At 38.3% G+C, this 272,574-nt stretch overlaps 1 protein-coding gene across 3 annotated transcripts; it reads left to right on the top strand.

Annotated features, from left to right (window-relative positions):
- The first annotated feature begins 63,909 nt into the window (after window positions 1-63,909).
- Pi3K59F (phosphatidylinositol 3-kinase 59F) lies at window positions 63,910-248,680 on the top strand. Of its 3 annotated transcripts, none has more exons than XM_067137213.2 (17): window positions 63,910-64,064; window positions 74,963-75,151; window positions 100,580-100,736; window positions 106,252-106,365; window positions 109,453-109,611; window positions 121,292-121,387; window positions 137,725-137,922; window positions 149,328-149,513; window positions 156,385-156,500; window positions 167,775-168,002; window positions 178,601-178,697; window positions 192,433-192,561; window positions 192,644-192,765; window positions 202,826-203,040; window positions 213,024-213,173; window positions 227,902-228,145; window positions 246,405-248,680. In XM_067137213.2, exons 1-17 carry the CDS (start codon window positions 63,994-63,996, stop codon window positions 246,634-246,636), a joined length of 2,703 nt encoding a protein of 900 aa, XP_066993314.2. In that variant the 5' UTR covers window positions 63,910-63,993; the 3' UTR covers window positions 246,637-248,680. The 3 variants fall into 3 exon arrangements, with proteins under 3 accessions (XP_066993314.2, XP_066993313.2, XP_066993315.2); XM_067137212.2 differs by having other exon boundaries at window positions 178,601-178,700; XM_067137214.2 differs by lacking the exon at window positions 137,725-137,922 and having other exon boundaries at window positions 178,601-178,700.
- Window positions 248,681-272,574: the final 23,894 nt, after the last annotated feature.

Genomic DNA, 272,574 nt, shown 5'->3' with positions numbered 1-272,574 from the left:
AATACAAATCAACAAAATAAGCATGTAAACACGTTCATTTGTATCATACTACAAATTAGATCATATACTCAGATGCTAAAGTATACCTAACAGCCTTCAAATGTACACCAATATGTGTATGCTGATAAACTGGTTTGAAAAATCTGCATACGTGACTTAATAATGTTATTTGCTTTACGTCCAACTAATTACTTTTTAAGGTCTTCGGAGACGCCGAAGTGCCGGAATTTAGTCCCGCAGGAGTTCTTTTACGTGCCAGTAAATCTACCGAGACGGGGCTGTCGTATTTGAGCACCTTCAAATACCACCGGACTGAGCCAGGATCGAACCTGCCAAGTTGGGGTTAGAAGGCCAGCGCCTTAACCGTCTGAGCCAATCAGCCCGGCCATACATGACTTCAAGTTGGTATAAGAACTTGGCAAAGATAGAGAACAACAAAATATTACATACACAAACAATTAAATATGTAATTCACTGATATGCAGTCCGATACTTGTGATCTGTGGCACCCGAATTTATTTCTGAAACATCAAAATTTGTAAACTTAGAATATAACCTGAATCATTACTTGACATTTAACATTTATAACTGTAAATCAATGCATCAAGGCACAAAACTAAAGCATAATATTAGTCGTGTATATGTAACAGAAAACTATTCTTACCTATTAGACATCCTCCTTGGTTCAGGCTTTCAATAAATTGCTTCAAACTAGGCTATTACAACACAACATCGTCTGTAAAGAACTCCAAGCAACCAGAGGGATATATATTTCCCACCTGGTAACATCGGACTTGCTGATCAAAGAGTAAATATATGACTGTGGCAATTTATGCACTCCCCGTGTCCAGCACATGAAACTACATAATCCTTGCACGGTGGGAACTAGATATCTCTCTGGAGCACTAGCGTATACTAGGTGGGAAGAATATATCCCAAAGAAACTTAAAAGGTTTTAATATGGGCTTAATTACAAATTACTAGTGTAACTCTCCGTATTAGATAGTGAATATTCAAGGAATTCATATTCATACGTGTTAATATTAATAATACGGTAATAAACATCAGGCTATAAAATGTAATTTTCATCCAAGTGATTAGCATAAACCTAAATACAAATGACAAGACTACATTGAGAGAATGATCTCCCGTTTCTTCATCTAAATTGATCAGTATGCCTGGGAGGATGGTATTACCTAAATGAACTTCAAGTACGAGTAACAGTCAGTAATAATGCAGTCGTTTAGATACAACGAAACAGCAACCTCGCTAAAAGAAATCAGCTGACTCTCAAACACGTATGGATAATTTTGAGTTATGTGGACTATGAACTGTTATTACACGAAACTACACCATATTGATAACCAACTAAAATGACTTCATTAGTGGATGTATTACTTATTCACTGTTTCACAATCAACGTAGAAAACTATTCTGAATCATAGTTCTACTAATTGCGAACCATATTAATAACAGTGATACACAACCTCATTTCTTGTTCAAAACCTAGCGTATTCTAATACCAATGCTAAAAACTGAAATGCTGAAATGTTCATAATTATCTCACACGATCAATTTATGACATAATTGTACTTGTTAATCATAGACATCTGTAATCATGTCATCTGTTATACCTAGCTTGTTCGTACATAGATTATTAAGTGGTTCACGTAGCCTAGTAAGCACATAAATGATGGAATGTACATTCATGCAACATGGCAATATACAGTAGTCCTTCTCGAAGTTGACTGTTTGATAATACCCTGACATACAATAACTTAGTGGTTTATACGCCTATTTAACTTATTATGGAATGTTAATGGCTTATTTATGATGGTTCCTATCGTGATCTTCTTTTACAAAAATGAATTATATCTCATAATGTACAGATATATGCTCCAAAAATAAAAGAATATTAAATACTCAATACGGTATATCAAAATTCATGAATATCAAATTAATGGTAAAACATTTATAACCCTCACCAGGAAAAATAACATAATAATCATTGTTGATGGTGGGGCGAACGGACTTTGCCATTGCTTGAAGTTTACGCCAATGAAACGCCTTCCCATAATTAAAGACAGCGAGATGTTGTGACCAACTTACGCGGTATAAAAAGACCTAAAACAATGAGGCAATTTTACCGAAAAGATAATCATCCTTGTAGTCCGGAGTAAGAATGGAAAGAATAAACATATGAAATGAATAAGTATAATAACCTCACGATGTCTTGAATTATGGGAGTGACGTTTTATAGGGCAAATTTTAAGCCAATGGCAGAGTTCATTCGTACCACTGCCAGTCATGATTTAGTATGTAGACAAATAACAACATGTTTAAGTAGTTGAGAGGTAGCGATGTAATAATTACGGATCTCAAAACTGCAAAGCATAGATTGCACAACTTATGATTTAATATGAATAAGAAAAATAATAACATGTTGAAATGGTTCAGAGCAAGCGGTACACTAATTACAGATCTCGTCACTGTAAAGCATAGATTACGCTGTTGTCACACTTGGATTCATCCGACCCAAACAATGGAAACAGAATTATATGCACACAAGAGGAAGTAGTAGCAATTGTAAGTGCTCCAGATCTGACGGTAACGTAAAACTCGACACAATTAGGTGTGTATTGTGCTGATGTCAACAGGCCTAAAGCCGCTTCGCGGTCTTAACCTGGGAGCTTACGCACCCAGACCCACTTCGGTTGATCGCACTCCAATGGGTTTGCCACTAGCCGGACCTAACCTATCTAGACCAATGGTTCTGTCACTAGCCGGACATAACCTATCCAGAACAATGCATTTGACACTAGCCGGACTTAACATACCCAGTCAAATGATTTTCTGACTAGCCGGACATCTGAAAATGAACACTAATGGTCCAGGCTAGACGAATGCTGAAAAATTATATCGTACACACACATAAACAACGATTAACGTACATACGAAGAGGGAAGGAAGGAAGATGTTCTCTATCGATGATCTCAATACATACTACTGTAATAAGAAATAACGCATGACTTAATATGACAAGAGAATCTCGCTGCTGGTATCGCTACACGTGTAAATAAAGTGTATGATGTGGGTGGATGGTCTACTCATTAGGGATAATAGCGGATGAGCATCATATACACGACAACGTAGTTCCATGACACGATCATTCTTAAATTATTATTGTTATTATTATCGAAGATTCCTTTAAATTAACGAATTAACCTAGGCTCATGTAATGTAAGTGCGAATCTGAGCAGTCGTAATTTTTGTTGGCGTAATATCAAATAAGCCTACCAGGCTGTACATATGCAGGATCAAACAGGGCTACGTCTTAGTACAAGCAATTAAAATTAATTTCTTAGTTTTGTTAATCCCTCACTGCCTGTATTTTCGAATGAGAGCAGTGACTTCAGTTTAAACAGAACAGATAAAAATTGCCTATATGTTTACAGATAAAAATATTGGATGATATATTTAAGAAATATGGACAAAATGAATTGGTTATCCGGTTCTTATATTAGACATTTGAAGTATTTTGTGAATCCGTATTTGAAACATCAGTCATGAACAGGTTTGATTAAGCTCTGTGATAATTTAATATCTATATTGTTAGTGGCATCTTACTTCTAACCTGTTATTTGTCTCATTCGTGTCTTGGATTAATCTTACCATTCACGCTTCATCTCAAGAATACCTGAGCCCTGAGTATCTCAAAATATGTCTTATCTATCTATCTATCTATCTATCTATCTATCTATCTATCTATCTATCTACCTATCTATCTATCTATCTATCTATCTATCTATCTATCTATCTATCTATCTATCTATCTCTTCTTTTGGTGAAGTTGTGCCAAATTATTCTCCTCTTACCGGCCAGGTTTGATACATTTTCAACAGTGAAGCGATCTAACCATCATACCTACAAGTATTATCCTATAACTCCACATTTCTAAAGCTTCTACTCCGTTACTTTCTAAACTATTTATTATCCATATTTCACTTTCTTAAAATATTAAACTCTTTAAAAGAATGTGTGTCTGTGTCTGAGATGAGCAAACATAATTGTAAAGCGAGATCTTTCTTGCTCAGTTTCGATTGAGTAAGCAGTGTGAGAGGATGTACTGAGTGAGTGGTGAAGGATGGGGATTGCGTTGGAGCTTTATTCAGTGAAGGTTGGAAGTTGGCAGTGCAGAAGGAACATGAAAACCGAGTTGTGTAAGAGGATAAAGGGTGAGAATATAGTGATGCTGGGAGCGGTGGTGATGTTAGTGCTGCTTATAATAAGGTGCGTGGAGGTTAACCCAGCGTGTGGTCCAGTGGACGCCCTTGAGTGGGCAGAAATTGAGGCGATAAAAGACGTGGTAAGGGAGGTGTATCAGATCAATTAAAGGAAATGATAATGGATCATTCCAATGATCTAAAGGACTTGAGGCAGTGCGTAACGAAGGAAGTGGAAAAGGTAAAACAAAAAAAAGAGTAAAGAGGAGGAGATGAAAAATGCGAAAGAAAGTGTAGTTGCTGGTGGAAGAGGTGGCGAAACTGAAGAGGGAAGTCGCGGATGGAATCCAAGAAAAGAGGAAGGATAGTATATTTATAAATATGGAGGAGAAGTAGCTGCGAAAGAAGATAAGGTGACACTAGTTTATAAGGTGGTTGAAATGATACAGAACAGAATGAAGATAAACTTTAGTGAGGTGGATATTGATAAGGTGCAGATAGTGCGAAGAGTGAAAGAGAAAGGTGGTAGGCCAATTAAATTTATGTTAATATCAACGCTGATGGCAAATATTGTTCTAAGGAACGCAGGGTCCCTAACAGAATAGAAATGGATGAAACAGTATGTAGTCAGTGAAGCGAGCAAATATTTTAAAACTTTAATAAGACATACACTGACTGAGCAAATGTCATGGGATAGCGGATCACTGATGTGCAGGTGTGTTGTCTGCGCACCACACGCCCCCTGTGCCAGCGGCAGTTGTATAGGCGACCTTGTGAGCGGTGGATGTGCATGTGACAGGTGTAACATGGAACGTCGTCGTGAGCTGACACCGTTCGAACGGGTTATGGTGGGCGGTGCCCGACGGATGGGATGTGCGATTTCGGAAGTGGTGCGAGAATTTCGCTTCACACGATCAACCGTGTCCAGGGTGTATCGTGAATGGGTGAAAGTGGTTGTCACCGTCCACAACAGACGAACGACCGGCCGTCCAGCCACCCTCGATGACCGTGGCCGGCGACTTATGAGACGGATTGTCAATAGTGACAGACGGGCAACCGTGCAACAAATCACGGCTCAATTCAACACAGGCCGTGCTAGACACGTTCCGTAGAAACTTGGGTTCTATGGGGTATGCGAGCCGGCGCCGCACACGGGTGCCACTGTTAACCCAATGCCATCGGGCACAACGACGCGCATTTGTCGCCAGTCACCAGAGATGGACACTGGAAAAACGGCGTAACGTGATATGGTCGGACGAATCACGAATTCAACTGCACCATGCCGATAGGAGGCACCGTGTATGGCGCAGACCACATGAAGCGATGGATCCCGCCTGCCTTGAAGGTGTGGTCCAGGGCGCCGGTGTCTCTGTTATGGTCTGGGGTGCATTTTCCTGGTATGGAATGGGCCCCCTAGTTGTTCTGGAAGAGACTTTGAATAGTACGCGGTATGTTGAGCTGCTCGGAGACCATCTCCACCCACTTTTAGCCTTCCAGCGCCCAAACGGTTCTGCGGTGTTTCAAGATGTTTACGCGCCGCCACATCGCTCCCACGTCACCCGGGAATGGTTCCAGGAACATGCAGCGGAGGTCCAACGACTGCCATGTCCACCCAGGAGCCCCGATATGAACCTTATCGAGGATATCTCGGATGTCCTGGAATGCAGGCTCCGTGCCATGGATCCTGCACCCAAGAACAGACCATCATTGGCGGCCGCTCTACAAACGATTTGGTGTCAGCTGCATCCAGAGGATTACCTGGACTTGTCGACTCACTTCCACGGCTTCTCACTGCAGTTCGCAGGGCCAGAGGAGGCCCCAGACGCTACTAGGTGACTATCCCATGATATTTGCTAAGTCAGTGTATGTAGGGAGCGATGTAAGAAGCGCTGAGAGTGTTCATTCGAGGCCAACAGCTGATGGTGGAGAATGCCAAATGGTCAAGAGAATGGTCGGTTGAGAATTTGCAGGAAATGGACACAAACTATCTACAGACTGTCATGCAAAGGGTAGCGGAAGGTGTAAGAAGAGACGAGGAGGATCCGGCTGGTGACGACAAGGCAAAGTCGGAAGGTGATGAGATGAGTAAGACTAGTGTGAGGAAAGGAGAATCAGCAGAGAAGAGCGGAAGGACGAGGAAGCTGCTGTTCAACAAGCGGAGAAAGGAGGGGGAAGCAGAGCAACACAAGCATGTGCTGTGGTGGTGGGCTAGGAGATAAGACGAAGAGACGTAATTAGCAGGGCTAAAAGTTTAAGTCTAAAAGATCAGTGAGGGAAGCAAAGTAAAGGACAGGAGGAGAGGAGGTTAAAGAATTTTCTAAGACGTCCAAAAAGGAAGAGAGCAGTGAGGAAAGGGAAGGAATACGGAGAACTAGAAGTAAAACGACAAATACAACCGATGTAAATATAAATAAGGGAGAGAAGGAGGGGTCAAAAGAGAGTAGAAGATAACTGGGATGGAACGTAGGCTTTGCAAATATTGAAGCGGTAGTAAGTAAGCTGTTTAATGAAGAAGTAGGTAAGATGTTGGAGAGTATCGATATAGTGGCACTTCTAGAGACATGGCTCGAAGAAGGACAACATCAATCAATCAATCAATCAATCAATCAATCAATCAATCAATCAATCAATCTATACTGATCTGCATTAACGGCAGTCGCACAGGTGGCATATTCCCTATGTGTTGTTTTCCTAGCCTTTTCTAAAATGATTTCAATGAGATTGGGAATTCATTGAACATCTCCATTGGTAAGTTATTCCAATCCCGAACTCCTCTTCCTATAAAGGAATATTTGCCCCAATTTGTCCTCTTGAATTCCAACTTTTCCTTCATATTGTGATCTTTCCTACTTTTAAGGACGCCACTCAAACTTATCCGTCTAATAATGTCAGTCCACGCCATTTCTACTCTGAAAGCTCGGAACATACTACTAAGTCGAGCAGCTCGTCTTCTTTCTCCCAGTTCCTCCCAGCCCAAACTTTGCAACATTATCGTAACGCTACTCTTTTGTCGGAAATCACCCAGAACAAATCGAGCTGCTTTTCTTTTGATTTTCCAGTTCTTGAAACAAGTAATGCTGGGGAGTGTCCCATCCACTGGAACCATACTCTAGTTGGGGTCTTACCAGAGACTTATATGCCCTCTCCTTTACATCCTTACTACAACCCATAAACACCCTCATAACCATGTGCAGAGATCGGTATCCTTGATTAACATCCCATTGATATGATCACCCCAATGAAGATCATTCCTTATATTAACACCCAGGTACTTACAATGATCCCCAAAAGGAACTTTCATCCCATCAACGCAGTAATTAAAACTGAGAGGACTTTTCCTATATGTGAAACTCACAACCAGACATTTAATCCTGTTTATCATCATACCAATCACCGCTGTCCATCTCACAAAATTATCGAGGTTATGTTTCAGTAGCTCACAATCTTTTAATTTATTACTCTATACAGAATAACATCATCCCCAAAAAGCCTTACCTCTGATTCCATTCATTTACTCATATCATTTATATATATAAGGAAACATGAAGTTTCAGAAATACTGCCTTGGGGAATTCCCCTCTTAGTATTTACAGGGTTAGATAAAGTTTCGCCTTCTCTAATTTTCTGGGATCTATTTTCTAAAAATATAGCAACCCATTCAGTCACTCTTTTTTCTAGTTCAATTGCACTCACTTATGCCGGTAGTCTCCCATGCTCCACCCTATCAAATGCTTTACACAGGCCAATCGCGATACAGTCCATTTGACCTCCTGAATCCAAGATATCTGCTATACCTTGCTGGAATCCTACAAGTTAAGCTTCAATGGAATAACCTTTCCTAAATCCAAACTGCCTTCTATCGAACCAGTTATTAGTTTCGCAAACATATCTAATATAATCAGAAAGAATGCCTTCCCAAAACATACATGCAATGCATATCAAACTTACTGCCCCGTAATTTTCAACTTTGTGTCTATCACCCTTTCCTTTATACACAGGGGCTACTATAACAACTCTCCATTCATTTGGTATAGCTCCTTCAACCAAATAATAATCAAATAATTACTTCAGATATGGTACTATATCCCAACCCATTGTCTATAGTATATCCCCAGAAATCTTATCAATTCCAGCCGCTTTTCTAGTTTTCAATTTTTGTATCTTATTGTAAATGCCATTGTTATAATATGTACATTTTAATACTTCTTTAGCATTAGTCTCCTCCTCTGTCTGGACATTATCCCTGTAACCAACAATCTTTACACGCTGCTGACTGAATACTTCTGCCTTTTGAAGATCCTCACATACACACACCCCTTTAATTATTCCTGGAATGTCCTTCTTGGAACCTGTTTCTGCCTTAGAGTACCTATACATACCCTTCCATTTTTCACTAAAATTTGTATGACTGTTAACTCTATTTCTTTCCAGTCTGCACCTCCTTCTTTGTCTCCTTATTTCTCTATCATAATAAGGTGGGTCTTTACCATTCCTTACCACTTTTAAAGGTACAAACCTGTTTTCACATTCCTCAACAACTGCTTTAAACCCATCCCAGTGTCTGTTTACATTCTTATTAACGTTTTCCACTGATCTTATTTACTTTTTTTAAAACTGCGTCATGCCTGCTTTATCAGCCATACGGTACCCAGTACGTGAGAAAATTTCTGCATCCATTATATAAGTTCATATCACAGCCACGATTCAACTCCTATTACATATCTGGTAAATATATATCTATTAAATTACTTAATTCTATTCCTTTCTCAATAATACTTCTACAGTTCAACACCAACATTTTATGTCATCCCTTCTTGACTTCCAGATCTCTGTACACTTATCACCGCTCCCTAGACAACCCCGTTTCCATGAATGTACCTCCCTATTACCCTTCCAACAAATTTCCTAACTTATACGTGTCACTGCGGTTTAAGTAAAGGCCATCTAAGCGCAGATCCCTATCACCTACCCACACATTAGGACCTAGAAATTTCACTCCCAGTTTCCCACATACCCACCCAATAGTCTAATTTAAATCCGCATTCACCCTCCAGCCAGTATCCCTCCTACACAGTATTCCACTGATAACAATCTCCGCTTCCGTAAACTTCGCCCGTGCTGCATTTACCAGATCCCACATCCCCATCTATGTTGGTACTTATACCAGCTTGCCTTACGTTGTTGGTACCAACGTGAAACACTACCACCTTCTCCTTCCCCTTCCCCTTCTCCTTCTCTTCTACTTTTCTCAACATCTGCCTCAACCCAATTCCTGGATAACATTCTACACTGGTTCCTTTTCCTCCACACACTTTCCCCACATGTCTAACGATGGGATCCTCCATGACCAGAGCCTCAACCCTACCCGCCTCATTTGATCCCCTCCCCTCCACATCAGCCCTATCTTTCCTGGTAGCTGCAGAAGCTACTTCCTCCTCCCTTTCTCCCTCCCATGACCCTTTTCCACCTCTCTTTTCCTATCCTCTATTCTACATTTCCCTTTCCTACCTTTTCCCTTCCTCCTATTTCCACACATCTCAGCAACAGTTCCCTGTTCCTCATCTTCCCTCTGTTGTTCTACCTGGAGTGGCTCGTGCCGATTTCTCACAGACACCTGTCCTGAATTCTGATCCTGAATAGAGCCCTTAGCCTGCAATCTCGTATCCCTTAGAACATTAGACCACCTGTCTTCTACAATTCCCCCCTTTCCTTCCCATTCCTCTTTTACACCTGCTGTAACCTGTACATTGTTTGAGGGAGGCCTACCTTCCTTGCTGTATTCTTTGAGAATTCTAATTATCTCCCTCAAACTCTACAACTCCTTCCTCATACCCCTCAATGCCTCGCCACACCCACAGTTCCTACACTTGCACTCCTTAGCCATTCTTGAATAACTTGTTTTGTGCAGAAAATAAACGGAAATTAAATATTTTCTAGGATAGAACTCAAAACTCACACGACAATATGGTAATTAAGATACTACTACACTATAATACTACTTAGTCGTACTTTATTTTATCCTACAACATCCTAACATATACAGACTGCTGAGGGGAGACCCTACTGAGTTTTAATTTTTCTACAATTCTTATCTGATTTTCACCAAATTTTGGTAGTACATTGAGATAAGTAAGTTTAAGCTAATTATAACATTTGAATGAATTTGAATGGATATTTTTCAATTTATAACAATTTTTTTTAAAAAGTACATCATATTCAAAATGTCCCAAGCACAATATTTTTGAAAATATCTTCTTGAAACTTTCTTACAATAGTCACAACACATATTTTAATAATAATTGGTATTCATTTCAATAACAATCCATTGGTTATCCAATTATTTCCATTTTTCTCGCTACACCTCATAACCATGTTAAAACCTATGAAAATTTTGGATTTCACACCCAATATCTCTGAAAATCATAATTACATTTTAAAACGAATACTAAGTTTCATGAACCTTATAATGTAGAGTGTGAGGACACAGTTTGAAGGTAATCGTGCAAAAACTGTTGTGCAAGGAATGTTTTAAACATCTGAAATTGTTAGTTCTGAGAAAAACATAGTTTTATAAATAAACATCTGTCAAGTAATAATACCTTCATCAGAACTTCCCAGCACCTATGTTTCTCCTTCCTTAGTCCTTTTTCTCTCTTCAGCAACTGCTTTTGACTGCTTCTGCTTCTTGCTAACAGTTTGTTTGTCTTCTTTACTATTCATGGCACTTTTCTGCTTCCTGTCTCTGTCACGTTCATGACCCACTTTGTAAGTGGTTTCACTCAATTGTCTGCCATCAACTGCCATTTTGACCTTTTGGCAGGCTACGGAACCCATATTGAACTCCCCCACAGCATTTACAACAGCCATGTCCACCCTTGCTTTGGAAACAAAGGTCTGTTTAGGGCATTTATGCCAAATAACAGAGTGTAAACTCTCATTTGGATTTTGAGTTTGAGACAATATTAAATAGTGTGAGCCTCCCCTTTATAACCTTTTGGACTGGCCTTGCGGCCTGGAGTATTTGTGTCAATTGGCTTTTCGCTAGCATAACTTTTTTAAGTTACTGTAGACAGCGCGCCATTGTCTGGCCTTGTGTCTGGTTGCGCATAACTGCGCATGCGCCGGCCTACTACCAGAGAGACTTGCTGCTTCCTCGCGTCTGACGCGAGAGCCAGTTCGCTTGAGGCAGCCATGTCGAGCATGTGTGTACTTGTGCGCTGCGCCATGGAGAGGTGGATTACCAGAAAACCTCCTTAATTACTTCATTAACGGGGATTTTCCCCGGTGGAACCAGTTGTAGACCTCCTGCCATTTCTTCTGATCATATTTTAGCATCTATATTTCGTCTGGATACTCGGTAACAAGGTCTGATGCTGGTCGTGTGACTGCATTCTTCGTCAACAATGGCCAGGTTTGAAATTCTCACAATTTCTTCACCACCAAAGGTATGTACCAGTGTTTGAAACATTTTTAACGTCGTCCCGAAGAGGATTTTGATATTTTCGAAGATTTCAGGAATAATAATAATAATAATAACGATTTGAACTTCGTCGCTAAATTGGTACCTATTTGACGTGTGCAGTTGTGAAAATCTGAAAAACAGTTTCGGCAACTAATCACAGTAATGTGGAAGGTTCACAGTGAACTGAATTGGGATTATTAATTTAAAATTTAAATGAGTTCTTTTTGGCACTTTAAATTGTAACCTTCCTTGTGAACCAAGGTACAGTCTCCAAGGTATCGGGCTTTACTTTCTTCGGCTTTCTGTTTGCTTTCCTGTGTTTTGTTTTCCAATTCGTTTGGTATGTTTTCTTCTCCCCTCCCCCTTCTGGGGTTTTTGGTGAATTAAAATTTTCTCTTGCCTGTTTTCCTCCTTGTTTTGGAGGCGTTGCTTTTGTTTGGTGGTTACCTTGGCAACGGTTTTGTGTGGGTATTGTTGTCGGGTTTTAATGTTGTCTGGCGCATGGAGCCTGTGCGGATCTTGAATTACATATTTCTGAGTTGAGTGTATCGTTTACTGTTTTAAATGTTAATTTATTAATTTTGACCACCCTTTAAGGTTGTGTTACCATTTTCTTGCCCCGGGTGGTGTGTATTTTTACGTAAAATTCTATATGTCTTGGAAACTGTCCTTGGTGGAAACTGAACGTTTTTAATTTTGGTAATTATGAGAAGCGGCCGCGTTGAAGATCCATTTTATTGAAAACTTGTTAACTGAGTATGTTTTTTTAATTAATTAACTATCCGTGATCGATCACATTTTATTTCAAGGTAGTATTTATGTAAGGAAGTCAATTGGTTTTCCGTTGTTTTCTGATCACATTTTATTAGGTACGGAGGTCATCCTTTTCTTTTCTTTGTTGTTTTCATAAAAAATTCAATTTATTATCTGTTAAAGAGTATTTATTTACCATTAATTGTTAATTAATAATGAATTAATTTTTCTTTTAAACCATACCTGGGTATATTCTGATTTATTTTATTTATTGTTAATTACTTTTCCACCTTTCAACTTTACGTTGAATTTATTTACATTTTGGCTTTACTTCTTAAAATAAACATAGGTTTTATCAACTTAATGATTTGGTTTGTTACCTACAATTTGCCCTTCAATTAAAATTCTTTAACTTCATTTGAGTGCTGGTTTTCATTCGCCACGTTCGGTGGAGCACTGTCACCGATTTTCTTGTGTATTTACTTCCACGGCCTTAAGTCGTCTTCCTCCGCTGCTCCCGGTAAGTGTGGTAACTTCATTCTTTGTTTTTTTCTATGGTTCCTTGTTTTTTTATTGTGCTTGAACCTTTGTTGTCGTCCTTCTTGTGCTCATCATTCTCCCTCGTGTTCGCTATAACTCCCATTTTGGGGCGGACACGCTAGCAACCTTCTCACCAGGGTCTCTATCTCTCTCTCTCTCTCTCTCTCTCTCTCTCTCTCTCTCTTCCTCTCTCTCTCTGTCCTTTTTTTCCTCTCTCTTCTACTCTCACCCTTGTGGGTAAGGTTATTGACCTCATCATCCCTAGGTCGTACCGGGGACCTAGAGGGTGGTGACCGGTGAGAAGTTTTTTCCCTCATACACCTCTTCAACAAATCATCAAAAATAAGATAACAGATGACAGCACTAGGCCATTCCTAAACATCATGCTCAAGAATCAAGTTGAAACACAAAAGAATATTTGAGCTATGCCACTTTATCTGCAGGGAAGTGGGCGTGTCCATTCAAACTGAAGTGCACGTGTCATTTTAACGCCCCCGCAGAGCATTTAAAATGGCCGTACAAGCAAAAAAATTATATCACAATGCGCGGCAAGGAATGAAATATCATCTGATGGAAAAATCTCATTTTCGGTTTCTGGACCATTTTTGACTGAAAAACTCAGTAGGGTCTCCCCTTAATTACTGAATAACGAAAGGAATACACAAGAATTACACAATTCTATACTGCAGTTAAGCTTATCCTAATTACAACAGAATTTTAGTAAAAGACTTTGTACAGATACCTCCACTATACTACACAAATATTTTACAATAATAAAATAAGCACGCTATTTTCTAATAAGATATTACCGCATACTACTGTACAGTACACTTCAATAATTTTAAACTACGTTCGGATTTGTAGTGAGGAATAAAATGAGGAAGAAGCAAGGAAGGAGGGGAACGAGTCCTGGGGGTGTATCGTTATTAGTAAAAGGACAGATAAGTGATCTAATTGTATAAATAGAGAATGAGATGGAAGAGGTGATTTGGGTTAGGTTTATGATAGAGGGAGGAGGGACGAAGAAGGTGTACTTGGGTTTTATATGCAATCAAACATGAGGTTCAATATATGAGAATGTATATTTTTTGAAGGATTGATGGAGGAAAGAAATATGATTAGCGGGAAGGACGAAGAGTATGGATAAAAAATTTTAGGCGATTGGAACGCGAGAATAGGGAGTTCCAGCCCAGTGTATAGTAAAGACGGTACCGGATTGAAAATGGGAAGCAGGAGAAGTGATTAAGCAGAAATGGCTATGTGCAGAAGTAGCTAGAATTATGTCGAATGAGCAACTTGCACATTCTGAACGGGTGGTGGAAGGGTGATAGTCAAGGGAAAATGACATACATTATGTTAGATAGAATAAGCAAGATTGAGAATGTTGATTGGGTGGAATCACACCATTCCCCAGTATACGTAATCGTGAATAGAAAGGAATTAGTAGAGAAGAGGGGCTTAGGAATAGGGGGAATGAGAAGGGTCGTTGTGTTCCCGAGTATATATGGACAGAGGAGGGCAAATAGAAGTTAAATAACTACCTGGAAGATGCAGAATTTCATATTATCAGGATAGGGATCGATGTAGAATTAGAGGGTAATAATATTGATATGGCTTTAGAGATACTGGAATATCCTCTTAGGAGAGTGGCGGTGGTAAAGGCATGTAGGCATATGATTAGAGAAGAGGGAGAGGGCTGGTACAGAAAAGAGTGTAAGGTGAAGAGGAAGTTAGTGATGAGAGCTCCAGGTGAGTGCAGGAAATATGGAGGGAGGGGTTAAAGGGAGCAGTTTTGCAGCTTGAGGGAAGAAATTAAGAAAATGCTAGAAAAGATAAAAAAGTTTTGACAAAAGGTCCAAACGGAAGCGATAAACAGGGAGTGTAAAGACAGGGAAGGAGAAAATGTGTGTGAGAGTAAATAAATTTAAAAGGCGTGCAAGTAGAGCTTCAAAAAAGTAGAGTGTTGAAAAGGGGTGGAGTATTTCCGGAAACTATTAGGAGAGATGAAAGGTTGGTTAAGGGAAGAATGACGATATGAGGTTGAAAGGGGGTTAGAGATGGGTAGTCATTAGTTGGATAAAGAAATAACAGGTGATGAGTTGGTGGAAGGGAAAAGTAAATTAAAGAACCGGACAGCAGGAGAGAAATATGAAAAAACAGATATTAATTGGAAGTAGCCAAAAATAGTCAGATGAGGGAGAGTTTGGTTACATTTCTAAACAAGGTATTCGAAGGGGCGAAATTCCTGAAAGAATGGTGGAAAGGAATCAAATGTCCTATTTACAACAACTAAGGAAAGAGGGCCAACCCTAGCAACTATGGAGGTATAACCTTCTTGGGCTCTCTGAGCAAGGTATACACGTGTATTTTGGCTAATAGGCTGAGGAAGTGGGCGGAAGTTTACATTATTTTATCAGTATTCCAAAGTGGATTTAGAAAAGGGAGGGGATGGCAGGTAATTTAATGAGCGCTGGAACAATAATATTTATAAATACGTGAATAAAGAGGTACCAAAATATTAATAGCAGTAGCTGTAGACTTTCAGAAGGAGTTCAATACAGTGAGCAAGGAGGCCTTATTTGAAAGACTGGGGAGGGTAGGAGTCGGAGAGGAGATGAGAAGAACGATCAAAAGAAAAATATTTTTAAAAAATCTATTCTACCATTCAGGTAGAGGTTGGGGTGATCAGCGGATTGATTGAATCGAAAACTGGGTTGAAACAGGGGTGTAAATTGTCGCCAGTTCTTTTCTTGTTTTTATTAACGGCTTATTAGTTTGGCACGGCGAGGAGAAATGGGCTTGCCCAGTTGTAGGTGTAAAAGAAATTCCAGGGCTAATTTTTGCCGATGATGTATTATTGTTGACGTTGACAGCGCGGAGCCTGCAAAGAAGTTTGAACGAGGTGTGTAGTTTTACGAAGAAATGGCCATTGAAGATCAACTGTATCAAGACAAAGGTGATGGTTTGTAGGAAAGGTAACAAAAAGAAACCTGGAAAGAAGTGGGTAGTAATCGGTGAGGAAATAGAGGTAGTGATAAAGCTGGTGTATCTGGGGGTGATGATAAATAGAAATGGTTGTTGGGTTGAACAAATTAAGCGAGCTAAATGGAAAGGTTAAGCAGTAATTTCAGTAAATAAGAAATGGGAATATAAATTTCGGGGCGTAGATTATGATATACAAAGAATGCTGTTTAATGCAGTGGTGAAGAGTAGAATGCTAGACGGTGCTGAGGCTGGGGGAGGGGGGTTGAAAAAGTGTGCGGGATACTAGATCAAGTAGATACTATGTTTAGCAAGATTGTTATGGAGTTGCTGTTTTGCGCCGCGAGCGCAGGAGCAAGTGTCATGTGCAAAAATAGTATATCAAGGCAGAAATTTTAAAAAGGTTCTTAGTTACTGGTGCAGATTGAGAAAAGGAGAGGGGGCCTAATACTGAAGTCGGCTTACCAGTATCAAAAAGTGCAACTATAGTGAATACTGGGTAGATAATGTGAAAAATGCTTTATATAGACTGGATTAGGCGATTGTTACAGTATAGAATGGGATAGGAGAGGTGGTGTATTTTGGAAACATGTGATCAAGGGGGCAAGGGACATTGCTGGACAAGAACTAGTGACCGAATGAAGAAAGAGAGCAACCCTAAAGATGAAATGAAATGTAAATGTCGTATGGCTTTTAGTGCCGGGATATCCCAGGACGGGTTCGGCTCGCCAGGTGCAGGTCTTTCTATTTGACTCCCGTAGGCGCTTCGTTATGAGGATGAAATGATGATAAAGACAACACAACAGGGAGAGAGAGAATAGGCTTAATATGGTGGATATTAGGAGCATTTATGAATAGGAGTTGGACTAAGTTAAAGGATAATACGGTTTGTATTTTATGTGGTGAAGAAAGGGAGGATTTTCTTTTGTTGATAGTGTGAAAGGAAACGTATGAAGAGAGGCGTGTAGAATTAGGAGCAGATGTACAGCTGCATTAAAAGCAAAATCTCAGGTGTGCAAGTGGAGAGAGGCCATGAACTAGGTAGTAGATTATCCTGTTACATGAAAGGTGAACTAGAAACACTCAACTCAGTGCAGGTTAAGAAGGACTTACCAACTACTGGCGAACAGTGGGAGGAAAAGGAGGGGGTAGCGTAGATGTTCCCATGGAGGGGGACTTAGCCTACTAGAGAGAGTATTGCCCTAGGTCGGGAGGACTCTGGAAACACGCGCGGCCAAACGCCCAGTAAGAAACTTGTAGATGGTGTTAACCTTTCATTATATTTTGTGCTATAGTTTTGGTTTTTATTTGCATTCTATTTTCTCCGTATAGATCAATTAAGTTCATTACTGTAAAAATCTGGAGAAAATAAATGTCGCCATATCATGTCTTTGTTGCTGGGATTAGTCTATATTTTACATACTACCTCTGTCATCTTTGGTATTTCTACTGTCCAAATAGCAATAGCACTTAAACATTTATGAAATGTTATAGCTAATACTAAGTCTGGTAAAAGGAGAGGAAAATGAAGTTTATTATTGCCAATATAATTTGTCATCTTGAAACCCCTGTGTCATAGACATCATCAAATCAAATCAAAATCACTATATTTGTAAATTAAGTGTCTACCTCGGTGGCAAATGATACACATGTATACACTATTATCAATCACTAAATTTTAAATTAAAAAGAATAAATATTTTCCTAAAAGGCAGTATTATACAACATACTCACATTTTTTCTACTAAACACACAGCTCACCCTTAATAAATTTATATTTTAAAAAATTCTGCTTATAATAACTTCTGTACTTAAACACATAATCAACTCATATATAGTATGTGGAATCACTTCAAATAATACTATACAGCTTGTGTAATATTTAAATTTACATATCATTTTAATACATTTTTGTAAATAACATTAATAACGACCTGCTGCGTCTTAATAAACAGAGTCCATTTTTCCACCTTTTCCGCGTTCCTGAAGGCCATTTACAGCGCTCGTAGCAGTCCCAGGGTCCTCGAAGTCCCCACTGTACATCACCCCTACAGGCAGTCCACTACTTCGGCTGTCCAATATCCATAGACCAGGGGATGGAATTAATCTATTCACAAAAATTCTTTATTTACAAGCACAGGTCGAATGCCCTGTAAAGTTTAATTTATTTTCTCTGTTGCTGTTTATTTTTTTCTTGATTATCTGTACAGATTTTGGAAAAGGATCAAACACTTCCTCTGATAAACTATTCCACTCCTTCACGCCCTTCCCCATTAATAAAAATTTACTGCAATCAATTCTGCTAAAATCCCGTCTAATTTTATATTTGTGGTCAGCCCTGTCGATTTGATTATTTTCCTAGTGGAGCCTCCCACGGATATCCCCGCCCATGCTTTCTCACCTCTATAGGCTCTATATAATCCTACAAGTTTAGTTTTCTCACTTCTCTTACTTAAAGTTTCCCGCCCAAGTTTCTCTAATATTTCTAATACACTACCTTTTCTCCTGATCCCCTGTTACAAATTTTGCTGCTGTCCTTTACACACCATCTATTTCTTTTATTAGGTATTCCTGGTGAGTATCCCAAAAATTGTTTGCATATTCCAATAATGGACGAACCAATCTCTCCTTTAATTCTCTGATACATCCTTTAAGTAGCCTCATTATGACATGCAATGCCATAAATATGACCCTTCAAATGCAAATTAATTTCAATCACACACCCAAGTATTTGCACTTGCCATCTTTTAAAAAAATTATCTCATCCAATGTATATTTAAATTCAGTTTATAAGCTCATTTTTGTACATGTTCTGACAGTTGATTTGCCTCCATTAACTTTCATATTTTTCTCTCCAACCGATTGTTGGATACTGTCAATGTCCCTTTATAATTCTCAACAATCCTCAATGATATTTATTTTCCTATGAACAATTATGGCATTTGCATACAATCGTATTTTGATGTTATATTTTTCTCGAAATCGTTTGCGTATATTAAGAAAAGTAATGGACCGATTGCACTACCCTGTAGAATTAATTCCCTTCCAAACTTTCCCTTCCTATGATACATGATTTCCTACTTTGACTTTCTGAACCATTGAATTTAGATATGTTCTTATCCAGCGTATAAACCTTATGTCCATTCCCATTCCCTCTAGTTTCTTTAACAATATTCCATGTTATACTCTGTCAAAAGCTTTGGAAACGTCTAGGCCTATACAATCCAACTGGCCTCCTGAATCCAACTGGTCTGATATGTCCTGCTGAAATATCTTTCTAAATCCAAACTGGCTCCTCATGAACCAATTTTTATCATCAAATACCTCTCCAATATTTTGCTATTAAACTCTCCAGTATTTTACAAACTACACCTGGCAGGCTGACTGGTCTGTAGTTCTCAGGTTTGCTCTTATAACACTTTATTTTATAAATTGGTATTATTATAGGTTCCTTCCATTTCTTTGGTATTCCGCTATTATTTATAACATTGTCAATGATAAATTATAAATGTGGCACTAAGTACTACTCCATTATTTTAATACCTCCCGAGTATTTTGATCGCTCCCTGATGTTTTAAATGCTGAAGCAGTTAGGTTTTAATGAAAAAATCCTGACTTGTGAACGAGAAGTTTTTTGTTTCCTTATGTGTCTCTCCCTCTCCATCGTTTCTATCATCTGGCCAACTTCTGTAGATGATGTCATTGAACTGTGCTTTTGTTTTTATACATTTATTATGGTGGTATGCATTCTTAAGTGATCATTTTGATTATACGTAGTAGGCTTATGAAAGACTGAACAATCATTTGAGTCGCCTAGTTGCAAAATCAGCTAACTGACAAAAATGTGAAAAATGATATTTTAGCACCACTGGATATGTTTTCGCGTCCTCTAGCGATTAGTGAAAGACTCAGGGTGCAAAACCAGCTACAACGTTCTCAAAATGAGCTTAGAAAGAAGCGTTCGGTTGCAAAACCAGATAAGTGTCACGCTTGTTCGCATGCAGAACCAGCCAAGTGGCCAACGGTTGCAAAACCAGCTAAGTTGGGTATATCGATTGCCCGCTTTGCACCGTAATGATACAAAACCTGCCAACTGTTGCTGTGTTCCGTATTGTACCGTTTATCGAGTATTATTTTATAGAATATCGATAGCGTGGCAGAAGTAAAACGTCAGACAACGTTACTGCATACGTATGGTTTGAAAGCGAATTTCCGAAAGGTTCAAACCAGATTACCTCCACAGTGCATCACAATCTTCTCAGCTTAGACCTGACCAACAGAATAACATTGCGAAATTTCTGCGACGGCTGCGGCGGCCAAAATAAAAATACCGCTGTAATGGGCATGATTATGCGGTAGTTACTGCATGAAGCTCTGAATACATTGGAGAGAATCATTTTATGGTTTCCTATCGTCGGGCGTTCATTTATTCCACCAGACCGAGTTTTCGGCAACATAGAACGACAACTACGGAAGCTTTCTGTTGTTGAGTACCCTACCAAATACGTCGAAATCATCAAGACATTTTCCACGCTGGTTCGTTTGGGAGATGATTACACAGTACATGATTGGAAGACTTACGCCAAAAGCATCCTGAAAACTCTAGGAACATAGCACTTCCAGTTTCAGAAGGACAAGAAGCTGATTTTTACGAAGAGCCTGACCAAAAAGTGTGCTTTGTACAAGGAGAGCCTTTTTAAAATTTTGACGCGTGCCAGCCGAAAAGTCTTACTAAGAACGAAAAAACGTTTACGAGCGATCTCCTTGACGTCATCCCAAAAGGTAAAGTCGTGAAGAAAGATAAAAACTCGATGACGTGAAGAGACATTTGTCTTTCCACTACGGAGATCAGTGGGACCAAGATGAAACCTTAAGTTTCTTTAAGGACGTGTTCACTCAACAGGAAAGCTTTACTGCAGAGCCCAGCAGAGTAGCTGATCAAGCAGACGAAGTTTTCGAACTACTCGACGACGCTGATGGAGAGTGTGTCGTTTAAAACTAAGAGTCTGTAACAATGTGATTGTGGTAGTGATGTACGGCACTCTATGTATTAAACAGAAGCTAAAAATGTTTTGATTTTGATAATATTGACATAGTTGATATATTTCTCATTTCTACTTCTGAAAAAATATGACTTCGACTATCATCGCAATTATTATTAATAATTAATGTTAGTTCAATATCTTATAATGTAAAACTGCTATAACTAAATACGTTTACACCTATTTCACATCTCAAAACTCGCATTTTAGGTTGTCGAATTCCTAGCTTGGACTTTTCAATAGTTTGCGAAACCTGCTAAATGTGACGTTCGGTTACAAAACCAGCTAACTGCAAAATTTAAGTGTAAAATACGACTAAAGTACAAATGACGATTGCTCACTGTAAGGAATTTGTAATCCACTAGTTTTTCTCTGTTTTTTACAAAAAGAATCTTATTCGTATATCTATTAAACGGCTTTAAACGGTTTTTGCTGTTTTCCCAACATTTAAAAAGTGCATTTAGCTGGTTTTGCAACTAGGCGACTTATTTCTAGTATAACAATTAATCTGTAATGTATGAAATTAAGAGGACATGATTAAAGTATTTTCACGACACATGCACCAACGAATATTTTGGTGATACGTTTAAATATTATTTTAATGCCTACTTACCAATCTGGCTCTGGTTTCCACGTACGGAAAATGTGCTACTCCAGCCTATGTTCATTTTTAAATAACATAATATATTTGTAAAAAGAATAAGAGGATCACAGAATTATAAATATTAAAAATATAAATGTTTTTTTATATTTGTGTCCCACTAACTATTTTACGGTTTAGAAGACGCGACGTGCGGAGTTTATTCCCTTATGAGCACCTACAAATACCACCGGACTGAGCCAGAGTCGAACCTGCCAAGTTGAGGCCAGCGTCTCAACCACCTGAACCACTCGAATTATTGGGCATGAAGATTCTTGTTAATTTTGATTTATTTCCCTTTCATCATGAAGTAATGTTACCTCGATGTTCTTCCTTTCCATTTTACAACATAGGATTTTCCAAACGCAAAATACATTCATTCTTGTATATCAATGGAGATTTTTAGCTTCTGTTAACGTGCAAATTGAATGGAGGTATAAAACCTCATTATATTAATTATTTTTCCTATATAAGCACACAGTGTTGATTGCTACACTGTTCTTAGACACAGAAATGAAGCAGACAATAGTTTTATTATTGCTAAATTTTTTAGTTTTCATCCTATGTATGGACGTTTGGTAACAAACGGATTACTGTGAACAAGGGTGACTTCGTAATATCTCATTACAGTGTAATATACTGCTGTTACTACTACTAAAATATTTTCATTCCTTACCTAGGAGAGGAAATTGGCCTCCTAGATTGTGACCTCATGTCTCAGGACAGGGACAGGAAAGGCCTAGGAGTTGGAAGGAAGCGGCCGTGGCCTTAATTAAGGTACAGCCCCAGCATTTGCCTGGTGTGAAAATGGGAAACAACGGAAAATCATCTTCACGGCTGCCGACCGTGGGGCTCGAACCCACGATTTCTCGGATGCACGCTCACAGCCGCGCGCCTCTACGCGCACGGCCAACTCGCCCGGTCTCCCTTATTTCCGAAGCTACAGTTCTTATATGAATATTATCAAGCAAGCCCTCCCCGTACTGGACGGTTTCCCACTATAGAGCGTTCCAACCTTAAATTGCAGTACAGCGTAGATGGAGCGCGCTGTTGCGAAATCGACACGTGAAGATCACGCTCGAGTGTGACTCAAACAGGGCGTCACTGTTCCACATTTTTCGGTTGTAATTTTGTAATTTTAAGTTCATTCATTCATAAATTAATATTTGTAGGATGGTAAAATAAATACATCATACCTTAATCACAGGCGTTGCTCTCAGACACCTTCTATCCTTTCTGCAAGGCCTGATGTTCCCGCTTTGGATGAAACGGGTTTGGGAGGTGAACTTTAGGATGATCCGGACGATGAAGAAAGTCGTAATCAAAACTTTTCATCGTCGACATCGTCCTGTAATTCGTCTGCTTTCCACAAATCTCTTTCATTTTTCTTTAATTCGTTCACGTAATTTGCCCAATTGTCTTATGTTTTTATGGCATAAACATTTTAGTTCAGCATTTAGAACAAAACCATGTTCATTACCCGCGTGGACTAAGGCAAATCACGGTCCTCGGCTTTTCGGTGGCCTAAGTTCCGAACTCACCCCTTCAAAAGCGGACTGTCGTGCACTTTTCACTGTCGTATCCTTCCATTCTCTTGTCACTGTCTGCCCAATATTTACCCACGATTCATCTGTGTAAATTATAGCTTTATTTTGTGCCCTCAAACGTTTTATCTCCCTGAGATATCTGTGCCTCCAATTAATAATTTCATCGGTTTCAGTGAAAGCTGCTTTATTACCCCATCTTACATAACGGAAGCCTATATCACGTAAGAAGCTATACAACGTAGTTTTGGAAAATCGTGGCAAAGAATCTTCTCCATTTACGCGACTCAAAATCACGTTCAGTGTCGGTGGTATGTTAGCAAATAAAAAAGAGTGAACCGCCCGACGCATCCACTTCTAACAATTTCATCATATTTAATTTTTCTGTCGTCCTTCTCTCTTTTTTTCCGAGAGTTCGCAAAAGACCATGTGTGTGTTCCTTCCTTATAGCCTAGATTGTTCTTTCGGAACAACCTGTAGCTTTAGATGTTTCACTGATTGCGCTGCTCATATTCATAGTCTTTAAAAAATAATCCAGGACACTCATTATAATATTGCGTTCTTTTACGCTGAGTTTACCTACGGAACGTTTCTTTTTAATTTGACGATCCATTATACATCCTTGTGCACCTTTTCTTCGAACTAAGAAATATACATACGAGCACGAACTGACAATTACACATAATACACAGACACAATCCTCTTGTCCTCAAGAACTATACATTTATCACTGATCTTGTCCGGCTCCATGGCTAAATGGTTGGCGTGCTGGCCTTTGGTCCAGAAGGCCCCGGGTTCGATTCCCGGCCTGGTCGGGGATTTTAACCTTCATTGGTTAATTCCAATGGCTCGGGGGCTGGGTGTGTGTGTGCCATCTTCCGCATTAGAATTCATCACAGGTAGGGGTCCCATTCTTATAGACGCGCACGTCGCCTATGGGGCGTCAAAACTGGAAAGACCTGCACTCGGCCTCTTTGGAGGCCACACGCCATAAAATATTATATATATTACTGATCTTTATTTAATCAATCTTATAACACTGATTAAATGAACACCACTGCACACGGCTGCCAGTATATTTAAAAGCTCAGTCAGCCGAGTCACTCGTGAAACGTAAACAAACGAGACGTTCTCCCTGTCATAAATTAAGAGATCACGAGATAGGGACTTGAAGTATGCTTTAAAAATAACTTCCATATTCGAAGAGCGTTTGCTTTGCTTTAACCACGCCATGATCCTTCTGCACATTTTCTTCGAAATTAGATCCCCACGCACGAGTACGAACTCACGAACCACACACACAAAATGCACTTTCCCTCAAGAATTGTACATATGTCACTGATATGTATTTAATCACTATTATACATACTACTGACGAAATGAGCACTGCACTGCATGCGACTGTCTGGAAATGTTAAAAGCGCATGTTTGGGAGATCACTACTGGTACTTCAGCCAGCCAGCCAGCCAGCCAGCCAGCCAGACAGACAGCCGAGTCACGCGCAAAACCAAAATTCAAGGAGATATTCTTCCTGTCACAAATTAATAACTAAGCAAGATAGGAACTTCGGGATTGTTTTAAAAATAACTTCCATATCTGAAGACCATTCGCCTCGCTTTGACCCCCCATGCAAATTCAATAGGAAAGACGCTGGCCAGCGACTGACTTTTTCGTGCCTACACATAAAATTCCCTGAACATGACTGAAAATAAACGCATATACTGCATATTGTTATCATTTAAATTTAAAAATAAATTTATCTACATCGAGCTGAAATGTTCCTTTACCAGCAATGAAAAAATTACGAAAATAATGAATATAAAATAGGAGTTATGGCATGATAAGTTCTATGCAATGAAGATTTTGCATTTGGCGAAACTTTCCATTATATTACCATTTTCACACTAAATTATTTTTTTAAATTTTTTTGTTAACGGCATCAAATGCGCCTTGAAATTCTGTACATAACACGATATTCACCCATTTTAATCGATAACATTCTGATTCACGGATATTTGGCAAACCCGCTGCATTAGAGTAGGGCAGCGCTACCCGCAAAACATGGGAGAAGGAAAGAGACGGAATTATCCCATTACTGCTGTACTGCAATTTAAGGTTGGAACGCTCTATATATACACGGCTTATATTTCCCTGAATCAATTTCGACCTTCGCTTCTTAAACTATCTACGCTCCCTATGTATTCTTTCCCTTTTGATCTCTTTCACTATATCCCTACTGTTATTTATTCTAATAAGACTTCATTCTCCGTATCCACAGCTAATTCCAGTCTACCTTGTCCCTCCTTGAAAAACCGCGCCTCACCCCTTACGTAGGTGGTGTGAATATATATACTGACGGTTCTAAATATTCCCACGGCGTTGATGCTGCTTTTTACATTTTTCATTTCCATACAATAGAACGTTTTCACCTGTCAGCATCATTTTCCATTTTCTCGGCCGAATTATTTGCTATCCAACAAGCCTTACTTTACACCCAACAACATTCCTTTCCCAAAGTCACAATTTATACTGATGCTCAAAGTGTTTTACATGCTCTAACATATTTTTCCCCTCTCTCAATTGGTATGTATTTACTTCTTCAACTGAACGTGATGAAATATATTTAATGCTTGTTTGGATCCCAGGGCATTCTCACATTGCAGGTAATGAACACGCAGATTCCGCTGCTAAAGAAGCCAGTCGAATTTGCACCGCTCCCCTCCCGGTAGCTATACCTCCCCCAGATTACTTCCCGTGTTTACAGCAGACTGCCTACCGGGCTTGGCAAGATCAATGGAGTCAATCAGCACGTTCGAAAAGTCACTAGTGTTATCAGCTTCAACCATCCATCCCCTTACAACGATGGTTTTATAAGGGAACATATTCATGACGACATATCACTAATATTATATGCCTACGGTTCAATCATGCTCTTACCCCTCAATATAAATATCGTCCTCGGCTCGCTACTTTGCCTTGTTGTGTGTATGGTGATTCTGATGGCGACTCTAATCATGTTTTTTCCAATGTCCTGTCTATTTACATCCTCGCCGTAAATTTCTCCATACTCTCATACGGATGAAAATTCCTTTTCCTACTAGTATTCCTTGTTTGTTATCTGACCCTTCCCCCGGCACGATACAGGTTCTTAATCAATTTATCGATGAAGCTCAATTGACTTTTTTGAATTTCATTCTTGCTCCTGCTTCCATTCGAACTGTGTGTACGATTCCTTCTCTACGTGGCTTCTGTACCCCATAGTAATACTGCTCATTACATAACAGTTTTTCTATTTTTTACGTGAGAATCCGCTTTATCCTATGTGTGACTTTATGGAATCATATAGTTTCTCGTGTGTTTTTCAATATTAAAAGTGTAGTGACTGGGTAAAAAAAGAGTCTATAAGCGTCAAGAAGAAGAAGCTTTCTGACCGTATATGGTCTGAGTATCCACTTCCAGAAATTTCAAGTGAGTGTATCTATTTTACTATATATTAAGCTATGGAAATGAATGAAAGCCTACAACCTGTTTTCTAGTAATTGACCGTGTCAGGGATGTAATGAATGAACCATATATAGGTTATTATTATAATGGGGTAGCCAATCCCAAGGTGTTTAATAATGACTGATAAATGCTGTTAAATGATAATGGAGAGTGTTGCTGGAATGAAAGTTGTCAGAGAAAACCGGAGTACCCGGAGAAAAACCTGTCCCGCCTCCACTTTTTCCAGCACAAATCTCGCATGGAGTGACCGGGATTTGAACCGCGGTATCCAGTGGTGACAGGCCGAAGCGCTGCCATCTGAGCCACGGAAGCTATATATTAAGCTATATTGTGGTATATTAATATAGCTGTATTATTAAGTGTGTACTGGTGTAATACAACATTATTTTTTAAATATACACATGGGGAACAGTGAGACGCATGTGTCTCTCTGTTCTCCAACGACATACTATGCAAAGCTTATGACATGCTTCAAAAAAAAGCAATAATTTTGGATCTGTTTACTTATTGTTTCAGGAACATGCCACGAAATCATAAAAGAAAGACCCAGATAGGGACATGTTCTGATGAATGCATGAGAAAAGCAGTTTCTCTGGTGATAAGTGGACGCAGCATTCGATCTGTGGCAAAACAATTAAATGTGGCATTCCAGACATTGGCACGCTATGTAAAAAAGCAGAAGGTGTCACCTAATGAACTAGTTCGTATGAGTCCAAATTATCGTGTCAATCATGTGTTCACTGGTGAAGAGGAATTAACCCTGGTTTCATATCTAATGACAAGTGCCAAAATATTTTATGGTCTGTCTCATGTAGAATGTAGGAAACTTGCCTATGAAGTAGCTTCAAGGAATGACAAAGGAATGCCAGAGACATGGAATCTCAACAAATATGCTGGAAGAGATTGGATGTCTGGATTTCTTAAACGCCATCCATCACTATCAACGAGAACTCCTGAAGGCTCTAGTCTATTAAGGGGAACCGCGTTCAACGAGCACAATGTGAAAGTGTTTGATTAAAACCTGGAAGATGTTCTTCTCAGATGTCCCAAATTTGCTGATGGAATACGGACGTATAACTTAGATGAAACCAGTACAACAACCAGACAGAAGCAGCATGCAAAAATTATTGCTGGAAAGTGCATGAAACAAGTGTCTAAAGTTACGAGTGCTGAAAAGGGTGTATTGGTGACAACATGTTGCTTAGTGAGTGTTGCAGGGAAGGGACTTCCACCCGTTTTAGTTTTTCCAAAGGTACATTTTAAAGAGCACATGATCAATGGCGCACCTACTAGAAGTCTGGGCCCAGCATCACCGTCTGGATGGATGAATGCCAAGCTGTTTTATGATGTGATGAAACATTTCATAAAGCACTCTGCTAGCTCGAAGGAAAAATCCCTCTCTCTTAATACAGTATTTGACAATCATGAGAGTCATCCCTCTATTAATGTACTAAATTTGGCTAAGGATTATGGTGTCACAATACCGACAGTTCCGCCACACTCAACCAACAAACTACAGCCAATGGATGTTGACATTTTCAAGCCATTCAATCTTGCACATGGTGCTGCCATTGACGTTTGGTTAATGCATCATGAAGGGAAACCAATGACAATATATGGAATTGCTTCTTGTGTGTGGGTATCGCACACCAAAAAGCCCTCACTCCATCAAACATCATTGCAGCATTCAAGAAATGTGGAATTTACCCATTTGATAGAAATATAGGCATAGGCATAGACTTCTTTCCAAGCTCTGTTACTGATTGCTGCGATACCTTCTATATCTACTGCAAATTCATGTTCGTCCTCGCCTCATTCCAACAGTGATCTTCAAGGTGACGCTACTACTCCATGCAGGGAACTACAACCATCCTCAAGTCCATTTGTTACACCTGAAGACATAAGAGGCTACCCCAAAGTAGATGAGAGGAAGAACACACAAAAGAGAAGGGAACGGGGTAAAAAGTATGATTCCAACATACACGCCTGAAAAGGGCATCATACAGGCAAGGCATTTGTCCAAAACAAGGCAGAAGTCAAAGGAATGTATTTCTGTCGAACGAAGGAAGAAGGCAACAAGGAAGAACCTTCTTGTTTATGATGACAGTTCTGAAGAAGAATTAGCTTATGAGATGGTGGTGTTTGACAGTTCAGATGATTAATTGGATCTACAGGTGGATCCATCAGATTTTGAAGAACTGGACAGGGATCCTGTTATTGGTGATTATGTACTGACTGAATTCCAAAATGACAAAAGAAATCTGTGCTTTATCGGAATTCTCACAAAGCAAAAAGGTGACGAAGATGATTGGTGTGAGTTTTCTGAGAAAGAGTTCAAAATTGAAAGGAAAATTTCTTCTTCCAGATGTCTCAAATATTTATTCAGTTCCTGTCAGTGATATTAAAATGATACTACCAAATCCACAACATTGTGGTTGTACGAAAAGGCAAGTCTTATTACAGATTTGGAATTTATTTCATCGTTATAAACATCTAGTAAATCTAATAATTCTAGTTTGTCTCACTGATCTCCAGTCCATGTCTCAGTGTACCCTACCTATGGAGAACACTGAGACAAGCGGCACTTTGTGACATTTCTATGCATACATAACTAATCATATAATAGATTTGTATTTTGAAGCAGTGGCGGTTCGTGACACTTTACTCTGGCAGGGCTGTGCCGTCATCTCACCCCCCCCCCTCTCCAACGGCCCAGTTTTCACTGGCCAGCGCCACGATAATTGTAGATGAAATATAATAATAATAATAATAATAATAATAATAATAATAATAATAATAATAATAATAATAATATGACACTGGCTAAATACTGTAGGTATCTTCTTCCGAGGCAGAACGGCCGCGTAGCGAAAATCAGATAATATCGCAAAGCGGAATAAAGTAGAAACTTAAAGCATCGCAAATCCGAAAGCATTACAATCTACATACCCTTAAAACATCGACAGTAAACATATACTTATGTTCACAAAACCACTAAATTCATGACTCGATATACTTTTCAGGTTGAGGTTCAAAAAAACAGGCTAATATATTACAACACGTGTAGGGATGTGAAGTGAAGTGTGAAGACAGCAGAGCGAACACCACTAACAAGAAAACTCGACAACTGAATCCGAAAAACAATTATAGTAGATTACGAAATGTCAATCAATTGTTATTATAAGTATAAAGTTCGTACTTTGATGATGATGATGATGATGATGATAATGACGTGATGACGATACACATGAAAATAATACAAGAAAGTAGGTAACGATACCTTAGCTGACTTGCTTGTATACAAAATCCATTCTCCTCTCCTGCTCTGCGAAGTGGTTGATGACACGTTCGTTGAAGTTAGGAACTGCCAACAGCTGTTTCTCGATGGAGCACATAGCAAGCGCGTTAAGTCGGTCTTCCTCCATGGTATTCCTAGTGAACGACTTAATCCTTTTCAGCGTACAGAAGCACCTTTCATTTTCTGACGTTGTCATCGGAATTGTGCAAACATTAGCCGGCTAACAGCTACTGCAATCACGGCTACTCCTGTTTCACTGATCACAAACGACAATGACATTCACGAGAACAATGCACGCCCGAGTTCCTTTCGGCTTCCTCAAATCTCAAAGCAATGTGACCAACGTACAAATAGTGCCGTCACCTTATGATTAGATTTTAAATCTTTATTTTAGCTTATTTTTAGAACGGAATTGTTTAAATAGTCAGTCTAATGGAATCCATTGTTTTATAAACAGTTTTGGAATTAACCTCTAACAACAGTTACGGTAACGTAAGACGTGTGAGAAAAGGCCTAGGTACATTGTAAAGTGGTTGGCGGCGTTGCTACGGGGTCTGCCGGACAGACCAAATATTAAATGCTCTAAGCATACACGCCTCCTGCACTCTTCCTTCCCCTGACAAGCTCAAATCGTATTTCAAGGCTCCTCCCGCACCCCTCGCTCATGTTAAACTCTAGGAACTTACTGGCGGCTCTCCTGCCAGCACCCGGCCTCCTAATGTCTAAAGAGAAAACATCGTGTTGGACCAAAGAGAAAACATCGTGCTTTCTGAACGGATGCCACGGTCAGACAGCCTTTGCCATATCTTTGAAAATAAAAAAGCGAAGCTTTTACAGTCAAAACAATAAAGATAACATTGACTAACTGAATAACACACTACCAAAGTTAGACTTTGCTACATTTGTCCATCTCTTTATATAATCAGCTACGGAGTGAAATTATGTTACGTGTTTTAGTAAAGGCGGCGGGGCGGCGCCTAAAAGTCCTTCATGCACGAACCGCCACTGTTTTGAAGTTGATTTCACTAAATAAAGTATAACGGTTTGTTATTATGTATGCAATTTTTCTCAGAAAATAAGATTCATATACTTTTCTTATTTTAGGAAAACTGTGTCTCACTGCTCCCCATGCTCCCCTATAATTAATGGCAACCAGTATATTTTGTATAAACATATATGCGTACTCCTGCTGATAAAATTTGTTTTGCTCCATCAGTTGTAGTGTAATCTGCAAAGATAATTCCTTTTCAGAAATTATTTTTACCATAATACTCACAGACTCTACTTTCACACTCCAAATAATCAAGGATTTCATCAGTAATATATTCCATATAAACTTTCTCTCGACTAAGAAATGAATATTTCGCCCTAATTCACAGACAACGCAACGAAAATTGTACCCTGTCGACCGATACAGATCTTGAGAGCCTTAGCTTACCTGGCTTGCATTGCTTGCTGGTTTTTTTTCAATTCAGACGTGAGGTTATGGCTGGCGAGGCGATACTACCCTTCTTCTTCTTGACATTTTTGGACTCCGCATATATAGCGTTAGTCCTGCCGCTAATCCTCTTTGATATTTACAATTCTTACATTAAGGGTCATAGTGAATACATTGTTATGCTATTTAAAATACATATCTATTAAAGTCGAGTCTTCTTAACGGTATATATAGTCCAACAGTGCGTTAAGGCGTACGCGACTTCTCAAATAGTGAGAGTATGCCACCACTAACTCCCCCACTCCACTCGCATCCTAGCTCTACCACATTTAATTGATTTTTTCCGACAATACTGGACACTTCCGTATTTTCCCGTACTAAACTGAGAGACGTGTTTACAGCGGCGCATCTGGTGACCCGACCTTAAACACCAGGTGGCAAGATTGAAACTACAAAATTTGCATGTTAAAATTGATAGAAATAATTTTACTAGGCCTAAATAGTGATTTTTGCTTTATTCTACCACGAAAGCTGAATGTCAATACTGCTATAAATTATGAAACTCAATAATGATTTTGTTTTGTCCGAATCCTTGGCTGAATGGTCTGCATTGAGGCCTTCGGTTCAAAAGGTCTCGGATTCGATTCCCGGCTGGATCATGGATTTTAATTACGTCTAACTAATTATTCTATCTTGGGGAATGGGTATTTGTGTGTGTTACAACACTTTTCTATTCATATTCAGACAACACCCTACATTTCATACAACTAAAAAAACTCCAAGACTGATTACTGGAACTCGGATTTTTGGGTGCTAAACTGTTAATTTATTTACTTAAAATAGACTCTCAAATAGGTTCTAAAATGCATTTAATCAGCTTCAGTTTTCCGTATTTTAATAGGGATCAAGTACAATACCATGCTTATTTTTCGAAATTGATAATAACTTTCTAGGGTGTAATATAAAATAAGTTTCACTCACCTCTTGGCTGGAAACGTCACAGAATATAATTCTACCATCCGATGAGAAATGGAGAAAATTCCTGCAACCTATTTTTAATTAAAGACGATTAATTGGAAACTGACACTTTAGGCATAATTCACACAGTGAACAAACGGGAATACCGAATAGTTTTCACAGATGAAATGGTTTATTTTTCCAGCATTTTAATGGATACTGTCTCCTGCCTCGTGACAGACTACAGGAGTGATCGCTGCGGGAGGTTCTTAAGGCTTTCCTGGTAGTGTGGTTTACAGCTTTCCAATTTTAATATTTTGTTTAAGATACTGAAAACGAGTCAACAAATATTTTATTTTCTCGGAAAATATTAAAAACATCTATTTAGGGATAAAAATACGAATATTAGGAATATTGGTTCTAACGCAATTTAGGCACTTTAAGCACTAAAGCGCCACTGTTTTAACCTTATAAATACGTAAATGAAACGTCTAAATACAACTTTATTTTAAGTTACTCTTCAGGAACAAAATAGGCCTTTCCTTAAAATCCGAGGTATAGTTATTACATCCCTCCATATAGGGTTGCGGTCAGGAGCGGTATGCGTCGGTAAAATAGGGGCCAATTTCACATGTGAGGCACAGTTCACAACCGCCACCCCATAGATGTCGGTAAAGCGGTAGAAGAAGGTGAAGGAGAAGAAAAAGAAGAATTTTTGTTTTATGCACTTTGCTTTCATTTTCGTCATCAAATGACAATATATTAACAAAAAAATTCGTTATAATAATAAGAATAAGAATAAGAATAATAGCTCAGTACCTGACTGCACAGTAATAATGGATAACACTGAGTACATTTAATGTTGTTAGGAAGAACCCCACTGTTTGGCCTCAAGGAAAGCGGAAGGAAAATACCGATAGCTGAACAACTTAAACAGCACAAACCTTACCAAACATGGTTCAATGCTTGTATGACTGTAATCTCAAAAACATTGTTTCACCGGATAAATTAAATTTTCACGAAAATCTTCTTCTTAACGGAAATCTAAGAACAAAATTTCACACTACATGTGTTGATCCAAGATCAACTAGACAGGTTGTAGTTGTTCTTGGCTGATCGGTATTACTACACTCAGTTTGAAGGTGTGCTGGCTATCAATGCCTTGCGATATCTCGCAAATTGGTACGTGTTCCTCTATAGTGTCTAAAGGGTATTTGCTGGGAGTACCACTAGATGTTGCAAATCCGACGCCTTCGACGAAAGAGAGCGTGGCGCTCTCGACGTCCCGTAGCTGAAGACAAACTTGAGCTCGCCAAACACCGAAGCCAGCCAACCTACACTCCTTCATCGTAAGGAACTGGTAACCAGCAACATAGCCTGTTCCAGATTGAGCGGCTGGGAAGTACAAATCCGCGACGGAATACGAAGAGTTTGAGGGGGTCTGCGGCGATTTGTCTGAGCCTCTCCGTAGATCACGACATAAACCCAGAACTGCTGCAAACGAGCCGGGGCCTCAAGTGAGCCAGCAACCTCCTAGAGACAGATCATTCCACCGACGACGTAGAGGGGCGCCACAATTCGACGCCAAAAAAATCCGCCAGGATCCATTGGTTCTACCGTTCCGAACGCCGTAAAGCCATGAGGCAGATTCTTAACCAGGAATATCTCTTCTGTACGGCCCCAATGAAGAGCTAGAGGAGAACTTCGTGGGACTACACCTGGACAGGGATTGCTGCAGTAGGGACTCAAAACCAGCTTCGGTTGGGTCTCTCCCGAAGATGAAGGGCTCCGTAAGCATCGACAAATTCCTCCCCGGATGGAGTCGTTGCAAAACTGATGAAGGCATCCTACACCGCGCCTGGACCTGACTCCATCACTTACGCCGACTGGAAGAGGGTTGATAAAAACGGAGTCCTTCTTGCCACTATATACAACATCTGCAGGAGAGCCGCGAGACTACCAGCGACCTGGAAGGAAAGTCGTACTGTGTTAATCTTCAAGAAGGGCGGCAAGAACGACCTCTGCAACTGGAGACCTACCGCGCATTCAAACACAATTGTCAGGATCTACTGCGCCATTCTACCTGTGAGGTTGGCAAACTTGCATGGGAGAACAACATCATCTCCCCACAACAGAAGGGCTTTATACCTACCGAAGTGTTCCTCGAGTACAACTTTGTGCTCCAAAAAATCCTCGTGGAGCCTATGTACTGGGTAGGAAGTGGTCATCGCTTGGCTCGACTTAGCCAATGCCTTTGGCTCCGTGCCTCATCCTACCATCCTTCGAGCACATGAATATATTGGATTAGGCAAACACCATATCAGCATCGTGAAAGATCTTTATACCGACAACTTCACAAGGATTCGATCTACGACGGGGAGAACGGAGCCCGTCCCTTCAACGAGGGAGTCCGGCAAGGATGTCCTCCATCGCCGATACTTTTTAACGTCAGAGTATCTTCTGCGCTCTGAAACATCCAATTTCACCGAGGGGTACTGCATTAGAGCTCACCCCTTGTCCGTCCTGGCTTGCGTGGACGACATCACTCTCATCGCTAAGTCCGCGGAAGCAATGAACAACATGGTGGAGAACCCGGGCAGTGCAGCGAACTGGCTTGGTCTGCAGTTCAAGCCGAAAAAGTGCGTGTCGTTTCATTTGATAAAGAAGGTCGCTCTTACAACCGAGTTTACCATCACTGGGGGAACCATGACTGTCCTCAAGGACGGAGAACCCTACCGATATTTTAGGTTTCCAATGCGCCTGAGAGTTGAACAGACGCCCAACGACGTGATTCAACGGATTGGAGAGGAGCTCGACGCCATTTCATCAAATCTCTTGGCTCCCAGGCAGAAACTTGATGCTCTGCGAAACTTCGTTACCCCGCAGCTCGAGTTTACCCGTAGGATCTCCAGAGTCAAGAAGTCCCTGTTTAAACATCTGGACAGGAAGATTGAGTAAGCTGCAAAGCTCGCGGTAAACCTACCCCAGTGCCCCAATCCGGAACGCATCTGTATTCTGATGCGCCAAGGTGGCGCCGGATTACCACCTTAAGCAGATGTGTCGGACTTAGCAGCCATCAATCATGCTTTCCGGCTGCTAACGTCTCCCTACCTAACCATCACTACGCTCGCGTGGAAGGAGTTTCAGACGGCGGTGAAGAAGAGGGATCTGACGTGTCCCGACACCGGGGACATGGCCACCTACCTATCCTGGTCCGTGGAGGAGCCCTTCAACATGGACTCATGGGATGTGGGGACACAATGTTCCTATGCGAGGTGGGTGACTCGGTCAATTACAGGCGAGAATCCCAGGAATCAAATGGGGATTGGCTGAAATTCTTCGAAGGTGGAAAATCCCGCCCAGTGGACAACACTAGCGTCGCTGGTCGGAAATTTGCAGTGATATGTCACGACTACTCCAAACCTGCTTGACGGAGAACTACAGACACCGCCTTCTGCGTAAACCGGATCAAGGGAAGGTACTGCCAGCCTTGTCCAGGACTGTGCCATCGAACCCCTTCCTCCAGTCCAGGAGATATACGAAGTTCACAGACTGTCGGTTTATTCACCGTGCCCGCCTGGGAGTGCTCCCCTTCGATGGGTGTCGGAGATTCGACAAGGGAGGCAATGATTGCCGACGCTGTAGATGTAGTCAACATGAGGAGACTACCGCCCATGTCATCAACCATTGCCACCCTCATCTTTCAGTGATCACGAGGCGACACGACGCGGTTCTCGACAGGCTCGTCAAGGCGATACCTGCCAGGTCGGGCTTTGCCGCAAAAACCAACAATCCCGTTTGAAGCTCTGATTGGGGCTGATATGGCAAACAACGTTACCCAGATCACTGGGACTCTTTGCGGCCAGACTTCGTCGTCATCAACAAAACGAAAAATTTGGTAGCGTTCGTCGACGTCACTATCCCTTTTGAGGACGACTACCCGTCCCTGCAGGAGGCTCGCGACTCTAACATTGCCAAATATGAGCCGACTGCAAGATTTCTACGCGACGCCGGCTACGCCGTCAACCTAAAAGCTTTCGTTTCGGGCTCGCTTGGCTCCTGGGACAGTGCCCTACGTGGGAACCCTCCACTGCTTGGGCATCTCCATGAGCTGTTCTCGGATGATGTCCAACTTATGTGTCTCGGACATGATCCGGCGGTCACGTGATATCTACATGGAACACGTCACCGGCCATAGTCAGTGCACCTAGATGACTGCGACGCAGTGTAGGGATTACCAGTGATGTGCAGTGCCAGTGTAGTGATTGTAGTGTGTGTATGTGCGAGCGCCAATGCGCAACTGTTTGTTTGTTTGTTTGTTGATTTGTGTTCTCGCTGGGAGTATGCTTTGATGTTTATATTTTTAGTTCCCTTTTCATATATCTTTTATTGAAATTTGCTATTTTCAATGTGTAATATAGGTATGAATGGGTAAATGGAGGACTGTTGTTGCATCGTTCACCACTATAGGTACTAGTCCAAATTGGGCCAACTGCCCCATGTTCTGCAAGTGTCCAACTAATTTATACAAGCGAGTAAAAAATGTGTGTGGGTTCCTCCTCCTTATCCTGTCCTACTTAGGTCTTTAAGGGATCACAGGATCACGTGGGAGGGAGATCGTTGCACCACTCCCTGATACTTTCTGTCAAATCAGCAAAGGAATTAATGCACGACTTAGCATCTGTCCCTGATTGACGACCTGGATGTACGACGAAGAATGAATGATGATGATCGAACGAGGACGTGTGTCTAGTTCCAAGCTATGCCTAACCAAATACAGTAGAGACAATACGCGACACTTCCGGATTTAGCCTTCTTAAAATGCGAGACAATTCGCAAGTAGCGCTCCTAGTGGCGTGACCTGGAAATTCGCGCTAAATTCAAATTACAATTGAAATTTATATACGGAAATGGATAAATAAATTACGTCTAGAAAGAAAATATTACTAAAATATTAACTTCAAAATTGCTAAAACAATTCTGGATAAATGAATGAAGAATTATTTAACAGGTTATTATTTAAAGATTGGAATTAGATATATAATCAAGATGTGAAATGGACTGCTGTGAAAGGGCTTGATCTTTAATTTATGCATTACTTTTTTAGCTTTAGCATACTTGCCTGTACTTCCACGGCTAGATTTGTCTTTTCTCTCATTTAAAAGCATTCTATCATCACATTAGGACACTTGTCGATACAAATATCGGCACATTCCTTACACACATGATTCAATGACTTTACATTTAAGAGCTGGACAATTTTCCTTTTAACTTGAAGCTACTAACAGAAAGATATTCTATAAATTTAGCCTCAAAAACATTCAAAATTTCCCTATAAGCAATACTTGCCATTATATTAGGGTAAAGCAAATTTGCATCATCATATTATTTCAACAAAATATGTACATTTCTTAAATCATCCATATTTTCTTCATTGCTTGACAACACATTACGGCATTCCAAATGGGGTAACTTGGAACACAACCAGCCACACACATATGCATTTTCCTGAATTAAATCAAAACCCACAGATCACACCTACAACAACACATCTGTATTTAAGGCAATTGTAGTAGAGACAATACGCGACACTTACGGATTTTGCCTTGCTAAAATGGGAGACAATTCGAAGGTGGCGCTCCTAGTGACTTGACCTGAAGAAATCGCGCTAAATTCAAATATCAATGGAAATGTATATACGGAAATGGATAAACAAATTACGTCTAGAAAGAAAGTGTTTATGAGATATTAACTTCGAAGTTGCTAAAGCAATTCTGGATAAATGAATGAAGAATTATTTAAAAGGTTATTATGCAAAGACTGAAATTAGACATATAAACAAAATGTGAAATGGACTGCTGTGAAATGGCTTGATCTTTCACTTATGCATTACTTTGTTATCTTTATCATTCCTGTCTGAACTTTTACGGTTGGATTTGTCTTTTTTCTCACTTAAAAAACATTTTATCATCAGATTAAGACACTTGTCAATAAAAATATCAGCACATTCCTTACACACATGATGCAATGAATTGACAATTAAAATCTTGACAATTTTTCTCTTAACATGAAGCCTACTAACAGAAAGACAATCTATAAAATTAGCCTCAAAAACATTCAAAATTTCCCTATAAGCAATACTTGCTATTACATTGGGGGAAAGCAAATTGGCATCATCATATTGCTTCAACAAAATGTGTACATTTCTTAAGTCACCCATATTTTGTTCAGTGCTTGACAACACATTACGATATTCCAAATGGGGTAACTTGGAACACAACCAGCCACACACATATGCATATGCATTTTCCTTAATTAAATCATTGGGAATGTCTTCACAGTTTTCTGAAAAGGCACAGTTTACAGTTAGTGAGGGTATATACAAGGGAGACTGTATATTTTCTAAAGCTGATTTCAGTAGAAGCAATGTACTGGCATCAAATGAGCAATTACTGTCTTCTGAAGGGTTCAATAATTGGTTTGTCATAACTAAGTTCAGAGCAGATCTAAATTTGCTTGAATCAGGGGTTACATTATTCCCACCTTTACCCCGAATTACAGAGAATACATTTTCTATGCAATCTTGAGTAAGCCGTCTTGTCAGAAGATAGGAAAACTCATACTCATTCCTTAATTCTATCCACAACAATTTCAAAGCGGCTATATTTTCAACGCATCCCTTAATACAATGTGGATTATTTGACTGATTGTTAGCAACAGTAATTGTCTTAAAATATTCTGCCATTTCATTTATATATGTTAGGTGCTTCCTTTCATCATTTGATGCACATCGGAATTCCTTTGCACTGTATTTTTGGGATGAGGTGAAAATATCAAATAGAAAGTCCACTTTCTCAATAAAGTTGGCAGTAGGCAATGCATCCTCTGACATAGAATTAAAAGTGACGTTGGTCATAATCCCACAACTGACAGAATGACCTAGTACATGGGCTGCAGGACACACTCTCAGTGGACTAAATGGAGGTAGTTCAATACATTTCTTGCTTAGTTTAGGGGCTAATCGGGGTTTCATAGTTTTATTCCTTATTATAAAACTCAACAATATGACTCCATGAACACCTACCATCAGCACATTCAAAGTCATACTTTTTCAAATTATTTCTTACAGATTTGAGCAAGTGTGGTGTGTCGTGAAAGAAATAGACTTTATTACCAAGGTCCTCAATAAATGGCTTTTCTTCACTGAGGCCAAATAAGGATCTCATTTTAAGATTATTACTTCCCTGGTCACAAACAACCACGTTGGGTATAAATCCTGTTTCTCTCACTTTCTTTAAGACATCTAAAACATCATTTATCTACAAACATGGCGCCGGCCGGTCGTGTTGCTCCTCAAGCAGTTGAGAATTTTCAGAAATGTAATAGTTTAATGGAAAGTAGTGAGTGCATAGAATTTAACGACGGGAAGAAGAAGGTCCCGATGCGGAATCGGTAAAGTGTGTTGACTGTGTTAATTTATTATCCGAATTGGCCTCAAGGGATGAAATTATTCGAATGTTAAGAGAAGACATTGACAGTATTAAACGTAATAGACTTAGTTTAAATGGTGTGACTGAAGTGCAAACTGAGACATGGTCGGAAGTAAGTACGAGGAGTTGCAACAGGAGGCCTAAAACTAATCATGATCGGGGCGTAGGCCTAGGTATTGTATTAATGAATAAGTTCCAGGTCCTTGAATCAATTACCTCTAGTGAAGAAGAATGTGTAAAGATTAATAACGTTCCAGCCATTACCAGGAATCCAACACTGGGGTTGAAGAAGAAAGAATGTAAGGTAGTTGTGTACGGGGATAGCCATGGTCGGGGTATTGCTGTCGAACTTGGTGATATGCTACCGGAGACTGAAGTTGTAGGTTTTGTCAAGCCAGGTGCTCTGTTCAAAGAGGTTCTACAGTCAGATATGGAAGAGATGGGAACACTTAATGAGAATGACTACGTGGTTATTATGGCAGTGACGAATGGTATTGCTAGAAATGAAGCATCAAATGCGATTTCTGGGGTGAAGAAAGCACTTTGCAAATTAAAGACCACCAATGTAATATTATGTAATGTTCCACATCGACATGATTTAATTGAATGGTCTTGTGTAAATAAGTTAGTTGTTGATACAAACAGGCGGCTACAGAAAATTGTCAAATGCTTTAAAAATACAGAAATAATTGATATGAGCAATATGGATCGAGGATATTTCACAAATCATGGCATGCATCTTAGCAGAAGAGGGAAAAAGCTACTATGTAATATGATAAGAAAGAAAATACAACGGACTCCAGGAACAACTATCATGAATAATGCCATACCACTGCTGTTCGATAAAGATGAGGAAGTTGCAGAACATTTGCAAGTAATGAAAGTAAGAAGAGTTGAGGAAGTAGTTGAGGTGAGTGCTACCACTAAAGAAGGATGCCTAGGAGAAAAAAATCAGCTGAAAGGGATTCATGTGATTCTACCACAATCATCAGATACAGCAATACCAGAAAGCACCGAGTACACAGGGAAAATTTGTGAGGAAACCATTGAGATCGTCAGTAGCAGTCAGTTGGATGAACGAGGAGAGGAGTTACTGGAGAAGTTGGATGTTGGAGCACCATCAGGACGAACTGAAGGAGGGCAAGCTAAACAACCAGAAATAAGAACGTCAAGTAGGACAAGGAAACAACCAGTATTACTAGAGCAGGATTTTTTAAGGTAAAAGGTAGCAATAGTTATAATCTAAAGGGAGAGCTAAATTTGTTCCACCAGAATGTTCAATCTTTAAGAAATAAAATTCTAAGTATGGAGGTTCTGTTGGCAGATAACCTACAAGGGTATGATGTTTTATGCTTAACTGAACATTGGTTGATAGAGGATGAGATTTCAAACTTTGTATTAGAAGGTTATGCTCTTGCAAGTAAGTTTTGTAGAAAGAAAATGAAGTGTGGGGGTTCATATATATGTGTGAATAATAATATTAAATGTAAGCAGTTGGATAAATTTGAATATCTGAATGTAGAGGAGCATTTCGAGGCTAGCTTTGTTGAACTAGTGGATTATAAGTTAATACTTATATGCATTTATAGAAATCCTTCTAGTAATGTTGAAAATTTTTATAATAATATGGAAATTATTTTAGATGACCTACAGAATAAGAACAAAAATGTAATAATCATGTGCGACTTCAAAGTAGATTTTTTAGGGAATAATGGTGGGCGAGATAAGCAAAGGCTAGAAATGTTGTTTTCCTTGTATGGTCTAAAGGCAGTTGTAAATCAACCAACTAGAATATCTGGGGATACAAAGTCAGCAGTAGATCAAGTTGTATTGAATGAGGAAATGTGGAACTATGAAATAGAAGTTTATAATACAGGTTTTTCAGATCATTTTGCTCAAATTGTGCATCTAAAATTTAGGGTAATAGGAAAATATAATTTAAAAAATAACAATGTACACTGACTGACAGAGCAAATGCAACACCAAGAAGGAGTGGTTCGAAAGGGACGAAAGTTGGGGAAAAAACAGAGACGGCACGGACGAATAATTGATGTTTATTTCAAACTGATATACAGGTTACAAAATGCGCACGGCATCGACTCAGTAGGATGTAGGACCACCGCGAGCGGCGATGCACGCAGAAACACGTCGAGGTACAGAGTCAATAAGAGTGCGGATGGTGTCCTGAGGGATGGTTCTCCATTCTCTGTCAACCATTTGCCACAGTTGGTCGTCCGTACGAGGCTGGGGCAGAGTTTGCAAACGGCGTCCAATGAGATCCCACACATGTTCGATTGGTGAGAGATCCGGAGAGTACGCTGGCCACGGAAGCATCTGTACACCTCGTAGAGCCTGTTGGGAGATGCGAGCAGTGTGTGGGCCGGCATTATCCTGCTGAAACAGAGCATTGGGCAGCCCCTGAAGGTGCGGGAGTGTCACCGGCCGCAGCACATGCTGCATGTAGCGGTGGGCATTTAACGTGCCTTGAATACGCACTAGAGGTGACGTGGAATCATACGCAATAGCGCCCCAAACCATGATGCCGCGTTGTCTAGCGGTAGGGCGCTCCACAGTTACTGCCGGATTTGACCTTTCTCCACGCCGACGCCACACTCGTCTGCGGTGACTATCACTGACAGAACAGAAGCGTGACTCATCGGAGAACACGACGTTCCGCCATTCCCTCATCCAAGTCGCTCTAGCCCGGCACCATGCCAGGCGTGCACGTCTATGCTGTGGAGTCAATGGTAGTCTTCTGAGCGGACGCCGGGAGTGCAGGCCTCCTTCAACCAATCGACGGGAAATTGTTCTGGTCGATATTGGAACAGCCAGGGTGTCTTGCACATGCTGAAGAATGGCGGTTGACGTGGCGTGCGGGGCTGCCACCGCGTGGCGGCGGATGCGCCGATTCTCGCGTGCTGACGTCACTCGGGCTGCGCCTGGACCCCTCGCACGTGCCACATGTCCCTGCGCCAACCATCTTCGCCACAGGCGCTGCACCGTGGACACATCCCTATGGGTATCGGCTGCGATTTGACGAAGCGACCAACCTGCCCTTCTCAGCCCGATCACCATACCCCTCGTAAAGTCGTCTGTCTGCTGGAAATGCCTCCGTTGACGGCGGCCTGGCATTCTTAGCTATACACGTGTCCTGTGGCACACGACAACACGTTCTACAATGACTGTCGGCTGAGAAATCACGGTACGAAGTGGGCCATTCGCCAACGCCGTGTCCCATTTATCGTTCGCTACGTGCGCAGCACAGCGGCGCATTTCACATCATGAGCATACCTCAGTGACGTCAGTCTACCCTGCAATTGGCATAAAGTTCTGACCACTCCTTCTTGGTGTTGCATTTGCTCTGTCAGTCAGTGTAATTTACAGGGAAACTAGAATGTGTAACAAGGAAAATATTTCATATTTTAACCAGTTATTGGCCAAGGAAACTTGGGAGAGTGTATATAGAAATAACTCAACTAATGAGACCTTCAGTGAGTTTTGGGTTTGTATGATTAATATTATCATGTGGCAATACCAGTCAAAAGGGTAATTGTAAAGAATTATAGGAATGGGTGGATTACAACAGGAATTAGAAATTGAAGTAGACGATTAAGGTTTTTAAGCAAATGTGTGAAAGGGAGTAACACCTCATCTGAATTGAAGGATTATTATAAGAAATATAAGAACATATATCAAGAAGTTTTGAAGGCTGCCACAAGATTACATAATGAGATTGAGCTAAAAAATTCGAAAAACAGGTCTAAATGTATGTGGAACACTATAAAAAGGGAGAAAGGTACTCCAGTTCCATTAAACAATAATATTACCGTACTCTTACAAATGCAGGGAAAGAAGTCAGTGATCCAGAAGAAGTTGCAGAAATATTTAGTAACTATTTTCTAGAAGCAGTTTTGAGGTTAACGGAAAATTTTCAAACATCAGTGACATGAACAAACTTGAATACAGTTCACAGGAATGTATCATCCATGTTTCTTACTCCTGTGACTGAGCAAGAGATAGATAAGATAATAAGACAGGTGGGTAAAAAGAAGTCTTCTGGTTTAGATGGTTATTCAAACTACCTTATTAAATGCCGTTACCAATACATAATCAAGCCTCTCTGTTATTTGATAAATTTTTCACTAACCACTGGTAAATTTCCAGACAAATTCAAGGTAACCAAAGTTGTTCCGATACATAAAAAGGGTAGTGAAGAAGATGATGGTAACTATAGGCCTGTCTGCCTCCCTTCTGTATTCTCCAAAATACTGGAAAGAATTATGTACGATAGACTGTTATCATTCTTAGAGAAGCATAATACATTAGCTGGTTGCCAGAATGGCTTTCGTAAAAATAGATCAACTTCCACAGCATTCATTAACTTTATTGAACGGATATATGACACACTAGATGGGAAGGGTGCATGTTTAGGTATTTTCTTGGATTTAACAAGAGCTTTTGATATAATTGACCACAGCTTGCTTTTAGAAAAGTTATACATGTATGGATTTCTGGGAATGGCCTATGACTGGTTCAAATCATTTTTAGGGGATAGAAGGCAGATTGTTGAAATATCATATACCGGTACCGATTTGAGCAAAAATGTAATTAAGAATGTGTATTCCTGTGCCAGATACATAGATCATGGTGTTCCACAGGGGTCAGTTTTAGGACGAATATTATTTTTAGTATTTATTAATGATATCGTTCAAATTGTCGATGATATTCAAGGAGTGCAATTAACTTTGTTTGCAGATGATATTACTGTTTTTGTACCTGATAAAAATTCTGAAGGGTTAGAATTGAAGGCAGGCAATATAGTGAGTAATATCCTGAGCTGGCTTGAAGATCATAAATTAATTTTAAGTAAACAGAAAACTTCTGTGATTAGATTTCACCATAAGATTAATTTAAATATGGAAATTAGTCCAATATCATTTGGAGAGACCATAACTGAGTACTCATCATCAACAAAGTTTCTTGGCTTGTGGATGGATGAGTCATTAACCTGGGAAAAACATACAGAGTTTATAGGGAAAAAGCTTAGTAGAATTTATTTCATGATAATATCTTTGAAAAATAGTTTTAATTTAAAGGCTAGCCAAATTATGTATTTTGCATATGTCCATCCCATACTAACCTATGGAATCATTTACTGGGGGAATTCACGATATTGCGAAGTCATCTTTAAGTTACAAAATAAAACAATTAGAGGAATGGCCGGTGTCGGCAGGAGGACAAGCTGCAAGAAATACTTTAAACTTTATTTTATTTTACCATTGCCTAGCCTTTATATCTTCCATACACTTGTATATATGAAGGAGAATGTAAACAGCTACACCATAAACTCTGATGTACATAGGTATAATACTAGAAATAGAAACAGTCTGGACATAGAACCACACAAAACTAAGCTATATGAATCAAGTTTGAGTTATGCAGGAGTACATTTATTTAATAAATTACCAGACTACATTAAGCAGATAAAACCATGTTCAGAATTTAAGAAAGTATTATTCAAATTTGTTTCTAACCATTGTTTTTATTCTATTGAAGAATTCTTAGCTCTTGAAAATAAACTTATGTATAACTTTTTTTTTTAATCTGTGCCTCTTTACCACATTGTATATTTCTCTTTATTTATCTTGGCTTGTATATTACTGTTTTATCCTTTGTTACTTTAAATATGATTATTGACGTGTCCCATATCACTGTATGATCGGTTGGAGGAAATACAATACCATACAATACAATACAATACAATACAATTAAATACAATACAACTATGTCCTTTAAACAGTCTCCAGGTGTACTATCTTTACTTAGGATATATCCTATCATTTGTTTAAAATTTAATTTTAATCCTCTTATTAGAACTACCATTGCCTGATTGGCATGTTCAAGACGATTTTTACTATGACATGCATGCTCTCGCAAATTAACAAATCCATCAAATTCATCTGCCCTGACATCATATGTGATATTGTCTTGAAGGGATATTTCATCAAACACCACAGAAACCACTCGCTCTGAGACACTTAAATTCTCATCTTTCAATTTCATCAACGATAATACATTCCTGTTTATGCCAGGACACACACCCAAATTCTGCAGCCACCTCTGAATTGACATAATTGTAGGAAGACAACATAACCTCATCAGCATACTGTATGCACTTGCAGAACTATAATAAATTGCTAGAGCAACAGTTTTGTCGTTTTTAGTATATCGTCTACCTTTCTTCTTACATACCAGTGTGTATTAGTTGGCTTTTAAAAACATCTGTGATACTAAGCTAGAATTTCCTAAATACTCAACTAGATCAGTTTTTGATTTAACTTTACTATTCTGCAGATGAGTAATTTGAGCCTTTAATTTAGAAACCAAAGCATTTCTTTTAGAGATAATTTGTTGAGCTTTACGTAATTTTTCTTTCATGAGATTTATTTTTTGGATACTATTCTGTTTAGGGAGTCATGCATCTGGCAGAATAGCTGGTGATCCTACACGACTATTTTCGTCTGGTTCTGATGTTTCATCGTCCTGTCTTCTTCTCTTGGAAGGACTACCTCTTTTGGAAGGGGCGGTGGCAATTGATGTTTTAACTTTTGGGAGATTCTGTGTTGGTACAGACCCCGGCTTTAATCTGAGAAGAGTATGAAAATGTTGTCGATAGTGATGCTTTGAGGAATATTTACGTACAATTAGAGCAAAAATGTAACATACCCTTGGCTGTTGTTACGGAACCACATTTATTCCATGGACTCCCGTGTCATATCTTACTGGCATATCTATGAACATTACAAGTGACACAACACTGTTTATCTTGTTTGTGTAATCTTTGGTTGTGGTGTAGATCATGGCGTACAATGTATCTCTTGGTCAGTGCAGTGAATTGTAAACTTGTTTTATGTAAATAAATTGGAGCATTTGTGTTAAATTGTGTTAACGTTACATTATAAGCACTTTTCTCAACATCTGGCGACCGTGACAGGACTAGTTTCCGCGTAAATATGGCAGAAATTATGAAATTGAAAAGTGAACGAACACAATTGCGCCGATTGTTTACACGTGCTGGCAATGACTTTGAACAGAAGTTAAATGCAGAACAACCCACAAGAGAAGAGGTCTGCGCAGGATTCAAGATCTTCGAGGACAAAGCTGAACGATTATTCGTGCTCGATGAAAAAATTCGTGATGTTTGGTACGCCGGAGAGCACGAAGAAGAAGAAGAGATCGCTGCCGAATACGAAATCATGGAGGGATACCGCGAAAGGTGGTTAACCTTAAAGACCAGGTATGAGAATTTTTTGCATGATGACACACTCAGTGACAATGGGGCAAATAGTATTGCTAGTACTAGTTCTAGTAAATCCAGGAGTAAAAGAAATTTAAGATTGCCGAAATTAGAACTTAAACAGTTCGATGGAGATGTGCGCAACTGGATAGCCTTCTGGGGGCAGTTCAGAAAGATACATGAAGATGATGAAATCGAGGAAGAGGATAAATTCCAATACCTTTGCCAGGCTACTGTACCCGGGACGTCAGCTAGAGAACTCGTGGAAAGTTTCCCACCCTCAGCTTCAAATTATCAGAAAGCTATAGAGCAATTAAAATCGAGGTTTGCAAGAGATGAACTTCTGATTGAGATTTACGTTCGTGAACTCTTGCAATTAGTACTTCAAAAGAGTAGCATGCTAAACGATATAAGTCTACGGAGTCTTTTTGATAAACTGGAGACCCAGTTAAGGGCACTAGAGTCACTAGGGGTTACTAGCGATAAATATGCGGCAATGCTCTACCCGCTTGTAGAATCAGCACTACCAGATGACATTTTGAAAGCATGGGAGCGGTCTCGTATGTCGCAGGCATGTAAGAAGGGTGACCAATCTAATTATCTCGAGACACTTTTGAGATTTTTGAGACAAGAGGTAGAAAGTGAAGAACGTCTCCTTCTGGCTCGTTCTAATTTCCTAGGTGGCTGTGGGAGTGCATCGCAAAACAACAAAGAAAAGCTACCGACAGCAGCAGTAATTTTCTCGAGTGAAGAGAAAAGGGGTGATAGGGCATGTATTTGGTGCGATAAAGGGAACCACATGTCTCAGGACTGTTTTAAAGCTAGAGGTCTCACTACAGAGAAAAAACAAGAAGTTTTGAAAAAGAAAGGAGCATGTTTCCATTGCCTCAAGGTGGGCCATAGTGCAAAAAAGTGCAAAGTTGTGCTCAAGTGCTTGATTTGTTGCAAGGGGCATCACACTATTATGTGCAAGGGTTTAAAGGATATAATTCCAGTTGATAGCAGCAAGAAAAGTTCAGTTGAGAAAGGAAACGAACCAGGTAGAACAGAGAACTTACTGTCTCATCAAAAGGGTCAGACATTGTTGCAAACTTTGGTAGTTAAAGTGTCGGTGGACAAGGTTGTTAAGTTGGCAAGAGTGTTACTAGACTCGGGATCTCAAAGATCATACATCACAAAGGACAGTGTTCACAAGCTTGGGCTGAAGAAGATAGGGGAAGAGACGTTAATACATAATCTGTTTGGTGGAGTAGAGACAGGGCGAGAAGTGCATGGTATTTATGAAGTTACTCTTAGAAGTTTAGATGACAAATTTGAGTGCACCATTCCTATGTTGGACCAACAGAAAATTTGTGATTTTGTACCCCGGCTTGAGACACAGCGGTATTACCCAGTGCTTCGAAACCACAACATAATCTTATCAGATGTAGGCTATAATGTTCCTGAGGTAAAGATATTACTTGGGGCAGACGTAATGGGGCAACTGCTAACAGGCTGCAGATTAGTTTTAGATGACACGATGGTTGCTCTCGAAACTAAGCTGGGCTGGACGGTGATGGGGCAGCGTAGAATATTCAGCAACTGCAATACAGTAACTGACCTCTTTAGTATGGCAGGTTTTAATGTAGCTGATTTGTGGCGTCTGGAAGCCATAGGCATTAGTGACCCGGCAGATGTCAAAACCAAAGAAGTTCTAGAAGCAGAGACACTTGAATTCTTCGAGAAGACAGTGAAAGTTGACCAAGAAGGAAGATACGAGGTTTGCCTTCCCTGGAAAGAGGGGCACCCGCAGCTGAGGGACAACTACGATCTAGCGGAGAAGAGATTGTTGAGTGTAAGCAAATGACTAGAAACCATTGGCAAGTTGGAAGAGTATGATGAAATCTTTCGTGAATGGCTGCGGGAGGGCATAGTGGAAATGATACCCTCTGCCAGCAAGAATGATGGTCACTACCTCCCTCACCAGCCAGTAATAAAGGAATCTAGTATGACCACCAAAATTAGGCCTGTGTTCGATGCCTCAGCCCAAGATAAAAGAGGCAACTCACTTAACAGCTGTCTGGAAAAAGGGCCCAATTTGGTGGAATTAATACCCAAGCTGTTGATACAATTCAGAAAACATGCTATTGGAGTGACAGCTGATATCAGAAAGGCATTTTTACAAATCAAGCTAGCCCAAGGTGACAAGGATTTTTTAAGATTTCTTTGGTGGAAGGACTGTCGTAACAAAGAAGTGGCAATCCTCAGGCACTGCAGAGTTGTCTTTGGAGTGTCGTCTAGTCCATTTCTACTGGGTGCGACTATATCACATCACTTGAGACATGCGCCTGAGGAACTGAATAGTACTGCAGAGCGACTCAGAGACTCTTTCTACGTGGACAACTGTGTTACCAGTGTAGCCAATGAAGAACAGTTGCATAAATTTGTGAGGGAAGCTACTGCACTGATGTCTACAGCACAATTTGATCTTCGCGGATGGATCAGCAGCCCCGTTCATCAAGAAGACAGAGCTGCTATGCAAGATGGAGTTGTTCCAGTCCTGGGTCTCTTATGGGATGTCACTACAGATGAGCTTCTCTGTGATGTCAAAACCATTGCGATGACCACTTGTCGAGTTACCAAGAGGAATCTGTTGTCTGTGGCTCAGCGTGTTTTCGACCCAATTGGCTTCACATGTCCGTCTACCTTACTACCAAAGCTGATGCTGCAAGAAACATGGAAACATAAATTTCGATGGGATGAAGAGCTTCCGGATAGCATTACAAGTAAATTCAAGAACTGGGTGGAGCAGATGCAATGGTTAGCTAGATGTCGCCTTCCAAGGAGAATGGTACAAGTGGACTGGGGAGCGGAAGATATCAGTCTTCATGTATTTTGTGATGCGAGCAAACTTGCTTATGCAGCTTGTGTATTCTTAAGGGCAAGGAGAGGCGCAGAGGTATCGGTCCAGTTGGTCCAGGCTAAGGCGAGGATTGCTCCTGTCAAACATGTCACTATACCACGTTTGGAACTGTTGGCAGCAGTCATTGGTACCAGAATTTCTACCCAAGTGAAAGAGGCATTGGGACTACAACGGTGCAGAACATTCTTTTGGAGCGACTCGTCAGTAGCCTTGACTTGGATAAAGCGGGCGGACAACTGGAGTACATTCGTGGGTAACCGTTGTCATGAAATACGACAGTACACCAATACTGAGGATTGGCGCCACCTACCGGGGACTCTGAACGCAGCAGATCTTCCATCAAGGGGATGCAGTCCAAAGGCACTCTTTGAGAGCAAATGGTGGGAAGGACCACGGTGGCTAAAGGATAATCCAGAGCAGTGGCCTTTTTATGAAATTGCCGCACCTGAAGACGAAGTCAATATTGAGAAACGGAAGACAGTTATATCGAGTGTGGCGTGTAGTTCACCTGACTTTTGCTCGCGTCTCTTGTATTTCTCAAGTTATGTCAAGATAGTCAGAATGATTGGTTGGATCATCAGATTCTTCCGCAACCTTACTAAGGCAAAACAAGCAAGAAGAGGTGAACTCACTGGTGAAGAAATGCAACAAGCAGAGAACACCTTGTTGAGAGTTGTGCAGCAGGAATGCTTTCGAGATCACGAGCAGGAACTTGAGAAGAAAGTCAGGGTATTCAAGGACGAAATGGGAGTTCTGAGGGTTGAAACAAAACTTACCTTTGGGGAAGAAAGTGAAGCATTCACGAAACCCGTCTTGTTGCCGTCAAACCATGCCATCGTGACCAGATTGGTTTGGGACGAACATCATCGGTCACAGCATGCAGGGCTACTGACGCTGTTAGCTAGACTCAGGGAAAGATTCTGGATTCTTGGAGTTAGGAAAGTGGCAAAAAGAGTTATTGCAAGATGTGTCAAATGTAAAAGGTACAAGGCTAGTCCTACAGCACCAGCTTTTGCTCCTTTGCCCAAGGATAGAGTGGGCTCAACAGCAGCTTTCGAGGTCTCGGGAGTGGATTATGCTGGACCGCTGTACCTGAAGTCTGGAGAAAAGGCGTGGGTTGTATTATTTACTTGTGCGGTGTATCGTGCGATACATCTGGAGCTGGTGCAGTCTTTGACAACTGATGCTTTCATTCTGGCGTTAAGAAGATTCATTGCCCGGCGTGGAAGAATTTCTGTGCTGTACTCAGACAACGGGACCAATTTCATAGGACTTAATAATGCCCTGAAAGCGTTGGATTGGGATGAGATTGTCACCCACTCGGCTGTGAGAAAGATTACTTGGAAATTTATCCCACCTACAGCAGCCTGGTGGGGAGGATGGTGGGAGAGACTAATCAGAACAGTGAAAGAACTACTGCGTCGAATCTTGGGACGAGCCTCTGTGTACTATGAAGAGTTATATACTGTGTTGTGTGATTGCGAGGCGACGATCAACTCTAGACCACTTACATACATTGCGGACCATTCGTCTGAACTAAAGCCTTTGACACCAGCAACATTTCTGCAGGGTATTGCTACAAATGAGACTCCAGATTTGGATGCAGTTGACAAGGTTGACTATGTTAAACGATGTAGGTACCTCCAGAAACTACGTGAGGACCTACGACAAAGATTCAGGAATGAATACTTGGCGCTCCTAGTTCACCACGGCCAGAGGAAGACCAACAGCATCAAGGTGGGAGATGTGGTATTGATAGGAGCAGATTCCACAAAACGTATCAACTGGCCCCTCGCGGTCGTCGTGGAAGTGTATCCAGGGAAGGATGAAGTAGCAAGAGTAGCCAAACTGAAGACATCTGAGGGAGAGCTGATCAGACCACTCCAGCGTCTCTATCCATTGGAGGTGCACACAACTCCAGAGGAGTGGAAGCAGCCTGAAACTGTGACTATCACTTCGCCTGAGACAAAGCCTCCACATGAAGAATTCAAATTGTCAAAAGGGGGGCGGAGAATTAAAGTGCCATCAAGACTTGATTTGTGAATACTCTTGATGTGACCTTGCTTTTGTGTTAATTTATTTATTGTGTTATGTGTTTTTGTTTCAGTTGTGGTACGGAGTATTTTGCAATTGAAAATAACAATTGCAAGGTGGGAGGATGTTACGGAACCACATTTATTCCATGGACTCCCGTGTCATATCTTACTGGCATATCTATGAACATTACAAGTGACACAACACTGTTTATCTTGTTTGTGTAATCTTTGGTTGTGGTGTAGATCATGGCGTACAATGTATCTCTTGGTCAGTGCAGTGAATTGTAAACTTGTTTTATGTAAATAAATTGGAGCATTTGTGTTAAATTGTGTTAACGTTACATTATAAGCACTTTTCTCAACAGCTGTATTGTCGAGGATTTATAAAGTCGCTGGCCTGGAAATGATCTGAACAGATCTTATAATTCTTATATAAGCGTAAAGTCCCTTCGTTCTTGTACACCTTATCCAAATCACTTCTGTGACATTTCAAAACCCACAGATCACACCTACAACAACACATCGGTATTGACGATTAACTGCTGCACTATACAATAAAATATGCGTATTACATTTTAAGCCAGTTAAAGTATGGGTCGAGCGGTTCAGAAGATTATGAAGTACTATAAAAATCTCTGTCACTGGAAAAATATATATGCAAACACAATATTACTTACATGTTTTTGTCACGAGGGAACCTGAAGAACGACCGCGCATTCTTCTCTACTTCATAATTACTGCAGCCAAACACAGCACATACCTTTCCCCTCATGCTGAGAGGAGATATCAAGGAATGGCACACGCTACTATTTAATTATGTCAACTCACTGAAAAAGCATAAATAACACCAAAATCTTCACACAAAAATACTCGTGCTCTTATGACAGAATCAGTAGTTTTCAGGTCTACTCGCTAGAGAGAGCTCTGATAGCTGTCCCTTGATATCTCCCTCAGTGTCGTGTATTGTCTCTACTGTATTTGTTGAAGGTTAGCTGCTGCACTAATACAATAAAATCTCATTATATTTTAAGCCAGTTAAAACGTGGGTCGCACAGGTCAGAAGTTTAGGAAGTACTATAAAAATCTCTTCGTAACTGGAAGAATATATAATATTTCAAGATGGCGTCAGCGAAGGATGTAAGTGAAGATAACTCCCGGTTCTCTTGCGAAATAATCGGGAGTAAGTGTGGTGTAAACAATAAGCGAGTGAAGAATGATATCGAGTGTGAAAAGTGTTTAATTTAGTACCATTTTGAGTGTATATGTAGTGCTGGTTTTGCTAAAAATGAAGATACTTGGACCTGTGTTAGCTGTGGCGAGAGCAATTTGAATAGCGGTAACAAACCTAGGCTTACAACGGAAAACGAATCGCTGGCGTCTCATTCCTTAGAGGATGGAGGTAATGATAATGTACTTGTAATTCTCTCTTTATTGCAACAGGATTTACAAGCATTAAAAGCGGAGAATGAGTTTTTAAAGGAGAAGGCACGTTTACTGGAATCGAAAGTACCGGTGCCAGTAAACACTCAGAACACAGGTGGCTCTGTGAATTCTAGCGCGTGGTGTCAAGTTGCTTCCGATTCTAGGAGGAAAAGTGTACACTTAAAAAAGGACAATTTTGTAATTGTCACCAAAAATATATTTTCAGCCCTGAGGGAAGCAAGTGATACGCAAGGTATCCGTACGGGAAGCAGTCAAACGTATAGCGCAAAATCCGTTACGAGAAGCGGCAAAGTTAGGCCTAAAATCCCACACAGTGCACCGGCGAAAGTGTCGAACATTCTTATATATGGTGATAGCCAGGCGAGGGGAATTGCGGAGAAAATGAACAATAAATATATTGCAGCATCGGCTGTCGTCTATCCTGGGGCCCCAATGAAGAAGGTACCTCGGAAGTCGTGATGCAGTTGTGATCATCGGCGGGACGAACGACGTAGCTCACAACGACGCTAAAGAATGTCATTTCTGAACTTAAATGTACACTAGGTAAGCTGGCTCACACTAACATCTTTGTTGTGAACGTGCCCCACAGGTATGATTTGATTAGAGACTCGTGTGTGAACATTGAAGTGGACAAAGTTAATACAGATATGGTTAAAATTTGTAAACATTTTCATAATACACAGGTAATTGATAGCAGCAGTTTCGAGAGACACTGTTACACAAAGCATGGCCTTCATCTAAACAATTCAGGTAAACGAAAGATAGCAAATATTGTTCTAGATTTTCTTAATCTTAAGATATGTACTGTAAAAAAGCCAACTCCCTTGAATTATTATACTGACCAGGAAAACTAGTAGAAAGAGCCAGCTGTACTTCAAGCTGGCTCAGCCAACTAGAAAATGAAACTCAGGAAAGTAAGGAATTTCAAGTTACCCCATTGCAACAGTCAAGTTTTAGGGAGGAAGGGGGTCTGAGATTGCTCTTGGTAAACTGTCAGAGTGTAGTAAATAAACAATTAAAATTCGGTACATTGATGGAATCTTATGAGACTGATGTGGTGATAGGAGTGGAATCGTGGTTGAGAGAAGGGGTGGGGTAATAGAGAAGTATTTCCAGAAGGGTACACAGTCTATCGTAGAGACCGAGAAGATAAAAAGGGAGGGGGGTGTTTATTCTGGTGAAGGAAACTTACTGTTCACATGAATGGTTTACCGATGAAAGGGATGAAATATTAGGGATAAAATTAATTTATGATAATATGAAGGAGGTGGGGATTATAGGAACATGCAGGCCTGGAAGAGAGGAAAGAGACATGGAAATATTTGAGAAAATAATAGATTATACTCATAAAAACAATAATAATGATGTGGTAATAATTGGGGGAGATCTAAACTTGCCGGAATTTTAATGGAATGGAGCTGCAAGTGAAGCCCATGAACAGAAACGGGCAAATAAGTTGATTGGGAGGGAGGATTTACACAAGTAGTACAAGAACCAACTCGTCTCAATAAATTACTAGATGTATTCTTGGTTAAACCATGGGAAATTGTTGATAAAACTGAGGTAATTGAAGGAATAGGTGACCATAAGGCTGTAATAATGGATGTGGGACTGGTACCAAAAAGGCTTAATAAGAGGGTCACACAAGACAAGAAATTGTACAGAAAAACTAAAGTTGATGAATTTGGGACTTACCTTAAATCACAATTCAGTTGTTGGATAAGTGAAGGGAGTAATGTGGATACACTTTGGGCTAAATTTAAAGGAATCATTTGGGAAGGAGAGAAGAGATTTGTACCTGTTAAGAAGGGTAAAATGACCTCAGACCCTGTTTATTATACAAGGGAAATAAGAAAATTAAAAGGAAAATGTAGAAGAGTAAACAGGAAAATCAAAGAAGGTAGGGAGAGTAGAGAAAGTAGAAAACAGCTAATGAGGGAACTGAATAGAGTGAAAAAGGAAGCAAAAGAGAATTATATGAATGGCATTCTTCAAGAGCATAATGACCACAAAAGGGAAATGGAAAAAGCTGTATTCATATATCAGGAATCAAAAAGGAAAAGGAATCCAAATTCCTACAATGGTGGGAGAAGGAGGTGAACACTATTCAACAGATACTGAGAAAGCAAACCTCTTTAGTAGGGAATTCAGAGATTCAGTAGATGATTGTCAGGAGTTGGAAACCGAAACAGAAGATAGAGAGGGAGAGACACAGAGGGAAACAAGAAGCTTCTCATTCACAAATGAAGATATTTTCAGAGTAATCCAACTGCTCCAGCAAGGAAAAGCAGCAGGAAGTTGTCAAATTACTGGGGAGGTGTTAAAGGCAATGGGGTGGTACATAGTGTCTTATTTAAAATTTCTCTTTGACTATGTCATAAATAATAGTGTAATACCAAAGGAATGGAAGGAATCTATAATAATACCAATTTATAAAGGAAAGGGTGATAAAAGGAAACCAGAGAACTACAGACCAATCAGCCTGACCAGTATAGTTTGTAAAATACTGGAGAGTTTAATATCAAAGTACATCACAGGGATATGTAATTATAAAAATCGGTTCATGAGGAGCCAGTATGGATTTAGAAAGAAATTTTCCTGTGAGGCATAACTGGTGGGATTTCAGCAGGACATATCAGACCAATTCGATTCAGGAGGCCAGTTAGATTGCATAGCCATAGATTTTTCCGAAGCCTTTGATAGAGTGGAACATGGAATATTATTAAAGAAATTGGAGGGAATAGGATTGGACGTAAGCGTTACACGTTGGGTAAATACATTTCTAAATTCAAGGGTTCAGAAAGTCAAAGTAGGAAATAACGTATCGCAGAAAGAGAAAGTTTGGAAGGGAATTGCACAGGGTATATAATCGGTCCGTTACTTTTCTTAATATACGTAAGTGATTTAGGGAATAATACAACATCAAAAATAAGATTGTATGCAGATGACATAATTGTTTATAGGGAAATAAATACCATTGAGGATTGTTCAGAATTACAAAGGGACCTTGAGCGTATCCAACAATGTGTTGAAGAGAATAATATGAAGGTTAATGGAGGCAAATTAACTGTTACAGCATTTACAAACAGGAGTTTTGAAACTGAATTTGAGTATACTTTGGATGGGGTAGTTATCCCAAAAGATGGCAAGTGCAAATACTTAGGTGTGAGATTTGAAAGTAATTTGCACTGGAAGGGTCATGTGGATGACATTGTTGGGAAAGCATACAGATCGTTACATGTCATAATGAGGCTACTTAAAGGATGCAACAAAGAATTAAAAGAGGAAAGTTACCTAAGTATGGTTCGTCCATTATTGGAATATGCAAACCGTGTTTGGGATCCTCACCAAGAATACTTAATAAAAGAAATAGATAGTGTGCAGAGGAAAGTAGCAATATTTGTAACAGGGGACTTCAGGAGAAAGAGTAGTGTATCAGAAATGTTAAGGGAACTAGGGTGGGAAACTTTAAGTAAGAGAAGGGAGAAAACTAGACTTATGGGATTATATAGAGCCTATACAGGAGAAGCAGCATAGGGAGATATCCGTGAGAGGCTTCAGTTGGAAAATAATTATATCGGCAAGACTGACCACAAATATAAAATTAGAAGGAATTTTAGCAGAAGCGATTGGGGTAAATTTTCATTCATTGGGAAGGGTGTGAAGGAGTGGAACAGTTTACCAGGGGTAGTGTTTGATCCTTTTCCAAAATATGTACAGATATTCAAGAAGAGAATAAACAGCAACAGAGAAAATAAATGAAATGTTAGAGGGCATTTGACCAGTGCAGGTTAATATAAATAAAAAATGTGTGTGAATCAGTAGCGTAGCCAGGATTTCAGTTTGGGGGGGCCCATTCATCCAGAATTTGATTTTGATAGGTGTCCAAACTTCCATAGTTTAGGTGGTGTAGAATACCGAAAAAGGAAATGGGTGTCCTTGGATCCAAGTAAGAGTGGTGGATTCGTGCGGATTCCGGAAGCTAATAGTAATCTTCTTCTTCTTCTTCCCCCACTTTTCCCACATCTGTGGGGCTGCGGGTGCTAACTGTGTCGCACATGTGGATTTGGCCCTGTTTTACGGCCGGATGATCTTCCCGACGCCAACCCTATATAGAGGGATGTAATCAGTGTTGTGTGTTTCTTTGGTGGTTGGTGGTGTAGTATGTTGTCTGAATATGATGGGACAAACACCTAGTTTCCAGCCAGAAGAATTAATCAGACGCGATTAAAATCCCCGACCCAGCCGAGAATCGTACCCGGGACCGTCTTAACCGAAGGACTCAACACTGATCATTCAGCCAATGAGTCGTGCTCCGGAAGCTAATATTAATGTACATTATATATAAAATGCTCAATAAAAGTACATTCGTTAAAACTCCTGCGGTGTCTGGTCTTCTTGGGCGACAACGCCCCCCCCCCGGTTCCCCGGCTACCTCTGTTACTCTCATCCCAACATAACTGCAGCATTTCATACATTCCGAGTACAAGTGAAATGAATGCAAGAATAAACCGTTTGAGTAAGGATACAATATTCTGGTTTAGAATAAATACGGTAATGTTATTATAATAATGGCCATGTGATAAGCAATAAAAAAGTGACATTTGATACAAATAATGCGGCAAAGTTATACACACACATGCGTCGAATACAGGTTTCTTGTCCTTGTCCATGGGTAGATGATGAAGGCAAGAGAATGATGGCCCACTGTGTCTCGTTATTTCGACATTATAAACAAACCCTAGATGACACAGACCTCGAATCTAACCGCATCTTAAGAAATCGCACAAAGCAGTTAATCATAAATTTTTAAAAATGTATATATTTTCGGAATTTAGCTAACAACTTAAATTCGAATCGCGCACGGGACCAGCTTAGAGCTCTGGGAATAGGAAAACATCAACAGAGACAGACAACTCCTGACATTCCACTTGACAAACTGAACGATTACTTTAGTAGAATAAATAATCAACCTACCCAAACTAACTGCACCGACTCACCGCCCTCTCCTCCAGCCAATCCACCATTCACATTTCACAGTGTCACAGAAAATCATGTTAAAAGGCTTTGTACTCGATTAAATCAATGACTACAGGTGTAGATGATATTCCTATTACTTTTATACATAACATTATGGGTGCTATCTCGCCTATACTGACGCACATACTGAACTACTGTTTACTATACGGAACTTTCCCTACTCTCTGGAAAACAGCCAATATTATATCGGTACCTAAGAGTTTAGACCCACAATCACCCTCTGACTATCGTCCTATGTCCGTACTCCCTGCGCTTTCTAAGGACTTTGAACGTTTAGTATACGAGGAAGTTCTGCAGAGGGATGTATTTCCATTTGAGCTACAGGCCAAACGAATACAGACACTCATTCTCCCTATTCTTGATTATTGTGACGTTGTTTTAGTTGAAATGACGAGAGAAGAAACACTTAAACTTCAACGAGCACTGAATTCCTGCCTGCGTTTCATTTACAATATCGGGTACGATGTTCATATCACCCCATACTATCAGGCTGTCTCACGGCTGATGTCTGATAAACGTCGGCAGCTATACACTTTAACGATGGTGATCAGAGTGGTAGCTGAAAGTCAGCCACTGTATATTTCTTCTAAATTCATCTTTTTATCATCATTTCACAACTTAAATACGCGTTCTAGATTCATTCTTTCTGTTTCACTGCACCGCACAAATAAAATTAATAGACAATTTGTGGTGACTGTCGCCAGATTATGTAATTCCCTGCCAGTTCAGGTCAGAGAAACAAGCTTTTTTAAAAAATCACGATTTAAGGTCACCTGCCGAGACTACCTGCTTCAGCTGACTGAATGGTTGAAGTATGAATGTGTGCGTTCCTGAGGATTAGCCATTTTTAAGAGTTTTTAATATTAATTAGTTCTAATATTAATTTAGTAAGTAATTTATTTAAATGTATTTTCAATTCTATTAATTTATGTAGCTTTAACTATTTTAAGTATCTCAGTATTTTATTTAAGATTCTGATTAGTATGTGGTTAAGTGTACGAGAGGGCCTGGAGCCCTAACTTCGCCACTGTACTGAAGGCACTAATAAATAAATAAATAAATAAATAAATAAATAAATAAATAAATAAATAAATAAATAAATAAATAAATAAATAAATAAATAAATAAATAATGTAAAGCGTATGGGTATAGATATTTTGTTAGTTGGTACAGAAAAACACGCGTTACAACATATGCTATGTCCTATTAGTTTCCAACTTGGTTAGGGCCACGCAGCTGTGAGCTTGCATGCGGGAGATAGTGGATTCGAATCCCACTGTCGCCAGCCCTAAAAATGTTTTCCCATGGTTTCCAATTTTCACACCAGGCAAATGCTGGAGCTGTACATTAATTAAGGCCACGGCCGCTTCCTTCCCACTCCTAAGCCTTTCCTATCCCACCGTCGCCATAAGACCTATCTGTGTCGGTGCGACGTAAAGTAAATTGTTAATTACTTTCCTCGCAAGCCTGGGATACAGAATATAGCAGTATAAAGTTAGAGTTTTGTGACGCTAATATTCGTATGTATAATTTTTATTAACGTGCCAGAAACCAACGACACTGAGCTGTTGCCATTTCAACACCGTTTTAAGGGTTACCAATCCAAGCCGGGATTTGAACCTGTGAACTCGGACTCAGGACAGAGACACAACCAACTGAACCACATAAAAAGAAGGCGTTTGTGATTATTGTTATAAATAGATGCAGTTAGTATTTTTACAAAGGTTTTATGAGGAGCATTTATTAAGGCGTACGTGTTCTTACTGTCCTAAATGCACGAGGCCGGACAGAAGAACTAGCTGGAAGCTAAGGAGCCATGCAGGGGTGTCGCTTCCTTCTCTGTTCATTTTTATAAACCAAACTCCATGACGTAAGAGCCCCGAAGCGCCATCGCCTACCAAGCGACGGCTGTCCAGCCCGGAGGCCTGCAGATTACGAGGTGTCGTGTGGTCAGCACGACGAATCCTCTCCACCGTTATTCTTGGCTTTCTAGACCGGGGCCGCCATCTCACCGTCAAATAGCTCCTCAATTATAAACACGTGGGCTGAGTGTACCTCGAACCAGCCCTCAGATCCAGGTAAAAGTCCTTGACCTGGCCGGGAATCGAACCCGGGGCCTCCGGTAAGAAGCAGGCACGCTACCCCTACACCGTGGGGCCGGCTGGTTACTTTCAGGTCTCCTTATTTTCGAATTTGACTTAAGGCATTCTGCATTCGATTCCCGGCACTGACAGAGTTAAGAAAGGCATGGGATCGGGAGGATACAACCTTGTTTTTGGGTGCATTAGAATTTTCCTTGAGTCTCCCGTAATCGAAATATCTACGGCCTGGAAGGTAGTCACCTTCACGGAGTGTAGTACCAAAGTGGTCCCTTTTTTAAGAAGATGAATTAAATAAAGATTTTACTTCCTCACAAACGAAGAACGATATTATCAATTTTACGAACAGTTTCAATAATGCAGCCGGTGTATGTTAAGAGTACAGAAGCTATGATTGTACATGGGAACAATCAAAACCAACAATATCTACTGAAGATCCGTCACCGCACTCGGTAGGACCACCGGGCGAGTTAGCTGTGAGGTTAGGGGCGCACAGCTGTGAGCTTGCATCCGGAAGATAGTGGGTTCAAACACCACTATCGGCAGCCCTAAAGATGGTTTTCTGTGGTTTCCCATTTTCACACCAGGAAAATGCTGGGGCTGTACCTTAATTGAGGCCACGGCCGCTTCTTCCCACTCTCAGCCCTTTCCTACGGTGCGACGTAAAGCAAATTCTAAAAAAAAAAAATTCACACCCGCTTCCAAGGAAAAGTTGTATCCACACTACTGGCCTGGACTGAAATTTGTTTGTGGGTACGCCACTACATCCACTCATCATTTAAGGTACAAGGTAAGTCCGAAGAATGGTTGGATACTCAAAATGAAAATGAGAACCTACAACCTGTTTTCCAGTCATTGACCGGGTCAGGGATGTGTTGAATGAAGCAGATATGGGCTATTAGTACGATGGTGTCGCCACTCCCAAAATGATATATTAATGACTGATAAATGCTATGAAATGAGAATGAAGAGTGTTGCTGGAATGAAAGATGACAGGGAAAACCGGAGTACCCGGAGAAAAACCTGTCCCACCTCCGCTTTGTCCAGCACAAATCTCACATGGAGTAACCGGGATTTGACCCACGGTATCCAGCGGTGAGAGGCCGACGCGCTGCCGTCTGAGCCACGGAGGCTCCGGATACTCAAAATACTCCACCATAAATGATGAGGTTCTGGCTCAAAAGTATAAGGAAACGTAAGGGACGGGATCTGTGTTTTAAGTAGAATCCGTATCAATAGAACGTGACTTCCCATTTTAAAAACGTTTCATATATCGACTGCTATTCAAGCCTGGGCCGTCCTGATGAGAAGATGAGGTTCTAATCAGTCCCCGGGCATTTGACAAAATATATAGGCCTACCTATCGAACTTAGGCACGACTCCGCGATTGTCTTGCTATTTTAAAAGTAAAAAACTTTTTCATAACTTAACGAGGATGCACATGGTGTTGGCTTCTCAGTGACAGAACTTATGGCACAAAATGAGGAACTAACGTGCAGCTCACAATCCTGTCACAGTCTTCCCAGCGCTGCAACTTAAACACAGCACCTCTCTCAATCACGGTACAACCCGAGGATCCCTAGGACATTGTTGTTTCCTGGAACCGATATGCAAAAGCTGACACGATGTTGTAAGCTTGCAACTGTTTCTGGACGTGGCTCCCCGTTATCTCGGTGGTCACGTTCCGGCCCCCTACTGAGTAATCCCTTGCTAATTGGCCCTTTCTTCATGTCTTGACATTTGTCAACACACGTTTACATTCTCAATAATGAGGCCTCTGCAGGGAAATATCCCCGCGCATCACAATCCTAAGTGTCTTCCTTTCATTCAAGCAGAACAAATATGGAGAATTATGTATGGCCCTATTGAGCCCTACTAGTAGATTCTTGTCACTACGTTAACTTAACATTTCGGCTTCCTTCTTTAAGTTGTTCGTACCGTACGTAAAACAACGGATGATCATCGCTCTAGTTTCAGGAAATATTTTGGGGGGGGGCCCACTGGGCCCCCCCTTGGCTACGCCAGTGGTGTGAATAAATTAATTCCATCCCCTGGTCTAAGGAGTTGGACAGCCAAAGTAGGGGACTGCCTGTAGGGGTGAAGTACAGTGGGGACTTCGAGGGCCCTGGGACCGCTACGGTAGCTGTGAAGGTCCTTCAGGAACTCTGAAAAGTGGTGGCAAAAGGGGCTCTGGTTAAGACGCAGCAGTTCGTTATGCTACTTAGGTTCCAGAATGGGTAAAGAAAAATTTTTCATAAATGCAATGTAAATTTTCATATTATACCAGTTGTACAGTATCATTTGAATTAATTCCACACACTGTATATCAGTTGACTATATTTGTAAGTAGTACAGGAGATATTATAAGTAGAAGTTTGTAAACAATATAAATTTATTAAGGATGAGCTGTGTGTTTAATAGAAAAAAATGTTAGCGTAAATTGTATAATATTGTATTATAGGAAAATTTTCTTCTCTTGTTAATTTAATATTTAGTGCTTGACAATAATGTATTTTAGTGTACCATTTGCCACCGAGGTAGACACCTCATTTGCAAATAAAAAGATTTTGATTTGATTTTGATATGCAAACACAGTATTTTCTTGTCACGAGGGAAACGGAAGAAAGTCCGCGAATCCTTCTGCACTTCATAGTTATTGCAGCCAAACGCAGCACGTATCTTTCCACTTATTTTGAAGGGATATACAGAAAGGAATGACACACGCTCCTATTTACTTATGTCAACTTAATGCAAACGCATAAATAACGCCGAAAACTTCACAAACACATACACGTGCCCTTATGACAATCAGTAACTCCAGGTCACTCCGCTAGATAGAGCTGTAATCACTGTCCCTCTATATCTCGCAGAGTGTCGCATTTTGTTTCTACTGTATTTGGCCACACTATCACCCTTCTACAATACCGTATTGCAAATTAACACTGGGCTGCTTGTGCCAATACAATTAGCGTATTTTGCTTATATTTGAATAAGCTTGAAGTAAGCCATACGGACTCCTAAAAAACTTTTATTTTACTGAAAATACAAGCGCATTCAATGTATACAACTGAACCACAATCCCATTTGTAATACGATTAATATTGGAATTTAAAAAAAAAAAATGGAATAGTCTTTGCTGTGCTACTAATCGATCCTTTTTATGTCTCGATGTTATTATGATCGACTTATCAAACGTCTTCTTACTAGCGATGAGGATCAGCTGTTTTTGAAGTGTCACATGGAGTTCGTTGTAGGCCAGCGTAGTTGCAATCAATGGCAGTAAAATAATTTCACATCAGGGGAATGGAAGAAATCAGCCATGTCTTCAATTATGTTTACAGCTCTTCGCTGGAGACGAAGATACAAATCAAAATGTGAGTCTAAATGAAGAGTATCTGGGAACGCTTTCATCTCACGAATGGGGCAAAAATTCTGATAAATCCTTTTTACGTGATTATTGTGGAGTACTCCACTCGGATTATATTTTAAGAATCGTTTTTAGTGAAATGATCATTTAAACAAACATTCGAGCATTTCTTTTTGTTTTTTATCCATGATCAATTAATCATCTTAGCGTGTGTTTTTAACAGTGTTACATTACACATTCCTCATTATTATTATTATAGAAAGAAAAATGCCAAATTCTGCTAATTGGATCATGTCTAGAAATTTGAACCTTGAAATTTCATATCTTACCTGTATGGTGATAGTCCTAAATTTCTTTTGGATAAAAATTACATGGTGTTGTGAAGTATTATGCAGGTACACATAAGTGATGTAGTTATGTCTATTAGATGTAGGCACTACGTTTTGACCATTTTCTCTGCATCTAAATAGTGATCTGATCAGTTATCATTCTATTCCGATTGAGTTCTGAAATTCTATGTAATATATTTGATGTACAAGCTGCTGTTTTCAAATGCTACTTTGTTTTGACCATTGCATCCCTCACTCTTATTTTTCTCTCTACATTATAATTTTTAATATCTTCAAAGAAAAGGAATCCCATTTAGTTTAACCGAATGTTTCCAAGTCCTCTTATGATTTTTATTTTAGACTATACAATTATCAATTTAGATATGTGCCTTTCCCTTCTCCAAAGTTTCCTTTCCTTAAAATTTCTTTCTGAAGCCATTAATGATATGCTTTATTTAAAATTCTGTGCATGTATACTACTATTCTATTTGTTTCCTGGGCTTCTTTATGTAGCCTAATTATTTTCCCTTCCTTATCATGGCATCGTATTGTGTTCAAGGTGACAATATACTTTATATATGCTACTTCTTTGTCATATGAAATTACTACTACATGTTTTTATTTTACCATTCATACAAAGCTTTTGGGTAGTAGTCAACAAACGCACCTCCATATTGATGAAACTCAATTCATTTCTTCTTTTTTTTATTTTTGTTGAGAAGGCTACACAGTATCTTGCACATCAGTTCACTGAACAATAAGTTTTCTTATTTGCAAAGAACTGTCAATCGTGAACCACCTAGGTGAAAACCCTTTTGGAAAAATGGCTTCATTGGTTTTTATACCACCAGATCCTTGCAGACCATTGTGATACTCATTGGATTTAGTTTCTTTTCTTGTACATACAATCATAACCACTCTCAGATCTACAAAAGTGTGAATATTTTAATGCCAAATTCAGCTTTCTTTTACCCAATCCTACCTGCCTCTATATAGCATTAGGCTTTGGTTCATTGTGACATCCCTTTCCCAAGTACGGTACATGTGAACTACAGAATTCATTGTTGAAGTGTAGTAGAGTGAACAAGATTTTTCTTGACTTTTTTCTTTTAAATTAATAGTGCTCTATTGTACTTAAAGAGTTCTTAGACAAATTTAGGTCCTTTTTCTTTAAAAAAAAAGTCTAGTAGTACTTGGCAAACACTAGATTCAGTTATTCCTCTGATTGTTTTATTCACAATATTTGGTAGCAGCATAATACTGATGAATTTTGCTGAAAGTTGTACCAGTTCAAATAGGTATAATAATAATAATAATATTGGTTTTATGTACCTACCACTAACTACTTTTTGGTTATTGGAGATGCGGAGGCACCGGAATTTTGTCCTGCAGGAGTTCTTTAACATGCCGGTAAATCTACCGACACGAGGCTGACATATTTGAGTACCTTCAAATACCACTGGACTGAGCTTTGATCTGATCCACCAACTTGGGCTCAGAAGGCCAGCGGTCTTAACATCTGAGCTACCCAACCCGGGGCAAGAAGGTATGCTCCGATCTCTGACATATCTGTATGTATATCACAAATATTATTATAATATTTATAGATCCACCTGTTCAATACAATACAATCCACTATTTCATGTGGTTAAAATTTATACATAATACATAAAAGTCACATAGGTACATGTTTCACCCCCTTTTTTTTTTTTTACGGGCATCATCAGCCTATATCAATCTTAAAAATTAATGGATACTGGATCTTTCTAATCTGATAAACTATAGAATAAAATGTTGGACAATGATTTCATAAAATGCTCTACTATAACATCTGAAATAAGGATATTGCACAGAAAGTATGTTAAAAAAAATAATTAAAAAAAACAAACTGTGAATTGACAGTTTTTGAAGATTATAACGTGGTTAATCATGAATATTTGGACGTTTAAAACAAAATGGATCCTCTTCTTATACATCATTAGGACTGTGACGACCTTGAGTGTAAAAGCACAATCATCCAAGGGGGATGTTTACTCCAAAAAAAAAAAAAAAACTGTGAATTGACAGTTTTTGAAGATTATAACGTGGTTAATCATGAATATTTGGACGTTTAAAACAAAATGGATCCTCTTCTTATACATCATTAGGACTGTGACGACCTTGAGTGTAAAAGCACAATCATCCAAGGGGGATGTTTACTCCATTCCCATAGCAAGAGTTCAAGATGGTAAAATCAATGTCAGTTATTTAAAATAGAAGTGTGCACATATCAAATGTGTAAAATATGTACAGTTGATTTATCAGAAAGTCGTAGAAAAGATGGGACTTCTTGTGGAGACGTTGCTAATGATAAAATGTTGTCAAAGCTAGCTGATGTCAATGTTTAGTTATGTTAGTACGGTAATCAATTGGATCCAAAAGACGGTCAAGTCGGTGTTATTAACCCTGTTGAAACATTTGTTTGAAGAAATGATAGTTTTTACTCGTACGGTGCGTGTTAAATACGTCGGGCTGTTCCAGCAACACTAGCTTGACTAGAAGTAGAAAGGTCAGTCAAGCTAGTGTTGCACTGTACGAGTAAAAACTCAATCATTTCTTCGAACAAATGTTTCAACAGGGTTAATAACACCCACTTGACAGTCTTTTGGATCCAATTGATTACCGTACTAACATAACTAAACACTGAAATCAGCTAGCTTTGACACAATATTTTATCATTAGCAACGTCTCCACAAGAAGTCCCATCTTCTTTTCTATGACTTTCTGATAAATCAACCGTACATATTTTACACATTTGATACGTGCACACTTCTATTTTAAATAACTGACTTTGATTTTACTATCTTGCAGTGCCGGATTAATCGTCATAAAAGGAAAGAAAAATTCCACCTAATCAATACATTTATTTTCTTGTAAAAAAAAAAAAAAAGTGCCGGATTAAGGTGTTTGGGGGCCCTGGGCTATTTAAGAATGTGGGGCCCCTTCTTTGTAACATCACGTAAGACTAGCACACTGAAGTCGTTTTAGAACTACTTCCACTTAAATTGAATAGGGAAGACTACAATTTTTCTCTATTTTTCATGTTAATATTTCATAATACCAAAACATATTTTTGTCTCATCACTGTAAAATCGATATACAAAACAGATCTTACGTTTCTTGGCACCACTAGGACATATTCTATCCATTTTACAAGAACATTACAGTTGTAACTTACGAATGGTTCAATAATCAGAGGTGAACTGGAAGTTCTCTTTCTGATGCAAAGATATAGTATAGCATGCGCATTCCACCATGCTTCCCTTGTCCTCTCCCGCTCACTTCCTAGACATCTTCCCCCTTCCCCCTCTGACCGTACTCGCAAGCTGCCAGATTTAAATTTTCATCAACAATAACCTTTACAATAATTACAGTGCGTAAGTAGCGAGGATTCGTGTCTTCGGACGGTAACCGATTCTAGCAGTAATGAAATATTAATGCCGACAGCTGATAAGGACGGAAGAGTGCGTGTTCGATATTTTGCGAGCGTAAATATTCATATACATCCACGAAGGTAGAGCAGTAGGTCTTTTTACACAGCCCCTTTAGTCCCCCCGTTAATCCGGCCCTGCTGTCTTGAACTCATGCTACGGGAATGGAGTAAACAACCCCCCTTGGATGATTGTGCTTTTACACTCAGTCGTCACAGTCCTAATGATGTATAGGAAGAGGATCCATTTTGGTTTTAAACGCCCAAATATTCATGATTAACCATGTTTTAATCTTCAAAAACTGTTAATTCACAGTTTTTGTACTTTTTTTTTTAAACATACTTTCTATGCAATATCCCTATTTTAGATGTTATAGTACAGCATTTTATGAAATCAGTGTCCAACATTTTACTCTATAGTTTATCAGATTAGAAAGATCCAGTATCCATTAATTTTTAAGATTGATATAGGCTGATGATGCCCGTAAAAAAAAAAAAAAAAAAGTACCTATGACTTTTATGTATTATGTATAAATTTTAACCACATGAAATAGTGGATTGTATTGTATTGAACAGATTGATCTATAAATATTATAATAATATTTTTGATATACATCATCTTCAATACGGAACCAAAATGAGAATAGTTACTTGTAACTTAATATCTGTATGTCTCGGTTGCAGTAATGTTCACTAATTATCTATAAATTTATATCTGTAGGCTATATTCTGTTTTCAGGGTTATTTTGAATTGTAACAGACAAGATTCCTGTGACCATGTATATTATAGGTGCTGGTGGCAGTATAACCAATTGCATCTCTTTCTGATGCCTCTCATAATCAGAAAATTCAATCTAACACTGATGTCAATATTGTCACTTAAACTTTTTATTCTTCTCTGTCCATTATGAAACTATTTAATGTATAGCCAAACAAAAGAAACTGCCCTGAAAAATGCCCAAATGGTTCACAAGTTCCCAGCTAGCTTCATCACCACACCCTGCAACTTTAACTTGTCAGCTTTAGCCGTCATGACTTATTCGGAGCTACCCTGTTACTTGAGAAAGTTAGATTGTACGAGTAACAGTTTCTTGAGATTTTACATACAGTGTAATGTGGAAAATGTTAATTAATTGGATTTTACGATTAACAGTTTCTTGAGGAAAAAAAAAAAAGAAAGCTGTACATCACACTGACTCAAACAGTTCTTTTGACAACAATGGGATAGGACAGGGTTAGAACTGGAAAGGGTGTAGTCATGGCCTTAATTTACAACCTGGTGTGAAAATGGGAAACTACAGAAAACAAACTTTAGGGCTGCCGATGCTCGAATCACTAGCTCCCAAATGCAAGCTCAAAGCTACACATCTCAAACTGTGTAGCCAGCTTGCTCAGTTTAAAATTCATTGCTGATGTCTTGAAATTAGGGATAAGAATGCATGAATGATAATGACTTCATTTCAATTTTTATGGTAAATATGTTACTTTGTTCAAGCACTTTCAGCTGATAATATTCAGCTGTCTCAGTTGCTGTTGCATATTCTGAATTGCCTACTTTTTTCTGTTTTTTAAAAATTTCTTTCTGGAAATAAAAGTTTATAAACTACCATATAGGATTTAGTTGCTTCCCTCCCATCCAGTAAGGTTATCTTCCATTGAGACAATAGCCAAACAAACTGACATGATCTTTCTCTGTAAATCTCTCTCTGCTTCTATAGAAATTTATCCTCTCCAACATCTATCACTTGTTTATCGCTCAGCTCAGACAGGTGAAGGAGTTACCCTTTGTCTGCCTTTAACGATAACTTCTGCCTTTCAGAAGGGTTTCTATTAGTGTTCTGCAGAGCAGTGGAACTCACTGTCAGGGGAAGTCAAGAACTTGCCTCTTCCAAAGTTACAGATGTATATATTAAAAAAAAGTAATAGAACTTCTGCAAGAGTCTGAGTGTTTGGGTGAATGAGTGAATGACAGATTTGTAGATTGAGAGGAAGTATGTGAGAAAGGACTCAGCAAACAGCAGACTGGTAGAGTGAAAGGATGTATAAGAGCACATGAAGGATTGATTGAATGAATGAGTGATTAGCTAGCTATTGATAGAATGAACGAGTAGTAAGAAGTAAAGTATATACTGTATGTGTACTTTGCACTGTACTATTTAAGTATTTTGTAAACTTCGTATATAATATCTCATCTTAAGATAGGTCTAGGGAACATTTTATCTGTACATGGGGGCTCACCCTTTTTCTCTAGACCTTCCATATTTATGAACAGAATTATGGTAAATAAATAATAAGTTAATGATAATGATAATAATAATAATAATAATAATAATAATAATAATAATAATAATAATAATAATAATAATAATGCAGAAGGAAAAGGTGTACACTGAAATGGTATCATTAACAAAGTCACTTGTTTGCCTTGCTGTATTTTCCTTTTACACTTTCAATGGTAAAACTTTAGCAATTGTCCTGGTTGTAATAAACAATTTAGGAAGTTGAATGTTGTAAATCTTACCTCTTATTATTACATATAGGAGAGATAGAAGTGTTCATTGCTGGTGCTGGGAACAAACATGTCCTCCCTGATAAGTATATTTACTGTTATTGCAAAATATCAAAGAACAAAGAACATTATCTAAACTAGTTGTTTGAATGAACACTGCTATTGGGTAAAATTAATTCAGCATGAAATCACTTCCAGAATTCAACACAGTTTCATTACCAACCAGGGAACACCCAAACAATTAGACCAATGGTCTGACATGAAAATCACTTCCAGAATTCAACACAGTTTCATTACCAACCAGGGAACACCCAAACAATTAGACCAATGGTCTGACATGAAACAGTGGCAACATTTCCTTCGAGAGGATCTCTGCTAGTCATCCCTGATGTGTTAGAGCAATGGATTTTGTCACTAGCCAGGATGTGCATTATGCACAGACCAATAAAGAAGAGTGCTTAAGTAACAGTTGGTAGCATTATCCGAGTAAGTAAGGTGCTAACAAGAGAGCAGCGTCCTCCATCCCCATATTGCATGCTCTTGTGGTGGTAGCTGGCGGACAATACTGAAGTTTTACAACCACTTTAATTACTCCCTTAACAGCTGTAAAATTCTCTTCAGTTTATCTAATTTATGCATTATCAAACGGTAGAGAAGGGTCCACCTATTCAATACCATTGGCTTGTATATTGTCTTATAAAACTGGGACTAGTTTCGACCCCATATATATTGGGTCATCTTCATCCATGCTCCAATTGGAAGACATGCATACAACTAACAGCAATCACTGGAGACTCCTCTTCAACAGAATTCCTGAGGCAGCGGATAGGAATTGCTATCCAGCGAGGAAATGCTGCCAGCGTTATGGACACTTTTACTGATAACGCTCTGCTGGATGAATTCTTTTATCTTACACCTTAGACTTTCGAGCTGGAGCGAAGTTTAAAAAAAAAAAAGATTGTTGAAATATTATTTTGTATATATCCACAATTAACATAATAACCAATAATAATTTAAACATTCTGGTATATCACAATTTACAGTCTTAATTTAAAACATTGATGAAGTCTGAATAACATAATCAAACTTGAAACTAAATAACACATCAAAACTGCTGTGGTTGATGCCGAACTATTTCATCGCTTCTACAGCAGCCAAATGTTCGTGAGTTGATCTGGGAGTTGGTATCCTTATCTATGTAGACGAGCAACTTGATTTATAATTTATTTGTTCAATAGTAATATGGGTAATGACTTTTATGTAGCTTTAAGGGCACATTCGTAATATGAATAGTTATTTCTTTTTGCCAGATGTAGTGATCTGTTGTTTAATTTGTTGTGAAGTGAATGTCTGAAAAGAAAATAACTTGAAGTAAATTGAGAAAAGAAGGGAAGCTAGAAGATCGAGATAAATATATATAGCTGTATGACACTCACCCCTATGTTCTTTGTAAGTTGCGTGCACCTGGTACGGATACCAACACCAGACTGATTGTTGAGAGGGAGCGGAATATAGCTTACGATGGCAGGGGTTGGAAGAGGGGTGTGGTGGGGGGTAGGTAGGTCTGAACTGATTGGTGGACTTAATGTGTCTTTCTTCCGTTTATACTTTGTGTATATAGGAATGATTATATTGAGCAGAATATTAATTTTTCATTTATTTCATTAATATTATGGTTAGGGTTAAAGTACTGTTCTAAATGAATGAAACAGTTCTCCAATATGTTGAACATGGTGCCTTTCTTATCCACTTTCAATGAGCATAGATCTTGGTCAATTGATGTAAAATTATGTTTTAAGTCTGTCATATGTTGTACCATGGCAGAGAAATGATTGTATCTTGAAGCATTGACATGTTCCATGTATCTTACTGAAAAAATACGTCCTGTTTTTCTATATATGTACTTTCACAGCTATTGCACTGCAGTTTGTAGACACCCGATTGAGAAAACTTATTAGTTTGATTGATAGTACGTGTATTAAAGAAATTGGAAAAATTGTTATTTGTTTTAAAAGCTATTTGCTGGTTATGTCTCTTGAAAATATTAGTAATTTGGTATATGTTTATATTATTGAACATGAAGGAGCAATATGTTTCTTTGTCTACTGATTCTCTGTTTAAAGTAGAAATTTGACGTCTTTTAGTTGTGTTGATTTTATTGATAAAGTGTGCATTATACCCGTTTGATTTAGCTATTGATCATATAACATTAATTTTGAAGGTCTCTTTTAGATAAGGCGATGGTGAATGCTCTATTTACCATACTATAGTATGCTGGATTTTTATGGGATTGGGGATGGAGAGAATCATTTTGGATTGTACCAACTATTTGAGTTTGTTTTCTAAAGATATGATAAGATAGTTGGTTGGGATGTCTAGTAATACTTGAATCTAAATAATTTAGATTCTGTTGGGATTCAGATTCCAGTGTAAAATTGATAGGTGGATCTAGGGTATTGGCCGCATTTCCAAGGTCTTAATTTAATATAGCCAGATCATCCACATAGCAAGCCCAGTAGCAGATATTATTGAATATGGGTTTGTTTAAGATCTTTGTATATTCTAAATTATCTAAGTAAATTTCTGCCAATATCCCTGAGGCTGGCGACCCCATGGCCAAACCATTCTGTTGGTAAATTACATTATTAAAACTGAAGTAGGCCCTAGTTGTTATTTAGAACCAATTTCAGAATGAACATAAATTCCTGAATTTCTTGTATGGATATTTTACTTTATTTTTTAAATTATTGTATATCATATCTATGCTTTCTTTTATGCAGATATATGAATACGTGTTTTTAATATCGAAAGAGTGGATTGTATGTACTGGATTCTGAATAAGGCCAACTGTTTACCTGCTATTATAGTTATTTTGCCGTGGACCACAATAAAAAACACAATTTTCTTGAAAACCGTTAAGAGGTACAAAGAAAATGCATAGAACTTTTAAATTAAATTTTGAGGCCACATGGTGCACTTTATTTTTTTTTAGTTGATGTAGGGCAAATATTGCCCAAATTGCTCCCACTTCTTTGAAACTATGAAATATATAAACATCAAAAAGATCCCTTTAGTGCCTTGGATTTCAAGCTCTGTCATACCAAATTTCAACTCAGTTGGTCCAGGAGTTTTTGAGCCTATCAGAAACACATTGACACCATCTCATTCTTATTAATATGAAAGTAATCCCAAAAATAATGTCTCTTATTTGTTTATAAATACATAGACCTGTTTATTTCTACAATGGTTTACATCATTTTACAGCTTGAACATTTAGCTATTTTTCTCCATAATCACTATTTCGGTCGATGCATTTTTGTATACAGTTTGACAGTTTTTGTATGACCATGTCATACCAGCTTGCCACCGTGCTGTTCAGGAAGTTGTAAACCTCATCTTTCCCCTTGTCATCAGTGCTGAATCGCTTTCCAGCCAAATGTTCTTTCAACTTAGGGAACAAGTGATAGTAGTCACTGGGCACCAAGTTGGGACTATAGGGTGGGTGATGTTGTTCCACTGAAACTGTTGCAGGAAAGCAACGGTTTGCAGGGTCGTGCGGGTGAGTGTTGTCATGGAGAATATTTACGCCCTTGCTCAACATTCCTCTTCTCCGGTTCTGAATTGCCTGTCTGAGCCTTTTCAGGGTCTCGCCGTACCTGTCAGCATTAATTGTTGTCCCAGCGGGCGTTAAAGTCGACCAGCAATACCCCTTTGTGATCCCAAAACACAGTTGTCATGATTTTACCGGCAGACTGTGTTTTGCTTGAATTTCCGCGGGTTTGGTGAAGAGGGCTGCTGCCACTGTCGTGATTGTTGCTTGGTCTCGGGTATAAAGTGGAACACCCAGTTTCGTCACCCGTGACAGTTGATTCCAAAAAGTTGTCCTGTTCGGCTGCAAAGCGTTGAAGAAATGCGCAGGAAGAATCAACTTGTTGCCGCATGTGGTCTTCAGTCAACATGCATGGCATCCATCTTGCGCACACCTTCCGTTATTTCAACTTTTTAGTTAAAATTCTGTGAGCGGCACTTCGGGAAACCTCAGGAACCAAAGTGCAGAGATTATCCAGGGTGATCCGCCAATCTTCACGCATGATTTGCTCAACGTTCACGACTGTCTTCCTGGAAATTGACGGTCTCTCGCTCCTTTGTTTGTCGTGAATTTCAGTCTGACTGGCTGCAAACTCTCTACACCACTTAAACTTTTTTGACATCCATGCACGACTCGCCATACACTTCCGTCAGTTGGCGATGAATTTCAATCGGTTCGGTACCTTTTGCGTTCAAAAACCGAATAACTGCGCGCACTTCCCACTTGGAGGTAAAGTCCAATGGAAGCTCCATTCTCAATGGCTGTCAAGCCAAAACTGAGTGCCTCAGCACGGCGTGCGCATAATTATATGTTAGCACGAAACACTCTTCACAGTATTGTAACAAACAGCCACATAAACAGAGTTCTGCATTTATAAAAAAAAATAGGAGACCTTATTTTTGGGATTATCCTCGTAGTATAGAAGGAAACCAACTATCCTAGATTATTTACAGCATGTTCATTTTATTTTGGTATGCGATAAATCATTACTGTTTTATATTCTTGGCAGTGGAACTCTTGAAGGACTTCGACACAAGACAGAGTATCACAAGCTCCTGGCTGACCCTACACTCAAGTTCTCAGGACTATATCAGGGAGGCTGTGCAGACCTTATGGTGCTGTGTCAGGTGTTTGCTGATGGCCGCCCTCTTGCACTTCCTGTCTCTACATCCTACAAGGCTTTTACATCAAGATGGAAGTAAGATTATATTTTATTTGCTACCCTTTGTATCCTTGTATACTTTTAATGTGTGCAAAACCTCCCTTATGAAGTCTCATTCAAATCTTGCAGTTTCATAGTTAGAATTACATTTTTGGAAACACCTCACATCATTATTGAATTTTTAATTGGGTTTGAAAATGACTCTTTTTTCTGAAACTTGGAGATTATGGACAGATTATGCAATAAGACTTTTAATATTTCTGTAACTTTTGGTGAATTTTCCTGGTTTTAGAAAATATTCAGAATGATTAAAAATAATTTGAGAATTCTCTCTCTCTCAAAAAGGGTGGTATATCACTATTTTAGTTTCAACTACTATGAAGCGTGGTGATTTCATCGCCAGCTTGGCATGACGATGACCATAATTCAAATCTGTCAGTAGTGGTGATTGTTCTTTTAATGTAAAAATCTGTGTGGCTATAGATTGCTGAGGAGAAAGATGAAGTTTGTACCTTTGAAGACTGAGAGTATCCACAAAAGAAAGGGCCATGGAAATAGGGTGGTAGACACCAGACGTGAAAGTGGGAAGTATAACTGGTAATATTAATTTGTGAGTACAGTGGGGAAAAAAATACTAGATGACAATTACAGTAGTTGGTGCTGCCAATGTTACACAATTGGTTGGTTACCTTGAAGATCGCTACTTGCATAAAAATCTGATGAAGTCTCACTAGCATTTGCTTAGTGTGAACATTAGAAACCATGGAAAAACATCTTCAGGGCTGCTGAGATTGGTATTTGAACCCATGATCCCCCAACTGCAAGCTCACAGCAACGTGATCTGAACTGCATAGCCAACTTGCTTTGTTTTGATTCAGTCTCTTTCATAATCTAAATACTTCTTTAGATAGAGGATTATGATTTTGAATATATTAGTCAAATTATAAGTCTTGTTCACCAGATGGTTAAATGAATATCTATTTACAGTAGTCTCCCTCTAGATTGGCCACTTTGGGACCAGACCCTAGGCCGGACTAAGCAACAATGTGCTATAAATACCAGTATTTAGCTTAAGTGAAATACAGTACATAAATAAATAACCAATTGTTAACATTGGTGCTTTCACGGCCTGTACTTCTAGACATGATATGGGCTTATGCCAAGGAAACAAGGTGAAACTCTTTACGTTTCGCAGAGAACTTTGCTCCGCATCATATCGTGTCTAAAAGAACCAATTGTAAGGCAAGTAGAATGCATGTGACTTTACCAAGTGTACTCGTCCAAAATGAGTTGTCTTTATGATGTCTCCGTGCCAATAAAGTTTCACTCCCGGTGAGAGACAAACACTCGCAATGGAAAATTAAATGCAGAAAAACATATTACAAAAGGTCAATGTAATTTGTAAAGGTACACTAACACTTCGTTAAACTATCACAGACTGTTGTAAACAAAAGGTAACTATCAACTGATGTAACTGGAAAGTAGACAGGTGGTGAGTTATTTCTGTCTGAGCAGGGCAGGAGATAAGGAAGGGAAGCGTGACTCAGGGACAGGTGCCGGTGAGACTTTCTGGCAGCTGAACTAGAGGGAGTCTAAAATCCAAACCAAACCCCATGGCACTACAGCCCTTGAAGGGCCTTGGCCTACCAAGCGACCGCTGCTCAGCCTGAAGGCCTGCAGATTACGAGGTGTCATGTGGTTAGCACGACGAATCCTCTCAGCCGTTATTCTTGGCTTTCTAGACCGGGGCCGCTATCTCGCCATCAGATAGCTCCTCATTTGTAATCACGTAGGCTGAGTGGACCTCGAACCAGCCTTCAGGTCCAGGTAAAATTTCCCGACCTGGCCGGGAATCTAACCCGGGGCGTCCGGGTGACTAGAGAGAGTCTGCTGTATGTAAAACATTGTCTTTCTATTTGAACTTTTTGAATATTAACCTGATACTTAGTTTCTATACCAGACAGGACAAATATCCTTTTTTGGGTTCAGTTTAAGTTTTCTGTCTGTTGCAGCATCCTGGGGAAAAAGGATGGAGGAATTTTCATGAAACTTGGTATTTAAGTTTAGGGTAAGGGCAAGTGGTATCTTGGCTATACATTGTGTAAAGAAATCAGCAGTAGTGATGGTAGGGAGCTTCAGAGGGAATCTAAAATATAAAACTTGATGTATCTCTGTTACGGTTGGCTTTGATTTTGAATATTATTTACAACCTTTTTTTTTCAATCCAATTTACCCCGTATGGGTGGGGGATGCAGACGAATATACCTATGGTACCCCCTGCCTGTCATAAGAGGCGACTAAAAGGGGCGACCGAGGGATGACTGAATTAGAACCATGAGACTACTTGTAATTAGTACCACCACGCGGGGAACACCATGGGTTGCTTGTATTTGCGCGTAGTATCACTATGTTAGGCACAAAGTAGATTTGTGAATAGTAGCAACAGTGTGTGCCATCGGCTTTTACAGTACCTGTGATTAGTACCACTATGTGAGCAACAACATGGGTGAGCGACACCATGGTTCTGCCTTGGCTATGATTAGTCCCCACTATATGAGGAAGACCACGGGATAGTACGAGTCGGTGTGGTTAGTACACTTATGTGATGACACTATAGGTTTGTGTTGCCTGTAAATGGCACCGCAGTGTGAGAAACACCACAGGTCTGTGTTACATGTGCGCATTACATTACCTGTGAGCAGTACCATAATGTGTGGAATACCGCAAGTCTACACTGCTTTGATTAGTACTGCAACATGAAAAATGCCATGGTTCTACTTTTCTAGTGATAAGTACTATTATGTGGGGCCGATGACTTGGATTTTGGACCCCTTCAGATTACAAGCATCATCGATTCAGTATTGTGCTTCAGAAACAGTCCCTTGGTCAGTAATACTATTGTTTTACATCAGTTTCTGTGAATGTGAGGCATTGTGGGTTGGATCCATGATTGTTTTAACTTCATATCCATCCGTTTATTCTTTTGAATTCTGGTCAGTGGAGGATTTTGGACTTTTAATTTTTTTATTACATTAAACAACAAGCATCATCCAATCCAGTGAAAAATAAGGGAACAATCAGTGGTGGTCATCTGAATGTTCAGGTCCAGGAGCTCATAACTAGCTCTATGGAGAGTTGCTAATTAGATCATATCAGCAAGTTTTGAATGCTTTGAGCTGCTCTTTGTACTTCTTGAATATTAACCTGATACTTTGTATCCATACCAGGAGGAAGAGATAAAATGTGAAAAAGATGAAACTGTACATAGCCAGAGAGAGAGCCACAAAATTAGCACATCACAAGAAGTTGCCACTGACAGGGAGAAGCTTTCTACCTACCTGCCTCAGAATCTCGGCAACAACATGAGGGATCAACAAAAATGTAGTCTGCACATGTTGAATGGATAGTTATATCGACGGCAGGTACAAAAGCAAGTTGTCATAAAAGCAAAACTTGTGAACCTTGTAGTTGATCATGGATCATTAACTTCATTGGAGATTAAGAATTTAAGAGCAACTGGAACTATAGAGCTTTTCCAGTAAACTTGTGGGATACATGGAGCTCTGATACAAATCTGAAATTGTGACATAAAGATATATAGCCTCTCATAAAGTGGTCATTATCTAAGATGAAGCTAAAATGTGACCAGCCTTGGGGCATAAACCTAAATCCCAGATGGATACCTTAACTTCTTCTGATAGTATGGTTAACTCACTCTCGTTGTCCTAGTTGAAATGGTTAATTCACCTATTCAGGTAGCGTGAAATTTGGTTCAAGTCCCATGAACAATCTCATTTTCAACCCTTTTGTCATAGTTAGAGTTCAGTTTGCCCTCAAACAACATATTTTGAGGAGAGAGAATAATGAAATAGGTAATGCTTAAACTCTTAAATATGTGATGATGATGATATGAAACTTGCCAACATCAAGAGAATGGCACACACAGCATTTAATATGCCTCACCAAAGTATTATCATCGAAACTTACAGCTAAACACTTTACCAAAGCAGTCAGTATGTACACCATACCACTGCTTACATACTCCTTTAGCATCTTAAAGTGGACCCAAACAGAACTTGCATCATCCTAAATCTGCAACTAATCACCTTACACTTCCGAGATCAGAAGGTGGTAAGGGCTTCTTATCCATTGTCAATTTAGATAAGTCAGATATCAAAACTACGAGAATATTTCCACTCCAGAGCTGAATCATGAATTCATCAGGCTGTTTGCAGAACTGATATAAACTGTACGTCTCTGTCAGTTGTTGCTGGAAATGCCTGCATCTACCCCCCCTTCAAAGGAGATGAATATGGCCACATGGAAACAAAAATCTCGTCACGGAAAATACCCCCATGAACTGGATCAGCCTCATATCGACGAGCTTGCATCACACGAGTAATTTTAATGTAAGAAAATCCACCTTTTCAATACATACAGAACTGTTGCACATAAGTTATACTACAACATTATTATTATTATTATTATTATTATTATTATTATTATTATTATTATTATTATTATTAAGGTACTGGTTTTGACATGTTTTCAATGTCATCAGCCTTTCATAAAACAAAGCAAGAAAACAAATTCACATATAGCAACAATATACACATGTTGGGTAAAAACTTAAAAAATTAATTAGTATAACGGTGCACATTTAAAATAGTTTATGTAAAATGTATGAAAATTGTTACACGTTGGCGGTGTAATTGTTTTTGTTGTCATGAGGCACTGTCTGAAAAGTTGAGCAATGATATGATAAAACTTGATGAACATGTTATCTTGTTAAGTGTCTTATTCCTAAGGGAATGCAGCACTGAAAAATAATCTGAGAACTGTTAGTGGCATAGTCTTTCTTATCTTGAGTTTGTACTATGCACGTCGCAAGGTGGTTTTCAATATACAGGTAGGATGGTATGTAGGACCGAGGCTCCTCATTTCATGCGGAACGTGAAACCTTGCCGCAGCGTGCCAAGAAGCTTACTCTATGGAGAGGAGTTGACAACTATTTTAAATGTGCACTGTTATACTAAAAAAAAAAATTTACCCAGCATGTGTATATTGTTGCTATATGTGAATTTGTTTTCTTGCTTTGTTTTACGAAAGGCTGATGACATTGAAAACATGTCGAAACCGGTACCTTCATAATAATAATAAAAATGTTATAGTATAACTTATGTGCAACAGTTTTATACGTATTGAAAAGGTGGATTTCCTTACATTAAAATTACTTGCGTGATTCTCAGTTCAATACGGATCAACCGTGAAGTTTTTAACTTTAGAAGCCTGCATCACACGCTTAGCTGATGCACTCTGGTCTCTTCCAGGAAACAGATTTGTTTTGGCCATCCAAGATCAAGTAATTGCTACATGGAATTACCGTGGATTCATTATGAATGATCCAACAGTTGTGACAGACAACTGCCGCCGCTGTTTCAGAAATGTAGAGAGTATACAGCACGTCATCTCTGGCTGCCCACACTTGGCCAAGCACTGACATGATCTAGTAGCTAAAATCATTCACCAGAAACTTTCTGTAAAATGTGGATTTCTTAAGTCATCAACTGCATATGGAAAAGCACACCTTCACCTGTTCTCGATAACTCTTCATACAACCTTTTATGGGACCGAGAAGTCATAACGAATGTCAAGCTCGGCAACAGTAGGCCAGATGTTATTCTAATTGATAAATCAAAGAGATGATGATTATTGTTGTTTAAAGGTTCCTAACGGCTAGGTCATCAGCCCCAGATAAAAAAAATACGTATCACTCATAGAAATTGCTTGTCCAGGCACCTCCAGCCTTCTAACAACAATAGCAACAAAGATATCAACATACACATAACTGGCAATAGAAATACAACGCATGTGGAAATTAGAATCAGTCATCACATTCCAATCATATCATGTACTGGTGTTACTTCAAAAAGCTTGCACAGCTCTCTGGCCGCATTAAACCTGTCATCACATGTACGTTAAAATGCAGAAAGCCACCGTCCTGAGCATCTGTCACATTGTGAGAAAAGTTTCTAGGAACAACTTTTCCTCTGAGTTCCACCAAACAGCATGAAGATCTAGGCTACCGTTCCAGTGATACTGAAGGACAGATTCCCAAAAAGGGAAGATAAAAAGGCGTTTCGGGACATCATCTGTGCACATTTGTTTTATATATATATACATTATGTATGTAGTAATTACTGCTGTTGTAAATACAGTATTTGTAGATATCTCTGTAGTTTCATAATAAAGAGGACAACTCCTTGCTTAGGCAGAATCAGCCCGTTATGTTACTGGCACAAACCGAGCCTTCCTAAATGGATGTAACGATAATAGTAATAATAATAATAATAATAATAATACTGCAGTCACAGGGTGGGGAAAAACAGTAGTTGAATTTGAGATACCTTTGTACTGTACTCTGAAATGAGATTAGACACATGTCTATAAAAAGTGAACTATCTAGTTGTTTTGAGTAGATCAGTTATCACTGAAGAGAAACACGTCATAATATTTGAAAGTTTGTCAAAATAGTAATGTTGCAGACTTTTCACTTATTTCTGCCCCTTTTGACCCATAACTCTTTCCAGTACTAGCTTCATAGGTACAAAAGGAGAAGACTCAGTTTTATCATGTAAAACAGCTTTCCTGTTAGAACTGTAAGCAGTGACAGGTTTCGTTGATAGTCAAATGGTATGGATTTTAACATCAGACTGTTCTTCTACTAGATTAGCTAGGCTTCTGTGATTTTCATTCTGCTTGTGCCAGATGCATTATCAATCAGCAACTACTGATCTGCATTTAGGGCAGTCGCCCATGTGGCATATTCCCTATCTGTTGTTTTCCTAGGCTTTTCTTAAATGATCACAAAGAAATTAGAAATTTATTGAACATCTCCATTGGTAAGTTATTCCAATCCCTAACTCCCTTTCCTATAAACAAATATTTGTCCCAATTTGTCCTCTTTAATGCCAGCTTTATTTTCATATTGTGATCTTTCCTACTTTTAAAGACACCACTCAAACTTATTCGTCTACTGATGTCATTCCATGCCATAGCTGCCTCTGTGGATCAGCGGTAGAGTGTCGGCCTCCGGATCCCAAGATAGTGGGTTCAAACCCGGCAGAGGTAGTCGGATTTTTGAAGGGCGGAAAAAAGTCCATTCGACACTCCACGTCGTACGATGTCGGCATGTAAAAGATCTCTGGTGACACATTTGGTGTTTACCCGACAAAATTCATTAAATCTCAGCCATAGACGCCCAAGAGAGTTTCGGTTTACTTGGTCTGCCATCTAGTGGGGGCCTAAAGTAAAACGGAACGTCGAAATTGACGAGCAGACAGCCAGATGGCGTCAAATTGAAATGTCTGCACACGGTAGCTGAGGCCATACTATTATTATTATTATTATTATTATTATTATTATTATTATTATTATTATTATTATTATTATTATTATTATTCCATGCCATCTCTCCACTGACAGCTCAGAACATACGACTTATTACAAGTGATTAATTTCATTATTAAACTGTATTGAAATTCATTATATTAAAATTTTTACAATTTATTGTAAACCACCTATTCAATACTTTACAGTCTTTATGACTATAATCATTCTATTAAGGTTGTAATGGTATATGTTTCACCTGTCATCTCAGGGATCATCAGCCATAAATTCTATACTCTAAGTCGGAGCTCTGGAGTGGATGTTATATTAAAACTATTTTTTAAAAACTAATTGTTTACAATAATTTACGTTGATGCATAAGAACATTATGGTCACATTTGGATTGGATTGAATTGGTTAATCCTGTCTTAAAGTTTTAATGGGATATCATATTTGTTCCCATCTAACAGAGATAATATAAAATGATATTAACACTCATAATGTTGATACGGAGTTGGCTATTGAAGTCAAATGGGAGTTGAAATATTTACACAGATTTTTCAATATAAACAAGAAATTAATACGTTCAGCTTAAAATGTTTTGTGGATTAACTAAAATCTTATATGGATTAAAATCTTTTCTTTATTGAAACAAGAGTCTTTATTAATAATATTTGAAGTAAATATGCTGGTTAGATAGCAAATATAGCTAGTGGAGGATGCTTGATCAAGTCTCATTCATAAAAAAAAATATTCCATCTTGTCTTTAAATATGCAAGTATGTTGCCTAGGTCGTGGGGCTTGTGAACTTGTCACCCACGTAAGTCTGAAGAGTTCAACTGGATTCTTAGGTGTAAATGAAATGGCTAAATGATGCATGTTGAAGTCTGTGAAATAAGACGTAGAAGTGAGTTGCTAAAATTGGAGTTGTTCACTAGTGGAATTAATCTTCTTAACACTTACCCTTTAGACTTTAGGAGAGATGTCCAGCAGCATTGCTTGTGTAAGGTGGTCTGACAGTCGCTTTACCTCTACTCCTCATGTTGTAGGGGTGTGTCATTAGTGGCGGGGAGTGTGTCGGGTGAAGAGGGGTGGGCAGGGCGTTAAGATCACTGTTGGTGTGCGTAGGGGAAGGGGTGTGGCCAGGCAATGGGACATTGGCTGCTGTTGATATACGGGTATTAATGGTGGATTTATAGTTGAAGATTTTTAAAAAATTGTTATTGTTTATATTAAGAGATGACAATAAGTTAGGAATTTACTCAGTGACCGGGCTCTTTGTTTCTACAATGTCATTTAGATTTTGATTCTTATTGAAGTGCTGGTCTAAAAAGAAATAGGTGTTTTCGAATTCAGTCATCAAACTACCCTTATCAATAATCTTTAAGATCTGAAAGTCCTGGTCTATAGTGGTGAAGCTATGTCCCATTTCTTTCATATGAATACTCACGACGGAGTATTTGTTGTGCTTAGATGCATTGTAATGCTCTAAGTATCTCATTTGAAAGCTTCGTCCGGTTTTCCCCATGTAAGAAAATTTGTTGCTTTTGAGTCCATTAAGGAACGTTAAAATGTTATTGCTGTTGTTTTGCTGTTTATCAGTGATGGCAAATGTGTCATCCACATATTTTATCCATAGGTGGCGACCATTGATGTTATTTACTATTTTATTAGCCTCTAGATTATCCATAAAAATATTGGCTAAAATACCCAAAATGGGATTGCCCATTGCCAGTCCCTTTTGATGATAAATTTTGTTATTGAAGGTGAAATAGTTATTGTTCAAAACAAAGCTCAATAATTTAATGAAGTCAGTTATTTCAAATTTGCTTAAATTACTGTGTTTGGAAAGGTTCGTTTTTATAATATTTATAGTATCATTTATAAAGATGCTTGAGTACATATTAGTAATATCATATGAGACCATTATGTGGTTTGGTTGTAGTTTAAATTGTTAATTTTTCGCATAAATCAATGGAATTTCTTACGTACACTTCATTATTAAATTAAAAATGTTTGCTGAGAAAATAATGTAAAAATCTTGAAACTCTATAAGTGGGACTGTTTCTGCTATTTATAATAGGGCACAAACCTACTGATAAACGTAACGATGTTAGATATTAAATTAAAAGGAAACTTCCCTCTTTAGTCAATGAATTGAAAACTAATTCACAACCAGGACTCAAAAAACAAGCGTCTTGATACACAACATCCTGAGTAAAAACACCATCATAATTTCAGACAACGTAACAACCTCGCAAGAAATTATACAGACAAACGGAGTGTTACAAGGAGATCCCCTTAGTCCCCTTCTGTTCACCGTAGCCACACATGATGTGGTCCAAGCAATAAGAACTTCCGCTCTGTCCCTCAAGATTTATATATATGCAGACGACATGATGAGTTCTCACGATACTAATGAACTCCAGAAAGGAATAAATGCTCTAGGAACATGGGCTGAATACAATGGACTGCAAATAAATGCAGAAAAGACTGTACACATGGTCTTCAGGAAAGGAGGACGCCTATCCGCAAGGGACAAAAATTTACCTCAAACATGTACCTCTACAAACTACGAACAGCTTCAGATATCTGGGCGTAACGGTCCAGACAACAGCACACTCATTCAGAATTCACACAACACAGCGAGCAGCTGCCGCAAGCAAGGCCATCTACAACATCATGTCATTAAGCAAACTTTCCTTGGATACAGCTTTAGCCCTCTTTGAAGCCAAAATCATTCCTATTCTAACATACGGAATAGAGATAAGACGGGAAAAGTTAAGCTATAAAGACCTAATACGAATGGAAAAAGTGAAAGCCAGATTCTTGAAAGCAGCCCTCGGAATTTCAAAGTACACCAAGTCAAGACTAGCGTACGAACTCGCGAGAGAAACATTTCTAATAGAGGACCTGACATGGAAATTCAATCTGCCCTGTACAGACAACTGGAAGAAACTGCAATTAGAGAGGGAGAAGAAAAAGGAGATATGGCCAGAGTTCTACTCTTCAGAGGCCATGATGAACAGAGCATGGACCAGCACAAACCAGGAGCTGAGACACTTTGTATATTCCATGGCAGTCCACGGCTACCATCACATAATCTGCAGGACGAAGACATATCACGACCCGGACTCGATGTGCATATGTGAACTCGGTGGTAAACATTGTGACCGATATCACGTACTGTCGTAAAAACCGTGTGAAATCAATCACAGACCTCTGTATTGATTAATGTATCCTAATATTGCACAACTTGTGCGCAATAAAGTTTATATATATAAAGTTTATATAAAAAAAGAAATAAATAAAAAAAAAATTAAGAACAATGATACAATCATTACGAAAGCCGACAAAGAATCCACCACCATTTTATTAAACAATGTCGACTACGTTAATAAAACAAATTTATTTTCTGATAATACACTATAGTAAGTAAAGGCCCCACACAAAAAATTCAATGAAATTTAAAGCTTTTGTTGAAAAATTGGTCTTTCTTTTGCAAGAGCAAGATCATCAAAGACTTACTATTATGAATCCTAAACTACCAGCTGCAAAGGCATTACCTAAAAGCCATAAAAAAAAGAGGTTCCCATGTGCCCTATTATAAATACAACAAATACTCCGCCATGAGTATTCATATGAAAGAAACGGGACATAACTTCACCTCTATAGACCAGGACTTTCAGTTCTTAAAGGTTATTAATAAGGGTAGTTTGATGACTGAATTCGAAAACACCTATTTCTGTTTAGACCAGCACTTCAATAAGAATCAAAATCTAAATGACATTGTAGAAACAAAGAGCCCAGTCACTGAGCAAATTCCTAACTTTGTCATCTCTTAATATAAACAAGAACAATTTTTTTAAAATCTTCAACTACAAATCCACCATTAATACCCGTATATCAACAGCAGCCAGTGACCCGTCGCCTGGTCACATCCCTTCCCCCTACGCATACCAACAGCGTCTTAACACCCCGCCCACCCCTCTTCTTCCCGACACACTCCCCGCCACTAACGACACACCCCTACAACACGAGGAGTAGAGGCAAAGTGACTGTCAGACCGCCTCACACAAGCAACGCTGCTGGACATCTCTCCTAAAGTCTAAAGGGTAAGTGTTAAGAAGATTAATTCCACTAGTGAACAATTCCACTTTTAGCAACTCGCTTTTACATCCTATTTCACAGACTTCAACACGCATCATTTAGCCGTTTCATTTACACCTAAGAATCCAGTTGAACTCCTCTTCAGACTTACGTGGGTGACAACTTCACAAGCCCCACGACCTAGGTAGCATACTTGCATATTTAAAGACAAGATGGAATAATTTTTTATAGATCTGTCTCTGTCTTATCCTTGGCTTTGACAATATGAAAGTGACTGAGGTATGAGCGATGCTAGTAATGCCAATCCTTATGCAGCCAGTCCCTCCTATGAATGGTGTGAAAATGTTGCTCATAGGGTTGGTTGGTGCATGCATTTCAGTGGCCTTGGCAGACTGATATGTAATAGCAACTCTGGCTCGGTGAGGAAAGCAATGGGAAACTACCTCGCTCCTCATTTCCCTAGTACGCCTCTTCAGTGATGCCTAGGCCATCTATGACAGCTGATGGCAGAGCTGTTGAGGATCCAACCAGCCGTAGGGCTGAGGACTCAACACATGAATGAGACTTGATCAAGCATCCTCCACTAGCTATCTAACCAGCATCTTTACTTCAAATATTATTAATAAAGACTTGTTTCAATAAAGAAAATATTTTAATCTATAGAAGATTTTAGCTAATCCACAAATCATTTTAAGCTGAATGTATTAATTTCTTGTTTATACTGAAAAATCTGTGTAAATATTTTGACTCCCATTTGACTTCAATTGTCAACTCCGTATCAACATTATGAGTGTTAATATCATTTTATATTATCTCTGTTAGATGGGAACATAAATACGATATCCCATTAAAACTTTAAGACAGGAATAACCAATTCAATCCAATCCAAATGTGACCATAATGTTCTTATGCATCAATGTAAATTATTGTAAACAATTAGTTTAAAAAAATAGTATTAATATAACATCCTCTCCAGAGCTCTTAGAGTATAGAATTTATGGCCGATGATCCCTGCGATAACAGGTGAAACATGTACCATTACAACCTTAATAGAATGATTATAGTCATAAAGGCTGTAAAGTATTGAATAGGTGGTTTTCAATAAATTTAATGTAAAAAATTTTAACACACCACTTAGTCGAACAGCTAGTCTCTTTTCTCCCAAGTATTCCCAGCCCAAACTTTGCAACATTTTTGTAACACTATCCTTTAGTTGGAAATCACCCAGAAAAAATCGAGCTTCTTTTCTGCGTATTTTTTTCAGTTCCTAAATCAAGTAATCCTGGTGAGGGTCCCACACACTGTAATCATACTCTAGTTGGGGTCTTACCAGAGACTTATGCCCTCTCCTTTACATCCTTGCTACAACCCCTAAATACCCTTATAACCATCTGCAAAGATCTGTACCCTTTATTTACAATCATATTTATGTGATTACCCCAATAAAGATCTTTCCTTATATTAACACCTAGGTACTTACAATGATCCCCATAAGGAACTTTCACCCCATCAACGCAGTAATAATTAAAACTGAGAAGACTTTTCCTGTGTGTGAAACTCACAGCCTGACTTTTAACCCCGTTTATAATCATACCATTGCCTACTATCCATCTCTCAACATTATTGAAATCATTTTGGAGTTGCTTACAATTTTGTAACTATTACTCTGTAGAGAATAACATCATCTGCAAAAAGCCTTATCTCTGATTCCACTTCTTTACTCATGTCATTTATATATATAAGGAAACATAAAGGTCCAATAATGCTGCCTTGAAGAATTCCCGTCTTAATTATTACAGGGTCAGATAAAGCTTTCCCTACTCTAATTCTATGAGTTTTATTTTGTAGAAATATAGCCACCCATTCAGTCACTCTTTTGTCTAGTCCAATTGCACTCATTTTTGCCAGTAGTCTTCCATGGTCTACCCTATCAAATGCTTCGGATAAGTCAATCACGATACAGTCCATTTGACCTTCAGAATCCAGGATATCTGCTATATCTTGCTGCAATCCTGTAAGTTGAGCTTCAGTAGAATAACCTTTCCTAAATCCGAACTGCCTTCTATCGAACCAGTTATTAATTTTGCAAACATGTCTAATCAGAAAGAATGCTTTCCCAAAGTTTACATGCAATTCATGTCAAACTTACTCTCCTGTAATTTTCAGCTTTATTTCTATCACCCTTTCCTTTATACACAGGAGCTACTATAGCAACTCTCCATTCATTTGGTATAGCTCCTTCAGGCAAACAGATCAAATACGTATTTCAGATATGGTACTATATCCCAACCCATTGTCTTTAGTATATCCTCAAAAACCTTGTCAATTCCAGCTGCTTTTGTAGTTTTCAACTTTTGTATCTTATTGTAAATGTCATTGATATCATAAGTAAATTTTAATACTTCTTTAGTATTAGTCACCTCCTCTATCTGGACATTATCCTTGAAACTAACAATCTTTACATACTGCTGACTGAATACTTCTGCCTTTTGAAGATCCTCACATGCACACTCCCCTTGTTCATTAATGATTCCTGGAATCTCCTCCTTGGGACCTGTTTCTGCCTTAAAGTACTTATGCGTACCCTTCCATTTTTCACTAAAATGTGTGTGACTGCCAATTATGCTTGCCATCATGTTATCCTTAGCTGACTTCTTTGCTAGATTCACTTCCCTTGTAAGTTCCTTCAATTTCTCCTTACTTCCACAGCCATTTCTAACTCCTTAGTCTCTTTACTTCTGTTATAATATAGTGGATCTTTACCATTCCTCACCACCTTTAAAGGTACAAACCTGTTTTCACATTCCTTAACAATTGCTTAAAATCCATCCCAGAGTCTATTTACATTTTTATTTACCGTTTTCCACCGATCATGCCTGTTGTATCAGCCATATGGTACTGCCTAATAGTCCTAATTTTAAGACCTTCCTTTCTATCACAATTATTTTTAACTACCACAAAAACAGCTTCTTGATCACTAATACCATCTATTACTTCGCTTTCTGTATAGAGCTCATCTAGTTTTATCAGCACCACTCCAGAATATTTTTCCCTCTAGTTGCACCTGAGGAAGGGAATTGGAACAGTTAATAGGAAGCTGAATTTATGCTTTTTGAATACAGGGAAAACATTTCAGTGTAGTGCACGGTATCTTCCGCATTGGCGTTAGTCTATGCATCCATGCACTCTTTCCCCTGCTTCGGTCAGATATACATGATAACCTCTGTGAGTGAGACCATTTCCCCATTATTCCTACTTTGTTGAAACAGAAATCCATCGAGGCTCCTCGCCGATGGAAGCTTACATATGCTGATTGGTCAAAGTTCATATAACTGTCTTTAATGATGCAAATAGCTGTAGCATGTATGAAGATATAACTTATATAAGTTATTCTTGCTGCTGCTGAGGAGTCCATTCCATCTTTTCCTGGGATTCCATGACGAAAACTTGTTCCTTGGTGGAATGAAGAAATTGCAGTAGCTATAAAAGAACATCGCATTCATAAACACTATCGTAGGCAGTCTACTATGGCCAGCTTGGTAACATTTAAACAATTTCATACTAAGGCGCGAGTTATTATTTGACAGAGTAAGAAAGCTTCATGGGACAGATATGACATCCATGACGTCACATACGTAGTCATCTCAAATGTGGACTAAACTTAGATGCATTTTCGGTGTATAGGGATCATCCTCGGTAGTGGGAGTTTCCATTGCAGGCGGTGTTGTCACTGATCCACCCACGGTTGCTAACCATCTAGCAAGTAGTTTTGCAGATGTCTGGTTCTAGGAATTACCATCCTGATTTCCTGGCTCTGAATTAGCAGGCAGAACGTCCTCATCTTAGTTTTACCACTCTAGCTTCAGAGGACTATAATGTGCTCTTTATGGGGTGGAAACTCCTTTGCAAGGACACAGCTCCCAGACCAGATAGGCCTAATGTCCATAACCAGATGTCGAAACACTTCAGCGAGGTTAGTCTCCTATTTTTTTTGCATGTTCAACCGAATTGGGACAGGGTGAGTTTCCGTCACAGTGGCGAGAGGGAATAGTAATTCCTCTCATCAAGCCTGACAAAGATTCCAAGTATGCCGGAAGTTACAACAGACTTACTTATCTCAATGTCTGTGTAAACTATCTGAGAGGATGGTGAATCACCGACTTTTGTGGTGTTTGGAGAAAAGAGGACTTTTGTCAGGATACCAATGTGGTTTTCAAGCTGCCCGCTCCACCACTGACCACTTGATATGCCTGGAGAGGTCTGTCCAGGAGACATTTCTCCAAAAACAGCACTTAGTGGCTGTTTACTTCAATTTAGAAAAGGCCTTTGTTACCACATGGTGATATGGCATGCTTTCAGTTCTACTTCTATGGAATTTCTGAGCTAACTTGCCAGTATTTATTGTGAATTTTTTGTCACTCCATCTATTCCATGTCAGAGTAGGGAGGGCATATTCTCAATATTGTGTTCAGGAAAACCGAGTCCCATAGGGATCGGTTCTCAGTGCCACTCTGTTTGCGATTGCCACTGGTTCAGCAGTAATACGATCGCTCTATGTAGACAATTTTGCTCTGCATTATAGCTCATAAAGTATGGCAGTCGCAGAGTGACAATTACAGTAAGCTGTTCGGGGAGTGGAACGGTGGACCTTAGAACAAGGCTTTCGGTTTTTAACTGCAAAGTCCTCTGTTGTTCACTTCTGCCAGAATCACACTTTTCACCCCCCTCCTGAGCTTTATTTAGGGAGGGTCGCTCTTCTTGCAGTTGACACTCCTTGGGTTTCTTTTCAATAGTAGATTATCGTGTGGGCCATACATATCAGTTAAAAGACAAATGCGCTAGGTAACTGAATATTTTGAAGATTTTTAGCGGCACTACTTGGGGGGTAGACCACACGGTGCTCCTATGATTTTTATAAGGCACATATTTTATCCAAGTTAGACTACGGCAGTTCAGCATATGGATCAACAAGGCAAAGCGTCCTTGTGAAACTGAATAGCATCTACCACCACAGTGGAGTTAATTGGCAAGGGGAGCATTTCATACAAGCCCCATTGGTAGCCTGCTTGCTGAATCTGTTGTGCCACCTTTACACGTGAAGTGCCAGAAAACGCTGTTGTTCTATGCTGCAAATTTGCGACGGATACCACTTCAATTACAAGTGATTGTCATTATTAGACTGTATTGAAGTTCAGTAAATTAAAACTATTTACAACTACAGTAGAGTCTCGATTATCCGACTTAAACGGGACCTGGAGTACGTCGGATCACCGAAAATGTCGGATAATACGGAATAACTTTGAAAATGAACTACAACAAACAGGAAGGCTATACTGTATTATGTACGATGTTTTACGGGACTCTATTTATTGACTTATTAATTCAGTTGTACAGTAGATGCAGTACTCTTTTCTTACCACGCCTGTAACCAGGTGCAGACGTCTTGGCTTTGGCTGCAAGAGTTTTGATGTCAGCATCTTGAAATTCAGCCCAGTCTCAACACAATTAAAAATTTGATCACCGGATAATCCTTCACCAAGAATTATTTCTTGAAATTGTCTTTTAAATTTCACAACCTCATCGGATTTAGCTGACAGTTTTTCTCCACAGATATTAAGCTTCCCAATGCCGTACCGTATTTTCCACCGATCAAACCACCCAGCACTGGCAGTAAAATTAGGGTCCCTTATTAAACTCCTTGTGGATATTCACCGCCATTTCTTGCAGAATGGGGCCAGATATTGACAAGCCCTTTTCCTGGTTTTTAGTGAACCAAAGAAATAGTGCTTCACTTACGTTTTCGTACTCACATTTTTCATTGTTTTTTTTTTTTTTTTCTAATTTTCAGTGCATCACTTGTTGCTCTGGTAGAGCACCACTTTTCAATTTATTCCCTCGTATGTTTCCAGTCTCCCACTTTAACACGTCCAACACCATAATCTGAAGCCATTTTTTGAAGCGTTTCCCCTTTGTCCAGTCTCTTTAACCCACTCTACTTGTCTTCCACAGAAACAATCACTTTCTTACGTTTACTCGCCATACTCACAGAGGATTTGAAAACTATAACATCCGCATCCAACCAATAGTACATTGAACAATCCTACCGCATAACTGCCAGGGCTTGTCCCACAGTCGCACCCTCCACACCCCGTGTCCCAGAATTGCATCCACCTAAAGTTTTAATTAAGACTAACAGTGTCGGATAATACGGAGTGTCGGATAAGCGAAGGTCGGTTGAGCGAGACTCTACTGTAATTTATTTAAAACCACCTATTCAATACTTTACAGTCTTTAAGAATAATAAGAATAATATAATCATTTTACCTATCATCGCAGGCATCATCAGCCATAAATTCTAATACTCTAAAGTCAGAGCTCTGAAGTGGATGTTATATCAAAATTATTTTTAAGAAACTAATTGTTTACAATAATTTACATTGATGTATAAGGACATTGTAGTCATATTTGGATTGAATTGGTTAATCCTGTTTTAAAGTTTTAATGGGATATCATATTTATGTTCCCATCTAATAGAGATAATATAAAATAATATTAACACTCATAATGTTGATACTGGGTTGACAATTGATTCCCATTTGATTCCCATTATTTTATATTATCTCAATTAGATGGGAACATAAATATGATATCCCATTAGAACTTTAAAACAGGATTAACCAATTCAATCCAAATACGACTATAATGTCCTTATACATCAATGTCAATTATTGTAAACAATTAGTTTAAAAAAATAGTTTTAATATAACATCCACTTCAGAGCTCTGACATAGAGTATAGAATTTATGGCTGATGATGCCTGCGAAGACAGATGAAACATGTACCATTACAACCTTAGAATGATTATATACTGTAAGTCTTAAAGACTGTAAAGTATTGAATAGGTGGTTTTAAAGGAATTAATTGTAAAAAGTTTTAATAGATGCCTTCTTCACCAAAACAACTATCCCTGCGTTTTCAACAATGCAAACTGTCGGCTGTATGCTGCTTATCCATGAGCAATGCAGTCGGTTGGTATACGCTTTGATAGCATTTACAGATCGCTTGATGTCCCTTCAGTTCTTTGTCTTGTTAGATGGCCAAGTAAGGTACCTTCTTGGTTAATATGATGACCTGAAGTAATCCTGGATCTGCACACCTGCCCAAAAGTTAACACAGACACCCTCCATTTTTCGGAGGGTCTTCTTGTCAGTTATTCGCCGGTATCCAGATTTAGTAGTTATGTACATGGATGGTTCGAGGGCACATGCGAAAGTAGGCTGTGTTTGTTGTCGATAATAAGAGATTTCTTTTTCCTCTAACTTGAAACCTGTAGTGTATACACAGCAGAGCTCTATGCTATCGTTGATGATCTGTGGTACGTGCTGTCTAATGAATGCCAGCACTTTCTGCTGTGCACCGTCTCCTTGAACTCGTAACAAACTATTGATGAAGGTTTTCCTCAGCACCCTCTGATGCAGTGGATCTAGGACCTGTTGGCCAGGTGTTAGAATGCTAGCACCAGAATCACATTTTTCTGGCTCCCAAGCCACATGGGTGTAGCAGGAAACAAGTTAGCTGATAGGGCTGCCAAGGAGGCAGACACATTTCCCCCATTGCCTTACAAGGTTCCAACCAGTGATATTCATTCTCAGCCGAGACATTTGGTTATGTCCCACTGGTAGATGGAGAAACAGTGGTTTTGGATCGGCCACGATATAGCAATGCTCTCCTACTTACTGAAGGGATAAGGGCCCCCCCCCCCCCAGTGTGTGTGTGTGTGTGTGTGTGTGTGGCGGTCAGCTTACCGCGGTACACATCCTTACGGAGTACATGGTCCCCGCTAATCTGCACCTTAGTCTAAAACTTCCGAGTACCATCTTCTTCATCCTGCAGGATGACAAGCAGTCAGCAGACATCGTCACCTGTTTTGTGAGGGATAGTGGCCTTTTTTTAATGTGTAGAAAAGTGAGCTTTCTATCTGTTTTTAATTTTTATTTTATTGTTAACTAAGTTTTACTCTATTGACTCTGTTTTAGTTTTGTGTTTTAATGTGTTTTAATTTGAATGATATACAGTATATGATTTCATTTCAAGGCAGTGCCTCATTCTATATCTATTTTTTCCTATCATTTTGTAAGAAAATAAGGCATTGCATATTAGATCCACTGATTATTTTAAATTCATAATTTTTTTATCATTTGTTTTAAATTCTAGTCAGTGGATACATTTTAAAATTTTATTTATTATTAAATGTCATTTCACCTTGTACCATTAGGGGCCGATGACCTAGATATTAGGCCCCTTTATACAACAAGCATAATCATCAGAATGTGTGTTTCTTTATTTTCCAATAAGAAAACTTTTGTCATGTTTTCTGTTTCTAACTGAAGTGGTTTCAGTGAAAAACATTTTTTTCACATAAGAAAATGCTATCCTCAAGTAATATGAAAATGTTTTCTGATGAGTTATACCTTCTGCTGACTTCCCTCACGCCTGGTGTATTGGCCACACTGTTATCAGACTAGTCAGATAATTTTGGCTTGCTTTTTTTCTTCCCTCGCCTATTTTATTCAATGAGGAAATTATAGCCTGCTTCATATCTTCTGTCTTCTTTATAGTCTTCTTGATTTGCAGGGTTAGCGTGTGGTTCTGCCTGGTTAGTCTTTCCTTCACCCCCTGTAGGTGGGGAACGCCGATGAAGAATACACCCACGGTATCTCCTGCCTGTCATAAAAGGCGACTAAAAAGCGCCCCAGGGGCTCTCAACTTGGGAGCGTGGGTTGCCGACCACGGGGCCTTTAGCTGAGTCCTGGCATTGCTTCCACTTACTTGTGCCAAGCCCCTCACTTTCATCTATGCTGTCCGACCTCCCTTGGTCAACTCTTCTTTTCAGACCCCGACGGTATTAGAGCATTTGAGGCCTAGGGAGTCTTTCATTTTCACGCCCTTCATGGCCTTTTTCTTTGTCTGGTACTTCATTTTTCGAAGTGTTGCATCCCTTCTTTTTCCTTTTTCCCACCTCTTTACTTCCTGTGGGTGGGTAACGCAGATGTAGACTACACCCATGGTATCCCCTGCCTGTCGTAAGAGACGACTAAGAGGGGCGACCAATGGATGATGGCATTAGAACCATGAGATTACTTGTGGTTTGTGCGATTACGTGGAGAACACAATGGATCGGCGTTACTTGCGACTAGTATCACCTTGCGAGGGTGTACGTTATATACAGTAGTACAATTCTGTGTGAAACATTATGGGTCTGAGCGTTGCTTGTGACAGAGATCATCATGTGTATTCCACTGGTCCGTTCCACTGTGTTCACTATGATCTGCGTTACCTATGAGTAGGGACCTTATTTTTTGGTGAAATAAAACTGTTGATTTTGGTGTTAAAACTGACACTATTTCGGTAGGTATTTCTTGAAATAAACTGTTATACTGATTGATGTTTCCTGCGAAATCTTCCTTGTAGTAGCGTATGGGGTAAATGTAACTAACTTTGTGATAAGGGGTTTTAAAGTAAACTCTTGTAATGTATCATTGTTATTAAATCTTAGAAAAACCAAATATGCAAATTGTTATAGAAATAAATATATAAATCACTGATACTTCGAAATGAAGTTAGGTGATCTGCCCTGTGATATACATTTATACATAGCCTACATTTTTAGACGTTGAATTACTTGTCTCCAAAGTACAAACTAAGCATGGTTTCAAGATTATCAGGATGCAGAGTTGTGCAACAGTCAGAAAGTGTCTTTGTGTAAGCAGAGAAGCTCCTCTCGCTGACCACATTAGACGTCGGAAACCATAAAGCTTGCAAACACGTGGATGCAAATTCACTGTGGTCTTTTATAAAACCTCCTAAAACTTTGCTAACACTGTCTTCTTTCACTTCCTCAACGAGATGTGCTTTCATTGCATTTTGCAAAGTCATATAGCTCTGGAAGATGTTCATGGATATACTCTTTTTCGACGGTCGGGGATGAATAGGTCGGATGGTTAAAGCACTGGCTTTCTGACCCCAATTTGGCAGGTTCGATCCAGGCTCAGTCCGGTGGTATTTGAAGGAGTTCAAATACGTCAGCCTCGTGTCACTAGTTTACTGGCACGTAAAAGAACTCCTGCGGGACAACATTCCGCTCGGCGTCTCCGGAAAACGTAAAAGTGGTTAGTGGGACATAAAAACAATAACATTATTACTACTCAAACAGGCGATTTATTTACAATAGGCCTACCAATACCGTCATATTTTACAGTAAAGACAGTATTATTTATCTTTCCTTTTATATTCATTCTCTTCCTTATGCCAGGATTATGCTATTTTTCTAGAGGCATGTTGGCTTGCTCTCTATAATTTTTCAACCCACCTTTACGATCTGTAAAGTATCACCGATTGTGATTTGCCGCTTAGAATTATGTTCATTCGCTTAATTCTGATTCTCTGCAGTGTATATCGCATGTTTCAAGTTTACGAATATTACCGGTACACTATTGATACATTAGAATATTTCTTGCAGTGTCAAATACATAGAACCCCTCACTGTTGTATTCTTCGACCCTTGAAAAACCTGTTGTGACTTCAGTTTTTGGCATTTTTATACTTAAATGTTGGACAATTGCCGATAAATGTTCATATGTAACAAACTCTCATTGCGCACTGCTGTATCTACGACCGGTCTTGTATCTTGTTACGACCAGAACGGTATGTGCTGTAATCGATGACAGATATTGATTTTTATCGACTGCCTTAGAGATCGCGGAACTGATCACACATACTTTCGATACAAACTGCGTACCGCTTTGTGTGCATTTGTGTGCAGAATATACAGCGCTATCAGGCAAATGAGAAGGAAACTACGATAGTCCAGTTCTCAGAAGCATTTAAACGTTTATTGGAGAGCTCTTTCGGTGCTATTTCGCATTTTTCGCACTAAGTGGTATATAATTCGCGATTATTTGCGCAATTCGTGCAATAAATCAAATTTCGCTATATTTTGCAAGTTCATTTTGCTAAAATACGGTATTTTTAGTACATGGGAAGTCATTTATAGACAAGAAAGAAGATATCAAAAAAACTCGTGCATATCATTATTACCAAAAAATACGGCCCCTACCTATGAGTAGTACCACTTTACGTACAACGCCATGGGTCTACGCTGTCTGCGGTTAGTACTACTAAATGAAAAACACCACGGGAATAGTGGCTCCCGTGATTAGTGCCACTATTTGAGGCAAACCATTGGTCTGCGTTGCCTGAGAGTAGTATTATATGAGGAACACCATGGGATTGTTGCCATAATGTGTGATGCACCGTGGGTCTGCATTGCCTATGGTTGGTAGCACTATCTGAACAACCCCATGAGTTTACGTGACCTGTGATTGGTTCCACCAAGTGAGGAAGACCACGAGAATACCGGCGCCGTAATTAGTACACCTAGGTGAGGAGCACTATGGGTCTGTGTTGCTTGTGGGTGGTGCCCTTATGCGCAAAATGCCATGGGTTTGTGCTACCTGTGAGGGGTGCCATTGTGTGTGACATACTATGGGTTTGCATTACCTGTGATTAGTACCACCATGCGAGAAACACCATGAGTCTGTTACCTGTGATTAGTACCACTGTAGGAGGAACACCATTGTTCTGTTTTACTAGTGATTAGTATCATTGTGAGGGGCCGGTGACCTGGAATTTGGACCCTTTTAGATAATAAGCATCATCCCTGTAACTGAGACTTTGTGAATTCGATCCACTGATTGTTTTTGTCTCGTGTACATTTTCTCATCATGAATCGTTTTAGATTCTAGTCAGTGGTTACATTTCAAAGTTTTAATTTTCATTTCGTTACACCTCGTACCATTAATGGCCGATGACCTAGCTGTTAGGCCCCTCTAAATTACAAGCATCATCAGCCTTTCCTTCTGTTATGATTCAATGATTGTATGTTTTATCACACTGTTTCCACTGGCTGTCTTTATGAACACTTTACCCTCTGTATTTTCTCAGGAGATGAATGTTGTGTACTGGTTACTTAGTTCTTCTGGGTTGAATGTGTTATGGTTATTCCATACAGTTTGCTGACATTTCAGATACATTGAAGTATTCTTTGTCAAAGTGACTGAAATATCCCTACTCAAGTTGAAGTAACCAGTCTCGCAAGCAGCTAATCAACTACAAGAGTAGTTACTGTTCTTGGCCTTCAATATCCTCTCTCTGGCTGATGTAAGCCCCTAGCGTCTTGTGAGAATTCTGGAACATGTGTCACAGCCAGGTAGTTGGGGATTGCCAGTGCTATCATGTAACTTGAGGTTCGTCCTGTATGTTTACATTGTGGCCTGCATCTTGTAATCTATGCATAATAGGCATCCAAAAATTGCTTATTTTATGTCGTCCTTCTAAATTCATATTGTTTGGGTGTTTCTTAATTTCAATAGCCTCGTGAATTTTCCTTTCAAGATTCCAGCGGATAGCTGCTAAGATCTAGGTCCTGTCAAACTAAATTTCATGTCTTGTTTTGTAGGAATGCTCGACTACAGCTGAAATATGTGTCTTGGTTTTTGGTGTTCTTTAAGTCGGGTAGAAATCAAACTCTTTGTTTCGCCTAAGTAACACATCCTGCAGCTACAATTAAGTGTGGTAGACTCCAGAAGCCTGTCATTCTATTACTGTATGTTGTTCACTGGTGGCAGAAGAGGCATTAACTTCGGTGTCATTTATAGATGGTCTTTGTCTTATTTGTCTAGTATCTTGCGAATCTGTCTTTAGTATTTCTGATGTAAGGAAGTATTGCTGTTTTCGAACAGGTCATTTCTTCCTCCCTTTTGTTTTCTTTTATGGCGGCCTGTTCTTTGTTTTGTTCTCATGTTCCAAAAATTCATTGGATGTCACTGAGTGAATAGCAGTTTTCCTTGAGGGTTCCTGTGAGGTGTTCTTTCTCTTCTTCGAGGTGTTCTGCGTCTTTTATCATTATGGCCCTGTTAATCAGTGATTTTTGAACAGTCTGCTTTTGTGATGGATGGATGGATGGTGGTGGAGGCATGCAGGTACCTATCTGTGTGTGTGTGTCCTGTACACTGCGTGACTGAGTCCTATTGATGTTGTGTTTTACTGAGACATCCATAAGTGGTAGTTTTCTGTCTACCTCGATTTCCATGGTAGACTGAATATTCACATGAATTGAGTTGAGATGATGTAACTGCAGGGTTTTGCTCCCATGAGGCCAGATGGCAAAAGTGTCATCTACATAATAGAGAAAGCATTTTTGTTTAGCGATAGATGTTCAAAGTGTTCCATATACATGTTTGCAATTACTAGTTTCACTTGAAGTTTTTCTAGTTTCTAGTTTTAGCCAAAAGTGGAGCCACTTTCATTATGCAGGGGATTCTTCAATTCTAGTAATTTCTCTCCCTGTACAGGTGTTTCTCTTCCTTTTATAGCTCTACGACTGTGTGTGTTTTCTGCCATTTGGAAGATCATATCGTCTACTTTCTATTCTATTCCATTTCAGCAAAGGTACATACTAAGACCTGTGGATCGGTCGTAGAGTATCAGCCTCTGTGTCCCAAGATTGTGATTCAAACGTAGCAGAGGTAGTGGTGATTTTTAAAGGGTGCAAAAATATCCATTTGACACTTCATATTGTGCGATGTTGGCATGCATAAGATCTCTGGTGACAGTTTGGTATTTACCTAACAAAATTAAATTACAGCTATATATCACTTCAGAGTTCTCGTTTCTCTGCCATCTTGTACAGTAGAACAGAAGATTAAAATGCAGGCAGGTAGCTAAATGACGTCAAATAGAAACATCTGCTACATGAATGCTGAGGCCATGATGTTGTTGTTGTTGTTGTTGTTATTATTGTTATTATTATTATTATTATTATTATTATTATTATTATTATTATTATTATTATTATTATTATTATTATTATTATTATTATTATTATACCCATTCTTTTATTTGCAGTTGGAACGAGTGGGTGACCCTACCTGTCATGTTTTGTGACCTTCCTCGGAATGCACAGCTTGCTCTCACTGTTTATGACTGCGTTGGTCCATCCAAGATGCAGCCTATTGGAGGAACAACAATATCACTGTTTGGGAAACATGGAGTCTTCAGACAGGTAATTCTAACTATAGTTAAGACACTTGCATGTCTAAAGTTTATGCATTCTACAGAGGGACAAGTTAATATAGAACTAAAAGCATACTTTTTGTTGTAAAAACTGGTGTTCCAACCTCGTTCGGAGAGGTTCCTGAGAACGCATGGGGCTAGGAACCACATGCTGGTTTATACACATAGAAAGGTGAAAAAGTATTTAATTATACATATACTGGCTTATTTATGCTATATATACATCTTGCTACATCCGCTTAATATATCGCTAACACAATGGGTTTGATATTCACAGAACTTACCCACAAATACATTTCACCATAGATCCTTTCAGGCAGCCATGCTGCTTGTTTGTTACACACAAAGGCACCCGACCATTCCTGAGACAGGCTGTGCCAGGAGGTGGTGCTCTGTTCAAACACAACTGGCATATCTTCCAGTGTTGTCTGCTGGTCTCGGTGAACAAAGTAAAAATCTCCTTGCTTGTTAGCAGCAAATGCTATGGCCTTATCCAATTGTACACTCACCATGCTTAACAATCATCTCTTTGATTTAACTCTGTTTTCTTTACTTTTCACAGCTGTATCATTTATCATGTGTGAAACTTTTCTCATCCATTTTTCATAATGTCTTATGATCTGCACTTGTTACCACATGCAACTTTGTTCTGTCTATTTATACTAACAATGATTTTTGTTCATACTCTCTCCCAGAATCCAAGGAATTTTAGTGATTTTCAAAAAACCTTGCTTTTTACTTACTCGGTGGATTTTAACTTTTGATACACTATCTTCTACATTTATGGCATTCAAGTTTTCTGAATTGATCACAAGTATTGCTATGTTCTTTATTACTATGCAAACATGTTTGTTGTTCTGTTAATGTTATTATAAAAGTGATACAAGCTACATGTAAACTGATTTATGCTACCAGCTAACTAATTCACAAGTTACTGTTTCTTGGAGTGGTCAATTTTGAAACAATTATTTTCTAAGCACAGAGGAACACCACATTCGTACTCGTAACTTTTCTCTTTGTCACATGCCTTCCCTATCATTTTCTTGCTCCTGGATATGCAGACATGACATACTCCAGCAGCATACTTCAAGTAATTAATGTTATTTGCTTTATGTCCCACTAATTACTCTTTTACGATTTTTGGAGACTCCCATAATTCAAGTAGCGAATATTCAAGAATGACTTGAATATTATATTTAAGTGTTCTGCTTATTCAATACATATATAATTTATCAAATCTAGTACACGTTTCGTCCCCTAAGGGACATCATCAGTTAGAATAAATCACACAGTATATCGGATACAAAAATTACATTACTAGATTGGTAAGGCAAATTAAAAACACTTTTATACACAAGGACATTTAAAATAAATTATTAGCAAACTTTGTTAAAGTTTCAAGTCGTATAGTCAATAAAATTGATGTGAATTGTTCACTAAAATTCTTGATGACAAAGTTCGTGGAAACTAACAGTTGAATTCGTAAAATTGTAAGATGAACACTGATGTGAATAAAAACCTTTGATTTGAAATATTTTTTGATAAAAGATCCTTAAAATCTTTGACAGTCATTCCTTTAAATTGCATTTAAGAATGAACGCTTCAGGATTCCAGGTGAATACAGGGCCGAAGCAGTAAAGTTATTTGTTGAATTGAATAATGTTCAGTCTGGAATTAAAAGAAAATTAACATAAGTCAAGAAGTAATGCAATTTAAATCATAAATATTATTTCATCTTCCATCTCTCTTCACCTTTTAATTGCCTCTTACGACAGGCAGGGGATACCGAGGGTGTAGTCAGCGTCCCCCACCCACAAGAAGTACAAAGAGAGGGGGAAAAAGCAAGTCACATGTGCTGTGAGGAAGGGTATCAGGGGTACATTTTTTTTGCCAAAGTCATGGACACTGAGGTATGATTCATCCGCATGCCATGCACATTCATCTGTCTAGTAGTTATTAGTTATTAGTATCTTAGTGTGTAGTCAAATATTAAATGATTTTTAATTTTATAGTCACGCAATACTTCTATTTAATTGCAATACATGTGTAATATAGTTCCTTTGACGAAAATTTTATTGTATAGTACAGTGCAACCTTGATATCTCGAATCACCTCGGGAGCTAAATTTTATTTAGAGTTAAAGAAATTTTGAGATATAGAGAATACCGTTTATGAGCATGTAGAGCACATAATTGAATCATATGTACTGTATCTACGGGCTTATACTGAATACATTATTTTTAACAGTATTTAAAAATATACAAACTCTATTTTACGGCATCACTTTAATTATAACCCTTATTATAGTAACTGTTTAGAAGACAGGATACAATACATTCAGTAGTGAAACGAGAAACATACCTCTGTTAACACCTCTAGAAAAAAATCCGATAGTCTCTTCTGTTTGTTACGGTTAACCTTTCCTCCCTTCACGTTGGAGCTTATCATACGCGATTTTGTGGGTTGCATTTGTACGTGACCGGTAATTAATTCACACCAGATAAACAGCGAGGCTCTGCCGATTTTCCTATCACTAGAAGTTTTAGTTTTTTGGTTCCTGTCATACTAGCTCCCAGCATCACTGTAACCCTTTCTTCATTTGTTAACAGTTCCTTACAAACCACAAATGCTGTATTGCACAGTTAATGTTGCACAAAATTCGAGTTAGTATTCTTTGCTTCAAGGGAGGAAATGTTTGCTTCAAGAAATCGATAAATTTGTGTAACCGAATTTCGAGTAATAGAGAAATACACATAAAGAATAGAACAAATAGCCGGGAAATTTAAGTTACTTCGAAATACTGAAAATTTGAGTAAGAGGTTCGAGATATCAAGGTTCGATTGTAGTTAAACAAAATAACATGAGAATTATGCTGGATTATGCTTCCTTGAATCCCTTGCTGAGAGATGTTCACACTTACTTTCAAACTCATCACACTCTTTGGAACTTAGCAGATCAACAACATAGTTGTTGTTGTTGATCTGCTGATTTTCTTGACTGTGTTGACACCAACATTCACCTTATTGCCAGTTAGTTGATGTATGCATTACCTGAAGAGTTTGTTTAGAATCTGTAACATTTTCAGGATTTTTAGGGGCGACAGACTAGCACTGCATTTTTCAAGCACTGTTTCTGTGATGGAATAGGATGATGCATACCCCGCATGGAGTCTGAAACAACCTGCAGTAACATCTCTCTGTAGCAACATCATGGAAGAATGGCCCAACAAAATTTCTCAAAACAGGTTATATAAGTTCAGGGATACCTTGAATGTGCACTAGTATTCGATTAGTATATGGCAGTGTAGCAATAGTAAGAGAAATGTTAAATTTCTCCATTAATTTTAGCTGTACCAGTAAACTGTTGCAGAAAATAATTTCTGAAGAGATGGATTATAATTAAAAAATCAGATTGATTTTGGATTGAAAAGTCCATTTAAAGGTGGATTTGAAAGTAATATCTCTTTGTTTCACATGTTTTTACTGAATGAGGAATAATAATGGAGATATAATCACAATTAGTAAATTTTTCACAAAGTTCCAAATATTTGTGCTATATAAAAAGAAAAGCAGCTAGATTTTTTTCTGGGTGTTTTCCGGAAAAAGAGTAGTGTTACGAAAATGTTGCAAACTCTTGGCTGGGAAGGTGTGGGAGAAAGGAGGAGAGCTGCTCAACAAAGTGGTATGTTCCAAGCTGTCAGTGGAGAGATGGCATGGAATGACATTAGTAGGCAAATAAGTTTGTGTGGTGTTTTTAAAAGCAGGAAAGATCACAATATGAAGACAAAGTTGGAATTCAAGATGACAAATTGGGGCAAATATTCGGTTATTAGAAGAGGAGTTATGGATTGGAATGATTTACCAAGGGAGTTGTTTGATAAATTTCCAAATTCTTTGCAATTATTTAAGAAAAAAGGGGTAAACAACAGATAGAGAATCTGCCACATGGGCAACTGCCCTAAATGCAGATCAGTGGTGATTGATTGAAACAGTACAATACAAAAGTTATAGAAACTACAGTTTCCGATAATTTGATTTGTGCATTTTTTCTACATGGGCTATGATAGAGATATTCACGAATTTGGGTTTTTGGTGGTAAGTTCAAGCCGAAGGGTGTTGAGATAGAAATATTGTTTAAATGCTGTGGTAAGGAGTAACATGGTGGTTGTTATTGCCATGAGTACTTTTTATAAGGTACAGAACTGTGCTGTCATCAACCCAAGTGGTTCAGGAAGATAAATTATGATGGCCATCAAAATGAGAAGGAAAATATAAAGGAAAGGAATAAGAGAAAAGTGAGTCTTTAAAGGACAGGGAAGTGAAATACTTACTCCCTTGACATCAGGTGCACTAACATTGTCGTGCCAGAAGAAAAAACTAAATGTGATGGCATTACTACTGCAGTCTTATAATATCTAATCCATCTGCGTTAATATTACTGAGTCGGAAGAAAAGAATATGTGATGGTGTACAATGCACTAAGCCCTTAAAAATGATCAACAATAACATCAACTGACTGACTTTTGTTGTTAGTTGAAGTGTGCTGTATCTTCTGCTTCTACTCATCTCCACTAGGTGGCATTACTGTTACAATTACAGAAACTGATGTCAACACCAGATCCACAAGAGCTATTAGGTCATAAAAATGTGCCCTTAATTTGATTGTTCAGTTGTAACAAGCCTTGTGTTTCTAGCTAATGAAAAAGATGCTATTCCTAGTAAGTTGTGAAATCCATAGCTGACACCATTGGTTGGGCAAAACCTAAGTTCATTGATAAGTTGTTATGAACACTGACTGTAATTAGCTGCTGTGGCAGGACTGGATAGAGAAAACAAATGTTGAAATTGGTATGCTATTCACTCTGATAGGATACAGTTTGAAAGGATGTGCACTTCAGTAGCAATTCCCTGTTGTTGTTGACTCAGATGGTACAGCACTGTGTACTTTTTTTCTGAGCTCTAGTTAGCAGGTCTGATCCTGACACGGTCCAATTATATTTGAAGGTGCTCAGATATGTTAGTCTCACATTGGTAGATTTACCGGCACATGGAACAACTCCAGTGGAATAAAATTCTGGCATCTTGGAATCTCCAAAAACCAGAAGAGTAGTTAGTGGCATGTAAAACCAATATCATCAAATTCAACTTGGAGATTTTATCAAAAAGCTATCTCCATACTGGGCATGAAGGCCCTTGGAGATGTGGAAGGTAGGTAAAAGCTTCCACTTTCTGTAACCTCAGCACTGAGTGAGAGAGTGTGGTAAGCTCTGTGCCTGGCTGCCTTTGTTCTCAGAAATTAACTTGCTGCAGGCTGAGTAAACTGCAGGGCCATGTGCTGCTCCATAAGTTTCATATTTCTTTTAACTTCCTGACAGGGAATTGAATCCCACATCCTTCCATGTTAACCAACCATGCCTCAGCTAGGCAGCCCCTAGATTTATTTATGGATGAGTAATTATTTTTGTGAGGCACCTCTTCTAATGTATGTACTTCTGTTATGTTCAGGGCATTCTAGATCTGCGTGTCTGGCCTGACAGAGAAGCAGATGGTAATTTTCCTTCTGCAACTCCTGGAAAGGCTCATGATCATGGCAAGGAACAGATGCAGAGACTGGCAAAGGTAAGAAATCTTTCTTCCTCATTACATTAGTGTAATAACAAGTCTAGGGTAGAAATTGGTATCTTGAAGCTCCTCAGCCCTGATGCGAGTTAAGTTTGTGACACTATTGATATTATTGCAAATAGCATGAAGCTACTGCTAACAATATAACTGCATTCATGTGTAATTTCACCATAGATTTACTAGTTACTGGAGCATGCAAATTGTTAGCAACCACATGGCCCTTTGCTAGGTCTGGCATTTTAATTTCTCTCCCCCCCCCCCATCATTCGTGGTTTTTATTTCTTCTTCCTTTAAACTCTTAATTTGAAAAGGCCAGTATTCTTCTCCCTTCTTCAGTTATGCGACTGATGACCTCGGTCACAATGTCCTTTTAACTTGACTATCAATTGTTGCACTTGAAGTACCAGGTGTATGCAGTGCCATTTGACCAATTAGTTTTGAATCTGTATTAGTGTGTTTCAGTGGGTGTGTGCACAATATTAGATAGATTTTGAAATATTAATCGAACTGGCATCCATAGCTGCATCAGATTCATTTTTCATTTGTAAAACTTATCTTCATAAATTTATATTTAAAAATTGTTGCACTATTATGGTAATTAACTCATTTTTGTGTAGAAGAAAGTGTGATCTTTCTAAATATTCCAAAAGTTGTTATAATCATGGCTTACCCTAGCATTGAAAAAATTCAAAAACCATTAAAAAATCCTGCACATTCAAATATGGCCGGCTCCAATGTGTTAACGCTTTCAAATGGCACAGTTCACATGTAATTACATATCTGTATCATCAGTTATATACATAATCACACAGCCTTTTTCTAAGGTCCAAATCCTTTACTTTTTGGCCACAATGTCCAGCAATAACTACTTTTTTGAAGTAGTATTTTGTTTTTCCACCAGTCGTGAATACAAGTTTCTAAGATATCGCACTTTCTTCTTGCTGTGCAGTTTCCAATGTTCTCTGCATCTTGAATAACCTTAAGCTTTTCTTTAGCTGTGAATGAGCCATAATTAGAATTTATAGCTATACCTAATTTGTGGTTCTCGCTTCACTTGTACATACTGCTGATGCAGCACAGACCACGATCAGTCAGTGCTATGAGATCCATTGTTAGAGATGAAGCAGTATATTCAACCCTTGTCCCATTTCCCTATGGGTTTGGGTATGAATTGGGATGAATCTTTGTAACAAGATTTTATGACCGGATGCTCCTTTTGATATTCTCATCAGAGGAATTAATGGAGAAGAAATGAATGTGATATGTCATGGTAGGAAGGGAGAGGGAAAACCTGGTGCTGGCATAAAACCTACTGCTGTCGAATAGCACCAAGGGGTCTGCTCAAGGCTTAACTTCCCCATCCGATAGATGAATCACCATCAACAGCATCAGATGCCCTCACTCCATATGAACACTGTGGAAGGTATACCACCACCTCTCCTAATCAGCCTACCAACATTCTCACAGTGACATTTTTTCGACCAATGGGACTTGAACTAACCATGATGTCAGACCATATAGCCACCGTATAGTCTTAGCAATCATGGCCATCAGCTGGAGAGGTTAAGCGGTACCAACCTTATTTCAAATAATGCTCACATCCAAGTTTTTCTTCACTAAATTCCAGAAAAAATAAGCGTGGAGTATTTGGCTATCTACGGTACATCATCATGTTCCATGTTCTAATTATGCTTGAGTATCATAGTTTCTGGGCCTTTGTTGGCAAGATGTAGTGTTTACAGTGCATTATGTCTTCTGGTATGGGCTAGAATAAAATTGTTACTTTCATTGACCTGTCTGTCTTATACTTGGCTTTGACAATATGAAAGTGGCTGAGGTATGAGTGACACTAGTAATGCCATTTCTTACGCAGCCAGTCCCTGCTATGAATGGTGTGAAAATGTTGCTCATAGAATCGGTTGGTGCATGCATTTCAGTGGGCTTGGCAGACTGATGTGCAAGAGCAACTTCTGGCTCAGTGAGGAAAGCAACGGGAAACTACCTCACTCCTCATTTCCCTAGTACGCCTCTTCAGTGACACCTAGGCCATCTATGGCAGCTAATAGTGAACCTGTTGAGGATCCAACCAGCCTTCGGGCTGAATACCCAACATACATACATACATACATACATACATACATACATACATATATACATACAACATATATCATCGTTTCTAAAGGCTTGTCATGCCACATCATAATATTGTAAATCAGCTGCAGTGAATATTAATTTGTGTACAGAAACTATTCCTGTATTCGACTTGTTCTTCAACCACTCCCATTTCCACAAACATACCGGGTAGTGTAATGTACCAAAGTCCTCCACTTTGTCCTTTTCATCATTCTTCTTTGATCGCTATGCTACTGTCTGCACTTCTTGCTTTGACGTTTCCACTAGAGTCCCTCCATCCCTTATGATGCCATTGTCTACCTCTCTTTCCAGTGATCATTTCCTTTTAGGCTTTCTTTGGAATTGTGTTTGAACTTGCATTGTGTATCCAGACCACCTTTGCTTTGCTCTTTTCTATCTCTCATGTTACATTGAGTCTTGTCTGGGCCTTCCTTGCATGCTCCTTAGGATCTTCATTTCTACTGCTTTAATCCTGCTCTTGTGTCTTTCAGTCAAGGTCCTGGCTGTTGAGACGTATGTCAATATTAGATCAATACAAGGTCTTTTTCCATAGCACTGGTACATTTTAATTCCATATAATGTCCCTAACACACTGATAGAATGTCTTTATCCAATCTTCCATCATATACTGTACTATGCTGTCAACATGTCTAAAACTGTCCATTACTTCTAGAGGCTCATTTCTTATCTTTGTTACCTGTCTGTTCTGTTTTCTCTTGTCATGATCAAAGTCCTGCTTTTTACACTAATCTTCATTCCAAAATTTTCTGTTTTGTGATGCCAGATCCATTTGCATTTCCTCTTTATTTTGTCTTCAAATGACAATTTTTCAGTATACAGCATAGTTTTCTAGCTAAACTTTGGTTATTTTCTCTTGGATGTTACTTAAGGTTTTATAGACTGTTGATTGATAATGCTTCATTTTCTTTCTTGCTTGTCTTCAACTTTCAGTTAACAAAGAAGCACCGTAACAACTTGCTACCGAAGGTGGACTGGCTGGACCGTCTTACATTCCGTGAAATTGAACTGATCAATGAGAAGGAGAAAAGGTCCTCAGATTATATGTACCTCATGGTGGAGTTCCCAAGAGTTGAGATGGATGGAGTTCCAGTAAGTCTTTAGGCAGTATATTTATAGGTCAAGGAAGAAAGTTTAATTCTGTATTTGATATTAGCCACTATTTTAAGCAATTTATTTGTAAACTCAAACTTTGTATATCTTGTTCTTAATATATGATGTATAGTCACTTTTTCCCTTATTGGAGCCTGAGAGTTGAGCGGTAAAGCGCTGAACCACATAAAATAAACACCACCAAACAATGTCAACTTTCACTGTTTAGAAAGTCTTGATTCATTCTCTAAATATTTCTTATTTTCATAATACTAGATCGCACTTGATAAAAAAAAAAACTTTTAAGTTTAAATCAAGAATAGGGAATGAAAACGGTTATAAGTTTAAATATTTCGCATTGCCTTTCCTCAAAAGCTATGTACGATCAACAGGGTACATATTGTAAGATGTAAGTAATAAGTTATGATGGGAATATTTGACATGAAACAAAAGAATTAAATGCAAGGAACCACAAAACATAATGAAAAGCACTCAAAATAACCAGTTCGTAACTCAGTAATGAACACTACTGCGATGCTAAAAAAATAACCAAACATATGATGCAGAACAGAGTAATACAATGTGAAGCAAAATTGAAGCATTCAGCCATACTTCTACATGATTTCCACAAATTTATGTACAGGTATTCCGGCAAATGGCATCACATTGTAGCTTTTATGCTCATGTGACATCAGATTTTCTTTGTGGAATAAGGGTCTATGTGAAATGCCCTTGAGTGAGTACCTGATGTTGCAAGGTGTTTTAGTGTCTGTCTGTGAGATAGAATATTGTGTGGTGAGGTTTTGTTTACTTTGGTAGTGGGACTGGCTGTGTTTTAGAAATTAGTGTTATTAAAAGTAATAGCAGTGCTTTAGTCAGTCCAAACTTGGAATTCACCTAACGATTTGCAGCGCATTAACAAAGAAACAAAGGAAAGTGAACATGACCGAATGGGAGGATGTAAAGCAGAAAAAGTTAAAAAATGCCAGTAAGCAATATGTTAACAGGAAAGGTAAAATTGTACAGACCAGAAGTAAACCAGATGGAACTTTCATTTGTGGATGTAAGAAGTCAGGGTGTAAAATGATCACAATACAACAGAAACTGTCCCTTTTTTAAGGACTATTATAAACTCTGCACGTATGACTAGCAGATAATTTTCCTTATGATTTGTGTTGACTTGAAGGAAGCTACTTGACGGAGAATTAACACTGATGCAACTTCATGAAAACATGAAAGTTTTTCTTACTGCTTGAATGGACGGGAAGTTTGTAAGAAAACATTACTTAATACGTTTTCCATTTCTCACAGACACCCCCAGACTTTACAAGGTAATGCAAAAAATGGTGCCACTGCTCCAAAAGACAAGCATGGCAAATACAGAAATCAAGCACATGCTATTTCTAATGATGCTGGCAGTCTGGTAAGAGACCATATTAATACTTTTCACAGGTTACCTCTTGTTAGTTGCACGTTTTATGAACGCCTTTTCCATGAAATGAATATATGGAATTGGCACCCTGAGAAGTGACACATGTAAGCAGGGTGACCTGTTGTACCTAGACCTACATTTATTATAAAAGACCTGCTCACTTCCTTGCTGGACAATGCATTATCGAGTTCTGTCACTCGCCGCAGCAAGCACTAGCTTTTGGCCATCTGTCACAGTGGTATAATGCTCAAGTGAAGGAAGAAGCTGCACTTCATCCCTTCTTTCATAGCATGAAACTTACTATGGGGCTGCAGTATGTATGAAATAAAGATCGAAAAAGACTTAAATGTAGATGTACTAAATAAACTGTGCTTTAATAAAGATAACTTATGGAATGCAAACTAAGAACCAGCGCGAGTGAAGGGAGAATGGGTTGCTATATGTCACAGATTTCATGGGCAGCCCATGATTTTTTAATGTTATATTGTAGTGATTTAGAAATTTTGAAAGTCAATTTATGGTCATTTAAATTCTAAACTGCTTAAAATTATGAGGTATTATTTCTCTGTTCCTGGGCATAGTGCGAATGGCGAATGTAGAGGTGTTTTCTCTAATGTCTGCCCAATTGACAGAAAAAGGGAACATGTTGACACTGGCATCTGTAAGTACAAAAGGCCTATATCATGAAATATGCAAGTTGTAGCGAGTTTCGATAATAAGAGAACCAAAGGCTCGTTCATTGCCAACTAAGTTTTGCTGTTTGGATAGTCTCGGAGATATAAGCCCGGTAATGTAATGCTTTAGGGTTGATTTGCAGGAAAGTGTGAACAGAGCCACATTTTGGACAAACTTCGTATGCAAACTGAGATTTTTTTTTTGCCATAAAACGTAGTATCTGACTGCTATTTCACTCCATTTGTGCTCAACTTTCCCGATGGTACATAACTGTTCACATCGTTATTTTTGGAAGCAGTTTTTAATTTGTTTTTATCCATATTATTGGACTTTTTGTGAATATCGGCATGTTTATTTGTTTATTTATTTATTTATTTATTTATTTATTTTTTTTATTTTTTTATTTATGTATTTATTCTTTTGTATGTGGCGAAGTTAGGGTTCACAGCCCTCTCTTACACTTAACCACTACGTACTTTTCAGTTTCTTTACAGTAGCCTGAGTCTACTACAAGAGTCGGTAATCAGTCTAGACACTACTGTCCGCTGCTTTTGAAGCAATATTGCTACCTACGTTATCCTTATTCATTGTTTCACTGTCATTGCACACACTAGTAGTATTTCTGCTACACCTTTGTTTTCCTTTTTCCTTCATCTCAACTAGAATGTTAATGGTCTTGTTTCAAATGACTTAGTTGCTTGCGTTTCACTGTTTTGTATTAGATTTTAGATTTCCCTTTGTGATTCCACTTTTACAACCTTCAGCAATAAAATATGCGCTGCAGATGACAGTGACGAGATGGGTGCCACAGTTTTCCTGCCGTCATCCAAAAAGGATGGATGGCCATATAGTTTTCTATATAGGAATTTCATAAATTTCATAAATTTTAACTAGTAATTTAGCATTACTAGCAGTTGACATAAAAGAAGCAAAAACCCAGATATCAGAACTTCAAAAAATTGCAAATAAAATTGGCACCGAGCATGTTGGCCGTGTAGTTAGAGGTGCACGGCTGTGAGCTTGCATCCGGGAGATAGTGGGTTCGAATCCCACTGTCGGCAGCCCTGAAAATGGTTTTCCGTGGTTTCCCATTTTCACACCAGGCAAATGCCGGGGCTGTACCTTAATTAAGGCCACGGCCGCTTCCTTCCAACTCCCAGGCCCTTCCCATCCCATCGTCGCCATAAGACCTATCTGTGTGGGTAAAGCCACTAGCAAAAACATAAAAAAAAAAAATAAAAAAAAAAAAATAAAAAATAAAAAAAAATTGGCCTCAAAATATCATTTGAAAAAACAGAAATTGTGCCCCAAAACCAACACAACTATAAGAAGTTACCATAAGTGGTAGTAAAATCAAAATAGTAACTCAATTTAAATACCTTGGAGAAGTAATAACACACAACCTAAATGAAAAAATCTCAATCCAAACAAGAACAAATAGATCAGCTAAAGCACAAAAATTAACATCTACAAAAAGAAATATCTATCAGTAAATGCAAAAATAAAACACTACAACACAATTATAAAACAGGATGCAGCAGAAACAATTTTTCACCTGAATAAACAATCGAAGTCTGACAGACTTCAGAAAATTGAAAGGAGGATTGGAAGAACCTGCATCAACAAAAAATACCAGAAAGACGGACAGGGGTAGATAATACCTAACAGTCATGTACAAAGAGCTAGAACCGATTACAGATATTATGCGTAAGAGGAGACTGGAATTCTTTGGACATATGAGGATGCAGGATTCGAGACTTCTGAAACAACTAGTACAATACAATCTTATCTCAAAAAATACCACAACAGGATGTAAATGGCTCAGAAGTAAGAGAGGATCTGAAGGAAATAGGCCTTACAACAGAAGGCACCACAAATAAGCTAAAACTGAATACAAAACTCAAGAATAAAAACCTCCATTTTACCCTTACGTGAAACAAACTAACAACATGCATATTTTCAACTGAAGAAGGGGCATGATGATCAGTGCATCTGAAGAAGTACTGGGAGGACTGCAAAGCCCAAACAATGCCTTCAAAGAGACCTGAACAATGGACTGACTAAAGTGATCCTATGCAGTCATAAAACAAGCAGAAGAAAAAGGCCAATGAGCATGCTTAATGAAAGTACAAAACAAATAAGCAGCAGCACTTACCTAAGCAGGAAATAGCCTTTAACCATTTCTTTCTGTGAAAACCATAACGTGAATTTTTCATGGAAAAGCACTTGTTTCTCTCTTCCCGTAGTGTTACTACACAGTGGAGCACAAATGTTGCAATAGCCGGCTGAAGTCTAGGTGCTTCAAGCAGGCCAAATGCTAGCGCTTGGTGGCTGGGAGGGGAGTTACTTGCACGGGCACAGTTTCTGGTGGAATGGTTAGGTTTCTAAAATGATATGGAGGTCTAGTTTGTACAACAGCATGTTGGCTTTGAATAATGAGGAAGAAAGAAAAATTGAATTAAGAAGTGCTCTACATCATGTCAGAGCAGCTAAAGCTTACACAGCCTTGCAAGAGGATGATGAAAAGTCTAAGAAAAATCCAAATGTGGTTGTCATGTGTGTCAACATGAAGCAGGTCCTATTCTGCCAGACTTGTCACACTCATCAATGTTCTATCAGTGTCGGTTGTCATGTTATAATTTCACAGTGAATGATTTGGGGAAGGGGAATGCAGCATCCTTTCTGTGGAATAAGACAATAACAGAGGGGTATAATGGTGAGGAAAAGAAACTGATTGTATGGTCCAATTATTGCACAGGACAAAGCTGGCAAATTCTAGCACTATACAAATACTTCGTGTCTTGTGAATATTTTAGTGAAGTGCATCAGGAGTTTCCTACCTTGTGATAGGGACTTTGCTGTAATTGAGAAAAAGAAGAATTTTGGAAGTGTACATTCCTCCTCAGTGGAATTATGTGGATCTAATGTGTTAAAGTAGAGTTTTCAAGTAGACTCAGTGTTATGTGAATGTGGGACACCACATACAGACTGTGGCTAACAACATACGCTATGGAGGATTGTATGAATGCAACACCAGACTCTCTGAAAGTCACTAATTTCTGGTTGGCAACTATATAGGATTGTTCATCCACCATGTTTGCTGTCCTTTCTAGATTCCTTCCTTCAGAATGGGACACCTCTGAAGGCAAGCCTCATATTAAGGAGTCAGCACACCTACTCAGCATCTTCTCCAAGTGCCCATATGGAGTTGCCTATACTGTCTAGATCCACCACCTTGGTCTTTCTTTCTTTCTTTCTTTCTTTCTTTCTTTCTTTCTTTCTTTCTTTCTTTCTTCCTTTCTTTCTTCCTTTCATTCTTTCCATTTACAGTATGTTTTGTTGTTGTTAATATGTATAAAAGTTTTGGTTGTATTTGTCTTTAATATGTAGCCACCAGGCAAATGCTGGGGCTGTACCTTAATTACAGCCATGGTTGCTTCCTTCCCACTCCTATTCCATTGTTGCCGTAAGACCTGTCTGTGTTGGTGCGACATAAAGCAGATTGTACAAATTTTATATATAGCCCTTTCCTATTCCATTGTCGCCGTAAGACCTATCTGTGTTGGTGCAACGTAAAGCCAATTGTAAAAAAAAATAAAAAAATAAAAAAAAACTCTCAAATGATGACACGCATCAATATTAACAAGAGTACCGTCAACGCATCCACACACAGAAGGAAATATTCACCCTTCCTTAGAAATCCCATCACTGTATTATGCGGATTATCAGGCCAACGTACCATGTTAGGAGATATTAGATTTACTATAACATCTGCGACTTCGGTAACAGTTCTGCAAATAATTGGTTTTGATATCCCATGCATTGCTGCTACACCGTGCAGCTGGGCACCATTTACATAACAATGTGTTCATTTTCAGGAAGGGATAGACTTCTTTTTGTTGCACGTTTCAATAAATGACTGATCATTTCAAGAATATAGTCAGCCTGTGTTGGGGTAATATGAAATCACTCTCGAAATTCCATCAAAGTGAGGTTATGAAAATTAATCCTCTTTGTATGTTCTCTTCTTAGATTCTTCATCACTGTCCTCACTTGATGCTAACAAAAGCTCTCGTCGTAACGTGTTTATATCGCTAAACCAAATTCTATGCCGAGAAACTAGTGTACATACTTGTTAATTAACAGATGAAAAGGGAATCCTCTCTTTGCAAGATTTCTGAAAACTTTTCACTTCATTTCTTTGCACTTTGCATTTCTCTACCAATAGAGGAACATAACAGGCTTGAAAAGTGAGAAGATTACTAACTTTTCACTTTGCAAGCTAAATCTGAAAAGTGATGGAACAAAATCTAAACTGAAAAGTTGCAAAGTTCGTTCGTGGAATAGGCCCCTGATCTTATTAAAATATTTACTATGAAGGGTTACAGGGTTGAGCAGCATTTTCTGACTTTATTTTTTTTACACTTCAAACCTAGCATATGAAGGACTTCATAAAGGGAGTTGTAGCTACCTGTGAATAAATCACACCCTTTTGGTGATACAAGTAATTTATTTATTGTAGGGTGTTCCTTTGTAATGTAGTGTTGACAAATATGGTGACAAATAGCATCTTCTTGAAAAGAGTTAAGATCTGCGACTGGGGTGCCACAGGTCTTTCCAGGCATGGATAAATGAACATCCTTCTGTTGTTTCCCCCATTTTCATACCAGATAAATGAAGGGGCTGTACCTGAATGCCATGGCCACTACCTTACCATTCCTAGCCCTTTCCCATCCTTGCATTGGTGAAAACCTTTGTGTTAGTGAGATTTTAAACCATTAGGGGAAAAAATCATCCAATACCTCAGTGGAAGAAAACTTCTAGTCTTCCTCCGGACAGTGTTTTTACTAACCCCAAGAGCAGCCACAGTACTCTTCTGTACATGACTGAACAGAATTATTGGTTTGCCAGTTTTTCATTTTATTATCCTCCCTCTCAAAAATCACAGCCGGCTACAATAATTTCATGTCCCACACTTCGGAGAGATACACAATAGCCAGATCTGGATGTATCCTGGGCTTACCTCTACAAGAAGTTGTTTTCACCTTATTCACACTAAATCCACATGTGAAAACACACAATCTTATTGTACTGTAATTTAAACTAACCTAAAAGTAACTTTCACTTAATGACTATGAGCAAACTGGTTAATTATGAGCAGTAAAAACAATAACTGCACACATGGAATGATATAACAACACTTGATGCAGGTTGACAATACAAATACACACTGAAAATGATAAAATAATGTAGGACAAAATTAGTACAAAACAGAACTCACCAGGAAAGAGAACCAAGTGAGAATGGGAAATAAGCACTTGGTTTAGCACCATAAACGTGTCAACATTGCCTACGTTACCATGGCAACAAGGTGCCATTTTCTGCAGCACTAGTGCTGTCGTACTTCAGTTATCAAAGAAAGAAGAGAAAGAATAAAAATCTATTTGCTTCTATAGATTTCTTATGTCATTTCCCATAGTGTAAAAATTTAATGCTGTTCCTACCTCCCCTTCGTTCATGAAAGAACAGTCGCTCATTGTAAAGATGCCAGTCATAATTTCTGGGATAACATCATTGAACATAAAATATTCATAAAATATTCAATGTAGTGTATGAACCCAAAAGCCTCCTTTAGAAATTTGATAGTTGTCGCAGCTGAGTGGTATAATGACTAGCTTCTCATCAAAGTGCCCACAGTTAGAATCTTAACCAATGTTTGGGAGATTTTGAAAATAAGACGTGGCCCTGCTATTTTGCAACTACATAAAACTGAGATCACGGTCTGATAATATAGCATGTCATAAAATCTTTAAGCTGGTTCACATCCTGTGGGTGGGGGACGCAGACCCTTTTGTAAAGGGCGACGTAAGTACGAATGTTGATTGTGGCTATGGGACTGTGGGAAGATTTGAATACATCCACAGGTAATCGTTGCTTGTCTTAGGTGAATAAAGGGTCATGTGGTCATCGGTCCCCTCTTGTTTTGCCTTTTTAAATTTTTTATTGAGGGTTGATTGTAGACCAATCAAAATTTGATGTACATGCTTTTTGGGAAAGAGCCTTCTTCCGTGTGCAACTACGCTCAAAAGCCCAGACGGTATCCTTAACCTGCTGGGTGGGAGTGCCATATACTCGGCAGTAGTATCCGCCTGACAACGCAGGTCCCCACAGAGCCGAATGCTTCTCGATTTATTTTTAATTCTTTGTGTTATGAAAGGAAAACAAGGAAGGGGAAAGAGACGATATCAGTTATTAACCAGCATTAGAAAAAGAAAGGAAGATTGTGCAGAAGTGAAGAAAAGGGCACAAGATTGAGAGATATGGAGGCTACAGCCAGGATTGGACCTGCCAGATGGAAGAACAACCTATGACTGACGACGATGATGATGTATATGCTATGGGGTACAAGCTATTACAAGTGATTTGAGGGAATTCTAGTGCTCATTGCCTCAATCAGCCCATATAAGGCACCGTCCAACATTGATTTCACCCTGGGCGATACCTGCTAGCCAGGCTGAGTGGCTCAAATGGTTGAGGCACTGGCCTTCCTGACCCCAACTTGGCAGGTTCGATCCTAGCTTAGTGCGGTGGTATTTGATGGTGCTCAAATGTCAGCCTTGTGTCGGTAGATTTACTGGCACGTAAAAGAACTCCTGCTGGACTAAATTCCGGCACGTCAGCGTCTTTGAAAACTGTAAAAAAATAATTTAAAAAAAATTAGTTAGTGGGACATACAGCAAATAACATAATACAATGCCTGCTATGACCAGGTGGGGTATCGCCTTGGCTGTTTGGTTCAGTTAGTTCCCTGATTGGAGTGGGTGGCATTCGCGGTGGATGATTTCAGAAATGACTTCGAAATGCCTCAAGTCTGTTCAGGGTGGTCCACCACCCAAGTCTTTAACTTTTTATTCCATCAGGGGTGCAACCCCCTGGGAACAAGTGCAGCGTGAAAGTATTTGTTTCAAGTTTCCCTAGGTTCCTGGTTGCTATCAGAACCGATGGGCAAGATTTCAAGCTGGTGAAGTCTATTGGTATTTTGTTCAATAGATTCTTTGAAGGTGTCTACGGTGAACTTGAAGAATTAAAGAAAATGTGGAAGTATAGTTTGTTGTTGAAGATGCACACTGCAGTTCAGGCTGATCAGTTGTTTAAGTGTGACCCCTTTGGCAAAATCCCTGTCAAAGTGGAAGAGCACAGATCCTTGAATCTGGTTTACGGAGTCATCTTCCACTGTGATCTCATCTTAAACACTGATGATGAGTGGATGGAAGACCTCAAAAAACATGGCATGACACGTCTGGTGCATTACGCGCAAAGTCACTGGTGAAGATGTTGCTACCGGTGCCTTCATTGTCTCCAAGTTGTCAGTGTAACCAGAACAAGTCAAGGTAACAACCTATCATTGTGATGCGAGGCCATACATCCCACCTCCCATGCAGTGCTATAACTGCCAAAGGTTCCGATATATGGTATCAAATTGTCCAAATAAGTCTCTGTGTGTTACATGTGGAAGAGAAGCTCATGGCACGGAAGAGTGCACACCTCCGAACAGGTGCGCTAACTGCCCTGGTCTTCATTGTCCTCGAGATGGAAACTGTCCGGTCTACCTCGGTCAGAAGATCCTGGAGATCAAGGCACTGGTTGGTCTTTCCTAACAAGAAATGTGCCATAAATTTGATCCATGAATGCACCTGCAAAGACACTAGACTCCAGCAAGATTGCACAGAGTCTGCCAGGTTCATTGTTTTATGATATTCTGTCTCTGACACCATTTAACTGTGCCAACCATGCACTCCCACCATCCTACACACCAAGCTGCCCGTGGGGCAATGAATTTCCATGTGTTGGGGATTCTTAGAGTATGCCATTCCTACTTATATGTGCTCTTAGTGAATGTCATGACCGTAGACAATCAGGGATTGAATAAATGAAATATAACTTGTGTTCTACACTCCATGCATTATTAGGTAACCCTAACTATTCCTCCTCATAGTTTGAGTCTCTTTGATGATTCTCAAATAATGATCAGCTCCGATTAAAACTTCTGTTCTTGAGAAATACGGTGTGGAGTGGCGGTCTGCAACTTCATGGTGTCTGGGAATGTGGTTACTTCCCAAGGAATTGTGGGGTGTGTTGAATATGTGCGGTTGCTTTTTAAAGCAGTGTGGGATACTTCAGATTTAGCCTGCACTCCTTGGTAGTAACATGGACAAGACGATGAGCCTAGGAATGAGCCAAGTTTGATTTAGGTGGAGTGATAATGACATCCCTTTTGTCGGAAACTTCTGATTGCAGTTGATCTATTAACAAAGCGTGACTGAAGCTAAATCAACTACCAGTATCTAAAATTCAGCGAGTAAATTTAGCAAGTCTTGATAGTCCTGTTAGCCATACCTCGGCAGCTTGAAGATAAGTGAAATGCAGTAACACCTTTACAAATGGAATTGGGATGAGATTATTTACACTGTGAACAGAAAACTTTGCCTTTCTTTTTACCATTCTTGAGGGTATGTCCTCGGTTCAGGCACAGTAAACTTGGAGAGTTTTCTTTCAGTTTTGCAGTCTAATCCTTTACATCCATAATTTTTTTACAGACCTGGGCCCAGTATTCCCTAGTCTCACAAATGCACAAAGCAGAATTGGGTTTTTCTTTGAGGTGGTGTCTTACTTGGTTCGGACATTGAAGGCAGAAGTAATTGCCGTGGGGTAAATGTTGTTGACCCTGACTGTGTCAGTCAGTGCTTCATAAAACTTATCTTCATCCTGTGAGTGGTAGTGGTAGGATAACATCCACACCATCCCCTACCTGTCGTAAGAGGCGACTGTTAATAAGTATAATATTGTCTTTGGAAAACTTGTCTCTGTTACATGTAGAGAATGGCCATGGTGGGTGAGAAGACTTAAATTGAAGGAAGTCAGGATAAAATAAATGTTCAAATATTTACATTGTATTATGCATCAAGGAGCATTGTGTGTTAATTGTATAAATATGAACTGTCGTGGATGTAGTTGTAAAACTGTTATCAAAATTAGTTCTATATTCCATGGACATGGAAAATATTGCTTGATTTAAGGGAAGGTTCTTTTAGAACAGGGAGATGGCTTAGGTAAGGAATTCTCTTTATTTGGAATTTATAATTTAAGACTTCATTAAAAGCCTGGTATCATACTCATAATTTTACAGCATTTAAAATACTATTTGAGCTAATTCAACATTTTTGATAATTACTTCTTTGATTTAATTTTCATAGGACAGAAATTCCTGAATTAGAGTACAAAAAATGGGTCAATCATTCGTGGTTGAAGCTGATGTGATATGTTTGTGAAAATTTGACTGCAAAGCTTGCCCCCACTTGCTCTGGGAATCGAAGAATGTTGTTAGGAAGTTAGTCAGCACTGAACTTTGTGTCTAACATGCATGGAATAGAGGCAAAAAAAGGTGTTGAGCTGATCAAAATAACTGAGGAATTTCTTTTTTCTACTTAGCTGTAGCACATTTCTATATACTGTTTGTTTTTCCAAAGTAAGAAAAAACCTCATACATTTCATAAACTTTCTTGGGTGTTACAGCATTCTGTGGTATTCTATGAGCAAGATGGAGATGAGGTGTACCAGTTTCGAGCCCAAGCAGATGTTGTCACAGTACCTGATTATGAAATTCTTCAGGTAGGTTTTGCTGTCACTGGTATTGATTCTTTTATCATTGCAATCTTCATTTGTATTGAATGCTTAGGAGATAATTACACCCCTTCCCCCAATAATATCCTTGTATATCACTGCAATGTACAACAAATGCCTAAAAACAGGAATATTTGAAGAACATTGGAAAAGGGCCAAAATCATTCCAGTAATCCAGGTAAGGAAAATGCAGATAATGCAAGCAAATAATGACTAATCACCTTATTAAATATAATGGCTAAGTGCTAGAGCAGCTGTTCATAAATCAGATTAACTCATTGCCTTGCAACGGCGGGTATTTCCATCATTGTCCGCGGGTTCCCACAAATGCAATGATGGAAATTTCCATCCACACTCTTTATTGCTTTGTTGAGATTTCCACAGATACATATCGATATTTCCTTGCAGTCCCAACATGTTACGAGATGTTGATAATCGTATTGCAGCTATCTTTGCCCTTCAGCTACGTATTTCACCGCCAAAGAGTCTAAATATGCCGCGTAAAGCTTTAGTGAAGGTAAAGTCAACATTGTGGCCAAGTTGGATGAAGCTCGAATATTAAGTTTTTTGGAGGAAAGCGATGTCGGCTACGGCTGTTCCTAAAGTGATACTGAATTACCTTTGAGTGACGTTAACATTACCAGTTCTGAAGAATTAGATGACGTTATTGAAGAAAATGAAGACAGGGACACAGGTGGGCTTGTGCATAACCTAGAAGAATGGAAGTGTACATAGACAATGTACCAAATAATATGTGGTTTATTATAGATGGAGAACTGAAACTCTGTGGTAGCAAGAAGATTAGGTAAGAATCCAGGGAAGGCTGAAGTGCTAGGCGAGTTTTTGACTGACGAATTCTGGGAACTTGTAAGGATTGAAACTAACACTAATGCGGCAAAATGTCTTCGCGATATTGAAAGTAACCCTACAAAAAATAAAACTTGTGATGAGAAAAACTGGTTTCCTGTGACAAAGGATGAACTGAAGGCTCGTTTTGTGTTATGTATATTGATGTCTCAGACTAAAGTCTTCGGTTTAAGAATACCGGACTAAGAGAAGGGTAAGAGAAATGCCAATATTTTCAGAAACCACGTCTCATAGAGGTTTCAGTATCATATCTAAATATTTGCATTTTGCCCCAGATTCTCCAGAAACCCAGTGTGATAAGCTCCAGAAAGTTAGACCTGTTTTGCAGCTACTGTTGGACAAATTTCAGAAGGTGTACATGCCTGGAAAAAAGAATAGGTGTTGATGAAAGTCTGATGAAGTTCAGGGGGCGTTTGGCATTCGTTCAATTCAACCTTTCAAAAAGAGCACTCTTCTGTATAAAATTCTATAAAGTCTGCTGCTCTGACACCAGCTATTGCTGGAAGTTTTGTATATATGTTGGTAAAGAACATCAGTATGTAGAGGGGACAGGTGATGCCAGAAGACTACTGTGTAGTGACCCTTTTGTCACACTGCCTTAAGATAATGGAGAAGATTAAAGAACAGAGACTGAGAGAAATAATGGAAGATAAATTTGAAGAGGAACAACAGAAAATTAGAAAAAAAAGAGGAACCACAGTCCTAATTTTGGATTTAGAAGAAATAGAGGAACCACATACCTAATTTTTTCACTCAGGCAGCTAATGGAAAAATTTTGGTAAAAAGGGAAGGACTTGATAATAGTGGTTTTGGATTTTGGAAAAGCATATGACAGGGTAGAGAGAGGAAATATATGGGAATGTTTAGAAAAACATAACATCCCAGAAACACTAATTAAAAAAGTTGAGATGTTTTATGATGGTTGTGCAAGTAGTGTGCAAGTAGGAGATGGAAGATCTCGGTGGTTTAAAACAAGAGGTGTACAACAAAGGAGTTCTTTCCCCATTGCTCTTCATTTCACTCATGGATACTATTATGAAGGAACTTAAAGATATAGATAAGGATGATCTTAATGCACTTGCTTTTGCTGATGATGCCATTTGGGGAGAAACTGAGATGTTCAGAGGAAACTGGATCTTTGGAACACCAAGTTTAAAGAATGTAAGTTAACTGTGAGCAAGAGCAAAACAGTGGTAATGAAAGTTAGCAGGACAAATACACCTTGTAACTTCACCCTCGAGGGAGAGAAGATTGAATGTGTGAATACCTTTAAATATCTGGGGAGTACAATATCAAATGACGGAAGTGCCAAGAACGAAGTGTGGGAACAGGATGAAAAAAGGATCAAACTTCTTCCACTAAGTATGGAACATAGTATGGGACAAGGGAGTTCCTCAGAGGGCTAAACAGACTTATCACCTGCCCATCATGACATAGTCTGGAGAGTTGCATCATACATGAAAGCGAAGTTAAGTCAACTGCAAGCAGACTTTGTACCTTCTGGATGGAGATACCTTGCTTGCTGTTATTTTGATAGGGAAGTGACTCCAATGTTTTCCTTGTAACCTCACTGGTGTACTTCCCGCACCAAGCCAGCCTGTGGTTGGATAATCAGGCAGAACAACACCCTCCAAAATTTACTCCGCAACATCAACCATGAAACTGGAAAAGCTAGGCCTCCTTTTTCCAGGATTCAATATGTGATGAATGACGCTAGCATTTTGCATTGCCATGTCGAGCACATAGAAGTATATTTTCTTATACCGTTTGGCATATCGTCTCTTTAGGGGTTATGATGCAAGGCGTTGGTCATGTGAATCAACACCGCCCATTCCAGAATTGCAGTCCACAACCATGTTTAGTTTCAGAACAAGTTTGCCCCTTTTGTTTCTAGTCTCCACAAAATCTGGTCTTTGATGCACTGTTGATAGAAGATGTATGTTCTTTTTATCCACCCATTTTGAGGCACGGATGCCATTTGCTGAGGCAAAAGTCAGTTCTCCTTTCTTGAGGTTAGTTGCTACAAAATGGGATAGCATAAATTTCCGGTTTGGACATGCAGTTCCAATGGCATTGGTATTTTTCATTATCAGGTCCCTGAAAAGAGTAGGTGAACTATACCTATTGTCCATATACAGTAAATAGTCTTGCATGATTCTAGCAATTCGTCACACAATTCAAGAACAATTGGCACGCCAGTCAGCAAATCCTCGAAGCTCTATGGGTGACACTTTCTTTGGAGCCCTCTTCCAGGTGCTTTCCAGGGGTAAATGTTTCACCATGGGCTCCTTTTGTATGTAATGGGCCTCAATAGCTTTTGCAATAATCACCACAAGGGTTAACCCATTCTCCTGATACTGCTTCACTAAGCATGTGTATGAAAATCAAGCATAGAATATGCCATTCCTAATAACAGTTGATTTTCGATGCCATTTCACAGTACTCACAAGTGGCATGGCGCTACAAGGTTGGAGATAACATTGCTCATGACAGCAGATGTTAGTTCCAATGGTCACTCGCCAGGTGACAGTAGTGTTACACACGCAGTCGGATTTTAAATGAACAGTCTTCTGTAAACCAGCTTCAATGGTGGGGTCACATGAGGTAAATGGAAGGGGGATAGCTTACCTAGATGAATAATGGAATTTACCATGAAGGGTAAAAGAAGCAGAGGAGACCAATGAGTATGTTCAGATTCGGTTTTTGATCATTTACTGAAGAGGTAGAGAACTAAATGAAGTCACAGAGCTAGTTGCAAATAGAGGATTGTGGAGGTGCTCAGTTAATTCTTAGAGGCTTGCAGACTGAATGCTATAAGGCATAAAATTCTATAATTTAAAAAAAAATTTTGTGTGGCTGTTTCTAGCTGGCTGCAGCCCATATAAGGCAAACCCTCCGATGAGGGTGGGCAGTATCTGCCATGTGTAGGCAACTGCATGTTATTGTGTTCGAGGATAGTATTAAATTCTATAATGAAGATGTATGTAATGTATGTCTGTATACCTCATTAGTTACAACAATCCATCAGTTGTTTCAAATGTGCTTATGATTGTTTTGGCATCACCATCAATACTCAGAAAACCAAGGAACTTTCACAATGTTTTGCAGGAACAATCATTGCAGAATTCTGTATCACCATATGATAGGACAAGTTGACAATTTTTCATACCTTGCGAGAATCTTGACTCAGTGAGGTATTTTAGAACAGGATGTGAAAAACTTACTCCATATTGCTCACATGACATTTGGAGAACCAACCCAGAGAGTTTTCAGGAACACAGATTTAATTCTCTGTACCAAACCTGTGGTCTACCAAGCTGTAGCAATTTTTACACTACTTTATGGATGTGAAGCCTGGTTCTTATACTGCCATGGCATAAAGAAGCTTGAGCACTTTCCCCAGCAGAAACTCTACTCTGTTTTGAACATCAAGTGGGAGGACCATATTATTACCAGTCTTGCAGTTTTAGAGAAAGGAAATATTGACAGTGTGGAAGCTTCTATCATTGGTCATCGACTAAGTTGGGGCTGGGCATGTCTGTCGTATGAATGATAGTAGGCACCTTCGTCAAATCCTCCATTGTGAACTTTGCTCAAGCACGGGACCCCAAGGTGTCCCTTTGAGACACTGTAAAGATTAACTTAAGCAAACTATGAAGAAGACCAATATAAATTCTCAAATCTGGGAAACATTTGCTGAGGATTGCTTACTTTGGCTACTGCTGTTGAACTGTTTGAACAAGATCATAGACACAGAAATGAAATGGCGTATGGCTTTTAGTGCAAGGAGTGTCGGAGGACATGTTTGGCTCGCCAGGTGCAGGTCTTTTGATTTGATGCCCATAGGCGACCTGCATGTCAAGGTGAGGATGAAATGATGAAGACGACACGTGCACCCAGCCCTCATGCCAGCAGAATTAACCAATGATGGTTAAAATTCCCAACCCTGCTGGGAATCAAACCCGGAATCCCTGTAACCAGACGCTATCCATTTAGCCATGGAACCGGACATTGACACAGAGATTCAAAATGGCAAGCTTACAAGCTTTGCCAAGCTCAATCATGCCCTTCACCATCTAGAAACTGAAGTTTGTGTGGTTGCATATTCTATATAAGAGTTGGTTTGTTTAGTCATGAATAGTTTGCACATAAAGTGCATCAAGTGCAAAGTGTTTTGTTACGCAGGAAAATTGTATACTCAGAGATGAGTAATAGCCAACGACGACGATGTATATATCTAATGTATTGTATTTGAGCCCATATTGGTTTTAGCCACCTGCTCAATATTGAATTACAAAGAGGAGATTAGAAAGTGGGCTTGCAGAAATAAAAGTAGTGTGATATTCTAGTCACAGCGGAAACAACAGAACACACAGGTGCACGAAAGTAGCCTTCCCCAAAGACCGGGCACATTCTGGAGAACTCATTGAACCCTTTACTGAGAAATCGGAAGACATGGGACTTGGAAATCGATTTTTTTTTGGCTTGTTCAAGCCTTGAAAGACAGTTTCAACGCCAACCAGTAGAGGGAGTACGCACATTTCTATGTCCAATGAATGGTAGCATTGCTTTGATATTTCAGCAGTGATTGGTTTGAGACCAAATTAGGCCCCAATTGAGCATTCGACATAGCAGCAATGTAATAGTTATTCACTCAACTGTCATGGAAAGTAATCTTTTTATGTTACAAGTGAGATGTTTACGTGTGGCTTGGATGGAATTTTGAAACGAATAACATAAACTTGTTTTATTGGCTGTTGCGTACAATATCTTATTTCATGCTATTATAAATTTACTTTAAATTAAATATTTAATTATAAATAATTTTGACACTTCAGCATGCAAACCATCCATGTTTGATATTCTATAATATATGCGATATTTACCTGTCTGAAATGGATCAACCTGTGCATTAGTCAAGATGTTGATGGTAGCAGATTAATTCAGCAGAGAATGCAGAGATGCCATTTTTGCTGTAGGTGGGTACAGAACCACTGTACTGCAATTGGGAGGAGAAACAATTCAACAGGTTAGGTGTTCTCTGATTCATAATTTCCCTGTCTATCCATGTTTAGATTACTGTGAAGCGGAGTTCAACCAGAAATGATTTCTAATAAAACAGTTCAGTCGACAATTACAGTACACTGAGCTCGATAGCTGCAGTTGCTTAAGTGTGGCCAGTATCCAGTATTCGGGAGATAGTGGGTTCGAACCCCACCGTCGGCAGCCCTATAAATGGTTTTCTGTGGTTTCCCATTTTCATGCCAGGCAAAGGCTGGGGCTGTACCTTAATAAAGGCCATGGCTGCTGCTTTCTCACTCCTAGCCCTTTCCTGTCCCATTGTCGCCGTAAGACCTACCTGTGTCGGTGCGATGTAAGGCAATTTGCAAAAAAAAAAAAAAAAATTAAAAAAATTATAGTACAATAGTGTCATTTTGTCTCTTTTGAGTCAATATGAAATAAAATAATAAATAGGTAGCATAAACAATGGAGAGCCTTGTATGATCCAGAAAGTCTTCAGGTGAACAGTGTCTACATAACGGAGAGTTTTTCGCCAGATACAGCAAAGTAATTAGTCCGAATGTTGATAGTTACTTTTATTGAGGAAAGAGTTAAATAGACTGTAGAACTTCAGCTATCAGTAGCCATCATAGATATGAAAGTTATCAAGACATTAATGTTAAGACTTCACTATCTCGTCAATCTCCCCATTTTAAAGTCAAGTACCGGGCTAGTTGGCTGTGCGCGTAGAGGCACGCGGCTGTGAGCTTGCATCCGGGAGATAGTAGGTTCGAATCCCACTATCGGCAGCCCTGAAGATGGTTTTCTGTGGTTTCCCATTTTCACACCAGGCAAATGCTGGGGCTGTACCTTAATTAAGGTCACGGCCGCTTCCTTCCAACTCCTAGGCCTTTCCTATCCCATCGTCGCCATAAGACCTATCTGTGCCGGTGCGACGTAAAGCCCCTAGCAAAAAAAAAAATTGAAGTCAAGTCATGTGTTTGTTCTCAAGTAACATGTTCTGAAAACATTGCGACTAGTGACAGTGATAATGAATAGTTTGGGAGTTGTCTCATTGTATGCTGTGATTTTCATAATGTTCCATATTGAAAGACAAAAGACAAATACAATTGAAGTTTTCCACCTATTCAATATTTTATTAATAATGCAAATGCTTAAAATGTTATGGTACTGGTTAATCCAGGACCAGTTGATGATGTGTCATAATCAAGATCGTGAATTTTAATAATGTTTTTATAACAGAACTCAATTTTTAACACTCATTGTATATATTCATGTCTTTGACTAGTCAGTTTTATGGTTCTCATGGTGAAGATTACCTCAATGGAGGTTGAAACTAGTACCTGCTCTTTTTTTTACTTGAATTGGAGTTGTCTCAAACGTGATGACTATGTCAGAAATCAAGACACTGAACTTTGAATTCTGAAAATATTAGGTGTTTCTTGGGAGACTAGGAAGTTAGACATTTACTTGAGCATTACTTGAACTTTGCTATGCTTAAATTAAATTGTATAGCTATCAAAAGTACAAGTTAAATGTTCTTGCATGATTAAAATTGCAGGGTTGAGTGGCTCAGACGGTTGAGGTACTGGCCTTCTGACCCCAACTTGGCAGGTTCGATCCTGGCTCAAATACGCCAATCCCCTGTTGGTAGATTTACTGGCATATAAAAGAACTCCTGTGGGACTAAATTCCAGCACCTCAGCGTCTCCGAAAACCCTAAAAGTAGTCAGTGGGACGTTAAGCCAGTAACATTGTTATTATTATTATTATTATTATTATTATTATTATTATTATTATTCCATTTGGATACTGAGAATTTAGTCTTTAGACATCAAATGTTCTCGTACGCAAGCTAAATCCATCAGCATTACATCACAGAAGTGGAGTGTACTAATGCGGGCAAAATAGAAGACGGTAAACATCTGGTTACAAGGGAAGAAGAATGGACTGTGGTCTCTGTCAAGATGAACCAAGGACTAGTGTTGGCTGAATCATCCATTAGCAGGATGCAGGAGAAAAATGGAGGGACCTTCCTGGCTCGAGTTTTGATGCAGTTGCCATAGGATGAGTACAGCATTTTTGTAAATATTGTAGGCCTTGCGCAGGTGTCTAGTGGGAAAACTTTTAATAATTAAATAATTCAGTTATGTTGATAATGTTGTAATAGCCACTGATTTGCGGGTGGGAGTGTGTATATTGTATAGTGTTAAAATAGGCTGAGTGGGTTGATTTTATGAATTTTACTGTAATTTCTTTTCATGTGATAGTTTGTATTAAAATATTTTAATTAAATGTAAATAATGGGACATTATGTCGATTCAAAGTGTGAAAGCTTCCATGGCCAGAGTCAATATAATCAGAATTTTCTGAACTATTCTGCAGTGGTCCACTCCTCTCATTCCTGCCAGACATTTTGACTACTGCTGCAGTAGTCATCGTCTGTGGCATCGTCTAAGTACTCTCTCCTGTGTCCCGCTGGTGACTGCGATGGTTGCTGGGGAGGCAGCTGTATTGAAATCTGAGAGCACGACCTACAATTGGGTCATGCCATGCAGTCTGTCATTAAATGAGCACATGACCTCTGATGGGGTTGCGCCGAGCAGTTTGACCTCTGGTCGTTTGACTGTGATATATATATTCTTTTCTACAAGTTGCTTTACGTCACAGACACAGGCAGGTTTTATGGCGACGATGAGACAGGAAAGGGCTAGTAGGACAGAACGTGGCCTTAATTGAGGTACAGCCCCAGCATTTGCCTGGTGTGAAAATGCGAGACCACGGAAAACCATCTTCAGGGCTGCCGACAGTGGGGTTCGAACCCACTATCTCTTGAATACTGGGAATCAACATGTATGTCATACTGGGTACTGGCCACATGAAAGCGACTGCACTACAGTGTTGCCAACTTACATTTTAAAGTTCCGCTAAATACTACTAAAAAATCCGCTAAAATTCCGATCTCAAATATGGAGCAAAAAAATGAGCATAATAATAATAATAATAAATGTCTGCACTCACTGGGATTAACCCCCTGCCTGCGAACCGGCGAGCTAAAACTTGTAGGCGTTTTAGTGCCGGGTGCAAACTAGGTGAATTCCCTACCTCAAGGGCCACACACAAAACAGGCCAGTTCATTAAACAGTCTTCCTTCATAGCATAAATATAAATGTTACTCTCACAGTTTCATTATCTGTGGTCATTCGTCATCCTTAGATAAGTACCCTTTCCCCACGCATTACAAATTTATAATACCATGAATCCACGATCTCATAACATCACATCCAAATAACGTGTTTTCCTCATGTGACTGCTAGCTCCTGCAAAGAAATACGGAATAGCTAGAAGACAGACTGGAGTACAAATTTTTTTAAAAATGTAAAATGGATAAAACACTAAATTCCGCTATAATAAATCTAGAATTCCGCCAAAAATCTGCTGTCCGCTAAATGATATATTTCTCCGCCAACAGTCTTCTAATTCTGCCAAAATTTAGCGGAAAATCCACCAAGTTGGCAACACTGCTGCACTATCGAGCTCGGTGGTTGACTATGATGTACCTGATCTTAGTTGGCTTCAGCCGTAAGTTATATAAGGGGGTGTACCAGGCCTTGCTGAGCTTCAGTCCTTCCTTCAATAACTTCCCTGCAGGGTCGGGCATGGAAGTGGGATGTGGCCAGTATATCAGTATCCTCGTAACTGATCTCGTGCTTTCCGTCAAGCAGTGCATGCCCTGCTACTGCTGACTTGTTGTATTGTCCTAGGCGACGGTTCCTTTTGTGCTCCGTTAGGCGAGTCTTGACATTTCTGCCATTCGTGCCAATATAAACAGCTCTACAGCTGCACGATATCCTATAGACTCCAGTAGATGTTAGGGGGTCACATGGATCTTTAGTGGAATGTAACATATTTCGGGTGATGGTAATTCAGTTACAGATTTATATAAAACATATTGAAGATGACGTCAGTGTATGCCAGAGATAGGTTGTGTTTTCAAGTTAATCTAAGGTGATAGTTTCTCGATGAGGGTTTATTTCATTGCTAGGGCAATTAATGTTCGTAATATATTGTTTGTTCAGTTTTCTTTGTTATTGTAATTGGTTGATGGTATTTTGATATGGCTTTAGGTATTGGCATCCAAATGTCTTCAGTTCAGTACCCTGTTAATGTTAGTTTTTCCATCAGTATTTTATGAATAATTGTTCCATAAACTAGTGTTATAGTGTCATCTTGTAAATTGTTTGTTTGTTTGTTTGTTTGTTTGTTTGTTTGTTTGTTTGTTTGATACAGCTAATGGAGGGCCATTTTACACTAATTGTTTGTGAAGTGTGAATGATCAATCTCATTTCATTGTCTGACCAATGCTTACGAGAAAATGTTTAGATCTTCTGTGTTTTTTGTAAATTTATTTACAATATTTCAAGAGTGTTGTTAAGTATTATTTTAGAGAAGACATAGTTTTCAAAAGTAGTGAGCCAGCAGTGGCCTAAATTTTGTGATCGCCAATGAATTTATGTAAATTGGGAGTAATAAAAGCTTAAAGTTAGTTTTCATGCTGGGATTGTCTTTAAAGTATATTTTAAATAATGAAATGGAGTGATTTCTTTTGGAATTACTTGACAATCAGTAGAGTTGTAGGATAAATATTTCAATATCGCAACTAAGAATGATTGTCTAGGCATGCGGTTGAGTGTGTAATTGTTAGGAGGATATAGAAATCATAAAAAGACTTTTAAGTACACGGATGTGATATGTCGGCAGGCCTTGGGTAGAATTTGACATTAGTTGAGAGTGCCAAATTACAGTTATATTGTCATAGCCACAATTTTGTCGGACAGACCTGGATGTGAAGCCATAGTCTTTAGGTAGGAGAAATCTGATCTCCATGGGTTTGTGATGTATTTAGCAGTGTGTGATCTGTTTTCATTGTACTTTTTGCCATTGAAAGATAATTCTGACAAGCTGATTTCCCTATCAAAGGAGCGTTTATGAGAGGTGTATTTTCTATTTAGTGCCCATGTCCTTAATCTGTCTTTTGAGTTGTGATTTATGTAAATCTTTCATAATTATTTGTAACTGTATAGAAGCGGCAATATGTGAAATTAAGTACTAATTGCAAGTCCAACTCGTTGGCTGAATGGTCAGCATACTGGCTTTCGGTTCAGAGGGTCCCGGGTTCAATTCCCGGCCGGTTCGCTTCTGATTAATTCTTCTGGCTTGGGGACTGGGTATTTGTGTCCGTCTCAACACTCTCCTCTTCCTATTCACTCAGCACACTGCACTACCAACCACCACAGAAACACACAATAGTGATTACATACCTCCATATAGTTTTGGCATTAGGAAGGGCATCCGGTCGTAAAACAGGGCCAAAGCCACATGTGCGACACAGTTCGCACCCGTGACCCCACAGGTGTGGGAAAAGCGGAAAGAAAAGAAGTACTAATTGCAAGGATAGAAGCATGATCATCCAATAGAGGAGCACAATTGAATCGATTATTTCAGAAAGCAGTCAAGTGCCAAGTCTGTCATTTTTGGGAAAACGAAAAAAACTGTCTAGCATCAGACAAAATGTTATAATAGGGGTTTTAATATTTTAGCCTGAAAGTATTCTGTCTTTTAATACTTTCTATCTAAGGAAAATTATTTTGTGCTTATTAACTTTGCTGTAAAGAAATCTAAAAAAATTTCCACTTAACTGGTTTCTGAAATAAACGAGTGTTGCAAACATATTTTTATAAGATAATTCTTGAATTTTGAAAGGATTTTGTCATAAAACCCATATTTGAGGAAATAGAAAATATTTTAATAGGTTTAGACTACAAATATAATTATTAAAAGGATGAAATCAGCAATGCCTGCTCATCATGACAGGAGATAATCAATCCTCATAAATAAACTCCACAGCACATTCTGTCTCTGTAGTAGGCCACTGTAAAATGCTGTCATAAAAGTGTTCATATCCCATCATATCTTCTTGATATTGATGGGCACCTAAAACAGTAACACAGAATAATGTAGTGCTCAGACCAGGTACTTCCTTGCCTGAGTAAGAAATATAAACTTCTCCTTTCACCCTTGCATTCCGAATAATATTATGCATGTGAGTTTGCTTGTCTACCACTCCTAGTTTCCTTTTAGATACAGGTTCATCTTCCGAACTTTCAGACATATCACTGCAATTATAAAAACACTGCACTAAACAAAAGAAACACTTTTTCAATCAGTTGTTCACAAAACTACAAACATGAGATTCCAGAAACACTACAGTGACAATGAAAACAACTGAACAGCTGGCTATTCTGGATTCAGAGCAGCAGCGCCAACTGGCAAGATGAGGCACATCACAAAATGTACCGGCAGTTTACTGCAGAATCCAGCCAAGCGGTGTCACTTAACTGGTTTCTGAACTAAATACGAAATTCAACGTAAAGCCTGACCATTATAGGAGGATGTTTCTTGACTGGTTTCAGCACCAAAATGTGCGTATACCCTCTTAGTAACATATTTTGCCATTAACTCATTTTTTCATTTTTTGGCACTTGACTGCTTTCTGAAATAATCAATTCAATTGTGGGCATTGGTGCAAAAACAAGGCAAGTCCAAAATAACACTTCTCGAAAAAATTAAAAAAAGTGTTACTTGCAAACTTTTTGTAATTTTTGAAAAATTGATTGCACTGATGGATTTCTATATGTCTTGCACACTATACTAGGAAAGGAACCAGAAATAAGTATGTATTTCCTATAAGAAATATATTTGTAATTGGAGTTATCTTTTTTTTTTTTTTGCACCAATCTAAAATTTGTTTTATATTCTCAAGATTCAAGTGGGGTCTATAGTGATTGGGTGCATAGTTTGTGAACAACAAAATGAAAATTCATACTAAACATACCCATTTAATTAAACAAACAATCACTTACTTTGCAAGATATTTTCAATATGGTACTCTATAAAGGTGCATAACAATAAACAGTTTAGAAACAAAATGAACACACATTAAATCATTTAAATGTCACTGTATCTTAGTGTCTCACTCTATCCTGAACTCTTTTCACGTTCTTCAGTGGCATTTTCTTGAGAAATATGACTCAGTTTGTAATAGAAATTCATGTCTATTGATGCAATGTACTTTGTTGCCAGTTTCATGACATCATATTTAGCTTTCTTCACAGGTAAAAGCCCATTATAGAGTAAGTTTAGTTCCTCTGGAAATGCAAGATCAGCTCTTGTTTTCATTTTCACAGGTGCAAACTCATACATAACAGTTGCTTGTTGATTCATACTCTCCTTAAAAGTGTATTTCTAGTCAGAACTGTACTGAAACACTTTGTGCTGAGAAATTTTAAGTCTCATTCTGTTTTGTCTTCATGTTTGCTTTAAATATGGGATTGGTAAGTCCATACAAGTCCGGCTCATTCACCATAACATGCACATCATATATTATACATGTTCTACCTCATTGATGACCAAAAGTGGGACTTATCTGGTTTTTGCACCAATGTCCTCAATTAGCATAAGATGGATTTTGAGTATTCATTATTTTTATGTGCATGGTCTAGGCATGTTTCATTTGTGGGTAAAGATGTCATTCTAGGCGATGAAAATCTGAGATTCTTATCATTCCAATTTGTTGTAGATGTTTCGACATTGTTTTACAGTTGTCATTTAATTTTTTTCTGGATGGTTTTTGGACATTGTGTTTTTACCTATATGTTCATATTTGTCAGCGCACCCTGGAAATTGGAGCTGGTTCAAGATGATGATGATGATGATGATGATGATGAACTTATTTGTGCTTTTCGTGTGTGTGTTTTATGTTTTATTTGTGTAAATATGATAGTTTGCTTGGTCTTTAAATCCACATGTTTTGGGATTTAATGTTTGTCTTCAGAGCTTGGATTCACTCAGATTTTATAATAATGTTATTTGCTTTATGTCCCACTAACTACTTTTATGGCTTTTGGAGAGGCTGAGGTACCGGAATTTAGTTCTGCAGGAGTTCTTTTACATGCCAGTAAATCTACCGACACAAGGCTGACGTATTTGAGCACCTTCAAATATCACCGGACTGAGCCAGGATCGAACCTGCCAAGTTGGGGTCAGAAGGTTAGCACCTCAACCGTCTGAGCCACTCAGCCCAGCCACTCAGATTTTAACATAGTGAAAGTTTATAAGCAAAAATTCCCCTAGACATGTACGCAAGTAATGTTAGGATCTCACCATGATGTTAAAATGGAAATGGGATAGGTTGATTTAACCTGCATGAGATTTTGTAACAAATCAGCAATCTAGTGTCATAAAATTAATCAAGTGAATGTTTTTCATTTGAGAGGTGTATTTTACATTTTGCAATAAATTTTGTTTTGTTAATAATTAGTTGCTTGTAATTCATAGGATAGTTTACGCTGTTTTTCAATGTCCGTTTCTGTTGAAGTTTATGTTCCCCAAAACCTTGTTCTAGGATTATTTTAGTACTTTATCTGTAATTCGAACTGAGCACGTCCGAGTTCGCTGGTTGGTTAGTGCATTACCAGATGGTGATAGTTAAATGGAACAGTGTGTACTGTATGTATGTAGGTTTTATTTTTAGGTAATATGCATTAAGTCATCGAAGTTCATTGTTGAAGTTCAGAGTATGTGTGATCTTGTTGAAATGTATATACTTTATCAGGTAGTGAATGGCCTTTGAGTAGTCCTTAACATACAAGATGAGAAAGTATATTTCATATATGGGCCAACCAACTTCTAAAATGAACACTGTGTGTGAATTGTGTGGTATTGATTTACTGAATATTTTCGAGATAGTGCTTAACAATCTTTTTCCTTGATCACATTTTCACCCTCTATCGTCAGGATTGTGGGACCATATCCTGGCACAGCCTTGGGAGTTTAGGGTGCTTAAAATGCTAGTAGGTTTACTTGCATGCTAAAGAATCCATTTTTAGGGCAAAATTAAATGATATGCAAAAAACTGGCATGTAAGTTACATTGTGTGTTACCTTTATTTTATATAGAACTTCAGTTCATAAGCAAAATAATGAAAATATTCTTTTGTTGAAAATGTTTCCAGATTAGAACTCTGGAACCAACTTAAGAGCTATTCATTGAAGAAAAAAGAGCTCACAAAAGTCTTTCAGGTGTAGTGCACATGATCACTTTAATGTCCACTTGACACTGAAATATTGTAGAGATAGCATTTGGTTAACTATCCTTGTGTCACCAATTACATTCTATAAAATTCATGTAACCCCCTATGGGTGGGGGACACAGGTGAAGAATACACCCGCAGTATCTCCTGCCTGTCGTAAGAGGTGACTAAAAGGGTCGACCAAGTGATGATTGAATTAGAACCATGAAACTACTTTTGCCTGTACTTGCAAATAGTACCACTATATTAGGTACGAAATAGGTTTGTGATTAGTAGCAGAGAGTGTGTCATTGTGGGTTCCAGTACCCGTGAGTCGTTCCCTTGTGAGCAACACCATGGGTCTGGGCGTTACCTGTGATTAATACCACTATACGAGCGGCACCGTGGGTCTGCGTTGCCTGCGCTTAGTATCCACTATGCGAGGAACACCACGGGATTACCGTCGCCCGTGTATAGTACACCTAGGTGAGGAACACCATCGGTTTGCGTTGCCTGTGTGTGGCGCCATTATCTGAGGAACATCATAGGTCTGTGTTACCTGTACGACGTGCAGTACTTGTGAGTAGTTCCATCATGTGTGGAACACCGTGAGTCTTCGCTCCTTTTGATTAGTACCTCAACATGACACATACCATGGTTCTACTTTACTAGCGATACGTACCATTCTGAGGGGCCTTTGACCTGGATTTTGGACCCCTTTAGACATCAAGCATTCTCGATTCAGGATTGTGCTTCAGAGGTGGTCCCTTGGTCAGTAATACTATTATTTATGATAGTTTTTTGAGTCGGATCCACTGATTGTTTAAAATTCGTGTCCATTCATTCTTCATGACATGTTTTATTTTGGTCAGTGGATGTTTTTGAACTTTTACTTTGTAATTTAATTTCGTACCATTAGGGGCCGATGACCTCGATGTTATGCCCCATTAAAGAACAAACAATCATCAAATTCATGTGAAGAGTATAGTTTCATTAATATGCAAAGCTTAAACTGTAGTAGAGTATGAGTTAATCTTAAAAATATATACTTCCTATGCCCTGATTGATGACCAATTATTATGATTTTAGTTGTTAATCATGTCAAATCAGACTGAGCAGGTATTTTCACTGTGCTGTTTACTTATCAGGACTGTAGAATTGTCCTACTTTTGGCATGAGAATGTTTTAGATGTGGACTTGACCCTCCTGATTGGTTTGAATGCCAGATAAGAGGCTTAGCAGTTGAGAGGTTTCGCCTGGTCTGGTCAGCCTAGTTGTGCTCATGTTGTTGTGTTGTCATGGGCAGGAGAATCTAGTGGAGAGCAAGCATCACAAGTTAGCACGCAGCCTGCGCAGTGGAGTGTCTGACAAGGATGCCAAGCCCAATGCCAGCATGCGGGACACTTTACATGCCATCGTGGCCTACCCTCCCACCAAACAGTTGACTACTGAGGAGCAAGACTTTGTGTGGAAGTACCGCTTCTACCTCAGTAACCAAAAGAAGGTATATGATCTTAGGACTAGTTAATGTATCTAACATTATCTTGAGTAGTAGTAGTAGTAGTATTATAATTTTTTTTTTTCTGGGACATCATGGTCATCAGTTCATTGTATTTTCTATTTGTATGACATCTGGTGTGTTGATTGTTGAGATGTTTGTTTTAAGGGATGTAACAAGAGTACTGTCTTGTATGTGGAAGTTGTTTGATGACTTTCGAGAGACGGGGGGGGGGTAAGCTTTATTTTTAGGTAATATGCATTAATAGTTGGGAAGTTCAATGATAAAATTGAAGTTGATAAAAGCGTATATGATATTGTTGAAATGTGTGTGTCAGGCAGTGAATGGTCTTTGACTAGTCCTGAACATACAAGGCAAGACAGCATTTCATATATGGGCCACCAACTTCTAATACAGAACTATCATAGGTTTGCTGTTAATTTCAGTTAATTGCAATCAAGTCCAAATTTATTCTGGCTGTTCTTGTAGGCTCCATCCTAATCACATGCCCATACCAGTTAACCAGTACCCGTGAGTCGTTCCCTTGTGAGCAACACCATGGGTCTGGGCGTTACCTGTGATTAATACCACTATACGAGCGGCACCGTGGGTCTGCGTTGCCTGCGCTTAGTATCCACTATGCGAGGAACACCACGGGATGTGTTGACTGCCATCACCACTGTCTTGGTCTCGCTGATGTTGAGGTTATATTCTTGGAACTGGGATTTCCATACATTGAGTCTGGTCTGTACTTCCTCTTCTGTTTCACCCCAAATCACTGCATTCAGTTCACCTAACTTTTCCTTGACTATCTTCATTATATTGTCCATAACAGTGATGAACAGTAGTGGAGACAGTGCACTTCTTGCTGAACTCCACTCTTGGTCTCAAACCATGATGATTGACCTTCCCCAATTTGTACACAGCTAGTAGTCTTCGTACATCTGAATTTTGCTTACCAGTCCTTCAGGCATATTTCTTTTCCTCAGGCACTCCCAGATCTTATTATAACACTATCATAGGCCTTTTCTATATCCAGGAATACAATGACCAGGTTCTTGCCTTTCTCCCAATACTTTTCCATCAGCGTGCGGGTGCTAAAAATTAGATCCATTGTTGATCTGTTACTTCTGAATCCATATTGCTCCTCCTCTAACTGTGGTTCAATGATGGTTCTCAATCTCCTTTCTATGATCTTCTCTAGAATTTTTAGCCGATGAGACAGCAGTGTTATTCCTCTATAGTTGGTGGGTTTGTCTGCTGCCTTTCTTAAACAGGCGAATTATAATGCCCTTGCTTCAATCTGCAGGTATTTTGTTGTCTGTTCATATGGCATTTAGTACTCTGTGCAGCCATTGTATACCTTGGCTGCCTGCTGCCTGTATCATGTCCGCATTCACTTCATCTGCACCTGAAGATTTTTCTTTAGGCATAGATTTTAAGGCTGTCTCAGTTTCTGTCCAGGTGATGGGAGGTTCTTCATTGTAGGCTTGGATTTCCGGTTCTGTATTTTCTTCTTGAACTGGTCTATTCAGTAGGTGGTCGAAATGGTTCTTCAGAACTTCTCTCATGTCACTTTCTGTCCTAACCAGATTTCCATTTTCATCTTCAAGTGCCTTTATGGTATTCATTGGTTTCCTTTCACCTCTGTTAACACTATAGTCTTTTCTTCTGTAGCTGTTCTTGTAACGTCCAGTTTCTTGTTTCGGTATAATTGTTAGAGGTTTCTGATCTTTGCCTCGTCTCTATTAAGATCTGGTTTATTTTTCTCCCGATCCCTCTCTTTTCACAAGAGATTCTTTCCCTGATTGCTGCTCTCTCTTTCATTCCACCAAGGTGTTTCCTTCTCCCTTGTTTTCATACTTGTCTTTCCACAAACTTCAGTTGCTTCCTTAACCAATGTGTCCCTTAGTCTGGTCCATTCTGCTCTCCATTTCTCCTTTCACATCTTAGTAACACAGATTTTATCTGGTTCTGATACTCTGTTCTCTGATCTGTTTTCTGGAGTTCCTTACTTGGAATTTTGGCAATTTCCTGTTCTGTACTTTCGGTACGTAGAAATTTCTCAGGTCCACCACTAATAGATGGTGGTCACTGTCAAGGCTCTCGCTGGGTATCACTCTAACATCTATTACCATTCTGCTCCTTTCTTCATCTGAGATGACATAATCACAGTCTTTTGTAGTCCATCTCAACTCTATCGTGTTATTTTACGGCTCTGTCTCTTCTTGAACCCACTATATTTCACCACCAACCCATTCCTCACACAAGTCAAGGAGATGTTCACCTTCTATATTTCATCCACCATATCCATGAGGTCCCCATTACGTTCTTATATCCTGTTCTATCTGTCCCAATCTGTGCATTCAGATCTTCTACAATGATTTCTCTCTCTTTACTAATAACTTTTTACAAATCATCAAGAAACTGGTTCTTATCCTCTTCACAACATCCAGTTTGGGGTGCATACACCTGTACCGAAGTTAGTTTTTCTTTCCCTAAATGCACAGTCAACTTTATTATTCTCTTACTAACTTATTGAATGTCAGCGACTCCTCCTAGATCTTTTACTCATGATGTAACCAACACCATTCCTCATCTGTCATTTCCATGCCAATACAGTGTATACTGTTTTCTTAATTTCTTCATTCCTTTCCCTCTCCATTTGGTTTAACTCAGTGCCATATCATTAATTTCCTCTTTTCCATGAGGTCCATTAATTCTTCACATTTTCCTGTGAGACTAAACTGATGGTCTCAATCTGTGTTAGTCTCCTGTGGGATTTTTGCATTTTTGCAAGACCCTGTCTATCATCAGTCCATAAACCGTCATCTCTGACATGAGGCTCCTGATGATGGCATCTTAATTTAGTTGATAAATGCATTCCGAGGCTCTGATGCGTTTTGAAAGCAACTACAAATAAGCTCTTTTACTGGCTTGCTAGGCCTAACATAATTGAGGACTTTCTTTTGGGGTTTACTCTCTTAGCCTCCTCATTCCACAAGACAGTGGGTTCCATCTGTACTACCCCCAGAGGAATGGGTTGCCTCCTCCGCCCACTCCAATGTACCGGATCATATTCTCCGCTTTTGCTGCCGTTGAGGTTTTCACTCGTTACCCTGAGCTGGGACCCTTTACCAGATGTTACACACCGGGTCAGTGTGCTCTGGGACTCGCATAGGCAGGGGCGCCACTCCCTGGGCAGGGCTGCTTCTAAGAGGGTATACCATTATAGGTCATTATTGAAGAAGAAAGTGATTCTCTTGAATGATAACTATTAAAGTAAAGATAAAACTGCTTTTTAATGTTGTCATGCCTACCTGCAGTACAGTAAAACCTTGTTAATTCAAAGTCGTTGGGACGCAAAAATCAGACTTCAAATTACGTGATTTCGAATTAACCGCCAAATCGTAATTCAGAAATGCCAACCCTCACGGCTTCACAAAGTATTCTAAGACCTGTTACTGCATGCATTGATTTACGGTTTAAACCTTTCAAATGCCACAAAAAGAAAAAAGAAAAAATTCTGAAATGTATCTATCCAACAAGGTGTATTTACAGTATTCAAATAATACACTTGGATAACTCACCGGCAAACATAACCTCATGCAATTTATTCATTGGATTACTGTACTGTATGCATTTTAGATGCGTTGTACTTGCACGGAAAGTACCCAATGCCCTTAAAACATCGTGGCTTATCGAACTTTCCTATGATGAGGGGAGAAAGTTTGTCGCTTCCTTCTGCATTACAACACAGTACAGTGTCTATCCTTGTATGATTTCCTGCCATGGCACTTGTCCATGGCCGCCTTGTCTCATAATTTAGAAATGGCAACTCTTGCCGCGTCACAAAGTATTCTAAGACCCATTAATGCATGCAATCACCTTGATTCTCAGTTTAAAACTTTCAAATGTCATGGAAAACACTATTTCCAAAATGTATCCAACAAGGTGCATTTACATTAATCAAATAATGCACTTGGATAAAACACTGGCAAACATAACCTCACACAACGAAAGAGAAGAAATTCAAAGATGAGGACAAATTATGCTGGCTCTCCTGTGCAAATGCTTTATCTCTTGGATTACTGTATACCATTTGCATTTTGAGATGCCTTGTACTTGCACAGAAAGTGTCCGATGCCCTTAAAACATCGTAGCTTATCAAACTTTCATATGGGAAGGGAAGGAAGTCTCTACCCTTGTACAATTTCCCGGCTGGCACTTCTCTCCTTTAAAACCATAAGTCCTTTTGGGCTCGGCATTAAAAAAAAGTTCAGTTTCATTGGCACTGACAATATTCTTCGGTGCATACGAATTGATTATATGAGCCACGCTTTTTTGCTAACTGTCGGCATCGTCAGTGTTAGCGGATTATAATTCTCTGCACACTGCCTGCTACGTGATATTGTGACGTTCCTTAAAACGCTGAATACAAAAGCATTACGATTTCACTCGAACTTAGCACATATGAAGCACACTGTAGACACGCCGAAGTGAGTGAAAGTGTGGAAAGCTACTCCTGCACATTCCGGAAGATGCGTTCGTTCATGACGCATAGAAATTTTGAATTTAAATTACTCTAAAATACTATTTTGTAAAATGTAAAGGCAGTTTTGAATTGAAAGTCTGAATTTTGGTAATGGGGCCAACATTGTTCCCCGAATGATGAATTATTCGTATTTCAAATTAAACCATTTAAATAACGTGCATTACTGTACCTCATATTTCCAGGAATGAGGACTTCTTCGAATTAGAAGGCGAGATTTTCGAATTATCGAGGTTCTACTACTATATACTTACTTACTCCTGGGCGCTACAGCCCATGGAGGGCCTTGCTTCTCCATCTTCTTACACCCATCTTCCTGAGGTCTTCCTCCACATCATCCAGCCATCTCTTTCTTGGTCTTCTTTTCAGTCGTCTCCCGCCTGGTTTACCCTGATATACTTTCTTAACTGTTCTTTCTTCAGGCATCCATTTCACATGTCCTAGCCATCTGTCTACTACCCTTGATATCCGTCACAATATCTGGTTCCCCATATATCTTTATTTCCTCATTCCTCCTTATCCTCCATACCCCATTATTATATACGGGTACATATATTTTCCTTAATATCTTTCGATCCCATCTCCGGAAGAGTTCTTCATCTGTGCCAGTAAGAGTCCTTGTCTCTGATCCATAAGTTACCACTGGTTTAACTATGGTTCTATACACTTTAATCTTCAAATTCCTACTAAGAGTTCTTGTTCTAAAAACCTTGACTAATGAAAAATAGCTTTGGTTGCCTGCTGCTATTCTTGCTTTTATCTCCTCTCTTATACAGTATCATTGTCTGAAGTAACCAGTGATCCGAGATACCTGAAACTCCTACATTTTTCATAGTTTTTCCCATTCTGTTGTATTGTGGGTTCTCCTGTCATTTCAGTAGACCAAGATACGAACATATACTTTGTCTTCTCCTGATTCACCTGAAGACCTGTTTCTATCGCAGCTGTTTCCAACCTCCCCAGGCCTTCCTCTAATTCTTGAAATCTTCGTGCCATCAGATTTATGTCATCTGCATAGGCTACATTCTGGCTCAAACGGTTGAGCAGGGTTCCTCCTTGGTTACTAATTACTACTTTCCTCATGACATTTTCCAGGGCTGTGTTGAACAGTAGTGTTGACATTACATCCCCTTGCCTTAGACCCTGTACTACTGCAAATTCTTTAGATATATTTCCCCCAACTTTCACCACACCTCTTGTATCCTTCAAAGTCATTTTGATAAGTCTGATAATCTTCACTGGGATTCCAAAGTCTTTCATCACTTCATACAGCTCCTTATTATACAATCATATGCCTGTTTAAAATCCACAAATAATTGGTGGATATCTACGTTGTATTCATAACATTTCTCCATTAACTGACGTACCACAAACATTTGGTCCGTAGTGGATCTATTTGGTCTAAAACCACATTGATAATCCCCTATTATTTCTTCTGAAAGTGGTGCTACTCTCCCAGCCAGTATCTTGGTGAACACTTTATAGACCATACTCAATAGTGCTATCCCTCTATAGTTGTTACAACACGTTTTGTCATTCTTTTTGTGTATAGGGCAGATTATTGCAAGATTCCACTGCTTAGGCATCTCCTCTTGTTCCCAAATCTCACAGATTAGCTGATGTAAGTGATTTGTCATTTGGTCTCCTCCATTCTTAAGCATTTTGGCAGTAATATTATCAATCCTGGGGGCTTTATTGTTCTTTAAGGCTTTTATGACCTTATACACTTCCTCCCTAGTTGGTGATGCTACGATTGTTTCTTTCCTCGACTCTGAAGGTTCCTCCCTTTCATCTTCTCCCCACCACCAGTCTTGGTTTTCATGTTCTTCATTGGGATTAATTCCATAAAGTATTCAGCCCATCTATCCAATATTTCTTTTGTTCCTCCACTCAGATTTCCTTGTTTATCCTTACAAAACACTGCCCTGGGTTGAAAGCCTTTCCGTTCTGCCTTCACTTGTGCGTAGAAATTCCTTATATCCCTGTTTTTCTCTTGCTCCTCAAGTTCCATTATCCATCTTTCATATTCTCTCTTCTTTCGTCTACATATCTTACTTGCTTCTACTCTCTTCTGTCTGTGTTCTTCTGTATTAGCTCTAGTGTTCCTGTTTAGCATTCTTTTGCGCTGCGTTTCTCTCCATTACTTTATTTCTACACTCCTCGTCAAACCAACCTGGTCTCCGTGTCTTCTTATCTTCACCTAATATTTGTTCTGCTGTATTATGCAATACCATTTTTATAATCTTCCATTTCCCTTCAATATTTTCTTTTTGCCACTGTTTCCTTATCTTGAAATTGTTCAGTTATCTTTGACTTATATCTCTCTTTCACTATTTCATCCGTTGTACGTTTTCTACTGTCATACCTCTTCTGGATTTTGTCTACCTGTGTTCTTCTATAATTAGCTATTCTCTGCCTATACTTTATCCGTACCATATAATGGTCTGATTCACATTCTGCTCCTCGGCAGCTTTCCACCTGCATTATATCTGAAGCATGTCTTCTGTCAATCAGCACATGATCTCTGATTCTGTGTAATACCATCTGGTGAACGCCAAGTAGCCTTCCTCACATCTTTCTGTTGTAGCCAGGTACTCCTAACCACCATTTCATTACTTATGGCAAAATCTATCAACCTCAATCCATTATCATTGTAATGCTCATGGAATTTTTTCCCAATTGTCCCTCTAAAGGCTTCTTCACGTCCTACTTTAGCATTAAGATCCCCTAAAACAATCTTAATGTCATGTTTTGGTATACCATCTATTACCTGCTCCAGTTGGCTATAGAATTCCTCCTTATTTTCTTTGTCCGCTTCCTCAGTCGGCGCATATACACATACAAGTGATGTATTGAAGAACCTGCCTTTCATCCTCAAACTGCTTATTCTCTCATCTATTGGTTTAAAATCCATCACCATAGGTCTAAATCTGTTATCAATCAAAAAGCCTGTGCCCCCAACTGTACCAATATTACTTCCACTATACATCGGTGTGTATCTTCCACTCACCTCTTGTATGGCCGCAATGTTTATTTTGTACCTATCCATTTCTTCCTTCAGGGATTGTAAAGCACCTGGTTTCTTTAATGTCCTTACATTCCAGGTTGCAATTGTAATGTCATGTTTCCGTTTGCGAGTACCTTTTCCATGCCTATTTCGTCGTCGTTAATCAGTCCGGCTATTCTTTTTGAGTTCCGAAACAAGTAAAGTTTTCACGAGATGGAGTTGTTAGCCCCATGCTCAACCCCCAACCTGGAGGACCAGGGACCCTTCTGTCTGGGTTACCATACCATAGCCAAGGGTATCCCGTTTTAAGGCGCCGGATACTCACCCTCATCTATCTTCCGAAGGAGTAGGATTTGCTGGTACCGTAGGCAGAAAACCACCAACTTGAGCGTTTCTCAGTATTTCCCATGGGCACCCACTTGGTATGTGTACCCACACAGAGACTTACCTACCAGCCATTGACCCTCCTCCTTTATCCAGGCTTGGGACTGGCGCTGGGATTTCTGTGGTATCTCCCAGTGGTGAGTTTACTACTATATACACTTGGGTAAAAAATTTTAAACTTGCCTTAAGAAAACTCAAGTTCTCGTTATTTATTGAGCAGCAAATTATATACATATTTTAAATCAAAATACAAAAATAAGCATTAATTATACACAAAGCAACACACTATAAAGTAGTTTATGCTTCAAATAATCGAAAACAGCATCTTGTAGAGCTATACTATTCAAACTCTCTGCTTGTCTGTGTCCCCCCCCTTTTGCTCTGATTATTGCTAGACAAATTGAGTGGAGTGGCTGCATGTGTTAACATGTTACTGCTGTGGAACCAAGGTCTGCAGTTGGGAGCTGATTGGATTTGAACCCCACCATTGGCTGTCCTGAGAATGATTTTCTGTGGTCTCCCATTTTCACTTCCAGGAAGTTGCTGGGACAGTTCCTGTTTATAGGTCACATCTGATTCCTTTCATCACCTTACCCAATTTCATTCACCATCATTCATTTCATCTTCATTAGCTCCTCAGCTGAGGTTGGCAACAGGAAAGCCACCCAGCCATAAAACTATACTGTATAATTTCATCTCGCCTCTTCTGTAACCCCATATCAGGAAACAGGACTGCATACACATAACGCTCAACAAATACATGCCATACTTCTCTTTAATTTTTCCAACATTCCTGAGGTTATATTTCCCCATGTTTGCAAAAGGCATTATAGATCTTCACAACTGTAGACTCTTTGTTTGCCCTTGCTTCACAGTAGGTGTTGGACAGCCGTCTAGCATTCTTTCTTCTGGATGACAGTAGAGATACTGTCCAAACTTCTCAAATTCTGACTTGTCAGTCTGTAGCATCTGGTTCCACTGCTCATTGGTCCAATCCTTGTGTTGTCTGGTCTACTGAAATCTCTCGAGATTTATGTCTAAATGTTAAGAGACTTTATGGCAGATACGCATCCACACAATCCAACATATCTTAAAAAAAGATTTTTCACTGTCTATACTCATGCTGGTTGTTCTCTAGTTCTGTTGATTTCAGCACAAATGTCTCTCCTTTAAGCCTTCTGTTAAACTTGCTTAACATCTGTCTTCAGTAGCAGATGTTCTTCTAGAATGTTGATTATGTACTTGATATTTGTGAGTTTGTCTCTTTGTCTTTGCTTCAAAGCAGAGCAAATGCCAGGTTCAGAAATCCCTAATTCTGCCAGTTGGATCTACCAGCTATCTTGTAGGCACGCGCCTGCCATAGCATGGTTCTCTTCTCTTATGCTAGCTTGTTTTTCCCATGTCTGCAGTGAGTGTCTACTGTATACTACAAAAATTGGTGTACTGCTGAATAAGTCAGTGTTGAAAAACAGTCAGAACCAATACACATTCAAAAAGGAGGGCAAGGAATTATAGTTAACAATACCAAACAATTGATGATTTCAACAAAGAAGTCTTTTAAGGTTCGTAAATTATTTGGTATTACAGATATAACAGAATCTAGGCTGATATTTCGTGCACATAAGCTGAAGGTTATAGTCTCCAGATACCGTCATAATACATAAATCATAATTAACATGTTTGCGGCCCCTTCGGATATCGGCAACCATTACCGTGGTACCATAATCATTTTTTTGTTTTGTTTCTGTGTCCTTTTGCATTTTAGATTATTATTTTAATTATTTCAATATTATTTATGTGCATACAAGCCATGACGCACATGCGTCAGCGGCACTACCGATGAGCTTTTCGCCTTCGGTGCCGTTTGAAGCAGCGTATGCATCATGACTGGTAATGAAGTGGAATGAGGAAAATGTTTTGTTCGATTGTAGAACTTCTTTACAACAGAAAAATAAGATTTTGAACATTTCACACAAAAATACTGTGCAGTAGAATCTTATTATTGCTGTGTGAACAATGTATACTTACATTACTCCATAAGCTGTACAATGTAATTAGTCAATACGGTATGCTACAACAAACAAAGGGAGACATTCCATTGTTTGTGGTCAATTATTTCTGTCTCTTGTGAAATTCCACGAAACATTTCTCAAGGCACAAGCCTGGCTGTCCTGGACACTCACTGCAGTAGAACATGCTGTCCCTGCACTGCCCCTCTTCGTAACACTGTTTGCACAGTTTCCTCAGTCTACATCCATTCTCGTTAGCCGCACATTTACTGGCAAAATGAGTCCCTGTAGGCGGTGTGAAAGATTTTGGGAGCCTACAAAACTGTGGCCTGTAGTCAGCTGATAACTCCTCAATTATCGCCAGTTGAAAGTCGTAGATTGATACCTTCTTTACAGAGAACTTGTTATACAGCATGTAGGAATTGTACAATATCATTTCAACCATATGAATTCCTAATTTTCAATACCACTTCATTGTTTTTCTTGTGAAAGGATAGTAGGAAATTATTTGGTCGTGACAATCTGTGCCTGACATGTCTATTATACTCCACTATTGCTTTGGGCTTAAGTTTTTTGGCCCCTCTCTTGTTGCTCACCTCCACCATGGCAAGCTCACATTCCAAGGAAATGAATCGTACCTCGCGCTTATCCCGCCACTTTCCCACGGCTATCATTAATTGCAAATCGCCTGTTTATCCCGCTAAGATGGGGTTTCTTCCGGAGAGAAAGTTCTGAAACTTCACTGTTCTCTCTTGACATCGCAGAAGTGTATGCCGACTTGTAATAGCTACAGAGATTGTAACTAACAATTGATCTGATGCCCGGATGGCGGATATGTTTAATAACACCTTAACAATACACAGATAAGAGGTATGTTAGTTTACATATATATTGGCGGAAATACGAGCTTTAATATTTGGCGCAGTGGGACGCACGTGTCGTCTCATCGGCACTTAGTGAAACTGGAGTCATGACGCATGTGTGTCATTGGCTGCAAACGTGTTAAATATGAATAAATACCATATGTGAGTATGTGATAGATCAGAATGGACAAATACCTGCAGCAGGAAATGGATCAGAAATTGCATAAATCTCAGTTAAACACAATTTTCAAGATTATGTAAGGAATTTCAGAGGTGTGCTTAAACTTTTTGATGGGTGGTGTATGTGGTTTCCTTTACCTTCTAGGGACACTAAAATGAATTTTTCATGATTATTTTCGAAAAAAGTGTTCATAGAAGACTGTTGCTGATTACAGCTGAAAAGTCTAGATTTTCATTCTATGAAACAATCCAACAGTGATATGAAATGTGAAATAGTTTTGTTTGCAGTGTTTTTCCTTAAGATGGATTATTCTAGACATTTCAAATGATCAGAGTGTATCATTTCCATGAAAATCTTAGAGGTTTTGTTTATAGATAATGTCGGTAAAATCTTGTACTTTCCTTTTCATATATAGGCATTAACGAAATTTTTGAAATGTGTCAACTGGAAGCTGAATGCAGAGGCTTGTCAAGCCTTGGACATGTTACAGCAGTGGGTTCCAATGGATGTGGAGGACGCTCTGGAACTGCTTACACCAAACTTCACTCATCCTGCCGTGCGGCGTTATGCTGTCACACGACTCAAAAGTGCTCCAGATGAGGTAATCAAGTGTCCGTATGAAGCTACAAATTAATAAAGTGGCAACTTTTATTTTCCATTGGTATTGGAAAATAAAGGAAAACCAATATTTATTTCAGTTTTAGTTGCTGAAAGTAACTTACATAACTTTAAAAAAAAGTCTGGTGTGATGTTTTTTACAAGATTTGAGAAACTTAAATTTTAAATTAATAGAGTTAACTCAGCTTTCTGGAACTAAACTAAATGTAACTGATTTAATGAACACTGTGTGCCAAAATCTGTTCTTGCTCTCATCTTCCATTCCATTACTTTGATAAGTAATGGTTGTAGATTTTACACAGATATGTTCCATCTCATACACCCTGTCATCCTTTTATTATAGCTGTAATTTCAAGAGTTGTAGTCTGAAAGTAATAGGACTATCCAGTGAAGTGTGTTAATGCTAATGGCATACAATTTTCATTCTCTGTAAAACAGGATGGTCACTGCATTCATATAATTTATTTAGTTCTAATGCTTGTGTTGGAGGATAATATAAGCAATGAAAATATTGAACTACATTACATTCCTGAAATTTTTTTGGAGAAAGAAAGAAATTTTTTTTTGAAGGATAGCTGCCCTTATGCAAAGATTACCATGAGGTACAGCACAATTATTAGTTTAATGGTAAAACAATCATAAATAAAAAATGTTGTTTTATGATAAATGGGAAAACTTAAAGGCAGCTACCCTGCAGAGAAAGTGCTTTATTTTAGTGAAACCATACATGTGATGGTGTACAATATACAGAGAGTCCCTCAACACACTTTGGGCTATTTCTTTTATTGTAGGTGTATTTATCTTGAAGATCTGTAAATGTTCTGAGCAGCTCATATCACAAAGTAATTACAAGAGTTCATATAGGAAGGAGATACATAATAGGTCTATATACTAAACTAATTGTATGGAAAGTTTGTAAGTTGGAGTACAGGTATATCCCAACCCATTGTCTTTAGTAAATCCCCAGAAATCTTATCAATTCCAGCTGATTTCCTAGTTTTCAACTTTCGTATCTTAATGTAAATGTCATTGTCATCATATGCAAATTTCAATACTTCTTTAGCATTAGTCACCTCCTCTATCTGGGCATTATCCTTGTAACCAACAATCTTTACATACTACTGACTGAATTCTTCTGCCTTTTTAAGATCCTCACATACACACTCCCTTTGTTCATTAATGATTCCTGGAATGTTCTTCTTGGAACCTGTTCCTGCCTTAAAGTACATATACATACCTTTGTTTTTCACTCAAATTTGTATGACTGCCAATTATGCCTGCCATCATGTTATCCTTAGCTGACTTCTTTGCTAGATTCAATTTCCTAGTAAGATCCTTCAATTTCTCCTTACTTCCACAGCCATTTCTAACTCTATTTCTTTCCAGTCTGCACCTCCTCCTTAGTCTCTTTATTTCTCTATTATAATAAGGTGGGTCTTTACCATTCCTTACCACCTTTAAAGGTACAAACCTATTTTCACATTCCTCAACAATTGCTTAAAACCCATCCCAGGGTTTGTTTACATTTTTATTTACCATTTTCCACCGATCATAGTACTATTTAAAAATTCCTTCATACCTGCTTTATCAGCCATATGGTACTGCCTAATAGTCCTACTTTTAAGACCTTCCTTTCTATCACATTTATTTTTAACTATGACAAAAACAGTTTCACGATCACTAATACCATCTGGTTTTACCAGTACCACGTCCAGGATATTTTTTCCTCTAGTTGGTTCCATCACTTTCTGAATCATCTGTCCTTCCCATATTAGCTTATTTGCCATTTGTTGGTCATGTGCCCTGTCATTCGCATTAGCTTCCCAACTGACATTTGGTAAATTCAGATCTGCTACAGTCGCATTCCTTTCCATGTCATTTCCCACATACCTGATTAGTTTATCAACTAATTCTGAATCAGTGTCAGCGCTACCCTTTCCTGGTCTGTACACTCCAAAGACATCAAGTTGCCTATTATCTTTAGAGATGAGCCTTACACCTAGAACTTCTTGTTTGTAATCTTTAACCTTTTCGTAGCTTACAAATTCTTTTTTCACCAGAATGAATACTCCCCCTCCCACCATTCCTACCCTATCTCTACGATACACACTCCAGTTCCGTGAGAAAATTTCTGCATCCATTATATCATTTCTCAGCCATGATTCAACTCCTATTACAATATCTGTTAAGTATATATCTATTAAATTAATTCTATTCCTCTCTTTACAGTACTTCTACAGTTCAACACTAACATTTTTGTGTCATCCCTACTAGACTTCCAGATCCCTGTAACCTTATCACCACTCCCTATACCACCCCGTTTCCCTGAATGTACCTCCCTATCTCCCTATTACCCTTCCAAACAAATTTCCTAATTTATACGTACCAGTGCGGTTTAAGTGAAGGCCATCTGAGCGCAGGTCCCCATCCCCTACCCACCCATTACGATCTAGAAATCTCATTCCCAGTTTCCCACATACCCACACCAGTCTCTTTTAAATCCTCAATCACCCTCCAGTCAGTATCCCTCCTATACAATATTCCACTGATAACAATCTCTGCTTCCTTAAACTTTACCCGTGATGCATTTACCAGATCCCACACATCCCCAACTATGTTGGTACTTATACCAGCATGCTTTACGTTGTTGGTACCAATGTGAAACACTACCACCTTCTCCTTCCCCCCCTCCTTCTCTTGTACTGGTACTTTCCTCAACATCTGCTTCAACCTAATTCCTGGATAACACTCTACCCTCGTTTCCTTTCTTCCACACACTTTCCCCGCATGTCTAACAGTGGAATTCCCCATGACTAGAGCCTCAATCCTACCCACCACATTTGATCCCCTACTGTCCTGGTCATCCCTATCTTTCCTGACAGCTGCAGAAGCTACTTTCTCCTCCCATTTCTCCCTCCTGTGAACCTGTTCCACCTGTCTTTTTCTATCCTCTACTCTACAGTTCCCTTTCCTTTATTTTCCCTTCCTCCTACTTACACACATCTCAGCAATACTTCCCTGTTCCTCATCTTCCCTCCGTTGTTCAACCTGCAGTGACTCGTACCGGTTTCTCTGACACCTGTCCTGAACTCTGATCCTGAATAGAGCCCTTAGCCTGCAATCTCCTTCTCCTTAAAACATTAGACCACCTGTCTTCTACAATTCCCCCCTTTCCTTCCCATCCCTCTTTTACACCTACTGTATCCTGTACATTGTTTGAGGGAGGCCTACCTTCCTTCCTTCCTTCCTTCCTGTCTCCCGTGAGAATCGTAATTATCTCTCTCAAACTCCTCCTTCATACTCCTCAATGCCTCACCACACCCACAGTTCCTACACTTGCACTCCTTAGCCATTCTTTATTGAAAAATGAAAAGGAAAGAAAAAATAAAATAACTTATTATGTGAAAAAAAAGGAAAATATAGTCTAGGATAGTACACAAAGATCACACGACAATTAATATACCACTACACTATGATACGACTTAGTCGTAATCTATTTTTATCCTACAACACCACAACAGGATAAAAACTGCCGTTAATTACTGAATACTGAAAGGAATACACAAGAATTATACAATTCTAAACTGCAGTTAACCCTATCCTAATTACAACTACAGAATTCTAGTAAGAGAATTTCTACGGATACCTCTACTATACTACACAAATATTTTACAATAATATAATAAGCATGCTAATTTCTAATAGTATATTACTTTTATACTACTGTGCAGTACACTACAAAATTTTAAACTATGTTCAGGCGTATCCTAATTATAATATGTTACTACTAAGCACAAACAGAAATGAAAATAGCAAGTTTGAATTTTGCAAGAACTACTCAGAGATCACCAACAAAGCTAAATGCTTAGACAGATTATAATTAGTCCTATGCTCTAATAGATACACACACCAAGATACACACGAATATAGCAGGCAAGATACTGTACTATTTCCTATTACCTGATTGTTGTTTATTTGTGATCACTAAAGGACACTTATTTATTATTCATCTATTATGAAGACGAACATTATTGTAAATGTGCATTAAATAAACTGCTTCTGTTATTGGTGTATTATCAATTTAATTTCAATCATTAAATAGGTACGGTATATACAAGGTCTCCCTTCATATGTAATTGCTTGAAAATAAACAATATGAGGATGATCTATTATTTATACTCATTTGCAATTATTTTGAAGGGAAAATCATATATGCAGAAAGGAGGTTTATCATCACAGTTCCTGCCTAATCCCTTCATATGAAACCCATTCAAATGTGAACAAACATATTGTTTTTAATTTGACATGCAATATGAATTGAATGTAAGAATATAGTAACCTATACCCAGGTTATGGTGGTCTGTTTACGCTGTTGAGTATACTGACCCAGGGCGAAGTACATCACCATTTGCCAGGACTGCCATGCTTGCTGCAACCCTCTCATCCATAACAGACCTGCTTTAGGCTGTAAATGATCTACTGTGATACCTGTTTTACTGAATGTATGGGTTGTAGCAAGTATGAAAAGGACTTAGTCACTGGTAAGTTCACAAATAGAGTACAGCAGTGTATAGGACCCTTACCAGGATTACTTAATTCGAGACTGGAACAAGTAACATTGTGGGAAGGCAGGGATGAAATGGCTTCATAGAGTAGCAAAGTTAGCATGGAGTGTTGGTAAAGTATCTTCAGATTGGACAAAAGCAGTAATTGCACCTGTCTATAAGCAGGGGAACAGGAAGGATTGCAACAACTATTGAGGTATCTCACTGATTAATATACCAGTCAAAGTATTTACTAGCATCTTGGAAAGGAGGGTGCGATCAGTCGTTGAGAGGAAGTTGGATGAAAACTAGTGTGGTTTCAAACCACAGAGGGGCTGTTAGGATCAGATTTTCAGTATGCGCCAGGTAATTGAAAAATGCTACGAGAGGAATAGGCAGTTGTGTTTATGTTTCGTAGATCTAGAGAAAGCATATGACAGGGTACCGAGGGAAAAGATGTTCGCTATACTGGGGGACTATGGAATTAAAGGTAGATTATTAAACTCAATCAAAGGCATTTATGTTGACAATTGGGCTTCAGTGAGAATTGATTGTAGAATGAGTTCTTGGTTCAGGGTACTTACAGGAGTTAGACAAGGCTGTAATCTTTCACCTTTGCTGTTTGTAGTTTACATGGATCATCTGCTGAAAGGTATAAAATGGCAAGAAGGGATTCAGTTAGGTGGAAATGTAGTAAGCAGTTCAGCCTATGCTGACGACTTGGTCTTAATGGCAGATTGTGCTGAAGGCCTGCAGTCTAATATCTTGCAACTTGAAAAGAGGTGCAATGAGTATGGTATGAAAATTAGCCTTTCGAAGACTAAATTGATGTCAGTAGGTAAGAAATTAAACAGAATTGAATGTCAGATTGGTGATACAAAGCTAGAACAGGTCAATAATTTCAAGTATTTAGGTTGTGTGTTCTCCCAGGATGGTAATATAGTAAGTGTAGTAAAGCTAATGCAGTGAGCTCACAGTTGCGATCAACAGTATTCTGTAAGAAGGAAGTCAGCTCCCAGACAAAACTATCTTTACATCGGTCTGTTTTCAGACCAACATTGCTTTACGGGAGCAAAAGCTGGGTTGACTCAGGATATCTTATTCATAAGTTAGAAGTAACAGACATGAAAGTAGCGAGAATGATTGCTGGTACAAACAGGTGGGAACAATGGCCGGAGGGTACTCAGAATGAGGAGATAAAGGATAATTTAGGAATGAACTCGATGTATGAAACTGTACGCATAAACAGACTTGGGTGGTGGGGTCACATGAGGCGAATGGGGGAGGATAGGTTACCTAGGAGAATAATGGACTCTGTTATGGAGGGTAAGAGAAGTATAGGGAGAACAAGACAACGATGGTTAGACTCAGTTTCTAACGATTTAAAGATAAGAGGTATAGAACTAAATGAGGCTACAGCACTAGTTGCAAATAGAGGATTGTGGCGACGTTTAGTAAATTGAGAGGCTTGCAGACTGAATGCTGAAAGGCATACCAGTCTTTAATGACAATGTATGTATGTATAAATCTTATGTTCCGAGATGTTAGTGGAGAGGTAGTGTGACATTCGTAGATGAATAAAGGTTGAATGGTGTTTTTAAAAGTAGGAAAGATCACACACATGAGAATACATTTGGAATTCAGGAGGACAAATTGGGGTCGCTTAAGTGCGGCCAGTATCCAGTATTCGGGAGATAGTGGGTTCGAACCCCACTGTCGCCAGCCCTGAAGATGGTTTTCCGTGGTTTCCCATTTTCACACCAGCCAAATCCTGGGGCTGTACCTTAATTAAGGCCACGACCGCTTCCTTCCCATTCCTAAGAGTTTCCTATCCCATCGTCGCCATAAGACTCATCTGTGTCGGTACGACGTAAAGCAAATTGCATTGCATTGACAAATTGGGACAAATATTTGCTTTTGGGAAGAGTTAGGGATTGGAAGAATATACCAAGGGAGATATTGAATAAATTTCCAACTTCCTTCTGCAATTATTTAAAAAAAAGACTAGGTAAACAACTCCTAGTGAATCTGCCACCTGCGTGACTGCCCTAAATGCTGATCAGTGTCGGTCGGTCGGTGAAATATCTTTTCTTCTCTATTTATGAAGGAGTTATGTAAAGGAATAAAAAATGTTATAAATTTAAAACTTGTTTAGAAAAGTATAAGTATTTTATTGTTTACAAGTTTCCTGTTGGGCTGAATTATTTGGAAATCATAGTTGAATGTGTGTTCTAGTTTTTTTGCGTTATAAAAATAAGGTGTCATATATCACCTCAAATCTGTTATCCAGTATGCATTTATTTTGTGCAGGACCTATTACTGTATCTACTTCAGCTGGTTCAAGCCCTCAAGTATGAGAACTTTGCTAAAATCAAGGAGGCTTACAACAAACTACACCCTGGACAAACTCAAGACCCTGGTGTCAGGTGAGATTAGTTCATTGATAATGTTACTGTTCCCAACTCGTACATATTAGTCAATATGATAGATCAGGGGTCTCCAAAATATGACCAGTGTGTCACATCCGACCTGTGGGCCCCTGGTTGGCGAAACTCTACAAGGGACAGCAAGAATTGTTGCTGTTCCTCCAACTATCCAGAATGCTGTCTTATTTGTAAATAAGAGAGGTTTCCAGGAGCACTGTGTCTGCAGTATATCATCTTACTATGCTCATTGTGCTTTCACAAAGCGATCCACGAGGCTGTGTTCATGGGGTTAAGGCTGTTTGTTTTTGTTTAAATAGACCTGTGTTTACTCTATGTTGATTCAAAGTAAAAAGAGAAAAGCGGACAGTGAATGTTGTATCTTCAGTGCTAAGTGGTCATTGGAATATTTTTTCCAAAGGAGACAAGCCATTTACTGACTATGACTACATAAAGTGTGTTTTAATTGTGGTGGAAGAACTGTAGCTGACAAAATTGAACAATGTAAATCAAGTAGCCTTTCAACAAACACAGCGGCACATCAAGTTGTAGACATTAGCTGTAATATTTCTACTCACTTAACAGGAAAAAAGACTTCAAAAGTTCAGTGGTTCTATATAGCCTTGAAAGAGTCTATAAATGTTACATATGGCTCACTTTTTAAGTTTTTAGCTTTTTTAAATTTGTGGAAAATTAAAAGTTACTGAATAACTAGTGGATCTGATTAGCTTGCATGGCACAACAGGTGAATTCATCTTCATGAGAGTTCAGAACACTTTAGCTGAAAAGTAAAGCCTTCCTCTTTCTCAGCTCAAGTGTGTTACAAAAATGTGGCAAAAATACAGTTTTCATGAACAGACTAAGTGCAGCAGTTAACAAACCCCCTGACAGTACACTATATCCTTCATTAGGAAGCCCACTGTGGGAAGTCTGTGGACTAATCCTGTTTAATGACTCTGTGATTTCTGTAGTAAGTTTAGTAGGATGATATAGACTCAAAAACATTGGCAGGCAGTCAGTCTTTTCTACAATAGGAAGAATCTCTGCTCTCCCATAACACATACCAGTTACGTGGTTAAACTTTAGTAAAATTTTGTCAACCTTTTTCCTTTAAGAGTAGAGATTGAAATATTTCTGAATGGGAAAAAAGAAATCCTGTGAACTACTGTCTGACAAGAAATGGCTGTGGAAACTAGCTTTCTTTGCTGATGCTGCTCTCCACTCAGTCGAATTAAATAACTTCAGAGGAAATTCAATGTTATCTCGACCTTTATACACATGTCAAAGGTTTTAAACACAAACTGATAGTGTACTTTTTAAACAATGCATTTCACAGAAAAATTTTACACACTTTGTCATTTGCCAGCCAGTTATTGAAAGGTGAACATGATTCAGTTTCTACTCCTGTTTGCAATGAAAATTATTGATCTGGAAAAACAGATCTCTTACAGTACTCCAGTACACATTCTAAGGAGATCAGAATTTTCCAGCACCCCTTTTCTGATGAAAATTAAACTCATTGATCTGTAAGCTGATAATACCATGAACAAGAAGTTCAGTTTTATAAATATATTCCAGTAATAAACTGCCACCGAGATTAAAGATTGTGCATAGAGTTTCTTACCTGTTTTTGGAACTACCTATAGGTGCAAGCAAACCCCTTCTTTGGAGAAGCTGGCAGTCAAAATACAGAGGTAACTCGAGTGATAAACATCTGAAAGAAAGTTTTTTTGTTCAGTGGACTAAATTAGAGCCACAGTTGGACAAAATTCTGGATTTAAAAGCATTTAAATACCTTTCATTAAAATATACTTGAGTTTTAATTGTACTCTGAAAACATGGTATAATATAATTAACTTTTTCAATAGTCTTTTATTTCCAATAAAATGTATTGATCCAGCTCCCACTGACAAGGGGGCATTCCCTACTCATCACCACCACCGATTTTGCTCATATTTATAGAACATGCAGGGCTTGGCTAGAAATGAAAGTACACGAAGTGGGAACTCCAGATGGCCAAGCGTATAGAAAATAAAAATAAAAATGTTGACGTGGCTCTCGCACCGTATAAGCCACTTACGTTAGTGTGTACGCTGAGCAGTTGTTGGCGTAGCGGTAAGAGCGTGGACTACTAATTCGATGGTCGTGGGTTCGACTCCCCATGTGAAGACTGGTTTTTTTTCTGCCAACTTTTATATTATTCATTTTCCTATTATGCAAAGAGGTGAATAATTAAAATTATTTGTACGCAGAAGGCATAGAAAAGGTAAAAAATTGGAATTTCATTGTCAGACTTTTTCCTACCTGTTTGTGTACAGCCGCCAGGAGCAACCTTCACTTGTCAGGTGAAAACGAATCTTACAGCGAAACGACTATTCACGTTTATGGCACATTCCCCAAGGAGGGGAGATAGTCAGTAAAGGAGAAAAAAGAAGAATTTGTTTGAACACGGGAAAGTTCGCAACTCCAAATTTTTACAATTGTTTGCTCATTAAAAAAAAATGACATCCTATATTCCTTTTGGATATAAATAAATAAATTAAAATAAATGAATAATATAAAAATTGAGAAAAATATTCTCCACACGGGGAGCCGAACCCACGACCATCGAATTACTAGTCCAAGCTCTTACTGCTACTCCAACAACTGCTTGGCGTATGCACTAACGTAAGTGGCTTATACAGTGTAGAGCCGTGTGATCATTTTTATTTTTATTTTCTATACGCTTGGCCATCTGGAGTTTCCACTTCGAGTACTTCCATTTCTAGCCAAGCCCTGCATGTTCTATAAATTTGAGCGAAATCGGTGGTGATGAGTAGGGAATGCCCCTTTGTGAGACACAAAGCTCTGTGTGTGGCCTCCAGGTGCCAGTAATTTGGAGACCCCTGTACTGGACCATAGGTCATAAACTCATTCCTCTACAGAGTGCATGCCTTATATGCAACTGGCAGGTATTGGTCACATAACTGTGGGAGATCCTAAGGTAATGTAATTCTATTAATACAAATTAGTTTTTGGATAGCACTATGTTATTAAATTGATTTCACTATAGAACCAAATTGGGATCTTTATCTGCAAAGCAGTTGGATTTGTTGTTGATCTTACACTTCTGAAACCAGTCTGGTCTCTTAATTGCATGCATGCATACATACTGAACCCGAGTGACTTAGGCCCAAAGTCAATCATGATTTGATTTATGAAGGGAAATAGTACATTTATTGAAATACAGAAGTGTAGTTGAATATTTCATCTGTGTAGTGTTGAAATATGAGCTAAGGAACACGACAGACTGGAGCCTGACGGATTAGCTCGACACAACAACATTTAGCTACTTCACAGCAGGGGATCCCATTAGTTGGTGACCAGGAAAAATACAAGTCCACAAATAAGTCTTGGTCAGAAAGAGAAGGGGGTAGTTTGACACAAAGGAAGCTTGCAACATGAGTAGTGCACTGGGATATTTTTGGCGGACGGAAATTTCCGTGACGTCATGGAAAGGTACAGTGGTTGCGAGGACATTCGCTAGCCTAGGTTATCGCAGGTGGAAACTTAAATCACGTGACCACTTATAGGCCAATCACGAAAATTTAGATGGAGACTCAGGGATACCATCTTAAGAGATGATGGATGAGATATTCTCGTAACTTCAAAAATAATCAGTAATAAATTATTGTGAGTACACGGAGCAATGTAATGAGTTTATTAGATGTCACGCATGGAAAAATAATCAATAATTATTGGCAAATTAAATAAATTGAAGGCTGGATTTCTTGGAAACCAGACAGCTTGAATGTCATTGGCTGGACGAAAACCACGTTGTAAGGGACGCTTCCAAAGGTGCGAAATGTGAGGAGCTAAATCCACCCGTATCTCCTAAATCTATGATCGTTAGGAGTTCATATTTAATCCAGCAAATATGCTAGCGGAGCGGATTAATTTGATATAAATTTTAACGTCCAATTCGGAGTGCAAGTGCCGATATTAAAAATCCACCCCCTCCCTCATGGGTATGATGTCAATGAATCCGCGAGGGAAAGCTTCATCCATATATACGGGCGCAAGGGATACTCGACAACACACTTGAAATGAATCTCTGGAGCTGAACCGTCGTTCGCAGCTGACTTCAAATCTGTCGGGCGTACAGTAACTCAACATTTAATGGCGCGAGCATCCGCCAGTACTTATAAAATGTGATCGCGCTCAAGCAACATGAACTGGAAGTAGTTAACTTAGGACAGTGTTTGCCAGTTATAAATATCATAGTGAAGTCAATTAATTGCATTGTAAGAGTGAGTAATATAAATTGCACCGCAATAAGTACATAAATAACATACTGTGTGACGAACAGTACTTTGAGGGAATAATAGCCTGTACTTTGGAATATCGAACCGCTATCATGAACACATGACGACATAAATCGCGACGGGCGTAAAATTCGACACACCGTCGTACGTGTCCATGTCCATGTGTGCGGTAATTGGACGAAGCTTAAAACAGTGTAAAATATTAAATTTTTGGGTCTAGGGTATTAATTTGTTTTATAAAAGTAAAGTTTTCAGTGTTAACATTGTCAATGGTGAAGTATTGTGATAATTAAGGTATTAGTGTAAAAATGGTAATGTGCCAGGAAATCATTTGTGGAACTACGCCATCAAGAATGGAGGAGTAATACGGCGGAGAGGGGCCGAAAGGAGCCTCTCATCTGCCAAGCTGCAATGGATTACCGATAACTAAGATGAGTACTAAAATGTAGATAATATTTGGGAAATGTTAGCGTGATTGGAAAAATGGGAATAATTTGATTAGACTTGGTTACCTTCTGTAACAAGATGAGTCGCTTAACGACCCCATCCTAAATTTGTAGCACGGACAGTATTAAATAATAACAATGTAAATAATCGGGTCTTTTTATGTATTCAGTTTGTTGTAGATGTAAATTTTGTAGATATAGGGTAGTACGTTAAGTCATGCATGCATTCATATTTTCTTTGTAGTCAAGAATAATTTTCTTTACATTTGATTTTGTTATCATAGTCAAATAGACCCGATATGTGCTTTTCTGTTTGTCATTTTAACGAGCTATGTAATGACATTGAAGGAAAGTCCAGCCTTGTCATGCCAGTGGGGTTTTGTTGTTGATTAGTGTGTTCATATTTTCAAAGTGAAGTTGTTAAATTTGTGAGAAGCGATATTAATAATAATAATAATAATAATAATAATAATAATAATAATAATAATAATAATAATTCATGAGAGATTGGGAATTTTAGTGAGCCGTGCGTAATAATAAAATTTAAGTGATCAGGTGTTGAGTTTATCGGGAATCATTTAATGACGGGATGTCGTTTTTAATTCGGAATTAAAGTATGTGGTAATTTAACTTGATAAATGAATAATATTGAAATGTAGATCGGTGCTAATAATCCGTACATGTTAATGAACGTGTGGTTTAAATTACGGTCCAATATTTTTCTTTACGAATAAATGTCGTGTCTTAAATTTGCAATTCAGTAGCCGGAACACATAGGACTAATGTTACGAAACCACGATTGTCAAATTTTGGTAAATATAATTTCAAAATGTTACGATTATTTGTGGAGAATGAATTAGGGCGTAGATCAAAATGAGGTAGAAAAATGTTAAAGAATCTACAGTCAGATAATAAAAGGTCATACGATGTCAGAAGTGAATAAATAAGTCAGTTGATAATTCTGTGAGAAATAAATGAATCAAGGAATATTGAGATAGAAAGGGATATAAATTCCGTACGAGAGACACTTAGGATATTGAAACGAGTGTAAAATGTACGGGCAGTGTCACAGAGAAATACTGAGTTACGTAGCGGGTAGAATTCGAACCCGTGACAGCATGTACGAAATAAATAGACTGCACCGCTATTCGTCAAGATACTACGGATCTAAGGATAATGAGAGTTCAGATTCCACATAAATGATCGGATATTGTAATCATTGTAATGACGAGTGATGACAATCATGATGCCGTAATAATAATAATAATAATAATAATAATAATAATAATAATAAATATTGCAGATAAAGGATTGGGCCTCCTTAATTGAGCGTTGATAAAGATGTTAAACGGGAATCTAAATGAGAATATGCAACCGATAATAATAGTAACAATGTTAGGACGATGTCAAATCGTCGCGGTCAGATTAATAATAATTGTCATAATAACAGTAATGATGTCGTTGGTGGATCAGTGAAATAATTGTAATTGCGACCGATATCCTAATGCATTTTTGGCGGAAGTGACCGGTTCATTAATAATAATAATAATAATAATAATAATAATAATAATAATAATAATAATAATAATCTTGAGTGACATTAATAATAATAATAATAATAATAATAATAATCATAATAATAATAATATCTTGAGTGACGTTAATAACAATAATAAAATCTGGAGTCACCTATTCATTAATAATAATAACCACAAGAGGGATATACTAATACTAATAACTGTAATAACCATTTGTGTCTGCATCCCACATAATAATGGCGATATTAATCAAACGTGACAGTGCCAGGAACCGTTGAGTATAATAATAATAATAATAATAATAATAATAATAATAATAATAATAATAATAATAATTTCAAGCATGATAATTTCGTGGATAAATGAATATTCCGACGATAGTGAATTAATTAGTTGGTGACAATATCCCTCTACTCGTATGTTTGAATAATAAGAATAATAAATATTATAGACATTTGTTACCTCGTTATCATACGGTTTCCGCATGGGACGAGTTACAGTAATACTTAGTGTGTTTGTTTACTTCGCTTGTGATGCAAGGGGAGGTCTTCGGCACGGTATTTCCCACCGCTTCTCCTTATCTCATCTGTGGCAGTAGTCTACTGAGGCTACTTTGTAACATTTCAGATCATGTGTAAATAAAATATAAATGCTAATTCAGTGGTATGGCATCAGCTGGACATCGTAAGATAGGAACTGTCCGTGTAATCCATTTTTCGTAATTCACGAGAAACATTACGCAGTCCGAGTACCGGTCTCGGAAAAATGTATATAGCCGGGGTACTTCATCTTAGTTAAATCGAAAAGCCGACCGTAACATGGGTTATGCTCGGGCTCCCGATAGAAGGAAGCTATATCCTTGAACAACGGTTCGATTCAAATGGAATCGACCCATAAGTTATACTCCAATTGTAATTTCTTCCAGAAGCAACCCAGAAATATATTAATACCACTTGCGGTATAGCAAGTGATTTGTTTATGTAACATGTGTGGAAATTTAAATATCATTGCCAAATGTATCAAAGTTTCGTACGTCGGATGGCGTAATAAACTGCTCCTTCTGGCAATTATCAAAGGAAACCATTCTCATAATCTTTTTATTGTAGTTAGATGATACCCTTTTTAAAGTTAACTGCAACTTCCTAGTCCTGTCATGGAGTCCTTAAATTCAAGTTTACAATCGAGCCTTCCCCATTTTAAATTTAATTGCTCCGTTCATTCCCGTGTTCTATTATGCCTCTATATTTATATATTCGTGGACTTAAAATAATGAACCGACACCCCTGAGATAAATGCTAGTCTGGGACTCGGGAGGTGGACGGGTGCAATAAATACATACATACATCATTATAGACCATTATGCCTTTCAGCGTTCAGTCTGCAACCTCTGTGAATTTCCTAAATGTCGCCACAATCCTTTATTTGCAACTAGTACTTTGGCCTCATTTAATTCTATACCTCTTATCTTTAAATAGTTAGAAACTGAATCTAACCATAGTCGTCTTGGTCTCCCTCTACTTTTCTTACCATCCATAAGAGTCCATTATTCTCCTAGATAACCTAGCCTACTCCATTCGCCACACATGACCCCACCACCGAAGCCGGTTTATGCACACAGCTTCATCCATAGAGTTCATTCCTAACTTAGCCTTTATCTCCTCATTCCGAGTACCCTCCTGCCACCTGTTTTGTACCAGCAATCATCCTCGCTACTTTCATGTCTGTTACTTCTAACTTATTAATAAGATATCCTAAGTCCTCCAAGCTTGTGCTCCCGTAAAGCAAAGTTGGTCTGAAAACAGACCGATGTAATGATAGTTTCATCCAGGAGCTGACTTCCTTCTTACAGAACACTGTTGACTGCAACTGTGAGCTCACTGCATTAGCTTTACTGCACCTTGATTCAATCTCACTTACTATATTAACATCCTGGGAGAACACACTTCTTGAATACTTGAAATTATCTACCTGTTCCAGCTTTTATTACCAATCTGTCATTCAATTCTCTTGGATTTCTTACCTGCTGACATCAATTTAGGCTTCAAAAGGCTAATTTTCATACCATACTCATTGCATCTATTCTCAAGTTCCAAGATATTAGACTGCAGGGTTTAGGCACAATCTGCCATTAAGAGCAAGTCATCAGCATAGGCCAGACTGCTTACTACATTTCCACCTAACTGAATCCCTGCCACTTCCTACCTTTCAGCAGATGATCCAAATAAACTAAACAGCAAGGGTGAAAGATTACAGCCTTGTCTAACCCCTGTAAGAACCCTGAACCAAGAACTTATTCTACCATCAATTCTCACTACAGCCCAATTGTCAACATAAATACCTTTGGTTTTTAATAATGTACCCTTAATCCCATAGTCTCCCAGTATGGCTTTTCCCTCAGTATACTGTCATATGCTTTCTCTAGAGCTACGAAACATAAACGCAACTGTATATTCCTCTCGTTGCATTTTTCAATTACCTGGTGCATACTGAAAATCTGATCCTGACAGCACCTCTGTGGTCTAAAATCACACTGGTTTTCATCCAACTTCCTCTCAACCACTGATCGCACCCTCCCTTCCAAGATGCCAGTGAATACTTTGCCTGATATACTAATCAGTGAGATAGCTCAATAGTCGTTACAATCCTTCCTGTTTCCTTGCTTATAGATAGATGCAATTACTGCTTTTGTCCAATCTGAAGGTAGCTTACCAACACTCCATGCTAATCTTACTACTCTATAAAGCCATTTCATCCCTACCTTCCCACTGTACTTCACCATTTCAGGTATAATTTCATCTATTCCTGCTCTTTATGACAATGGAGTTTATTTACCATCCTTTCCACTTCCTCAAGCATAATTTCACCAACATCATTTCAAAGATCCAGCAGCCATTATGTCTTCTACAAAACATAGTGCCCACCTAGTGTCTATGATCGTTGTCTTTTAAGTTCTGACACAGTGGTTAGTTGGTTCGATCCTGTTTGTGGGGGGGGGGTGGAATTATCAGAAGGTTGGCCAGCAAGATAGGTGAGGTGTTGATATAGAATTTTTAATTGCTAGATATGTGCCAAAACCCTGGGTTCAATTCCAGACCTCTCAAAAATTTTTGTATGGAGGGAGGATATGACACTGTTGATGGTGATTTGTCCATTGGATGGATCTGATTTTTATTTCTGCTGATGCTACTCTTGACCTCTTCACACTCTTCCTGTTTATTATTTTTTTTCTTTCTATAATGTGAATATATTACAGCATAACTTGGTTAATTTGAACCTGAAAGGTCCAGAAAAGAATTGAATTAACCACTAATTTGAATTAAACGTTATCACCCACAGTTGGAAACTGTACCTCTCCAAGACACTGGCTGGCTAGTACACCATTGTGACACCACTGCAAACTAGCTTGTGATAAGCACAATGCAGTGCCGATGTACTAGGGGAGTTACGTCTAACAGACCAATGCCTTCGAGAGGTGTAGTTTCCAACTGATGAGCCCAAGCCGTGCTAGGATGAAACCTAGGGACTTGTACAATTGAGCTACCTGAATTAATTTGATGTTCTCAATCAGAAACATTAAATTTAAGTTTCCTTATGGGAATCAGTATTGCCCACTGTACTGACCCATGTCTCACATTCGAAGTGATCAGTATTTTTTCAACAATTTCTTGAGTTGCAATGACCGTAGAGGATAGCAAAACAATAACAGGCCATAAAATTCCACCTTCCAAGTCTTCAGTAGTCTAATTTCTTTGCTGACAGTTGTAATTCAACTCCACATGAAGTTCTTTATTTAGGTCTAATGAGTGGATTTTCTGACCATCAAAACTCTAGTTTACTACCTAGACAACTATTCAAGGACCATACACTCAGGGAGCAGAGAGCTCAAATCTTAGATTCATGACAACTGCATTTCTGTTTCCAGCAATAGCATGGTTCTCTACTACTATTCTTTTTCCCATGGTATTTTTACTTCAATTGAACATTATAATATCTGAATTAAAATTAATTTTATCATTGTTTCTTGAAGGAATGTCTAGTGACCACAAAAAGAAGTTTGAATCATTCATAAATGTACATTTAAAACTTCCAAATTAACACCAAGTTCTACTGTAGTTTTTTCTGTACTGTTGGGATAATCTTGTATATTATGACATGAGTCAACAGTCCTCAGCTTTCTTTTAATTTTTATTTTCCATTCATCGCTTCTTTATTTACTCTTTTACCTTCAGTGTTCCTCCTACTACTTTCTTCAGTCTTCTCTCCATTCTCTCTATAATTTCTTCCTTTCCTTAACTTTTTCTAACATTTAATCATTTTACTGTGGTGTCTCTGTGTTATCTATCCTTATGTTCTACCACATACCTTCTCTGCACTGCCAAGAGATGCACTGTTAACATATCTTCATTCTTCTCAATCATGCCCAGTCTTCATCCTTGGTACTAGTTTTAGTTGTTTTACTTGCTTCAATAAGCAGACCCAGCCAACAGCTAGAAACTGCAGATGATGATGATGATGATGATGACTTCAATATTTTCTGTAGCTGTGCAAAACTAACTTATTTTCTACTTTGCATTACTGCCCTATGATCTGTGTGGCCATTTTAGGCTTTCCCTAAATTTAGTTGCAAGTAGGATGGTGATACATTGAAAGAAAATTTCTCCCTGAACCACCCATTTGTTCTGTTTCTTGTTTCTACCAAACTGTGAGTGAGGCAGTAAATAAACAAAACTTGTTTTAAAATATTGTGGAAAGATTAGAATAATACTGTTTCTGTTGGTTTGGTCAAAGTTTGTATTTGAGGTATATGTAAAACCGTGTGCTTGTGTGCATGTAAAGCAGTTCAGTTTCAGATTATCCAGAACAAGACAGAATGAGTGATAATACAACAAGTTGTGAATTACATTTTTTCTTGTTGAACTACAGGTTGTGTTGTGTTATATTTGACACTTTAACATTTCTTTTTGTTCCGTTCCAATACTTATGTTACAGGGAAAACACTTCTGTAGAGACTGTAATAAAGAAATCTCAGAGTTTCTCGCCAGCTGTAGACGACGGTGATCTTCCACAGGTGCTGCGGTCCAATTCTCTTATGGAGAGCCTTATTCCAGAATCTAGTCCTGTTGCGGAGGAGCCTCAGGAGACAGATGACTGTGATCTTGCAACATTCCTTATTCACCGGGCGTGTCAGAACTCAACACTTGCCAACTATTTTTATTGGTAAGTTTACCCCTGTGTGTTGGATGTAGGACAAGAGGTTATTACAAGCTGATATAAATATACTCCATAAGTGGGCAATCGATAACAAAATGAAATTGAATTCTTGAAAATGTAGTCTCATAAGAATGGGAAAGAAACATAGGCAAGGGGACTTTCAATATTGTCTTGGATCGAACGCTCAAGTGGCTCATTCAAGTACCTAGGAATCTACGTAAAGAGATCTAAAATGAGATACCCACATAGGGAATGTAATTACTAAAGCGTACAAGTCCTTACACTTCTTGATGATGGGGCTAAAGAGCAGTAGTTCCCAGGCGAAGGCGCAGGGCTATATATCACTCATTAGGCCAGTTCTGGAATATTGAGCAGCCGTATGGGATCCATACCAAACAGAATTCATTATGGAACTTGAGATGGTACAGCGAAAGGCTGCAAGATTCATGTGTAACGATTTCAATCCTCGAAGTAGTGTGACAAGTTTGATAGGAAAACTTGGGTGGGAGACACTGGGTACTAAAAGGAAACGAACACGGTTATGTGTCATGTATAATACCTACACGAATAAGCCAGCTGAGGGAGAGTTGAACAGTCGACTAGAAAAGCCCTGTTACATAAACAGGGCAGATCATCCGCATAAAGTAAAAAGTAGATTGCAGAAAACTAATTATGGTAAATATTCGTTTGTAAATTGGGAAATTGATGATTGGAATGCATTACCTGCAGCTGTCTTATTCCCCAAACATGTAAGATGCTCCAAGAATAGACTCCAGTATTCTGTAAATTGGGTGTAAATTTCTATATGATGGTGTCATATCTTATGGAATGCTCAATCCACTGTAAAGATTTGGGTCTTGACCTTAAGATTGACAATAGGCTGAATATGCCCAAAAACAGGGTGAAATGTGTACCTATGTAGTGTATACAAATCACTTAGAATTAAATCACCACAAATGGTGAATTGTATTGAATAGGTGGCTACAATAAATTTTATTCTAATAGAATCTTAATTATTGTTATCTTCAATACGGAACAAACATGAGATTAGTTACCTGTAAACATAGGCCTGCCATGCCTGGTTGAATGATTTCTGCTCTGCCAGTACTTCATTTGATTGTCCATTATTTGTCTCAGAAACCTCTGTGGTATGTGGTCATCCTTCATGTGATATATCCTTGAGGGATTATTCACCTGCCATAAAATTTTTAAATAACAGCAATAACGGCTGCTATGCTGATAGTCCATGGAGCTGCAGATATCGTCACACTGTCCGTGCTGACTCAGGATACGGGATGTGGCTATATGATCCTGCAATGCCACGCAAACAATATGCCTGTCTTCTTGGACCTTAGAAGTTGAGGGCTGCTGAGATCCTGCATGATGTTCTGTACGGCCCATCTTGACCCATCAGTACCATATTCACATGACTGTCATAGAATCCCAACCGATGTGAGCAGCAATATCACGGAACAATAAACCGCAGACCAAGAACCTGTTTCGTTGCAACCATTTTCATCTACTACTTTTTCTGGTGCCATCACCTCACAGAAAGTAGGCAACCATCCTGAAGTAAGTTTTCCTATTTTGTTCCCACATGAGAGATGCCATTGACATACCACACATTTCAAACCACTGCTGGAGGTTGTACATCCTGATAATCTTCTCTGCTCTCATCCAGGTTTCTGTTCTATCATATCTTCTATGATCAGCTGTATCCAAGAATTGAGGTATATGTAAAAGTTGAAGATATGATAAAAATAGGCTTGCATTTTATGAGGGTTAAGACTTAACTTAATTTCTTGGTACTACGGAGAACCTCCACGTTGGTAATGTGGTCTACCCATGGGATCTTGAAAATTGAGCAATACATCCATATTTCAATGGCCTGCAGTTGGTTCATTGACGAAGCCTTTGTAGCGGTAGCAGATGTTATTTAGAGAAGAGAAGGTTAGTGATTAACCACTATCATAAATAACCAGCACAAGTGAAGTAAAAGGGAGGAAGGGGTGGGGGAGGGGAACGGTTATGATAACCTACAAATTGACTCATATTTAAAAAAAAAGGATGCTTAGTGAAATTTCTGTTAGGACACATTTCCATTTGCAATGAGTATGAGTAATCCTAGCCAACATAAGTACCAGCAGGAGTTATATACCAAAATGACAGTAGATCAAAAGACATACCTTAAAATATGTAGGTTGTTTTGTGGATACCCATAAGAAAAGAACCTATGATGTACTCCTGCTGTAAGAAACAAGTAGTAAGTATTACATGTAATATATCATTTAGCCTGCATTGTCAACTTTTAACAGCTTTATGATATCAGTAAAGAGTTCCAACTTCACAGTACTCACAAAGTTTAATCTTAAAACAAATTTACAGGTACATGTTTCACCCCTCTAGGGGACATCTTCAGCCTTGTAAGAAACAAAAGTTAAATAGTAAAAATAAAAGTATATTTAAATTATTCTTACAATACATGTCTTCAGTAACTTAAATCTATACGTCTTTGTGCATCATTTAACAAGAAAATTGCAACATACAATTAAAATCTGCTTAAAAAGGCTTTTATTCATTAGAATATAAAAGATTCTTATGTTTGCCAGCAAATAGCTTATGTATAAAACTATAACTTGTTGTGCAGTTTTGGATTTCTTCCTACTGTTTATACAATACATTCCATAGATAAGTTAGTGAATTAAAAAGCAGTGTGTAGTAAAACTGGACCTGTCTGCATGAGGGGAACTTCTCATGTTCTGTAGCTAGAAGTTGTAAGTTTTAATTCACTAACTTTTCTAGGTAACATATTGTATAAATAGTAGCAAGAGCAGGCAAGTTGGCCATGTGGTTAGGAGCGCACAGCTCTGAGCTTGCATCCGGGAGATAGTAGGTTTGAGTTCCACTGTCGGCAGCCCTGAAGATGGTTTTCCATTTTCACACCAGGCAAATGCTGGGGCTGTACCTTAATTAAGACCACAACCGCTTCCTTCCAACTCCGCCTTTCCTATCCATCGTCGCCATAAGACCTGTCTGTGTTGGTGTGACGTAAAGCCACTAGCAAAAAACACTGACATAAGTCTTCCCTAAACTTTACAATGTTTTATCATTAGATAATTTACACGCAAAGAAAGCCTACGCACAGAGGTATCGAGGAATCAACAGGTGGGGTGGGGGGGAATGATAGCTAAAGCAATGAAGGTAAAAGTGGGAAATAGCCCACATGTGTTCCTAGAACTCAATCTACTTGAAAGTAAGGTGATGATCTCATTTAAACTACATACATCTTCCTTAATACTCAACACTGTACTGTAAAGTTCCAAAGTGTAAGACATAGCACTGTTCTCAAGCCTTCATGCAAAGTCAGAACCATTACACATAATTACAGACAGGGATTAATAAAAATGATCATGGCATTGTATAAGGAATGTTGTAGTTGCGTGCAAACACAAGTTGGCAGGACAAGTTGGTTCAAAATAACCAATGGGCTGAGACAGGGAAGTGTCCTAACACCAATCCTGTTTACAATAGTAATGGATGACATCATGAGAACAGCAAAAGCAGCATATAGAGGGAGAGAAATGAACATGTTACTTGCAGATGATATTGTGGTTTGGGGAGAAGACGACAGGAAGGTTCAAGAACAGTTGAATGTGGTGAATGGGAAGATCGAAGAATGTGGATTGAAAATAAGTGGAGAAAAGAGTAAAACTCTTGTTATGACTAGAGGGAAGAAAGATGGGAAAGGTCAGATTAGACTTGCAGACAAGCCCCTCGAAGTAGTGGAAACGTTCAAATACCTGGGGAGTGAATTAATGGAGAACCTAATGGAGAGATTAATAAGAGGATTTAAGCTGGAAGTTGTTTCTATCATAGTGTAAGAAACATGTTATGGGACAAAGATGTGCCAATGGAAGCAAAGGATACTATGTACAAGATGTATTACGTACCCATAACAACTTACGGAGCAGAAACTTGGACAATGACAAAGACGGATGAGAGTCGAATACAGGCAGCCGAAATGAAGTTCTTGAGGAATATGATACAGAAGAGTAGAAGAGACAAAATAAGGAATGAGAAAATCCGGAAAGAAATTGGAGTGGAAAAAATGAATGATAGAATAGAGAAGAGCCGACTAAGATGGTTTGGGCTCATAAAGCGAATGAGTGACGAAAGAATGCCAAAAAAGGTTATGGAAATGCAAATGCAAGGAAGGAGAGGCCGTGGACGACCACGATTGAGATGGAAGGATACAATCCAATGCAGCATTATAGAAAGAAACCTGGACTGGGACACAGTGATGGAGGAGGAATGTTGGAAAGACCGAAGAAAGTGGAGAGGAACCATATTTGCCCTTACCCGGCTGCAGCTGGATAAAGGGAAATGATGATGCTGATGATGATGATGATGATGATGATGATGACAGTCCAAACAATTCCTGAAGGTCTAGAATCATAATGATTAAAATTAAAGACTGTCATTAAGAGAAAGAAAGTAGAAGAATATGAAAATTATAAATATGTTTTCGTCTCTCTTAACCGCGCCTCATATTGCTATAAGCAGGATGCCAAGGAGAACCAGCTCACTCATTGAATCCAGTAGAGTTCCTTGTCAAACGGGAACTGCCCAAGGTAAAACGATGCATGCTTATATATATATATATTCAGGGTGAAAGTTCCAGAAAGGCCTGAAAGCTGATTATGTGAGGACGTGACATCAGAAGAAGAGGCAACAGAGATAGACAGTAATGTAGGGACAGTGTGTGGAGGCAATTGTAGTAATAATACTGGAGGAATATAAATATTAATAAGAAGCAGAAACACCAAACGAGGTAAGATATGAGAGATCTCGGATCATGTGAATGGAGGGTTACACCTTCAGCATCCATCTTTAGACACTGTAAAGCAGCATCAGTAACACACATCATTTAAAAACCTGCCAGCAAGTTTTGAATCATAGTTCATGGTTGTACACAAATTGTTTTAATTTCAGGAACACAATTCTTGTAGTGCTTATTCTGGTTTTGATTTCCGCATATGGATCCCATTCTTATGTTGCTAACCAGGGTAATAACATCATAGGTGATTTTCTGCTTGCTGATTACCTTGAATTTAGTATCATCACCATATCAAAAGATGGTTATACTCTGATTTTAGAGGATTGATAGTGTTATCATACATTGTGAACTACTGGCGGCTGGCCAGACAATATATGCGATTATATGCTGGCAGCTCATGTAGTGTGTTTGAAACACAAAATGTGTTCTTCTGTTACAGCATATTGTGCTGTTATTGCCCCCTTCTGATTACCATCTATTCCATTTGCCAGACAATCGTCTCGGAGGGTGATGCTTCTAAACTCTTGACAATAAAATTGAGACCTGTGGAATATGCCTCTTTTGAAGAAATGTTTACTGTATGGTGTAAAATATTATTGTAGAATTTTTTATTTGTATTCCCTTTATCTACCTAACCTGCATGGTGTAAAATATTGTAGAATATTTTGTATTCCTTTTATCCAAACTTTGAAATGTAACTACTAAATTGTAAATTATTATTATGGTTAAGTGATATTTTGTAACGTTCTGGAAATTTTGTGACGCAGACTTTTGGAATAGGGTGTGTTGGCCCCTGTCGATTGTAGAAGCATGTCTTTACTAATTCTGGAAGATGGAAAGTTCGCGATTAGTGTCTGCCAATGTTCTGGAATATTGTGGAAACATCGCGACTTGATAAAGAGTTTTGATTGGTGAATCTGGGTGGCGATAAGAAAGCTCCTGTGCTCTGATTGGTCACTCGGTAATCGCACTGGGGCCAGCCTTGCCTTTTTAAGAGAGTGAGGTGAGATTTTGTGGTCTTTCATTCTCTCATCAGTCCAGCGATTAGACACACGTTGGTGAATCCTCGCTCCCAGGATGGGCTACCTTGGGGTAAGCACTGTTGGTTTCAGTTCCACCTTAATTTACATTTAATGTTTGCTTGTACTTTCACATAGGAGTTTGCCCTACTCGCCCAGACTCGCCACTCGATTTCTTAGATACCTTAGAAAGCGAGTTAACTTTCATTCAATATTGTATTTGTATCCTTAGATTCAAAATTGTATTGTAGAAGTTGCATTATGTTAAGATATCCGTGGTTAACCTCTTGTCCTAAAAGCAAAGCTCTTGGCAAACTATATCTAATTTGTATTTTGGAAATAGTGTAACTGGATTGTTGGGATAGGTTGATTTTGTTCTGAATTTCTTTGTAATGTTTATTTTGGAAGTTGATTTTCCTGGAAACTCACAACGTTCGTATCCCAATGGCCCTGGTATTTTCACAGACCCGCTCCACGTTCCTTTATTATAGTTGTCATGTTGCCCAACATGATGTTTATTTGTTTCTATTGACACAATTCATCTGATGTTTTATTGTGTGGTAAGGTTTGAAAGTGCTGTGTAATTTGATTCCCCCCCCTTTTCTTAACTGTGTATCGTGTAACCACTTGAAACCGGATACAAAACTAGATGCTTTGGGTAACTTCTTTGGTTCACATTCCAGGTTTTTTAAAATACAGTAAGATCCCTTGTTTTGCAGAGCTTTGGGAGAGAAAAAATTGATGCACATGGGGACTATCTTTTTTTTTTTAATCTGCCAGGCACATTTTACCTAATGGTACGGTGTTCTTCTTTCTTGGGTTGTAATTCATTAATTTCATAGTATCTTAATAGTTTCCTTCAATGTGTTGTGTTTGAAAACTGAATTTTTGTAAGTTAATTCATCATTACATTTTTTTGTTACCTTTCTGGTACATTAGCGGTCTGACATTATCTGTATTGGCACAGTATAATTTTTGTTGGATATGCTATCAGTTACAGCACTCAATGTCTCGTGAAATGTACCTACTACTCCCTCCTCTATTCTACCATGTGTTGAATAGATGGCTTAGCAGTTGGCAGTTCTGCCCACATGACGATGAATTATTTATATATCTAAAATATTTTCTTTCTGTTGCTTAGTGCATAACTTTTAAATGTCCAACTCATTGGCTGAATGGTCAGCATTCTGGCCTTCTGTTCAGAGGGTCCCGGGTTCAATTCCCGGCCGGGTCGGGGATTTTAACCTTCATTGGTTAATTCCAGTGGCCCGGGGGCTGGTTCTTTGTGCTGTCCCCAACATCTTGCAACTCTCACACCACACACAACACTATCCTTCGCCACAATAACACGCAGTTATCTACACATGGCAGATGCCGCCCACCGTCATTGGAGGATCTGCCTTACAAAGGCTGCACTTGGCTAGACACAACCACATGAAATTATTATTATTATTATTATTATTATTATTATTATTATTATTATTATTATTATTATTATTATTATTATTATTATTATACTTTTAAATTAGAATTCTGACAGCACAATATTTCAAGATAGTGAAAAAATTTATTTTAATACCTAGTCATGGCACAAGTTCTGTCTCTTACAAGGGTAACTATTGTACAGAGGAATGATGAAAAAAGAATTCGTAGGCTATAAAAAAGTTAAGGATGAGAAACATTAAATTCTAGATGTAAGGCTCGTCTCTGAAGATAATAAGGAACTTGATGTTTTTGTGGTGTACAGACCTGGAAAGGGTGGCACTGATACTGGTGCAGAATTATTTGATAAGATAATCAGCTATGTGAGAAATTACATGCAGAGGAACGTGATTGTAACAGGTGATCTCAATTTACCAAATGCCAATTGCAAAGGTAATGCTAATGACAGGGAGCACGACCAACGAATGGTAAATAAGTTAAACTGGGAAGGGCAGCTGAATCAGAAAATGGAACCAACTAGAGGGAAAAATATGCTGGTAAAAGCAGATAAGCTCTACAGAGAAACAGAAGCAGTAGGTACTATAAGTGATCCCAAAGCTGTTCTTGTCATAGTTTAAAATAAATGTGATAGAAAGGAAGGTTGTAAAATTAGGACTATTAGGCAGTATCATGTGGTTGATAAGGCATGCATGAGACAGTTAAAAAAAAAAGTAATTATCATGTGGAAACTGTTAAATAAAAATGTAAGCAGTTTGTGGGATGGTTTAAAGCAATTGTTGAGGAATATGAAGACAGGTATGTATATTTTAAAGGTAAGAAATAGTGAAAACCCACTATATTAAGAGAGAAGTAAAGGGACTAAGGAGGAGGTGCAGGTTGGAAAGAAATACTTAGAAATGGTTGTGAAAGTAAGGAGAAATTGAAGGAGCTTAGTAGAAATTTGAATCGAGCCAAGAAGTCGGCTAAGGATAACATGATGGCAAGCATAATTGGCAGTCATACAAATGAAAATGAAATCCACATCCACTTCCAGTCATTCGACTGGGTCAGGAATGAAATGAATGAAGCCCCCTTCTAGTGGTGTGGATAGGAATTATGCCGGCTACCGAAACCTGTCACACTCCTCTGGGCCCGAAATGAAATTATGTTGGAGAGTGTTGCTGGAATGAAAGATGGCAGGGAAAACTAGAGTACCCAGAGTAAAATGTGTCCTGCCTCTGCATTGTCCAACACAAATCTCTCGTGGAGTGACCAGGATTTGAACCATGGAACCCAGCGGTGAGAGACCGGCATGTTGCCGCCTGAGCCACAGAGGCTATCATACAAGTATTTGTGAAAAATGGAAGGGTATGTATTGGTACTTTAAGACAGAAACAGTTTCTAGGAACGGCAGGAGTATGAAAAAATTGTTGGTTACAAAGATAATATTTGGGTAGGTGAGGTGACTAATACTAACGAAGTACTGAAATTTATCTGTGATAAGACATTTACAGTCAGTTGCAGAAGTTGAAAACTAGAAGAGCAGCTGGAATTGATATTATTGTTATCGATGTACTAAAAATAATGGCTTGGGATTTAGTACCATATTTGAAGTACTTGTTTGGTTACAGTTTCATGAAGGAGCTATACAAAATAAATGGAGAGTTGCTATAGTAGCCCTGTGTATAAAGGAAAGGGTGATAATTACAAGCCAGTTATCTTGACAATGTGTTCTGATTCTAGTAGAAATGTTTGCAAAATCACCAACTGGTTTGATAGAAGGCAGTTCGGGTTTAGTAAAATTATTCCACTGAATCTCAACTTGTAGGATTCCAGCAAGACATAGGAGAGATTTTAGATTCAGGAGGTCAAGTGGACTGTATTGTGATTGACCTATCTAATGCTTTTGATAGGGTAGATCATTGGAGACTACAGACAAAAACGAGTGCAATTGAACTTGACTGAAGTATGATTGAATGAGGGCTTATATTTCTATGAATGGGAAGTCGGAGGATTAGAGTAGGTGAAGCATTATCTTATCCTGATGATGTTGTACTGTGTATATATATATATATATATATATAAAAAATAAGAGTTTTGTCTGTACATTGCTCAGAATTTGAAAAGAATGGTATTTCTCTATCGGTCATGTCCACAGTAACAAGGAAATGCATTTTTTACTTTTCTGTAATGTATGTCTGTATGTATGTACACGCATCACTAGAAAAGGGCTGAAGAGAATTTAATGAAAATCGGTATACAAAGTCGAGGAATAAGTCGCTACAATCTAAGCCATAAAGAATTTTATTCATGCTGATAGAAATGGTAGTTTAGGGGAAGGCCTAAAATTTAATTTTCAAATATTTATGTTATTAGTGGTCCTATCTTAATAAAAATTGGTAGCAAAGTCGGGGAATAAGTCATTACAATCTAGGCTATAAATAATTTTATTCACGCTGAGTGAAATTGTAGCTTAGGGGAAGGCATAAAATTTAATTCTAAAATATTTAAGTCATTAGTGGTCCTATCTCATTGAAAACTGGTATACAAAGTTGTAGAATGAGCCACTACAATCTAGGCTATAAATCATTTTATTCATGCTGATAGAAATGGTAGTTTAGGGGAAGGCCTATAATTTAGTTCTCAAATATTTATATTAGTGGTTGTATTGATAAATACTACATAACCAAAGTTATATAGAATTAAATTTCCGACCATTTTTATCTTACACATTTTTACCATACCGGCTATGATAACACGGATATTCATGAATTTGTATTTTTGTTGCTAAGTCCATATCGATGCCGAGCCATGAGAAAATAGGTTAACATAATTTAATGAAAATTGGTATATAGAGTAGGGGAATAAGAAACTGCAGTCTAAGCTATAAACAATTTTAATCACCCTGGATGAAATTGTAGTTTAGGGGAAGGAATACGCAATTTACCAAGGACATTGAATAAAAAAACCATAGCTGCAATAAGGGAAATAAATGGAATATGGAACTTACATTGACTGACTTTGGCTACGGCCATAACACTTTTCCAACAAAAAATTGCACCCATTACTTCTGTGCATTATGATGTATAGTCACTAAGGGAGAGAATGAGGACATTGTATTGTATGTTTCTCTCATTTAATATTTTATCAAAATTTTATTTATCAAAATATAATTCACCTCCTATGTAGCTTGTTTCTGAGTAAAATGTACCTGCGAGGTACTTATACGAGACCATGACCTCATTCTTATTTTGAGTGACAGTACATTCTTATGCAATGATAAAAAATAAAGTAGTATTGTTAATGCCATACTTTTTTCTGTTAAGGTACTTGCTTATTGAATGTGAAGATCAAGAACCAGCAGTAAAACAAGACAGCAAAGTCCGAGAGATGTACCTGACGGTCATGAAGACCTTCTCTCAGGTAGTATGTTTCTGGTGATGAGAAAATGTATTTGCTTGTTGTCATATACTCTGCCAGCTAAGAGGTCTGTTGGTATTATATGTTGAATAAGGAGCATTTCAGTTGTAAACATTGTTTTGCTTAAATGAGGAAGAATATTATTTATGAAGAGATGCTTCATTTGCACAGTTTGGAATGTTTCCTGAAATAATCTTAACACAAATATTTGTCTTTTATTTAAGAGAACTGCTTTTGAACAAAGCTGCAGACTAATAAATATATGTTCATACTCTTGAGATGACCCAATCAGTTGAAACTGACACCAGTGAGGAAACAGTTTACACGTTTTCTTGACGAGAATATGCAGTTATTGTGGAATCGTCATGAGAAAAAACTGGGCCCTCTATCCTCCACGGTGATATGCTATCTGGGATGTTGTGGCAAATGTATTCATTTGCAAAAAATATTGTGCACCACGAAAATCAGATGAAACATAATCTGGGTGATTGTAACTTTGATATAAAGTAATTCGTTACAGTATCAGAGCAAAGAGTGAATCTATAGCAGAAAACTGAACAGTTGAAGTGAGACTCTAGTACTCTGTGGATCCACCTCTACCTTGGATAAAAGATGTTATATGAGCAGGCAAGGAGATAGTCATATACACTGCCAGGTGAGACACCTGTTGGTAATATATGTTCAATAAAAATCACTAATGAATGGCATTTCAGTTGTAAACCTTGTATTCTGTAGCACATCTGTCCATATTTGCTGAAATTGGCTCTCTAGATAGAGCTGCTGAAGTTGGTACTCCGTGTGGTTTCTGACTTATTTGATGGCAATTTATAAATTTCATTGTGGGGTTCCGTATTGGCGTTAAATTTAACTTTAGTTTTTAGAGATGATTTCCACCTTCCACTACTTTTTAATGGCTAATCTATGTAATCTATGATTACATAAGCTTAGCTTATCATCTGTTGTGGACTTAGCTTACATGTTTCATCCTGATTTGTTTGACATCTTCAGCTAAAAAGCATGCAATTAAAAAACTGACACAGACTATAAAACATTAGGAGTTTTAAAGTTGTTTTAAATATGTTCAACACTGGTAAAATGTTTGGTGACACTTAAGAAAGCATGGTAACATTCCAGTCTATGAAGAATGAAGAATAACACACACTAATGAAAAGGTTTGTTGAGGGTCTTCTTCTTTTCTTTCTTCCTCTTCCTTTTGTTATTGTCATTAAGTGTTGTAATTCGATGAATATTTATGATTGGTTGAATGTATATATGTGAAATAAGTGCTGTTTACTGAAGTTTTTGTAGATTTTAGCTTCTGTTTGGATGGGGGGAAACTCCTTTAAACTGTAATTGAAGTTTGGTAGGAACGTAGTGTCATCTTTCGATAATAATGTGTAGTTAGGAGTCTGAAATAAAAAGAGAAGAAAAGAATGGTTGGAGAAGTAAAGAAAACCTCGTAGTGTTGGAAATAGTGAAAAAGATGTCAAATTGCTCACCTCCCTACTGGTTCCATTGGGCTTGTTTTGCGTGTGCAGTTTGTTGGCTGAGTGTATGTGTCGAGCAGCTGATCAGTGAGAGGGACAAAAGGAGAAACTGAGGGGAAAGCAGGGGTAGTGTTGATGTGAACAGAACTAGTGGAGGGTAGAGAGCTGTTGTATCTTTTTGGTTTCTTTTTAATAACTTTTCTTTGAGAATCTAAATTTGAAATCTCTTCTAGGAGTAAGTTGAAGTTTTCAGTAATCTCATTAGTGTTGAAGTTAGGGTTCTGTTTTTGATCCATTTCAATATAAATGAGTTTGAGGATATTCATTAGTTTATCTTTATTTAATGTGTGTAGGATTGTTTAATCTTTCTCTATTGTGGTAAATTTATGATTTAATTCTGTCATGTGTGAACTCATGGCTGAGTATCTATTGTGTATCTCTGCTTTGATGTGTTCCTGGTATGGTATTGAAAAGTCTCTTCCTGTTTATCCAATATAAGAAGTATTGAAATCTGCGCATTTTAGCCTGTATGTTCCGGAATTTAGGTACCTTATTTTTTGTTAGGCTGTGGTGATCATAAAGTAATTGTTTTTGTTAGTGTTAGTACGGAAAGCTATATTGAAATTAAGCCTCTTGAAAACTTTGGTAATTTGGTAGATGTTGCTGTTATTGTAGGTAAAAGTGGCAAAGTTCTTCTGTTCCTCTGAGAGTTGTGTTTGTGGTTTGCTTTTGATTTTGATAGTTTGTCAATGTAGTTTTTTTTTGGTATCCATTACTGATTGGTAATTTATATATGAGATTTATTTAATTTTGTAATTTTTTTTTTTAATAAAGGAATATTTTAGGATCTGTTGAGCATGCTCAAAAATGAACTTTTTTTTGGGATGGTGTGAATCCTTCTGTATTGTATTTAAGGTTTGGATTGGCTTTCTAAATATTGTGTAGATCAGATTTTCTCTTTTTCTTTTCTATTGTTAAATCTAAAAAATTGAGTTTTCTGTTATTTTCAGTTTCCAGTGTAAATTTAATGTATGGTCTAAATTATTAATTTTCCTATCTGCATCTAATGAGAAGTCACAGTAGCTTGTAGGTACGGCATGAGTAACAGGTACTACGCTTCTAGCTGCAAACATCAGTCGTGACAGACAATGCGAGCTCTCTGAATTAATGCATATCATTATCAAACTGCTCATTATGCAGCCATACAGTAAATGTGTAACTAAGACACAATTACACTACCACTTTGAAACTTCTCAACAGAATCTCAGTTCACAAGAGTCACTGCAGACAGAACAGATGTTTGTCAGGCCTTGAGACTTGAGATAAGCACATGCGCGGCAGCCGAGCTTACCCCTCGCACTTCTTACCCCGCATTCACGTGCCTTCTCTTCGGACGATCATAGTAGAAGACCAATAATCAATTTTAGGAGCAGCCCTACTTACAAAACTTCAGAATTCATCCATAGTTTCTTACAAAATTATTATACCAGGTGTAACTTATGCATAAGTTTTTGCCAGTTTTTGTGGTAAAGAAAACGCGCAATTTTCAAGGGAAATTAATTTTTTGTTTATTCAAAATATTGGCCATCGGCTTCTACACACTTTGCCCATCTTTCAGGTAAGTTATGAATACCATGCCAGAAAAACCGCTTATCTTTTGCGGCAAACCACTCGTCGAGCCATTTTCCAACCTCCTCGAAATTGCTGAAGTGCTGCTCTGCGAGCACGTGCCCCACTGATGCAAAGACATGATAGTCAGATGACGCCAGGATGGGGGAGTACGGCGGGTGCTGAAGGATGTCCCATCCAAACGATTTGAAGGTGTCTTTCACTGGTTTTGCTGTGTCGGATGGCGATTGTAGTGTAACAAAATCACTTTGTCATGTCTTCTGGCCCATTCCGGTAGTCTTTCGATCAATGTGTGATTTAAATTAATAATTTGTTGGTGATGGTGCTGTGCATTAATGGTTTTGCCGGGCTTCAAGAGTTCATAATACACAGTACCGCTCTGGTCCCACCAGACACAAAGCATTGTTTTCTTGCCGAAGTGATTTGGCCTTGGTGTTGAACGACTGGCTTTGCCAGGTGACGGGCACGATTTTCTCCGCCTTGGGTTTTCAGAATAAATCCATTTTTCGTCTCCCGTCAAAATTCGGTACAGAAATGATTTTCTTTCATGGTGTTGAAGCAGCATTTCACAAATGAGTTTGTGATTTTCTGTTTGTCGTTCATTCATTCATGTGGGATTCATTTACCGAGTTTACTGATCTTTATTGCTCGTAAACGTCTGCTGATTGTTTCTTGTGACACAGTTCATGCTTGTGCCAATTGCTGTCGAGTTTGAGTTGGGTCGTCATCAGTAACACCTGTAATTGCTTGTCTTCGCACTTTTGTGGGCTGCCCGAGCACGCACTGCCCTTCACATTGAAATCGCCATGTTTAAATTGTCGAAACCATGTCTCACATGTTCTAATCGATGAAGCATGTTCACCATGTTTTTCTACCAGTAAACGATGACTTTCCACAGACTTTTTCTTTTATTTATTATTTATTTAGCGTATGATGAATACAATATTATTTACAATATATACAACTACCATCTCAAGCTCGTAACTAAAGTTCCATGTCAAAATTTAATAGCCAGAGAAGAGCTTCGTTTGAGACACAGTTTAAGTCCTCAATAGAGCCTCTGTAACTACGCAAAGGACACTCAAATGCAAGGTGTTCCACTGTCTGTTCCCCTTGTCCGCAGTCACATTGCGGTGATGTCTTCCATCCCCATTTGAAGAGAGTGGCTCCACATCTACCTTGGCCGGTCCTAATTCGATTTAGCATCCTCCACTGCCGTCTGGGAAGAGAAAAACCATCTGGGCACTTGCATGGGTTCTCAATGATGTGGTGATGTGGTAATGCGGATTGCTGTTGCCATTGTTCTTTCCAGGCGTCCGATACATTGAAGGAGGTGTCCTGTAAATTCATTGCAGTACGCCAAGAAGGGTGTCTGGATTTCAGTCGTTTAGCTGATTAAATAAGAAAAGCGATGTGTGCCGCAAATGTTCTTTTTCAGGCACAAACGTCGACATGGTCACTGAATGATACAACACAGACGCTAGTGTTTGGCTGACTCAACTTGTGTGTGTTGGTAAGTTAATGTCAGACGAACAAACTGAGTGTGTCAAATTCATACGCTGTGTACTGTTCGCTGGCGCCATCTCTTAGTGAAACCGGAAAAGACTTATGCATACACCTGGTACTTTCCAAAGTACAATTTCAATAAAAAACTCAATAGAATTCTGCGACATTACCAAAAACATTAAACTTAAGCCTTCCTTTACTTTAAATTTGGCCGGGCTGAGTGGCTCAGACGGTTAAGGCGCTGGCCTTCTAACCCCAACTTGGCAGGTTCGATCCTGGCTCAGTCCGGTGGTATTTGAAGGTGCTCAAATATGACAGCCTCGTGTCGGTAGATTTACTGGCACGTAAAAGAACTCCTGCGGGACTAAATTCCGGCACCTCGGCGTCTCCGAAGACCGTAAAAGTAGTTAGTGGGACGTAAAGCAAATAACATTATTTATTATTATTATTACTTTAAATTTGTTAGATGTCACCAACATGTATTATAATATTCCTGTTAGAGAAACGCTCATTTTAATCAAGAACATCTTAATGAAGAATAACAAATTAAGCATACAGGAAATAGAATTCATGTCCCTTCTGGACTTTTTTTTCTTACTAAAAACTACTTCTCATTTAACAACACAAAGGACTCCCAGTTGGAGGATGGTTGCCTAGTTGTACTTCCTCTTAAAACCACAATTACCCGGGCTGAGTGGCTCAGACGGTTAAGGCGCTGGCCTTCTAACCCCAACTTGGCAGGTTCGATCCTGGCTCAGTCCGGTGGTATTTGAAGGTGCTCAAATACGACAGCCCCGTGTCGGTAGATTTACTGGCACGTAAAAGAACTCCTGTGGGACTAAATTCCGGCACCTCGGCGTCTCCGAAGACCTTAAAAAGTAGTTAGTGGACGTAAAACAAATAACATTAATTATTATTAAAACCACAATTGGAGCTCCAGCTTCTGGCATTCATGCTGAAATTTATATGGAGCATTTAGAAAAACACTAAACACAAAATACTAAATAATGCTAAAGGAATTGCGCTCTGGCTGAGATACATATATGGCATTTTTGTAATAATAGACGACCAATTTAACAATAGCACGGTACTGGTTTGGTAAAAAAATGAATAATTTAGACCTATACATTAAATTTACACTGGAGACTGAAAATAACAGGAAACTCTTTTTATTTATTTTTTAAGTTTTAACAGTAGAAAGGAAAAAATCTCTCTTATATAATATTTAGAAAGCCAACCCAAACCTTAAATACAATAGAGAAAGATTTGCACCATCTTGAAGTGCACAAAAAACAAAAAAAAAAATTAGCATGCTCAACAGATCCTACAATATTCCTTCATTAAAAAGAGATTTGCAAAATTAATGTCGTATATAAAATAGCAATCAGTAGTGGATAAAAGAACTACCATGACAAACTATCAAACAAAATCAAAAGCAAACCACTAATACAACTCATAACAGAACAGAGTAATAAGAAGAACTTTGCTGCTTTTACCTACAATAACAGCAACATCTACCAAATTACCGATATATTCAAGAGGCTTAATTTTGATATAGCTTTCCGTACTAACAACACTAACAAAAAAAATTACTTCATAACCACCACAGCCTAACAAAAGGTAACAGATACCTAAATTCCAGAATATACAGGCTAAAATGCCAGATTGCAAAACTTCTAATATTGGACAAACAGGGAGAAACTTTTCAATACCATATCAAAGCAGACACAAAATAGATACTCGGCCATGAGTTAACACACGACAGACTTAAATCATAAATTTACCACAATAGAGAAAGATTTAAGAAACCTACACACATTAAATAAAGATTAACTAATGAATATCCTCAAACTCACTTATATTGAAATGGATCAAAAACAGAACACTAACTTCAACACTAATGAGATTACTGAAAACATCAACTTACTCCTAGAAGAGATTTCCAATTTAGATTCACAAAGAAAAGTTACCAAAAAGAAACCAAAAAAATATCAGAGCTCTCTACCCTCCACTAGTTCTGTTCACCTCAGCACTACCCCTGCTTTCCCCTCAGTTTCCCCTTTTGTCCCTCTCTTTGATCAGCTGCTCAACACATACTCAGCCAATAAACAGCCCACGCAAAGCAAGCCCAATGGAACCAGTGGGGAGGTGAGCAATTACACATCTTTTTCACCATTTCCAACACTACAACCATAAACTAATTTTGTGTCAGTGTCTAGTGACATCAGAAATCTGTGATGTCGACAATGTGGTTGCGGATCATGCTGTCGCTACTGTCCAAGATGAAGGCAGTGATGAGGAAATTGAATCTGTGGATGAAAATGTCCCCGCATGAAATGAAGCTCTTGGAGCAATCGATCTGCTCTGAAATTACATGATCAGTTATTCCTAGCGAAGTATCAATTGATATGAACAGCTACTTAAACAGCATAGAAATTGGACTTAAACAGCATAGGAATTGGGATCATTCACAGCAGTAGTACACACACTTGACAAGGATCAATCAAAGACTTTTTTAATAGGAAGCGAGATAAAATTTTCATTTTGTGTCAGAACTACAGTAATGAACAATAATGTGTTGTGATCTAATAATACTTTGGTGGTGATGATGATGATGATGATAATACAGTAATAATAAAATACATTACTGAAATATTGTTTCCCAATAATTGTTTTCCCACATCAAAACTCATTTCCCATCTATAGTGTTGTCCTGCTTATTACACATTTGAACCACAGTCCCTTGAAGATCATGATAATGGGGTTTTACTGTGTATATATATCCCTGTTCACTTCTAACATCCTTTCTGTAATCATCAGTAGGCATCCAATTGCATCTCTGGTTCATCTTCCCTTTCTAAAACCAAACTGATCATCTCCCATGTTCTCTTTTTTCCTTTCTGTTCTTCTCAGCACTATTCTAGGCACTGCATTAGTAACATGACATATAACACTAACTGTTCTATAATCTTAACATTCTTTAGCATTACATTTCTTTAGTAAGGGAACCATAATGGTCTTAAGATCTTTTGGCCAAATGCCTGTGTCATATATTTTGTTCACTAGATTGGTCAGTGTAAATATTCCTCCATTCCCTAAGGCCTTCAATGCTTCAGATTGTATATGGTCATAGTCCATTGCTTTTCTTTCTTTTAGGTCCTTGATTGCCTTCTCCACTTCCCATTTTTCTATCCTCGGTTTTACGAACTCTGTCACAGTCCTGTTCTTTCTCAAACATCATTGTTCCAGGGTCAGCTTGATAATCATCATCATCATCATCATCATTGTACAGTTCCAGTTTCCTGGGTACTGTTAATGACCCTCTTCCACTTCTTCCTGTCCATATACAACTTGTCATGGAGAACATCATCATCCACTGTCCATCCTCTAATAACTAGATCAGTCTTGATCATATCCATCTATCGAGTTTTAGATCTTCCTGCAGGTCTTTTCCCCTCCAGCTGTGTTCCCAAATTTATTCTGGCTGTTCTTGTAGGCTCCATCCTCATCACATGCCTGTACCACTATAGTTTGCATGTGCCGATTCGGTCTAATAGGGTTGTCCTTATTCTGGCTTCTTTCCTCACCTCCTCATTTCTTAACTTGTCCATCTTGGTCTTCTGGATGGAGGATCTAAGAAATTTCGTCTCTGATGCTTGCACACTTGATAAATCTCTTTTTGTGAGGGTACATGCTTCAATACATAGGTCAGTATTGGTATGAAATAGCTGTTAAACATCATCAGTTTGGCTGGTTTTGGAATTGTGTCATCCCATAAAAGTGTTCTTACTTGTTGGTAGAATTCTGATCCCTTTTGCACCCTGTTTGTTATTTCCTTTCTGACCAAATTATCACTGGAGATTACACTTCCAATGTAAGGAAAACTATCCACCCACTCCAGCTGGTGGCCTCCTAGTTTTACACTTGCTGGATGCCCTTCTCTGTTGACTGCCAACACCACTGTCGTGGTCTCACTGATGTTGAGGTTATATTCCTTGAACTGGGATTTCCATATGTTGAGTCTGGTCTGTACTTCCTCTTCTGTTTCACCCCAAATCATATCATCAGCAAAGGCCACTGCATTCAGTTCACCTAACTTTTCCTTGACTTTCTTCATTATATTGTCCATAACAATGATGAACAGTAGTGGGGACAGTGCACTTCCATGCTGAACTCCGCTCTTGGTCTCAAACCGTAATGATCGACCTTCCCCAATTTGTATACAGCTAGTACAGTCTTTGTACAACATCTGAATTTTCCTTACCACTCCTTCAGGCACATTTCTTTTCCTCAGGCACTCCCTGATCTTATCTCTTATAGCACTCATAGGCCTTTTATATATCCAGGAATACAATGACCAGGTTCTTGCCTTTCTCCCAATACTTTTCCATCAGCTTGATAATCATATCCAGTAAAAAAAATTCCTATCTACACCTCCTTCATTTCTTCCAAAAATGTCATGTTTCCTTTTTTTTTCTTTCATTATTCCTTGCTTGCTTACCTTTCTTTGATTTCTTCTCATCAGGCCTCGTGCTGTTTGATACATCTCATCTATGTTTCCTTCCGATTTTAGTATTTCTTCACATTGGTATTTCATGAATCAAAGGTTAAAAACAGCATCAAGATGGCTAAAACATTCCCTGTGACAGATACAAATGCAGGCCACAACTTGCTTGTAGCAGATATAAAAACATGACTGAAACATGCATAGCTTGAAAAGAACTTTGAAAACTCACACCCATCACATCAAATGAAAAATAATCGCAAAACATCCATAAAATCACAAAAATGACTGTCGATTGATGTCATCTTTGACTTGTTAGAAAATTATTAGGAAATGCAAGATGCATGGTATAATGCAGCAGTATCTCCTTGCGCCATTGTTATAAAAGTTGAAGCAACCCTTTCTCCATGTATTGGTATTCATGTTATTCATTTGTATTTATTCATGAATATACCACAATAACAATTTTTTGTTGTCGTTTTTGTTTCAATTCAAAATTAAATTTAGGATGTCTTAGAAGAAATGATTGATTACACTTATTATGTGGATATTTTTCTTATCATAATTTTACATTTTTCGGATGAATTTAGAAAATATAAATATTGTTGTTGTACATGTACAGAAATGATTTGGAATAGTCCTAAAAAGCCTGGGATTTTTGAACTGAGGGGTCAAGAACGAGCTGGGTCTCAGTGTGTGTGGTACTCAAAGTGGACTTTCAGATTATTAAGTTGTATTGAGTTCGTATAGTACATACTAAAGAGATAAGTACAGACCAAAAATGGCTAACTGAACACTGGTGGGGAACCAAATCCACAGCCTTCAGATTTTGCTTCTGATGCTCTCCTGATTGAACTATCATCAAAAGGAACATTACAAAAATAAAGGATTCTTGGTGGATGTGGTATGGAAAATATTGGATGTAGTAGTTATACAAAGGGAAGATAGAAAGTTGTGTAAAATAATGGTTCACACAGTAAACGCTTTTCAACATTTATAACAAGTTAAAAAGAGTTAACGGTGTTCAGGTCAGCATATTTGCTGATGTCGTTATCTGGACATCAGCCAGTAACAAAAGCAACAAACAGAAAGAAACCATGAATGCAACCTTGGAGGAACTTACCTCGTGGATGACTGAGAACAATGTGATTGTCAGCAAGACAAAAACTGTACATCAATTCTTTACTGAATTCAAACTCAAACTGGATGACTACCATCTAGAAAAGAGCTTCAGCACTAAATATCTAGGTGTGACATTTGACAACAAATTAAATTGGAAAAACGAATTAAGGGAAACATCTAAAAAAGCGAATAAATGGTTTAACCTGATGAAGAGACTAGCAGGCACTAAATGGGGATGTACACAAGGCACACTCAACATTACCTATAACACACATGTGAAACCTATAATTAAATATGGAAGTGAGGTAATAGTCGCAGGAAATAAAACATCTCTAGAACAACTGGAAAGAATACAATACGATCAAATGCCTTAAGATTAATATCAGGAGCAGTTACAACACCACCAATCACAACACTACTGACATATACAAATACCCACCAGTACAAAGAGAAATATAAAAACAAGCTGCAATAAACTTAGTTAAAATGGAAGTATTACAAAAAGAGACATTGAATGACTAAAATCCGAAGAAACACTATAACCGCTTGTAGAAATATTTTAAAAGCAGTAAGTACACCATCCAAAATTGAAACCACCCCTGAACCAATAAGCCCATTGGACTACACCTCAATACAAATCAACCTATCTCTCCCAGATAATCTCAAAAAAGGAGATGGTATCCGAGTAATGCTGAAAAGTTCAGCACTTAGTATGCTAAATGGAAAATATCCTGAAGATCAGTGGTTAAGTCTTCACAGACGGCTCACAAATAGATGACAGAAGAGCAGGTGCTAAAGTTTTCTGCCAATTATTCTCACAATATGCTCTAGTAGGCAGATATCATAACTTCGATGGAGAAATAGAAGCCATCTATCTTGCCCTTCAAAATCTAATTTATAGAGTAAATTCATGTGAAACAGCAGTCCTACTCACAGATTCACTAGCTGCCATACAAGCAACAACCTCAAATACCAAACCCCATTCATCAAGAATTCATGACATTAAACATCTACTAACAAAATTAAAAACTTTGAAGAGAAACATCACTTTACAGTGGATCCCTGCACATGTAGGAGTAGAAGGCAACAAGCTGGCAGATAAACTAGTGAAACTATTACCTACATGAGAACCAAACCTCTGGCAACTAACTCAATCAAGATGATCACTAATAAAAACCTTGAATGTAAGAAAGAAACTACCCAACTTACTACAATGAAGAAATGAAAAGAAAAGAAAAGGCCTATGGGATAAAAATAAAAGCGTGCTGAGGAAAGAAGCAGTGGCAATCTTCAGATTGGAAATGGGACATGACTACTTAGCTGCACATCTAGCTAGAATCAAAATATACCCCACGGAAATGTGTACCATCTGCAAAATTACTGCATCAGTGATGGACTCAAAACACCTACTTCAGTGCACAGGACTCTACCCAATCCAACAAAATCAAGGAAATTTACCAGCTCTATACTGGACAGCCAGAAATAAGATGAAACAGGACTCTGTTCTGTAATACATCTGCACTTTATTAATGTTTTTGTAAATCACTCTTGTGTAGAAGGCCTTCGATTGTGTTTTGTGGCCGAAGTTGTGGTGTGTTCTAGAGGAAATGGGAATTCCATCTCATCTCATTTCACTTATAAAAGGCTTATACGATAACAACTTGGCCAGAGTCAAAGTTGATGGTGATCTGTTATCAAGTTTCAAAGTCTCCAAAGGTGTGAGACAAGGGTGCATTTTATCACCTCAGTTGTTTAACATCTATGGTGAATATATCATGAGGCATGCCCTCGACAGTTGGGAAGGAGGATTTTCGATTGGTGGGAAGAGAATTAATAACCTCCGTTTTGCAGACTACACCACACTTGTAGCCAGCAGTGTACAGGAGCTTGTCGAGATAATGGATTGTGTACAACAGGAAAGTCACAAACTTGGCATGGAAATTAATTGGAACAAGACAAAACTAATGATTGTCAACAAAGTTGCAGAGATTCAACTGCCACAGCACCTTAACAATCTCCAAAGAGTCTGTCAGTTTCCTTATCTTGGTTCAATAATCGAGGATAAAAGTAGCTGCGAAAAAGAAATCAAACATCACATCATTCTAGGACGTACAGCTATGGCAAAATTAAAGATGATCTGGCAAGATAGAGCAATATCTATGAATACGAAGAAAAGATTAGTCCATTCGCTACCGGGCGAGTTGGCCGTGCGCGTAGAGGCGCGTGGGTGTGAGCTTGCATTCGGGAGATAGTAGGTTCGAATCCCACTATCGGCAGCCCTGAAAATGGTTTTCTGTGGTTTCCCATTTTCACACCAGGCTGTACCTTAATTAAGGCCACGGCTGCTTCCTTCCAACTCCTAGGCCTTTCCTATCCCATTGTCGCCATAAGACCTATCTGTGTCGGTGCGACGTAAAGCCTCTAGCAAAAAAAAAAAGTCCATTCACTTGTGTTCTCGATCTTCCTGTATGGATACGAAACTTGGACCATAAAAGCTAAAGACAGGAACCGAATCAACACCTTTGAAATGTGGTGTTGGAGAAGGATGTTGTGAATACCGTGGACAGCCAGGCGAACAAATGATTCTGTCATCCGGGAAATTGGAATACAAGAAAGTTTATGCCACGTTGTGTACCAGAGAATCCTGCAATTCTTTGGTCACATTATGAGAAGAGAGGATGACAACCTGAAACAATTAATTGTCCAGGGAAAAGTTTCTGGCACAAGGACACGAGGACGGGTCACAAAAAGATGGGTTGATCAAGTAAGAGAGATCATGGACATACCATGGAGAGTTACTGTCTGTAAAACGCAAGTACGTACAGAATGGTAACAGCTTATAAAGGAAACAACAAAGTCCTTGGGTCACAATACTCGGTCATGAGTGGAACGACTGGAGAGAGTTGTGTAGAATTATCAGTTTTGTATTGGATTTACTTCCCAGTAAAGCATAGGTTATTACAACAACATTAAGGGGTGCAGAAAAAGAAAGGGAAATAATAGAAAAGTAGGTTGTATGTTCAATACTCACTCAAAATATGTTAGAATAATTGTTTTGTTTTGTTATTTTTGTTGTTGTTGTTGTTGTTGTTGTTGTTGTTGTTGTTGTTGTTGTTGTTGTTGTTGTTGTTGTTGTTGTTGTTGTTGTTGTTGTTGTTGTTGTTGTTGTTGTTGTTGTTGTTGTTGTTGTTGTTGTTGTTGTTGTTGTTGTTGTTGTTGTTGTTGTTGTTGTTGTTGTTGTTGTTGTTGTTGTTGTTGTTGTTGTTGTTGTTGTTGTTGTTGTTGTTGTTGTTGTTGTTGTTGTTGTTGTTTGTATTTAAAATTAAATTCAGGATGCCTTAGAAGAAATGATTGATCACACTTGTGTGGATATTTTTATTATAATTTTACATTTTTCACATGAATGCTGTTTTCTTGTGTAATTATTTTGCATAAAGCTAGATATTAACTAACAGGTATAATCTAGAATGTTTGGGCTCATATTTTGTAGACCTTACTGAAAGGCAGTGCAGAATGGCAAAAGAGGCGGGCGTTTTTATCCAGACAGCAGACATTTATCGACAAGCTGATGAAGTTGGTGAAGACTGTGGCTAGAGAAAGTGGCAACAGGAAGAAAAAGGTCAGTCTTTTTTATAGTCATCATTCCTGGTAGATTCCTTATTACTCTGCCTCTTACTAAATGTTGCTGTCCCTCATTACAGACTGATCGACTTCAGGCATTGCTGGCCGACCCTGAAGCATTTAAAATTAACTTTGCTAGTTTTGAACCTCTACCATTTCCTTTGGACCCAGATGTTCAGATAAAGGGAATAGTTCCTGAGAAGTGAGTACTGGAATTTTGTTCTTAATATTCACATTCACAAGTGAAACTGTAGTCTGATATTCATAAATAAGGACATGATATGGCATGAATAGACACAGCCGAGTTGTATTGCCAAATTGAATCAACTGATTTGAGAGCTATTGTTTCCATACACTGCTCCACAGTGTGAACATATCTTAATAAGCATGTTGTACATTTATTGATATAGACATCACTCTTAATTCACATACAATAATACAAAATCATAAGTATTCAAAGGAAACAAACAAGTGTGTAACAGTCATATGTAGAGAGATTGGAACGTAAGGAACACATGATAGGACTAATAATGGCAGGTAAGTGTGGGAAGAGGGAGTAACGAAAAGACGAAACAAGGAAAAAGCTCCACATCTTTATACATTGTTTTCTTCAAATAGACAGACTCTCTCCTCATCAACCCAAGTTCTACAACCATCTCTTCTTAGTCCCTGATACGTTCATTTCTGCTTCCCAGGTTCATTAGGAGGGCAGACTTCAACACTCATTGTGGAGGCACGAGGCTGAGTGACTCAGGCAGTTGAGGTGCTGGCCTTCTGACCCCAACTTAGCAGGTTCGATCCTGGCTCAGTCTGGTGGTATTTGAAGGTACTGAGATATGTCATCCTCATGTTTGTAGATTTCCTGGCATGCAAAAGAACTCCTGCGGGACTAAATTCCGGCACCTTGGAATCTAAACTGTACAAGTACTTAGTAGATCATAAAAACCAATAACATTATCTTTGTGGAGGCCATCTCGACATATCTTCAGTCTTGATGGGAGATGTAGTAAGATGATGATGGTGGATAATACAGGAAACAACTTGTTGGGGATGAGGAGAGGTGAATGTTGAATACCTGGGTCTGATGTGGTGAGGGCCTGTCTATTTGAAGACAGCGGCATGAAGATGTGGAAATTGTCCTTGTCCTTTTGTGTTTTCAAAATGTTTGTCGTTGCCTCCTCTTTCTATTGCTCAGTCTTCCCACACTGTCTTGTCATTATGTTCATCCTATCATTTGTTCCTTTTCATGTTCCTATCTCTCTATATATGACTTAATACTCTAGCCATAATGAGACATCTTAAACGACAGGGGTCATATCGGGTAACAATTAATGGGACTAAGGTACATCGAGGATGTGTAAATGAAAATAAAAAGGAGATTTAAATTAAAACCAACTATTTATTGATCATTCATCTTGTTCCTAGCCTTATTTTGGTGATGATTATAGGGATAATCATTGTATTAATAGTCCAAGTACCGGGCGAGTTGGCCGTGCGCGTAGAGGCGCGCGGCTGTGAGCTTGCATCCGGGAGATAGTAGGTTCGAATCCCACTATCGGCAGCCCTGAAGATGGTTTTCCGTGGTTTCCCATTTTCACACCAGGCAAATGCTGGGGCTGTACCTTAATTAAGGCCACGGCCGCTTCCTTCCAACTCCTAGGCCTTTCCCATCCCATCGTCGCCATAAGACCTATCTGTGTCGGTGCGACGTAAAGCCCCTAGCAAAAAAAAAAAAAAATTAGTCCAAGTATGAAACACATAATGAATACACAAATCTGTCATGCTGTGTGTTGCCATTTGAACACTGAAATTCAAAAACATTACATCACTTTTGTCTTGCATTTGAGGTAAGTTAAAGAAATATCAGTTACCACTTTTATTCTAGTCCCAAATTCGACATTTACTCAAAGATCAAGCACCTAACCTTAAATTAAAATTGTTTAATTAATATTTAAATGAAGAAAATATTTACTTGAATGGACAAAATTCAGCAATGTGTTTGACTCACTATCCTGTTGCTCATTGTTTTATTTAAAAACACATTGTTCTTGTGAGAAAGTATTATTGATCTGCGAGCTCCCTAAATCCCTAAAAACTGAATGAAATCCTGACACTAGTACTAGATGTTAGTAGGAGATAATTCTATAACATAAAATTATATTTGCACCATAAACATATAACTTTCTAGTAAATTGTGGCAAGTTATTGCGCAGTAAATAATACGATCCCATTTATCTTTTATGAACGTATATTCAGCAATCAAGTTGGGTACAGTTTATGGAACAATGCGAAGAAATGAATCTCGACATAAAAATATGGAAACTTTAAAAACTTACTTCAGTGTGAACTATACCCTTTGGTAAAGTCGTTCGGGATTCATTCATGGAATTACTGGCAGTTAGATTGCTCTGTAGATACTTCCCACACTTCCCCTTGAGACAATCTGCAAGTTCTCGATTCTTGGTCTTGATAATTCGTGGGAGCTGGATAAAGTAACTCGAATACATGATCAAAAATTAATCCGTGAAGCTGAAGCCATGTTGCAAAGGCTGAAAATGGGGACTTGGTCTGCCACATGAAGAAGGCTTTATATGGCTTGAAACAGGCTGGTCAAGCTTGACACAGACACCTTAATTGACAGTTACGTAGTCAAAGAGCAGTACTGAAGAAGGGAGCCCCATACATACATGTGAAGGACCAAGATGAGGATCTATCATCATGATATATGTTTATCAGCCCCCTACCAGTTCATCCTGTCTGTCCACAACTACTATTCTGCATCTTGCTGCCAATTTACATTGCATTTCAAAAGATCTTTGAAATATTTTTCCCTAACCCATCACAAGGCTTATCTCCGCACTCTTTCTTTCATGATATGCTCTTGCGGTTGTATTTGGAGCCATCCTTCTCATATGACCATACTATTGTAATCTGCTAAATTCTAAGGTTTCCAACAGACTCCTGTCCAATCAAAGTTGTTGCTGGATATTCTCAATCCTTATTTTATCTTTGTCTTTTGGAGATAAGAGCAGGGGAACTTCATTTCAGTGGCCTGTAAATGTTTTGTTGTGGGTCCAGTCGCTGCTTCCAGTCGAATTAGAATTGGTACGAGATATGCTTCTTACAGTGTTATCAATAAATTAATTCATGGGTAAGTAATTTACAGCATACAGCCTTGATTTAGGCATGAGAAGCACTCTCATGTGTAGGCAGGTGAGCAAGTTGAATATCCTATCAAGTTTCCAATTGTATGATAAACCCTTGCAATTTAATACATATGTGTGGTTCGAGAACGTTTCATGCACAATTTACTATCATCACACAATACTGCGCAGCTTACTTTTTTAGCACACAGTCTTTCATAGTACACATGATGTGTAAGGGATAAAGCTCTTTATACTGAACTATTTAATAATCAAGTTATATTTCTCATTGGGGGGGTCATAACTAGCTCATTGGCTTAGCTGCTGGTTTCCCTCTGAGAAGGCTGAGATTTGAATCCTGGTTGATCCTGGGTTGAGATTTGTCTCAAATAACGTGGCTTCTGGAAGGGTGTCTGGCCTTAAACCCCAATGAAAACTAAAATTAGCCCTGGGGGGCTTCAGCGACCCCAGAAATAGCTGGAATAAGCTGAAGAGGTAGGGGTGGCGAATAATTCTCATTGTAGAGGAAGATATCAGAGCATTGTTGAGTGCTACTATTTGGAAAGTGGGAATGTTTATACATTAGCTGGAAACAATAAGAATTTCAAACCTTTCATGCAGTGCACTTGAATAAAATAAAAAATAGGTTTTATTCGTACACCACAGTTGGAGAAAGATCTCTTACGTGGAATACGTATCCTTGGCCTCCCTCCATGAGCAGCCATCATTACACAATAGATATTCACAAATAACAAAAACTGTAATATGTTGTACTTAATAACAATGAAAATGACCACTCGCAATGAAGAATAACAGAATTTTCTTTGATACTGACAGCAATTCCTTACATTATTGTACTTATTTCAACAAATAGTAATGTTGAAACTGAGGTGTCCATGTGATATCAGCAGCGTGCACTGGCAACTATTAACACCTAACAGGAACTAAGCAAGTGGTTATTTATCCACACCAGCCAAATCCAGCATGTTCTTTCATGTGAAGATCAGACTATACTTTCTTTGATACAGTAGCACGAGTTTGTTTATGGTGTAAGTTAAGACTAAAAGCTTAAGTTGAATAGTTTGATTTCAGACCATCACACACACACATGGTGACTATTGAGACTGAGAGTTTCCCTTGGGACTTTTTACGGTTTACAGACAAATGCTATAGTATAACATATTGTACCTGTTAACACCTGGGGCCCAGACTAGCATTTATCTCAGGGGTGTTCTGTTCATCTTTAAAAGTCTGAAATCAAATTATACTCTAATAAGGTGCTCAAGTTTTACTACAGGGGTGAATGGGGCATGCATATTTGAATAGTGGTAAGTGCTCATTCATTAGAGTGAGAACTCGAAGGAAAGACTCCGCATTAGGACTGGGAAGAAGACATGATTACTCACCATGGGCAGGACTAACTATCTGCAAGAATAAGATACTGAAACTGTTTCATTTTAAAATGCAGAAAGGAGCAGTTTATTTACTTAATGCAATGTCTAATGAGATGACATAAATTTCAATACAAAAAAAAGGAAAAACGACAAAGAAAACCTGAAAATAAACATAAAATCATAGTCTCCATCATACCACTCTGATGGCTGGAGCAGTAACCAGATGGGGTCGAACAGCAACCCGTATTCTGAAATAAGTAGACCTATATTGGTCGAACCATTGACCCATATCTGTGACCATTTGGGAGCCGTGGGTGCGAGCGCAAATATAACTTGAGGTCGCCTCCACATTTCCTAAATTGAGCTACCCCCAGGGCTATTTACACATGAGTTAGCCTGGAATCCTATCCAAGAAATGCTATCATTACCCAGAGGGGATTTGGCGGAAGAACCCTAGCCTAACCATCCATATGTACAACCATGCCATTATCAGCTCGTCTGAATGAGCCTTATTATTTACACTGTCAATTCCACACAGAAAAGTCTTGGAAGGTGTCTCTGAAACCTCATACAATCCTGACATATGACAATCCCAATAATTATTATTATTATTTATTGTGTCTCATACTATTTTTATCACAATTATCTCTCACTATCCTTTGATACCACCATTTTCTTGTAATTATTAATTTACAATCATTTACTAATTATTATTATTTTTATTGACCCATTTAACTCCATTTAATCTGTAATGATTAACATTCCACCATATTATCGCTCAACATACATTTAACCTCTCTGATCTCTCGGGCCGTAGCACTTTAAATAACCATAGTGCAGCCCATCCTTATTGTTCGTACTGTAATGGAGTGTAATCAATGGACACTCCATAATTTTCATCATTCGTGTACATCCCACAGGCTGTTAATTCCATATTTCCAGTCACCTGGCTGCTCATATATTCTGTTTTCTCATAGATTCCTTATTTCTCTTGTAACCTCTTTATTACTCTCGTACCTTCTTTATTTCTCTCGTCTTCGCTTCTTTATAACTCTTTGTGATGTGCAAATCGTTCTTTCCTCATATTCCATTTTCTCAGTTATCCTTCATAGAGTTCAGGACCGATTCTAATTCCTGGACGGTACCAGTATGATCTACATATTATGAAACGGCATTTTATTCAGTTGACCCTGTAACACTTGTTTCTCTGAGGTTAATCTCCATGATTGATCTTAAGGTGTGACTTTATACTCCCACAAATTTTAATAATCCTGAATGAGTGATTATTATCCCATAGTCTTAATCCACAATTTTAAAAAATTAATTTTAAATCACATTTAGAGCTCGGTTGCACTGGTGACAATGTCATGACACATTTTTGTATCGTAAATTTTAATTCACACACAATTAGGATCCCGGCTCAGAAGTTTGAGCATAGCCTTAGTGATGCCTAATCGTTCTAACATTTAATCACTTAAAATCCACTCCTCAGCAGTGTTTAAATTTAAATTTCTCATTTAAGTCCCGACAGTTGATGCTATTGACAGCCACTGGCAAAATCTCAGCATCTCAGTTATATTTATTATTAATAGAAACAACCTTCCACACGCCCAACACATATTTAAATTCACTAGCAGTTTCGTACTTCTGGGCTGAACATAACAGCATGCCTTATCTCTAACAATAAGAAAAATAAATATAACCCCGAACAAAGTGGTCATCCAAATATACAATCAGCACACAGGTGAGTCGAATCCTGATTCTTCAGGTGCGGGGACATGATACCCCCAAACACAAGAAGTAAACAAATTACAAAACACAAATTAAATTATATACAAGAACAAATGATCAATTGTTTCAACCCATTATTTACAATTTAATATGTCCTTCTGTCTTACTTACAGCTAAGTCATGGAACTGGGAAGCGGCCCATGTGCTCCAATCAAGCGACCATTATTAATAAATTTATTCCTCCTGTAGCCAGTGTACAAAATCATATTTGGAGTACTCGTTGTGGTCTTCCGCGTGCTAAACGGACGAGGGACTGAAGCCCTGATCCATCTAGATCTTTTCCTACACGTGAGGTCGCGGATGCATACTGTATAGCACATGTGGATTTGGCCCTGTTTTACGGCCGGATGCCCTTCTGACGCCAACCCTATATGGAGGGATGTAATCACTATTGCATGTTTCTGTGGTGGTTGGTAGTGCATTGTCTGAATATGAAGAGGAAAGTGTTGGGACAAACACAAACACCCAGTTCCCAAGCCTGAAGAATTAATCACATGTGATTAAAATCTCCTACCCAGCCTGTAGTGGAACCTGGGACCCTCTGAACCAAAGGCCTCAACACTGATAATTCATCCAAAGAGTCAGACTGAAAATTTACTTTATTCATAATATATTTTTTAATATCATTTCCCTTCATTTTTGTTTTTAATTTTAATTTTAAAAATATTCTAAAGATATTAGCTGTCTCCTTTTACTGTATATTGCACTTTGTGTGTAGGATTGTTTTCCTTGTACAGTACGTTGGTCAGTATATATATATATATTTAAAATACAGATTCTTACAGTAAATTTCAAAATATTGATAGTTTTTGATAGTTTTTACTTAGTATCCTACAGGGGAGCCGTGGAAAGAATGTTGTTGGTCAGGGGAGCCATGGGTTCTAAAAGGTTGAAAACCACTGGTCGAGCCAATCATGGTGCTGGTATCCATAACAGAGAGATGTATTAATCCAAGGCTCACTTTCAAAAAACACACACACACACACACTAACTTAACCAATATATAAACTTTTAAAGATATTGTGACTTTCTGATGTCTAATATCACCTATGCATCACTAGGCAATCTCGTTCCTTCCCGAACTAGGAACCAGTGATAATATACGCCAAATTATCGTGACATGGTGCAATTCACACTCCACAAAATCAAACTCTGCACTCCCAGAATGTCAGTGTCTTCGCTGGCTAGTGTCTGTTCTGCTGACCAGGTATTCCTCCACAGATATTGATCACCATCTAAATGGTATGGAAAGACTGTGATTGCTGGGACCATGACAGTCTCTCCTCCAAGGGAATGCTGGAAATGTGTCTCGGTGTTTATTCACTCTCTATGGTAATAATGCAGCCTATGCACATTGTCTATATTATTAGTGCACCTGGCATATACCAGTAAATTACACTTATTGAAATCACTCCATAGATGAAATGATACTACACTATTCGAATTGAAGTGCTCACTGTTGCTCCAAATTATATTATAACAGAGTACCCAGGCACAGCGCGAATTATAGTTCAGTGACAGGCAAGGGTTTGCCCCATGACTGAATGTTCAGAAGTGTGTCACTTGGGCCAAGTGTAAAATCGCGGTCCACGGACGGGCAAGGGTTCACCCCATGACTGACTGTTCAGAAGTGTGTGTCTTGTTGAGCGAAGAGCCATGTTTTACAGTTTTTCCACGGTACTTCTGAATTTATATGAGGTTATGTCAGAAAGAGACACGATGGTTTTCCCGTAATTTTTGACATTTGTAGACCAAGCTGGAACTTTAAACTGGCTCCACTCAACTGAATTGTTGTCTTAATCTTCATGACAGTTTGATCCAGAATCGATTGGGGATCAAAAGTTATGTTTTAATTTGGGTCCTCCTGCCTTCACGGGCTTTGTGGCTTCAGTATTGACGTTGTGTGTATCTGACCAGTCAGGACATAGGCTTGATTCTCGGAAATTGATATGTTAAATTATTAAAGTTATTGCAGCTTCTTATTGTGTTAACCTTCAAATATTCCCATGATTGTTATTCTTTAATCAGTGTAATTGATTTTATTATTATTATTATTATTATTATTATTATTATTATTATTATTATTAGTAAAGTTAGTTATGGCATGCTGCCGTAGAATCGAAGATGGCACTACTGCATCTTTCTGAGGGCACAACAGAATTTTCTGATTAGTTCACGGAGAGGACGGGTATTTGAATCTTCCCTCTTACAAGGCATAACCAACCTTGGCAATGACAAGCCCAGAGGCACAAATGACCATTCACCCTACTTCCTAGTATTTCTAATGTACATGACGAGTTGAGCAGGGAGGAAATCATTGTATCCCCTTCCATTTGGCAATTAGTGGACCGGCATCTTCCCGTGATCTCAGCTCGGCTAAGCTCCTTAATTACAAATGCTTTTAACATAAGAAATTTTCCACTACACTATTGTTGAAGCATAGACTACTTTAATCTCTATGGAGCTTGTGTATTCTTTGTGGGAAGTGAAATTGTGCCATAGCAAGCAACTTGCAGTCACAGAAATTGTATGCCAGCCTAACATTACGATATGCCTAGGATCCCTCAAATTATGACACGAAGCCTATCCTGTCCAGGTACAATATGCAAGGCCTAGTGGTACGTTACCTTTTTTTTAAAAATCATTTATTCACATAGATATCTGTACTAAATCATTCTTCCACCAACCAACAGAACATTACTTGACAACCCAACTTTTGGCACACAGCTTATTGTTGCTGTTGGAGCACTCTACTGTAAATACTGGTAACTCTTGTAATGTATGATCTCTTTTAGCCCTTAACTTACCATTGACTTCATCATACAACTAGCTGAATATGTGTAGTAATGCTTTGATGTTAAAAATTAGCCATCTTGGTTATCTTATGATGCTGATGATGATGGTGGTTGTCATCTAATGCTATTTCTTTGGAGCGTCTACCTATAGAGATATTTTGCCCTTACTTTCACCATGTGATTTGAACCTGCATGTGATTGGAATGGAGGAAGTGTAGAATGTTGAATGTGAGGAAAGGAACGTTAAGGATAAGACAAACACCCAGTCCCCAGGCCAGGGATATTAATCATTTACAATTAAAAAACCCCTGACCCAGCCGGGAATTGAACCGGGGGCCGCCGGGTGACAGGCTGATGCGTTGCCTCCCACACTGTGGGGCTGGACATCATCACAAATTAGTTTCTGCATTCATTCCACAGGTTTTCTGTAAAAATTGGAAGAAATTGGAATGCACATCTATAAAAGACAGTAATATGAAGATGCAGACTTTGTCATTGTCCTTTACTTTTTCATAGTTTTTCTGACCTCTCCTTTCAGTTGCTCCCTCTTCCTCCTCTGACCTGTCATTGTATTTATCCTTCATGTATATTCCTAATTCCCAGCTTTCTGTGTTTAATTTAGATTGTCAGGCTGACTAGCTCGGGTGGTAGAGTGCTGGCCTTCTGAGCTCAAGTTGGTGGGTTCGATCCTTGCTCAGTCTGGTGGTATATGAAGGTGCTCATATATGTCAGCCTCATGTCGGTAGATTACTGGCATGTTAAAGAACTCCTGTGGGACAAAATTCTGGTACAAAAATTGTAAAAGTATTTAATGAGAAGTACAACCAATAACATATTAAAATAGATTTGTGTACATGTTTGTTCCCTTTCACAACATAAGGAATTTCTGGGCAAGGAAAAGGAATAATAGGAAGTTATAAAGGAATTATTGTATGCATACCCATAATCCTGATTTCAATTTATACCAAAATCAAAAGTTGCTTGATAATTTTTATATATGTTATATAAATGTGAAGCCAAGCAAGAAGTATATCAGTAGGTCATGTCATGCTGTTTTCATGGCTTCATGGTGTTGGTCTGTTAGTCTACCTTGTATCACAGAAATTAAATTGACTCTTGAATTTTTTGTTTTATTGTAGAGCCACTCTGTTCAAATCAGCCCTAATGCCATCTCGTCTCACCTTCTTGACGACAAACGACACTGAGTATGTGGCCATTTTCAAACATGGTGATGACCTTAGACAAGACCAGCTCATCCTTCAGATGATCACGCTCATGGACAAACTACTGAGGAGAGAGAACCTGGACCTCAAGTTAACACCTTACAGAGTGCTTGCCACTAGCACCAGGCATGGTAAGAAACTGTGTGGAGCAGCTTAATAGCTAGAATAGGCCATTGGTTTCTCAATGGCTTTGAACATAAAATACATAGATATTTATATATACAAAATATGAATTGAAAATTAAAAGAGAAATCTTCCAACAAATGGAACTTTGTTTTTCTCACATTTCTGAAATAGTAATAAAACTCCATGGCGTCTTATCCATTTAAGTTTTTAAGTCTTTGATATTTAGTAAGTTCATTTGCAACTGAAGATTTTGCATTTGCCATTTCAAAACTGAAGAGTGGAAATGCTGAAGGATCGAAGTGCCAAAAGTGAATTTTTTCAGGAAGCAAATAAAAACTGCACATCTTTGTGAAAAGTGAATATTTATTTGTAATTAAACACAAATTAAATCTTTACGTGATTATAAACATGTTGACAAAGATATTTTTTAATTATCTTCAAAAATAAAATAGTTGTGTGGCTTTCTGAGCAGAAAGATCTAAGTACAAACAGTTTTGACACAGCTAATAGATCTAAGTGCCACAAGACAGCATTGACTTTATTGAGCTAACAGCTGTTGGAAAAAGTCCTTGTTCTTTTCATCGATGTAATCAATAATGGTGGAAATATCTTTTTGCTTGTCTGGTGCCAACAAAATTGTAGCTGGAAGTTTTTCCAATTCCACAGCTGCAATGTCTTTCTTTGCCTTGTACACGAAAATTGTCTCAGTCACACAAATCAGGAAAGGTTGTTCTGCAGGACACAATAGCAGGCTGTTATCTGCTTATTTTCAGCAGAGAAACCTGAGTGGTAACAAGTTTTTTTGTATCAATGCACTCAGAAGCCTTTTTCTCAAAGCCCCATCAGGTAATTGCCTTGTTGGCTCAGGTCAAGTTGGTGGTATTCTTGGAAGAGCTGCATTTTCATATTGAAAATCTCTCTGCAACTGTACTTACACTTGCAGAATACCTAAACACAAAACAAAATATATTCATAAACCTGCTAGAATTAATACATGAGCACTGTAAGCAAGTTATAGGCAAGGAATGTAGGCTTAATACATAGGTAGAAGTAGACCTACGTATTGCGGTAGAACAGGATACAGTTAAAACTGGTTTTCGGCAATTTTATATTACTACCTAGATAATAATGTAGGCTTATTGAGAGAAATATTGTGTATTATAAGTTTACTTCTACTGTAAAAAACAACAGAACTAACCTGTAAAGGTGCCGGTTCTTTTGCAGCAATTTCCCACCTGTTCTGCTTCTTCTCTGTGAGGTAAGACTTTCCACTTAATCTTGCTTTTTGCCGTTTTGTTCTGAATGTAAATTTCTCAACATGTCCATCACCACTAAAGGCACTGGCGTTCATACTACGTATTATCATTCTCGTCCATCATTTTCAATAAGAAGCAAAAGCTTCATTAAGCAAAACAATAGCACAAGATAAAGGTTATGGCATAGCCTTGACTACTGACTACTGCTCAGCTAGCGGCAGACGGCTGTGGCGCATAGATCCACTAGCACAACAGGCCTGTCTGAACATAGGACTAGCGCATTCTGTTAGGGACTGTAGCAACTCCAACGAACAACTGAGGCATATAAATCCCTTAGCACAGCACTGGTGCGAAGACATAGATTGGTTAGCAGTGAATAAACCCGAAAGTTAAAAAATGGCACTTAGATCCTTTAGCATTTCCACTCCTCGACTGTTAGCACACTGCTGTAGAGGTGCTTGTCATAGCCATGCCAAAATATTTGGCAAAGCACTCGTTTGATAAAGAAGACATGTCATTTGAATATGTGATGCGGTGGCATAATGAGTTTCTATTTCTTTGTGCTATAGGAATCGGGAGCATAATCTTGTGGATTGAAAATGACTGAACTTCACTTTCATCAGAGATGTCAGGTTTCGTCACTCTATCGATTGCTGCTTGGTGTCAGGTGTCACGTGAGACACCCATGACTTGTTGTCCTGTGGCAATGTGGTCAAATAATACTCCCGTGCAGCCATATTTCCGCACATGCACACTGATTACCAGCATTGCTTATTCACAATCAGACACCATTTCGAGTCATGTATGCATTATGTATACTTCGAACTGTGTTGTGGAAATGAAATCTCTGCAATAGTTGTTTGGATAACGTGGCATTTGTACCAGGAGGTTTCAAAATGAGTGTCTTTCATAAGCCAGTATTTACATTCCCACCCACCCTTCTATTGAAGTCTGTAAATTGAAGGACCAAAAGATTATAGCGGTATACTATTTGAATACCTACCGGCAAAATCGATGTAAACCACAAAATGCATATTTTTCAGGAGAGAAGAAAAACAAATAAACAAGTGAATTGTTTGTGAATGCTTAAATGAGTTCACTAGTTATTAATGCATAGTAATTTTGACAATGTGAGACTTTAAAATCAAGATATGAGAGATGATCGTTGGACATCCGTACAAAAAGGTTGTAACTGTAACGGAAGTAGCACATTTTTGCAGGTTACAACGTTTATACTATTGAAAATATTTATAGCTTTTAATATTATTTATTGTTTTTATTCTGTATAAAAATAATGAAACATAAACCACGCTTCTAATTTGCAGTACCCATTGTTAGAGCTTCCCATTCTTTAACAGAATTCACTGAACACCAGCAATATTGTTGCAAGAATGTTTTGCAATGATGAATAAACATTCCATTGTCACTTCACTTTGTCTTTAGGTTCTCATAAAAAACCCAATATTTTTCACGAATGTTTCGACACATGTCTAGCAGATTAGCTTTCTTTTCCGCAGATACAGGTAATGCCTGTTTAATGAATACAATGAGCAGTCTGTAAAGAGAGCAAGACATATTTATATGCATATACAGAATATATATAACATTATATACGTATATAATACAGTCGAGAATAAAAACTCTGATTACGCATTAAAATATAAGACATATGAATCTCCCATTAAACACGTTGACTTTCTTATGTTGGCCTGCAACATATTTGCACCCACCTGTTCAGCAAGGATTTTCCCAGGCACTGCTTTGTTATTGTGGGCCAGATGTGGATGCCCCGACTTCTGCTTATATTTCTTTTCATTCCTCTTCCATTTACTATATTTAACTTTGTGTTTTCATCCCCTATTTATATCGTTGCACACACTCTGACTTAGCGACACACAACTTTCCTCCTCCATTGATACGTTTCTGCACCCGCGTCAAAATTTAAACAAAAGAAAAGTGCGCTTAACGTACATGTTTGCCAACATAACTTCCTACATGCCTCACTCTGACCGCATACATCGTTTATGCACGGAAACCCAGCATTCTAAAAATGTGAGGGTAACATCATTTTTGCTGGCAGGTATTCATTTGTAGAACACAAAAGCTGCTAGACCAAGGTATAACTTTAGTCTTCAAAATGCCGGGCTGAGTGCTCAGACGGTTGAGGCGCTGGCCTTCTCACTCCAACTTGGCAGGTTTGATCCTGGCACAGTCCAGTAGTATTTGAAGGTGCTCATATATGTCAGCCTCATGTCGGTAGATTTATTGGCACGTAAAAGAACTCCTGCAGGACAAAATTTCGGCACCTCAGCGTCTCCAAAAACCATAAAGTAAATATTATTATTAGTCTTCAAAGTATTATCAGAGTGGATTACTCATTGCTATGGTCATTTCCGAATTTCAAGTGACAATTAGTGGAAACTGTGACCCTATAAAAGATATTGTCTATAGGATTGGTTTACGATAGAGGAAAGTGACTCAAGTGACTGCTGAAAAATGCTATGCAGAATGTGTAGGGAAAGAAAGGCTAGATTCAGAAACCAAATCTGTTGCAATCACTACTTCTGCTAAGCATCAATAAAATGGAAAGTATGCAGATAGTGGCATAAAATATGAACATATTGAATGTGAGGAAGATGCAGAAAGTGATTGTGATAATGACTACAGTGAATCATTGGTTCCAGTTTGAACAAAACTTCAGACACTATTTATGTGGTAATTACATGGGAGAATGCAAGTTCTGGATCTTAATTTGTTACACATATGTACTTAGGAAATATACTTGTAGTTACTAGCAGACTCACATGATGGATTAATGTAGGTAATCGCATATTTTCTCCACTTATTTTCAAAAATTTCATAGAAGGTCATTTCAGAGAGGAAGAAAATCAGTATGTATTGGCTGAGTGCCTCAGACAGTTGAGTGCTGGCCTCCTGAGCCCAAGTTTGAGAGTTTGATCCTGTCTCAGTCTGGTGGTATTCGAAGGTGTTCAAATATGTCAGCCCCATGTTAATAGATTTACTGGCACATAAAAGAACTCTGCAGGACAAAATTGCAACACCACAGAGTCCCCAAAGCTGTAAAAGTTGTTAGTGGGAAATATTATGTTTGATGGTCTTCTGAAATGTCTAAGGCACTGCTAACACCAGTTCTCTTGAAATTTCCTTCTGTGGTTAAAGCTTGCGCTAGGAGAATTCATGTATACAAAAAATCAACTGATGGCTTTTTTAATATTTCTGCCAGACGTTAGATTACAAGGTACAGGAGCCAAAGTACAGGAGATTGTTATTGAGTAACTTGTTTGTAGATACATTCAATGAGGCCAGTCTACCAGGAATTGCAGTAAGATGTTTTGTTCTTGCAACTTTCATTTAACTGATTTGACCACAAAAATGATCCAGATCCACCATGGCTTTCTTTGTTGTAAGGCCCCAGATCAGACTTGGCACTACAAAAAACAGACCTTCATTAAATCAGCTTTCATCCATGGATGAGAGTTCCTTATAAGTGTTCTCATTCTTCCATGGGCACATTTATTAGTTTACCTGCTATTCTGCTTTTTACTTTATTTGATTAATCTTTTATGTTTTAAAATGCACTTATTGTACAAACCTGATTGTTTTCCAAATTTGAACATTTTTCAAGAAAATAATAAACATAAAACACCACCTTTTGAATTTTAAATCAACAAATCTTTCAAAAAATAAACACACTTTCTAACACCTCTACTTATACAGTAGTTATTGCAGCATACAATATTTTCTTTTGGCCAGTAACATATTAATTTTCATTCGGTACCAGATTATCTTCCCGTTGTGTGCACATCTATTTTTACCTTGGAAACAACAGCTTTAAACATTTTAAAATATATTTTTTTGATATTGCTAGTAGTTTAACATTTCTCTAACTCATAGAAGGTTCTTGGCAATACGATAGGAAAGGCTGGGATTGAGAAGGTGACAGTCGACTTTAATTTAGGTACAGCCCCAGCATTTGCCTTGTGAGAAAAAATGAGAGAACATCTTCAGGGCTACCCATGGTGAGATTTGAACTTACTATGTGCCTAATGCAAGCTCGCAGCTACTTGACTCAAACCACTAGCCAACTCAGTGCTTTCAAGGTTAAAACTGTGTAATTGTTATTATATGTGTAAAGAGGTTACTATCCTGCTTCATAGAATTCACCAACCTCAGAATATTTTAAGCAACCTTCGGATGTATGGGAGTAACAGAGTTCGACTTTCATTTGACGAGTAAGGGAGTCCTTGGAAACAACTTGGTAAATTATTCAGTGGAAAAATATCAATTTTAATGGGGCTTACAGAAGAAAGTAGAACTGGCTCAGTCAGCAAAGAGTATGTGTCTGGATGTGTTGGGCATTAATGAGAGAGCTAATGAGGAAGAGAGAGGAGATTATGAAGTGTTCTTAATGGGTGTAAAAAGGGAAGGGCAGAATATGGGGTAGACTGTTCATCAGGAATACTATTGCATACAACATAGTTCTGTTGAGCATGTAAATAAGCAAAATGTGGGTAAATTTAGCAGCTGGAGAAATGTGAGGGTGCCGATGAGGACAAAATTGACAAGTTTTATGAAGCACTGAGTGGTAGAAATAAAACTGAAAGATATGAGAAGGTGATGGGTACATGTGGGGAGATATGGAAGCTAATACGAAGGGGAAGTATTTACTGGACTTTTGTGCAAATATGGGATTAGGAGTTACGAATAGATTCTCCAAACATGAAGCTATTCACCACTACACGTGGGAGGGTAGGTTTGGTATTGGCTGCCTGACCCTTGGCCAGACAGTTGCAGGTAAGTATCATCTACTGTCACATATGGTAGCAGGATTGCTCCTGACCTGCTCGTGAATGAAGTAAACAGGAACGTAGCTGCCACTGAGGTCTCTATTATCAATGCAATAAAGAAGCGTAGACTTCAGTGGTATGGGCACATTATGAGAATGAAGAGTGAGAGACCTGCCGGAAAATACTTCGACGTTACTGTCCAAGGAAAACTATCAAGGGGAAGGCCAAGGAAATGTTGGATAGACGGTGAAATCAGATGTGGAGGAGAGGAGTCTTAAATAGGAAGATGTCCTGGAACAGAAGATGTATGCCAATAGGAAGAGATGGCAAGTGCTTGTACACCACACCTGGGAAACTGGAGTTGGATAATTATGATGGTGATGATGCAGTCGAGGAACCAAGGAGAGGACGTGGACGTCCGAGAGCCACGAACCTGCTACACTGGCGTAGTAGGGGGAGAGGTGATACTCCCACGTAGCGCGTCCCAGGTGGCGGATGGGGGGTCCTAACCGGCTTGCCGGCGGACTTGAGGGAAATAAAATACCTCTCGCGGACCAAACACACAACCCCTGTGGGTGGGGGATGCCAACGAAGAATACACCCACGGTATTCCCTGCCTGTCTTAAGGGGCGACCAAGGGATGATTGTCTTGGAACCATGAAACTACTTGTGGTTAGTACCACCATGCAGAGAACATCATGGGTCGCTTTTACTTGCGCGTAGTACCACTATATTAGGTACGAAATAGGTTTGTGATTAGTAGCACACAGGAGCACCGTGCGGTCTTCTTTTGCAGTACCTGTGATTAGTACCACCATATGAGCAGGACCATGGGATGATGGCTACCATGGTTCTGCCTTGCCTGTGATTAGTACCCACTATATGAGGAGCACCATGGCATAGTGGAAGGTCCCTGTGGTTAGTACTCTTATGTGATGAACACCATAGGTTTGTGTTGCCATTAAATGGCGCCGCAAAGTGAGAAAAACATAGGTCTGTATTATATGTTGAATTTCATAACCTCTGAATAGCACTATAATGTGTGGAATACGGCAAGTCTCTGCACTTTTGATTAGTACCTCAACAGGACAAATACCACGGTTCTACTTTCCTAGCGATCAGGGGCTGATAAGTTGGATTTTGGACCCCTTTTAGACTGCAAGCATCATCGTTTCAGTGTTATGCTATAGCAGCAGTCTCTTGGTCAGTAATCCTATTCTTTTACGTCAGTTTGTGTGAATGTAAAGCATTGCAGGTCGCATCCACTGATTGTTTAAAATTCGTGTCCATCCATTCATTCTTCGTTCTCACGCTTTGGATTCTGGTCAGTGGAGAATTTTAGACTTTTAATTTGTCATTCCATTTCGTCTCATTTCGTACCATTAGGGGCCGATGACCTCGATGTTAGGCCCCTTTAAACAACAATCATCATCACGTCAGAGAGCAACATGGTGGTGTACAGCCGAAAAGGCCTTGAATAGAAACGGCATTTCAGCGGTGGAGACATCCAACCGCAGGGAGTACTCTCTAAGGATCAGAAGAGCCGACCCTGAGTGATACTTGGGAGTGTCCATTGTGGACACACATATGACCAGGAAAGATGATGATCATGATGATGAGTAAGAGACCAATGTCTACTCCTCACTGAAACCGAAAATGTATTGATTTTTCGGCTTTTAGTCTGCACAGAAATCGGAGGGATTTCCTTACTTTTGTCTCAGTGCCCTAATAATGAACAATGGGGGCTGCTCGGATGAGATCAGGAGACGCCTTGCAATGGCACGCAGTGTGACTGTGAAGATGACAAAGATCTGGGAAGACATCACTAACACCACCAAACTCAGGCTGGTAAATACTCTGGTTTTCCCCATCGTCACATATGCAGCTGAAACCTGGACACCACGAACTTACTATGCTGGTGTAGCAGGGGGAGAGGTGATACTTCCATGTGGCGCATCCCAGGTGGTGGATAGGGGGCTCCTAACCGGCTTGCCGGCGGACTTGAGGGAAATAAAATACCTCTCGCGGACCAAACACACAACCGCCTGTGGGTGGAGGACGCTGACAAAGAATACACCCACGGTATCCCCTGCCTGTCATAAGAGGTGACTAAAAGGGGCGACCAAGGGATGATCAAATTAGAACCATGAGACTACTTGTAATTAGTACCATCACGCAGGGAACACCATGGGTCGCTTTTACTTGCGCGTAGTACCACTATGTTAGGTACAAAATAGGTTTGTGATTAGTAGCAGCAGTGTGTGGCTCAGGATGCATTTTACAGTTCCTGTGATTCGTACCCACTATGTGAGGAACACCATGGGATAGTGCGAGTCCCTGTGGTTGGTCCACTTATGTGAGGAATGCCATGGGTTTGCATTGTTTGTAAATAGCACTGCAGTGTGCGAAACACCATAGGTCTGTGTTACATGTGCGAATTTCATTACCTGTGAGTAGTACCATAATATATGGAATACCGTGAGTCTACGCTACTTTTGATTAGTACCACAACATGACAAATAGCATGGTTCTACTTTCCTAGTGATAAGTACCATTATGAGGGGCCGATGACCTGGATTTTTTACCTTTTTCGACTACAAGAATCATCGATTCAGTATTGTTCTTTAGAAGCAGTCCTGTGGTCAGTAATACTACTGTTTAATGCTAGTTTATGGGAATGTTAGGCTTTGCGGGTCGGATCCACTGATTGTTTTAACTTCATATCCATCCATTCATTCTTCGTCCTCGCGTCTTCAATTCTGGTCAGTGGAGGATTATGGATTTTTAAATTGTCATAACATTTCGTCCCATTTCATACAATTAGGGGCCGATGACCTAGATGTTAGGCCCCTTTAAACAACAAGTGTCGTGTCGTCGTCGTCGTCATCATCAAACCTGGACAATTCATATAGCTGACAGGATGAAGATTGAAGCACTGGAAATGTGGGCATACTGCAGAGTTCGAAGAGTATTCTGGACTGAGCACTGGATGAATGCTTCTGTCGTAGAAGAGCTCTAGATCAAGGACAGGCTTGTGGAGAAGATTAGCGTATTTGCAGTACTTTGACCCCATATCAAGGAGAACTGAAGATATGGAAAAGCTGATCTTGGAGGGTGAATTGCAAGGAATAAGGACCCTAGGAAGAGCTCCAGCAAGGTGGATTTACCAGATGGAGTTGGTTGGGAGGTCTCTACATCAGGCGACACATCTAGCGCAGGATAGAAGAGCGTGGTAAAAGCTCTGCAGCTGCACACGACATGCCACCTGACCCTGTGAAGGGTACGTGGACTGGAGAGAAAGAGAGAGAGAGAGAGGTGACATAGACAGTATGTGAGGGATCCAGTGCACAGTGAGGAAGGAGATCACTATGTCAAAAAGGATCCAGAAGTTTGTGACGTAGGCAGTTGAGGAGAGCTGTCACAAGTTGCAGTGCGAGAAACATCTAGGAGGTGTGGAGTTGATAGTAGGGGACAGCAAGATCTTGCTGTTAAAGTAATGGGTATGGCTCACAAGAAGTAGGAAGTGGTGTTTTCATTATTACTTTGACCTATGAGAGTAGAACAAATTGAAACTCACATGTGATGTGTAACTATGGTTTACAAGGAATCTTAGTTTTATCAAATACACCTTCGCAGCCTAGATGTAAAGAAATGACATGAGGATGTTGGTTATTTTACATATACCTCAAAGGTAAGAGGTGAGGAAGTTATGTAAAGGAGATAAATACCTGAGTAAACATGGTGCTTCAGGAAGAAATAATGTGTATTGTATTTCATTTGATTAAAACTCTAATAAATGTGATGTCAGTTATTTTATCCCTGTATTGTGATATTGGCCATAAATTTATTTTGTTACACTGTTATTAGCTGTTTTTCTGTACCCCAACAACACTGATATAACGACCTATTGTATTATGGTTTCAGGTTTTGTGCAGTTCATAGAGTCGACCCCTGTTGCTGAGGTATTGGCCACTGAAGGCAGCATTCAAAATTTCTTCCGCAAACATCATCCATCTGAAACCGGACCATATGGCATAGCATCAGAAGTGATGGATACTTACGTCAAGAGTTGTGGTAAGTAATTTGAAAATCTGTGCTAGAAGAAAATATTCTGAAAAGCAAGTCACGATAATTTGAATATCTTTTGAAGTTGGTTTTAATGACAAATCCACACTGCAAATTAAAATAAATTGCTATAAATATAAATAAATTGCTCTGTTGGGAAGAAAAAACTTGATTTAAAAAGACATTTTGTAGGAGATGAACGGCATATTTACCTAGCTACAAAGCTTTGTTATAGGGTTATGCACATTATTATTATTATTATTATTATTATTATTATTATTATTACAGTAGAACCCCGTTTATCCAAAATAAAGGGGGTGGAGCCACTTAGGTTGACAAGTTTTTTTCGGATGACATATGGTAAATATTTTCGGAAGTTAAATGTTGAAATAAAAATGCATAAACTGTTACACAAAGCTGCATACTGTTTACATAATGTCACTCATTGTATAAAATCAGTGACTTTGTTCTGAATTTTCTTGGTGCAGCGCTGTCGTGCAGCTATGTCGCGCCACCGTTTAATCAACAATACATCAGCTGGTGTAGATTCATTGCTTTGTTCAACAATGCGCAAAGCAATCTGAAATAATGAAACAATTTATTTTGCAATGGGATAAGAAAAGCATTGGAACTCCAGTATAAAACCGCAAGGGCAGTAGAACGACCTTGGGTGAAAGAAAAATTTGAATGGAGAAGGATCGCTGGACTTCCCTGGTTTCCTAACAGAAGCTGCAGTATAGTCCGAGCAATAAACAAGATGAAATTCCCGCAACCGAAGCAACGTTAACCACAGCCTACAGAACTTTCATGACGAATAATAATAATAATAATAATAATAATAATATTAATAATAATAATAATAATAATGCAGTAATAATAATTCCTGCTTGTTCAAGAAAATATCATGGTACGAACTAGATGGTAAGAAATTTTGTTTTATGCTACACATGCATTCTGGTATAAGTCATGATTTAAAAATAAGGTTTGCCTAGTAGCTCTCAGCACATATAGCAAGAGAATTGCTAATATCGACGGCTAAGAACGAGAGGGTTAAAAACAAAGCGTGAAAATACAATTTTGCCAGAGCATTTCGGTTAAGCCAGGTTTCAGTTAAGCGAAGTTCTACTGTATTATTATTATTATTATTGTTGTTATTATTATTGTTGTTATTATTATTGTTGTTATTATTATTGTTGTTATTATTATTATTATTATTATTATTATTATTATACGCTTTTCCCACATCTGTGGGGTCACGGATGCGAACTGCGTCACACATGAAGATTTGGCCCTTTTTACGGCTGAATGCCCTTCCTGACGCAACCCTATATGGAGGGATGTAATCACTATTTCATGTTTCTGTGATGGTTGGTAGTGTAGTGTTTTCTCTGAATATGAAGACGAAGGTGTTAGGACAAACAAATACCCAGTCCCCGAGCCAGAAGAATTAATCAGACGTGATTGAAATTCCCGACCTGGATGGGAATCGAACCCGGAACCCTCTGATTTGAAGGCCTCAGCACTGACCAGTCAGCCAAGGAGTCAGACGGTATGCACATTCCTTTCTTTTACAGCACACTAACTCGTCAAAAGTTTTCGGCGACTGAAGAATGAAAAAGGGCTAGGATTAAGAAGATAGTGGCCGTGGCCGTGGCCTTAATTAAGGTACAGCCCCAGCATTTGCCTGGCATAAAAATGGGGAACTACAGAAAACCATCTTCAAGGCTGCTGACGGTGGGATTTAAACCCACTATCTCTTGAATGCAAGCTCATTGTCGCACAACCCTAACCTCACAGCCCATGGGCTTGGTGGGAGGGATTTGAACTTTGAACACGGACCTTTGATCTGAGAGGATAGCGCCTTACCAAGTACGCTACGGTGACGGGCTAAAATCCGTGGTTGGTTTGTCTTTGATGCTGATTTCTCAGCAAGGCACTCAAGCCATTTTAAGCCATTTTAGCAACACTGTCATGCAAATCTCATTTGAATTTGCCTGTGAAACAGTCTGATTGGCTCACTTCAGCAGCTGATAAAATGACAATGGGACTAGAAATCAAATGACTTTTTCAAATTATTTATCAGTATTACAAACCCTTTGATGCTCATATACTCAATTCACTCAATTGTTCCTGACCACTCTATATAGTATGTTTGTTTTTCAGCAACAATTAGGAATGACAAACTTATAATTTTCATCATGCAATCCACCAAATTCATACAACTTTTATGTAGGTAATTATTTTAAAGTTTAATATTTTAAGGAAATGGTTAATAGAGCAACAGGAAACAGGAAGTTCATATTTAAAATGTAAGACTAACAAGGGAAGATTCTGCACCTCCTAACGACAATCATCACAAAACTTTCTGGGGTAAACAAGCAAACATGTGTTCAGCCATTCCTTTCTTTGATACAAATAGGAATAATTCAGACAAAATATCCTCCAAGAAACATGGAAAAGTATAAAATAATAGAATCACTAGATAGTAATTATACAGGGTGGTAGGAAACAAAATGAACTGGGTATATGATTGTTACAGGATTGGTCATACTGATGAATAATTTGAAAGAAAGAAAGATCTTAAAATTAGTTTATAAAGCACTATCTCCACTTAAAACTAACTTACAAGTACAGTATATGTAACAAAAACAATATATGTAGGAACACTTCATTCACACGAACGTTCGTGTCTTGCATATTATTCAGTTCATCGGTCTTTTTTCATAGTTGTACACTTGGTTGCTGCTTTGGAGCTTGAATAATAGGATTGCTTGTAAAATTATTTACCGATGGGATCTCCCACCTCTGGTATACTCGCTGAAATTTACATAGACCATTTAGAGCACACATTAATTAGTAAAATGATTTTTTTTTTTGTGTGTAGATTTGTTGATGACATTTTCGTCATCATCGATAACAGGTTCACAAATGAACAAATGAAACCTATATACTAGACAGACTCAACACAATAGACCTCCACATAAAATTTACCAGAGAAACCAAAAACAATCGCACCTTGAACTATTTGGACATAACGATAACCAGACATGAAGACCACCTATCTTACAAAATATTTAGAAAACCCATGCACACCTCAAACACAATTAAAATAGACTCCGTTCACCCCAACACACACAAAAGAGCAGCATACTACAGCATGATACACAGAGCATTTAATATACTGTTAACAAAAGAAGATTTAAACAAAGAATTACAACTAATTCATGACACAGCTAAAAACAATGGATACAAGAAAGAAATGGTTAATAAAATTATTCACAAAATAAAATCCCAACTCAAAACTAAATTAACAAAAATAGATAAACCCAAGAAAGATTATGCACTATTTACTTTCAATAATGTACACATATACCCCAATGTTTTTAAAAAACACAACTTAAGAATAGCATTTAAAACTACACACAACAGTACCAATATCATACACATCAGGACAATCAACAGTAATAATAAATACAACCACTCGGGGGTATACTGCATTAAATGCAGTAACTATGAGACAAGCTACGTCGGACGCACCAGTAGGAACTTTCTAACCCGCTATAATGAACACACAAACGCTATGAAACAATCATTTTTCCTCAATAGGCCAACATATCGAAGACTATAAACACAGTTTCACAAACATCGAGAACGATATGCAAATTCTGAACATAAACCCCAAGGGCCCCCTGCTCAAAATAACAGAATTTTACATTTCTCTAGATCAGTATACCAATCCAAATTTCAACATAAATGAAATTACAGAAAAAAACTATCATCTTCAATACAGTCACCCCACTCTAAAAAACGGTTACCTTAAGATAATCAGTAAACAAAACATGACATGCGACAGAGAAACATCAAACGACATACCTAACTCCACCCCTATCCCCACAACGGCAACTCTCCCTACCTCTCCTTCCCTTCCCCTCACAGTAGTTGGTTTGAGCCCAAGACGAACACGAAGCAGTACACAGCGAGCTCACACATCAAACGCTTCTCAACCACACCAGTAACAGTAAGTACATATTCAAATCAGCACACACAATCCTTAGACATTCCTCCAACGTAAAATATCACTCGCAGTTCAATCTCATCTTCCACAAATAATTATAACATCACTGCACAGCTACAGATGGGAAAGGAGCCACCACTTTGCGTCTAATGCCACTCAAAATTTACAAATGTCACAGGACATCATCATTCAAGTTCAACATAAAACAAGATTCAACACAGAGCAGAGCTGAATATACACATTTTATCCTAATTTTATCTATACGCCTGGTACTCTTTTTAAATTTGGAAAATGTTTTATTCTATGTACATATAGGAAGACAAAATCTTTTATACAAATAATATAATTTTACAAGCAATCCTATTATTCAAGCTCAAAACTATGGAAAAAAAAAAACACCACCACTTGAACACAGAAGTCAACCGATGAACTGAATAATGTGCAAAACACGAACGTTCATGTGCATGAAGTGTTCCTACATTTTGTTTTTGTTACATATACTTATAGGTTAGTTTGAAGTGGAGATAGTGTTTTATAAACTCATTTTAAGATCTAAAGCATATTATAATAGACATATAATTGCATTGTCACACATAATGACATACATACCAGTTCCCATGTTGACATGCCACATTTGGACATAACCAAACATTTGTTATTACATGGCATTCCCCAGACAAAGTAATTTCAATCATTGCTTCATGATCTATACGTGAATGTACTGTTCAGCTGAAGATGACCCAAAAAGGCGGTGGAAACCGGTATTGTAGTAAATAATTACAATAAATATTGATAAGGTGGAAGTCCTTTCCTATTTATAACAATTTGATCGTTCTCCGTATCATGACCTAGTGACTACTACTTGTTCCTGCACTTGAAAAAACATGTAGGAGGTCAACAACATAACGATGACCTAAAACCGACTGCACGGCAGTGGCTGACGCATCAGGCGGCAGATATCTACGAGGATGGAATTCAGAAGCTGGTTTCACGATATGACAAGTGTTTTAATATGCTTGCAACTTATGTTGAGGAGTAAAAATAATGTAAAAATAATGTAAAAAAAATGTAAAAATAATCATTTTAACAATTGCATCACTTTTTTCTGTATCAATTCTTTGTTTAATAAGCAGTAAGGGAGGGAGATTATTAAACACATTTTTCAGTTTGCAGGCTAGTTGTATCTTCAAGCTTACCACATTAGGGAAACCCAGGAAACATTTCTTCCTCTCTTTTGCTTGAATGTTGTTTCCTTCTTTCTTTCTTCACTAAGCAGTCAGGGAGGGATATTTTAAAGCATATTTTCAGTTTGCAGGCTGGCTATGTCTTCAAGTTTAGTTGGAAATTGTATAGGTGACTGAGTCAAACTAAATGAACAGAAATTAGGACAGCTTTCAAGCTCATTGAGGAATTCAGAAAGACAGACACTTTTCCCTCACTCTTTTAATTTAATTTGGTATATTTCTTGCTTTTATTTTGATGCACACATTACTATAATCATAAACCTCTTCTTAGAAGGTTCGAGAGAGACCTTAATTGTATGATTTGTGATAACTTGCTTATCATGTATCTGTCCTTTCTTTCCATTGCTTGAATTTTGTTTTCTTCTTTCTTTTTTCTTTCTTTAATAAGCAGTAAGGAAGGGAGATTTTTAAACACATTTTTTTCAATTTGCAGGCTAGTTGTATCTTCAAGCTTACCACATTAGGGAAACCCAGGAAACGTACAGGAGCACTAATGAGTCAAACTGCAGGGCATTGAGAACTTAGCATTACGTGCGCTCCGCCAGGCCTGGCCTCTGCCACCTGGTAGACAACACAGGCAGCCTCGCCGAGGCAACATATATTCGGAGCCAGCAGCAATTGCTACCTGACTGAAAACTATTATATTGAAAGTTTATTCTTACCTGCTTTCACAATATATGTTGTAAGTGATCACAAATCTTTTTCCAGGCACAAGTTGCAATGGCACAGGAGGTTCTGGGAAACACTTTGCAGTTTATCTTCAGTTATACTCTATACAATGTTTGTGATCTCCTCCTCAAAAGCCTGAAGAGGTTGTTCCTCTACACCTTCTGCTTAAGGTTACAAAGATAAGTCACAAAAATAAAAGTCAGGGGAATGAACAGCTTGCAGTCAATATGCCGATATGTGAGCTGTAGTACTGTCCTCTTGGAAGTATGCGTCCTGTTTTTCTTCTTCTGTGAGCATTTGAGCAAATGGTCACAAAATGTTATTCACATAGTGCTCAGAATTCACTGTCTTTTTAAAAATATAGGGTCAGTTATCTGTTTTGCACTAATCATATACCAAACCCCAGCTTTTTCGTTGTGCAACGGAACTTTGTGAACTGCTGAGGATTTTCACTGCCCCAATACAGAATCTTCTGACCACTCGTATAATCCCTCAGATGAAACCAAGCTCCATCTCTTATAAAAGGAAGTGTGGGATCCACAATTTTGTTGTGCACAGATTGTAAAATCCACCTTCGAAACTTAGAGCACGCATCCGGGTCAGTAGTACGATTTACTTTGTGAATGTATAGGTGACTTTAACTTTTTTTCTCTGAAGATGGCTTAAACGAGTTGAAACATGTTTGACTATTATTACTCCATCTAATGATGGAGATATGTATATATTGAATAGGAGGACACATTAAATTTCCTTTGTGAAGGGGAAGATTTTGGCAATTTACAAGTTCGAAGAGGACACAATATCAGTTGTGAAAATTAATTAGGAGGAAATTCCAGAGAAATAGAATTTGAAAGCAATGGACACAGATTTACCACCAACAATAGAAACTGATAGTTAATCTCAATTTCAAGAGAATCAACAAAATGCACCATTTAGACTGACAGAGGATCACTCCAAGGTAAGCTGAATGAAGAGACTAGCTAAAAATTATAAATAGCATGACATGCAAACCTCAGGGTCCTTTCCCTAGAGATGCTTGATAGCAGTGATGTGTTACATTAGAGAGCAGCAGATATTTATCATTTTAAAAAGTCATATGAATAATGCTTACTTAAATTTTACAATCATTATCAAAAGGCTCCTTGGCTATCAAAAAGTACTGTAATATCGTGGTTTAAGAAGTGGCTCTGATTCTGATAGGAAGAAGCGGCATCCTAAATAATAATAATAATAATAATAATAATAATAATAATAATAATAATAATAATGGATATTTGAACTCCGGAGTTTACAAATTAGAATGCAAATCCTGTAATTCCAGCTATTTCGGTCAAACAGGCCACAATTTTGTCATAAGATACGCCAAACATTGCAACGCTCTCAAATATAATAGTTTTTCAGCTATGAGTGAGCTTCATAAGAATCCAGTCATGTATACACATCAATAGATAAAGATCTCAAGATCTTGCATTATGAGCAAAAAGGCACCTTGCTCAACGTTCTTGAGAGCATCCACATTGATATAGATTGGTTTATGAACCCCTCTCATAATTTAAATGAAATCATTAACAACGAAAAGAAAAGAACATTCTACTTGAAACATTCATTCCATATATTTGCCAGAACTTCTATAATAAAAACAAACCCTGCTTCCATCTCTCCAACTCACCACCACTCCCCCTCTCCCTACCAGCCCTGCACCCCCCTTCCCTTCCCCTTTCACTCCTCCCATCCTCGCAAACACAGCTGAGCCAACAATAGGCACGATCGTTAAAAACAGAATTGTAAAATTTTAGAAAGTCAAGCCGTTTCAAGAAGACAACTACTTAATAAGTAAGTTTAAAAGTTTTCTTCACTTATTTTTTACTTATTAGCCATGTTTCTCATATAACCTCATTTTTTCCATTACAGATTTGAACTTCATTGGCAGTTTCCACTACGGGTCACATACATTTTACCTGTCATCTATTATCTTTAACGTAGCCTCTCAATTTTTCACTGCTCTCCTGACTATTTAAAAATAAGGCAAACCCACCTAGCCAACATTGGACACAATCTTTGAGAACGGGACCACTAAAATTGAGAAGGTCAAGCCCTTCGAGAGTGCAACTATTCAAACAATTTGAACTTCATTGGTGGTTTTCCACTATGTGTCACATACATGTTACCTGGCATGTGTTGCCTCTCAGACTTAGTTTCTCATGTTTTTTCGCTCCACTCTTAACTATTTGTGATGGTGACTCAATGGAGACAGACTGTCCCTTTGAATTTTTAACACAGTGACTTGGTCCTGTTTTAAAAAAATTAAAACACACTGCAAGTTTTTGACTACGAGTTCCAACAACCTTGCCATAATCACTTATTGTTTGTTTCCGACATGTCTCATTTGTTTTCATTCCTTTTTTCATTAGGTTTTAATATTTTTTTCAGCATCAATTATGTAAATAACTTAAACCTTTTTCACTGAAGATGTCTCAAACAAGTTTATTATTCCTCCATTTAATGATGGAATTGTGTATATATTGAATTGTTTTAATTCCGTCATGTCTCTTTTGTTTTTCGTTCTTTCCTTAATTATGTTTTAACACATTTTTTTAGCATCAGTTATGTAAATAACTTTAACCTTTCTTCACTGAAGATGGCTCAAGCAAGTTGAAATGTTTGACTATTATTACTCCATCTAATGATGGAGATGTGTGTGTCTTGAATAGGACATATTCAGTTTCCTTTGTAAAGGGAAAACTGTCAATGCAGAATGATTCTAATACCTTGTAATAACAAAATCTTCCCCCGTTCTGTTTTTTACATATGATATCACATCTACTTTCAACTTTTACATTGCCATACTCTGTTTTCCTATTTCATTTTTTTACAACAAATTTTATCCCACATTTCTTGCTGCTGAAACAGTATCTATCTTAATTACTGTTCTAACTTCATCTTGGCAGGCTTGTAATTTTCTCTTTTTAGCACCACTTAAATACAACCTATTTCTCACCATTGTGATTTTAACTTAATGAAAATGTTTGAGTACCAGTAGCCTGTAAGTATAACTGGCAATAGGTTTTATGTTACTGCAAGCACAGCTCAGTTGAGGAGGAAACAAATTGCATTGCATGAATACCTGATAAGCAGCAGCAGCAATGTCCAAGTCACACATCCCGCCGGGCTGAGTGGCTCAGACGGTTGAGGCGCTGGCCTTCTGACCCCAACTTGGCAGGTTCGATCCTGGCTCAGTCCGGTGGTATTTGAAGGTGCTCAAATACGTCAGCCTCATGTCGGTAGATTTACTGGCACGTAAAAGAACTCCTGCGGGACAAAATTCCAGCACCTCAGCGTCTCCGAAAACCGTAAAACAGTAGTTAGTGTGATGTAAAACAAATAACATCATCATTATTATTATTATTATTATTATTATTATTATTATTAGTCACACATCTATTTACAAGCTTCCCACATTGTCACACAGCATCATTTTGAACATGCACAACCTGTAAGAAGTGCCGAAGCAATACTGCTTGCTGACATGCTAGCAGCAAGAATATGATGTGCAAGCAGTGTTGAAAGATTTGAAATTTGACTGTAGTGCTTCCCTGTTATCGGAACTGTCAAGTCAAAACATTAATGTAGTATTTCAAGAAAGGGTCCATGGCAGTTTGGGTCTCTCCTCCCTTTCCACAGGGTCAGTGGGGCTGTTATTTATACTACTATCCTGAATAGTGACAGAATTATTAAAATACGAGGCCTATCGGATGCTTTCCTCTATTGTATGATGTTGGCAGCCCATATTTAGTGGCCAATCAGTTGTATGGGGCAGGGCATCAATTTATTTTCACTTGCCTTATAAGAAATATAGGGACATCTTGTGTTCAGTAAAATATTAGAGAAAAGAAGTATTGTTTTGAACACAAATCTGGCATTGCTAGAGATAGCTAATAATAACTTATGTTACCAGAAAGTGACACATTATGTAAGTTGGAAAACTACTGTTTCATGTAGCAGTGAGAAACCGCTATGACATGAAAATCATATTGATAAGCAGAAATGAAATTGTGTTAAGAAATGAGATGATCGGTAGTATAATTGTTTTCAGAGAAATTACATGATCAGAGAAATGTTTGGACATTGTGTTAAGATACATCATCTATTAGGAAACACTTAGGATAAGTGTCATAGATAAGCAGATAATACCCATTCTCATATGAGGATGCTGGGCGTAAAAATGTCAAGTCTCCAAGCTCTATTGTCGTGTACATCGCCTCTAACTTCTTATGATACACATCAAAACATTGTATGCAGAGGGTCACATTGCAATTTTGACAATAGGTTCTAGGTTTTCTTCTACTTCTTGCTCTGTTTCAAAGGAGAGTCACCTGTTCGATTCTCCCTCACAGTATCTTTTGCTCTATATCCTAGGGATCAGAGATAAATCGAGAGGTATTGATTAGTGAAAAGGTTGTCAAAGAACACTGTGACTCCTAGGATTGTCCACACAGTCTATCATGTTCAGAACACAGAATCCTAGTAACATATACTGTCTTTCACTCTTGGTCTGATTCTTTCCTTGATACAGATTGAAATTAAAACAGCAAACACTAGATCCACACAGGGCCCATAACTTGTACCCAAATCTAATAGGCTTGCCTTTCAGATTATTATGCCCATAGTATTTCACTATCATTTCATCCACCACTAGACATTCTTTAAACACTCCAAACAATTGAAAATCTGCATTCATCATCTCGAACAGAGGCCATATCTTGAAGCCCTTGTCACTTGATTTTATTGACAAGATCATTACTGCAAAAATGAATTAGTGCCATCAATGTCAGATATTTATTGGCATTGCTTCTTTGATAATTTCTACGCCTAAGTCTTCATCTTTAGACCAATACATTTTTGAAGGTAAACTGTGGCATCCAGTTAAAATAAGGAAGCCTTCAAAACTCCTTAGTCCATGAGGGCTGAGAGTAAAATCTGAGATATTATTTTACTTAACAAGATATTAAACAGTTTCCCTTACAACGTGTTCAAGTATCCCTTCATGAAAAAAAAAAAAATTCAAAAATTTCTTTCGGTGAGAGAGATTGGACTTTCTACTTCATTCTCTCCAGTTTCACTTCAGTATTTTCTCTTATCTGGCAGTTTTGTATATTGGATATTTTCTTTCTTCCAGTCTGTGTTCTCCTCAGTAAAGGGGCACCCAGGGTTGCCAACTCCTAGATACTCATTATCACCAGATATGGATTTGAAAAACACCAGAAATCTCCAGATCTGGATTTGAAAACTCTATAAATTCTCCAGATGTAGTAAGATAATGCATTAAATTTACACTTACCTCCTTTCAGTTGTGCTGTTCTGCCTCTAAAGTTTAGTAAGTCTAATGGTGTCCTCTTGTAAAGATAGGTCTAGCCTATATTATAGCCATATGATCAATTGAATACAAGTCACACTCAAACACTAGCACTATTATAATAATAAAATGTTCACTGCGTGTTATCAATTGTCGTAATCCTAACATAAGTGTATTTAATTGCAAACTATATACACAAATTAAAAACTGTACTATATTTGTTTATTTATGGCTGATCTGTATAAGTTGAGGGTACTTGACCCGGATAGATGTATGACTCTAATGTGCCTATTTTCTGCAGTACTTCTTTCGGTAGATCGTATGTATAACAGCATTTCCCTGTCCTATTCAATCCAAATTTTACACACAAGACCGAATGGAGAGTTTGTATTGACATTCTATTTCTCAGTTTATTTTTAGTTATATTGACTTGGCTGAACACTCGTTCTACATCCGCATTAGAATGAGGAAGTACGAGAGTCGATATAGCTAAATTTGCAAGTTCGCTGAAAGGGTTTTCACCAGTTGAATCCCTATACATATCAACTTCTGCCCAAAATTTCACAGTGTCCTTAACTTCAGTCCACTGGATATGATGCAGATTTCTCCACTGGTTTTCTACTTTCGCAATAACATTATTGTCAGCATAAAAGAGTTGTGCTATATCAATAATTTGCAACTTAAAAGGCCTTAAACAATTTTCGGGTGAAAAGAGAGACATTTTTTCAAGGATCCCTATATTTTCAGGTAATCTTTGCCTCAATTGTTGGATAAGTTCAACAATGAATTGCACGCATCTATCGCGTAGTTGTTTCTGTTGGTCTTCAGAAAGCGAGGACGATGATACTTTAGTTTCGAAATCATAACCTAGATAGGGCTTTGGGTCCAGATGATTATTAATTTCTGTTTTCAGGACATCTACTTTGACAGTGGGCAGTAGAACCTTGGTGCATAATGACTTAATGAGAAGGATTAGGTCACCTAATAATTTTGTAGGATCTTGGTTTCGACTTTCGAACTTCTTATTTACGGTCTGCACTTCAACCAAAATTGGCTTCAGAAAAGACAAGTACAAGTAATTCTGAGGGTCGCTATACATTGAATATAAAATATCGGCTGTATAACAGCGATCTTTAAGACGAGCGATTTCAAAGTGTGTTTTTAACTCGGTCCACTGTTGCATTATTCTTGTCACTGCACTTTCGATGGACAGCCACCGAGTTTGGCTTAACTGTACTAATTTCAGGGGAGAGTCGCCTTCATTTGTTGTCTCGTATAGTTCTTTGTATACAACCTGCCGTAGAGATGATTGTGAAAACCAATTGTAACTTTCCCTTAAGAGGAAATCTAAGTTCCTCGGTAAACACCCTGATGCATGTGAAACTGCCAATTGTAGAGAGTGACAAACGCATCTGATTAATTGTAGATTTGGCACTTTAGCCTTTAACTTTACATACACGCCATGTTTTATGCCTACCATAACAGACGCATTGTCTGTTCCTGTTGCTTGTAATTTAGTCAAATCCAAACCTTTATTACACAGACATTTCTCCAAAGCCTCAACTATAGCATCAGCTGTACATTCTGACAACTCTACTAACTGTAGATATGTCACGACAATCTCTCTTTTTCTTTTTGAATAGTATCTTATAACAATGCCTAGTAACTTGGTAACTGAAATATCATTCGTTTCATCCAACAACAAACTATAACCGTTTTCACTTTCACGTAAATCATCTATCAAGTCTTTTTCAAAATGAGGAGCTAACACGTTTTGTATTATAGCAGTGCATTTTGTACGATGCAACTTCAAATTATTAATCCCTTTGCTATCGGGAAAATTTACTTTACACAACTCGCTAAGATGGTCAACCACTTGAACCGAACAATGTTCTGCTATGAAAAGTGCCGTTCTTCCTTCCACTAAATTTGTCTCAATATTAACTGGTTTAAAATTTAAAGTTTTCTGCCTATTAGAACTAAAGGGTTCGGCTGCCTTGAGGTGTTTAGCAGTGTTCCTATGTTTATCAATATCTCCTAATTTAGCAGCTAGTTGAGTTTTACAGTATTTGCAAAAGCCTTTTGTGGCATTTCCTTCTACTTTTAGTAACCACTTATTATACCTATCATCCTTAAGCCATTCCTCTCTAAATCGCTGTTTATACTGAGGCTTCCCCATGGTTCCCAACTACACTAACTCTGTAATTAACACATTTAACATAAATTAAGAAGTAGACACTACCACACAATCACAACTCAAAAGTCCAGCGCACTATCTTTAATCACACAGCGACATTGGCACTGGAGCTGGACTCCTCGCATGATTCATACTAACTTTTCCAGTTACAACTATTACAAGTAAGAATGATGTCGACCGCGCTATTATTCACCTTAATAATAAGATCAATAATGCACGGAAATACAACACTGATGCTGTTAAAAATCCAGCGCTCTTGCTCACACGCGACAATGGCGCTGGTTTTATTGTCAAGCGAGTCGCATACGTAAACATGTTAAGATCATATTTTATATGATAGGCTAGGTCATAATATTTTACTAAGTTATACGTCTCATGACCGTAGTTCCTTTTTACATTGACATTTTATTATAAAATCACCATATATGTCACCAAATTTTAAAGAAAAACACCATATTTTCGACTTGTCGCAAAATTCAAATTTTGTCACCATACGCCTTCCTGAAAACACCAGATCTGGTGACAAAATCACCAGATTGGCAACCCTGGGGGCACCACTTTCTTGATTTACTCAAATAACTAGCTGGAAGACTTGGAGCAAACTCTTCTCTTTCACCACATGTTTCCATAGGAGCAAAATGCAGAATATAAAATTGAAATATAATTCAAGGTACTACAAGCCAAGACAGTCAAAGGGACCTCCCACAGTGTACAGAATGGTAATGTAAGTGGTAACTGGTTCACAAATGCAGCATGAGAAAGTGGTCAACATGCTTGAGAATATCAGAGTGCCCAGTATCATTGTTTGAGGACATTCAAATTACAACAAAAATTAAACAATAATGCAGCAAATAAAAGCAAACACTGGATGTACACAAACTAGAGACTATGTCTGCAAAATTCTAGCAGTATAGAAGTCACAAACGGAAATCACAGAAAACAGTGCTTTAATTTATGGGAACATCAAAACACTTTACAGGCCATGAGAAAACTTTGCTCAAAAATTTTAAGTGTTCAGATATATCAATAGTTTACTTCATAATGATTGAAGGAAAGGTTACCCTAATATCTTCCTATAAAATAGTTATGAAGTATAGAATACAGTTTCTTTTCCAACCAAAAAATCTTGGTGTCCTCATGTGTCCATGGGTTAAAATTGGGAAAGTGACTTTCACTGGTCAAGTTTCACTGTTAGGATGACTTACAATGTTCATGTTTTATGTAATGAATAGACAAGTGAGTGCCATTTTTGTTTTTAGCTGGCTACTGTGTAATCACATACCTTCTGGGAGTGGGTGACAGACATCTGGACAATCTGCTACTTACTACGTCAGGGAAACTGTTCCACATAGACTTTGGATACATCCTTGGACGGGATCCCAAGCCTCTGCCTCCTCCCATGAAGCTCAGTAAGGAGATGGTGGAGGCCATGGGAGGGATCAACTCGGAACATTACCAGGAATTCCGTAAACAGTGTTATACTGCCTTTCTCCATTTACGCAGGTTTGTATTTCTCATCCATTGTTAAATAAGCTTCTGTTTAGCCAGCCACTCAGGTATTCACATTGTTGTTGTTGTTGTTGTTGTTGTTGTTGTTGTTGTTGTTGTTGTTGTTGTTGTTGTTGTTGTTGTTGTTGTTGTTGTTGTTGTTGTTGTTGTTGTTGTTGTTGTTGTTGTTGTTGTTGTTGTTGTTGTTGTTGTGATGATTATTATTATATAATAAGAATGTAGATGTTGAGGAACTAAACAGAGAAAAACAGAAAGAATGTAGTAAATTAATTCATAGAAAGAAAAATGTTTACCTGAGACAACAAATAGCATCAATCCAAGGTGACTACAGAAACAGGAACATCCACAAGATGTATAGAATTTTCAACACAATTAAAAAATGATTTCCACCAAGATCCAGTATTATGAGAGATAAGTCTGGAAATTTAATTGCTGATCGGGACAAATTATTAAATTACTGTAAGCAATACTTTGATTCCTTGCTGAACTGTGATGATCCAGAAACCTTTATCGGTAAACCATCTAGTTCCCCATCAGAAAAACAAATACCAGAGCCATCATATAAAGAGGTATTACAAAGTATTATAAATTTAAAAAACAATAAAGCTTCAGGTAGTGACAACATTCCTGCTGAGCTTATTAAATACGGTGGAGAAAGATTACATAAATATTTATATATATATATATATATATATATATATTGCGCCGTTCCCGCGTCCCGGTCGAGACGCACAAGATCCAGGCTAGCTCAAATATGATCATATCTGTCGCTGTTCACAGTTTACGGGCTATGGGTTCCGCATTAGAGAAAGGATCACCGATTTATGCTAGTGGAAATACCTAACTTACGCAGAGGACGTCTCCTACCCGTATTCCTAGTTATTTTCCACCTCCGGCTTACAAAATTACCAAGTTGTTAGCACTTACATCTAAGCAACTATTCTACAAGTCATTAAAAGAATGGTTAACTTTTTCTATGCGTCATTTATTATAAATCAAGAAAGGTTAGACACAAAAGGTTGTCCAGATTTCCTCTTTGAAATGGTATGTAATGAGCATAGATATGTCTTGAAATTCATCTTGAAATGTTAAGTTGTAGACATTGAATTGAAATAAAATTTCCAATTAGGATAATTTAAAATGAAAAACATTACAATAAAAGATATTAATTGAAACATACTAGATTGAAAATATCTGATTGAAAAGAAAATAATTTAAGTTAGACAAAGACATTAGATGCATCTAATTAAATGAATGAAAATTACATTGAAACACACTATATACACTGTCGTAGACTGAGAGTCTTTAAATGTTGGATGCAGTTTCCATACTTGGTAATGAATAAATTAAAAATTGGAATCACATCTTTCATTATGTAAATCCTTGAAAAATTATTCTGAAAATTCTACTTGCTTTCATCTCATTTTCATTAATTCATTGCAATAAGTTAACTTTGCTTGACTGAAACTATTTGTGTCCAAATACACAACCAGATTGACATGAGGAAATATCTTCAGAAATATTTAAAACAATTCATGTGTATCACGTCTTTCAAACATGTCTTCATATTTCTTGGCATTTCTTCTTATAGAGACAAAGACAACTCCCTTTAAGTCAATATATTCCTTAAAATATTATGATCAAACATGATATCTAGAAATTATGCGAATTGTTCTCTTATTTGAGAGTATTAATTAATTCAAGTGCATATCTATGTCATAACATTGTGCTATCAAGTGTATCTCACCATCACTCCATCAAATCATACTGTAATTGGGTGGTCTACCTTGTGAGAAGACTTCACTTACTACCAACAACTCTTACTTGTGAAGCTAAGTCACCAGTGATATCGGGTAATGCATTGGAATAAACTTCAAAGCTTCTCTAATATGTGAGAAAATTCTTACGATTAGAAGAAATACATGGATGTAGGCTAATTTAATATCATTTTCCTCATCAAGAATCATTTGGTAATCTACAATAAAGATATCAACATACGGACGTCATTGAGATCGTATCCTACTCTACTTATGGCTTATTCAAGGATAAATGGTCGACTGAAGACAAATTATATTCATTAACTACCGCAAAAATACGTAACTTGGAATACTATCTTCCTTAAAACAAACTATGACCACACTCATGAAGAACAATAATCATCACCAACATTAATTCATCATAACCTCATTTCATTATTCACATTTAAAAACATCATTTCACATTTCATATCATTATAGCATTTCACTTCACAGTAACTGCATTAACTCATTCCAACTTGACGTATTTCTGTCATCATGGACCGTGTACCTAACTACTGTCATAGTCTCAATCTTTTAATAATTCCGTAAAATATTACCATATCCTTCTATTTAGTAAACATATCCTACATACGATCTCATTTCCTCTATTATTTGATGTCATAAGTTCTCACATAAGCCTAATATTTATCACAACGTCGTATGACATTCACCAAGAGATAAAAAGTTAACCTCCTCTCATATTACATTGACAGCATTACGAACGGATGCTTTATTATCACTGGTTGACTATATCCTACACATGGATTTAACATTTAGGTCCGATGAATACCTATCAACCTTTAACCTAATTATGGTATTCGTCTTCTCGTATATAATCATTTCACTGACATTAATTAGAATAGCACTTTGAAAAAAAAAAAAAAAAAATTCTTACTTGTATGGTTGACTTAAAGAAACCTATCTTTGCTCTGCATCCCCCGTAGTCGTCTCATGTCCGGGTGGATGGACATGCGGGCACAGCTCCTGGCATTTCCCTCATCTGTTTGGGAACATCTGGACCTGTCTTGTCTGGTTACGGGTCCTTATGGGCTGGAAACATCATCCTGTGCGGCCTTCATCTAGGTAGCCTCGCCTCCATTTTCTAATTGCATGCTGCTGGTCTCTCGAGCAATTGGAACAAAACAAGACGCCAGTTTGGTTAATGTCGTCATCTTATGGATATGCTTTTCTACCATCTGCATGTGATAAATGAATATTGCTCTTAGAAAGATTAAACTTGGAAGTATTCTAAAATTTGGAATATTCCAATCAAATTATGGAGATTTATGTGTCTTTATATTTTTCTTCTCTCTCTCCTTGTCAATATTACAGTTCTTTAGCCTCTCAGAATTGATGGTATTGGCTAATACGTCGTCTTGGGTGTGTACCGTGACGTAGCAATGTGGAACTCTTTATATTTTAAAACATGATTTAATTTCGCGGCGTGAAATATTCTGTAGTGCTAATACTTCGTAAAATAGTTGTGAACAAAGGTTTCACAATATCTTATGGCTAGTATTCTGGTGTAATGATGTTTTTTTCTTCCTCTTACGTATGACCATATTGAGCGAATTGAATGTTAAAATTTTAATAATAACTCTTAAAAGTCTTCATACATCATTCTTTACCACTGCCTTCTATGCTTCTTTTTCGCCGAGCGCTTGACGAAAACATTACTCCTTCGGCTCGTAGTATTCTGACACTTTAATATCAACGTTCTGATGACTTAAACTCCATTTTTGTTCCGATTGGATCTTGTTGTGAACAGTGAAATGCCACAATATAAATAAAGATAAGATATAAGGATATGGCACAATGAAGTTATTCCAAAAGAATGGCAGGAATCGCTTATTGTCCCAATTCATAAATGAGGGGATAAGGAAGAACTTGAAAATTTTCGTGGCATGTCTCTTGTAAACACAGCCTACAAAATTCTTTTTTTAAATTCTTTTACAGTGTTTGAAACAATTTGCTGAAAATGTTATTGGGGACTATCAGAATGGTTTTCGTAGTAACAGATCCACTACAGACAACACATATTTGCAATTAAGACTATTAATGATAAAGTGTGGGAACACAAGGAGTCGGTTCATTATCCCTTTAAAGATTTCTTCAACATTGCAGCCGCCTATCGAGCGGTCAGTGCAAAGTTCTCCCGGTAACTCAATTTCTTCTCAGGGTATTCCATCTATCGCTCATAAAATCTGTGATTTTATATGCTTAGTTTTTTTACGTGGTTTCGTAAGAGACTCGGTCTGTTGAGATGCACATCATGGGACTACCTATACGCTCAAGTAAGGACCTGTGGCCGAAAACCTCAAAAAGAATCTTTCTTTTTGTCAAACTCATCAATTACTTATATCTACAAAACTTATTAGCTAACTTACAAACTAGCCGTTACCCAAAAAGAACTCAAAACACAGTCAGTTTCTAAAAGAAAAATATAAGAAAATTTATTGAATAAATCATGTTCAATGTAAGTTAATCTGAATTCTGGGTAGTATTATCTTAATACAGTGAAACCTCGATTCTCCGTTTTTCGAGGGACCATGAAAATAAAACGTACAACACGGGAAAACGGAACATCCGGGAATGAGTGAAAACCATCAACAATTTGGCTAAACATCACAAAAATGAAATATGTATAATTATAATCTTACAAAAACTCCTAAACCAAACCAAACTACAGCCCCAGTGGGACTTTGCCTGCCAAGCGACCGCTGTTCAGCCCGAAGGCCTGCAGATTACGAGGTGCACATGGTCAGTGCGACGAATCCCCTCGGCCGATATTCCTCGCTCTGTAGATCGGGGTCGCCATCTCACCATTAGATAGCTGCACAATTAAAGGTAATCACGTAGGCTGAGTGGACCTGGAATCACACTTATATCCAGGTAAAATTGCCTGACCTTGTCGCAATCGAACCCGGGCCCTCTGGATGGGAGGCGGGCATGTTAGACCGCGAAACCGCATTAATTACCGATACGCGAGTTCAAAATCTCGAGACTTTATATTCAGTTTTACAGGGGAATCTTCGTCAGTTTCCCGTGAAAACAACTTTCAGTTCAGCAACTTTGATTAGCCTAGCCAAACTCTTCGAAAATTCTAATAACGCCAAGCCAAACGACAATCGACCACAAGTAGTTTTTAATTCTCTCATCTAATAAAATAAAGCACATTAGATACAAAAGCACCCAAAATGATAGCGAAACCCGTTCATTTCTTAATCTTTCATTGTAATTTGGTCCCCGGTATACTGTTCGTAGTCAGTTTCTGAAAATCTCGTACCGCGCAAATTAGGTCTACATCGACTTTTTAAAGGTTATGTTGAACTCGAAAACATGGTTTCAAATGTAAGTATCAATTCTTAAAAGTTCTCGAATGCATTATATTCAATTCTGCGCGTCACAAATCCAATCAAATTGGAAAGATAAAAGAAATCTCAAAACTTCAGAAATTACGGTTATTCGTGACCTTGAGGTCATCTGTAAAGTGCGCTCGCTGCACATGTCAGTACGAGTTTGAAATGATACCAACCATTTAAAATGTAACGTGCGCAAATAAAACGACTGCGGTTTTTTGGTATTTTAACACGAAAACGTAAAATTTCCAGTCTTACAGTAATAGGCAATCCCAAAACCTCCCATGGCTTTCTTTTTTTAATTTTTTATGTAAGGTGCAACATCTGTTTTGGTCTCGCTAACATAATCATGTAGGATAATATCAAAAATACTGAATTTGTTTTAAGAAGGAGCAGTTTCGATTCCTGCCTGAAAGCCCAGTTACTCTGCAGTGCCCTGAGCAAAGTGCCGAAAACCTCTTCGGCAGTACGAACGAAAAAAATGTAAAAATATAAACATCTAACCCTGGACATAATATGGACGTTTTATAAGTGCGAACATTCGACGAAACTCGTTCCGTCTTCAAGCAGAGCTGTCGAATGCGCCGTGTCTCCTTGCAATTATTGTTGTGGCCACTTTCTGCTTTATGATTTTCCGAGATTCTCTAAACAATACCACCCGAATGCGATGATAAGGTGGTCCCTTATGCAAGTTCACCGCCGATCGCTTTTCCAGTACGGGTACAGTACTTGCTTTAATTATCGCAGTGACGGGGCGTTAACGCCAAGATCTATAAATATGCCATAGCCGTCCTTTCGTGAGATACAGTTTATTAAAAAACGATTGATCGAGGATTTAGCGTTGATGGGACTGGAATTTCTGGACGGTTGATCCGGGAAATCGTTTCTTCGAGGAACGGATAATGCGGGACTTTTACAACGTGATTTAATTACGATGCTCGCGGGACCACGTAATTTGAACGCATATTCCGGGAAAACGTATTTCCCGGGAACGGATAATCGAGGTTCCACTGTAATATTTAAGCATAAAGGATTAGAGTCAGCGCTGGCTCAAATAAAAGTAAAATAATTAAGCTTTAAATTATTTACATTCTTTCTCATTTAATGTTCAAATTCATATTAGTTATTTACTTCTATATTCGAAGCCATGTTCCGAAATGTAATTGATTTTCTCCAATTGTATTCAAGAGATCACTGAGCAATCACGGTCTCCATATAAATACTCATTGTGAATACTGTCACGCTAATTATATAAATTATTCTCACCACATTTAAGTCATCTCACAGTGATAAAAATGAATGGTTTGCTAAATTGAAACGTAATAAAAATTAAATGGGATAAAGTCAGATTGCGACTGTAAATCTGATCATATCTTTACGTATGTATCTCCCAAACAAACTCTTGCGTGAGTGTGAAATCGTAAAACTGCTCTCCAAATTTTCCATTCATAAATCTGAACTCTGATTATTTGGTCACTTATCTTGAATACGCTTAAATAACAACTTACGGGCTAAGACAATACCTCTCTAGAGCCTACGACATACGGCTCCTAACCAACCATTATCCTATTCTTTATATTTAAAACACTTCAGTTGAAATCATATCTGCGTGAAAAGAAATGAACAATCTATCTAACTGTTCAATTAGTTTCCGATCCACACACTCCTCCATCAACGGCTCAATGTGCTTTAGCTAACTGCTCTTACTCAATATCTCTTATGTGTACGAGCTACTCAACTCGTATGGACAGTACAGAATGAAATTAATACATATTATATTGAAACGTCACCGCACCAAAGAATATCACATGTATACTTAGCCATGAGCCTAGTAAACCGTATGTTAAAGAACTCTCTTGTACTCGGTACATGCCATTTACCAATGTCAGATAAAAACTGTCACGATTCACAATTCTACCAAAATACATGTCAATCTTACCTTAAAATGGTCATCTGCGCGATATTCACACTTTGACATATTCTTTCCATTTGACACAGAAACTCACCTCATGTAAATCTAACACAACGTTTCCTCGGCGAATAGCAATTCTTTCTCTTACCGCAGAATATAAACAAACATCTATATTTCAAGTATTCCTTAATATGCTCCAATAAATAACCACATTTCAACACCATTCAAATATACATTATCATACCACCGGCATACATATTGCCGTACACATATAGCTGAATACACCCAAAACTGTATGCCAAACATTTTAGAATTGCCTTGTAATAAACGCAGTTTAATAACCTTTTATCTTAAAAACAGCAGTTTGAGTTCAATGCCCTCTTACTATGAAGAAAGGAATACGTAACTTAACTATATTCATCTGTGTCGCGCAGGTAAATTCGTGACGTAATCTTTGTACAGGTAAACGAGATTAATCGAAATTTCACTAGTTATATAGACTCATTGCTACTAGGTCTTCACAAATAACACTTCTTTCATTTACTCATGCTAGTTTCTACTGTATGTATGCAAGTGCGGTAGCCTGTATATGATATAATAGAATTCTAATTCTACACTGCCATCTTATCTTATAGCCTTAAATATCTCACACTTCACTTTATGTTTCACACATGTTCTTAATTAATTCATAAATATCACCAATTAATCAGCACATGCTGAAGTTGGATTGAGGGTGTAGATTGCAAGAAACTACTCTACTAAAAAAATGTATGGACTTAGCTCGTCAGATGCTACGTTTGGTCTGGATGTCGCTCCATTCCTTGGTTGTGGTTAGACCCTTTGTTAGGATCTGGATCTCTGGTTGGATAACGTCTTCCTGGTCATCAGCTGGTCACATGGCTCGCCGGTCCAGTCCTCTTTTATTATTTATAAGCTTCATATCCGTATTGGTTGGTATCACTATATAGAAATAATATGAGTCACCACCTTATCAATACACTATTTTATTTACTACCAAACTGGTAAATAGGGTCAATACCGGTTTCGACCCCTAAGGGGTCATCCTCAGTTGACACATATAAATATCTATAAAAACATCACATATAATAGTTAAAGTTTAAAATTCATATGTCATTAGTATACTGGTGAGTACATCTTAGTTTGGATATGCATATATTATGGAATTTATAAGTTTGTTCTATTTGAGCTATTATGTAGGTTTTCTGTTCCTTTGTATACAGTGTCAAAAGTATTGTATTGGATGTAATTCATCCATTTGACAAAATGCTAGTGGATTGAATATGTACATTTACTGAGAGGTATATGCTATTCTATTTTACAATTTTTGTTTTACACAATATGGGGTAAAATTATTACATTTGCACACGTATGATGATATTAGGTACAATGTAGGGTCTTAAAGATGTACTATTTGGATTTTCAGTATCCTGATTACATTTCATGTAGTGGTTGTAAGGTAATCAGGATACTGAAAATCCAAATAGTACATCTTTAAGACCCTACATTGTACCTAATATCATCATACGTGTGCAAATGTAATAATTTTACCCCATATTGTGTAAAACAAAAATTGTAAAATAGAATAGCATATACCTCTCAGTAAATGTACATATTCAATCCACTAGCATTTTGTCAAATGGATGAATTACATCCAATACAATACTTTTGACACTGTATACAAAGGAACAGAAAACCTACATAATAGCTCAAATAGAACAAACTTATAAATTCCATAATATATGCATATCCAAACTAAGATGTACTCACCAGTATACTAATGACATATGAATTTTAAACTTTAACTATTATATGTGATGTTTTTATAGATATTTATATGTGTCAACTGAGGATGACCCCTTAGGGGTCGAAACCGGTATTGACCCTATTTACCAGTTTGGTAGTAAATAAAATAGTGTATTGATAAGGTGGTGACTCATATTATTTCTATATAGGTCCAGTCCTCATCGGCCGGTCCTCTGGCTCGCCGATGCTCATCCTCATCATCCTGTCCTCTGGCTGGCCGGTCCAATCATCATCAGCTGGTCTTGTGGCTCGCCGGTGCATATCCCCAGTTCAGTCCATCATGTAGATTTAGCAAACAATCATCATTCCAAATCTGCAGACAGCGTAGAAAATTCCTTTTGCGGAGCAATCAGTCATGATATATTCCATAGTTCTACTGCTATTCTAAACGACGAAGTTTTCTTCGGTTGGAATAAGTTCTCCGTATAAATATATTAAGTTTATAACCACAGGGGTAACTTTCTTCTCATACGAAATTATCGGTTCTGCAATATGGTGAGTCCTTATTCTTCAATCGCAGAGTGGTTGCTCACCGTACCCAAGTCAAACGTATCTCACCACAAATTATTTATTTCTATAATATCTCGTTTCTTTATAACATACGTAGGTGAATTATTTTATCGGATGTTATCGCCGATTGTAAACAGTCAATATCTTCCTCAGGAGTTTAAGATAATCTTCAAATGTAAAGCTTGGCTTGTATTTGCGTCTTACTTCCGCAGTTGAAATTTAAAGAGTATATCTTTAAACAATCATTCCGCTGCTATATTTTTTTCAAAAAAATTCAAAATAAGCCTCTACTGTCCTGCAGTGTCTTCCAAATCAGTCCGTTCCGTGACGTGCATGGTCTCCTATATGCCGTATTAATAAGAAGTTCATTGCCTTAATAGATCGCATGGGCCATACCTTCCTATGCCGCCATTTTGTAAATGGTCTACGAGATGCGAATGGGCACAACGTATATGATTCAATCCATAGAGAAGGGCTGTGGAACATCATGATGGAGTTTGGCCTTCCCATAAAATGAACATGTGCAAACTGTGTATGGATGGTAATGTTAGCTATGTTTTGCTCAAGGGCAGAATATAAAGCTTCTTCTGAGACAAGGGGATGCACTATCTCCTCTTCTATTCAACATTGCACTGGAAAAGATTATCAGGAAATTTGCTCTTGTACCTGCTGGCATCATATTGGGGAGACAACATAAAGTTCTTGCATATGCGGATGATATTGTTCTTATTGGCCGCAATGAATTAGAAATTAGGCAGTTATTTGCGGAACTAGAGGAAATGGCAGCAAAAATTGGCTTACGGGTAAATGATAAAAAGACGCATTAAATGGTTGTACAGAAACCAAATCATGAGGAGGTTGTTTTTGTCTGTAATGCTGGTCCGAGGGCGGCGATCGTGTTGCTGACTTTCATTACAAGATATTAGAATCATTCCGTATTGACGGTTTTCACTTCACAAAGGTGAAAAAATTGAGTGAATCCTCCTAATTCAATACATCATATATTCCACCATTAGATGGAGTAATCAAATTGAAACATGTTTTGGCTCGTTTGAGCCATCTTCAGTGAAAAGAAAAGTTGGCGGTGGTGGGTTGAAATAATTTATATAAAACACGCTAAAAGATGCCAAAAACATAATGAACAAATGAAAGAGAGCCTATACGGAAACAAAATTAGCACAATATACAAGATTTACATCATCATGTGGAGCAAAAAACAGCTCGCTGCAATAAAATTCAGTGAAACATAATTGAAACTAAAAACTGTGTTAACCTAAGAAGAAAAGAAATGAAAACAAATGATACAGATGGAAATGAACAATAAATGCACATAGTGAGGTTGCAGACCTCTTAGTTTACAAAATATTGGTTTTGTAACAATACAAAACGGGGTGAAATCACTGTCGAAAAATCAGGCAGAAAATCTATCTTTGTAGAAACCCATCACATTGAATTGGCTAGAATGGGAGCAGGAGCAAAAACGTTTGAGAAACCAAGCCTGACATAACGTGCAGGCGAAAAGCCTCTGACAAGGAAAAGCACCGATGAAATTTAAAGCTTTAAAACTGCAGCGTTTTCAATATCTTCTCAATCTAGCAGTCCCATTCTTGATTATAGTTTCATAATGTTGGCTGGTTGGTTTTCCTTATTATAAAAGGTCGGAAGGGCCACGGCATAAAATTGAGAAGCTGTGTTAGGGAGATGAGATGGATGGTAAACTGTAAGTGACCTAGTGGAAACCGTCAATGAAGTTCAAATCTGTAATGGAAAAAAATGAGGTTGTGTGAGAAACTTGGGCTGATAAGTAAAAAATGTGGAATGGTTGTGTAGAAAGTTTAAACTTAGTGTTTAGAAGGTGGTTGTCCTCACAAACGGCCTGGCCTTCTCAAAGTAACGGTCTCGTTTGCGCGATCGAGTCTATTGTTGGTTCAGCTGTGTTTGCGAGGATGGATGTGTTGCGCAGTGGAGGGGTGCACCTGTTGCTCCGACATCGTGAGCATTATTAACGAAATGGCAGGAAATATCTAACAGCACACTCTCCTCACTCGTAACGGTCCCACCTAAGCATAGCAGAAGCACGGGGCCAGTCCTACCAACTTTTGATGTTCAGGAACAAAAATCCCATTTATATTTGACCATATTTGTAACTACACATTTCTCAACATCTCGATTTTGATATTTTCACTTCTCTTTGAAGGATTCAATCAAGGTAAAGCCTGTGTTCATTTAAAATTTATTGTGCACTTCACATTCAGTGAAACACAGTGTTTCTCAAAGAGGACGTTTTCAACAAGGGGCACTAATATAAAGGATTTCCAAGATACAGTGTTTTATTATGCTTTAGCTCCATTCCATTGAACAACAGACATTCTTTAACATCAAATCACATGAAAATGCACACCTCTCTTTGTATTCATTAATCACACACGTGCTTATGATGCAGAGGATTCATGCACCCATCACCAAATTTATGTCCAGTGTTTTTTAACATGACATTCATTTTTAAGAGGCACCCTAAGAATACTTAAGAAGAGTCAATTATTTTAATGTGCTTTGATTTTAACATGATATTCCACTTTTTTCAAGAAATTAATTTTAAGGATACTCCATAAATGTTCCACTGCTTTTATGTATATTTTTGATGTGTGTCTTAGTTCATAATAGAATGATTATTCTTTACCATTAATTGTCAGCTGATAATGGGTTGAAACAAGTAAAACAAATATTGACCAATTACACCTCGTCATTAGTACAACAGGTATTGATTAGGTTGACGTTAAATCTCCATCAGGAATTACGATATAAATTTTATTCCGTATTAACGTTCTCACTTTCATAAAGTAAATGTTTACTAAATCCTCCTGTTCTTTACAATATATATATCAGGAAGTCAGAATGGATTAATTTCTGGGAGTAAACAGCCTAGAATACAGCTAACCTCGATCCCATTTTGTGCCAAAGCTCCAAGGGCCTTCGTGACCTGCACAGGTATTTCTTTTTTTTTTATCATCATCATCAGTAAACAGTTTGGCCTATGCCGACAACTTGGTCTTAATCGTAGATTATACCGAAAGCCTGCAGTCTAATATCTTGGAACTTGAAAATATATGAAATGAGTAAGGTATGAATATTAGCCTTTCCAAGACTAAAGTGATGTCAGTAGGTAAGAAATCTAAGAGAATTTAATGTACATTTGGGAGTAGAATGCTGGAATAGCTAGATAATTTCAAGTATTTAGGATGTGTGTTCTCCCAGGATAGTGGTATAGTAAGCGTGATTGAATCAAGGTGCAGCAAAACCAATGCAGTTGCGATCAGTGGTGTTCTGTAAGAAAGTTGGCTCTTGGATGAAACTATCTTTACACCTTTCTGATTTTAGACCAACTGCTTGATGGGAGTGGAAACTGGGTGGATTCAGGATATGTTATGAATAAGTTAGAAGTAACAGATATGAAAGTAGCGAGAATGATCGCTGAAACAAATAAAGTGGGAACATTGGCAGAAGGGTACTCAGAATGAGGAGATAAAGACTAAGTTCGGAATGAACTCAGTTGGTGAAGCTATACGCATAAACCAGCTCAAGTGGTGAGGTTATGTTGGGCCAATGGAGGAGGATAGGCTGGCAAGGAGAATAATGGAATCTATCATGGAGCGTAAGAAAAGTAGAGGGGGATCAAGAAGACGATGGTTAGACTCAGTTTCTAATGATTTAAAAATAAGAGTTATAGACCTGAACGAGGCCATAGAGCTAGTTACAAATAGAAGATTGTAGTGATGTTTAGTTGGTTCACATAGGCTTGCAGACTGAATGCTGAAAGGTGTAAGAGTTTATAATGAAAATATGATATGATATGTAGTAGTAGTAGTACATGCATCTTCATTGTAGACTTGCCTTTTTGTGTTCAGTCTGAAAGCTTATTATTATTATTATTATTATTGTTATTGTTATTATTATTATTCGTCCATCGATACAGCCATCTGTAGGTCATGTTTACACAGTCTACCTACCCTTCTTGTTGCGGTTTGCAGTCTCACAAAAGTCCCTCAAGTCTTTGATTTCTCTTTTCTTGCTCTTTCACAGAGTTGTTCCGTGGCTTGGCCAGTTGGTATTTGGGTGCATCGCTCATTCCCGTAACCTTTTTCTTAAATACTATTGTCCTATATCTCTTCCTCCTTGATACCTAGTTCTGCTAGGTCCGTTTGCTCCTGTGTAAGCTACCAAGGCTGTTTTATTTCCACTTTTATTTCGAGTATTCTGTTGGCCAACCCATCTCGATTCATCCTTTTAATGTGTCCATAAAAGTTAAGTCTCCTTTTCCTCATCGTCGTCATAATTTTTTTGATGGTTTTATAGTGTTCCATGTTCAATCTCAACTTATGTGACTTTCCTGGATCCAAGATTTTGTAGAAGGAATCTTCTTTCTCTTTTTTTTTTCAAAGAACTAGTCTGCCACCCTTGTCAGTTTTTCCACTCCATAAAGGCACTCTGTTCCGACCCTGTATGTTAACGTGTTAATTTGGCTTCAATGGAGGTGAAGTTGGACTTAGCATAATCTGAAAGTCATCTCCATACTCCTTACCCTCTCTTTTAATGCCTTCTTTTCATTTCCATTGGGAGTGAGAAATTGTCCCAGGTATTTAAATGTATGAATGCAGTGATTGTTCTCAAACTGTTACAATTCTTCAGTCATCTGTTTTGCCTGAGTCTATGAATCATATTTTCTTTGTCAAAGGAAATTCTTAATCCTGTTTTGGCTGCAACATTTTATAGGTCTTCATCTTGTTTCTTGGCTGTGTGAGGGTTACCTGTTATCAGAACAATGTCATAAGCAACAGCTAGACATTCCACCATGAAGGTAACCTTCCCACAAACTATCTTTACCCCATTCTGAGTTTCATTTTCAGTCTTTCTCAATACTGAGCAGAGTGGCTGCATGTGTTAATGTACTATGGTGCCAAACTCTATGTTCTGGAGATGAACGGCTTTGACCATACTGTTGGGCTGTCCTGAGTATGGTTTTCTGTGGTTTACCATTTTCACTTGCAGGCAAATGCCGGTACAATTTTTATATTCATAAGCTTCAGCTGATTCCTTCTGTCTCCTTACACAATTTAATTCACTATCATTCACTTCGTCTTCATTAGCTCCTCAACTAAGGTTGATGACAGGAAGGGCACCTGGCCATAAGATATGCCTCATCCCAGACCCTGTAACAGGCAACAGGACTAAGGGCTAGGCATACAAGATTGATTGATTGATTGATTGATTGATTGATTGATTGATTGATTGATTGATTGATTGATTGATTGATTTAGAAAGCCACATGTCAACTATTTAATATTATGTAGTACAAGGCAAGCATATTAAGTTTCCTGTGAAATATTACTGTAGCTGTATGAACTGTTGCAGAGTTCTGCTGGGGAAAATGTGAAGTACATTCCCTCTTAGTTAATTCTGCAAAGAATGGTTGTGAATTATTTGGTGTCGGGCTGAGTGGTTGACATTTCAGGCGCTGGCCTTCTGACTCCAACTTCAGGTTCGACCCAGGCTGTCCTCTTTTTATTAATTATTTATTATTATTATTATTATTATTATTATTATTATTATTATTATTATTATTATTATTATTATTATTATTATTATTATGATTATGAATATTATTATTATTATTATTATTATTATTATTATTATTATTATTATTATTATTATTATTATTATTATTAATAATCATATACAGTAGTATCAGCACACACTTTTTTTAAACATAACTGGTTTTTGGATACTAAGGTCCATCACCAGTGTTAGAATTTAAATTTAATTCCACACGAGTGTCTCATCCAAATTAGTTAAAATGAGTTTAAAATGTAGCCTTAAACTACTTCTGAACTGCATTAACCAGATCTCACACATCCCCAACTATGTTAGTACCTATTCCTGTTTGCCTTACATTATTGGTACCAGCGTGAAATACTACCACCTCCTTCCCTTCTACTTTCCTAACATCTGCCTTAACCTGATTTCTGGATAAGTGTACCTGGTTCTCTTTCCTTCACACACTTTCCCGTATATCTAACAATGGTGTCCCCCATGACCAGAGACTCAATATCACCCCCACCCCCCCAATTTGATCCCCTCCCTTCCTGGTCTCCTGATGACTGCAGAACCTACTTCCTCCTCCCTTTTCTCCCTCCCATGATCCCCCTCTTTCACTTCTTCCCTTTTCCCATCATCTACTCTATATTTCCCTTTCCTACCCTTTATTTTCCTCCTACATCTTCCCTCCTCTGCAACATTTCTCCGTTCATCTTCCCTCTGGTGTTCTACCTGCAGTGACTCGTACCAATTTCTCACCAATACCAGTCCTGAATTCTGCCCCTAAGTAGACCCTTTGGCTCTCAATTTCCTTCCCCACAAAACATTAGCCAACCTGTCTTCTATATCATCCCCCTTTCCTCCCCCTCCATCTTGTATACCTACCATATCCTATTACACTGATGTACAGCATTGTAAGACTGTGTGATCGTGATGGTATACAGTGTGCATAATTGTGTACTGCCCTAGGGTCTAAATGAGTGCGTAGGCCTAGTGTGATTTGTTTTAGTTTATAACCAATAGAGTGGATAACTAGAGTGGCTTAAAAATCTCCATTAGCTTGCGAGATATGAAGTTCGTAAGTTTTAGAGAGGGGGACAGTGTTATGTCACTGTTGCCTTAGTGTTATGTCACTGTTGCCTTACGACAGGATATTGTGCACCACAACCGTCTGTCTGCGAGTGTTTCTCAGTGTCAGCACATTGTTTGGAATGAATAATCTTGTCCAGAAAAGTGAAGTCTTATCAATTTGAACCATAGTGCACAACATCTAGACTAGAAAATGAACCACCGGCATCTGTTATTTTGAAAAGACAGGGAAACACCGACTGATGTAAGTGCAAACATTGTGAAGCGATGCCCACTCCTGCTCCAAGTTTCTGCTATAAAGAGTAAAACAACAAATGAAATGCACAAAAGTGTGATGTGTATTGTTTGGCACGAGGACTTTTCTAATGTTGTATTAAATTATAATGTGTTAAATACTGCACATTGTCTTCATATGGATGAAACAAATGAATTTCCCTTATGTGAGGGAAAGAGTGGCTATGAAAACTGATGCTAACTGGTGGTCCGTAGCCTTTCGTCAGTTTGTGTACTTGGTCAGTTCATGGACTTCTTTAGGAAGGGAGAAGAGAAAAATTATACCATCTTATGTAAAGTGAAGGCAATCCAAGAAAAATATATCCCTGGAAGAAGTACATACATAGGATTCCAGGCTGCTGAGGGGCAAGAACCGGAATGCTTTGATTAATAACAAATTTAAAAGTGTATTTAGAATATTTCAAATTACTTAGTTATGTATGTGGATGCATGCTTTGCAAGAGGAATAGATTTCATTCCCCTTATATTTAGCATGGGCGCGCAACCCGCCCCCCCATCCCCTTATTTTTTTTTTCTTTCTTTCTATTTTGTCTCAAGAGTTTGGCCTTGTATTTAATTGATAGTTCATAGTCCTGCTCTCTGAAATGTGTAGAACATAGGAAACTGTTGGGTTGGTGAAATGCACGAAAGTGTGATGTGTATTGATTTGGCACGAGGATTTTTCTATGTTGTATTAAATTACAGTGTGTTAAATACTGCACATTGTCTTCATATGGATGAAACAAATTAATATCCCTTGTGTGAGTTCGACTGTCTGATTCTGTTACACCTGCTAACAGAGTGCAGGAGGCTGCTCTAAAACAGTGACGCCGCTCACTCAAGCGCTGTGCCAGTTTTCGACTGATGTCTCCTGACCAGTATAAAATAATGTAATAGGGTTTTCAGCACATTGATTAAAATTTAATCCTGCATTCAGTCAGTTGTCTGGGCCTTTAAATGGTGAAGGGGAAAAAGAAAAAGAAAGATATCTAACATAATTTTTCTGCAGCTGTTGGAACTGTTGCCACAACTCTCATGACAAATTATATTAATAAATTTGTCTTCAGTTCATTGTGTTTGTGTGATATTGAGATACTGACATTGGCAGCGATGCTACTGGGGCTGAAATGTGCTCAGTGAAGGCAGGAAGCTTGACTTACACATTTGGGTGTGTTTGGGGAATATCATCCCAGGTCATGCCAGATAGTCAAATGTTCCATTATGTCTGTGGGCTGAACCAAATGAAATGCATTCAATGATGATGGTGGTGGTGGTGGTCTAGCTCGTCATAACAACTGTTGTATTAGGGTATTGAGAGAGGTGCACTCGGACCACAACACACACTTATGAAGGAAACCAACTTTGGTGCTTTCTTTAATATAGCTATGAGCTCTGTGCTGATTGAGTGATCATAATTGCAAGGTGCACTCATTGGTGTTTTGTTTAAACAAATGGGTAAAAGTTACAGTGATGCAAAAAATGATGTATATTTGTTAAGAGAAATGTTATTTCAGCCTCACTGCACCTGATGCACTTGAAAAGCCACTGCTGATTACATAATGTAATGCAAGTTCATCAAGGGAAGAGTTAAACAAAACTTTTTTTAAATCTAATTTTCTCAATCCATTAAGTAGACCACAATGAGTCAATTTTAAATTTAGGTTTAAGGCCCATTAAACATCACATATATTTATTTTGGAACAAAACAAAGTATAAAATTGTTTTACAGTGTAATTATGACAGTGATGGAATAATGATGGAAAATCAGGAATATTTGTAATATCAAATTTCTCATTCACATTCCTGAGATATGAACATCTGTTCCTCCTCTGAAATAGAGGTCCTCCCTATAACCTGCAGAATACTTTGTTGAATTTAGATCAAATTTTTTTCAGGCATGCCAACCTGATGTTAAATCTCTTCTCGCTGATGGTGGATGCTAGTGTACCAGACATTGCATTAGAACCTGACAAGGCTGTTAAGAAAGTGCAGGACAAACTGAGACTGGACCTGGGTGATGAGGAAGCTGTCCACTACATGCAGAACCTGCTGGATCTGTCTGTCACAGCTGTCATGGCAGCACTGGTAGAGCAGCTGCACAAGTTTGCACAGTACTGGCGCAAGTGAGAGAGATGGAGGGGTCGTGTTTATTTCAGAACAGATTTCCATTTCACTTCTAACAGTGAACTGACAAAAGACTGTTATATTTTTTTTATGTAAAATAATTTCTTTTATACATATTTATAGAAGTAAGTTTAGTTTTATATATTACAGTCCTGAATTTTGTACATATTGTCCTTTCATAGTTGCTGGGTGAATGGAGGAGGAGTTTGTATATAGTCCTTGTATGTTGTGTTCCTCCAATGAGATGAATGGATATTGCTTGAAAGTTTTGCACATTCTTGTTAGGGTACTAATACAGTGTTATCAGTAGGTTGTGGAATGTAAGGCTGGGAACTGTTTCCTTGTTTTTAACAACTTTTCGACAAATGTTCCTCATTGTAATGGTCCACACTATGCTGTAATATTTTATTAAACACATAATTGCGTGTCATTTAAGGAACAATATCCCTCAATTATAATGATAAATCATTTTTACACCTCAACTTGGAAAATTAATTGGATTATTTGCCTTTCGAATGTTTTATAGAAGCAAGTTCTCTAACCACCTCTGTAAATTAGAATGGAATATTCATGTTTCAGAAATATCTTTTCAACGGATACATATTCTTCATTGAACTTCTCTGTAAAATATGACCCTAAAGTACAGCACAGTAGGTATATATATAGACATTTCAACTTTTTCACCTCCAGCTTAGGCCCTTGTATTTTAAACTAACTCTTGCTCACTGCATTGAAATTTAAGTGTCCCAGAAAATTCTTCCTTCTTCAGTAGATTGCTTGAATTGTGTAATTCTATGCATGGAACATTTTGCCTGGGAAAACATGTCTGTCATATGGAAACAAACAAATTTTTGGTTTGTTTACCAACACAGGATGATGAACCTCAATAGTTTCTAACTATTAGGTTATCACAAAAATAGTGTTTAGAGGAGAGACTTTATTCTCTCTTTTGCTAAATATATTACTTCACTTTCAGACTTCATTAAGATGTATGTCGGTAGAGTGAAAAAAAAAAAAGTTGCAATTGTTGGTATTCCCAATAGTTATTCTTATAATAAGTAATGCATTCAATTGAGAACATTCTTGACATAAAATTCCACTGGATGTATGTCCCTTCCATATACGGTATCTGCTCATCTCTCTGTTGTTGTCGTGCACAGTATTCACAACAAAGACTGGCTTGTCTCGGTACCTTACATAGTGAAATGGTCTTCCTATGATGTGTGCTAATCTACCATTAACCCCAAATAGTAACAATGTACTCAAAGTTGTAACCTCGAATATAATGTGGTTATTTGAGGTGGAGAATTGTGATGAGAATTTGTATTTATGTATGTGTCTCGAGAGCTATTGTTCCTTAATTGACACAGAAGAGTTTCTTGTGATATGAAGTGGCAGCTTTGAGGGACTGACAGAATCAAATAATTCCTGTTTGTAATACTCGTTCGAGAATGTTTGTTAAGTACTTATTCTTTATTCTGATGTTTTATCTTCCTGCAGTTACATAGTTTTGTAAATGTACTGTACTTAACATTTCAGTAATAATATAAGATAAATAAGTTATTGAGATGTCGCTTATAATTTCTTGTTTTTTGTTGATCATAGCAACATCCGTATTTGTATATACTGCGTCATGATTGGTATACATGTGATACATAGTGTAAATAATGCCCTGGCAGTTGCCTTTGCTATGTTCTGAAATGTGTTCAGGCACTTGACAAATCATTAAATTTTCGTCACACTAGATTTAATTTAGAATTGAAGTTGTATTTATTTGAAATATTCAGCTGCAAGTGCCAGCTGATTATGTTTTCAATGACACTTTTGTTCAAAATATTTCTTTTAAGTAATCTGATGTAGGAGCGAAAAATTTCATTGATGGTAGAGATGTTTTAGTAATGTGCCTTCAGATTTCAGGTAGACATTGCCAGGTTCTTGTTTGTAGATAAAATTTAAACAATGTACTTCCACTTTGAAATGTATTGTTTGCAGTCCTAAAGAAATACACAAGTTTCTTTTGCAATTAAATATATTGTTTGAACCTCCATTTCACTCAGTGTCTTGCATTCACCACTGCTTTCCTCCCATAGGTACCTGGTGCCAAAGCTTAGTGGAATTGCTTCTCTCTTTGTGATCATAAATAACTCTGGATCAGTTCTACCCAGTTTGTAATGTGAAAAGGTCTAAGCTTATGAATTGTATTTAGAAACATATTTCAGTCAGCTCTTGGTTACTAGGATGTTGAACAGCTTCAGTTAATGACTTAATATTAGCAAAATTATGTACTTGAACAGTGTTTGACCAGAAAATTATTTTTGGCAACCACCAGTCATGGGCACTTTTAATAATGATGTTAAATTACTAGTTTGTTTATAAAGAGTCTTATAAAACATGTAAGTATCCATTATATACTTTTTATAACAATTGTGGACCTGTGTGCCCATCTGGTGTCACTTTTTATGGGTAGGAGCCACAGACGAAGAACACATCCATAGTATCTTCTACCTGTTCTAAAAGAGGCGACCTGGCGCAGAAATGGAGTATGAAATTACAATTGTGAATTGAATTCATCCACAGGTAATCCCTGCCTGTCGAAGGAGGCGACTAAAAGGGTAATGCGGCCATTGGTCTCTTTTCGAGGATTAGTTGCAAACCAATCAAAATTCACATACGTGCTGTTTGGGGAAGGGCATATTAAGTGTTCGACTATGCTTAAAAGCCCAGACTGTACCCATAACCCATCAGGTGGGAGCGCCATGCACTGTGCAGTAGTAACCACTTGACAATGTATGTCCCTGCACTGCCACATGACATAGCATATGTATTATTATTATTATTATTATTATTATTATTATTATTATTATTATTATTATTATTATTATCATTTCAGCCATCTATGGGCTGTGATTACGCAACTTCCATTGCTTTCTCAAGTTCTCACTCCTTCCTCTTTCGCCAGTATTCCTTCATCCATTGGCTTGCTCGTGCTCATTCTTCTGCCGAGAATACTCTATTCTTCCTAGTTTTCTCATCAGCTAGGTCCTTCACCTCCGCAACTCTCTGCCTGAAGATTTTTCTGTTTGTTATATCTTCTGCCGTGATCCCACATTTTTCTAAATCTCGGTGGACTTCTTTTACCCATGGGACTTGTCTTCCTGTTCTCCTGGAAGGTGAGGATCCCGTTGGTGAGTCTCTCTGATCCCATCCTTTTAATATGTCTGTAGAACATCAATCTCCTCTTTTTCATTGTAGTGGTGATGTTTTGAAATTGTTGGTATAGTTCTTGGTTTGGTCTCGTGCAACATAAACTTGTCTGATTTTCTGGGTCCAAGAATCTTTCTAAGGAACCTCCTTTCTTTCTTTCTTTCTTTTCCAAATCTGAGAGTCCGTTTGTGGCTATTGTCTCAGTTGCATATAAACATCCAGGTTTGACTGTCGTGCTGTAGTGCTTGAATTTGGGCTGGTAGGAGAGAGACTTAGATTTGTAGGTGTTCTGACATAATCTAAATGCAGTTTCCATCTTTCTTGCATGCTCTTCAATTGCTGCTTTCTCATTCATGTTTGGAGTCAAAATCTCTCCTAGGTACTTAAATTTTGTAGCTCTTTGATGTCGCCGTACTTCGTCCTCATTGTCCAGGTTGGGTCAATGGTATTTATGTTCATGTACTCCGTCTTCTCAAAAGATATTTGCAATCCTGTTTTGTCTGCTGTTTCTTTGAGGACTTCAATCTGTTTAGTTGCACTTTGCAAATTCTCTGCAAAAAAGACTATCATCTGCAAATGCGAGGCATTCAAATTTAAGCCCAGTTCTCTTGTCAGTATTCGGGAGATAGTGGGTTCGAACCCCACTGTCGGCAGCCCTGAAGATGGTTTTCAGTGGTTTCCCATTTTCACACCAGGCAAATGCTGGGGCTGTACCTAATTAAGGCCACGGCCGCTTTCTTCCTATCCCATTGTCGCAAAAGACCTGTCTGTGTCGGTGAGACGTAAAGCAACTTGCAAAAAAAAAAATAATTTCTCTTGTGACCTAATCTAGTTCCATTTGGAAAGTTGAACTTGCTCATTTCTTTTCGCCATTCCCTGATAACTTTCTCTAAAACACAGTTGAACAAAATTGGAGAGAGGACATCTTCTTGTCTCAAACCTGTTTTGATTTCAAAGGGCTTTGACAGTTCTCCTAAGAATTTTACCTGCGATTGTGTGTTTTTTAGTGTTTGATGAATCAGGGTTGTTGTCTTATTGTCTATTCCAAATTCCTTAAGCACTTCCATTAGTGTGTCCCAGTCTATGGAGTCGTATGCTTTTTTTTTAAATCCACGAATGTCATCACTTTCTTATCTGCTGCTAATGTCTTAGTTTTTATTAAGGTCTTGATGGTAAAAATCTGTTCTGCACATGACCACCCCTTTCGAAGGCCAGCTTGATGTTCTCCTAATTGTTCATCTATATGTCCTTCTATCCTACGCTTGAGTGCTATAGAAAGTATCTTATAGGCTACTGGCAAAAGTGATATCCCTTTATAGTTATTGACATTCGTTTTGTCTCCTTTCTTGTGCAGGGGGTGGATGACAGCCTCCCTCCATTCTTCTGGGATCTCTCCTATGTACCAGATCTGTTGAAAAAGTATTTTAAGTTGTTCCAGGAAGTTATCCTCTGCATATTTCAGAAGTTCAGCAACAATTGAGTCCTTGCCAGATGCTTTGTTATTTTTCAAGCTCTTGATGATTTCCTTTATTTCGTTCTTATCTGGCAGGGTTGATTCATGCAGTGTGCTTTCTGGTTTCTGGAATGTCAGTTTTTCTTGAGGTGGATCACAGTTAAGCAGTTCTTTGAAATATTTAGCCAAGTGTTCACAGTTCTGTTTGTTGCTCATAATCAGCTTACCTTGATCATTTTTGAAACAAATGTTGGGTGACGAATAACCTCGAAGTTTTGTCTTAAACGTCTGATAGAAGTTCCTGGTGTTGATTCTCTTCTATCTCTCAGCTGGTCTCTTTCGAACCTTCTTTTGGCATTCTTGAACACCTTTGCTGTCCTTTTCCTTTGGATCTTAAATTCTTCGGTTCTGTTTGTTGGAGTTCCACTTGTTCCAAGCTTCTGATCGTCTTCGTAGAGTGTCTTCACACTCATCATTCCACCATGGATGTTTCTTCTTCTTAGCAAGAAAAATTGTTTTGCTGATTGCTGAATCTTTCAAGCCATTTTGTTCCACTCGTAAGACTCCGTGTCGAGTTCTTTCTGATACTTTCACTACTATTTCTTTGCTGACTTTGAGTTCTTCAGTTCTGTACTTCTGTATTCTGAGGGGTTTCTTTGTACAGTTACAAGGTGTGGGCTTCACTTTTATCCTTGTTGGATAGTGGTCGGAATCAAAATTAGCACCTTTCTGCACTCTAACATTTATTATTTCCTTCGGGCTGGTGGTCGCCACATGGTCAATTTGGAATTCTCCTAACATTATTTTCATGCCAAATGATTCACAAATGTCTATCAGTCTTTCACCATTTCTGTTTGTCATTTTGTGAGCCGTGTATGTTCCAACGATGTTTCGAAATTTTCTCTTTTCCAATCTGAGCATTAAAATCTCCCATCAAGATCTTGACATGTTTTTCTGGGATTCTGAACAGTTTTTCTTCAAGTTGTGACCAAAATTCTTCTACTTTCTCTGGATTTTTTCTGTTATTTTCATTAATTGGAGCATGAGCATTGAAGATGGAGTACAATTTGTTTCCACTTGTGAAAGTCAGTACAGACAGTCTGGGAGATGGAGACCTGAAGTCTACTATAGATTCCGTTATAGAGTTGTGAATAAAGAAGGCTGTCCTGAGTATTAACACTGGATTCTTGGTTTTCTCCGACTTAACTTTGATAGCTGGCCGTTCTTTCAGTATTCTGTAGTTTTCAATAGCCGACACTTCATCTGAAATAAATCTTGTTTCTTGGACCGCTAGAACTTTGATCTTATATTCGAGTACTCTGATCAGTTCCTTTTGTTTATTAACTTTCAAAAGGGTGTTCACATTGAGTGTGCCAAAGAAATGCTTCTCTTTCGTTCTGAGTTTGCAGGGTGATGGATCCTCTGGCTGATCCAAACATGATAGTGTAGGGCCCCCGGAATCCTTTGCCCTACTTGAACCAGAACTCTGGCCCCAGATTAAACCGGCTGGGGTACTAGCTTCCGTACATTTTGCCATGTTAGAAGCGTGGTTTCAGGTTTGGGGGATAGGGTAGAACCCCATCCATAGGTAAAACAAAGTTGGTGAGACCTGGAGTTATAGAACAGCCGTCCCTAACATGGAATCAGACGACCAGGAAGCCGCCCGATTCGGGAACAGTCACGCCTGGGTTTTAAGTCGCTTCTCTTTTTGGGGTGTGCTCCCTTAGGTTCTTCCGCTCTCTGTGCCGTTGGGAAATAGATAGATTCCTCTTTCGCCGCTGAGACCGTAGACCAGTTTTGCCTAGTAACCCTGAGCAGGAGCCCTATAACAGGATGCTACCATCCGGAGCCAGATGGACCCTGATTTTTTCACGAGGTTGATACTCCTCCCACTCCTTCCTCATCAATTATTATTATTATTATTATTATTATTATTATTATGTCCGACTCGTTGGCTGAATGGTCAGCGTACTGGCCTTCGGTTCAGAGGGTCCCGGGTTCGATTCCCGGCCGGGTCAGGGATTTTAACCTTCATTGGTTAATTCCAATGGCCCGGGGGCTGGGTGTTTGTGCTGTCCCCAACATCCCTGCAACTCTCACACCACACACAACACTACCCTCCACCACAATTACACGCAGTTACCTACACATGGCAGATGCCGCCCACCTTCATCGGAGGGTCTGCCTTACAAGGGCTGCACTCGGCTAGAAATAGCCACACGAAAATTATTATTATCATCATCATCAATGTTTTCTTATTAATTCTAAATATGTTATGCCTATGAGGACGGGAGCTCTGGTGCTCAGTGCCTCATGTTGAGTTGGTGTTCCGCAAAGCCTGAGGTGACCAGGTTGGCTAAGGAGAGACAAATCAGGCCACGGGGGATAAACTCAGCAGCCAAAGTCAAAGTGGAAGAACATAAATCCTTGAATCTGGTTTGTGGAGTCATTTTCCACCGCAACCTGAACCAGAACACTGATGATGAGCTGATGGAAGACATGAAGAACCATGACTTGACACATGTCTGGAGCAGAGAAAGTCATGGTAACAACCTATCACTGGAATGTGAGGTTGTACATCCCACCTCCCATGCAGTGCCAAAGTTCTGGACAAATGTTATCTTGTTCGAATTGGTCTGTGTGGTACACATGGAAAAGATCATGGCGCGGAACAGTACACACCTCCAAACAGGTGCACTAACTTCCTTTGGTCTTCATTCCGAGATAGAAACTGTCCTATCTTGCACGCGTGCGTGCACGCTGGAGGAAAGAAATGATGTAATAACTACGCTACCGTTCTAATTAGATGTATCCTGATTATAAAATACTAGGAATAAGAGGCTAACTATAGAAATGAATAGCTATACTAAATACTTACTCTGCTGGCCAAACGTTTCTGGAGAAGCATTGAACTGTTAAAGAATGGACTGAGATTGAAACAAAACAACATACCTATGCAAGAAATTGATAAATATATATTATAAAAATAATACTTGACAATAAAACTATGTTTTGTATATTACATCTGAGCAAGAAATAGACAATAGAAACTCCACTTTGTTGCAAGTACACTTTGATCTATTCTTGGCATTCTCAGAACAAGTTTTTCTAACACTGATGCAGGTATATTTTGCCAGGCATTCTCCAAGAGCCCCACAGCTTTTCCAATGGAGAGGACACTCTTTTCGGACTTGCCGATCCAATTCCTCCCTGCCGGGCTGAGTGGCTCAGACGGTTGAAGCACTGGCCTTCTGACCCCAACTCGGCAGGTTCGATCCCGGCTCAGACCGGTGGTATTTGAAGGTGCTCAAATATGTCAGCCTCGTGTCGGTAGATTTACTGGCGCATAAAAGTACTCCTGCGGGACAAAATTCCGGCACCTCGGCGTCTCCGAAAACCGAAAAAGTAGTTTGTGGGACGTAAAGCCAATAACATTATTATTACCAATTCCTCCCACAGCAGCTCAATTGGATTTAAGATTGGTAGTGTGCCATTCCATTAAAAACAATTCCCCAGAGTTTTGTTTGTTTTGCAGATAATTCATGCAATAGCGAGACGTGTGTCTGGGGTCATTGTTATGTTCGAGGAAAAACCCACATTGCTGTTCAGACAGAAGAGCATAACATGATAGGGTGGAATGGTAGCCGTTTTTGTCCAGTGTTCCTTGAATTTGGTTCAGTCTACCACCTTCACTGAATGTGATAAAACTCCAAACCATCACAGAGCCCCTCCAGACTACCCTCCATGTTTCACTGTAGGTGTTATACAGTAGGATGCTTTTTTTTTTTTTTCTCATGCTGAACATCAAATGTAAACTCATTGGCGTTGCCTGAATACCTCCAAAACTTGGTTACATTAACATATTCTGTCATTAAACAATCATCAAACATATTCGTGCGGGTACGTATGTTTTGTCCGGAAACTTTTGACCGGCAGTGTGTATAGACAGATTAATTACTGTGATTACTACTACTACTACTACTACTACTACTACTACTACTTGCAAACAGAAAAAGCAAGCAAGATAGGCTACTGAATAAGAATAGTTATGCTACAATTCTAAACTGCAGTTAAGCCTACCCTAATTGCAATAGAATTTTAGTAAGGGTAAATTTTTGGAGATTTCCCCTGCTAACAAATATTTTGCAATAATAAGATAAGCATGCTCATTTCTAATAAAATAACTACACTACAATAATGCTATACTCCATTCAGATGTATCCTAATTGCAACAGGTTATTACTACATGCATACAGAAATTAAAATTGCCATTAAAGTTGAAATTTGGAAGAACTACCCAAGGATTGCATACCAAAGCTAAATAAATACATGGACATTATAATAATTATCACTATTTTACTCTATTGTGCTCTAATAGATACGAAAACAGGTGTTTAGTAAAATGCTGAAACATCAAGATAGTTACTGTACACAAGGATAACACTAATGTAGCAGGTAAGATACTATTTAATTAAATCGCTATGCTACAATTCTCAACTGCACGTAGGTGTATCCTAATTATAACAGGTTGACTGAAACAATGGAATTGGAGTTAAAACTAAATACTTGATACTTAGATTGTTATTTTTTTTCTACCTATGCACTAACAGAATGATAATTTTTAATAATATAACTTCACTACAATCATTCTAAACTGAGTTTAGGTGTATCCTTATTACAATTGGTTAATTGAAACAACAAAAATGTAGATAAAACTAAATCCTTATTAGAAAGTATTTTTGTTTTACTCCTACGATCAAATTTAAATTAAAACTGTTCTAAATGATGAAAGATCAAGGTTGCAAGTATAAATTATGCCGGAGACTTGAACTACTTATTCAGAACTACAAATTAGTTATCAGAATACAGGAATCAGCTGATTGTTTACTTTTGTTTTCTTGACTACACTATACACTGTTCTCAACCGTAGTTTACAATGCAATATTTGAATGCGAAGAGCAGCAATAATCGATCACAGTACAACTGCTGACTATTTTTCTGGTGAAGTACTATATATCAGTTGAATTTCTTTCTTTAAACAAAATTAATAAGGGTATGGTGTTACTTAAAGAAATGATTACCTTCGTGATAGGTGGAACCGGTGAATTAATCTTGGAGATACGGTATTTATTGCCTGTACGAATGTAAATGCTGCAGAAAATACAACTAATCTACTGATATTTGAATTTAAAAAGTTAATATTTCTTTCTCTCAACCCAAAATTGGAACTGACTAAAACCTGACCTACAATAATATATTCCTAAGAGGGAATCAAAATGTTCCACCTATTCAATACACTTTAAACGACTTAACACTATTAAATAATGGAAAGACATTTATCTTACATTTTACCAGGACATGCTTCAGTTCATTAGAACCATCTTCAGCTGGTTAATATATAGAAATTGACAAAAATACATTCCAGAGATGCTAAAACAATGATATGGATGAATGATGTGAAAATGAGAATGTATAAAAATAGCATGGTGATAAAAAATCCACTTGTTAGGTGACTGCTAAATGCACATTCCATTAAAATGTTCTTTATGGTGTGACATTTTCATTATTATTATTCTTCTTGTAGTTCTTAATGTGCACTGTGTATGAATAAAGTGGGTTTCTCATTACTGCAGTCTTATTTTAAATTATGGTTGAATATTGTACCAATTTAAAATTGTGGGAACTCCTCTAGTACAGTATATTGCAAATATTTGACATTAGATGGAGTTTATAAAGTGTCAAGTTAACTATCTTTCATTGTATTGTATTGTTCAGGAGTCTAGAAAGCAAATAAAGAAGAAAATTTTGTTAAAAGAATATGAAAATTGGGAGTTAAACCATCAGAAAATGCTGAGTATAAGTACTTACTCCCTGCAATAGGCTTCGGCAGCTGGCACAGTTCCTATCCTCATCGCTAGATGAAGGCTTCATTCATTCCATTCCTGACCCGGTCGAATGACTGGAAACAGGCTGTAGATTTTCAAGTACTTACTCCCATGCCCCTTGTTCCCTCCATCCTGCTCATGCCTTCATGTCATACTGATATCTGACTGAGTGCTTACAAGTAGTGAGGGCAGTCTGCTGCTGCTGTTGGGAAGAGGGGAGGGGAGTAGGAGGGACAGGGACAGGGGGTAGGGGGGAGCTATCATTTGTCCTTGTTGCGTAGTAAATTTTCTATCATTTGACATGAAATTGATCCATTTGTTTATGAGAACATTGATTATTTTTGCAATTTAATTTAAAGTTCGGATTAAACCTTCAGTCAAACTATATATGGATGTTTTAATATATGTTGAGCAACACGCCCTTGTTGGCTTTTTTAAGATTTTCAAATCCTGATCTATGGCTGTAAAAGAATGATTGAAATCACTCATATGAATACTCATGGCCGAAAACCTATAATTTTTTCTGACATTTACATGTTCTTTTTCCTGGTTAAAAAAATGTATTCCGGTTTGGCTAATGTAATTGGCGTTACATTCAGTTACATTGGTTGCATTTCAATTTGTAAACGGCTGATTGTGAATGTTTATTGATGTGGTTAAATGTGTGTATTGTAAAAAAGTTTAGCATTAGTATTGTTGGGAACTGCATACACGAACAGTTTAACACTCCATTTTGTTTAAAATGGTTTATTGTTGTCTACATCAAAGAAGCTACATTGTAATATTCTAAATACAAGGAGTACTTATAGAAGCAGGGAACATAAGAATAAATGTAGTGAGGCCCAATTGAATAACAAAGATATTAGTTAATCCTCTACACTCTCCCCAACTTGGTCAGCCTGTAAAGGAATGATCAGCTGAATAGGTCGAACGATTCTCTCTCCATTTGTACACAGCATAATGGTCATTACCATCCCATCTCTTCCTTCTCGGAGTTCCATTATTTGAGCCTCCTTTCTAAGTGTGACGTGGTCGTATCTTATCATGGATCAGTGCTACATTTCCAATTCTGACTCTTGGCGATATTTGGTGGGGTCAACGGACTTCATGGAAGCTCCTTAACTGGGTGAGATGTTCCTTTGTCCATCTTTTCCACAGATTATCCACTAATTTCTGGTGTTTTTGGAACTCCTTTATCAGGTTTGTTTTAACTGCAGGTTGCGATCCCATTGGAGTTGCTATGAGTCGATCTCTGCAGAGAAAATGTGCAGGTTAGTGGTTGTGACTCTCCATCCTCGCGCGATTGGCCTAAAGTTTAGGGCTGCTTCAATCATAATAGCAGTATTTAGACTTTCTTCTGAAACTTGAGCCCTGCCTAATACTTTCCATAAGCACTTCTTTGTTGTGCCTACCAACCTTCCCACCAAGCAGTCCTGGGAGTAATGAACTTCCAAGTATTCCCGTACTCTGCCAGGTGTTGATGGGTCTTTGAGGCAGTAAGTGAGGCCCACACTTCTGTCAATTTATTGGCAGCATAGAATGTGTTTGCATTATCCATGTAGTGTGTGGTATGCCTAGTCTTCCTGTAAACCATTGCAGTGCAGATAGTCACAGTGAAGCAAAGCTCTAGATGGACAGCGCGGGTTGTAGCACAAGTAAAAAGTTTGATATAGCACTTTTTGAAAGCGCTCCCAAGCCTAACATACAGGGGCCCTGTGATGTCTATACTGGTAACCTCAAAGGCCTTTGATGGTTTTACTCTGTCGTAAGGAAGTGGAACCTCTGGGGCATGTCCATGAGGATTTTTAGCCATCTTGCAGGGAAGACAATTATGCAGTACCTTCTTGATTGATTGGCATGCACGAAGGATCCGAAATTCTTCCCGAAGTTCTGAAAGGACAATGCGAATGCCGAGGTGATGAACTCGAATGTAAGTGTTCCAAATCATAAGTTGAACGAAGCAGTGTTGTCCATGTAGTAGAAGAGGATGACGTTGACATCACTGTAAATCCTTGGCGAATTATAAGCGTTCATCAAGACGAATCAGCCCGTCTTCCAGGAAAGGATTGAATCAATAAATTTCGGAGTTTCTTGTTAGTGATAAGCTATTCTGAAGAGCATGCAGTTCAGTGCTGAAGGATTCCAGCTGAACAACCTTGATCCAATACGTTTGTGCAGTGGCGAGCTTCGACGCTGATAGTTCTCCAGAAGATTTTTGTGCTGAATTTAAGTTCTGAACAAAACGTAGGATCCATGATGTCACATGCAGGAGTTTGTTGTATGAGCTGTATCTTGAAGTGATGATGGGAGTTTTTGTAGTGTATTTTAAAAAACATTGAGTGCGCTCATAACATCAGCGTAAGAACACACTGATGTATACTCTCTGGAGAGAACAGATGTTCTTCTTATTGGGACTTTCATTGTAATGAATAGATACACCATGCTGTATATATATATATATATATATATATTTGGCAGTGTTCAGAACATAACAGTTAGCGACGAGGTGAAAATATAAATAAGTATTGCTGACATCCCACGCAGTACTATCAATTGACCACCGAAAATATATCCCGCTGTTTTGACACAAACAACTTTGTTACAATCAAGAAAATGGATGCAGAACAATTTGCTAAACTGTTAGATCCATTCAACTGACAACAACAAACCCTGCTTACTGAGTTTATAACAACATTCCAAAGAGAATCAAGAAGAAAAGTCTCACATTCCAGTAACTGTTCAAGTATACAACCATTTGAAAATTTTGATTCTCGGAAGGAAAAATTTGCATGCTATATGGAGAGGTTTGAGAATTACGTAGCGATGAAAAATATCACAGATGAGGCAAAGAAAGCACAGCTACTATGCGTCTCTATAAGTTCTGTGCATTACAACAGTCTATCAGCATTTCTAGGCCTAGAAAAATCAATCAGAACTCAGTCATTTACAGATCTGGTTACACTGTTCACTCAAATGCTTCCAAAGAAAAGTACAGCTGTTTCTCAGCATTATTTTTTAAACATCTATCAGAAAGAGGGACAGTCTATTGCTGATTTTGTCACAACTCTTCAACGCAATTTAGCCGAGTGCAAATTCACAGTCAAGTGCCAATGTCGATGTACAATTTCAATTTCGTATGTGTTTCTAAAAGCCCAGTTCATAAGAGGTTTACGGGACAATTGGTTACGTGAACAGCTACTGCAATCTAATGTCATCACTTTTGATGAAATTCTAAGGCAATATTATTGGAAACATCTAGAATTGAAAGTAGGGAATTAACCAGACAAGCGTCTTCATTGGCATCTGAATTCAACAACAGCGATACATATAAGGTCACTGCTGGCTCAGATCACCATTCTCGGTGTGATCACAGTTTTCGTTATCGTTCTCCGAGCCCCAGTTATAGTAAGAGTAACCATTTGTCGAGCCCTGACCATCTCTGGAAAATATGTTCAACAAATCAAAGTATCCGATATGGTCAACCTTCTCTCTCTCTCTCTCTAGTGGAAGAATCAGACCTGATTTCAGACGAGTAGGAATTGATAACCTCTGTTTCCGATGTGCTAAGCTGAATCATCATGTGTCAGAATGCCGAGACAGTAGATATGATATTAGATGTGAATTTTGTGGAAGAGAAGGTCATCTCGCCAAGATGTGTATCATCAGCCTAATGTGAAATTCCAAATCCAAAGCAGATATTCCAGCTCAACTAAATCAATTTCAGTTATCCCATGTGTTGCCCAGGATCGTTCATACAGTGTGAGTAAAGCAGAACCTACTTTTTCTCCGTCCCATGTAGAATTATTTGAAGTTACTGCTAACTCTGATAAATATATAGTTACTGTATCACTAAGCAACAAGACAGTGTTTTTAAGTTGACTCTGGTGCATGTTTTACTCTGCTTCCTGAAGATGCATTTAATGGACTGGATCTAGGTTTAACCTTACAACAATCTGAAATTGCCTTTTGTTCATATTCAGGTAATATTATCACACCTATGGGAAAGGTAACAGTCTCAGCTGTATATAAAGACAAGGAAATCCAAGATTATATATATATATATATATATATTGTCCCTAAGGGCTATTCGGCATTACTTGGAGGATAGTGGATTAGGAGACTTGGTACTGAATTAAAGGAAATGGATGCTAGCAAGGAAACACCACTCATGTCATATCCAGTTAACGCTATCTCTGCAGTTGATGACATAATTAATGAATTCCTTTATTGTTTTTGAAGAGAGATTTGGACGTGTTCCAAAATTCCAAGTAAAGTTAATTACATGAAGGAGCTAAACCAGTATTTACTGAGAACAGGATGTACACTATGCACTTCGTGAATGAGTTGAAAGGGAGCTAGACTCGCTAGAAGTAGCTGGAGTCGTATCTCCTGAATCATTAAGTGATTGGGGGTCGCCGTTGGTCGTCATTCCCAAGCCAGATGGAGGAGTTAGATTATGTGCTGATTACAAATGTGGGCTAAATGAGAAACTTGTTGTTACAAATTACCCCATAAGGCGAATTGATAATGTGTTGAACAGCCTATGTGATTCCAGATATTTTTGTAAATTGGACTTGTTCAAAGCATATCTACACTTGAAAGTTGGTGAAGAAAGTGCTACAATCCAGACTATATCTACAGATAGTGGAACATATAGAATGAATCGTCTAAGTTTTGGAATTAAAACAGCGTCATCTGAATTTAACCAAATCATTTTACAAATCCTCAGGGGACTTTAAAAAACAGAAGCCTATTTTGATGACTTAATCATACACAGATCAACTCTGGAGGAGTGCACACACAATTTTGATCTGCATGTCAACCGAGCTAAGTGTTCTTTCTTTGAAGAGAGAGTTGAATATTTGGGCCATTTATCCAGCATAATACTATCAGTAAGTCCCCAGAAAAAGTTAGAGCTGTTAATGACATGCCTCATCCTACAAACATTGATGAACTACACAGATTTTTGGGACTAATCACATACTACTCCAGGTTTATACCAAATTTCTCCACCATGTCATATCCATTAGAGCACCTGCTCCACCAAGATCAATGTTACATATGGATTTCGGAATGTGAAGCCGCATTCCTCCAGTTAAAGGCAGAGTTATGTAGCGATAGGGTCTTAATTCCCTATGAACCAAAATTACCAATAGTTCTGATGTCAGATGCAAGTCTAACAGGTGTTGCCGCTGTCCTTAGCCATCTAATTGATGGAGAAGAAAGGCCGATTGCTTATGCATCACGATCACTGGCTGTATCAGAACAGAACTTTAGTCAACTAGACAGAGAGGCTTTGGCAATTATGTTTGCTGTCGACCAACTTTACGCCTATGTTTTTGGCAAGCACTTCACACTAGTGACTGACAATGAGCCGCTAACACATATTTTTCAGCAAAACAAAGCTCTACCACAGATGACATCTGCTTATCTATTACGACATGCTTACACAGTTCAGTTTAAGAAGGGTGCAGAGAACCAAAACAATGACTGTTTATCGTAGGCTTCCGTACAGCAAGTCCATTCATCAACAGATATCTCCATTCGAGATGAAGTTAACCAGTTATTTACGCACCTAATTTTTCAAATTTAAAGCGAACGACTCATATTTTTCACCATCCAAGATCAAAACACGTAAAGATCATGAACTGAGTAAATTTGTTTTTGATTTACAGAATGAACGGATGGTTTCTGAATATACTCTGAATGAGGGTGTGCGGTTTAGACAAGATAGAGTTATTATCCCTTCCAGACTAAGAGATCAGGTTTTAAATGAATTTCACGAAACTCATTTGGCCCGTTGTCATATCTATTGGCCTGGAATTGATCGAGACAATGAACACCTTGTAAAAGGATGTCAAACATGTGCATTGACAAGAGCAAATCCACCAAAATCACCAGTGCATCCATGCGACGAACCACAAGAGAAATGGGAAAGAGTGCATATTGATTATGCTGGACCTTTTGAAAAATGCAACTTTCTGATTTGTGTGGACGCCAAATTGAAATGGGGGGGAAGTGCAAATTTTACGAGATACACCAAAAAGTACCTCCACAATTTTGTTGCTAAACCATATATTTGCTTCTTATGGATTTGCAGCAAGCATTGTCTCAGATAATGCAGCCTTTTCTCAAAGCAATGAATTTCGCACCTTTTGTTCAAGAAATAGAATTTTTCAAAAATTGATTGCACCTGGTCACCCAGCCACTAACGGCTTAGCAAAATGACATGTTCTAATATTGCAGAATCGTCTCCTACAAAAGATTCTGTTTCGATACCATGCTATACCCCCTACATGCGGAAAGTCACCAGCAGAGCTGTACCTGAACCGAAAAAACGAGAATTCGCCTTGATGCTTTCTTCCCTATCCGACCTCATCCCTCATTATCCGTAGCCAAACCACGACAATCGTTTCAAGTGGGGGAGAGAGTCCAGGTGCGCTTCTTATGCAATAACAAGTACACTTGGAAATTTGGCAAAGTTGTCAGCGACACTACCTAGTTATTTTGAACGAATCAGGAAGGACACTGAAACGCCATATTGACCAACTGCGTGGGACACTGATTCAACCTAAATCACTTACACTTGAACCAGCCCAGTCATACAACGTGCCTAGAGCTCCAGTTTGCCATGTCTCAGTTTATTCTGATTTGACAGTATTACCACGCCATGATCCAGCTGTTCCAGTAGAAAATCCACCAGCTCCCGATATGGCAGCGACGCCACGACAGAATTTTGATGTTCTAGCAAATGTAGGTGTCCGTAGATCATCGAGACATTCTTGACTGCTTGTGTGGTTTCATGATTTTGTTCTGTGAACAAACTCAAATACCTAACTTTTTTCTTCTCGACTGTTCTGTGAGAAGTGAGGTTCCTTTTCCAAATTCCATAGTTTATCTGCACTTCCTCTTATTTAATTAGTCTATATTCCTTATCTGATATGTTCACAGCTTCAAAGTTTTTGTTTAAAATTCAGTGTATAACATGAGTCTAAGTGGGGGAGACTGTAGTGTATTTAAAAAAAAATTGAGTGCGCTGGTAACATCAGCGTAAGGACACATAGATGTATACTCTCTGGAGAGAACCAAGCCTGTTCTTAACTGCAGGCTGATTGTACCTTGGTCTAATCCTTTGTGTCAGTTCTGATGTAAACGGCTGCACCATAAGCCCTTTCTAATGCGTCGCAAAAGATATGGATTTGAGAATTCTCGTCTGTGTCCGTCTGACGAGGAATATGTATATGCATGCCGTTGTCGTCCAAGGTCTGGTGATAAGAGCTCATACCAGCCAATCCCTTTACACCATGTATCTTGGAATAATATTTTCCCAGTGATGGAGACTGGCGAGACTAGACCAAGTAGGTCATAAAATGTGCCTGTGACTTGCACCAAGTTCCTCTTAGTGCTAGGTCCCTTTTCTACCTTGTCTATCAAAACTTAATGATTAATGGAGAACGTGTTGGTTGTTGTATTCCAACTGACTCCCAATATCTGAGCATTGGTGCTGATTTGTCAGCCCTCGGATGCCCAGATTTGAATTTGATCCCCATTTTTCCAAAGGCCATTGAATTTTTCTCATGAGGGATGTAAGCTCATAATACAGGGAAATGGTATCAGTCTCCTTTTGAACACCTATGGCGAAGTCATCCACGAAGTCGTCTTGTTTAAAGAAGATGCAGCCTTGGGAAATATTCGCTCATGAAGTAAGAATGGACTGCAGGTTAAGCCAAAGGGAAGCCTTGTGAATCGATATATTGTTACGTCATTGGTCGTTTCATGATCGTCTTCAGCATCAAGTACTAGAAACCAGAAGAATCTCGTTAAATCCCTGTCATGTTAGTTGAGAACAAGCTGCAAAAAGGCTTGGTTGACATCTCCAATGACTGCTACTAGGTACAATCTAAATCTAAGAAGAATTGATAGGGTCCCTGGAAGAAAGTTCGGTCCTATCTCCACAGTGTCATTAAGTGAAGGTGAATTCCTTTTGCGTGAAGACCCATCGAAAACAATTCTCCACTTAACATTCCTGTGCTTTTCCTTTTTTACCAGATGTGGTAGATAGTAACACATGTTTGAGTCTTGTGCTGGTCCAGCAACTTCTACATGGCCTTTCTTTAAGTAGTCAAGCATCTGTGAAAAGTAGATGTTCCTCAGATCTTTATTTCTTTCAAGTCATTTCTGCAGGGAAAGAAATTGATTTTCAGCATTCACGCAATTAGTCGGCAGATATACGTGTTCCTTTCTTGGAAGAGAAACTACTCTTCGATTGTCTTCGATATGGTAGGAGTTGTTGGAGGTTTTCAGTGTCTTTCATACTTGAAGATCAGTCTTGGTCTGGTGTAATCCCAATAGCATCCAAATCCCAGAGGCGTCTGAACATATCATCTGAATGTGTAACTTCATGGTCATCAATGTGATTGCCTACCACTGTATTCGCTATAACCCCTGATTGATTTCCACCAAGTATCCAATCAAGTTTGGAAGGAATTGGCACTAATGTATGAGAAAGGTATTTTGGAGCGGCATCCTTGATTATCCTCCAATCATGGTCACCGCCTATGAGGATCTTGATAGGAAGGTTCTTGTGGTTGTCCCTTGGGTCAGTAAGCAGTAATTTCTTCCTATTTTTTATATATTTTATATATTTTATTTGGTGTTATTCTTTTTAAAGATTTAAATTATTTTCTAATTTATATATCCGCTTCGAATTGTTGAAATTAAGTCCTACACTGTTTTCCTAAGACTTCAATTACGTCACCTTTTACTCTTCGGCCGGAGAAACAAATGCCTACAAGACCTGCCTAGCAACAACTATACATAACTGCATATCATAAGTTCAGTTTAATAATGAGTTCTCCTTCAAGTCTGCATATTAGAACAAATCCTTTAACTGGTTATCGATCTCAAATACAACATCTTCATATATGAATGCAGCATGACAGGATTGTACTAGACCTGCTTATGAACTTCAACTGGATTTGTTTCGGCACGAAATAGTGGTGTTCTTTTTACTCTTTTGACTGTGATCATTGTGTTATGAACATTAACTCGAATTGCTTCGACATGAAATATTGTTAAATTTTTTGTCTGTGATCATTGTGTTAGTTGTTTTTGGATCTTTATGTCTTAATTTTTGCACTGCTTTGCTAATTGGCTGATGATGACACTTCAAATGTGTTGAAACCGGTCCCAAATGAACAGGTTGTAACTTCTATTTGGTTCAACTTAACAACAGAGTATTGAAAGGTGGATCCTTCCTACTATATAATATTGTATATCCTGTGGTAAAGTCGGGTGATGCATGAAAGAGTGTGTGCTTTCAAAGGAAGTAACAGATGATGTGGAATTTTCCTAGATACCCTTAAACTTCAAACAAATGAGTCTGCGAGGGACTGTGGAGGCCGATGACATTTCAGAGGCACTGACAGATAGACACCGATTCTCTATGGTTTCTAATTTCGGCTCATCTGTTAGTGACCTTGTGACAAAGCTGGACTAACTACCACTCTCCAATACACATCTTGTTAGTTTAGCTAGATCTGTTGGACCTGTAACCCTCACTCATGCAGTCTGAAGATGTGTGAAATTGGAAGGTGCACTACCTATCTTGCCGACATACTTGGTTAACTTCCGAATGGTATCGATTGTGGTGTTGTCTATGTTGCTGCATATGGATACATGATGGCCCTTCATGCAATTGGCACACGATACCCTCCCTTTTTTACTACATTCAGCAGTATTGTGACCCGGATTTAGGCATAGGTAGCAATGATTTTTTGTCTTTAGATTTTCTTACGACTGCAAACATCAGCAACAATGTTGCAGTCTTGAGCCCACATAAAACACAGAAGGGATTCACAGATTTATTATTTCTTTGTATCCCCTTTACACCCTTAGTCTTGACGTATCAAGTTGCCATGGTGGGTGTCAGATTAGGAACATTAGACTCCCCACGACCGAGCTCGATAGCTGCAGTTGCTTAAGTGCGGCCAGTATCCAGTATTCGGGAGATAGTAGATTCGAACCCCACTGTCGGCAGCCCTGAAAATGGTTTTCCGTGGTTTCCCATTTTCACACCAGGCAAATGCTGGGGCTGTACCTTAATTAAGGCCACGGCCGCTTCCTTCCCACTCCTAGCCCTTCCCTGTCCCGTCGTCGCCATAAGACCTATCTGTGTCGGTGTGACGTAAAGCAACTAGCAAAAAAAAAAAAAAAATAGACTCCTCACGAATCTTCTTTGCAATTATGGCACTGTCTACTTCCGCACCTAGGAATTCCATCAATTTTGTAATATCGCCTTTGGATAAATTTTCCCTTTTAACGTGGATTATCCATCTCTGACAGATGTCCTTAGGACAGGTGCAAAATATTTTCGGGGCTAGTATATGGCCATAAGCATTAACGTCTTCTCATAAGTCCTGGAGGGCCTGTATAAGTCTATTGCATTCAATGAAGGTTGTGTTGAGAGTTTTGAGAGAGGCAAACTTAATTGGCGTGACATCTTCCAAGTAATGTAGGTGGGCTTTCTATCCCCATATCGTGCGCATAAAATCCTTTTGGTATCCTCGTAAGCCGATGCCGTAATGGCAATTCCCTCCACCAGTAACTTAGCTTCTCCCTCAAGATAGCCTCGAAGAAACGCATGTTTATAACCAAAGAAAGGGATGGGTTCTGATCAATTAACATTTTAAATTGTTCCCAAAAACATTTCCTGCTTTCAGTATCCCCAGAAAATGACTCTAAATTGACGGGAGGTAATTTAATTGAGTGTATAAATGGTGAGGCAGAAGGCATCTCATCAAGAGTCTGATTAGCTGTTAAATTTGCAGATGCATTAGAAAGCTTGTTATCAATACCTCGTGTAGCTCTTTGGGTCCTGCGTTTAGCAGTCTCGATATATTCTTTGCAAGTCAATATATCCGTCTCATATTCATCGTCTGTGAGTTGATCGTTAATTATTTCATCTAACTTAAACAAGTGGTTTAAAGCCTCTTTAATACAGCCCTTGTAGAACTGGTATTCGTCTAGGAGGTCTCCTCCCTGAAAGAATCATATTAGCAAAACGAGTAACATTGCCTCTTTCTCTGGTGTGTTTTTTCTTCAAGTTATGCAACTTCTCTGCGTCAGACATCATGAAATGTATACGAGATAATTCGTATTCATGAAATAGAGGACAAGTGGCTCTATTACATAGTGCATGCACAGATTAGTACTACCTCAAAGATGGCACAGAGTAACCAATTGAGCTTACAATCTGTGATAGTGGAACGTGATGTCACCGTGGTGTCAAGAACACTAGCATGCAATAACCAAAAACCGCGTGCATGCAATGGATATCTCGTGCTATTCAAACTAGTAAATAATTCCCCTCTACATGAATGCTGAGCATTAGTGGATGTGCAGCTGTACAGGAAATAAATTGATAGGCAAAATTAAATATTGCTTACAGTATCTGCTGTCTTCTGATACGATTTACTACAAGGTTGTGATGTTATGATTTAAAACTCACTCGTTTCTTCTTACTGGAAACACTGGTTCACTGGAAGTGTTATCTTTATCTAGCAGTACAATCACAATATAATATGCACACATATTGTACCATTTACTTCTTTTCTTCCCAAGTTTCCGGTACCAGATGTTGGGGATTACAAACATTAGTTTAACACTCCCTCTTGTTTAACATGGTTTATTGCTGTCTACATCAAAGAAGTTATATTGTAATATACTACATACAAGGAATTTTTACAGAAACAAGGAACATAAGAATAAATGTAGGGAGGCCCACTCGAATAATCCTCTATAGGTATTGACATTTCTGAAAGTAATATTGGTGTTTTGTTTTCTAAAAATATTTGTAATTTGGTATATATATTATTAAAGGAAAAAATAAGGCAACATTTTTCCTTTTCCTTTGTATCTTTTTCAGCATGGTGGTCGGTTTGTTTTTTACTTTGCAAATGATGTAAATCCTTATTGTATCTGTTATTAGTAGCTATGGTGTAAATTATGTTTATTTCTTTTTTGTAATTCATTTTGGAAAGGGAGACATTATGTGCTCTGTATACCATACTGTAAAATGCAGCTTTCTACTGTGACCCTGAAGGGAGAGAATCTTATGCCATTAATAGCCTGAGAAGGCTTCCTAAAAATGTTGAACGTGAGATAGTTTTTGTTCCTAATAATTCTGAGATTGCGAAAATTCAGAACTTTATTTTCAGAATCTATTGTGAACTTGATATGGGAATATAGGGAATTAAGACTGTCTAGCAAAGTTTGACTGTTAGTGATTTGTTGGTCTATGACAGTAAAAATGTCTTCTACATATCTCGCCCAGAAGAAAATTCCTTTGATTTTATTGACTATCTTAGACTGTGCCTGATTTATACCTTGAGGTTGTACTATGACTGATGATGCCCTCAAAGAAGGGCAAAACATGTCAAATGGAAATGGTAATAAATTCCTAAATGTTTAAAAAAATATAGTGTATTGAATAGGTGACTCATTAAACCCTTTAGCATCCTACATATAGTATCTTCAATACGGATTAACAATGATATTTATCACTTTCAATATCTTAGACTGGTCCAAATTGTCTATGAATATTTTGGCCAAGATACCCGAGGCTGGCAAACACATAAGTAAGCTATTTTGCCGGCATATTACATAACTGAAAGTGAAAAAATTGTTGGTTAGCACAAATTTTAAAATGTTCAAAAATTCTTCACTTTCTAGTTTACTGAGGTTGCTGTTTGTTTAAATTGCCTTTGATTAATTTAATGGTTTCAACTAATGGAATGTTGGAATACATGGTGGTAATATCAAAAGAGTGTCGTAATTTTAATACTTTAAAAAATATTGCAAAATGCTATTGTGTTTTTAACGGAAACTCTGTTGGAAAGAGGGAGAGATTTATTAATAAATCATCCATCCTCCAATAAGGGTGACCATTTTGATCCGGAATACAGTTTCAATTTCAATACTAGTGTTTTGCCAGAAATGTTTGAATGGATTGGACAATTTTATAGGTAGGACTATTTCTGAAGATTGATTGGTCTTACTGGGACATCTTCCTGATGATAATGTTGTTTTTGATTTTTTGTTTTAGGTTCCTGATCAGTTTAATAGAAATGCTAGGCTTGCCAAATTTCCATTTTTTAACCAGATCATTTAGTTTTCTCTTTATTTTCTGTCTTATTTCAACCTGTTTATCTAGTGGTAATATATTTATGACTTGTTCCATTTCGGTTATGGTAGTGATTAAATTATTTGGATTATGTGAATTCCAATTTTGTTTGGGGCATGTATTAGAATAAATTGCTCAAATTCATTTATAGGAATATTTGTGAAATTCTGAATAGGTGGGTGAAAAACATGAATGTTGTAATTCCTGAGTTGTGATTTCTTTTCAGAAGATTTCTTCTTATTTCGGATATTTTGTTTTTTGGATAATATGTGAAACAGCTTCTGTTCTACATGATGCTGGAAGGAATCCCACTCTAAGATGGCCAAAAGATGCAGAGCTACCAAATGTGTACTATACAATTTGTTGTTCAAAATGGACTTCTTTTTGAGTTCCATTTGACTGGTGTTCAGAAAATTAGGTGTTAGAGTTTCAAGTAAACATTGTTTTAGTAAAGAAATGTCTTTGAAAATTTCTCATATTTTCATCTTAATATTAAGATACAGATTTAGCCCGGCTGGCATTTGCATGACACATAATAAACTTCATGATAGTTTCATACTGACTTATATGTACTGCTAAGAGAGAGCAATTATAATGTTTCACCTATTCAGTACACTTTTAAATGACTTTACACTATTAATATGTTCAGTGCAGATCACGTACTGGGCGCGATACCAGGTTGTAAGCACGTGCGGAGCACGCCTCTAGCACGTCATGGGACGGATGCTAGGAAACGTGAATTAGAGGTTTCCCGCATGGTAAGAAAGACTCTCCTTGTCACTGCGTACATTGTGCAAGCTCGGTCTATTACAAGGTTCATCCATAGCCAGATTTGCCCATGCGTATTTCGTTTCCTGTGTATTTCCTTTCCACAGATTTCATCGTCATTTATTTTTGGGGACTTTTGAGCAGCAAGACAAATTTATTGCACGGTAAGACACTGAATTTTCTGTTTATTATTACTTCAAGAGAATTATGAGTGATTGAAATAAATTCCACTACTGCAATAAGTTCAGTGAAAGGACTGAACTTGTAATTTATTTATTCTTCCATCATATTTATGAGCAACATGAAAGAACTTGTAGTAATCATTTGTGACTGAATCATGAAACTTACGTTATCATTTTATTTATATTTTTTTCAGATCGCTAACAATGCAGTAACTTCAACATCATGAGGTCCACCAAATAAATGGCGTGCTTCAAAAGAAGAAATAACGCCTCAGCAGTTTCGTAATGATAAAGACATTATGATGTAAAATTGTATAATAGAAAAGTGTAAATATGACTATATTTATATTTGTAATCACACTTATATATTTGTTTGCTATCCGCAGTAAATAATGCACAGTAAACTACCCATGCACATCGCGCAAGATCAGGATAAGTCCACGAGTTAGATATAACTCGTCCTACCAACATTCAAAACTCTAATTATTACAACTTCCAGAGTTCTGTGCAAATATCTGGCTCAGGTTGGTGGGTATGTCATGCTCTACGAATACATATTGAACGTGTTAAATAATGAAAAGACATTTATTTTACAATTTACCAGGATATGTTTCAGTTCATTGGAACCATCTTCAGTTAGTTAAATTGGCCTAACTGGAAGACTTTTTTAATCAGGTATAAAGAACATGCAAATGCCAGGAAACATAATAGGTTTTCAGCCATGAGTATTCATACGGGTGATTCCAATCATTCTTTTACATCCATAGATCAGGAAGGGCATGCTGCTCAACATATACGAAAACATCCATATACAGTTCGACCAAGATTTAATCCAAATTTTAATGTAAATGAAATATCAGATAAAATCAACATTTTCATTAATGAATAATTTCATTTCAAATAATATAAAATTTACTATGTGTCAAGGACAAGCGATCGCTCCTCCTTTCTTCCTAACAGCAGCAGACTGCCCTCACTATCTGTAAGTGCTCAGTCAGACGTCAATATGACGTGAAGGTATATGCAGGACGGAGCCCGCTCGATGGAACAAGGGATGTGGAAGTAAGTACTTGTACTCAGCATTTTCTGACAGTTTAACCTCCTGTTTTCATATTCACATTTAACAAAATTTCTTCTTTTCCTTTCTAAACTTCTGCAAAACACAATACAACGAAAGATAGTTCTCATGTGACACTTTATAAGCACCATCCGATGTGAAATATTTGCAATATACTAGAGGAGTTCCCACAATTTTAAATTCGTACA

The sequence above is a fragment of the Anabrus simplex genome, chromosome 1 (genome assembly GCF_040414725.1).
Source record: "Anabrus simplex isolate iqAnaSimp1 chromosome 1, ASM4041472v1, whole genome shotgun sequence".
NCBI classification, from domain to species: Eukaryota; Metazoa; Arthropoda; class Insecta; order Orthoptera; family Tettigoniidae; genus Anabrus; species Anabrus simplex.
Note: the sequence above shows the minus strand (reverse complement) of the source record. Positions and strands in the feature narration are given on the sequence as shown.

What these genes read in the sequence shown, in the direction of transcription:
- Pi3K59F (XM_067137212.2), top strand. Translation starts at nt 63,994, where the DNA reads ATGGAAGAAATCAGCCATGTCTTCAATTATGTTTACAGCTCTTCGCTG. An exon ending in TCAAAAGTGCTCCAGATGAG is followed by an intron (nt 149,514 to 156,384) that starts GTAATCAAGTGT and finishes TATTTTGTGCAG; the next exon opens with GACCTATTACTGTATCTACT. An exon ending in GTGGCAACAGGAAGAAAAAG is followed by an intron (nt 192,562 to 192,643) that starts GTCAGTCTTTTT and finishes CCCTCATTACAG; the next exon opens with ACTGATCGACTTCAGGCATT.